This window comes from Puma concolor, chromosome B3 (assembly GCF_028749965.1).
Source record: "Puma concolor isolate L17-30 chromosome B3, mPumCon1.1.hap2, whole genome shotgun sequence".
In the NCBI taxonomy this organism is placed as follows: domain Eukaryota; kingdom Metazoa; phylum Chordata; class Mammalia; order Carnivora; family Felidae; genus Puma; species Puma concolor.
Window position 1 is genome coordinate 101948642 of NC_141672.1, and position 217272 is coordinate 102165913.

General features: G+C 44.8%; 1 protein-coding gene, 1 long non-coding RNA gene and 1 pseudogene across 5 annotated transcripts; 1 reads left to right on the forward strand and 2 right to left on the reverse strand.

The window, feature by feature from the left end:
- The first annotated feature begins 16685 nt into the window (after positions 1-16685).
- On the forward strand, positions 16686-174315 carry CGNL1 (cingulin like 1). 4 transcript variants are annotated; one of them, XM_086710782.1, is made up of 19 exons: positions 16686-16837; positions 75631-77224; positions 78012-78106; positions 79740-79845; positions 83233-83334; positions 83874-84022; positions 85424-85559; positions 94460-94672; positions 142800-143006; positions 144244-144348; positions 149411-149563; positions 150464-150634; positions 154632-154793; positions 157595-157684; positions 168856-168939; positions 169620-169744; positions 170700-170808; positions 171117-171280; positions 172584-174315. In XM_086710782.1, exons 2-19 carry the CDS (start codon positions 75647-75649, stop codon positions 172717-172719), a joined length of 3885 nt encoding a protein of 1294 aa, XP_086566908.1. In that variant the 5' UTR covers positions 16686-16837; positions 75631-75646; the 3' UTR covers positions 172720-174315. The 4 variants fall into 4 exon arrangements, with proteins under 4 accessions (XP_086566908.1, XP_086566909.1, XP_086566910.1 ...); XM_086710783.1 differs by having other exon boundaries at positions 172587-174315; XM_086710784.1 differs by having other exon boundaries at positions 79743-79845.
- LOC147580241 (uncharacterized) lies at positions 24038-29015 on the reverse strand. The gene is made up of 3 exons (XR_015252672.1): positions 28586-29015; positions 27514-27663; positions 24038-24318 (listed from the first exon to the last, which is right to left on the reverse strand). It is a non-coding gene; the product is annotated as an uncharacterized LOC147580241 (long non-coding RNA).
- Positions 48219-48916, reverse strand: LOC112855567 (sperm-associated antigen 7 pseudogene; annotated as a pseudogene).
- Positions 174316-217272: the final 42957 nt, after the last annotated feature.

Sequence of the window (217272 nt, forward strand, 5' to 3'; positions counted from 1 at the left end):
CAGACTTGATGCCTCTAATGTTTGGGTAACTTTTAAGTTGATTCATGAACACGTCCCTTGACTTCCTTTTCTCTCCCAACAGCCACCACTGGGTGAGTCTCCCCCTTACAACTGGTCATACTTGTAAAGTCTAATACCATTAATCTCAAATGCCAAAGTCATTAACTAGTCAGCACCTGAGGCCTTCATCAACTCTGCTCCACCACCCTTTCTGGGGCTCCCTTGTTTTTCACGAGTCCCCTGCCCACAGGCTCAATTGGGAAGTCATGGTAGACATTGTTGCCTAGACCCACCGCATCCTCCTCACCTTGGGAGGGCACCATGCCCGTTCTCAGCCACAAGGTATGTGGCAGGGACTCCTGCTTCACAATTTTGCTCAGGATCAGAGCAGGATACTCCCCCCGGCCCATGGTGATGTTTGCAGCAGAACTTTTAATCTGTATCTCGCATTTCCTCCGAGCAGGGTATGTCCTCTGGGTCCAGCTTCTCCATTCGGTGTTAGGGGCAACTACTGAATCAATGGGAAGAAAATAAAACACTGTGTTATTACCTACTGTAAGAACAGTGTCACAAGTATTGGAAGATATTCATGGCACCATCTATTTTCCTGATCCTCTCACCTTTGTTTTCAGAGAGTCATCCTATATCTAAGTACAGATTCAACTTAGAGGAAATTTTCCTCTAGTAGTGAAGGACTGAACCAAATTGTGGCATGCGACCTCCATGTGATGGTAATACTTATCATACTCACATGGTTTATGTTTATTTCTTTACTTCTTTATTTTTAGATTACAGATGTTTTATCTTAGAGCAGGAGTTCTCTACTCTAGCCACCCGTTAGAATAACTCAGAGAGGGGCGCCTGGGTGGCTCAGTTGGTTGAGCATCTGACTTCGGCTCAGGTTATGATGTCACCATTCGTGGGTTCAAGCCCTATGTTGGGCTCTGTGCGGACAGCTCAGAGCCTGAAGCCTGCTTCACATTCTGTGTCCCCATCTCTCTCTGCCCCTCTGATGCTCATGCTCATGCTCTGTCTCTCTCAAAAATAAACTTAAAAAAAAAAAGAAAAAAAAAGAAACACTCAGAGAATGTTTAAAACCCAAGGCTAGACCCCAGAGCCATTGAAACATTGGGTTAAAATCATTTGGTTTAAAAAGTGACTCTATTTTTCCAGGTTCTTCCGACGTGCAGTCAGAGTTGAGAACCACTGCCTTAGATGACAGTCATCACTCTTGTTCTTTGCTTTGTTATTTATAAAATCTAGTTTACTTAATAGTGATTCTAAAGAGCCACAACATCCGTGGGTGCTTGATTCTTATACTAGAAGATGCATTGTCCTAACTGATGCTGAATTCCATCTTAGTGCCAAACTACACTTTCAGAAAGTCCTGGGATCTCAGCCGTGGGCATTCGGGCCAGCTCTGCATTCCAAATCCTCCAGATGCGCACAGGTAAGACACTCACGAATTCCCTCCTCTGTCTCTCTTCTAGGAGCCCAAACGGACAAACCCAGGCCTTGGTCCAGGAAAGCTGCTCTCCTCACACATTTACCGCTCTGACCCATCTCCCCACTTTCTCACTGACTCCTCGTGTTCTCACAACTTGTCGGCCCTGGTGCCTGTGTGAGGTATAATCCTCACCTGCCTCCTCCCTGGGTCCCCGCTTGCCCTGTGGCCCAGACCTCTGGAGCACATCCCTGGCCCAGCCACTGATGCAGCCTTTAATCTCACTGGGTGCTCTTCACGCGCTCAGCCAGGGAGGCTGCTACCTGCGCAAGTGTCCGTGACACCCATTGTGCAGGAAACAGCACCCCAGGGCTGGGTTTTACAGAGGCCTGATGATCCCAGGAACCCAAGTCCCGGCTGAACTGGCGTTGACCACATGGGCTTAGGCTCTTGGGGACAAGGGCTTCTGGGTCACACCTAGAACACAGGAACGTGCCATGCCAGCATCAGGTCGGCCAACAAATGCAACTCATCCGAAGGGACTGTTAATGACCTCAAGGGCACCTGGAGACAGGTATCTGGACCGAAGCCCAGGATTTAAGGCAGAAGAGTCAGCAATCTGGTCTTTGGTACCAGACCCTGGGCAGGGAGGGGATGCCAGCAGGCACCGTGGTGCCCAGTGTGGCTCTTGCTACCTACACCTCCCCCTGCCCTTGCAACATTCATACACCCTGCAGGCTACACGTGGCTTCCCTGCATCAAAGCAGAGACATTAGCCTCAGCCAATGCCTCCCCTCCATGAGCAAGTCTGACCCGCCTCACCCCCTCTAGGATGCCACAGCTGGGAGCGAATCCAGTCACACAGTATCTCTTTCCTGAGTGAAACCCCCTTGGCTAATTGCTCACAACCCAAAGGAAAAAAAAAATGTTCCACTTTCAAAGAGTGAAACATGCCTCCTTCCAAAGAGTTGCTAACAGCCAGCTGCTAACTAGGTGGCACTTGAAATTCACAGACACCAGTTCCCATAGCAACCTCAGGGAACTATCACAGCCAGCTCCTGATGCAAACTGCTTTAGCAAGGGGTTTTGAGAGAATCCCATATTTTTAAAGTAAGTCTTAAACATAGTTTTTATGAAGACATCAAGAGGTTCCTCAACTGAGATGCTTTGATGGGAAAGTCCTGTAATATTCTTTTTTTTTTTTAATGTTTATTTTTGAGAGAGAGAGACAGACAGACAGACAGAACATGAGCAGGGGAGGGGCAGAGAGAGGGAGACACAGAGCTGAAGCAGGCTCCAGGCTCTGAGCTGTCAGCACAGAGCCTGACGCGGGGCTCAAACTCACAGACTGGAAGATCATGACGTGAGCTGAATGAAGTCGAAGGCTTAACCACTGAGCCACCCAGGCGCCTCTCCTTTAACTATTCTAATGTGACTACCAATGGCTGGGAGCACAAGGACAGTGGCATAAAGGCAGCCAGACTGCATGCCATGATGAAGGGGGACTTCCTAGACTTAGCATTGTATATGAAAACCTTTGACAGACTTCCATGCATAATGCTGTTTTGGAAATCTTGCCAAGAATCACAGGAGCCATAGATGCACAATGTCAACACGGGTATGAGCCCTCCAACGGCCTGATTTGCACAGACAGCCCACATCTTGACTCAGCTCCTCTATCCTGCCACCTCAGGGCCTTCTGATGAGAAGAATCCTCCGCTTCTCTTTCTCAGGCACTGCAGTGGATGAGTCAGTTTTCCCCAGGTCCTCTTCTGGGAGGACAGGATGTCTGGCTCTCTAGAGTGGATTCTCCAGGTACAAGGGCTTCTTGAAAAAGTGGGCTGGGATTTCCCTTGAAAAAGGGAAAATACAAAATAAACTAGGATCAGCTCGTGGTGCCAGGAAGGAAGGAAGTCCTCAAAACATGATGGGGACATGTCAAAAGATCACAGGAACCAACTTGAAAGGGCTCTCAATAGCCAAGTCTGGGGAATTTGAGCAACAAAATAAATAACTATAACAGTGGATCGTGACCCATTGAGTAAAATGAATGTATTTTGCTAAGTGAAAGAAGCCAGATCCCCAAAGCTAGCTATCCCCAAGCTATTACATGAGTTCACTCGTATGACATTCTTGAAAAGGCAAAACTATAGAGACAGAAAACAGATCAGTGGTTGCCAGAAATAGGGGGTGTGGGGAGGGGTTAATTACAAAGGGGCAGCATGAGGGAATTTTAGGGTGGGGTATGCAACTGTTCATTTCATGACTGTGGTGATAGCTATGACCCTGTGCCTTTGTCAGATCCCATAGGACTGCAAAGCACATAGAGTGAATTTTACTATTTGTAAATTAAAAAAAAATTAAGCAGAATGTGTGTTCCCCAAATAGAACACAGATTGTTACAAATGAACCCCATACAAGTGAATTATATAACTCCACTGAAAGGGGTGGGGAAGAAAAGAACTAACCTAAAAACCTTTGGAAAATAGAATTTTGACTAGATATTAAAAGGCTAAAGACAAAGAAACCGTACACCAATTCTGTACTCCTACTAAATTTCTCTAGGTTAACAATTCTGAAACTACTTTATGTGGAGACTAAGGCTGAACAAATAAGTAAATATATTGTAGATGTTGACAGCCAGATTTGTCACTCTCAGAGAAAGAAGTTACAAATAAGAGAAGAGGGGAGGCTGGAATGAACCCTGTGGTGTTGGATTGGAATCTGAGAGATCAACATGAATGTATAAAGATAAGGAAAGACTGAGGAACCATCATAGAGCAGAGGAGGCCAAGGAAACACGACTAAATGCAATGGGGAATCCTAAAGGATCCTGCAGAAGAAAAAGGACATTAGATAATTAGATAATTGGTGTACATTTAATAAGGTCTGTAGATTATATAGGAGTGTTGTATCCATGTTAATTTCCTGATTTAAAAAAAATGTTTATGTATTTAGAGAGAGGGAGAGAGAGAGGGAGAGAGAGCATGCAGGGGAGAGGCAGGGAGAGAGGGAGAAAGAGAATTCCAAGCAGGCTCCACACTCAGTGCAGAGCCTGACTTGGGACTCAGTCTTACAAACTGTGAGATGATGGCCTAAGCAGAAATCAAGAGTCAGATGCTTAACTGACTGAGTCACCCAGGCGCCCCTCTATGTCTTTTGTTTCCTGTTCTTCTCTGATTGCTCTGACTAGAACTTCCAGTACAATGTTGACTAAGGGTTGTGAGAAGAGACATCCTAGCCTTGTTCTTGATCTTAGGGAGAAAGCATCCAGTTTCTCACCATTAAATATGATGATGTGAGCTGTAGGTTTTTTGTATATGTTCTTTACCAAGTTCAGGAAATTTCTATTTCTAATTTGCTGAGAGTTTTTAATTATGAATGGATACTGGATTTCGTCAAATGCTTTTTCCTAAACAATTGACTTGATTATATAATTTTCTTCTTTAACTTGTTGATGTGATAGACTCGATTGATTTTTAAATGTTGAATTAGGCTTGCATACCTGAAATAATTCCCACTTAGTTGTGATGTATAATTTTTTTTAATGTTTATTTTTTAGAGGGAGAGACAGAGCGTGAGTAGGGGAGGGGCAGAGAGAGAGGGAGACACAGAATTCGGAGCAGGCTTCAGGCTCTGAGCTGTCAGCACAGAGCCTGATGTGGGGCTAGAACTTGGAAACAGCGAGATCATGACCTGAGCCGAAGTCAGATACTTCACTGACTGAGCCACCCAGGCGTCCCTGTGATGTATAATTCTTTTAATCCAATGCTATATTGATTTGCTAATACTTCGTTGAGGATTTTTCTTTTTTTTAAATATTTTTTAAGGGGCGCCTGGGTGGCGCAGTCGGTTAAGCGTCCGACTTCAGCCAGGTCACGATCTCGCGCTCCGTGAGTTCGAGCCCCGCGTCGGGCTCTGGGCTGATGGCTCAGAGCCTGGAGCCTGTTTCCGATTCTGTGTCTCCCTCTCTCTCTGCCCCTCCCCCGTTCATGCTGTGTCTCTCTCTGTCCCAAAAATAAATAAACGTTGAAAAAAAAAAAATTTTTAAAAAAAAATATTTTTTAAATGTTTATTTATTTTAGAGAGAGACAGAGTGTGAACAGGAGAGGGGCACAGAGAGAGAGAGAGAGAGAGAGAGACAGAATCTGAAGCAGGCTCCAGGCTCTGAGCTGTCAACACAAAACCCAGTGTGGAGCTCAAACCCACAGATGGTGAGATCACGACCTGAGCTGAAGTTGGCTCAGAACCTGGAGCCTGCTTCTGATTCTGTGTCTCCTTCTCTCTCTGCCCCTCCCCCAATAGCGCCTCTGCCTCTGTCTCTCTCAAAGGAAAATAAACACTTTTTTAAAAATTAAAAAAATAAAGTAAAACCCAGACTCAAATTTCCCCTCTTTCTTAGTGACTTTTACTAGTCTACAACATCCTAAACATGCACTGATTGTCATATTTGACATTTTCATCAGCCAGAAAACTCTTTTTAAATAAATGTAAATCATCTTTTCTTTTCCTTTTGTCATATATAAGTACACACACACACACACACACAATCAAAACCACAAACAAAATGGTTTTGTGTTTTTCCCCCTACAATCTGGACTTAGGGGCCTATTATTATTGTTACTATTATTATTATTATTAAAATTGTGGTGAAATCTATAAACATAAAAATCCCCATATACACCATTTTCAATGGCATCGAGTACATCACGCTGCTGTGCAGCATAACCATCCATTCTCCAGAAAATTTTCACCAAAACACAATGTTCTGAAAACTATCGAGTTTATTAAGTACCTCTCATTCAAGCAGAACAGCTAAAGAAAGAAATATAGACTGAGCAATATGGACACTCGCAGCTGCTACATTTCAGAAGCAGTAAAGTATCCCCCTTTGAAAAATCTTTTCCCATTTTATCATTCCTTGCAAGTCCTTGCAAATTCCTTCCTTTATGAAAACAAAATTTAAAATAGAAAACAAATACTTTGTCCCTGCTGGCACATAACAACCAAAGTTTATAACAAGGTAACCGTTTTATAGCCCTCCAAGCTCGTTAAAACTTCATTCTTCCTCTTGTGTTCTATCTTTTGGACAGGTATATAATTAAGATAGATGGTGTGTGTGATCCTAAGAGCTCCCTTATCAGAGAATGTTCTGGCCCAATTCAGTTTGTTATATTATACTGTTTTTTTTTAAAGTCCCTTAGTATTATACTTCTTAGCTGTCTACATAGTATCAAATGTAAGTCATTTTCCTTCCTATAATGTTTTCAACCTTTGTTGTATCCATTAAGGAAGTTATAATTCTGAGAGGTCTGAATTTTACTGCTGACTGGATAGATCTTTATCTGGTATATATATATAAGTGTGAGTTTTAAGGCAGTGAAGCAGGACTTGAACAATATTTGTGATAGTTATATTTCACTTCTATATATATTTTTGAAGATTTTATATTATTTTTTTAAAAATTTAATGTTTATTTATTTTTGAGAGAAAGAGAGAGAGACAGCAGAGGAGGGGCAGAGGCAGAGGGGACAGAGGATCCAAAGCAGGCTCCGGGATAACAGTAGAGAGTCCAATGTGGGGCTCAAACTCACAATCTGTGAGATCACATCCTGAGTCAAAGGCAAACGCTTATCACACTGAGCCACCCAGGTGCCCCATCACTTCTTCTATATTTTCTAAAAACTTTGTAATCCTTTGAAAATATACCAGGCCATCTTATTAGAGAATGGTATCTAGAGCTCTACCTCCTTGGGGCTTAAGAGTGTTCTAGAATATTCTAAGTTTGGAAAGAAGCATCCAGGATCAGGAGAAGGGGAGTATGTGAAATATCTGGCATGAGTAGCCATCCCCCTCTTGAGTGGTCACCAGGCAAAGGGCTGACTGTGGAGGAAGGCAAGCCTTGCCCAGGAAGGGAGAGCTGGCATAGTCTGTGGGCCAGCATGGCAGCTCCCACAGTGCTCTTCAAGTCCCTTGAAGTGGCCCTTACATCTATTTTTTTTTTTTCATTCTTGTTTGAATGGTTTCTTCACATCTGCTCCCCCACCCCCCAGTTAGTCTCCTCTCCTCTAGTCTAGAATAAAATTTTCTGTTCCCCCAGAGCAAATCCCACAGTTAAGCCCCATATTTCCCAAACTTTTAGTCTGAGCCTAAAGACCCCCAAGTCCAAAGGCATTTGAAAACTCCCACTCTGAATTCCTTTCTTGTCTGCCTCCCACCCTGTCACATCTCACCCTCAAGGCAATAGCCAAACAACAGGGGTTTGAAAAGGGGAGGTACAGCTACAGAGAACAGAAAGGAAAGGGCTTATTTTCATTAATATTTCAAACACATTGTCCCACTGTGATGAAATTTTGTTGGGGTACCTGGCTGGATCAGTTGGTAGAGCAGGTGACTCTTGATCTCTGGGTCATGAGTTCAAGCCCCATGTTGGGCCTAGAGCTTACTTTAAAAAAAAAGAAAAAGGAAAAGAAGTAGATTTTGTCTGATAGAAATAAAATATAGTCAGTTTCTCTACTGGGAAAATTGATCTGCAGAATAGTGGTCCCTCTCCAGCCTCAAAGGACAGTCTCTTAAAAAATTTTTTTAGAAAAAAAAAAAAAAAGAAAAGAATTTGCTAGTGAGAAACTTAAGGTCCTTACAAGGAAAATATTATTAGAACCTAAAAAAATGTTTTTAATGTTTATTTTTGAGAGAGAGAGACACACACACACAGAACATGAGCAGGGGAGGGGCAGAGAGAGAGGGAGACACTGAATCTGAAGCAGGCTCCAGGCTCTGAGCTGTCAGCACAGAGCCGGATGTGGGGCTCGAACGTATGAACCAGGAGATCATGACCCGAGCCGAAGTCAGATGTTTAACCGACTAAGCCACCCAGGTGACCCTATTAGAACTTTTAAAAATGCCAAAAACAGGGTGCCTCGGCCCACCTCTAGAGACTGATTTAATTGGGCTGGCATGAAGTTCCAAAAAAAGCTAATTTTTAAAGTTCTCCATGTAGTCAGTGTAGGGCAGGGACCCTCTACGTATAAACAGGCAGACTCATTCATTAGACAATGAATGAACCTGCCCAGGCCCACAATGCTTTCAGAAATCCACAAAAATGTTTAATTTCTTTTAAAATTAGAAGGAAAAAAAAAAAAACATTTAGATGAAAGAACATGTTTCACTATGTGATATTAACATACTTTCCTTTATACCAATGCATTTGTAAAACATAATTTTTAATATTTTTTTGGAAGAAGGAACCCACAATACCAAAGTGTCCAGGGAACACAGGAGACCACGTAGTACTATAGTAGAGGAACCAGTGTGTCAGGATACATCTTTGAATATCCCTAAATATAATTATTCTGTTCACATTAAAATACATCAGTAATGTTTAGACCTTGCACTGGCAGTAGTGATATCTAAATTTCCTTTCTCATGGCCTGTCCTCTACGGATGGTTCACGGTGGTCTCTACCCCATTTCAGTGAGCCAGATGTCAATGTTGCTGCTTTGCCAATGATACCCTAGGAGGCATTTTTGAGTGTCTAGTCTTTTATTCAACATCAAATGCCATGTTCAATTTGGAGCCACTGACCAGGTCCCTGTAGATTTAGAGACGGAGTGGATTGGAGGCCTTGGAGAAAAAGAAGCTTTGGCCCTGAGTGAGAGGCCTGAGGTGACTCCTGTCCCCACCGGTGTGGGGGCTCTCTACCCTGGCTGTGCTGGCCCCTGATGCCCAGCTCAGCTCTTGCCTGGCCTCTCCTGTGGGCAGAGCTTCCTACGGCTGAGTTGTAGCAACCTCTGCTGCCCCTTTCCCTTCTTTCCAAGCCCACATGAAAAACTTAAAAGTCATCTTCATTGCGTTGGCACAAATTGTGGAAATCTCATGGTGAGGGAAAGGCCTATGGATATCAATATCCATGTCCTTATATTTCATGGAAGGGACTCGGGGCTGGGAAGGACCGAGGTAGCAGGCATGTAGGGATAACTTCATGCTGGGTTCCACTGGCACGGGCCGGGCTCAGAGGACGTGGTCCCCTGTGAGGCCTGCGTATGAGACTAAAGCACACAGTGGGGAAACTGCCCCAAATCACCCATCTGGAAACTCCCTGTGGTTGCCCAGGCGCTGAGGTCCCTTAGGCTTCCTCTAGGGAGCTGGAGATGTGAAAGCCAACCCTGCTCCGAAATGAGGGAAGGAAGGGGTGGGATGCTTCCTAGATGCCTTCCAGTTTGACTATCCTGTGCTTCTCCAGCAAAGCTCTGGTTCTGACAGACCTGGAGTCGTGGACATGCTCCTCCACCTGTGTATTAAGGACTTGGTCTTGGGCAAGTTGTGTAGCTTTTCCGAGCCCCAACTGCCTCATCTGTAAAATGAGGATAAGAGCATCTACCTCACCAGGTTGTTCGGACATTTAAATGTTACACTTACAGTTCCTCAGGCTGCTGCAGAATTCCAAGTTCCTGCTGTGGCCACTGTCTCCTTGACCACAGGACTGTATGCAGAGGGCATCGCCAGTCTGTGGACCACTCACAAGCCCTATGGTAATTCCTTACACCTACGTTCTAGGAAAAGAAATTGTATCTACTTTTGCAAGATAACCTAAATTCTAGTTTTCATTATTTCAGGACTAGCCACCAGATAGTCCTTTGTTATTTTTTCTTTAGACATATCCGGACACATGCATTCTGGAAGGAGAACTCCCTTGATTGAGAGCTTTGGCAATCCTAAATGAACAAAAACACAACATTTAAAAACATCTGATCTGCTGTCTCAGGTCTCATCTTTGCCCAGTTGGTCTGAGAATGTGACCCTCAAGGTGGCTTAGATGATCTATGATCAAGTAATTCAACACCCTGCAAATGATTAATTAGTTTGCTACAGAGAAAATATGGCCCACAGAGTCAAAATTAAAAAAAAAAAAAAATTGGGAGGGTCTGAGCCTGGGTAGCTCAGTCAGTTAAGTCAGTTAAGGTGACTCTTTTTTTTTTTTTTAATTTTTTTTTCAATGTTTATTTTATTTTTTTTGGGACAGAGAGAGACAGAGCATGAACGGGGGAGGGGCAGAGAGAGAGGGAGACACAGAGTCGGAAACAGGCTCCAGGCTCTGAGCCATCAGCCCAGAGCCCGACGCGGGGCTCGAACTCACGGACCGCGAGATCGTGACCTGGCTGAAGTCGGACGCTTAACCGACTGCGCCACCCAGGCGCCCCTTGGTGACTCTTGATATGATATTGGCTCAGGTCATGATCTCTCGGTTGTGAGAACAAACCCTGTGTTGGGCTCTGTGCTGACAACATGGAGCCTGCTTGGGATTATCTCTCTCCCTCTCTCTCTCTGCCCTCCCCCACTCATTCTCTCTCTCTCTCTCTCTCTCTCTCTTTCTCTCTCTCTCTTTCTCCCTCAAAATAAGTAAACATTAAAAAAGACTTTGGCTAAAGTGTGGTGGAAAGGCAAACTTTTATATCCTAGAGTTGTTTCGACATAGCCAGGGACACTTTGGGGATAATATTTAGCAATGCATCTTCACCGAATTAGTATCAACGGAGTTGGAATAACCGAGGAGACGGGGATTGTGAACCTTTCCTGCTCCTTAATAATCCCTCCCTCATCTGATCTGCTGAGCTCTGTCACTCCCACTCTTGTTCTTCAGCTTCTAAGCAGGAATGACAAGCTTCTAGAAATTCCAGCCTACTTGGGGCCAACAGATCTACAAAATGTACATAAAATACTTTGGACTATGCTGGATCCCTCTAATCTTGCTATTTATTCCTTCTGGATTTAAAAAAAAATTTTTTTATTGTGCACATTGAAGCACCTGTGGGAAAAATTTGTGGTCCTCTTAGAGCAAGTCCTGAAGGGCAGCATGGAATCAACTTAACCATGTTTCATTTTTTTTTCTCCTCTTTTGACATTTTCACCTGATAGGGATGTCCTACCTTTAAAGCGAATAAAAAATCAAGTGACTTTAGGGGCGCCTGGGTGGCTCAATAGGTTAAGCGTCCGACTTCAGCTCAGGTTATGATCTCATGGTTCATGAGTTCGAGCCCCACGTTGGGCTCTGTGCTGATAGCTCAGAGCGTGGAGCCTGCATTGGATTTTGTGTTGTGTCTCCCTCTCTGTCTGCCCCTCCCCTGCCCAATCTCTGTCTGTCTCTCAAATAAATAAAACATTAAAAAATTAAAAAAAAATAAAGTGACTTTCTGAATCCTCCTGTCTCCCACAGAATAAGAACGTGTTAATGGCACACTAGCTTCATTACCTTCCTCCACACTATACACAGACACATTTGTTTTTCTGAAGGCTAATTAGGATCTTTAAATAGTAATTAGACTCCACCTCTTCCCCGTGGGGTGCATGAATATCAACTCCCTTTAGAGACCTTGGGATCCAGGCCACAGAGATATTAAGTTACTAGTCCAAGGCCACGGGGCAAGTTTTGTTAGAATTCAGATGGGCTTGGCTATTCCTTGGTCTGGCCACAAATTGATGTACTCAGAACCTGTTTTCAGTGGCATTTCCTGATGGTTATGGCTGGGTGTAGTGACAAGCATGTGTTTATTAATTCATTCATCAATCAGTTACTGAACACCTGTTGTGTGCTAGTGGCTGGAGACTCAATGAGGGATCTGGCCCTCTCCATACAGTTAAGGAGCTCTCCATGTATGGGGGGGGGGTGGAGTGAATTATAATTAAATAGGTGCTGTGATAAAACTTTGCAAGGCAAGGGGAGAACAGAAGAGGAAGGGCTTGAGCTAAACCTTTAAAGATAAAGAGCCAGAGGGAAGGACACTCCAGGTCAAGGAACCTTGAGAGCAGGCCCAAGGTGTCGGGGTGGGGTGGGCAGGGGCACGATCCTCTTGCTGAGTTCTCTGGCAATGTGGGCCAGTGCATGTGGGGCTTTCCACACCTTGCCAAGGGGTTACATTTTTTTTTTCTGCGGGCTGAAGGAGGACCTAGCAAGTTTGCCTGCCCAAGGGACTCTAGAACTTCAAACAGAAACTTGTTTGGTGTATTAAGTACCTTCCTCTTGCACCTGCAAGAATGAATACTTTGAAAAGTGAATAGTTTGAGGCAGACATTCTTAACCTCATGTAGGAAGGGTGGTTGGTCTAGCAATGAGATAGGGCACCCAAGGAACAGCCTCTCCTCTGCTCTGGCTCAGAGCCAGGCCTTGCTGGAGAGGGCACAGTAGGTCTCACTGGATGGCAGAGAAGTCACTGTGGTGTCAGGCCAGTGGACTTCGCTAGAAGTCTGACCTTTAGGGTTCAAGGGGGAGTCTCTCCACTATGAGACAGCTTGGGGGTGATGAAGTGGGGGATAGTACCAAGAGAAGCTGCCATAGTTGTAGGAGGCAGGTCCTGAGGAGCCATGCGCACTGTGAGAACTGTAACTGCTGGGATAGTTCTACGCAGACTCAGTGTCACTAAGTGCTGACAGCTGCCCACCTTGACGGAACGCTTTTGCCCCAGGGAGCTGGGATGGGGGGTGTAGCCCCCTAGGGACAGCCCTTGCCAGACCTCTGGGAAAATACTCCAGCTCCTCCCATCCCCTCTGACCTTCAGGTTGTCAGTTCTGGGGGTGGGGGTGGGGGGAGACATCGAGCTGCCTCCTAAGAGGTGCCATTGCACATGGTGCCAGGCTCAACAACACACCCCAATGGGGGCTTCCACCTTCCCTGTCTCACTCTTCTTTCTCCCTCACTTTGCTTCTAGGGATCCCCTCTGGAATAACCACTTGACCTATGTCCAGTCTCAGGCTCCATTTCCAGGGCCACCCAAACTATGGCAGTCTCTTCCAAAGGCTCCAGCGGGAAGTCTCTCTCCTCCTCTCCTTTCCAACCTCGCTTTCTTCCCAAGCAGGGTTTCTCCACCTCACCCAAATAAACCACTTCACTCTTTTCTGCTTTACTCATTTCCTCCTGTTCCCTGTCTTGTGTCTAATGTCACCTTCTACCAATGCCCTTTTGTGCTCCCTTTATTACTCACACTCACTATATCCTCCAAGTGAGAGCCACAGGAAGCGTTCCACAGGGAGCTTCCCTCCCATGGCCCCTCCTGTGTTGCACATCACTACTATTATGTTGTTCATACCACAGCATTTCTCTGAATATTTCTGCATCACGTTTTCCTTGTACACAAAATTTGGTGGAGAAAAGAGGTGATGTTTCTTTTCCTCCTGAAAATTTCTCTTCTGGCAAGTTGCTGCAATTGACAAAAACCACAACAACAACAAAAACAAAAAACCTAAACAAAACCCTAAAAAAACCCACCACCGCCACCAACCAAAAACCAAAAACATCTCTTTCTATAGGCTCAATAGCAACAGTCAAGGGAGAGAGACTTACATTGAATAAAAATAAAGGAAGGATGCTTTTCAAAATTTCTGAAGCTTTGCCTGGAGAGAAATGTTTGCTTTTGGTTGAGGCTGAAGAAGCTTGAGCACGCACCCTGATAATAGCGCATCAAAAGCAAATTCTCTGATAAACTGATCTCTACCCTGCCTCTCTTCTTGCCCCCAAAGGCTCCCCTTATTTTCCTTATCAGGAAAATATTTGCCTCGAAGTGGGGGGGGGGGTGCAATTGCTGATTAATGCTTTTTAGACTCTTTACAAATATTTACTGAACACATGCTTTCTATAGTTCCTTGTGTAAGGATCTAGGGAAGAAGATTAGTGAGGTTCCGCACCACCACCCTTTCATTCATGAACCACTCACCCATCGGTAGCCATCCAAGACTTCCCTGGGTCTTCCTGACAGCTCTCACTGCCTTAGCTGGTACCCTCAGCCTCCTCTGCCCTAAGTGAGGGCACTTCACTCTTCTCTCCCTGCACCTGGTCTGGCCCTTACTCCGCTTCACCCTCCACCTGGACGCTGCTCACCTCTGGCCCTCCCATCCCCACCCCCTGCTGCCTGCAGGGCTATTTCTGTTGAAAAGCGCCATCATTACCCCACAGCCAAGGAACCTTTAACAGCTCTCATAGAAAACCATTCTTATTTCTAGCGCTCCAAGCCACAGGCATGGAAATCTCCGTTTGTTGGAGCTTTGTCTTTGCCTTTTCCAGTCCCTCACTGCACGTACCTGGTTCCCAAGTCCTTTGGGTTCTTCTTGGAGAGTGTCTTTCTTCCCAGTCCTGTCCTGCTGCAAACCCTCCTCATTGTTTTGCTGGTTCCTCCCAGGCTGCAGGTTTCTGCCATTCGGGCTCTCCAGGACCATTTAAATGCCTTCCCTCCATCGGGTGCAAGTTCTCTTCTAACCATTTTGCAGTGTCCAAATACTGTTTGCTTAACTTGAGCCCCCTTACTTTGGTATTTGATGCCTTTTCAAAGGCATCTGTCTGGCCCCGTTCCCCTTTCTAATATGCGTACAACATGATGATTCGATATTTGTATTGTGAGATGATCACCACAATATGTCTAGTTAACATCCAGTTTCAAAGACTTTTGTGTGTGTGGTGAGAACTTTTAAGATTTAGTCTTTTGGCAACTCTCAAATATGCAGTACAGTATTAACTATAGTCACCATGCTGTACCTGACATCCGCATGACTTATGTAATAACTAGGTGCTTGCACCTTTTGATTCCTTTCCATCATTTTACTACCCCCCACCCCCCATCTCTGGCAACCATCAATCTGTTCTCTGTGTCCATGAGCTCCTTTTGTTTTTTTTTTTTAGATTCCACACATAAGTGAGATCATATGGTAGTGTCTTTCTCGGACTTATTTCACTTAGCATAATGCCCTCAAGCGCTGTGCATGTCATTGCAAATGGCAAGGTTTCCTCCTTTTTTTTTTAATGGCTGAAATAAAATTCATATATATATATATAATTTATTCATATATACATTTGTATATGTTATATATATGTCACATTGTCTTGATCTATTCATCCATTGATGGACACTTAGGTTGCTTCCATATCTTGGCTATTATAAATAATGCTACAATAAACATAGGGGTGCATATATCTTTTGAGTTAGTGTTTTTCATTTTCTTCAGATAAATACCCAAAAGTGGAATTGCTGGATCATATGGTAATTCTTTTCATAAATTTTTGTAGAACTGCCATATTGTTTTTTTTGTAATGGTTGCACCACTTTACATTCCCAACTGCACAAGGGTTCTCTCTTCACTACATCTGCACCAACACTTTGTTTCTTGTCTTTTTGAGAGTAGCCATTCTGACAGGTGTGAGGTGATATCTCATCGTGGTTTTGATTTGCATTTCTCTGATGTCCTTTGCATAGTGATGTTGAGCATCTTTTCATGTATCTGTTGGCCATCCATAAGTCTTCTTTGAAAAAATCAGAGCAGATCTTCTGCTCATTTTTAAATCAGCTTTTTTGTTTTTTTTGTTATTGCATTGTAGGAGTTCTTTACATAGTTTGGATATGAATCCCTTATCAGGTACATAGTTGGCAAATACATTTTTTCCATTCAGTATTACTATTTAATGCCTTTTATATTGTTACTTGAAATTATTGAGTTTTCCAGTGTCTATTTCATTCAGTATGTCAGCAACTGTTCACTTATTAAGTACCAGTTGTGTGACATTTCCATGTTTTCTCAGGCAACCTTCCCAACCTGGCGGGCTAGGTATATCCCGCTCTTCATTTCACACTTGGTCTCAAGCTCTCACAGCTGGTCAGGGGCATCCTGACGTTTCCCCTGGAATGGGCCAAAACCCGATGCTAGAAATCTAGTTTCCAATCCCAGTCTTACTACCATCAGCTGTGTGACCTGGGTACCTCACCCCCCTGCCTCGCTGGCAGGGGCAGACTTTTATTATTGTTAGTTTGTAAGCGGCACCTATCTGATCCCCCTCCACCAGTGTCTAGACATACTAGGTGCTCAATTAATGTTTGTTGAGTTGCTTGTGATGGAAAAAAGGTTACACTTTAAAGTTTCTGCTCAGTTGGGGTCGAAGGGCTGCAGGGAAGGGCAAAGCGAAAACTGGGCTCCAGGCCCCCAAGTTAGAGACAGGCCGGGGTGGGGGGCTGCGAAACCCGGAATTTGGGAAGCTGGAGGCTCGGAGAGAAAGACACCCGGCAGGGGTGGAGGGGAGGTGGGAGGACATTCCGATCCCGGGCAGGGTGAGGACAAAGCGTCGCAGGAGAGGGGTGTGAGGCGTGAGGTGCGGCGGGACGAGGTGCCGGCGCGGGACGGCTCGTGCGGCCAGCTGGACGAGGGTGCAGAAGGGCGGTGGGCGGCGCGAGGGGCCGAGGCGGGGCGGGCAGCGAGGGGCGAGCCCGCCCGCGGCCGCCCGGGCGGGTCTCGCCCCCGCGCGGCCCCCTGCCCCTCCTCCCCGGAGGGCGGGGCGGGCTCGCCCGGCCTCCTGGCGGCGCCGCGGCTCCTGCACTTGGGCCGGGCTCTGCTGGCTGCGGCGCGAGCGGGACCCGGGCGGCGGTGAGTGAGGCGGGAGCGGGCGCGGGCCCGGGGCAGAGGCGTCTCCGAGGCGGCGGGGCCGGAGCGGCTGGGGCTCCGCCAGGTGCTCGGGGGCGCGTCCGCCCTGCGGGCCGGGGGCCGTGCAGCGCCCGCCGCCAGGCGCGCGGGGGCCGGGGCTGGAAGGTGCGCTCGCGGCTCCAGCCCGCCGCGCGGCCGGCCGCCGTGCGGAACATATGGTGGGGACTCCTGGGGGGAGCGGCGTCGGGGCTGGGGCAGGGCCTCGGGGCCTCCCCGCAGAGGAAGAGGGATCGGCAGCCTTCGCACCCTGCCTCGACCCCCGGGTTCCTGTGACAGCTGCGAGTGAGCCAGGGCGCCACACGGAGCCCTTCAGCCCCAGTCCCACCCTGTTTGACTTAATTTCTCGGCGTGCTCGTTCAGACCGGCCCTTGCGAAGAAAGGGCTGCGGCCGTGGCTGGCCCTCCCCGTCCCGACAGGTCTTCCCTCAAAGCCCCCGCCTCTCTTAGAGCACAGAGCCTCGCTTTCCAAGGGACTTTTCCAAGTTGCATCACTGTTTGGCCCCTAGACAGGTGCTTGGCTATCAGGTTGGAGTTACACAGGATTTTTAAAAACTTTGTATACTTATTATACCCACGGAAGCACTGCCCTTCCAGCGCTGTTCACGATACTCTGTTCGAAACACGTTGGGAATTCTTTGGGGGCATTGGTTCCCAAACTTGGCTGCACGTCTAGAGAGTTGTTTTTTGTTTTTTGTTATTTAATAAAATACTGATGCCTGTGTCCCACCTCTAGAGATCCTGATTCAGTGGGTCGGGTCGGAGGGCAGCCTGGATGATGGAATTAAAAAGCGAGGTGATTGCAATGTACGGCCACACTGGAGGCTTGCCTCTTGTTGAACTACTAAAGAATGATCGGTACTCACAGAACTCCTCTCAGGAACGCTTGATTCTGCCTTCTGTAGGCCACCTCTCTACCTGGAGAGCCTGTTTTTTGGTGCTTTCCAACCTTGGACTTCAGAGGGTGACTTTTTCTGGAGTATGCTTTGTTTCTGCCTGTTTACAGTAAATATTGCCTGGGCACTTTCTGCCAAGGAGGTGGGAGTGTAGGAATTAAAGCCACAAAGTCCTTGCAGGATCAAGGTTATAATACAGTGTTGTCCTATTCAGCAAAAACAAAGTGATAGTGTGACTTGTCCTATTTGGAAAGGATTTCAGATTAAAAACAGGAAAAATACTTAAGGAATCCATTAACTTTCTGAGCCCCTCTGCTACAGGTGTAATGATTTTGCTTTCGTGTGAGGATTTGTCTTTCAGGAAAGCAAGCTAACAAGATCCTTAAGGTTTTGTGGTTGATTTTGTCAAGTTAATGTGTGTGCATTTGTGAGTTAAGCTTTTTCCTATTGTGTGATTAAGCCCAGCAGATATAACACAGTGTATATTTCTTGCTGATAGAATATCTGAGTTATGGGGTTGGTGCCTTAACCATAGCAATGCACATCTGGGGTGAGTTCTTAGCCACTTTTGGATGATCTTAAAAATGATAGGGGAATATGACTAAGGAAAAATTGAACATGGGTGTATATATATGTGTGTGTGTGTATATATATATACACATATATATACATACTAAATGTGATTATATATATTTTATTTAAAAAGTGTGTTTACAGTGTCCATGTTATTTTGACAGTCTCCTGTCATCATCCAAGTATGATGTCTGTATTAGATTCCTACCTGGATGTTGCTATCTGGCCACAAACCAGGGGATTTATTTTTTCTGAGGTCCTGACTGGCCCCCTTGAGTTTTTCTTATCAGTGATGTGACTTTTAAGAGAATGCTCTCTAGAGATGGAGACACATTTGCATTCATTTCTAGACCCTAACAAAAGTCGAAAAGAACATTGAATTTAAAAAATAGAAAGTTGTATGGTTTTGCAAGTTGGGTTTTCTTTTTCCCACCTTCCACTACCATACCCTGTTCCTATGCCGGTGTTCAATTGCTGGAAATGGGGCCGCTGTGGGAGCGGTCTTAATTGTCTTGGCTTGAGAATGGAGGTTATGTGGAGTGCATGGTCTCACAGGGTGGCCCCTGACCTGAATCCTCAACCTTTGGGGAACAAGACCATATGGAAAATGTTTTCCTACCGTTGATTTTTTTTTCTTATTCTTGGACCAGGCCAACAAAATGAAGGCTAGCTTATTTTGGTATTGTATGGATTGTAACCTTTCTAATCTTGTCACCATTTGGGGGGAAAATGTTTATTTGAGGATGCTAGTTGAACTCTTGGTGTCTGAAAAGTTGCACTTGAATAGCAATGCTTACACTGTGAATATAATAGTACATTCTGGCCAAATTAAAAAAAAAAAGAAAGGAAAAGTGCTGGTAACTGTGGATCTAAACAGATTTATTGAAACATTTCTTACTTTGGGATAACAGCTAAGCTCCAATTTTTTTTTTTTTTTTTTTTTTTGAGAGAGAGAGAGAGAGAGAGAGAGACAGAGTATGAGCAGGGGACAAAGAGAGAGACGGAAACACAGAATCTGAAGCAGGCTCCAGGCTCTGAGCTGTCAGCATGGAGCCCAAAGCTGGGCTGGAACTCATGAACCATGAGACTTGAGCCGAGTCGGTCGCTTAACCAACTGAACTACCCAGGCGCCCCTCTAAGCTCCGATATTCTAAAGTGATTGCGAGTGGAAAAAAACAAGAAAGCTAATAATGAGGGGCTTCTTCGTTTAGGGAAAGGGTATAAGGCCCTCAGCAGTGTGATCCTTGATTTGTGTTAAGAGTAGACTGCCCTATTGGTTTCCCCTTTTTTTCTGTCTTTAGGGACGGATAACCTGCTTGTAGTGTTGGGGAGTGGGGGTGGTTAAAGAAATGTAATGCTTTCTTCACTCCCTTTCTCCCTGAAACCTGTTTATGTAAGAGGTGCCGTCGACCTTTAAAAAAAACCAGCTGATTTTGTGGGGCACCTGGGTGGCTCAGTCAGTTAAGCGTCCGACTTCAACTCAGGTCATGGTCTCGCGGTTCATGGGTTCATACCCCACGTCAGGCTCTGTGCTGACCGCTGGGAGCCTGGAGCCTGCTTCAGATTCGGTGTCTCCCTCTCTCTGACCCTCCCCTGTTCATGCTCTGTCTCTCTCTGTCTCAAAAATAAATAAAACGTTAAAAAAAATTAAAGAAAAAACCAGCTGATTTTGAGCTTCTCCTTTCTTTTCCCCTCTGATCCTGGCACTAAAGGGCAGTGCAGTGGCTAAGAGGTTGGCATCAGCAGAGAAAACCAAAGTTCAAGGGAATTGAAAATTGGGTAATTTTCCCTGAATGACCAAGTGCTTATTTTATTCTGTCACATGACATTCCCGTTATCAAGAAACAAGTTATGGCATGACGACTTTGAAAATGGAAATGGGGGGGGAAAAAGGATGTGATGGGAATATCACCACGGTCGATGGCCTTTGGCGTAGGGGAAGCTTATTGAAGTTTGTAATCAAACACCCCGGTTCCAACCTGCCTTTACCTTCCTCTGTCAGGCAGTGTTGCCTGTCAGCCCCCCAACCAGTATCCCTGGGGGAGACGATGCTTCATCTTAAATTCACACCAAGTTTTGAAATGACACAATGTCATTTCATTTCTTTGTTCACTCATTTAACAAATACAGCCCCTCTTACTGGCAAAGCTCTGCATTCCTCATTGAGTTCTTGGTGAACAGGGTACGGCCCCTGACTTGATGGAGCTTACATCCGGTGGAGGTGAAAACTGGGTGCTGTGGTAAGTTGGGAGGTCTTCCGATCACAGGGAGCGCAAGGAACTGGGGCGGGGGGGGGGGGGGGTGCTGGCCAGGTAGCCCCTGGCTAGCCTCACCTGGGTAAATGCATTCTGGGTTCTTTGTCACAGCTTTGCTTGGGTTTAAATTAGAATTTATTAGGTTCTATATCAAGTTTTAAATGACTGGCTTCAGATACTTTTCCGACAGGGAGGGAAGGTCATGCTGAGAAAGTAGTGGGGAGTGAGGAAAGAGGAGGCCGGATTCTGCCAGATGCATTTGCTTAAAGGGGGTGCTTAACCAAGCAGTGTGAGGGTAGTACCTGCGGCTGGGAAGCGGGTAGAGAATGTGGCTGGGTGGTAACTGTGAATATAACAGGAGTCGCTGCGTCTCCCGTGGCACTGGGACGGGAGCCCCATGGTGCCAAGTTTAAGAGGCAGCTGTTGGACTTGTAGACCCAGAGGTTTGGTTCCTGTCTGCAGCTCTAGCCAGCAGGCGACATTCATTCTTCATCATTCTGTCACTTCAGCTCATGTTTCCTTGGACAGACTGAAAACTGGACTTCACACTGTGGTCCCTCAGGAAGGTGGTTTCCAAAGAGCTGACCCATTGGGCTAATAATGCCAGGGTTGTAAGAGGAGTGACTTTTGTTTCTGGACCACCTTCCAAGTGCCACCAGGTACTGTGCTCAACACTTGTCTGCCGTAGCTCTGAGTCTGTTCCTGCCTGAGAGGCAGGTGGCAGTGGCCTCACTTTACAGAGAGAAAACAGAGGCTGCTATGGGTACCTCTTAAGCAGAGCTGATTGAGAAATTGTGTTTTCAGTGCCCTATTTTTCTAACATCCAGTCTTCTCAGGTCTGGATTGATTTGTCATTTTCCTTTACTAGATGACGTGTAATGTTAGACTGAAGAGCCCTGTGGGCTTGTCATCCCAAGGGAAATTTTATGGCATTGTATGGGGTTTTTGTTTGTTTTGCTTTTTATTTTTTAATTTTTATTAATTTTTTTTAATGTTTATTTTTGCAGGAGAGAGCGAGACACAGTGTGAGTACGGGAGGGGCAGAGGGAAAGGGAGACACAGAATCTGAAGTGGGCTCCAGGCTCTTAGCTGTTAGCACAGAGCCCGATGCAGAGCTTGAACTCACAAATTGGGAGACCATGATCTGAGCTGAAGTCAGACGCTTAACCCACTGAGCTACTCAGGAGTCCTTTGTTTTTTTTTTTTTTTAATTTTTTTTTTTTAACGTTTATTTATTTTTGAGACAGAGAGAGACAGAGCATGAACAGGGGAGGGTCAGAGAGAGGGAGACACAGAATCCGAAACAGGCTCCAGGCTCCGAGCTGTCAGCACAGAGCCTGATGCGGGGCTCGAACTCACGGACTGCGAGATCGTGACCTGAGCCGAAGTCGGCCGCTCAACCAACTGAGCCACCCAGGCGCCCCTGTTTTGTTTTTTAATAGAGAGCATAGATTAGGCTGTTCACAAATGCTCTGAAAGGATCCCAAATCCTAGGTGAGAGAGACAGCTCTCCTTTCTTAAAGCTCTGCAAACTTCTGAGTTTCTGTAGATAATTGGTTGCTGGGTAAGAAATTAAAAACAAAATTTAGTGTTGAACATTCTGGAGCAAAATCTGTGCATGTTCAATTCTTATTTATGTGGTACTTTCGACAAAAACTAAACTTTGCTGGGTAGTAATTATCTCCAGCTCCTAAAATTACAGGTAGTAAGGGCTTCAAGGCCCTATGCGGCTATAATTAGTAAAGATGCATTTAAAACAGGGTTAGTGAGTGTGGGTTCGTTACTGCATTGGATTCTAGCTCAGCATTTCAACTGAGAAGGATCAGCTCCAGAGAACATTTGCAGAGGACTCAGTGGAGGGTCGTCATGGAGTTAGCGTGTTTGGGATTAGAGTGCACAGGGTGTTCGTCATGAGCATGGATAATTTCTGCCAGCCTGGCTGGCAGCCTGTTTATAGGGAGGAGCTTATTCCCTGCCACCCAATCACAGGCATTTCTGTTCACCTTAGGTAGAGTACACAGTGGTTCAGGTTGTTAATATGTAGTGGTTTTTTTTTTTTTTCCCTAAAGAACTACAAAGCCCCAGTATTAATAATCTTTCACTGTTGCTTATCTTGCCTTAATCTCAGGATTGAGGCAGGGTGGCCAAGATTTTCTAGTTTTGGCTGTAATAATTCTCTTGTTTTTTACCTCTGACTTTCCCTGGCTGTCTGTCCTTGTATTTTATGGTGTTTGAAACAGGCCTTCTGTTTTTCCTTGCAAATCTGTGTAGTCCATACAAAGGAGAGGACCTGCCTTGACCAGGATCCCTCTCTGGGACCCTGTGACATCAGTGTTTTTAGTCCTGTTTTTCCAGGTGAGGGACCTGGTGAGGTCTGGAGTCAAGTACCCCGTGGGAGTTTGGGGATTCCAGCTCAGAGTTTCAGACTCTAAACAGCTGACCTCTTTGGACTTCATTTGAAAGGAAAAATAAATGGCCCAGCTCTCAAAGCCGTGAAAAGTTCTAGTATATTCTATGAATCAATATATATCCTTGATCCCTTTTTTTAAAAAAAGATTTTTGCCTCTGAGATTTTTACCCTCCTTATTAAAAACAGTGACTTACTCAGAATTACACAGCAACAGCTGAAAAGTTGATTAGCCTCTCTCCTTGCCCTAATCTAGTATCAAAAACCTGGAAAGTTTACTAAGCATGTGATTACAGTGGAAGCTTTAGGAGCTGGAGAGGAACTGATAGAGAAAGAATGGAGTGAGAGATAAGAGAGTAATTTGCAAAGAGACTGCAGGGTGGATTTTACCAAATTGGAGATTTCTTTTACTTGTAATTTTCTGGTTTGGGGGTCTATCTCCTTTGTTCAGATGTAGGCAGATCAACTTAGCCTTGTCTATGTTGCCCTGGGCCACCTGTGAATTTTTTTTGGGGGGGGGGGGCGTGAGGTGGGGGTGGTGAGGGTATAGGGTGAGGAGGAGGAAGAGGGCAAATGGGGAGTGGGGAGGGATTAAAGCCACTGGTTCCCTGGTGTCTGGCCTGCTCAGGACATGACTGTCTCTCATTACAGGACTCGGTCCCTGCAGTGAGTCCAGATTCTTGGGTGAGAGGCAGCTGGGTGGTAGACAGAAGAGAGAGGGCAGGGCGGGCTTCAGATTTCTCCAGAGACCTGCCCTAGATGAGTTAATTCTCATGATTGCAGCAAATCATCCTAGAGTACTTACTGCCAGCCTTGTCTGAGAGGCTCTTAATATAACAACTCTAGGAAACAAGTGCTACCATAAACCCATTTTACAGGTGAGGGAAACGAGGCCATGAGAAACTGGGTAAGTTGTCAAAGTTGTGCACCTACCAGATAGTAGGATCCAGGGTTCAAACTAGTGTGGCCCTTTGCTGTGCTATTAATGACTGAGATGGCCTCTTCAGACCCAGACATCTGATTTCCGCACTGGCTCTTCATTTCTTTGACCAAAAAAGGCTTGCTTGCAGAGGCCTTTATCTCACACCATTGGAGCTCTTTGCGTACCTGCTCAACTCCCACAAACCTGTGAACAACCCTGTAAAGAGGAGGGGGGCTCTCCACTGGCTTTGTATCCTTGGATCTAGTAGCAGGTGGGTGCTTGGTGAAGTTTCACGGAAGGAAGGATGGAAGTCAGTTGGCCTTTCATAACTTGATGTCCCTGTGTTTCTTCTATCTGTAGCAGATGCAGCGGTTTCTAAACAGAAAAGAAACATGAGTGAGCGTGGGGCAGTGTTTCATAAAAGTAACCAGAATTTCTGAAAACACATTTAAAAAATGTATTTCAAGTTCCCATGGCCAGGATCTTATGTTTATGCTTCAAGCATTTATTATTTGCAGGGCTTGCCTCTTCCTAACCCTAACCCTTGCGGGTTATTTTGTGAGTAAAGAGGTCCTTGAGACTCTCAGACATTGTTGGGACCGCTCTTCTCAGCAGAGGCAGCAGAGACTGTTTGGGGTCGAGCACCAAATAACAGGAGGGTTCAGGCCTACCATCCCTTTTCCTAGGGCAAGACGCAGGCTCACATTTAAATACACATAGCAAGTAGCTCTGTGCCTTGTATCCTCCTCGTTCTGTCTCCACACCACGGGGTGAGAGTATTGGGGTTTCTCCTACTTGGGTTGGGAGCCACGGCTGCCCTTCGCTAGGAGTGTGGAGTTCTGGCAGCTTCCTTTTGGATTTTGGATTTGTTTCCTTGCCTATAAAATGGGGTCGTTACAAGTGCCTGCCTCGTAGAGTTGTTAGGGCCACATCTCTTTGACACTAGAATTTTTTTTAACGTTTATTTTTGAGAGAGAGCACAGGCAAGCACGAGCGGGGGAGGGGCAAGGAGAGAGAGGGAGACACAGAATCTGATGCAGGCTCCAGGCTCTGAGCTGTCAGCACAGAGCCTGATATGGGGCTGGAACCCACGAACTGTGAGATCATGACCTGACAGGGTGAAGTTAGACACTTAACCACTTAACCTACTGAGCCACCCTATAGAGTGGTTCTCAAATAGGGCCCCGCAGGGGATGTTTGGCAATCTCTGGGGACTTTCTGGGTTGTCATGACTGGGGGGTGGCGGTGGCTACGGGCTTCTAGTGGACAGAGTCCAGGGATGCTACTAAATACTCCAAAGCACACAGGACAGCCCCCACGACAAAGAATTACCTGGCCCGAAATGTCAGTCATGCCAAGCTAAGAACCTGGCAAGTTGGGACCTCTAACAGCGGTGGCTGTTTTTAAAAACATTCTTATCAAAGGGATAAAGGGACACAGGACCAGTGACAAAGAGCCCTCCTTTCTTAAGTAGGGAGGAAGGAATGGAAATTAACCTTTTACTGATGTTTCTCTGTTATCCCACAGGTGCCCCTGAAGTGTGAGAAATAGCTACTTTCCTCTCTGCTAAGGGGTTCCCAACTTCATTTGTAATTGCTTGCATCTATTTACATATAAATAATACATATACATTTACATACAAATAACTAATATGCTAAAACCCTTAACCTCTCTGGGTAGTTAAACCCCGGGCCCTGAAGGCAGACAGCAGAGTGGGGCCCTGGCGTAGAAGCCGGGCTCCTGCTACCTGTGTGTGGCCTAAGGTCAGCTACAGACCTGGGGAGGCTTGCTTTTCTTTTCCGTAAAAGAGGGCAGGTGACCCTCTTATCTTATGTTGCTCCAGGACTAACGAAAATAACCGTGCACGTGTAGAAACAGCCCCACGTGCGTGAAGGTGTTATGGCTCCTCAGGCAGACCTTCCGGTCGCGTTTTTCAGAGAACTCTGCTCCTAAGTGGCCACTCAGTATGTGGCACCACAAAGGATTAGGGCTCAGTAGCCAAAGAATGCTGTGCTGCTGGCCAGGTGGTAAACTAGGCCCAGAAAACATTCCTGCGGCATAGCTTGTGATTCGTGGTTGTGAGCGTGTGTGTGTGGGTGTGAACTACTTGGTCGCCCCACCTGTGGCTTCACCCTTTGGCTTTTCCCTTCTTTGTTCTGTGACCCTCGGTAAGCTCCTTGACCTGCTCGCGCCTGGTTTCCTCGCCTGTGAAATGAGGCTGCAGGTACCACCACCACCCACCTGAGGGTAGGCGTAGGGGAAGTGACTTGGCCTTGAGTGTGCCGTGTGCATGGGAAGCTTAGCCCAGTAGATGCGGTCTTAATAAAATAATACTATGTATCATTTTGGCCTGCCGCATGTGTCATTTTTCTCAGGTGAGGAAGGGATTGCCCCTGGGTTAGGAGCTGAAGAAGGTTTTCTCTGGAGTTCCTGGTATCTTGTAACTTTTCATTGTAGTGAAATACACGCATTAGCTCAGCCATTTTTACCAGTGTAACTTGAAGCAATTTAAATTTTAAGTGGCATCAAGTACCTTTCTAGCGTTGAGCAACCATGTCCACTAACTCCAGAACTTTTTCATCCGCCCTGGGGGAAGCCGTGTCCCATAGAGCAGTCACTTCACATGGTCCCTGCGACCCCCTCCCTCCCTCCCTCCCTCCCAGGCCCTACGACCCTGGTTTCCGATCTGTGTCTGTGGAGTTGCCTGTCCTGGACATTTTGTTTAAATGGAGTGCTACCGTTTGTGGCCTTCGTGGCTGACTTCTCGGACTTAACATTGTGCTTTCCAGGCGTATCCATGCGTCGCAGCAATGACCACCGCTTCATGCCTCTTGACCTGGTCTTTTTGGAGAGCAGCAGCCTCAGTTTCATTGGCCTGTTCTCTTCACAAGTCATGTCCTGTTGGCAAGCTTTGAGATGTTTTTCTTCATTTATTTTGGCCCATTTTGGCCAGCCTTATTTTGTCCACTTTTCCAGTGATTCTAATGGCCCTTGAAATGAATATTGGAATGAAGGGCCCAGCCGGGTCCTCAGTTCTGCTGGGGAGTAAGGTCTTAACGGGGATTTTGTTTCTGTTGAACAATTAGCAGCAGGAGTGTGCACCCGGGCCTTGAGTTGAGCTTCATTTCCCTGGGACAGGGTGGCAGGTTTTAAAAACAAGTGTCTGGAAAACACCTACCAGGCCCTTTTTATTCCTCTGTTTAAAAGCTTTCCACAATGAGAAGTGGCCCTCAATTAAGTTGGTTAATAAAAACCTCCCTCTGTTTTAAAGCATTCTTGGGAAGTGTTTACATTGAACAGCACTGTGGGTTTCTAAATGAGAAGCTGTGGAGTGAGTGATCCTTAACCTGTGACTTTAATAATATCCTTTGCTTTAGATTTCCAGGTGGAGGCCTGGGCCAGATTTGTAGCTTGTCATTGATCCAGACAATCTTGACTCTATCCTGTCCCTCCCTCCCCCTTCAGCCAAACCGGTAGAAGATTGGACAGACCTGAAGCAGCTCGGATATGTAAACCAGCTCACCAGAGAGGACTGGGCTGAAAGGGGGTGGTGTATTCCCTTGTTCTGACCTTAGTAATAGGGTGGGGGGCTTCAGCAAGAAGAGATTAAAGCGTTGAGGAGAGCAGCTCAGAGTTTCTGAGGTCCTGGGTCCTTCGGGAGAGGCCTGAGCTTTCCACTGGGATTTGGAGCTTGCTTGGGCTAAGGAGGCCACAGGTGCTCTGTAAATAGATGTTGAATGAATAAGTGAAAATTGGTAGAACCGAGGAGTTCATTAAAAAATAAGTCGAGTTTTTTCTGTCTTTTAAAAGATAACTTCTGGGGCGCCTGGGTGGCGCAGTCGGTTAAGCGTCCGACTTCAGCCAGGTCCCGATCTCGCGGTCCGTGAGTTCGAGCCCCGCGTCGGGCTCTGGGCTGATGGCTCAGAGCCTGGAGCCTGTTTCCGATTCTGTGTCTCCCTCTCTCTCTGCCCCTCCCCCGTTCATGCTCTGTCTCTCTCTGTCCCAAAAATAAATAAACGTTGAAAAAAAAAAAAAAAAAATTTAAAAGATAACTTCTCATTTCTGTCTTTTAATTAAATAGTACATTTGTAGAAGAAAGTAGATTGCACCATCAGTAAATGTACAAATAGGATCACTTAGATGCATAAATGTTGGCTTTCATCCCTCCTGTGATTTAATCCAGGACAATAAATGAATGAAATGAATAGAAGCTTTGTTAACAGAGACCCCTCGACCCCAATAGGATTAGGAACCTTGGGGTTTTGCTAGGCTAAAAAGGTACTTGTAGGAATGAGTTGCCTTTGTACTTTCTGAGCTCAGCTCCCTGTGGAGTAGGATGATGCCACGTGTATAGAGCTGCTTTATGTGTGTTTGGTTAATGAAGTAAGATCTCTTTAAGCACAAATCATTGTTTTTGGTGTTAACAGTGGTTATGTGAGTTTTTGCTGCATAATAGTGCTGGGTGACAACCCCGGATCTCAAGGTGTCACAACCACAAACATGTATTTTCCCACTTGCTCCTCTTGATCAGGTGTGGTTAGGTCGACCTAGGCTGGCCTTGACTGGGTCAGGCTTTCATCTGGCTTCAGGTCTGTTCCACATGTGCTTACTCTGGGGCCAGGGCTGAAGGGGGAGCAGTTACCTTGTACAGGTTCATCACATGGCAGCTCACTCCAGCAGAAGATGTCGAGTGGAAACGTGTGATGGCTCTTAAGACTTTGGCTCCTAACTGCCAAATGTTCTACCAACATTCCATTAGCCAACACACGGCCAAACCCAACATCAGTCTGGTGGGGAGGCATGCTTGATCTGTTCTAGGGGGAGGTACTGCAAAGTCACATGGCAAGGATGGTGGACATATCACCCCATTACAGGGGAGTGAGGCACTGGAGGATCTGGAAGAACAGCCTCTTGGGAACTTGTGGAACCTAGGCCAGCTGGGTGAAGAATCATAGTTTGTCCAGGTACCAGCCGATGGCTTGGTAATTATCATAAATTAGCCTGACATGCACTGACTCTTGCCTAACCAAACATCACTTCATGTTCATTCACAGTGATGGTGGTCCTGGGGGTTCTGCTTATCTGTGGGAGGGGCAGAAGTGATGAGCTGGGTTTCTCTTTGGTCAGTAGTTGTGATCTGACAGGTGCCCACTGTGATGGCAGGAGAGTGACAGGTAGAGCAAAGAGGACAAAGGACCAAAGTATCCAGGGAGACTGGGGGTTTGACTTACCCTTTGCAAGGTCCCTCCTCAGCATTGGTCTTTGGGAGTGAGCCTAAATCCCACCTTTAATAGTCACTGACACTCTTTAGCATCAGGGCCTTCATGCATGCTGCCCCATGTTTATTTTTTTTAGTGTTTATTTGGAGAGAGCGAGAGAGCACATGCGTGCAAATGGGGGTGGGGCACAGAGATTTAGGGGAGAGAATCTTTTTTTTTTTTTTTTTTTTTTTTACAGGCTCCAGGCTCTGAGCTGTCAGCAGAGAGCCCGATTTGGGGCTCGAACTCATGAACCGTGAGATCATGACCTGAGCCAAAGTCGGACACTTAACCGACTGAGCCACCTAGGCGCCCCGGGGGGAGAGAATCTTAACCAGGCTGCACACTCAGGGCGGAGCCCGATGTGAGGCTCGATCTCACAGCTACGAGGTCACAACCTGAGCCAGTATCAAGAATCAGAAGCTTAACTGACTAAGCTACCCAGGCGCCCCATGGTCCCTATTCTTATAAGGACCCTGGGCCTTAGTTTCCAGAGTCCTCCTTTTGTATGTGAAGAAACAGGCCTCAGGAAGGTTGGGTGACTTCTCTTCAAGTGGATCCAAACTAGGTCATCCAGTTCCCACTCTAGGGTTTGTCCTTCCACACACCGATGACTATCTTGGCCCAGAAAGAGAATGGTGACTGGCTTTAAGGCATTACAGCATATCCTGTATACCGTATGTGACAGTGTCTCCTTTCTGAAGGAGTCAGGTGAGCCTTGTGCCAAAGTGCAGTGCCTTGGGAGGCGCAGAATGAAATGCTGGTTAAGAGTAGTCAGCCCTTGTGTTACTTGTTGGCAGTGTGTCTTTTTTCATGAAGAGCTGTCAGGCTCTCCGAGGGAAAAAAGTCTCTGGCCATTAAGTGCAAATGCACTGAGAACAGATGGGGGCTAAAACCCTGTGAAGCCAAGGGCGTGAGGAGACAAAGCACTCATACATGCCATGGGTGGGGTTATAAATCCAGTGGACTTCTTTTTGGAGAGCACTTTGGCAATGGGGATTCTTTCACCAGCTAGTAAATAAAACCCAAAGAAAAGTGGTTGAAATAATAAAGCTATGTATTATCTCATGTAAACCAGAAGTTCAAAGCTAGGACATTTTGGGCATGAATTAGTAGAAGACCCAGATGCATTGTCTCTTTTCTCTGTGCCAGCTTCAGTATTTGGCATTTGTCCTCAAGCTTGTCTCCCCATGGCCCTCATGTGGCTGCTGCTGCTGCTCCAGCCTGTATCCTTATATACAGTGATGTTCAGAGGCAGGAAAAGAGCAAAGCAGAGAATGCCTCTGCCAGAAGCCCCCTGCAGAACTTCCATAGCCCCTTTGGCCAAACTGGGTCAGATGCCCACACCTGAACCAATGACTTGCATGGGAGAGGTGGCTCCCATGTTTTGCTTAGACCAGTCTCTGGGTTAGAGGCCCAGCCTTCCCTGAAGCACATGGGTACTGGGAGGAGAGGGGACAAAACTGGAGCTTTGCTGGCCAGGAGGAAAGCGGCAGTTGTAGGTAACCTCTGGTGTTGGCCACAGCATTCTCTTTCAAAATTAAGAATGTATATATTCTAACTCAGTCCTTCCAGGGTTAAGAATGTATCTTATACCTGCCTAAGTGTTCTGGCAAGCATACAAAGGTATTCATTGCAGTATTATAATAACAAAACAGTGGAAATAACCTAAATATCTTCCAGTCATTGGGCAGATCTGTAAATACTGATAAGGAAAAATTCACAAAATATACCATGAAGTTTTTTTTTTTTTTCCCCAAGCAAGGTACAAATTAGTATGTATCCTCAGATCCCATGTTTGTTTTTAAAAAGTCTTAATTCTTGGTTGGCAAAGATAAATTTCTGTAAACAGTCCCAAGAAACATGGTTATTTATTGGTTATGGGATCGGTATGGCTGGGAAGGGATGTTTCTTTGCCATTTCAACAGTCTTTCTTGACTATTTGAATTTTATAAAAAATCACTGTATGTATTACCTTTAAAATAGAAAAGAAAATGGTAGGTGTTTTCTTAGTGTGTACAGGAGCTTAAAGAGAGGAAACCAGGGTTCTAACATGGGCGTTATGAGGAATGGGAGGGCCACTTGACTGTGTGTAATTGGCCTGAAGGGAAGTTGAGAAGGAAAAAAGTCCAGGAGTGAAACAGTCATTTTTTAAAAATCTTCCTTGGTATACTGCACATTGTCTTACACATAGTAGATTCAAATGCACATCTGAAGAATGAATGAATATTTAGATCAAGACCCAGAGCAACTTTATGAGGTGCCAGAACCCAACTTAGCTCAAGTCAGCAAGAAAGTCAATTCTGCTGGAAATTTATTTTGCAAATAAAATATGGCTGCTGTTTCCTCTATTTCCTTGAGCTTCCAGAATCTAATTCATTGCTAAAAATCAGAGTATGCAACTTTCTGTTCATCATCCATCTTAAACTGAAACCTGCTGTGCCAAGTTCTGAATAATAAAGCTGAATAAGATTTTTACAACTAAGGGCAAAGAGGGGAACCACCAGCGTGTGTTAACTGTGTTGATAGTTGTGGCTTCAATGGAGAGATACCTAGATGGCCTAGATTGAGCAATTATTTTTTTAAAGCAAATTAAGGCCCTTTGGTACCCCACACTAACAAATCAAAAAATTAATTATGTCATTCTGATAATAGGAAGAAACTAGATAACAGTAGTGAAATAGAGTTTTTTATTTGGCCAGTATTGGTAGAAAAGTGTGAATATGCTTATCAGTGAAATGAAACAATGATATGTAATAGTATTTTCAACTAGGATTCTCTTCCATGTGGAAAAGCAAAGGCATACGATCATTAAAAAGTCTTTATATTAGGGTGGGGCGGAGGGGCAGTAAGGTGACACCATTACTTTGTGCTGATATTCTTCATAATTCCTTTGCTAGAGGGCGCTTTCTGAATTTGATTCTTGTAAATCAAAGAAAGAATGTTGTAACTGACATTTCCATTAAGTTGCTTTTAACTTTTATACCCTTGGGTTTTAGCATTTAGTTCTCTGTAATGGCCACCGGATGCCCACTTTATTCAGACAATAAAGATACCCATTGAGCTGTGGTAAGATCATTTCCTTTGGAACAAAATGAAAAGCTTTCTGCACTCACAATTGGAGGAAAATGTAAAATTTTAGTAGGCCTCTTCTGCTGAGATTGAAAAGAGTCCATGTTTGAACACCATAAACTTTGTGGTTCAAATGTGCTGTGGAAATTTCCAGGCTGCCTTTGAAATAAAAGAAGCAAATATACCTTTTCAGAGTGTTTTTGTAATGGGTCCTTAGAAATACTTGGAAGAAGAGTAGTATTTCACATCTTTGTTGGGATCGTTTTGGGATCAAAAGATCCTAAGATCGCTGGTACATTATGTTCTAGAGTGGACCTGATTTAAATTACTTATGAGAGAGAGAGAGGAAGGAAGGGAGGAAGGAGAATGAGGAGGTAGAGGGGAGGGAAGGAGGGTATAGGAGGAAAGAAGGGAGGAAGGAGGTAAGGAGAAAAAGTTTGTGTGCATGTATATATACCTGTAAACCTAAATGTTTATGCTCACCTCACATAATTTTTGTATACATCTTCCTCCGGTTTTCAGACAGTCTAATATCTGTGAATTCTGTGATTAAATTTGATTATTTTATTATTTTTGAGTAATCTCTACACCCAATGTGGGGCTTGAACTTGTGACCCTGAGATCGAGAATCACACGCGGTAACCTACTGAGCCAGGCAGGCCACCCCTAAATTTGATAATTTTATTTTTGAAATTTATTTTTATTTTTTTATTTACTTATTTTGTAATTTTTTTTTTAAGTTTTATTTATTTATTTTGTGAGAGAGAGAATGAGCACAAGGATGAGCATTGGGAGGGACAGAGAGAGAATCCCAAGCAGACTCTGCCCTATGAGCACAGGGCCTGATGCAGGTCTTGAAGTCGGGAACCGTGAGATCATGACTTGGCCTGAGCTGAAATGAAGACTTGGATGCTCAGCCGACTGAGCCACCCAGGTGCCCCTAAATTTGATAATTTCAGGTGAAATCTGCATCTACATCAGGAAATATAAAAAAATAATGATAGTGATAGCGCTTGGCACTGTTTTAAGCACATAATGCCTATGAATTCATTTAGTCCTTAGAGTAACCCTATTATTATCCCATTTTTACAGTTGAGGAAACAGGCAGAGAGACATGGAGTAACTCATGCAAGGTGATGCAGTTAGTAAATAGTGGGGCTATGTTCAAAACTGGATCATCTGTCTTGACTTCGTTGAAAGCAAATTAAAAATTAATTGAAGCAAAAACCATGAGATTTGAGTCATTCCTAAATCTACCAGTTCATCTTGTAAATCAGAGGCTTTTCTATTAGTGTTTACAGTGTTTCATTTAACTGAAATAATTTAATCTGAGCCCCTTGTTTCACAATCCACGTTTTAAGTTCCTTTCCACAGTAAGCATATACTTTATAAATTATTTCAGTTGTAAATCTGACATACATTGAAGGACAGTAAATTTAGCTAATCAACATGAGAAACTTTAGAGAGCTACTTGTCTCCTCTTTTCTTAGGGAAGAAAGATGAGCTCTTTCAGTTCCCAAAGGAGTCCTCAATTTAAAATGAATGATTCCCCTGGAATAAAATATTCTTTCTCCTCCTGCAGAAAGCAGCTACTGCTTTCAGAAGCTGAAGTCATTTTTCTCTTCAATGGTCTGTATTTAGTCCTGATGTGTGTCTCCTGCCAGCTTGCTTTCTATCTTTGAAACTTCAGCAGCAGCATAACTAGTGATTCACCCTTCTTGAAATAAATGCTGAGGTTGGTGTTCTACACAGATGACTTCTGAATGCCCAGGTCACAGCCTGCGCTCTGGCCCTGAGTTAGCGATAGGTAAGGAGCCCCTCCTGGGGAAGATGTGATCGCAAAGTGATGAAGAACTTAAAGCCAAGAGCAGTGCCTGGCACCTGGGAAGACCTCGGGAGACATCTGCCCCTGCTATGGTTGTTGTGTGTTGGGCCCTTGCCTTGTGCATTGCCTAGTTGAATTCTCTTTGCATTCCCATCAAGGAGGTGATGGTCTGTCCCCATTTACAGTAGACACTGCAGTTTAGAGAGGTGAAGAGTTTGTCCCAGGCCATATGGGTAGTAAGTGGTTATAGCTATGGTGCAAACTGGGTTTTTTGGTTTTTTTGTTTTTTTTTGTTTTTTTAAGTAGAAAAGTGTAGCAATCATTAAGTGTATAGTTTTTTTTTTTGTTTGTTACTTGATAGAGACAGCAAGAGAACACAAGTGGGGGCGGGGCAGAGAGAGAGAAAATGAGAGACAGACTCTTTTTTTTTTTTAATTTTTTAACGTTTATTTATTTTTGGGACAGAGAGAGACAGAGCATGAACGGGGGAGGGGCAGAGAGAGAGGGAGACACAGAATCGGAAACAGGCTCCAGGCTCTGAGCCATCAGCCCAGAGCCCGACGCGGGGCTCGAACTCACGGACCGCGAGATCGTGACCTGGCTGAAGTCGGACGCTTAACCGACTGCGCCACCCAGGCGCCCCGAGAGACAGACTCTTAAGCAGGCTCCACACCCAGTGCAGAGCTTGACTCGGGGCTTAATCTCAGGACCCTGGGATCAAGGCCTGAGCTGAAATCAAAAGTTGGACGCTCAACTGACTGAGCCACCCAGGAGCCCCATAAGTGTATAGTTTTTCTAGGTGTGCAAGATGGTTTAGTGTTGATCTGACTGCATTCCTGGGATGAGAGATGCAAAAAAACCTTCCATGCTATTCCGCCATCTTGGTCCCTCTCCCATAAGTGTATAGTTTTTAATAGAAGTTTGCTCTTCCCTCCCACTTACCATTCCTCAACAAAGATAACCACCGTCCTCTTTCTATCACTGTAGGTAAAATTTGACTGTTCTTGAACTTCATAGAAATGGAATCATATTCATGTAGTGTGTACTCAGTTGTGTCTGGCTTTTTTCATTCAACATTATGTTGACATTCATCCATGGATTTGCAGGTGGCAGTAATTTCTTCTTATGGTTTAATATATGGCTATATTTCTCCCTGTATGACTGTACCTCAGTAATTGATTTATCTACCCTACTGTTGATGGACTTTTGAGTTGTTTGCATTTCTTGGCTATAATTAAAAGTCTTAATCAGTATATGTATGCATGTTCGTTTGCTCTTTCTTTGTTTCTTTGTTTCTTTGTTTCTTTCTTTCTCTTTTTTAAGTTATCTCTACATCCAATGTGGTGCTTGAACTCACAACTCGGTGAACAAGAGTCACACGCTCTACTGACTTAGGCAGCCAGGTGCCCCTCTGCTTGTAGATTCTTTGGGTATAAAGGAGCAGAATTGCTGGATCTTCGTATGTCTGGAACTGCGGTTGATACTGTGAAACAGTTTTCCAGAGTGGTTTTGCCAGTTGATGTTTGTACCTAGCACAGTGGCTGCAGTATGCATGCTTGGTATTGTGCGTCATCTTCCCTTTAGTTGTGAGTGTGTAGTGGAACCGTGTTGTATCAAATTTGGTTTTTAATTAATAGATGCATATTGTAAAACATTTGGAAAATCACAGCAAAGTATGGGATGAAAAATAAAAACTTTAGTTCTGCCATCAAGATATATAGGTGTTAATATTTGGGTGTATTTTTTTTTTCTCACTGCGTATATGTATATGCACGCTAAATACAAAATTGGAGTTGTTTTGTGCAAGCAAGATACTGTTAACGGGGATACTTTGGGTGCCTATATAATGAAATAGGAAAGCACAAATGGAATGCCCAAGAATAGAGGGCTAATGATAGTATAAATGTACCTCATATTTCCATTTTCCTGTTTTATTTGGAGGAAGAAGGAAAAAGGAAAGGAAGCCAGCATTTGTTATATATTTGCCGCGCCCTGGACTCTGCTAATGGAAGTGATGATGCGTCCAGAGTGGACTTGAGTGCTGTGAGAAAGTGTAACCCACACAGCAGCCGTCTGATATACAGCATGTTTGAAAAATAAGTCTTATTTCACACCTTGTAACTGAGCGTGCTGGAAAACTAGGCTCATGTCCCAGTGTAAATGGACTCTAATTACACTGGCAGGTTGTTTGCCCAGTCACAAAAGTGCACATACTCCTATTGTTTTAACCCACGTGAATATTAACACATAGGGAGCGCCACTTTGCCTGGAGATTACTTCATTATTTGGTGCGTAGGCTTCATATTTTAACAACTGTCCTGTTTCCTTCAAATGCATTAAAGCCAATGCCGTTGTTTTTCAACATTAAATCTAATCTCAAAATCCTAATTAAAATCTATATTTGAATAATTTGCATTATTGGCTGAAGTTTTCATTGGTTAGTTTTTTTTGCCAAATGGAACCTTGTTATTTGAAGCCATGCGTAATCTCCTGAATACCCAGGACTAATTTTTGTTGCCAATAAAAATGCTTTGGTGAGGGTGGGGGGAGGATAGAAAAAAAGATAGACCGGAAATCTACAGTCTTATAATCCTGACTGTACTTTATATATTCATGACAATCAGTAGAGACCTCTTGGTTTTCTTTCAAGAGCAGAGGGTATGGGATCTTTCCGTTGAGGATGGCTGGCCTAGGGTAAAGTTCTCTCATGTGGGCCTAAGTTAATTTTGGGTGTGTTGGGGAATAACTTTGAAGAGCGATAAATATTTTGTATATACTTGTCAGATCACTAAGTTGTACACCTGAAACTAATGTAACATTGTGTCAACTGTACTCAAGTTAAAAAAAAAATTTTTTTTTTTAAGAATAGTGAATATCTATTCTCCTGGTCTTTACAAACAAAAGCCAGAATTCATTAAACTTTATTCAGACAGTACAACCTAAATAAAAATAATAGCTTAATTTTGGACCTGTTGGACAATTAGGTATTTCACATTAGTTCATTTTCCTGATTTCTGAAGCTTATTTATTTAAAGGGTAAGACTAAATATTTAGCTTTGTAATTGAAATTTCAACAGGGACACATTTCCCAGAATTACTAAAACCTAGATACTAATTAAAATTACCATTTGCATTCTTTTTTTTTTTTAATGTTTTTTTATTTTCTGGGGGGTGGAGGGGAGAGACAGAACGCACGCAGGGGAGGGGCAGAGAGAGAGGGAGACACAGAATCCGAAGCAGGCTCCAGGCTCCAAGCTGTCAGCATAGAGCCTGAAGCAGGGCTCGAACTCATGAACTGCGAATCATGACCTGAGCCAAAGTCGGACGTTTAACCGACTGCGCCATCCACGTGTCCCTACTGTTCTTATTAGTCTTATTTATCATGTGGAGATACGTTTTTTAGACTTTAATTTTTTACTGAAGTACAATTACCATACAATGTTATTATTAATTTCAAGTGTGTAATACAACGTAGTGATTCAACAGTTTTGTGCACTACTTGGTGTTCACCATGATAGATGTGGTCCCTATCTGTCACCGTATGTTATCACTGTATTATTGACTGTATTCCCTATGCTGTACTTTTCATCTCCATGACATATTTTATAACTGGAAGTTTGTACTTCTTTATCACCTTTATCTATTTCATCTACCCCCTTCCACCTCTTCTCTGACAACCACCAGTTGTATTTAAGAATCCGGTTTTGGGGCGCCTGGGTGGCACAGTCGGTTAAGCGTCCGACTTCAGCCAGGTCACGATCTCGCGGTCCGTGGGTTCGAGCCCCGCGTCGGGCTCTGGGCTGATGGCTCAGAGCCTGGAGCCTGTTTCCGATTCTGTGTCTCCCTCTCTCTCTGCCCCTCCCCCGTTCATGCTCTGTCTCTCTCTGTCCCAAAAATAAATAAACGTTGAAAAAAAAAATTAAAAAAAAAAAAAAAAGAATCCGGTTTTTCTGGGGCGCCTGGGTGGCTCAGTCGCTTAATTGACTAAGCCACCCAGGTGCCCCAAGATCTCATTCTTTTTTATGGCTGAGTAATATTCCATTGTATGTATACCACTTCTTTATCCTTCCATCTGTCTGGACATGGGCTACTTTCATGTGGAGCTCTCTTTAGAGGCTCTAGATGCATAAGTCTCCTTGTTCCTATGTTAGATACTTGTGGAAATTACTGTGCTTCTAGTCCATATGACTGCTTTTTGTGGTTCTTCTGTCGTCTTCTATAGCTGACACCTTGTTTGCTTCCACAGTGGCTCACGCTTCTGTGTCATTGCTTCTACTTGGCTTTGGACTAGGGATTGTGATTTCCAACTGTGTAGGATTGTGTGTAAGAAGAAAAGAAGGAAGCTGACAATGAACTGTGTTATGTATTGGGTGCTGGGTCCGAGACCACATGTTGCCTAAAAAGGAAACAGTCATTTCCCAGCACCACTGTTTTGCATGCTCAAAGGCCGTTTCTGTTTTTATTTATTTATCTTTATTTCTTGACAGTAATAATGACTTGTTTGTAATCAAAATGGAAACACTACAGAAATGTGTGATTTAAATTCAAAGGGCCCCAGGGTGCCTGGGTGGCTCGGTTGGTTGAGTGTCCGACTTCGGCTCAGGTCATAATCTTGAGGTCCGTGAGTTCCCTGCGTCGGGCTTTGTGCTGACAGCTCAGGGCCTGGAGCCTGCTTCACATTCTGTGTCTCCCTCATTCTTTGCCCCTCCCACTCACACTCTTTCTCTCTCTCTCTCAAACATAAATAAACATCAAAAATAAATTCAAAGGGACTCATTTTATCACCTCTAGGCATAACAGCTCTTTAAGAATTTGGTAAGCTCTTTTTAGATTTTCATGTAACTTTATAAATATGTTATTTTACAGAAATGAGGCTACTCTCTCTATATAACATATATATACAGTTATATATGTAACTGTATATACATTATCCTGAGACTTTTTAAAAACAATGTATCATGATACTTTCCATGGCTGTATATAAAAACATTTTTTAATAGCTTTCTGGTATTCTGCAGTGTGGATATATAAAAATTTAGCCAGCTTCCTATTAATGGAAATTTGAGTTATTTGTATACAAGTATTTACACACTTAGGATTGTGTTTGTGTAATTCTTCTGTTTAAGGTTAATTACTAGAAGTAGAATTGCTGGATCAGATGGTGTATACATTTAAAATTTGGTGCTGTCTGCCGTAAGTGTATACCAATTTACTCTTGTTTAGGTAACAATGGTACAAAACAATGTACCAATTTACTCTTTAATCAAAGACTGTTTCTGTGTATTTCCTGGTGTTTTCAGAGTGCAAATTGTGAATCAGAAGTGTCAGATGAGGTATTTTTGCGTTTCAGTTTTTAGTCCAAAGAGAGGCCTTTATTTATTGGATGAAAGAGGCAAGAAGTAGGAGAAATGCCTCTGTCAAGAAGAGAGGCAGGTAGAGCCTGGAAAAGGAGGAGGGAAGAATGGAAGAAAGAGAAGATGCCAGGGGAGATGTTCGTCTTCCACCAGAAGCAGATCCCTCCTGTGCCCTCTGGTTTCTGTGTGTGGCACTTTCTAGCCTGGCCTGAGGGTCTTCCTAGATCACCACCTTCCTTCTCACCATTTCAGGCTATCCATTTACCCTGAAGTGGATAACCTTTGGGGAATGGAGGCCTCCCTGTTTCCATGAGGACATCAAGCACAGATCTTAATTGTGAATAGAAGCTAGCCCTTTTAGAGCTCAGATATTGTGAGGCTCACGAAATTGCTGGGAAAGTGGGAACCAGACTATGGAAGTGGTCCAGGGAAGCTGGGTACGTAGGGCCACAGGCATGCTCTGAGTAGGACATGCCACCAGGGCCATGCTGCACTGGGGACAAAGGCCCACCTTGTGGCAGCAGAGATGAGAATTTGGCCTTTTCACCTCTACCAGTTAGTTGTGGTCTCTGCCTCACTTCAGTTCTCCTGTGTACATGGGGAATTCCCCAACAGAGGAAAAGATTGTGTTCAGATGCTGACTGAAATACGGATCATTTCCAGCCTCTATCCTTGGGTAATCCCTCTTGCCTCCTTCTTGAGGGTCTTTGAGATCTCAGAGAAGGGGGATACAGGTGTAGATATGTAGACACATCCATACACACATACTTAGATACATATAGCCTTTTTAAAATCACTCTGTATGCTCCCCCCTGTTAGGTAGCATGGCAGCACATGTTGTTGTTGTTTATGTTTAATTTTTTTTAACAATTATTTATTATTGAGAGACAGAGCATGAGCAGGGGAGGGGCTGAGAGACGGGGAGACACAGAATCCAAAACAGGCTCCAGGCTCTGAGCGGTCAGCACTGAGTCCGACGTGCGGCTCGAACTCATAAACCATGAGATCATGACCTGAGCTGAAGTTGGATGCTTAGCCGTCTGAGCCACCCAGGTGCCCCTTGCACATGCTCGGTCCAGCTGCGGGGGTAGGGATTCAGCAGATGGTTGGTTGTGCCACGTTTGTGGGTGGGAATGTAAGGATAATTTAGATGGAGATTGGCTTTAGCTTGGAAACTAAGACCCTTCAGCCAGAAGACGTAGATAGTCTGACTACATGGTCAGATTATTTGTGTTGAGGAGTCAGGAGGCCCAAATTCAAGTTCCTCAGAGCAATGACTTCCGGTAAGAAGACGATTATGAGTGAAGACACCTGGATTCTAGTGTTGGTTCTGACAACTAAGGGGGATGTGGGACAAACCCCATGACTTTTAAATTGTGTCCATATGTTTTAAGTGAGGGTTTGGATGAAGTCATTGTTTTAGAATCAGACGACCCATCAGGAGAATTACCTGGGTTGCATGTGTGTGCGCGTGTGCAGAATGTTAGGCCTCAACTCTAATCCATCCATCAGAATTTCCAAAAGGGGTCTGGGGGACTTGTATCGTTAAAAAAAACTCGCAAGTGATTCTGATGGTGCCACAGTTATAGAATGCCTAAGAAGTTTCCTTGTCAGTTTTCATGTTCCACGAAACGTGTTCATTTCAGAGGTGGGTGGTCTGGAAAATTGATTTTATTAGGCATCTTCATCAACTCTTCTCTGAACTTACTAGAGCTCCACATTGTCTCATCTTCAAATTCTCTTTTTCTGCATTCTGTGGCAAAGGCTGCTAATTTTACATCCAGTGTCTATTCTCTTCTTCTTTGGTAACCAAAATATCTGATAATTTTCTAGGGTGTAGTAATGTGCCAAGCTAAAAGATTCTATTTCCCAGCCTCCCTTTCACATGGCTATGGGCCAGGGACTTCAGCTTTAGTAACTGAAAGGTGAAGTGTTATGTGTGGGGCTTATGGGAAGGTTCCAGAGACTGACTTGTGTAGACAGTGCATCCTTTTGCTTTTTCTGTGTCTTCCTACCTACTGCTTGGGACATGGACACAACGGCTGAAATCCAGTAGCCGTCTTGGATCATGATGTAACGGTGGAGTTGGAAGCCATACTCTAAGTAGAGCACAAAGAAAGGAGTTTGGATCCCCAAGGACCTTGGAGCCGTGATACCACCCCTGGAGTGCTTACCTCCACACTTCGTTCTTGCTGGTTAAGCCAAAGTTATTTTGTGTTTTTGATCATGAACAGCTAAACCTAACCTCATTGATACTCCTGCTGGGTGGAGGCTTGACAGTATGTCTTCCACACCTCTAGGTGGCTTGCGCATAGTAGGTGCTCCATAAGTATTTAACAAGTTAAACGCCCAGTGGTACTGAAGGCTCCAGCTGCTCTCACCTCTGCCTTTCTTATGTTAGATTAAATTACTCATAGGGACCTTTTGTCTGTCCCAACCACCAGAAAGGTCGTTCACAGTCCTCTGTACAGGGCTTTAGGGCCACACGCTTAAATATTTTGACAAGGCAGTAGATAGTGGGCCTTTGAAATTGCAACTGCATGCATACATTATTTCGAATGAAAAGCTAAGGGCTGGGCACTTTTCTGAATCTACAGAAGAAATTGAAAGTGGTTTTCAAATGATGTCAGAAAAGGCCACCATGGAATCTTTTGCTATCATTTGGAGGCTGTTCTTTCCACAGTGCCGGCCAGGAACTTGATGTCAGGGGACTCTTTTGAAAGCGACTATTAAGGGGCCCTCATTGCCAGCTACTGACAAGGGGGTCTGCCTTCTCAGTGGCAATCTCAGAGGTGGTCTTGGCCAGACCAAGTTGCTCCTGACTCATGCTGAGCTTCGTCGGCCAGGCTGACACGCCCCTTCGAGGCCAGGACAACATGCTGGTTTCCTGGAAGCATGGGGGCCAAGACTGTGCTGCTAAGAAAATGGTACTGTTTTTGCAAGTATGGCCTAATGGGAGTGTGTTTAAAACTCTTCCTCAACAGTAAATCTCCTTTCCAAGAAATATGGGGTTAAAAAAACCCAGACTTAAAAGCAAAAGCTGGGAGATGAATCAACTCTTCACCGATACCAAGGAGTTGATTTCAAAACAGGTTTCATTGACTGCATTGATTTGGATGGCCCACCCATCTCGGTTTGCCCACTGAGAGCAGGGCGCAGAGGAAGACCCACACCCCTTTGTGGGAAAAAGTGAATTCTGTGGCAAACCCTAGTGGCTCAAGAGTGTTTGCTTCTCCTGGAAATAATTATAGAAATATGCAATCCTTGAAAGGCAACATCTGGCTGGCTGGAGGCGAGCTGGCAAATACTCAATCTAAATAGATGGAGGTGACGTTGCACAGAAGGAAAAGAAACAGCCCGAGAAAAGGGCCAGTGAGTTTTTGAGCCCATGTCTAGAGAGATACCCCTCTCTATCCTTGGGTTGACTTTTCCCCTGGAGAAGGGCACCCCTCCCAGCCTTTCTAGAAGACAGATGCACAGCCCAGAGCCCAGGGACCTACCCCCTGCACTTCTGAGGAGGCTTCCATGGAGGAAAGGGGGCCTCTTATGGCTCTGGTTGGCTCCCAGAGCTGAGATGGGTTTGCTGCCCAGAGAGTGCCCTGGGCCAGGGCTCTGCAAGCAGCCTTGACTTCTCATCTGCTTCCAGTGCAATCTGAGGTGTTCATTTAGACGGTTAGACATGTCTTTTCCCCCCTCAATGCTTTTTCAAGGTGCCGTTTGCTTGTCCTTACCAGCCATGCCCAGCACCCGGGAGCTCTGCGGCATTTCTGCCTGCTAAGTTCGGAGGGGCCCAGCTTTGGACCTCTTGAAACTCCAGGGCACATCCCCTTCGGTCCTTTTTAATTTTTACATCCGCCAGCTAGTGACGAAAGCAGAACAGCATCTTCGTGGGTTTATGGATGTTGGCGATTTTTCTTTTTTAATAGCATGCGATATGTGTTCAAGGAAAGAATTCAGTTCTAATCTGAGGAACTATTCTGGATTTTCAGACACTGGGTTTCTATGAGAGCTATGGTAGGGGTATTTTGAAGGACTTACTGGAAAATCTGGGCCCTCTGCAAGTTTTTGCAGATGGTGCATTTTCACAGAGAAATGCTTCTAGTAGCAGTTTTGTTCAGTTCTTCTATAGTTGTTACTCTTGGCTGTGGTTTTGTGGAGCCTGAGACAATGGTCTTAGAAGTCTGGGTTTGACTTCTCTGGTCTTTTAAGCTTTCAAGCACCTGAAGAAGGCTTAGAGAAGACCAAATTTCTTTCAAGTCAAGAGGTCTTGGAATAAATTCCTGGAGGAATGCAGGAGGGACATCCTGCTTTTGAATAAATAGTTGTTAGTGTACTGTGGCTAAAGTCCTAGTAATCACGTTGAGAAGGGGACTCAAGAATGGAGTTTATCTGGGTTAAAGGGTTAAAGAGCTGAGAGTCCTCAGACCCCTAAGACACTGAAGTTCCACCTCTCCTTGCTTGCTGTGTGATCTCAGACGAGAAATCACTGGACTTTTCTGAGCCTCAGTTTCCTTACCTGTAAAACTGTGCAGCCCGTCTCACTGTCTTTTTCTGTGACTCAATACAGCCATGTGGTGTTGATGCTTTCTGAACTGTGAAGTGCTGTGTCAGTGTTGATGGCTCTCTTGTTTACTTCGCCCTTCTCCTGGCCTCCAGTGTCAGTGGTGACATCAACATCACTGCTTCCACCATCCCTGGGCTGGACCATCTTTCTCATACTCACCTCATTTCTCACACTTACCTGTGTCACTGACTTTGGGTTGCCATTTGGCCCTGCTTCTGATTTGGGAGCTGTGATCTTTGCTTTTCCTGCTCCCGGGTAAGGCTTTGTCTTTCTAAATCTTCCTGCTTGGACTCTGTGATAGGTTCTCTGTTTTCTGCAGCATTCTTAGCTTTGTTCTGTACAATCTTCAATTCTTTTCTATTGTTTAAGAGTGTGTGGGGAGGGGAGAAAGGATGGGGACCTCTGAAAAGGTGCTTTATTAATCCTTTTCTGTGCTTCTTCCACGTTGTCTTCCCCAGCCCAGACTCTGCCCCCTTCCCCAGGGTTTAGAGAAGATGCAAAAGCTCTCAAAAGGTGTTGGCTTTATTTAACTGTGTGGGGCTGCAATTTACATTTAAGACAAATGCCTTTTATTCGTTCAATACAGATGCTTACCAACTGCTATGTTTACAACTGAGTGCCAGACCCTACATTAACCCTGGAGGATAGGTGGTAGTACCTTTATCAAAGGATAGCCAAGCACAGATCCTACTCTTGGTACCTTGTGTTTCGGTGGGGGAGATCTATTGGAGGAGATGCCATTAAACACACAAAGGCATATCAGTGGGTGATAAGAGCTCAGAAGGACAATTTGGTGAGGTAAGGTGGGTGGGGGATGGTGGAAAATCCTACTTTATGGGGATCATCTTTTCTATGAGATGGCCAACATGAAGTTGAGGCTGGAAGGAAAGTCTGGAGCATGGCTATCCTAGGGGAAGAGCATTGGGAAAAGGAAATGGGGGCCTTATGGCCCTAAGGTGTGTTCTGGGAACAGCAAGGGGAAATGCGGGATGGGAGACTGTTCTAAGAGGTGGTGGGGTTGGGGACGCAGAGCCTGCTGGATTTCACAGGTCATCTTAAGGCTTTTATTGTGATGGCCATGGGAAGCCAGTGCAGGGTTTTGAGAACGAAGGAAGTGGACAACCTAGAACTTTCTGTGGGCTTACAGAAAGCACAGGACTTGCTATGGACTTGTTCTGTAGCCACTGAGAGTGGCAGTGGCTTAGTGACACAGAAGAGGAGGGGGGAGTAACAAAGGGCACTGAAGGTGGGAACAACAAGCTGGAGCAAGTACCTCAGGAAACCACGTGCCTGCTGGTTCAAAATGTGTTTGAAAATGTTGACCAAACACACGAGAGTGTAGTAAGAAGGTCACAGGAGAGTGCTGTGTAAATCCAGAAAGGTATTAGTATGCATACTGAACTAATGGCCAGAGTTACTGATAGTGCCGTGCTCTGAATACATTCTGAAATAAATGCTTTTCCTTGCGTTCATTTGTTTATCAAAATGTTGACTACTTATGAAATAGTAACTTAGTGCTTACTGAATGATACTAGAATTTGTTGTCTTGTTTCTGGTCAGTTCACAGGCCACATGGAAGGTTGGGCCACCTGTTTCTTTGATGTGAGTTTTTTGTTACCTCATGGGGGTAGAGTTGGTATCAGTTGTGGTTGAACCATCTGACTACTGATGACAAAGCTGTGTCATCTGCCTCTGCTCTTTGGAGGTGGGCTCCTAAAACTTTCTGGGGGTGCCTGAGTGGCTTAGACGGTTAAGCGTCCAACTTCATCTCAGGTCAGGATCTTGTTGTCTGTGAGTTCGATCCCTGCATCAGGCTCTGTGCCAACAGCTCAGAGCCTGGAGCCTGCTTTGGATTCTGTGTCTCCTTCTGTCTCTGCCCCTCCCCTGCTTGCTTGCTCGCTCATACGCTCTCTCTCTGTCTCTCAAAAATAAATAAACATGAAAAACACTTTTAAAAAGCTTTCTGTATACACGAGGAGTTTTAATACATTTGTTATGGCAGCAAGAGCTAAGTTTTAGCATTTATGGGAGGTCTTGACTCGCTGAAACTTCCCTGATGCCTGGCTCTGCTTTTTTCTTTGTTTTTAGCAAATATGAAGGGGGGGGTGTGGATTTCTCACTGGCTTTATTTTCTGAATTGCTTTTAGTCTTAACACGCAAAAACATTGTCAGGGAAATAATTGTGAAAAGTAGGTCTAGTGTGGATTGGATTTCTTATCAGAAAGTTCATTAGAATAACACGTAGCCTTTTTGCTACTGAAAACAGCAGTCCCCTTTTGATGATGTTTAAATTTTGAAGTTCAAAAAAGGAATTCAGACAGTTTATTCCCATGTCTGAAAATATTATTACTCTGTTTAGTATCTTCAAGAGGCATGGAGCTGAGAGGGTGGGGTGGAAGTTAAGTGACCTGGTTAAATATCCATGTGCTGCCGAAATCTTATAGCAGGTGGGATGCTCAGAAAGAAAAAAGTTCCAAGAAGTTTCCCAAAAGCAGTGGAGGGTGGGTCACACCCTATTTTGTGTTTATTCTGGTAAAGGGAAAAGAGAGTTAGCTTTCCTTGGGGCCCCAGATGTCAGGGATGATGAACACATACATTCATAAGCTGGACTCCTTTCCTTTGATGGAGACCTTGGTCCCAAATGCCTCGCTCGGAGGTAAATCTGTTTCTTCATATGAGGAGTGCCCAGTTGTTCCCTTTGGACTCAAAGAATCGATTATTCAGAAATGTGACTTTCAAGCTCCAAAGCAAAGTTTGGGCAGTGTTTCAAGGGCTACACTTCTGAAGACTATGCCCTTTCCCAGGGGTCAGCACAGGACCTTTTGGCTCCTCTTTCATGAGGGGAATACTCTTGAGATTGCCATTTGGCCTCCTCCTCCCTGTGGTGTGTGCATTCACTGAAGGCCATTCGGGATTGAATGCTGAAGAGATTACAGGGCAGCCCTGGCCTCCAGGAGCCCACAGTCTGTGATGGGAGGTAGAGAAGGGATAGGGCAGTCCCAGTGAGTGGGCCTGGGCAGCACTGGCACATGTGTGGGGAGGGGTTGAGGGGGTCAGAAGACAGGAAACGTGGTCCGGGGGAGTCAGGGAAGGTGAGGCCTGAGGAGAGGAGGGGTTGCCAGGCAAGCTCATGGAAAGCCATGGAGCCAGCACGGGATCACCGACGAATGGCTGAGATGTTCTGGGAGGCAGGGTCAACAAGAAGCAGTCATTAACTGGTGTGGTACCTGAGGGAGAGGAAGAATCTAGGAAGCTTCCCAGCTTCCCGGTGTGGTTGGCATTAATGTTTTGTCCTGTGCTTAGCAGTTTGAGGAAAGGATCAAATGGTCCTGGGACCTTTTGTACTGTTGGACAATTAGAAGCTACTATAACAAGAGTAGGCATGATGGTAAGTTGGGTCTAGCCAGGGAGTTGTTTTTCTTATGAGAAAAACATAGAGAAACAAGTCCCAATAAAATGTTGTTTGGTTTGAAAAAACTACTGGAAGAGAATTACGAATGGAAAGTTTCCCTACAGAACATCTTAACTGTAGGCTGTCTTGCGTTAGGGCGTTGCTTTCTTCTATGTTGGCAGGTGGCAGTAATTCCTTCTATTTGTAAGATGGCACCAACCGTCAGCCCAGAAGGTATTTAAGCTAAGAAGGTTTGGGGTTCTGGCCGGCAGGAGCTTGCCACTTGAAGAAACTGGGGTTGTGCCCTAGTTGGGGGGATCTGCTGTTTGCGGGGTAAGGGCTGCATACTTGGGAGTTAACATGATCTAGTAAAGTGGACGAACAGAGACTCGGGGCTGGGATGGACCAGATGCCCTCAGAATCCTAGCTCTGTCATCTGTTAGCTTATAACCTTGTCCAAGTTACTAAATCTCCTTGTCCTTCAGTTTTCCCATTTTCTTTACAGGAGTGGGGGGTGTCAGGCAGTGTTTATTGAATGTTAAGTAATCCCAGCTCCATGGGGGAGAAAATTCCTAGGACAAAGGAGAAGAATAGAGATTAAATGCCCACCCATGCATTCACACTCATATGCACGCACCAGCAGACATAACACATGCGTATCCAATCTCCAACAGTGACAAAGCAAACACCTGCTTCCCCATCCTGAGGGACAGCTGTTAGGAGCTGGTTCGGAGGTGCGGCTTCAGGATGAGTTCTAATAGCAGCAGCCTTGTCTCTCCCTGCCGCCCCCCCCCCCCCCCCCGGCCATACCTCAGAGAGCTGGAGTGTCTGGGAGGTTAGGTGGCAACTCTTCCCTGCTCTGTTGCGGATCCTTCTTGGCCTGGATCTCATTCACGGCCTCTTTGATGGAACACATGTCCCTCTTGTTGGCCATGGGCACACAGCTGTAGGTCTTGTTGGCCTGTAGCATGTGGCCTGTAGCATCCTTGGCTGCTGCCTTGCCGGTTAAGCGGCTGTACTTGTCCTTGTCGTCACTAGCAGGGCTCCCCACCACAGGTCCCTGCTGGGCTGTGTCCTCTTGCCACTGGGCCAGCTCCTTCAGTTGGGGTTTCTCCTCAGCCTCCTGGGCGTTCCACTCCTCCCCATAATGATAGGAGTCCAGCTCTTCATCTGAGCATGCAAACTCCTTTTTGAAGATCATGACATAGAGACACTCATCATCTCTGAAGGAGAAGGATGTCAGGCCAGCCACTTCCGCCATATTGTGTAGGGTGCTCCTCTCTATCTCGTTCATTGGCTGAAACTTTTTCTTAATCTGCCCACTGTCTTGGATGAAATCTGACATCTCTTTCTCCATCCTTTATGAAACTCCACTTTCTGTTGTTTCTCCTGCTCCTGTAGTTTCTTCAGGCGAGCGACCTGCTCTTGGGCCTTGTGCCGAGACTCCTGGTCACTGAGACTGGGTGACTTCTCCATGGAGTTCAGGATGGAGCCTAGTAGGTCTGCCATCTTGGGAGTCAAGTTTTCCCCTTTGAGCAGAATGTCAGGTTAGATGTGAACCTAAGTAGAGTGCCCTAAGTAGTGCCTGGTTCGTGGTAGGCACTCAGTAAATCGTCAGTCTGTTTCCTTTGTTGATATGGGACATGTCTGTATCACCACTGGGCAGGAACCCTGGCTTTCTGTTTATCACCTGAATGACACTTGATGCCTTGGGCAGATAGCCACCTTCTTTCTCTTGTACTCCCTGTACCTGCTTTGGCTAATAGATGGGGGGGGGGGGGGCGTTGTGGAGGCTTCTTATCACTTCCTCTCTCTTTCTCATGATGTCTGCATAGTGCCTGTGAGAGTGTGTATGCATGTGTACATGTACATCCATGTGTGTGCTTTGGGGTTGGAGGGTTGGAATGAGGAGGCTCAATAATAATGATTGAAAGAGAGGAAAAAATAAATACACTCTAAATATGTCTGTTGCTATATTATTTGTTAAAGACCTGCAAAAAATCTTGTTAACTACTAGAGAAACTGTAAATAGAACCTACCAAAACTGCTTTTTCAAAATATTAAGCCTCTGCTTCCTAATTTTGTCATGGCTTATGAGGGTGCCTTTTAATTCTTGTATTAAACGCAATACTCCTGTGTGACTTTAGTGTCTTCTCTCCTTTGCTAAAAAGATAAAATGCGGTCCTTTTCTTACAAAGAGTGAAGTTTATCATGTTTGTGTCTTTTCAGATTCAGTGGAGAAAATCAGATTTACTTGAAAATGTTAAGACATCTGTAGTTTTTGTATTTTGATACAGGAGTCTGAAAATAAGCTGTAACAGTTGAGAGAACAAAAATGAGCACTGTACCACAGGCCAACTTTTGAAGGAGTTTACTAACATGTATCAAATTTCTACCATACTGGATGGTGCTCTTGTCAGTGTTTTTCTCCATGTCAGAATATGACACAAGTATGTCCTGACGTCGAGGATGTGCCTGAAGTAATTCTCATTCACTTCTTGTATAGGCTGGAGTCCCTGAGTGGATGTGTTGGGTGAGCCAGAACACCCACCCCCAGCTGCAGGCAGGAGTGGCTTCCCTCCAGTCAAGGGACTTAGTGGGGGATAAGATCTGGAGAAAACTCTGCTCTTTGGTTGTTCTCTTATCTTCTTCCCTTCTCAGCACTGTTTGGGCCATTCTTACCTCTGTACTTGTTATCTCTGGTGCCGGTCATCTTGATATTTTCTCAGTATATGTAAGTGGATGATTGTTACGAGTAAATAGGAGATGAAATCATTGGCTCCCAGATTTGGAAGAACCTGCAGGTTCTGAAGGGCTGACCCCGGAGTCCCTTCTCAAACCTGCCTGTTTGCCTTCCTCCACTGATGGGAGACTCAACTGTCTACCAAAACAGCCTGGTTTAGCTTTAGGTGTCTCTGACTGTTAGAAAACCTTCCTTCCCTTAGATCGAATTGGAATTTGTGTCCCTGGCACATTTACTCATGATTCCTTGTTCTAACCTTTGGAGCCATGCAGGGCAAGTTTAATCCCTTTTCAAATGGCAGCCCTTCTGGTATTTCTATTTCATGACAATATATCCTGTTCTCAGCTCTGTTCCCCTCCTCTGTACCCAGTGCCTTCTCTTAGCTTCTGGGTCCTGAAATCATCCTGTCCACTCAAACCAGACTCTTGCTGATAGCCCCAAGCAGAGGGGGCTCCCTAACTCACCAGCGACAGCACTGATCAGCAGGGTCCATTTGGCTATTGTGGCTGCTGGACTGGTGGCTCTTTTGTCCCCAAGACTCCCTGCGTGTTCCCTGGAGGCTGTGTGCTTGGGCTGAAGATACACTTCTGAGATAGTTGGGGGTACTTGTTGATTTCCAGGGAGTCTGCAATGTGGTTAATTGCCCTGCCCTGCTGAATCTGGATGTTTAATTTCCAGAGATCACTGTGGTCATTGACCATCATCTGTCTCACAGCAAATTTGTTCTCAGCTACGACCCAAGTCTTTTTTCTTTTTTTAAAAAAAAAAAAATTTTTTTTTAATGTTTTTATTTATTTTTGAGACAGAGAGAGACAGAGCACGAGCAGGGGAGGGGCAGAGAGAGAGGGAGGCACAGAATCCAAAGCGGGCTCCAGGCTCTGAGCTATTAGCACAGAGCCCAACGCAGGGCTCGAACTCGGAGTGTGAGATCATGACCTGAGCTGAAGTAGGATGCTCAACCGACTGAGCCACCCAGGCGCCTCCCAAGTCTTTTTTCTTAAAAAAACAAGATTTGCTCCTGTGCCTTATCATCTTGGAGTCAAACAATTGGTTTCTTCAGGGCCTTTGATTCTCCTTGTTAAACTTCATTTTCTTGGGCCTCACCCATTGTCCAGTCTGCTGATCTGTTTGGCCCCTTAACTCTGAACTCACTGCCTGTGTTTCCTGGGCTTCTGTGGTTTTCGTGGTTCAGGGCATGGGCTTTAGGGTGTAAATCTCCTGTCTACCACCTACTGGGTGTGTGGTTTGGGGCAAGGGCATAGTGAAGAATCTTCTGGGGCAGTTGACAGAACGAATGAGTGGTATCTTAAGGAACCCAAGGGCAGGAGGCAGCAGCCTCAGGAAATCAGAAGTGGGGAAGCTGAAACAAGATATCATCCCTGATTCTTTCTGAATGTTTACTTTTGTTTTTTCCTTCTCCCCTGGAGACTGACTTATGTGGCAGGCAGAATAATGTCCTCCTCCCAAGATATCTACCTCTTAATTCTGAAACCGATGAATATGTCACCTTACATGGCAAAAGGGATGTGATTAAAATAAGGATCTTGAGATGGGGCGGTTCTCTTGGATTCGCCAGCTGGGCCCATGGTCATCACATGTTCCCATAAGGAAGGCACTCCCCACTCGGAAATCAGAGCAGGCTCCTGATGGAGGAAGCAGAGTCAGAAAATGCTACCCTACTGGCTTTGAAGATGGAGGAAGGGACCAAAGAGCTAAGCAGTGCAGTCAGCTTCTAGAAGCTGGAAAAGGTGAGGGAATAGATTTTCCCCTAAAACCTCCAGGAAGAATGCGACACTAATGACACCTAGACCTTAGCCTAGTGAGACTTCTGACCTCCGTTACAGTAAAAATCAACGTGTGTTGTTCTAAGCCACTCACCTGCAAGTGCCTTCTTTAAAGTCTTTTCCATGCTGACTGTCCTCTTGCAGTCATGAGCTCCCCACCTGCTCCTTGTGCCCACGTTGGAGGCAGTGTGGACCATTCCTGCCTTGACACTTTGTTCATTGCTGTTGTGTGACTCAGGGCCCAGCATGGACCCTCCATGGGGTGGGTTCTTGGTAAATGTCTCCACGGACTTACCAAAGACTCCAAGAGAAATCTTAAGGTGCCTTTCAGAAATCTGGCTGCAGGATCAGTTCTTGGCCTCCCAGCATACAGCCCTGCCAGAAAAGGAATAAGGCCAGTCCCTCATGATTCTCTCCCAGCCAGCCCTGTGTGGGTTTCCAGATGGCCACTTCTTCCCTAAGTGTTGGTGTCTGCTCGAGAGCCTCTGTGTGGTGAGTCCACCTACTTTCTGAGACTGAACAGTTGCCATGTTTTCCTAGTCTTTAAATACCAGAGGTTAAAAAAAAAAAAAAAAACGACAGAAAGTGCGTTTTGGTGCCTTCTTTTTCTTTAATGTACTACAGTTGAAAAAGTGCTTCTACACTGAGGATTTCATTTAATCCCTATGGTGGCCCCATGAAGTGGCCAACCCTTTTTCAGTTTGTTAATTATGGGAGTGACAGCATCCAAACTCTTCATATTTTGGAGTGGAAACCCATCATCACTTTCCATGGGCCAGAGTTCATGGCAGGGCCTGCCCAGTCTCTCTCTTGTGGGTGGGGAGATGTTTCTGTTCCCAGGGCTCCTCTATTGTACCTTAAAGAGGTGGTGAGAATATTCCTATTTTCCCCGTAGAATTCCAGACAGCACTTAGCATTCTGCTTTCCTTTTCCACTAAGTCAGCATCCTCTTGTACCCTAGCCCTCTTCCCTGCTCTTAACATGGCCTCCTTGCTGTCTGGGCCCATAGCGGTCGGCCAGCCATCTTCTCTCTGGCTTGAACTGGAGATATTTGGGAAGGCCTTCTGGGTGAGTGCTTGCTCTTGGAGATGCCTGCTGTCAGTGTGACCTGGGACGTCGTCTCGTCTCTACTGCTGGGGCGCACACAGAGTTGCTCCTTGCTGTTCTCTAGGCACGGTCCCGGCAACCGCAGCCTCAGCCTCTTTTCTCCTCGTGATCTTCTGCAGATGGTCCTCAACCTATCACCCAGATGAGTTCTAGATGTTTATTTTGCAATTCGTTGATTGTCTGGAGCTAGAATGCTTTGTCCTGGGGATTTAGTGTCATAAATGGTGCTTAGAGGTTCTAGGCCCCCAACCAACATCTGTTGTACTTGTTAGGTGGTCAAAATCCGGAGTCATGAAGACAGTGAGCTTTGGAGTCAGATAGCTCTAGGTGACTTCTGGCTGTGACACAGCTATCTGGGTGACCTTGGGTACGTGATTCATCCTCTCTGAGCCTCAGTTGCCTCACCTATAAATGGTAATAAGTAATAACCTCCCTGGCAGGGTTGCTGAATAATGTATTAAAAGTGCTTAGTGTAGTACTTGATGCTTGGTAAATGTTCAAGGAATGATTGGTATCATTTATTACTGTACTATTAATTATGTATCTGGTTTGATAGCACCAGACATCTAATCACTATTTATACTGCCATTTCTATGGGTAAACGGATTCCAGGATTAAATTCTGTGCTAGCCATTCAGAATTGAAATGTACTTCTTTTTCCTTCTGGAGGTGTCAGATTGCTGTGGGTGAAGGAGTCTCCATTCATTCATTCATTCCAGAAACAATCGCACTGTCACATATGCTGTAGGGAACTGGGGGTAAAATGGTGAGCAAAACCCGGTATAGTTCCTGATCTCATGGATTTTATAGTCTGATAGGGGAGACAGACATTAATTTAAAATAAAAAATCATGGAAATGTGAAAATACAGTTGCTGTGGAGGAAGCTGGGAGAGGGTCTGGGGAGATGTTGCCTGGGTGTTTGGTGGGTCTTGGGGTTGAATCTATGTCACTGCCTGGCAGACATCGCCTGCAGCCGAATGGCTTAGGGCTTTGGCAGCAATGGGTCCAGATCGAAGCAGGGTAGTGACAGCCTGGGCTCTAGCAGGTGACAGTCTAAGGTGTCTGAGACCTCAGGGCCTGTCAGAGGGACAAGTGTTTATAAGAACGGAACAGCTGTGAAGAGTATGGTTGGGGAGGAAAGGAGACTCTGGCTTTCAGGTCAGGGCACCAGAGTCCTCAGGTGGTGCTTATTAAGGAATGTTTTAAATGCGGCTTTAACTTGGCCCCTCCTTCTCTTCAGCCCAAATGATACCCTGGTCCAAGCTTCCTGTCACTGTGGCTTCTAATAGCCAAGCGAGTGTAATTAATATCCTGTTCCATATAATAGCTTCCATCTCATCACTCATTTTGCACGACTACTTTCTTGCTCTCAATCCCTTTCTATTTCTCTGTTTTCTCCTGTTTGATTTCTCCTGCTCTGTGACTAAGTCAGCTCTTCTGTTTTTCATCCAATTAATGTTTCTCTCTTGGAGAATAATGTTCTTTGGGTCTGAGATGGAGGAGGAAGGGGGTAGAGTTCTGTTAGTCCATAAGCAGCATTGGTGAATAGGTTTTGTTTAATACCCCATTTAAACTCTGCCCCCCATGCTGCCTTCTCTGCGGAAGGTATAGATAGCTTCAGTGTTGGCCCAGCTCTCTACTTGCTCATTCCTCCTTCCATGAACGAGATGTAGTTTGCAAGTTTCTTAGTCATTTACCTGTCCTCTTTGTCTTACGGGAAACTGTCTTCAGGTTGTATAATATACATGCCACCGTGTGTAGCCTTTGAACTCAGGAACTTGCTGGATTTCTCTTCAGGTCCCTGTGATGGGATGCTCTGTATTCATTGAGTCCTGGAAGATGATGTACCCTGTTGTTTTTCTGGCAGAGGTATTATCCAGGAGCAGTGTTTTGAGCTCTAACCAGGGTGGTATGCCTAGTGACCTGTTGAAGGACATGAGTATCTGTGTTCTGGCCATCCACCAGGCCGGAGGTGGGAGATGGGTCAGGAATTGCAGGTGTTGGCTCTGGAGTGACCACGATGACCACCACAGTGAGTTTTACTGCCTGGTGGCTTATTTTTTTAATGTTACTTAAAAACAACCACAACAACAACAACAACAACAACAACAACAACAAACAACCTTTTACCCTATGACCCAGCAGTTGCACTACCAAGCATTTATCCACGGGATATAGGTGTGCTGTTTTGAAGGGACACATGCACCCCCATGTTTATAGCAGCACAATCGACAATAGCCAAAGTATGGAAAGAGCCCAAATGTCCATTGATGGATGAGTGGATAAAGAAGATGTGGTGTGTGTGTGTATGTGTATATATATATATATATATATATACACATACATACACACAATGGAGTATTACTTGGCAATCAAAAAGAGTGAAATCTGGCCATTTGCAACTATGTGGATGGAACTGGAGGGTATTATGCTAAGCGAAATTAGAGAAAGACAAATATCATATGGCCTCAATCATATGAGGACTTTAAGACAGAACAGTTGAACATAAGGGTAAGGAAGCAAAAATAATATAAAAACAGGGAGGGGGGCAAAACACAAGAGACTCATAAATATGGACAACAAACTAAGGGTTACTGGAGGGGGTGTGGGAGGGGGGATGGGCTGAATGGGTAAGGGGCACTGAAGAATCTACTCCTGAAATCATTGTTGCACTATATGCTAACTAATTTGGATGTAAATTTTAAAAAATAGAAAATAAATAAAACAAAACACCCTTTTTATTTTAGAATAGTTTTAGATTTACAACAAAATTGTGATGATAGTACAGAGAGTTTTCATATACCACCCACCCAGTTTCCTCTATTAACATCATATGTTTGGTTTGTCACAATTAAGAAACAGATAAATTATTGTTAGTTACAGTCCATACTTTATTTAGATTTCCTTAGTTTTTATTTAATGCCTTTTTCCTATTCCAGGATTCCATCTGGGATACCAGAGTATGTGTAGTTGTCCTGTCTTCTTAGGCTCCTGTGGGCTGTGATAATTTCTTGAGACTTTTTTTTGTTTCTGATGATGCTGACAGTTTTGAGGAGTACTGGTCAGGTACTTTATAGGATGCCCTTCTATTGCTGTTTGTCTTAGACTTTTCTCATGATTACACTAGGGCTAGGGGTTTGACAGAGGAGGATGACAGAGTAAAGTGCCATTTTCATCACAGTATATTCTATCATTATGACTTCTCACTGTTGATGTTGACTTTGGTGAAGTATGGACCTGGCTGAAGCCATGTTGCCAGGCTTATTCACTGCAAAGTTATTATTTATTCTTGTTTCCATATGGTTCTCTCTCAGGAAGTCAGTGTGTGCAGCCTCAGGGAGTGAGGAATTATATTCTCCTTCCTTTAAGGCTGAGTGTCTAGGGGCACCGGGGTGGCTCAGTTGCTTAAGCCTCAGACTTCGGCTCAAGTCATGGTCTCATGGCTCTTGAGTTCGAGCCCCGCCTTGGGCTCTGTGCTCACAGCTCAGAGCTGGAGCCTGCTTCTAATTCTGTGTCCTTTTCTCACTCTGCCCCTCCCCCAATTATGCTCGCTCGTTTGCGTGCTCACTGTCTCTCAAGATCAAATAAACATTTAAAAAAATTTTTTTAAAGTGTCTATATCAATTATTTGCACTTCTTATGCATGGGGGATTTGTCCCTTTTTCTTCATTTATGTATTTAATCATTTGTTTATATCAGCATATATGTACTCATAGGTATTTATTTTTATACTTTGGGTTTTAACACTTCATTATCTGTTGCTCAGTGTGTTCCAGCTTTGGCCTTTGGAAGCTCCATGTCTCTCACACATATCTCCATTATTGTGGGCATTGTGGGTTGTTTGTTTTGTTTATTTTTTAAAGCACTTCCTTACTTTTTGACACTACAAGATGCTGCAGGCTCTTTTGTATACTTCCTGCCCCCGTCCTGGAATCAGCCATTTCCTCAAGGATCCCTGGTTCCTTTAACTAGAGAATTTATTGGCATTATAAAGCAAGATCTGGGTGCCGGGTGTGCCCATGGCTACTGTAATATTGTTGCTTCTAAGCCCTCTTGGCTGACAGAGCAAGGAAAAACATGTATATACTCTATTTATAAATATGTAATTATCTGTATCTGTATTGTGCTGAACATGAGTTCACGCTGATGTCTCCAACTTGAATCCACTATCATTAGATCATTCTAGCCCTTCTGCCCTTGCATATCTGTAGCTTCCCACTCCCTCCAGTGAGAAATAAGGCCCCACCCGTCCGCCATCTGTTTACTTGTTTGACCAGTCGCAGTATACGTGTGCTTTCAGCATTGTTAACCCTCCTTCCGAGGGAACAACTTTATCAACTACAGTAAAATATCTGTGTCTGGTTCCTTTTGGTCTTAGGGCCTCCACTCATTTCTAGAATTACTTAGATCATTTCCTTTTCCCTCACCCCCTTCTGTGAAGTTTTTTCATACATTTGTAATACAAATAGGTTCTTCTGGTCTGATGACTCTTTAGGAGAGAGAAATGGGGAGGTGAAGACTCAGCTGTCAGGGAACTGAGTTAGAAAAACTTGGGGACATTTAATTATATCTACCAAATATTTGGTGGTTCTTTGCCACTGGATGACAGGATCCTTACAATCTTTTCTCTCCCTGCTTCCTTTTGTCCCTACCCATTTGCTATGGACTAAAGGTTTATGTTCCCCCCAAATGCAAACGTTGAAGTCCTAACCCTCGAGGTGATCATATTTGGAGATGGAGCCTTCAGGAAGTAATTAGGATTAGATTAGGTTGGGTCATAAGGGTGGGGCCCTCATGATGGGAGTAGTGGTTTTGGAAGAAGGGGGAGAGAGAGAGATCTCTTTGCACACACAGGCACTGAGGGAAGGCCATGTGATGACAGCGAGAAGTCTACCGCCTATCAGCCAGGAAGAGAGATTTCATCAGGAACCGAATTGGTTAGTACTTTGATCTTGGACTTCCCAGCCTCCAGAACTGTGAGAAATAAAGTTCTGTTGTTGAAGCCACTCGGTCATTGGTACTTGTTGTGAGCAGACTAATGCAGCCCTGTATATGGAAGGATGAGCACCACTGTACTGTTGTGGAGCCGTTTCATAAACCATATCCTCCATTCCCTTTCTACCTTTAAATTTTTTTTTTTTCAACGTTTATTTATTTTTGGGACAGAGAGAGACAGAGCATGAACGGGGGAGGGGCAGAGAGAGAGGGAGACACAGAATCGGAAACAGGCTCCAGGCTGTGAGCCATCAGGCCAGAGCCTGACGCGGGGCTCGAACTCGCGGACCGCGAGATCGTGACCTGGCTGAAGTCAGACGCTTAACCTACTGCGCCACCCAGGCGCCCCTCCCTTTCTACCTTTAAACAACAAAGGCACCTCTCTTCCCTCTGGTGATCTGGGGTAGGAGGTAGGTCTAGGTAGTGTTCTTAGTGGTACATTTATAAATGAGAGCTCCTGGGTAGAGCCTCTGTTGGAATTGTCTGATGCTATCTAATGGGATGCTTTTGGCCAAAGTAAGCCTTAGGATCAAGGGAATACTGCTCACTGGAAAGATTATAATCACCTAGTTGGAGAAAAACATAACCCCATTCCCCAAACATACTGAGCCTACCTGGGAGCAGGAGGGCCTGGTTTTAGAAGCAGGAAGAGCACTGAGAAGGGTCTGGGAGCATGCTCTATGGTGGCTCGGAGCTGGACTCGTCTCCCTGCTCTTCACTGTGGTCAGCCAGACAGCATCATGTGCTCCCGTCCTGCCCGAGATCGTGAGCTTGGAAGTGCTTTGTAAGCCAGAACATGGCAAGGTGGATGTGAGTGGTGGTTAAAAGTTCCACATTAAAGGCTGAGGCTTCCTTGAGGCAGATTTTTCTCTGGGATGCTGATTTTGAGTTCTTTGTGTTTCTAGTTTCTTTAGACAGATCATCATGTCTTTGCCTTACAGCTGTCTGCTCACTCCGTATAAGTAGAGAAGTCACAGGCGCTGTCCCTGGCATGGGAAACAGAAACAAGCCTGACGCTCCAGAGAAATGTGTGACCCTCTACGCTTACAGATGGGCCATTTTAAAACCTCTTAACTGCCAGGGAGGGACTTCCTTTCATTGTTTTCCTTTTGTGTTTCTTCCTTTTCCTCTTCATGTTTTCTCTTTCCTTTGTAGTGATCTTTTTCATGTCTGGGATTATTATTTACTTTTATTGGCTGTTTCATTTCACAACTTGGCACCTGTTTTGATAGGAATGTCTGCTTCCTGCCACCGTCAGGACAGTCAAAGAGTACAGGGTAAATTTGCCAGGGCTTCACAGCATGATTTCTAGTGCTGTAACTCCTACAAGGCTCCCCCTGGGGAGAGCTAGCCAGGAAAACAAATTACGCTTTGGATTTTAATACAAAACCTTTCTAAATTCAGCCCTTAGAAAAATAAGACCTTTGTACATTCTTCTTTTGCAGTGTTTTTCTATATGGTCATCACTTACCACCCATGTTGAAGTGTATGTGTTAATGTTCAACATTAGGCTGATGTCCAGAGGTTAGTTTTAGACATTACAGCTCGGAGTAGGTTAATGTTTAGTATATAAGCATTTAGAAGAGTACTTGGTGCATAGTGTGAATGTTTAAGGGTTAATTACATTATTACTATTTATTATTATTACTATTATTAACTAACGAACAGCTCCCATGTGGTATGTTGTGGGACAGTAAGACAGAGATGAGGGACCTAACGTCAATACTGGGTGTAGGCAGAGGAGAGTAAGCTGAAATTGCTGTTCTGGCGAGTGAGAAGTGATAATGGGGATAGGAACGGATCCCAGGGCAGTGGTTTGAGTCTAAAAACTTGGAACTAAGGAGCTTGAAAGTGGTTCCTCTAACAGAAGTCAAGGGTATGTTGTGTGGTCTCTGAAAACCCTTCCACCTTTAGATTGTGATTCTATGTAGACTCCCCTCTGCTTGGAGTAGGACTGGGTGGGCATGGGCATTAATAGGTCAAGGGGAGACCAACAGAGGAGAGGGGAGAAGAGTGACTTTTTTCCCCTTTGGATTCTTTTGGGTTGGAATTGTTTATGTCTTTTCTGGCATTCCCAGGGTGAAAAGGTATTTCCATGTGCTTTGCCGTTGGTCTAAATTAAATGCAGACTGTACTTGAGCTGCTCTTGGCACACCCTTGGAGGTTCAGCTGCAACTGGGGACAATAGGCAACTGCCAGGGGGAAGGAGAAAAGTAATATTCCATTCAAGTAGGTAAGGTCTGGCTCAGAATTCCTTGAGCGTGAATACCAGGTTTTGCGTTTCGATGGCAGCACCTCCCACCCCCCACCCCACTGTCCGGGCTGCAAACACATCCCTGGGGATTGGAAACAAATTCTGCAGATAGCTCATTTTGGGGTGGAAGGAGAGTGGGGTGGGCAAAGGAGGCACCGAAGTTTTCCCTGACTGCCTGTATTTTTGTGTTTTAGTTTCTATGATAATTGACATTCCTTGGAAGAGTTGTCTTTACTCTGTTCTTTTGCTGGTCTTCTCTGATCATGTTTCCCTGCCTTCCTGCTCATTGACAGAGCTCTTGTCAAGGTTACCTTTGATCTCCATCCTGTTTAATACTGGGATCGTTCTCTAGTCTTCACCGACTTACTAGCAGCATTTGCCTTATTGGACCTTCCTTCCTTTTTGAACCCCAGCTTCTGTGGGCTTGGAGGCCACCCCACTCTCCTGGTTTTCTCCCGCCCCCTGGCAGTCCCTACTCTATGTCTTTGTTCCTTCTCTTCTCCTCAGTGTTGTTGGGGTGGGGCTTAGGCCCTCCTGGTGGATCTTGTTAAATGCAGATAATGATTCACTGGGGTGTGGGTGGGACTTAAGAGTGCATTTCTCACAAGCTACCACGGGATGCTGTTACTCTGTCCAGGAGCACACTGTGCAGCGAGGCACTGGGGCTCTGTCCTCCGCCCCTGCATCTGCATGACTTCCTGGTGGAGCTCATCCAGCCACTGGCTTTCAACATCATTTGACTCCCATTGGTGACTAACTACCTGACTTGGGATGAGACCAGAGCTCTTTGGGATTCCCGCATACCCCCATCATTTGGCTCCTGCCCACTGCTCTGTGCTCCCCTGCTCCTCCCCTGCTCACCTCTTAATTAGTTCTGGCCAGGTTGGCTTTCTTGCTGATTTTCTAACTCGAATCGTAAATCCCTTTCTTGGGAACTCTAAACTTGGTGTTGTGTCTACCGGGCCCTCGCACGACTTTGCAAAGGTCTCCTGATAGCCTTCAAATCAGGTGTCTCTCGGAGAGAGCTTCCTTGATCATTGTAGCTCAGAAGGACCTTCACCACCACCTTGCACTCTTCTTGCCCTGCTTCTTTTTCCTCATAGCATTGTTGCTGTATGAGTTCCTTGTTTGTTCTCCCCACTAGAGCGTAAGTTCTATGGGTAACTGCCTTGGAAGGGGGCCTAGCATGGAGGGGCTCTCCATGAGAAGTTGTTAGTGACTAAGGGAAACATTAGCATCAGTCAGCATATCCTGAGTGATGAGGTGACAATTGGATACCAACACTCAGTTCCAATGGCTGTGTTTATAAGGGTTGGGTTTAGGTAATAACATCATATTTCAATGATCATGATGTGTTGGGAAAACACGGAGATACAGTAGGCATGTAAATGAGGCCATCACACCATGTGAATACCCAGTAGTTTTATGACCAGACTGCACAAAGGGAGGTTTCATAGTCGTTTGAATTAAAAACTGGGCACAAAAAATTGCACAGTGAAACCATGAAAATCTGCACTGCATGGGTCATTGTCTTTTTGTTCACACCGGTATTGTGATTTAGTTTCAGCAAAATTAACATTATCCTCGATACAAATTTATGTTGTGAATTTGAATTGTATTGGCTTCTTTAAAAAAAAAAAAAAAGTTCTTTTTTTTTTTTTTTTTAACATTTATTCATTATTGAGAAACAGAGAGAGACAGAATATGAACATGGGAGGGGCAGAGAGAAGGGGAGATACCGAACCCGAAGCAGGCTCCAGGCTCTGAGATGTCAGCACAGAGCCTGATGTGGGGCTCGAACTCACAAACCACAAGATCATAACCTGAGCTGAAGTCGGACACTTAACCGCCTGAGCCACCCAGGTGCCCTGAATTGTATTGGCTTCTTAAATGTATTTTAAAAAATTGCATTGGCTTCTTAAATGTATTTTTTTTAAACATGGTTGTATGATATCATAGGAACTATAATGGTTTTATTTATTTTTTTTTTTTAATTTTTTTTTTTTTCAACGTTTATTTATTTTTGGGACAGAGAGAGACAGAGCATGAACGGGGGAGGGGCAGAGAGAGAGGGAGACACAGAATCGGAAACAGGCTCCAGGCTCTGAGCCATCAGCCCAGAGCCCGACGCGGGGCTCGAACTCCCGGACCGCGAGATCGTGACCTGGCTGAAGTCGGACGCTTAACCGACTGCGCCACCCAGGCGCCCCACTATAATGGTTTTATATTTGTACAGTAAGTTAACACTAAGGGTCTTTGAGAACCTTTTCTTTAAGGCATCTGTACATTATACAAGCTTGTGAAAGACGAAAATAGGGACACCTAGGAATACGTTTTAATGATTCAAACTGCTTGTGAAAAGCTATTTTTAACAAAATAAGATTAGTGGAGGCTCTGAGTGGGCTATTTTAGCATGCTTTCAAGAGAGTGAAATTTTGAAACATCCATATTCCTATGAATACCAAAGAATATACTGACAAATCCCAAAAGGATAAAATATGTAATATTTTTGTTTTTTTACATAGTTGAAACTTCTGTTTCTGGTTACTGCTTCAATTTCTAATCATTGAAAAACATCATGAATTGTACAACTTCCGTACCGGAGACATCTGCGTAAAACATTGTTATTTCTGTATAAAACAAAGACAGTGGAATTGACGGCCTTTGCCCATCACTGCCAGGGCTGGGGTTACAAAGGTGTGCAGGGAGAAGCTCCCAGTTCTGACTTGACTTTGGTGCTTCTGGCCCCACGAGACCAGAGAGGAGGGGTTCTGCACTTGGGAAATGAGACCCAAGAGCAGACAGATTCTTGCTTTGAAATGACCTGTGAATGGTACTTGCACACACATTTCATTTGAATACATGGCGTTTGTTTATATCGTGTTCATTTCTGTCTTTGTACCTTAGGGCTGCTCTAACAAAATACCAGAGACTGGGTAGGTTATAAACAACAGAAATGGACTTATCACAGGTTTGGACGTTGAAGATAAAGGCTCCAGCCTGTGATGTTCTGGTGAGGGCCCTCTTTCGGGTTTCATAGCTCATGCCTTCTTGCTGTTATCTTCACAGGGTGGAAGGGACTAGGGGACTCTCTGGCATCTTTTTTAAAAGAACACTAATCCGGGGCGCCTGGGTGGCGCAGTCGGTTAAGCGTCCGACTTCAGCCAGGTCACGATCTCGCGGTCCGTGGGTTCGAGCCCCGCGTCGGGCTCTGGGCTGATGGCTCGGAGCCTGGAGCCTGTTTCCGATTCTGTGTCTCCCTCTCTCTCTGACCCTCCCCCGTTCATGCTCTGTCTCTCTCTGTCCCAAAAATAAATAAACGTTGAAAAAAAAAAAAATTTAAAAGAACACTAATCCTATTCATGAGGGCTCCACCCTCAATGACCTAACGCCTCCCAGAGGCCCTACCTCCTAGTAGCATCATCTTTGGGGGTTAGAAATTCAACATGAATTTGGTGGTGGTGGTGGGGCACAAACAATGGCAACTTCCATTTATAATTCAAGGCTGTCGTACTAATGAGCGCAGCCGTGTGGAGCTGTGCAGCCCGGGAGGCTGGGGCAGAAGATGAAGAGTGGAGTGTGAAGGTAGGGATGGGGTGGGTGGGGGTGTTTCAGGAAAGAAGAAGGCGGGTGAGGGCCTCAGAAACGCTCACATTATCTAAAAGAACTACCCGTTCTCTAGTTACCCGAGTAACCGGTGAGAGCAAGATGCAGCATGTTTGGTGTGACTTTGGCCTCTGGGATAGTCCCCCTTCCCCTGCCACGTGCCCAAGAGTTTATCAGGCTTCTGGCGTCACCAAACATTAGGGGTAATAACTGATGAGCAGAAAACCTGCATTTGCACATGTGGGAATCTGCTAGGTTTCTATTTCAGGTTTATTTTAATTTGCTATTTTATGATTTTTGGGTGGCTACACACCGTTACCTTTTGTTTTTAACAGTCCTGCTGTATGATACTGAGTAAGCTTCTGGGGACAAATCCAGGTGCCTGTCATTTGTAGCAGTCTTGCTGGGTCCTGTGCAGATAGCTGAGAGGTACATTTAAGGCACCTGGTTGGCTTATGAATCGATGCCTGAAGGGAAGTGGGAAGACTGCGTGCCATGGACCCTTCCTGGGTGGCTCTGGATTTTGCTCTCATTTGGCCAGGTTTGCTCATGATACTGACTCCTGCCATCTTTTCCCTGATGTGGGCAAAGGTGGACAGATTTCCCTGGTCATCTTATTTTGAGTGACCAAGAAGAGATACTTTGCAGAAGGCATAACGTATATTCCAGGGGAGAATGTTTAGCTTTGGAATTCACTTGGCAGAAATTGCGTTGGAGGAGGTTCTAGGAACGGGGCTTGTTCTAGCTGGCCTTGTTGGAATTCCACAGTGTCCTCTTTACTTCCCTTAGGAGACGCTTCCTAACCCAGGGCCTGCTTTCTGCTTTTGGAGCACACACATCATATGAACGTGGCTGCCCAGGGTGGGAAAAAAAGCCACAATAATCCTGATGTTCAGGTTCTAGTGTTTTATTTTTTTAATTAAAAAAATTTCTTTAATGTTTGTTTATTTTTGAGAGAGACAGAGCACGAATGAGGGAGGGGCAGAGAGAGAGGGAGACACAGAATCGGAAGCAGGCACCGGGCTCTGAGCTGTCAGCATAGAGCCTGATGCAGGGCTCGAACTCATGAGCTATGATATCATGACCTGAGTTGAAGTCAGACGCTCAACTGACTGAGTCACCCAGGAGCCCCAGGTTCTAGTGTTTTAAACAGCGACACATATAACAGCTGAAGGCAGGAGTATGTGTGAAAGGTGGGCATAGGAGATTTGTTTTGGAAAACCTTGACTTTTTAAAAATTGTTCCCATTTTATTTTATTTATTTATTAAAAAAAATTTTTTTTTTTAACGTTTATTTATTTTTGAGACAGAGAGAGACAGAACATGAACGGGGGAGGGGCAGAGAGAGAGGGAGACACAGAATCGTAAGCAGGCTCCAGGCTCTGAGCCATCAGCCCAGAGCCCGACGCGGGGCTCGAACTCACAGACTGCGAGATTGTGACCTGAGCTGAAGTTGGACGCCCAACCGACTGAGCCACCCAGGCGCCCCAAATTATTCCCATTTTAAAAGGAGCTGTGTGCATCGTGCATACATTATTAATTAGTTCATTCATTTGTTCATTTGGTGCCTGTCATGTGTAAGACGCTGTTCTGGCTGCCAGAAATATGGCAAGCAGAAAGGCCTCCTTGAAGAGTAACCCTTCTTTTTTTTTTTTTTTTTTTTTTAAATTTTTAATGTTTATTTTTGAGACAGTGAGAGATGGAGCACGAGGTGGGGAGGGACAGAGAGAGAGGGAGACACAGAATCCTAAGCAGGCTCCAGGCTCTGAGCCGTCAGCCCAGAGCCCGACGTGGGGCTCGAACTCACGGACCGCGAGATTGTGACCTGAGCTGAAGTTGGACGCCCAACCGACTGAGCCACCCAGGCGCCCCAAATTGTTCCCATTTTAAAAGGAGCTGTGTGCATTGTGCATACATTATTAATTAGTTCATTCATTTGTTCATTTGGTGCCTGTCATGTGTAAGACGCTGTTCTGGCTGCCAGAAATATGGCAAGCAGAAAGGCCTCCTTGAAGAGTAACCCTTCTTTTTTTTTTTAAAAAATTTTTAATGTTTATTTTTGAGACAGTGAGAGATGGAGCACGAGGTGGGGAAGGACAGAGAGAGAGGGAGACACAGAATCCTAAGCAGGCTCCAGACTCCGAGCTGTCAGCACAGAGCCTGACGCGGGGCTCGAACTCACAAACCGTGAGATCATGACCTGAGCCGAAGTCGGATGCCCAACCGACTGAACCACCCAGGCGCCCCTGGTTCTTTGTTTTTATAGCGGCGGACAACTTGCTTTAAAATATCAAGAACAATTTTATTTAGTTATTAATTTTTTTAATGTTTATTTTTGAGAGAGAGAGAGACAGAGAGAGTATGTGAGTAGGGGAGGGGCAGAGAGAAGGGAGATACAGAATCCGAAGCAGGCTCCAGGCTCTGAGCTGTTAGCACAGAGCCTGACACGGAGCTCAAACTCACAAATGGCAGGATCATGACCTGAGCCAAAGTCACACGCTTAACTGACTGAGCCACCCAGGCACCCCGGCAAGTAGGTTTTATTTTATGTCTACACTAATTGTCAGTGACTACAGGGGTGTAGCGTTGAGGAGGATTTTGAGGCTAGATTTCGGCTTGTAGAAAAACGGCAGTGATCGATAACCTTGTGTTTATGTATTTTGGGCTTAGGCTCCCTATAGGAAACTGTAGCACAAATGTCATGGATCTGTCTCTGGATAAGATCTTTTCTGTGTGCTTGGCAACCAACAGACATCCGTTTATACTTGCAACAGTTGTTTATTAAATTTCCACTATAGACATAGCACTGTACTTTAGATTCTCAGCTGTCTGGGTTCTTAATTAGTTAATAACTTATTTCAGGATGTTGGTGGTTAAGAGCTATTTGGTTAACCAGTGTGGTTTTTAGTCTCTGACTCGTAAGTATTGAAAAACATTTTATGGGGCGCCTGGGTGGCGCAGTCGGTTAAGCATCCGACTTCAGCCAGGTCACGATCTCGCGGTCCGGGAGTTCGAGCCCCGCGTCGGGCTCTGGGCTGATGGCTCAGAGCCTGGAGCCTGTTTCCAATTCTGTGTCTCCCTCTCTCTCTGCCCCTCCCCCGTTCATGCTCTGTCTCTCTCTGTCCCAAAAATAAATAAATGTTAAAAAAAAAAAAAATTTAAAAAAAAAAAAAAGAAAAACATTTTATGATCAAAGTTACTTTCTTGTAGCCATAAATGCCACATTCCTTATTTTTCACTTATTATTTCCTGTTATTTTGTTTACCATACAATATATGATTTAATTTTCTCAATTACCAAATACACTCATCATCAATAATCTGGCTTTAGTGATAGGGAAACATTCAGAGATGATAAAGAACTTGTCCAGAGCCAGGATTTGACTTGAGTCAAATGTCAGACACATTCCCCACCCTTGCACCTTGGTGCTGTGTTCCCAGAATTGGAAACTTCTTTTTCTTTTTTTTTTTTTAATGTTTTTATTTATTTTTCAGACAGAGAAAGAGACAGCATGAGCAGGGGAGGGGCAGAGAGAGAGGGAGACACAGAATCTGAAGCAGGCTCCAGGCTCTGAGCTGTCAGCACGGAGCCTGACGCAGGGCTCGAACTCATGGACTGCAAGATCATGACCTGAGCCGAAGTCGGACACTTAACCGACTGAGCCACCCAGGCACCCCCAGAATTGCAAACTTCTGTCTCTTGGCCCTGCATTGGGAGGAGAATTGTTTAGAAATGATTTCAGGGTTAAGAGGTAAAAAGGGATGAATAACATATCATCAACATTGTTTGGACACGAATTCTGTATTTTTTTCAGAATGTATTTATATTCCATGTGGAATATAAAATGTCAGGCAATGAATTTTAGAATTGAAGTTGGGAATGTAAGAACACTACAAATTTATTGATAACACACATGCCAAGCAGGTAAGGAAAGAGGAGTGGGATCAAAATGACAAAAGTGGAAGAGACCGATGTGATGGAGACCATCCATGGGGACAGGAGGAGCAGACTTCCAGAGGCGAGGTGGGGGTCCCTGGAAAGCCAGCTTGGTGTCCGTGCTCCAGTTTGAGTGTGGTTAGACTGGTTAGTCCTAGTGACCCCCGATCCTTAGACTCCTGGGTGAACAAAGTGTCCATCCCTAGTATAAAAGGAACCTTTCTACCGACTCCCCCCACCCCCTCCTCTAGCCACTTTCCTTTTTGTATGAGGGGAGGGTATTTAGGAGGAAGCAGCAGCCTTCAATATTAAAAGCTGAATTTAGGGGCGCCTGGGTGCTTCAGTCGGTTGAGCGTCCAACTTCGGCTCAGGTCATGATCTCACAGTCTGTGAGTTTGAGCCCCACATCGGGCTCTGTGTTGACGGCTCAGAACCTGGAGCCTGTTTTCGATTCTGTGTCTCTCTCTCTCTGCCCCTTCCCTGCTCATGTTCTGTCTCTCTCTCTGTCTCAAAAATAAATAAAAACATTAAGAAAAAAAAAAAAGCTGAATTTCTTCCCCCTAAATAGAAAACTTTCGGTTGTCATTCTTACCTTCTTCAAACCACACTGAACTACATAGGTTAGACAGCAACTCTACTGTCATTTTCAAACCTCAAAGCTTATTTTTGAAACGGTTTTCCCAGGGAGTTCTGAAGGCTTGACAATGTGAAGACATTTCCTTTGAAATCTTAAAAGTTTGATCAGTTTCGTATGTTTGCACCACAGAACAGATAGATAGGAAGGAAGGAGGGAAGGAAGGAAGAAAGGAAGAAAGGAAAAAAAGAAAAGAAAGAACATAAAGCTTAGTTGAGGTAAGACTGCCTCTTTCTGTCATGGTTGGGAATGAGCACATTTAAAAACCCGTCTGCATTTTGCTAATATTAGGCTTTCTGCATTCTGATTTTTCACTTTTATCTAGTTGACATTCTACTGTGGATACTTCCCCTAAAATTCATGTCTTCCCACCTGTCCTACAAGTGGTCTTTTAAGAGTGACTGTTTTGTCCACTCTTTACACATGTTAACTTGTGTGTATCATCAGACTGGCGGCAGCTTCCCTCGGAGCGAGACGGTTACAGGATCCCACTCAGGGGACGTTACTTTTTGGTTTGTCGCTCACTTCCTGTTTCTTGGAATTAAGTTCAAGACTGCTCTGAGGAAGCTCATTAGCTCCCTGCCTCTGCTTTAGATGCTCTTTTAAACGACTTGTATGATAAAATAAGAATTACTCATTCCATTCAGACATACACAGAATTCTTTTCCTGTGCCAGGTGCTGTGCTGGGGGCTTGAGCCAGCCTGGCCTCGCTCGTGGGGACTGTCATCCTCAGGATGGAGGGCAAGCCATGGCGGAGACATTTCCAAATGCCTAGTGGTGTTTCCCCGGTAGCTAGGAGAGCCTCCGGAGTGGCTGGTGACTGTGTTTCCAGGTCTTGGGGGTTCCCCTGGGAATTAGAGCAGTGAGGTGGGGATGTGTGGCCCAGCACTGTCACTAATCTCTGTGCTCAGCTGATAACATGTGATGGCCCAGAGAGAGGAAATGTTTCTGTCTGGCATATGTTCCTACTTCCAAGTGCTAAGCTCTTTGTTCTTACTCAGAAACACACTCATTGATCTCGCTAACTAAAGCAATTATCATCATCTAGTGGTCTTTTCCAAAAGCATTATTTCCACTCCAAAACACCACTTTTATTTGCCAAGTGTCACAATGTTACATCCTGGCAATTGGTCCACATTTATTGCCAAATTATGTAAGTCCTTGGTTGGGCTTAGTCCCCAACTGAGCAAATGTGTCTGTGGAGAGCATTAGGATTGTGGCATGGCCTGGTATCTGAAAATGAACAGCTGTCCTTAAACTCATTCATTAATTCAGTGTTTACACTGTGATTGGGAAGGAAATCCACATTTGTTTAAAACACCCGTGCCCAGCTAAGAAATGTCATTCTGTGAAAATATTGGATTGAGGTTTGTTGTCAAGGAAATGTAAATAGTGGACATTTCATGAAATTCAAATATGTGGATTAATTTACTAACAGGGAGCTAAGATTATAATAAACCAAGGTGGCCTTATTCAAAGATTGAAATGTAATTAGTGTTGACTGTAGTAGCAGCAGCTAATGGAAAGGGCTGTAAAACCCTCGAAAAGAATTTTCTTAATAAATATTAGAAGAAATATTTTCATAGAAAACTCAGAGTCAGCATAGAAGAGATTATTGGTGAGGAAGTTGTGGCCCATTTAGCAAATATCATAAACAAAGCATTGCAGGGAGTAAAGTTATTTGTTCAGAAGCTCTTGTGTTAAAAAAGTACTTGTTACGAACTTGAATGAATACGAACACTTGTAGAGATCCAGAATAAAACGTGCCAGTCCTGCTCGGAATCAGGATTGAGACACACCCGGTCATCTTGGTCCTGGCCTTTGTGTGTTGCTTCTTCAGCGTAAGGCACGTTGGCTGTTCTTATTCTAGTGTTGAGGTGTTCTATAAATATTACTAGCCCCGTCAAGTAGATCAGTTTAAAAGCAGACGACTTACGTTTTTCAAAATCCCACTCAAAAGATCATAAAGGCGCAAAAATGTTAAAAGCTACGAAGACGAAGAATGGCAGTGTAGACCCTGTGGAGATGAGCTCGATCACACACAGAAGAGTGACCATTGTATTGGTGGGGTGATTGGGCTTCACCCTGTGGTGGCAGTGGTGGAGAAAGGAGGTGACTTTCCTAGAGAGCTGCTGGGAGGCTCAGGGATGGAAGGCATGAAGCCTGGGTTGCTATAGGAGGCAGGGATGAGGGGCCAAATTCTAGGGAACTGTGTAAGTGCCTTCAGAACCGGAGCAGCTGTCCAGGGCCTCGTCTACACCCTGTATATCTGGATACCCACGGGCTTCTGCTCTGTTGCCCACCCCGAGGAAGGGAAGGGAGTATGGGTGGCTGAAAATAAAGGGATTGAATGAAAGCTGGGACCTCCACACTCTTCCCTGCCCTGTCTCACAGTGCCCGCAGCCAGGCCTGGGCAGCCCCAGCAATGGATTGGGAGATTCCTTCCTTGAGAAATCAAACCGCGCCAGAAAAAAATGCTCCAGATCCTGAAATGTGCGTGTCCCTCATTGGAAATCTTGGCACCTTTCCACGCCCATTACTTGAAGCTCGCTAGCTAATAACTCCGCTGCACACACACAGAGCCTCCAATCTGCTTTTAGGAATTCACTGCTAAACAGGATTGGGCAGCTAAGGATCCCAGTCTTCTTAGGAAAGGTTTCAACATGAAAGAAAGGACCAAAACAAACCAGAAAGGAGAAACCTTACAGCAGATGCAGATACAGCAGAAAGCAGAAAAAACTTACTTTTTTGAAAAAAGTTACAGTTAGTATCTCCCAAGGGAGAGAAGCTATCTTATGTCTAAAATGAGAATAGCGTTTATGACACAGGAACACTTGGAGAACAAAAAGGAGGTAAGGGGGATGATAAATACTTGAATTTTTTAAAAAGTTGAGGATGTAGCTCTCAAGTAGAATTAAAAGGACAGAATTGAGAAGTGGATAAGAAAAGAAAATTGAAACAGCCTAATAGATACTAATATATTACATGCAAAGGCCAAAACAGGTCTCTGAACATTATCAGAGAAATAATAAGAACGTTTCATAGAACTGATGACATGAATTTCCAGATTGAAGAACTACATTAAACGCCCATGTTTTATAAAAGTGCCCAGTCTTACAAAACCCTCATTCATATACATCATGGTGAAATTTCAGAAGAGCAGAGACAAAGAGAAGGTCCTAAAAACTGTGGGAGAAAAAGAAGCAGGGCACACTTGGAAGAAAGGATGTCTTAATAGTAGAATTCTTAATAGCATCCCTGGAAGCTACAGGATAATGGAAGTAATACTTTAAAAAATTGGAGAGAGGGGCGCCTGGGTGGCTCAGTCGGTTAAGCGTCCGACTTCAGCTCAGGTCACGATCTCGTGGTCTGTGAGTTCAAGCCCTGCGTCGGGCTCTGGGCTGATGGCTCAGAGCCTGGAGCCTGCTTCCGATGCTGTGTCTCCCTCTCTCTCTGACCCTCCCCTGTGCATGCTCTGTCTCTGTCTCAAAAATAAATAAAAACGTTAAAAAAAATTAAAAAAAAAATAAAAAAAATAAAAAATTGGAGAGAAATTTATTTCTTAGAAAAATTGTTTTTAATAATTTATTTTTTTTGAGAGAGAAGCAGAGCGCGAGCAGGAGAGGGGCAGAGAGAGAAAGGGAGACACAGAATCCGAGGCAGGCTCCAGGCTCTGGGCTGTCAGCACAGGGCTTGCAGGGCTTGAACTCAGGAGCCATGAGATCATGACCTGAGCTGAAGTCAGACGCTTAACCAACTGAACCACCCAGGCGCCCTGAGGGAAAATTATTTCTAACCTGGATTCTAAATCCAGCTGGCCTATCAATCAAAAGTAAGCATAGAATAAAGACATTTTTCAAAGTACAAGGACTGAAAAAGTTTACTCTCTTGGGTCTTTTCTTAAGAAGCTACTCAGTTGTGCTCTGTCAGACCAATTGGGTAAACCAAGAACAAGGAAGGTCCAAAACTTAGGAAACAATATGGTGCAGAAGGAAGAGAGTAACCAGACCTTAATAGAGAGCAGGAGGATTGGCGGCTGCACCAGGGTTTGAAAAGGGCACCAGATCATCTAATATGTTGGTTATTTGAAAATGAATACAGGTAAGCATCTAACATGTCATGTAGCAGATGAAAGAATTTAAGGTTAGGTATATTGAAATGAAGGCAAGTGCAAATAGCAATCACATGTTAACTCTAGAAAAGTTAAATATTTTAAGGAGAGATGGCCATAGTTTTCAGTTTGGCTCTTTAATGAATAAACATTTATATAATCATAACAGTATATATTAAAGTAATATAAAAATATATTATAATAATACAAATATAAATAATATTGAGAAGCTAGCAGAGTGAGAAATTGGTATGTATGGTGTGTCCCATATGTAAAAGGGATACAAAGTTGCTGCGAGGCGTAGTACTGAGCAACATGGAGGTGTATACCAGAGAAACAGCTAAAATTTGCAGTTGGTTTCCTCTGGGGACTGTGATCGGGATGGGGAACGGAGGCTGAAGAGGCCAGGTTTTCATTATGTCTTGTTTTATTTTGATTAAAATGAAATCACTTAATTCTGTTAGTATAACTCTGAAAGTAAAAGTAGGCATAATGACATAATTGGGATTGGTGACTTAATAATGAATTTGCAGATGAATATACCACTCTAAATTGTTCTTCTTTGTAAAATTGGAGGTGATGACATCTAACATATTTAGCATTTAAAAGAATAGTCACCAGCAGAAGTGACAGCACCATGCTAGTAGGAGACCGCTACATCCAGGAAGACTTAAGGCAAATTGAAAAGATGAAATAAGTAAGGATGTATGATAGCTGAATAAATAATTGCTAAAGTTGTATGGATGTATTTTGAATTCCATGCTTTAAAAAAGAGACTATGTCCATTACCCATTAAATGTTGGCAAAAATTGTCCCTACAGAGGAAACCTCAGTACATTTAAAAAGGAAGGAATAATAGAAGTTTAATTTCCTGGCTACAGTGCATGTAGAAATTAACAACATAGAGAAATAAAGATCCTCTAAACCAAAACAACACAACAGCAAACATACTGGATGTGAAAAAACTTTCTGAGAAACAACTCATGGGTCAAAGAAGAAATCAAAACCACAACTTGAAACTATTTAGGAAATAATGATAGAAACATTACTGTGGTGGAAGTTATTGGCTGCTCTCCGAGTGTCTGTCTGCTTCTGCCTTTTTACTAACACCACGTTGATTTTTTTGAGTGTCAGTGACCAGCTAAAAATCTGTTCCCCAGTCCATCCTTGTACATGGGGGTGGCCATATGATCTCACCAATGAGGTAGATATAAAGTAATATTGATGGATGGGACTTTCAGGAAATCTCCTTAGAAAGGTTGACTCAGCTGGCCTGATAAACCTTTGGCATATGTGATGCTGGTTAGCCAATCATAAAGTGTCTAATACATGCTACAAGTAGATGACTGTAAAGGTAAAAGAGGTGTTGCTCAGAAATATCCTGCCATCCATTCCAGCCTTGGACTTCCTACCTCTGGGGGAAAAAAAAAATCCTAACTCTTAAGTTGCTATTTTGGGTCTCTTTGTTAGTAGAAACCAGCCCAGTTCCTAACTGACATAGATATCACAACTCATGGGGTATAATTAAAGAATGAAAGTAAATGAAGCACGCAAGTCATGAAATTGGAAACAGAAAAACAAAAGCAAAGGAGAGCAGAAGGAAATAATAAAGAACTAGAACTCAATAAGAAAATTAAAAAAGGAGGGGCACCTTGGTGGCTCAGTCAGTTAAGCATCCGACTCTTGATTTTGGCTCAGGTCATGATCTCATGGTTCAAGAGTTCAAGTCCTGCATCAGGCTCCATGCTGACAGTGTGGAGGCTGCTTGTGATTCTCTCTCTGCCCCTCCCCCACTTGTACTTTCTCTCTCAAAAATCAAGAAACTTAAAAAAAAATTAGAAAAATGATTGCTGTGTCTTGAGAACTAGTTGTTTAGGAGAATAATTATTAAAAAATATATATAGATACACATTTTATTTACACAAGAGACCGGTGAAGAAAGCACAAATAAAGACACTGGATAACTCGAGATATAAAAGAGATGAAATGATCTATGCTTTGTAAAAAAAAAAAAACTCTGTGCAAATAAATTTGAAAATGTGGATCTGATAGATGGTTTTCTCAGAAAATGTGCTGCCAGACTGAGTCCAGAATAGAAAGACAACTGAAAAAGGCCCCTAGCAGTGAAAGAAATGACACAGCTGTTCTCTGTGACCAGTTGCTACTGTTCTTCCTGGGGCTTCTTTGCTCTCAGAGTTCTTCAGGGGGTGGAAGTGATTTCTGGTGGGAGGTCTCTGAGGGTGGGGTGGGCTGGGTGTCCTTCCCGGTCATCTGTGTGCGGTCTTTCTGACATGGTGGCCACACCCCACCAAAGGTGATGGCACCCGATTCTTAGCATTAGGATACATCACAAAGTAAAGGGCCCTGAGTCCTCAGTGTTTTATAACATTTTTCAGATCAATGTGTTACTGGAGCCCTTTTGGTAAGAAAAGATGATGAAGAGTTATTTTTAATCATTTTCTCTGATTGTCAGCCTCACAAAGTCAAAAATGTTTTAAATGTTATATCCAAATAAATAGTGATAAAGATTTCAAAGCAAGGCTGTACATAAAAAAGGTTGAAAGTGTTATTCCCACAAGAAGGTCAATAACAGTACGGGAGAAAAGAAAAATGGTGAGCATCAGAATTCCTTAGCTCTTAATTGCTCCGTGGAAAAGTACCTTGTTCTCAAATGCTGGTAACTGGAACATCCTATTGGTTAAAAATAAATAGCATAAAGTGGGAAGAAACCAACTAAGGAAAAAAACCCAAAGCAACCAGAACGGGCTGTCAACTAGAAACGGAGTAAGGAAGTTATGCCAAAGGCGTCAGGTTAGTATGCCAGCCTTCCGCCCAGAAACGGAGTAAGGAAGTTATGCCAAAGGCGTCAGGTTAGTATGCCAGCCTTCCGCCCAGAGGCCAGGGTTCATACGGAAAGGCCTGTTTGGGTGACCGTTTGGTTCTGAAGTGTCCTTGCTCCTTGTGTCTTCTTGAACTTGCCCCTCATAATCTTCATTTAAACAGATACGATTCGTACCTAATGCCCTCTTTTTACCTGTTTTTCCCTGGTAGCGAGAACCAGTGAACCATGGAGCTGTATTTCGGTGAATATCAACATGTGCAGCAAGAATATGGTGTCCATCTGAGACTTGCAAGTGATGATGGCAAAAAATCAAGAAATGCCCAGAACTCTAAGGCAGGCTCCTATGGTGTTAGTATTCGGGTACAGGGAATTGATGGCCACCCCTATATCGTCCTGAATAACACAGAGCGGTGTCTAGCAGGCTCGTCTTTTTCTGAAAACGGGCCACCATTTCCATCTCCAGTGATAAATAACCTGCCTCTGCATTCCAGCAATGGGTCTGTGCTAGAGGAGGACAGCGCAGAATTGCAGCTCCCAGAAAATCCTTATGCCCAACCTGGTCCTGTAAGAAACCTGAAACAATCCTCTCTCTTTGAGGGCAAGAATGGGGTTCTAGAAGGCAAAGAGGGGCCGGTGAAGCCATCTCACATGCTCAACTTTCAGCGGCATCCAGAGCTTTTGCAGCCCTATGACCCTGAAAAGAATGAATTGAACTTGCAAAATCACCAGCCTCCTGAGAGTAATTGGTTAAACACTTTAACAGAAGGTACCAACAATAAGAAGGCTTGGACATGCTTCCCCAAACCTAGTAGTTCGCAGCCTAGCAGCTCTCCTTTGGAAGATGTGGGCAAATCCAGCGTGACGGCCATTCGTTTGTGCAGCTCTGTGGTCATAGATGACCCCAAGAAGCAGACCTCAGTGTGCGTAAATGTTCAGAGCTGCACCAAGGAGGGGCTGGTAGAGGAGGCCCTTTCCCCCAGTGGTAGGTCCCTAACTGCCCACAGCCCACACACCCATCCCGAAACCAAGAAAGCCAGGCCGGACGTGCTTCCCTTCCGGCGACAGGATTCCGCGGGACCCGTCCTGGATGGAGCTCGGTCCCGGAGGTCCTCTTCCTCATCGGCAACTCCCACTTCGGCCAACTCTCTGTACAGATTTTTACTTGATGATCAGGAATGTGCCATCCATGCTGACAATGTGAATCGTCATGAAAACAGACGGTACATCCCCTTCTTGCCAGGAACTGGGCGGGATATTGATACAGGATCCATTCCTGGCGTGGATCAATTGATCGAAAAGTTTGACCAAAAATCTGGGCTCCAGAGGAGAGGAAGGTCTGGGAAGCGAAACAGAATCAACCCTGAAGACAGGAAGAGGTCCAGAAGCGTGGATAGTGCCTTTCCCTTTGGTCTCCAGGGGAACTCCGAGTACCTGAGTGAATTTAGCCGGAACCTGGGCAAGTCCAGCGAACACCTCCTCCGCCCGTCACAGGTCTGCCCGCAGAGGTCACCTGCTCAGGATCACCGTGGGAAACAGAGCGTGGGCCGTGCCTTCGCGAAGCTACAGGGGGCCCCCCTCAGGCCTCCCCAGCAGAGCAAAGATGGGAAAGTTCCAGAAACCAGAAGTGGTCGGGAGAGTACAAACACGCATGCATCTTCCCTCCCAGCACAAAGTAAAAAGGAGGAGGAAATCAAAACAGCCACTGCTACGCTGATGTTACAGAATCGGGTGCTAGCAGCTTCGCCTGACTCTGGTGCCAAGAAGATTTCTGTGAAGACGTTTACTTCCACCTCAGATACTCAGGTGATGCTAGTGGGTCCTTCTTTCTTTCCTTCTTTTTGCATTCCTTCTGCAGCCTCATGCTGCAGGAGGCTCTGGGAACACAGACCCTCTATCTTGAATCAGCAGTTGCATATCCAACATTGTTTTAGTTTTCCCCTGCAGAGTTTTCAACCCACTGCCAATTGTATGGTTTTCCAAGTCAGTTCAGTACACCGAGAATCCCACTGTGGTCTTGCCTGTAAACGGACTTGTCAGAGTACAGAGAGGCTTGATTTTTTTTTTTTTTTTGTCAGCCTATGTGTGAGACCTCAAAGTGTGCAGAGTTTGTTTTCATCCAGAGGTTCAGTGTTGAGGTGTGTGTAGATATACTGATTTTTCTCATGAAATTGAGCGACCGGGTTAATACCTGGCCTGAGGAATTAGGTTAATCCTAAAGTAATGGAATTTATTTAAGTGATATATTTAGTGTTTTGGTAGTACCCATAAAAAATAATGATAGTGATAAAAGTGCTAATAAGGGTGTTAAGTGCCAGCCATTATTTGTTACATATTACAGGACTGCACCAACTCTGTGAAGGTAGGTACGATTAATCTCCATTTACAGGTGAGAAAATTGAGGTGAGGTAAAGTTAAGTAACTTGCTCAAGGTTACAGAGCTACTAACTGGTGGAGCCAGTTATAATGAGGATCCTTACCTGAGGAATTGTTTTTGGAAAGTAGGAAGGTGTTTGGAAGCTTCTGCTTCAGGGTTTCTGCCTGCTTCCTGGAAACTCCATCCTGTGATCTAATAACAGCCTTTATATTCCAGGCCACACCAGATCTGTTGAAAGGCCCGCAAGAGCTCACTCAACAAAGCAATGAGGAGACGGCCAAGCAGATACTTTACAATTACCTCAAAGAAGGGTTAGTGATATTCCTTAAAGGACCAAAGTATTGTCCTTTCTGGTGGGGTCTTGATTTTTTTCTCCTGAGACCTTGTGTTTTGCCTTGCCTTTCTGATCTGTGTGAACTATTGAGGCTTAGGACTCAATGGCTGGAGTTTTCGTAACAGTATTTGAGTCTTGGGTACTGAGTGTGAAGAGCAAGGGGATGATGAATATATGTGATATATATTTTAATTATTTTAAACCTGTACATCCAACGTGAGACTCGAACTCACGACACCAAGAGCAACAGCCACATGCTTTTCTGACAGGGCCAGCCAGGCACCCCTGTTTTTCAAATGACTTTTTCTTATTTAAAAAGAAGTTCAAAGATGGGAAGAATATCTACTCTTTGGTTTTCAACTAAGTCAGCCACCTTGAGTTCTTCATGCACAGAGTAGTAATCAATTATTCGCAGTTACAAACAAAACCACCTCCCCCACCCCCCGAGTTGACATTGGCCAGGAGCCCCTACTTCTATGATTTTTAAAGCATGTATGACTCATTTAAAAGAAGTGCTTTTCACATACTTATCTTGGAGGTTGAGTTTGAGTAATCTGGTTTTCAGTCCTTGCTTAGATACTAAGTCAGGAATTTGCAGTTTCTGTTTCCATTGTCTCATCGGATAGGATTAAAAAGGAAAAAAACTTTACAGCCTGATGTGACTGCAAGTCACTTACTTGAACAAGTACCCATTGGTATCAAAACCCTTCATATTTTTGCATCGTACCTTCCAAATATAGATCAGTAATACAAAGCTGACAAAATAGGTTCAGAGTATAAGAGATGGGCTTTTTTTTTTGAGGTGAGGGAGAGGTAGTAACTGAAGAGATCCTTTTAGCTAAGTAGTTCTTGGTGTCTCTCTCTGAAGGTTTTTACCATGTTAAGATTTAGGGAGAAGGACTTTTGATTTTTAGAATTCTTTCTCTAATTTTTTTTTTTTTTTTTTTTTTTTTGCTCATGATTTATTGAGAGACTGGGGAGACAGACTTTAATAGGAGGTGGCTATTTAAGGAAACTTATTTAAAATTTTCCTAATTGCCAGGTATGTGTGATAGAAGGTGTGGTAGAAGTTAATAAAACTCTGATCATTACCTGTGAAAATGTAGACAGCTGCGGTGTTGACAGTCTTGGCCTGGGGGATATATTTTTTTTAAACACAGCATAAAAACCAGTTAAAATCACTGTAGATCATTCTTAGCATTAAGATTTAAAAGTAAAGTGTGTGACTGTGGGTTGTGAGAGAGAGACACACACAGAAGAAATTCCTTGCTGGAATGAAATCAGTCATTTGAGTCAAACAACATATTAGTAAATTTTCACTGTGTGTTTTCTCCAGGCTTAGAATGTGGGTATATCTCTTTCACATGTTTGGGAATAGGAACTCTTCTCCCAAATTGAGTGGTAACGTGTAACAAGGTGTTGGAAGAGAAATACGCCATCCATCCTGTTCTTCCCTCAGTGGTTTTGTCTGCAGCCTTAATTAATTCATACCTCTTGCAATTTATCTTCTTAAATGGCTTGTTTGTGTGTCCTGGCATCTGAAGTATCCTGAGAACCGTGCTTGTGCCCCTTACTGGTTTTTTTTTTTCTTCCTGCTGCCTGTTTTCCAGAAGCACCGATAATGATGATGCAACTAAACGGAAGGTCAACCTGGTTTTTGAGAAAATCCAGACTTTAAAGTCTCGAGCAGCAGGGAGCACACAAGGAAATAATCAAGTAAATTGGAGTTTTGTATTCTGTAGAGGGCATTTAACTTGGAATGTGGCAAACAAATTGTTGTTTCTTCAGCCTGTACATTTGGTTATGGCAGTAAGTGGGAAGTTACCCGAGTTGTGAGCAGGACCTAAGATGGAAGACCATGCTTTAAATATTATTATTATGCACCAACTTTTTTTTCAGAAAGGTTTTAAGATATTTTATTTTTAAAAATAGCATATTGGGGCTCCTGGGTGACTCATTTGTTTAAGTGCCTGACTTTGGCTCAGGTCATGATCTCATGGCTTGAAGGCTACTGAGTTCGACCCCCAGGTCGGCCTCTGTGCTGACAGAGCCTGTGTCTGTGTCTCCCTCTGTCTCTGCCTCTCTCTCTCTCTCTCTCTCTCAGAAAAAATAAAAGTTAAATTAAAAAAAAAAAACCAATAACAAGACAAACAGGTGGTGAAACAAATAGGTAGTGAAATTTAGAAAGAGAAAATAAAAATAGGAAGAATGGGGCATCTGGGTGGCTCAGTCAGTTAAGTGTCCAACTTTAGCTCGGGTCATGATCTGATGGTCCATGAGTTCGAGCCCTGCATCACGCTCTGTGCTGACAGCTCGGAGCCTGTGACCTGCTTTGGATTCAGTGTCTCCCTCTCTCTCTCTGCCCCTCCCCCGCTCATGCTATGTCTCTGTCTCAAAAATAAACAAACATTAAAAAAAAAAAAAAAATGGGAAGAATGACTTGAAATCATGGATGGAGAACCCTAACATATTCCAAGGTTTTGAAGGAAGGTAAGTGTGAACTGGACCCAAGCTCTAGAACTTCAGAGAGTCAGAAATAAGAGGATGAGAACAAGAGAATAAGAATAGAGACTGGTGAAGTCAACCCGCATGGGTGGGAGAGAAAGGAAAGAATGGATTGGGGCCAAATTCTTAAAAAAAAAAAAAAAAATTCCTATTTATTATACTGAATTCCAGTTGGGACTTGGAGATTTTTTGTTGTTGTTAGAAGAGTCCTCTCATATTTGATGAACATCTGCTACATGTCAGACACACCTTGTGCCCTGAGAGGAAGCAATATTTAAGAGGGATGACTAAAAGCTTGTTCCTTAACCCTGCACCACCTGAATTGACATCCACTTGTTGCTTGTGTGTCTTCTCTTTCCCTCCTGGGGAATTCTGCATGGAAAGGAAAGAAAATGCCAGAGACAAGTCACAGGAAGTTTGTCTATAGCTTCTTTGTAACTTTGGAAACATATGTATACGATGTTTTTAGGCATCAGCTACCCTCTTCTCTCTACTGTTCAGCACTCAGCTAACCCATGACTGCTGTTATGATATCCAGTAGAACAGTTACATACATACATTATTCGCACGGGGGAATCTTTTAATTCTATACCATGCTTATAGGCAAGCTTCAGGGGTTCTCCATAGTTCTTACAATTGAAGTGTTTTGCTAAAACTCTTAAATCCAAATTATCGCTGTGAGTCTTGCTTTTCACTCACTGGCATATTTTTTGGGTGAGAACATACATCTTTGGTCTTGATGTTGAGACTGTGTTTGTGGGCACAGACTAAGGGGATCTGGATCAAACTAGGGAAGTTAGGTTAAGCCCTTTAGAATCCAGGACACTAATGGTGTCTCAAAAGAGTAAAGAACGCTCTGGGAGAAGAAGGGAAGGCAGGGCGTTCTAGGTAGAGGGACCAGCATGAACAAATATAAACAGGTGTGTGTTTGCTATGTTTAGGGGACTGGAGGTAGTTTAATGTAGCTGGAGCAGAGAGCCAGGATATGGGGAGGAAGTGCCAGGTAGAAAGGACCTTGGATATCACATAAGTTTCCATTTTAGGCTGAAGGTGATGGGCCATCATTGATGGACTTTGAACAGGAATGAATAGTGTCATATTTGTAGAAATTTATTCCTTTTGCAGCTTTTGGAGAGAGGTAAGGTAAGAGGAAGGGAGATCAGTTAGGCTGCTGGCGCATGAAGCCAGAGATGATGAGATGAACCATAGCTCTTCGACTTCTGGCTGAGATCACAGCACCATGACTGCTGAATTGCCCATACTTTTCTACTCTCCATCTCTCCCTGTTATTTCTGAATCTGATTATCTGCAGGCAAAGGCTTGGGAGTTTTATCTTTTTGGTGTCAGCTAAGTGATTTCCTATGAGAGAAGAAAAGACCATGTTGGAAACAGCAGAGCAGGTAGAGTTTTCATTTGGGCAAGAACAATGTACAATTTCTCATGAGTTGGATTTAGATTTCCATATTGGATTGTTCTCATTTTGCTTAAGGAAATAGGAAGTCCTGTGTTTTTGTTGACTGTTGGGTTCAGTTAACTTCACAGGAGTAAGTCAGGAAGTACCTCGTTCCAAGTTCATTATACACAGCTCACACCTGGATTCAGGTGCAGGAGAGCCAGGACATGGCATTTTCTAGCTTCATTTCCTGACTCCCCTTTGTAGTTTTCTAGCCACTTTGCTATAGGATTTTAGCCAAATCCTTTTGAGAGCATCTCCTGTTATTGTATCCATGGAAGAAACAAAAAGAGATCATTAATATTCATACTCATATCAGAGATGATATTTTCTAATAGGCTCTCTTTAATCAGATCCCTCTTTGTTATATCTGTCTTCATTATGGAAATGTAGCATCCAAAAGAAGAAAGCCATTGTAGCTAGCATCCGTTTATTTATTAATTGTATACAGGCATATGCAGAGAGTGAGAAAATTTCTGGTTATGGAGCAGTAAGTCCCAATGTCATGGAAGTTCTGTAATAGATGGATTGTGTGAAGGGCCTCGGAGACACGGAGACATGGGCTTTGGGTATAACTTTATGCAGTGGATGAATCTTCAACAAATATTTATTTTTATCTTTTTATATTGTTCTATTGGCATCTGACTCATATACAGTAAATTGCACAAATCTTAACTGTGTAGTTTATTGAGTTTATTTTATTATTATTATTTTTTTAACATTCATTTATCTTTGAGACAGAGAGAGACAGAGCATGAACGGGGGAGGGTCAGAGAGAGGGAGACACAGAATCCGAAACGGGCTCCAGGCTCTGAGCTGTCAGCACAGAGCCTGACGCGGGGCTCGAACTCACGGACCGCAAGATCATGACCTGAGCCGAAGTTGGCCGCTCAACCGACCGAGCCACCCAGGCGCCCCTATTGAGTTTTTAACAGAGGTGTGTGTCCATGCAGACACCACCCAGATGAAGATACAGAACGTTCTGATCATCCCCAGAAAGTCTCCTTGCGTCCCTTTCTCTATAGGGATTTACATTTGAATTGGATCTTAAGATTTTGGTGTTACTGCTCAGATTGTATTTTGGGAGACGGAGAAAATAAAGCATCTTGAACATTTACATTAGAGAATCTTTGCAATAATTATAGGCTTCTAATTCTTCGTCTGAAGTCAGAGATCTGTTGGAACAGAAAAACAAGTTGACCACAGAAGTGGCCGAACTTCAGAGACAGCTTCAGCTAGAAGTCAAGGTACCTGTTTTTTCCTTTGTTATTATTAACATTTCTGTCTTGCTTGATAATATTTTAAGCACATTGGGATGCCCAAGTGAAGTGAAAGTCAGGTTTTTTTTGTCCCCAAAAGAAACATTCCTCTCACTGCTGAGTAAAAATTCCTGTATATTTGGCTCCTGCTGTCCAGAGAAATTTTTATGTTTCTATTTTTTAAGTAACCAAAGCATTATAGACACCATTTGCTCTGACAGAGTGAAACACTGTTGGATTCAGGCAGGCCAGTAGGAAACTTAAATGCATATAAAATACCCAAACTGAGTGATAGAAATAGCAGACCAAGGTTTAGCTGTCTTCATAGTTCTTTTAGACATATTACAGCTCATTCAATATTTAATATTCTTTCCAGTTGCAAAGTCCCATGTGAAATGATGTAGTTTGATTAAGTTTTCTAATAAGTAAATGCAAAAGCCATGGAGTCCATCAGAGTTTCGAGGTAATCTGTGGGATTGCGTTAATGTTGAGTGGAGGTACTTTCAGATCACATGTATTTATATTAGAATCAGCAGAACATCAAGGAAGAGAGAGAGAGGATGAAAGCAAACTTGGAAGAGCTCCAGGGCCAGCACGACAGTAAGGTGGAAGAGAACTCCATGCTGCAACAGCGACTAGAAGAAAGTGAAGGGGAGCTCCGGAAGAACCTGGAGGAGTGAGTCCCGGGCCAAGAGCCTCTGCCCTTCCTGGGTTCTTGCATCCCACGTAGCCAGAATCTTTTTGTCCGTTTAATACCAACCAGCCTTCCAGATGTTAATAGGGGCTGCTGACCCTTCCTGTTCTCCCTCTTAACCTTTTAAAATGGAGAAACTGGTGACACATGCAGAAAGGTTAATAATTAAAAAAATCTTTATATACCTTAAAAAATGCCTTGTCAAGTTTCAGCCCCTTAGAGTGGCTCTTCATAGCAGATAAGTGAGAAGCAGGGAATACAGAGTATTGATATCTAAAGACAGAGTTCTTGAGGGATCTGGACCCAGCCTCTAAAAAGCACATCATATCACTTCTGTAATCTCCTAGTTGGTGAATTTTCTCCTGAGTGTTGCTGACCAGTGCTTATGCATCTGTTGAGTCTGTGGAGAGGGAAAGTCAAAGCCAAGATGGCCCTGTCATTATGTCATATTAAAAGCTGCAACAAAAGGATCTGAAACCAGTGTCCGAAAATGTACAATGCTATGAAGCTCTGTGGACATGGTGGAAACCTTAAGTGAAGGTTTAAGTGGGGTTGAAATCTAGAAGGGAATTCAAGAAAAATAAGACATTATATAATAAAATCATTTAATTGCCCTTGCTATTTTGATGATGTAGTTTCTGTTTTTAAAGCATTCTTAGAGGTTAATTCCGGAAGAATTGATGAGAAAAAAGCAAAATTTAGGGTATAGTAAAGACTTTACAAAATAAAAAGGTAAAACAGTTGTCAGTTTGATTTAGAGCAGAGGTTGGCAAACTTTTTCTGTCAGATAGTAAATACTTTATGGTTTATGGGCCATATGGTCTTTGTTGAACCCACTCAGTTTTGCCATTGTATTGTGCAAATGACCATATGCAATATATAAATGAATGAGCATGGTTATATTCTGATAAAACTTTATTTACAAAAATTGGCTGTGGGCCAGATTGGCCAATAGGCCATGATTTGCCAGTTCTCCTGGGGCTGGGGGTAGGGTAGGGTGGGAGGTAGGGAATAGGGTGGCTTTGGTGAAGGCATTATCAAAGAGGTTGTGCTTTTTGGGGGTCAATTTCTCATCTTATTGTCTAAATTCCAGGACCCTGTGGTTTCCTTCTGGGGAGAAATGGTCACTGTATAACCTTTCCCATTACATTGGTTTGAGTTCTCATTTGTCTTCTTGTTAGGCAAGTTAGACTGAAGTCATGAGTTCTCACCAGTGCCTTTTCTGGTTTGTGATGCCTTGTTCAGTATAGAATGGACAACAGAGGAGGCTCTTTGGGGCTTTAGATGACTCTGCTTGACCATCCTAAGGTCCACAATCAGACTGGATGAAAAAAAAAAGCTGGGCCCAGGAGAGTCTCTCTAATGGGTTTCCTTCCCTGCCAGACTGTTCCAGGTGAAGATGGAACGGGAACAGCACCAGACTGAGATCAGAGATCTTCAGGACCAGCTTTCAGAAATGCATGATGAGTTGGACAGTGCTAAACGATCCGAGGACAGGGAGAAGGGAGCTCTGATTGAGGTAAGGGGGACTGTGGGATCAGCTGATATGAAAGCATCTACCTGGAGAGGATGGGATGGGTGGAGGTGGGGCAGACTGGATACTATGAGCCATAGTCTGTTACGTGTATTTGCTGCACTGTGCCTATGACTAGATTCCATAAAAGCATCACAGTATTATTTCCTTCTAGATTAATAGTTTTTAAACCTTGTCTTAGGAAAAATTTCAACCATACAGTAAAGTAGAAAGAGCAATTTATGAACTCCCATGGAGCTCCAACCCAGATCCAACAGTCGTCAACATTTTGCCATACTTTTACCATTTCTTCATCTGTCCCTTCATTTATCCCATTATTTTTTCATCTGTCCATTTGTTTGTCTTTGCTGAATCATTTCACAGTTGATTACAGATAATACCACACTTCACTCCTAAATTCTTTGGCATGCATCTTAAAAAAATTAGGGAATTTTGTTATAACCACAATACTATTATCATGCCTAAAACAATAATTCCTATAATATAACAATAATGCTAATACCTGGTCCTTACTGAGAATTTACCAGTTGTCCCTCAAGTATATTTTATAGTTGTTCCTCCATACCCCAAGCCAGGATCCAACCTAGAATCCCATATTGCTTTAATTGTTTTCTCTCTTTGAGTTTGTCTTTGTATAGATTTTGGTGCATATTTCCAGCTTTCTTCCATTCCATTGGTTTTTGGAAGAGACCAGACCAATGGCCCATATTTTGGATTTGTCCGATTGTTCCTTATGGGGTCCATTAACTTGTTCCACTATCTTGTGCGTTGCCAGTAAATTTGAGGTTAGATCTAAACACTAACAGATTCGGGTTAAACTTTGGGTAAAAACACTTTGTAAGTAATACTAATTATGAGAAAGCATTTTAAAGATGTTAGTGCCCATACAGCACTTATCACAGTTAAGTTTTTGTTTAAGGCTCCTACAAGACTGTAAGCTGTAGGAGGCAGGGTTGGTGATGACTGGCTTAGGGTTTTATCTGCAATAGCTGTACCTGTGACTGGGACATATGGCACTCAGCACATATTTGGTGGATGGTTGGATGGATGCATTTTGAATGAATGAATAAGTGAATGAATGAATATATTTGCTGTATACATAGGCTGCCTATCTGGCTTTTGCCCGTATGAGTATATTCCCTACTGAATATTTAGCTGTTCTGAATCCATGACTCAGTGGATGAGGTTGATTCTTTCCACTGCTTAACATTTGTTGATGATTGCGTGGTTTTCCAAAGACCATCATTATCTCTCCCCTGAATTAGATTGCCATTCTGTTGAATGGCAATTCAACAGAATGTGTGTATCTATGTGGTAGATACACACATAGGTTATGAACATTGACATTGTTTTGTTGGGAATTGGGTATAATCGAGGCTCAGAAACAGAACTTGTATCTCTGTGCTCATTTAGATGTTTTGATGTTGGCTATAATACTATCATAACCTGTATTCTTGGCATAGTTTTGACATTTATTTCCTTATAAGCGTCGGTTTATAGGAACAGCCACAAATAAATGATACAAAATTTAGAATGATGCAAAAAAAAAAAAAAAAGCCCATAAAAAAATAAAGGTATCCTGTCAACCTTTAATTTTTATTTTCTACCACTTTCCCCCTAAGGACCTGGGTCTTTTCTTCATCCCCTGTCTTGGAGTTAAAGTTTCTGGCTGCCTGTAAGTGTCAGCTGTCAGGTGTTTACTCACCCCCTTCCTTGTTTGGTTTTGGAGTAATTGCCCAGGAGGGATTTTAGTTCTTGCTCTTTAGAACTTAGAGTCTCTTCCCCATGACTTGGCAGCGATGGAGAGCAGAGAGCTTGTGGCCACCCAGGATAGGCATACTCATGGATTCATTTTTCACATGGGCAGGGGGAAATCTCTTCTCTTCTCCCCACACAACCATCTCTCTGTCTCTGTTTGGACCTTTTCTCCCAAACAGGCCTCGGGCCTGTTCCTTAGCACCTATTTCCCTTTTTATCCAATGACCTCTATCTTAAAAGCCACCACATTTGTGGGATTAGACTGCTTCTCGTGGTGCTGCCTTCTTCAGAGGGCTGAGTTACAAAGACAAGGTGCATTAGAATGAGGCTTTGAAAATGGGTGTATTTGTCCCTGAAGTATTAAAACATCATAAAATGAAATCTTGGACAGGTGGTGGAAACATTTTCCACACACTTTAATGACTATTTTTCTGCATTTTCTGTTTGCCTTCCTATCCATTGAGAACCTTCATCTGCCCTTCTGTAATTTAGGGACAATTATAGTGCCCCTGCAGCTTTGATACCTGCTTTTAGTTTATTTATTTTTTAAATTTTCTTACTGTTTTTTTTATTTTTGAGAGAGAGGCACACAGAGAGCAAGCAGGGAAGGGCAGAGAGGGAGTCACAGAATATGAAGCAGGCTGTGAGCTGTCAGGACAGAGCCCGATGTGGGGCTTGAACTCACAGACTGCGAGATCATGACTGAGATGTAGTTGGCCGCCCAACCAACTGAGCCACCCAGGTGCCCCAATACCTGCTTTTAGAAGTTCATTTTTCAGAAACACTTTTCCTTATTATACTCTATAGTCTTCATAGTTCATCTTTTAAGGAGATAAACTGTAATACGTTTCATCATCCTTCTATATTTATTGTTTCTCTTTTTATTTTCAATTACGTAAAAACGTATTGAACATTTTTCACATGTATCCTTTTACTACTTTAGAAAAATTTCCTAAGGGTAAGCTTCCAGAAATGATGTCGTTGAACAGTTTATGGCTTTCAATAAAAATGTAGCTTTACAAACAAATTTAAATAGAAGACTGCCATGAATCCTATGATTCTTGTATGGACACTTTATTCTAAAAGAGGAAGGTGTTAGCTGTTGGGAAGTCTTTTAAGTTGCTCAATTTGTTCACTAAATTAAACCTATAATTGTTAGTTGTTCTTTTTATCTGGTATGCTGTATCCTTTTAGGTTCATGTTAGCACATTTGACCTTGCTTTATTCTGTATCTGTCCCTTTCTTCTAAAAATTTTTTTTAAGGTTTTTTTTTTTTGTTTTTTTTTTTGAGAGAGAGGAGTGATGTGGATGCATTAGTGGGGGGGGGGGGGGGGGCGGTGCAGAGAGAGAGGGAGACACAGCATCCTAAGCAGGCTCTAGGCTTCAAGCTCAAGCTGTCAGCACAGAGCCTGATGTGGGTTTCGAACTCACTAGCTGTGAGATCATGACCTGAGTGAAACTTGGATGTTCAACCAACTGAACCACCCAGATGCCTCTGTCCCTTTCTTCTAGCCGGCTAATTCAAAGACATGTTGGCTTTGCTTCCTCCCCCATTTCTTGCCTAGCACAGCACTAAGCAACAGAGCAAAGGAATAAATTTCAGTTTTTAAATCTTTTTAGAATTGTCACCTTTTTAAGAAAAGGGGATAATTCTGATTTGAGCCACGTGCTTCTTTGCCTCTTTAAGCACAGTGTACTGAGTGTATATTAATGAATATAATTTAATTAATCAAATAGTTTAGTGACTTATTTACAGTGGTAACTAGGATAAGCATATGAACCTCAGTTTTGGTGATGTGTTTTCAGGTTGGTAATGAGAGACACAGAAAGGAAACAGAGCACATCTGCTCTTACAGATGTTCCCAGTGTTGCTGGCTTTCTCATTATTTGCCTCTTCCTGTAACAGGAGGACTGTTATCTGCTGTCTTTCTGCAGGATTAGTTGGGGTACAGTTAGCTTCTCTGTGCCAAAGTGGGTTTCTCCTCTGGAAATTCATCCTCACTGTTTTAATCAAGTTCCTATTACTTGTCAGCAACATTTAAAACCTGATCTATGGTTTCTATACCACTAATAAAATAGACCCTATCTCTTTGTCACGTTCAATTTATTCTTCATATCTTAATAAAAAGTGGCTTGGGGGAATCCAATAACAGATTATAGTTATGGCCAAGTTTTCCATGGCATTTAGCTTAGAACAGGCTCTTAAACACAATGCACCTTAAACACTTCTGCTTTTAAATGTTTTAAAAAGTTTGAAGGCTTTTTATTTTGTGAGGCTTGCCACAATCCATAAGATTTTTAATGAAATCTCTTCTAATACTTCACATTTTGTTAAATAATACTGGGCACCAATACAAAATCAGTAAAGCAACATTAGGAGAGAATAAAATGGCTAAAAAGAAGATAGAAAGAAAGAAATAGTAAAAAATACAATTTGCTTAGGATAAGCCATATAACTGACCAAAAATAAGATGACTTTGTTATTCTTAAACAATTGATGGTTCTGAACTTTCTAAAAAAAAAAATCAGGTTACAAAAATGATTATGGGACAAGTTTTCAGCCACTTCTTTGTCTGTGAATGCATTTCCCTCCATTCTGGGGGAAAGGGGTGAACGTGAGACCTCTCTCTAAGTGCATGACAGTGGAGTTTTCTAATTACCAACCATCATCTTTGATGGGAGCCTACAGTGCTGACAGATGGGCCTCACTCCAACAGAATCTGGTAATGTTTTATCCCTGGCATTTGCCAAGAGCAAGTACTTGAAATACTCTGGTATTGAAATTATATTGATCCGAGGATAGACTGTGCTCAGAAATGAGGTCTCTCAATGGTTCTAAACTTGCAGGATATTACTGAATTATTACACAAATTTTAATCAAAAAGTACTAAAAAGTAATCATGGTTTTCATCAGCTGTGATGTGCTTTCTAGGCTGTTCTTCTGAGAACAAAATTTACATAATTCCTATCAGCAACAGTTTTGATACAAAACCCTTACGTATCCTTTCAGTGAGTGTGGGCCAGCGATGGGGACCCCTGCTGAACTTCTGGGAAACATTTATACAGAAGAGATCAGCATTTTTCTCAGGTTGACCTGGAATACCTGTCAATAGGTGGTGTGTGGAGTGAGGCTTTCTATGGAAAGTAAGTTGCTGCTGTGGATATTCTGGAATGTCTGCTTTCCAGACAGCCACTTGTTGCTGCTGCTAACAGCTAGGTCCCAGAGTGGGCTTCTCTTTTTCTTTCAGCTTTTTTTCTTTCCTGGTTCTGGGCATGTCTGTTTTCTTTTTTAATTTTTGTTAACGTTTATTTATTTTTGAGAGAAATAGAGACAGAGCGTGAGTTGGTGTTGGGGGCAGAGAGAAAGGGAGACACAGAATCCAAAGCAGGCTCCAGGCTCTGAGCTTGTCAGCACACAGCGCGACACTGGGCTCTGACTCATGAACCGTGAGATCATGACCAGAGCTGAAGTCGGACCCCTAACTGACTGAGCCACCCGGGTGCCCCGGGCATGTGTCTTTTCTTTAAAGAGGTGGACTTCCTTACAGGCACTTCCAGCCGTACCCAGTGTTCTATTCCATTTGCAGCTGAGAGACTGAGCACAGGGTAATTGTTTGCTCCTCAGCCCCTCTTGAGTGTGTAGATTTGTGGTCAGGCTTGCAGAGGCTGTGTGATTAAGAGAAGGGGCATTGGTATCCAGTCTGTGTTCTAATCTTCCACCTCTCAGCTGTGTGAATGTAAGCATGTTAGTGTCTCAAAGCTCCAGGGTTTGTTTTGTTTTTTTTTTTTCCATCTATGAATAAGAATAATATTAATCGCCTTGAATATTCGTCTCTTAGGATTTTTGGAAATCCTTACCACAGTTCCTGTTATATACTATGTACCAAGCACAATCACATCTGTCGCCTCTCCCTGCTCACATACATTCATACTCACTAGGCTTTTATCTCCTGGAAACTTTGTTATCTGCACCTAGCCTGAATGCATATGAATTTTGAAAGTGCTGATTCTGATTGGCCAAAGCTTTCCTTTGTTTTCTGATTGGTATCTCTAGAGAGGCATGGTCACCTCTGATGGGTATTTACTTACGTTTTGAAATTTATATACTTTTTCTGCTTTCTTTGGCTTGATATAACTGGAAATGAGGATCCTGAGGCGATGGGGTAAAGTTTCTGAAATCTCTCATGGTTTTTTGGCCTCTACCCTGGAAAACCTCAAGTGCTGCTAAGTGATAGGGTGAGGTGTAATCTGATTGGATTTGTACAACATAGGCCACTTAAGCAAAGCCACGACCGCAGATAATGGCGCGTTGGTGTAAAATGGACCATAGAAACCTAGGTTCTTGACATGCATTGGTGGCAGGGCACACCAGGCAACGCAAAGCCCAGATACATCCTGGGAAAGATAAGTGTGGGAAGAGGAACTGCCTTGTCATCAAAACAATTGAGAAATGTGTGAGAGTAAGAGGAGGAAGTGGAGTTAGAACCACAATGTCTGTTAGAGGCTGGCAGAAAGCCCAGGAAGACCTGATGGGGTGGCCAGTCACAGCAGTGATGGGGGGGGGGTTTCTGATACCCCTTAAGAAGGGGCCGGCAGCATCGGCACCAGGATGTCCCCTTTGGTGCGTGTCAGGATGGGGTATATTTTCATAAGATTTGCATATGTGTTCTGTGCTTGGTGCTTTGGAAGAACCAGAATTGCCTTATTTACTTGGATGAATCTCTTGACCTTTCTTCTGAGCTTCTCAGTGCCTGCTAGCGAGATTTTTGAAGGGCTGAGTCTTGGTCTGTGCCATGTGGCTCTACCCTGGGACTGGTTCAATGCATGTGCATGTGCCAGAGAAAAGGCTGAGAGATTCCATCGTCAGTCATATTTTCATCCCCTCATCAACGACATACTTCTTGAATGGAAAGTAGTTTATCATCGCCAAGGCCTCAGCTCCACAGGTGGCAGCCATTCCTCTGATTCCCCAGGAATTCCAAGAGAACAGGATGTGTATTTACTCAGAAGCCACCAGTGAAAAAATAGACCAGTTTAGAATTCTTACATCTCCAGACTTCTGCCCTGCTGCATGTGTGAATTTATTTCTACTCAGAACAGACACATTCCCAATATCGTTGATCTGTGCACCAAAAATACAGTCAGATCTATATCCTTCTTTCAAGGGGCTGACAGTCTAACAGGGGAGGAAAGAAAATAATCTCTGTGGACTGCAAGGTAAAAGCATTAAGTGCTCTGAGACACACCGCTAGAGTGAGATGGGTATCAGGAAGGGGATTCAAGGAAGACTTCTTGCAGGAGATCCTGCTCTGAGTCTTCAGGGATTTTCTGAAAGGCAGAGGCAGGTGGGATTGAGAGGGAAGAAGGGCGCTTGAGACAGAGGATCACGTCATAGGGGCCACAGGTGAGCAACTGGATGCAGTGAGTAGTTGGGTGGCAGGAGAGCCTAAACCAGGGAGGCGAGGGAAAGGATCTCTAGGATGTTACAGAGCTAACATTTTGGTTGTGAAGGACAAGGACAAGAGAGGTCAAGGATGCTTCTAAGCTCCCAAGCAGGTGGTGCCATTTAAAAGAATAATGAACAAAGGAGGAGGAAAGGAAGGAACATGATGAATTCGCTGAAAAATATAAACCTACTGAATCTTAGGTGCCCGTGGGACATCCAGATGGATGTGTCTGGCAGGTCACTGGAAGTGCAGGTCTGAACTCAGATAAGAGTTGGGAGGTAAAGGTTTGAGAGTTACTTACTTAGAATGAATAGTTGGGGAAAAAAAAAAAAACCCAACCGATGAGCTTGCCAAAAAAGAATAAAGAATGCGAAGTTGCATTCTTGGGGATCATCTTAGCCTTTGGGAAGAGGGAGAGAAAAGCCAGGGAAGATTGTCATAGAAAAAGCAGCCTGAGGGAAGAAAACAGGCAAGTACTGTCTTTGAACTGCAGGGCAAAAGAGAATTTTAAAGAGAGGTTGGGAGGATCAAAGAAGGGTTGGTGGAGAAAAGTGAGGACCGGGGAGAAGCCTGGACTTGTTGACTAAGAGGTCACTATGACCTTGGAGGGGACAGTCTTAGTACAGTAGGATCCAAGGCCATGTAGCTAGAGATTAAAGAGTGACTTAGTGGTCAAGAAGCACAGTGGACAGAAATTACACTTTATAAAAATTTAGTGGCAAAGCTTGTTGTTGTTGTTGTTGCTTTTTGACCCAGTGGATTCTTGTGCCCTGAGGGAAAGAATACAGACTCAAGGAAAGAGAAAAGGACAATGTGACAGAGAAACAGATCACTGATGGAGGAAAGGCCTGGAGCAGGCTGGCAAGGGGCAGCTCGTGGTGTGGGAAGTGGCTGCGGGTGGGAGGGGGCTGGGTGTGCGGAGATGAGCCGGGGTGGAGGGGCCGCCGAGGCAGCCGCATCAGGGTCCCGCCAGTGTGATGTGGGGGTGTCTGCAGGAGAGGAGTGTCCTGAACTTGAGGATCGCCGAGTAGGTCTGAGACAAAGATGGTGAAGTACAAGGAATGCGAACTTTTGGCAGGACACGCTTGGGTTTAGGTAATGCGATTTGTAGTGGAACGTGTTGCCCCAGTTTTGTGACTTTTCTCAGGAACTCTTGGCAGTGAATGAGGAGAAAATGGGAGTGTGTGCCTTGCCCCAGTGCGACAGGAGACTGGGCAGAGTCCTCCCAGTACCAGGGCTGTGAACGAAGGGTTTGACCACACACAGGGCCCCACAGGGGGCGTGAAGTTAAGTGAGCCCACACAGTGGACACGTCCCCCAGTGAAACAACAGCACACGTGAGCCCTTTGTGAGGGCAACAGACCATTCATTGCACAGAAAGGAGGTGAGATGGAAAAGACACACATGCCCCCTCAAAGCAGTGAAAATGAAATCAGTTTCCCTTTTTCTCCTTCAAGTCAAATCTCAAAACGAAGGCAAACAAATCTAGGGGAATGATGGCGTCAGAGGAGTGAAAGGGATGAGGAGGAGACGGTCTAAACTGGTGTGTACTATGGTGAGGAGAGAGTCAGAGAGGACAGGTTGAGAGGATGGCCGTTCGTCTGGGCCACCCAACTGGAGGGGACACGTAGGGCCATTCAGCAAAGATGTTTAATCCCTACCTCCCTGTTCATGGAACAGGAACTCTTACAGGCAAAACAGGATCTTCAGGATCTGCTCATCGCCAAAGAGGAGCAGGAAGACCTCTTGAGAAAGCGGGAGCGTGAACTCACCGCCCTGAAGGGAGCCCTGAAGGAAGAGGTTTCCAGCCACGACCTGGAGATGGACAAACTGAAGGAGCAGTACGATGCTGAGCTGCAGGCCCTGAGGGAGAGTGTAGAAGAGGCCACCAAGGTGAGTCTGCTGAGCCAGGTCTGGTCAGACTCCAGGGCATGTTGGCCCGGGACAAGAGAGTGAGGGTGTGGCGTGAGGACAGATGAAGGGGCGAGACTGCCTTGCTCACGCCAGTGCTAGTTGTTTTTCTTTTCACTACAGAGTGAAACTCACTTTCATCAGATTGTGGAAATAGAGCTTGATCATGAATAATGAGCTCAGCCCTGTTGCTGTTGACCATTTTGAGTCTATAAATTTAAAAATTGTTAAGGACCTCCATAATGCTTTTATTTGAGGTGAGATTTGGAGGCCCGTGAGGGAACTGAGCCCCTTGCAGAGCACACAGCGGGGCCCCTCCAGGTGTGCCTAAGGGTTGGAGGCCGAGGGCATTGGGTGGCTTTGCGACAGGATTCCAGACCAGACCCAGATTTCTGGAATCCTGACCCCTGCCCCTGCCTTAGCCTGTTCCTTTTGACTTGTGAAGCCTTTTGTTAAATGGTTTGGGTTCTTTTCTTAGCAGGGTTCCACCAGGGCTAATTGGCTGAATTGCCCAGACCCTTGTGAGATAATTTTTCTCTTAATTGAATTCTTGGCTCCTACAACATAGGTTGTAAATTATGTTGAGGTCTTCTGGTGCAGGCCTCATCTTGGCTGTTGAAGAAGAGAAAAAGCAACGTTTTGAAGGGGAAAATGCTTTGAAATATCATGCCATCTTTAGGGAATGAGGGGAATTACAGAGTATAAAGTTTTTTTTAGAGTCTCTGCGATGCACAGGTTAAAGAGGATGAGGAAAGAACTCTTGATACTGTTGGTTTATTCTGTGATGATTATGGCGACAGCTCTGAGCTTGTAGGCCCCCCCTCTCCCCTAAGCTCCATAGTGATTCACTGATTTTCAATTATGGCGTGGTAATTGCAAATGACAAGAAGTGAAAGATGGTTTTGTTTGTTATAACAATAAAAAGTCTGGGAAATAGTGTGTTTGGGGTTGTTATAACTGAGATAGTTTTTAAAGAGCTTCTCATTGATTTGCCTTAGGTTTTTTTTTTTTTTTTTTTTTTTTTTGGAGATTAGGTTTAGTTTGAAGGAGAAAATGGAAACTGATTTAATTTTCATTGCTTTGAGGGCATGTGTCTGTTCCATCTGATTTTCTTTCTGCGCAGCAACCTGGTGTCCTTTTTCTTAGCTTTTCTGTGCTGTTGTTTCATGGGGGATGTGCTAGTAGGCTACTGAGTAAGAGGATTCTCCTTTGAACCCACATGTCTTTATCAGGTTCAGACCTTTCATCAAAGCTCGAGTTAATGTTTATTCATTGAACGGTAGTTGAGGATGGTGTTTCGGGCATATGTATAGTGATCTGAATATAAGGAAAGTTAAATTTGTGCCACACATCAGATGCAGGATATGTTATTAGAAGCTTGTAGGTCCTCTCACAGATAGTGCAAGTGGGGAAGGGAAACATGGTAGGTGAAAGAGGACATTTTTGTTGTATGACATCAAGATCATCTGTAGAGACATAGTCTGTTGCATTTTGACTCTTTCAAAGGTCAGTATTGTATGTTAATGTACAGCGTTTTTTAAAATGTTTTATTTTTTAGTGAGGACAAGTGGGGGAGGGGCATAGAGACAGGGGAACAGATGATCTGAAGCAGGCTGTATGATGATAGCAGAGTGCCCGATGTGGGGCTTGAATTTATGAACTGCGAGATCATGACCGGAGCTGAAGTTGGATGCTCAACTGACTGAGCCATCCAGGTGCCCCAAGTATAGCATTTTAATTATGCGAATTTAAGAAAGATAACTTGGTTGACCCATATGGGTTTGCGAAAGAAATAACAAGTGAGTTAACCAAGACATGTATCATTGGCAGAGAATGTAGGGTTTCTAAGCAGCAGGAAACTAACCAAAAAGGGATGCACCTCAGCATCCAAAGGGGTGTGTGCCAGCAAGGTTCTTTGTCCCAAGGTCATATTCTACAGTGTCCTCAGAATCTTCCCCTGAAAGGACAAATTTGATCATGTCAGCCTGTGCTTAAAGGCTCTCTTGGCTCCCCATTGCTATATTTAAGTTCCAAGTTGTTATTGTGGTAGGTGATAGAAGCCCTTTTTCTACCTAACCCCGTTTCCAGAAAACTCCATGTTCTCTTAGTCCTTTCACCTTTCTGTACATGGGAGCTGACCTCCGTCCACTTTTCTGCCAGACTACCCCCTTGAGAATCTTTCAAGACCCTCCCCAAATTTCCTCTCCCCTGTGATGGCGACTAGATACCTCCACTCCCCTTGGTGGGGTTAATTGCACCTTTCTTAGGGTTTCTTTTGCTCCCTAGTTATTCATCTTCTGTAGTTTCTATGATACCATGTTGTAACTCATCATGTCTGCGACTTCGTTAGACTCTAAGCTTCTTAAAGAAGCACAAGGGACATTTTTATCCCTCCTTTTTCTTCCTGGAGTAGGAGTGGAAAACTTAAGTACCTCAGGGCCCAGGCAAGGACATGAATGAGTGGACTTCTGGGTGTGTTGTTGGGGGGACAGTAGGACACGGTGGAGACTGTGGCAAACTGGTAAGTGTGCCCTTTGCCGTAGAGTTCGTTGCTTCTTTACTGCTGTTGAAAATTGTCAGTAAAGGAATCCTGCCCCATGTTATCATCTCTCAATTTTTTTTTTTTTAAAGAATTCAGATATCTGGATGTTGATGTGAGATCTTCCGACTTTTAAATTAGCAAGAAAAGAATGATATCGACCAAACTCAGCTCATCTGCAGGCTGCCAACGTGTGACCTTTGTCTCTTGAGTTTAGCACAGTGTCTGGCACACAGTTATATCTGCGTAATCTGATGAGTGAAAGGAAGTAGACGACAAATTCCCCTCATAACTGGGTTTTCAGTCCCTGTTGTGTAGTTACTCTTGGCTTTTCTGCGATGGTGATGGGGGAGGTCTTTGAAGAAACTCTGTTACTCTGAATTTCTGTACGTTGCCTTTACGTTTCCCTGCAGTTTCCTAAAGGGCATCATGATTGCGTTTTTGTCTCTTGTTTAGCTTGTGCTTCTGAAGGTGGTTGCTGAACAAATGTGACTGAATCATATCTAATGGAAAAAATAAAGTCAGTTTAGCAGACAGATGCTGCCTTTTGTTACATTATTTACATGTGAGTATTCTATAATAGAATTTTAAGGTTATTCTATTAACTACTTGGAGGAGAGTGAATTAAATATAATTTTTTAAAGTTTATTTTATTTATTTTGTAAGAGAGGGAGGGAGGGGCAGATAGAGAATCTCAAGTGGGCCGTGTGCTGTCAGCTCAGAGCCTGACACAGGCCTCGATCGCAAGAACAGTGAGATCATGACCTGAACTGAAATAGAGTCAGACACTTAAGTGACTTAAATACAACATTTTAATTTGGTATCTTGTTTCTTAAATGTGTGCATTAGCATTTAGCCTTTTGCTGTCCCAGAGGAAGGACTTATCCACCACTGTGACTAAAAACTGACATTTCTTTGAGGAACTGCATTGCATTAAAAAGTTTATTTCCTTGATAAGTCTTAGGAGGCAGCCCAACTTCCTGCCATCAGTTTTTCTAATTTTTGTCACTGCCCCAGGGCCCAAAACCCCTAAAGCGCTATTTTATTGTTGTCCAATAACAAATATTTCATCCTGGCCTGAGCTTGAGTGCAAAAAGTTTTAAATTACTAGAACATTTGGTAAAAACCACCAAGTTGTATTAAGAACATTTTACAGGTATTCCAGATAGACACTCTGCAAGAGTGGTCTTGGTAGACCCAAGCAGCTACACCTTTTTAAGAACAGAATGATTGCTTACCAGATGAGAATTCATGAGTGCTTGTTTTTTGTTTTTTTTGTTTTTAATTCTTTAAAATTAATTAATTTTGAGAGCAAGAGAGAGAGCATCAACAGGGGAGAGGCAGAGAGAGAGAATCCCAAGCAGGCCCTGCACATTAGCCTGGAGCCTGACGCAGGGCTTGAGCCCACAAACCGTGAGATGATGACCTGAGCCCTGAGTGCTGTGGTTTTGTGGTGTTTCCTTGTGCAGCAAAATGAAGTGTACCTTCCCCTCCAAGCAGTGGTGGTTTGGGTCATTAGGTGAGCTACTTGAGTTCCCTTCCCATTGAGAAATGGAACTTGACATCTGTTAGAAAAGGGGGTTATTTCTATCAAACATTCTTCCAAAGGACCCTTAAGGACTTTGACACTGTATTTCATAGCTACTTCTTTGTGCTATGTCCTTTTATACTCTTTCTGGTTTTGAAAGCGAAATGTTCTGTCTCTTCTTGGGTTTGTGGAAGTTGCTAGAATCTAAGTGAGGAAATGGACAGTCAGTGGACAGTCAGTGGGGATGTGAATGACCGTTGTCTGGTGGAAAAATGAAGCCGATAGCTCCTCTTTTTCATCCGTACCCCTTTCCATCTTCAACTCCTCGTGCAAAAGACAGGTGCAAACAGTTTAGTGTTTTCAGATTTCTAGCTCCTCCAAGGAGTTCCCTGGTTGCTTCTTGGACCTTACAGTTTCTAGGGACTGGTGAATGCTGGAAATCTTGTTCTAGGTTTTTTCTTCTCTTTCATACTCAAGACTGTCATCATTTTCCACTAGGCATCCCCAGTGTGTAGCATTTAATAGGTGTTCAATACATGGTTTTGGAGGACAGGAATAGACAAAAGAGAGATGGCCTTTGAGTCCTGACAGTCCTAAGGCATATTAGATTATTTTAGGGTCTAATTTATGAATTTAAATTGTTTCTTGTGAAAATGACCAGATCTTGTCTGTTGAGAGCAGTTTCATAATGTTAATGTTGATCTTCGAAGGACTGATTTGTGTCTAAAAGATACAGGTATTTTGAGGGTGTTAAAAGAGCCACTTTTACTTTTGTATTGTGTAACATGACTTCTGGGCCATTAAGCCATCTCAAGGCCTCAACACACAGCAGTTAAGCAACAAATATGTCTTAGATGAGTGGATGAGGGGAAGTGGAAGGAGAATGGAGATAACGTGAGAGACTCTTGCCATCCTTCACGTCTCCATTTGTATTATATGTAAATGCAACATTTATAAGTTTACTTACTGAACCATTGTCAAGTGCAAGGTATGGTGAAAGTTACGAAGATAAATCAGAGAAGTGTACCTTCCAGAAGATTGGAGGGGAGAGAAGTACTACTGAAGCTGACTACAGAGTGGGAAAGAGTAAATGCCCCAAGCGAAGTGTGGCTAAGTGCTGTGGGAGGTGGCTCGCGCTGGGGGCAGGGGTGATGTGAAGGGGAAGCAAGCGGTGTTTGAGGCCGAGCACATGGGTGGTGCTGGGTCTGGCATATTCAGCATCTTGTAGGTAGGGAAGTGAGATGTGGCTCTGGGCTGAAGCCTTGTAGAGCAATAGAAGATAGGATGGTTACAGATTAACAGAGACTTTTGAGAGGCAGAGACCCAGGTTCAACACATGGACCATGTTTGGATCCCAGTTCAAACAAATGAACTGCAAAAAACAAAATATATTTGAAATGATTGGGGACACTTAAACATCATCTGTATATTTAGTGATATTAAGAAATAGAGTATGCAAAAGTATTAGGAGTGATGATAGTGTTATTTTTAAAAGTTTATCATCTATTTGTTTATTTGGAGAGAGAGAGAGAGAGAGAACACCAGTAGGGGAAGGGCAGAGAGAGAGAGAGAGAGGAGCCCGATGTGGGGCTCAGTCCCACAGACCATGAGATAAAACTTGAGCCAAAATCAAGAGTCAGACACCCATCCGACTGAACCACCCAGCTGCCCCAATAGCTGACCCATTTTTAAGAGTCTTTTATTTAAAAAAAAAAAATTAAGTTTGTTTATTTTGAGAGAGAGAGCATGAGCAGGGTAGGGGCAGGTAGAGACTGGAGAGAGAGAATCCCAAGCAGGCTCTGCACTGTCAGTGCAGAGAGCCTGATGCCGGGCTTGAACTCATGAACCATAATATCACGACCTGAGCTGAAACCAAGAGTTGGACACTTAACCAACTGAGCCACCCAGGCACCCCAAGAGTCTTTTACATTTTAAAGAAACTTACTGAAGTATTTATAGGTGAAATGGTAGGCTATCTAGAATTTGCTTTAAAATAATCCAGTTGGGGGAGAAAGTGATTGGGGGTGTGGTTAAAACCAGATTAACCATGTATTGAAAAGTATTAAAGCTGCATGATGGATGAATGAGCGTTTATTATGCTACACACTCTACTTTTGCTAATGTTTAAAATTTTTCATGATAATTTTTTTTAAGAACAGAAAAAGACAAGATAGCTAAGGTGAAGTGAAGAGGGATAGGAGGACTCATTAAATATCGTAATGCCGTGACACATGAGTGGTTTTTCATTGATGAGGGAGCACTTGATGTTTGTCACAGAGACCGAATAGGGACATGCTTGCATAGCAGGGACATGCTTTCATAGCGGTGACCTGCAGGTAGGGGAGTTAGCAGTTGGAAGACAGGTTAGAAATAGGAGGATGGAGCTGCGGGGTCACGGAGGCAGTGGCCAGGAGAGGCAGGACTGGCAGGAGAGTCCCCACATGAGTGCCATGATTGGGGTGAGGGACAAAGAAGAGACAGGGTTAAGCCCAAGGTATTGCCTCAGGTGCTGAGGCCTTGCTGGGGATGGGGAAGTTCCAGGTGGGGCTTCTGGGGGAAGGCGGTTGGTGAGAGTCAGGGTGGCCCTGTTGGGTGGGGTGGTGAGCCAGTCCACGAGGGTGGAGGCCACTCCCGGAGTGTCGTGATGGCTCCAAGACAAGAAAACAGGAGCATAGGGTAGAAGAGCGGGAGGACGCAGGCTCAGAGACAGGATGAGAAGCGGCCAAGTCTAGTAACAGGAAAGCACGTTGGAAGAGTGTTGTATTTGGCTTAATGGATGATGTATTTGAGAAACTTCTAGAAGCAGCTTGTTTTTGCATTACACACATATACACACACACACACACACACACACACACACACATATATATGTATATATACATATACATACAAGTCTCTGTGCTTTCATCTTGTTTTGCTCTGTATGGTGTAAATTCTTTCTAACACATTTTATATCCTGTAACGCTTCTGTAAGTTGTATTCAAATTCAGAATGGTGAAGCTTTCTTTCCCCCTCAAAAGTGTCCTCAAATTATGGCTCTATGTTTATGTTTCATCGAACAATTTGGAAATGTCACTCATCTTATAGAAATGGGGATGTGCTTCAGTGCCCCTTTCTTGTGTCACTTCTAGATTTTCCCTCTCTCTTTCCTACTGATCTGTGACTGGTTCCTTTAAAAGCAAAAGGTCACCAGAGGGTCAGATGGTAAAATCAGTGCTAATCTCAGGATCAATGGAATTGCCTCCCCTAAAGATAGGGCTAATTCAGTGAAAAATCTCATTTCTGTTTTCTCCAAGGGGGCGAGGGTAGTGAGGGAACCTGGAAAAAATCCTTATTTCCCCAGCTTTCTAACTTCACATAATCGGCTTACCCTGGATGACGGCTGTTGAGAACGGGGGACATGGCAGGGTGGCAGGCAGGTGCTCAGGTAAAGGGAAGTATCTCTTTTCCACCGACTCAAGTGCGCCCAGAGTGGCACAGAAGTTTCCATCGGCAAAAGTAAAATGCAAAGATTCAAGGTTAAACAAGGTCTCCTACATTTTTTTCTCACTAGTTTTTTTTTTCCCCTCCAGAAATGACTCTCTTAATAATTTCATTGCTCTTTTGCATTCTGTATTGATTAAAAAGTAGCTTAATAGGAGGCATGGTGTGGTGTCCTAGGATGTTTGTTTTGGACCCACCATTTAAGCCCTAGACATGCCCCCTCCCTGCTGGGACTCTGATCCCAGTTGCATGGGTTCTGATAACGCCTCTTAGGGAGCCGTGGTGAAAATAAACAGGACATCTCTGTACTTGCCTCCTGGTGCTTTCACTCAGCTGCCAAATTGACTTGCTGTGGTTTGTAGAAGAAAGAGTAGAGTCTCACACACAGCCATTCCTTTTTCATCACATGTTTGAGTGTGTTTGACCAGTGCTGGACACTGAGGATACAAAGGTGGGCACGCCATGGTTTCTGGCTTTAAAGATCTTTTATGAGTCCTGGAAAGACATGCAAATAAGAGGCTGATAAAGTTATGGTGCTGTGGTTGAGGCACACGCAGGGTGGGAGATCAGGAAAGGCTGACCGCTTTTCCTTAGATGGCAAAATTCAGGAGAGAAAGAGCACGTCCCTTCTGTACCTTGACACCCTGAGTGTCTTTTACATACCAAATACTTAAGATTTAGAAACGAAAAAGATACTTGTTTTCCTAGGACCGCTCTAGGAGTTTCTGGACTTTAGCACCCCTCGAACCTACTGTCATTGTACTAGACTCCTTTTAGTAAACTCAGAGTTAACAGTTGGAAATCCTGGACAGTTTAAATACCCTAAGTGCAAGGCAAAGAAAGAATGTTGACCTGGGAGATGAGTTAAAATAGATTTCATTTATTTGAAGAGCCAGTTAGGTTCCACTTACAGTTAAGATTTCCAGAGGGTAGGACCCCATAAAATAAAATATTTACAAGGAGGACCTCTGCTTTTCCCAGTTCGGACCACAGCCTTAACAGAGCTCTCATTTGGGTCTGCTGTCCTGAGTGGCTTTGGCTGCTGCTGTTCTGCGGAGAGCATCATGGTGCAGGAGGGTGAACTGATGCCGAATCACATTAAGAAGATTATTCACATGGGATAGGTAGGACATTGGCCAGGTTTTAATGATTGGACCGTGTAGCTTCATGAGTGTGGTTGCATAGGAGGGCCTTTTCCTGCAGCTCCAAAGGGAGGGGTGGGGAAAGGAAAGCTTTCAGGACACCCAGAGCATTCCGATGACCCAGAAAATCATAGTGAATTCACATTCAGTGTGAAGAGAAATGGGGAGGGAAGGAAAAACTCTTGTCCTGGCCTCAGGAAGAGCAACAGAACAGCCTGGTCTATAAACCATGCTGTCCCTGCCTTGCCTGACACAGGCTTTGAGTCGGTTGGGAGGAGAGGAGTGCTTCCATCTGTTTCCCATCTGTACTGAGGAATGACCAGAGGGTGAGGCTTAAATGATTCAGGAGATTTGACGTTAGCATCAATTCCTAACTACTGGGAATGGGTTGCTGATACAGTTTGTGGAATCTCCGTCAATAACTACTTTGCTCATAGTCATTAGTTAATTAAGCAACTATCTACGGAGCATTCCGTTATGCCAGGTACTGTCTATGCTGGGTTGTGGAAAGAAAATGGACAAAATGGAGACAGACCTTATTCAGTTAATCACATGTATAAATGTGTAATTCACTTGTGATAAGCGCTTTGAAATAGAGGAGGGGGGATGCTTCCTTGAGGAAAATGGTGGACATCTGAAGGATGAATAAGAATTAACTATATTAAAGAAAAAACTCAAAGAATAGTCCAGGAGGAGGATAGAGCATGTGCAAAGGGCTTGGTGGCAGGAGGGAGCGTGGTCTATGCAAGATGTGGAGCGAAGGCCAGTGATGTTGGGCTGTGTAGGGCAAGGGGAAGTCTGGTGTGAAAGGAAGTAAAGAGGAAAGCAGGGACTGGCTATTGCAGGCTTGTGCGCCTGGGGGGTTTTGTTCTTTTTCCTAAGAGCCACGGAAATCATGAAAGACTTTTAAAAAATATATTTATTTATTTTTGAGGGTGGGGGGGGGCAGGCAGAGAGAGAGAGGGAGAGAGAGAGAATCCCAAGCAGGCTCCACGCTGTCCGCACGGAACCAGCACGGGACTTGAACTCCTGAACTGTGAGATCACATTCTGAGCTGAAACCAAGAGTCAGATGTTTAACCGACTGGGCCACTGAGGCTCCCCATGAGAGACTTTTAGTGTGCGTATGTGTGTGGGGGGGGGGGCGGGCAGGGAGCCAGAGGCAGAGAAAGACACACGCACAGAGACACAAGCATATTATCTCTGTAGAAAAGTCTGCTCTGGTCTTTACAAGTGAGATGGAATGCCCTGGATAGTTTGTTCATGCTGCCACTTAAGATGGAAGCACAGACTGTCTGAGGTCTTGTTAGCAATCCAATTCCATTTTTAATGGTATTATTACCTGCCCCTCTCTCTGCTGAAGGGCAGAAAGGGAAGGGAGTAGGGTCACGGAGGGCCCCATTTTGTTTGTTGGTGAGGTTTTTGCTCTTTGCCAAGTGCTGGTTGCCTAAATTTGTAAACTGTGCTGAGGAACAAGTGGATGAGGGTAAATAGGGACCAAGGATGAAGGGGAAAGTTTACTATGTTGGTGGTGAGGTTTGTAGGAGGAATGTTTCATTTGTTTCTTGTCTAATATGGTTGTTCTAATGTCTCAATGCTGGAAATGTATGCATTTACAGAAGTAGTGAGAATAACCTAGTGGAGTGCTTGTCTGTCTCCCTGAATGGAGTGAGTGTTCTGAGATCTCTGAACCATCCATGGACACCACCCAGAGGTCAGGTGTGTGAGCAGGCAGGGGTAGTAGTCACTCATTGAGGGCCAGTAAACAGACACATGTCCAGGCGTGGCTACAGTCAGCCCACAGAACTGGGCAGTGTAATGAGAGAGGCCTATTTTAAATAGCCAGGCACCATCACAGCCAATAGAACATTGCAAATAGTTAAATCGTTGACATCTGAAAGGGAAAACCACTTTAATTTTATTACCAGAAATCCTGCTTAATCTGTGTTATACTCTCTCAGGTCCTTTATACTCTCTCTGACCCTCTAAACTCTGCCCGATGAATATTTTTCTAAAGACTTGCCAAGATCATTAAGTAGATTTCTACTTGGTGGAAAAATTTGGCACTATTATTTGATCACGTGAAGCAGAAAATGGAACATGTCATAAGCTCTAAGTCCATTAGATAAGAAGCAGTGTGGAAACAGAAACATGTACAACGTTGAGGTGCCTAGATGGCTTAGTTGGTTAAGCGTCTGACTTTGGCTCAGGTCATGATCTCGTGGTTCGTGAGTTCGAGCCCCGCCTCGGGCTCTGTGCTTACAGCTTGGAGCCTGGAGCCTGCTTCGGATTCTATGTCTCCCCCTCTCTCTGTCCCTCCCCTGCTCACACTCCATATCTCTCTGTCAAAAATAAATAAATGTAAAAAAAAATTAAAAAAGAAAAAGGAATATGTACAATGTCAAGGCAAATGAGGATAGGTAAGGCAATTGTAGTAGTCAGCCTCTGAAATGGCCCCCAGTGATCTATGCTTCCTGATATTCTTGATGCTTCATAGTCCTTTCTCATGTTGAATAGGGCTAATGTGGGTGACCAGGAGGAAATGGTAGAGTATGACTTCCAAGGCTGGGTCATAAGAGACACTGTAGCTTCTTCCTTGCTTCCTCTTGAATCGCTTGCTCTGGGGGAAGCCAGCTGTTGTGAGGGCCTACGGGCAGCCTGTGGAAAGTCTCTTGTGGTGAGGGACCTAGGCCTCCTGTCAACAGTTATGTGACCACCCCATCTTGTAACTGGATCCTCTGGCCCCACTCAAGTCTTCAGATGACCGCAGTCATGGCTGGCATGTTAACTACAGTTTCATCAGAGACCCTGAGCCAGAACTACCCAACTAAGTCACTCTTACCTTCAGAAACTCTGAGATAATTAATGGTTAGTGTTATTTGAGGCTGCTAAGTTTGGGGACAAGTTGGAATGCAGTAATAAATAACTAATATTGCAGTTTGACTAAGCCATGTCTTCTATGTCGCATTTCTTGATAACTGCTGACTCCAGCAGAACTACAGCATCCTCTCACACGCTGGTCTAGTTTTTGTTTTGCTGGGCTGTTCGTGTTAGGTGATAACGTCATTCTCTTCATCTTGAAGGATGGACCATCTTATTCTTTGTATCTCTGATAGCTTGCAGAGTGCTCAATAAGTAGGCTCCGTGTAAACGAATCAGAATGTACAAAGGTGAAACAGAGTAACAGCTTAAGGAGAAGTCAGGGTTCTAAATCTGGCTCTGCTATGAACTTTATAGAAGTTTCCTGGTCCTTGTTTTTTATTGCCTTTATTGTAAATGGATACCATTTGTATTAATAAAAACAAACGATAAATGAATACATTTGCATATATGCTTGTGTACATGTAGACAGTCTCAGGAAGGATGCAAAGCCATAAATGGTGATTGCCTTTGGGGACAAGTAGGGAGAGGGGGTGAGAGAAAAGCTCTTTAAAAATAGCGTATAAAACCTTTCAGACCATTTGAGTTTATCCCATGTACAATGAAGTGGGATACCGATCTGTGCCTCTCCTATGTGGGCCAACAGGAACCCTTGAGTTCAGTGATGAACGTTCACTTTTTGTCACTGGGGTCTCTGTCTCTGCCTTGTCCCTTCCCTTCCATCTGCTGCCTGGTCTGTGGCTTCTGTGCCCTTGCTATCAGTTCTGTTGGCTCATCTCCTTTCCCGTGGACACTGCCCTACTTCAGGCCTTGTTATCTTTAGCCTGGGTGATTTCAGCAGCATTCTTCCTGTTTCCGGGATTTGGCCCTTCCACACCACACCCTCCTGCTGCAGGTGGGCCAATTGACAACTGCCCCTCTCCCATCCCCCATGGCTTTCCTCCATTACAGAGTCCTGCACATGCTGCCTCTCTCCTGCCTTTCAACCCCGGTCCTCACTGTTGTCCATGATGAACCCAGCACCAGAGACACTAAACAGAAATGTGTTTCCATCCCCACTCCATGCTTTCTGCCTCTGGGCCTTTGCTATGCAGTCTCCTTTAATCTGGAAGTCGGTGTGGCACAGTAGACATAGTAGATGGTGCTTCCTGGCAGGGAGATCCTTTTTTGGAGTATTGTATTTTATTTTGTAGAGTGATATTGCACATGATTTTTTAAAAAAAAAATTCAATTTCTATGCACCAACCACCAAAATCTCCTCAATTTTTCTCCTTTTCCAAATCCTTGTAACTCCTTCCCCCTTTGGGAGGTAATCTGTGTTGGTGGTTCTTAACTAGGAGTGATTCTGCCCACTTGCCCTGGGGGACATTTGACAATGTCTGGAAATGTTTTTAGTTGTCACAACTGGGGCAGGGCTACTGGCATCCAGTGGGTAGAGGCCAAGGATGCTGTTAAATATGCTATAATGCACAGGACAGCCCTCCTACCCCTAACATGTGTTGCTGTTGAGAAATTGGAATCTATGTATATAAGTATATGTGTGTGTATATACATACGTGTGTGTGTGCATGCGTGCATGTGTGTATATCTTCTTTTCCTTTTACACAGATGACTACTGTGTGACTTAAGCGTAGTTACTGAGCAGTGACTGAATACTTTGGCAAACCACATTTGTAATCCCCAGAATCCTCTTCTCTCAGTTGGGAAAATAATACTAACAGAGCCTGTCTCGCAGAATTGTACATATTCTGGCCTCAGTCTGTCTTTTCTGACTTGCTTTCCTGTGTCCTCCTCCTGGACTTTTCCTGTGTCCCCCTGCCATCTTTCCTCTGTCTCTGTTTATGTTAGCTGTCTGTCTCCAGTGTCCTTCCCACCACTGCACCCCTGTCTCTGCCAGTAAGAACCCTGCTGTCCTCAGGACTGAGCTCATATGCCCTCTTCGTATGGTCCAGCGGCTGCTGGCCCTTGTCTTTGAGATCCCCAGAGCCTTTGCCCCTCCTAGAGCATTTACTGTTTTGCTTTGACAATAGCTGTTTATTCACTCAGCACGTGGAACATCGTGTGAAGTGATGGCATCCAGCATTTAAAGCAGAAACACAGAAAGGATCACTTTGCTTCAAGTAGGCGGGCCAGGGAATGGAATTCCTTAAGAGGGAATGAGGTGTGGTTGAGTCTTGGGAGCAGTGAGAGTTAGTGAGGTGACTTAAGGGTGGGAAAGGGCATTCCAGATGGAGGGAACTTCATAAGCTGCAGCATGGGACATTTTTGGGTTCTCTCCTGAGACTTCAGTGATAGCCATTTTCCTTGTATCCTCCAAAGTCTTACCCTAGGCAGTTAATAGATTGGTGTGTGTGTTCGTGTATTTATCCAACAAATATTTTTGAGTGCTTTCTATATTTGAGGTGCTAAACAGACATAAATGGATTTAGGCATATTGTTGGTGGCAGATGGATGGCAATAGAGAACCGTTAGAATAGTAGATGGCCTTTACAGTGATTAGATGTGGTTTAGCGAGTTTTGAACTACAGATTAAGTCATGTGACGTGTGGTGGCCACATGTTAAGATTCTGGAAATGTGTGTGAGCACAAGTCAGAGGCAGATATAATGGAAAACTCTGCCTGCCCCAGTGGTCACCAGGGAACAGAACTTGTTTGAGCCAGCCTTGTTAGGTTGGTTTCATGAGAGACAAAATCAAGGGCAAGGTGTTCGTTCCACAGAGTGATTGCAGTAGATTTTGCAGTAATGAATACGGTAATGTTGTTTTGTCAGTGGTGAGTAGGAGTTGGGTGGGAGAAGGGACAGGGGAGAGATCAGTTCCTTTCCTAGGAAATTCCAAAGTCGCGATGGGCCTTATCCTTGGGGACTTAAAGACGAAGCGGAAAATATGGCCAAGTGCACATATTTCTCCTTTTAACACTTCTCTTCGTTTTCTTTCTTTTTGTTTTATTTGTTAAATTTCTGCACATGTTTCTCAAGTGTGTGGTCCAGAGAGAAGAAATACTGGCTGTCTTTGGATTTAGGAAAACTCTGAGTCCACTTATAGTTAGAAAAAAGGGCTGGATGTGCTTCAGAGACTTTTTGGAACAAGACTGGGGATAAAGTCAAGCAAATAAATGACAGAGCCCAGAAGAGGTGGCATTGAGATGGATCTGAAAGTGTTCGGGCAGACGTGGCACGGAAGGATGTGAAAACTTTCTGTCTTTTCCATCCTTGAATTGCCCAAGAGCCTAAAGATGTCTCTTCTGCACCAGGGAAAGTGTTGGCTAGACAACTGTGCAGGGAAGGCTCTGATGCCTGCACAGTTACTTGGAAGGCACTGAATTCTTCATGGCTTTGGAGCAAGAGCCTGGGCATTAAGAAGCTCTGGAAAACAGGCACTGGGGTCATCCTACAGAGTCTGTATGGGGAAGTCTTTTAAGCCAGTTTGGTTTATAAATATGATTGTGAACTTGAGTCCAGCACATGCCAAGCCCAAAGGAACAGCATGCTGTTTGAAGCCCACGCGCTTTCTGATCTGTAGGGAGGGTCCTTTCTGCCTGGTCAGGCATTTTTCTTCCATGTCTATCAGCCTGTCACCTTGTGTGAGAAGAAGATTCCCACTGCCTCTTTGGTACTTGGTTTCTGAGACTCCAGGATGCCAGGCACCTCCCCTACCTGCTTGGCTTCCTTCTACCCATCCTGTTATGACCAGTTTCCCTTATAGCCCCAACCTGCTGCCCTTTCCCGTATCTGTCTTAGTGACCCTTCAAGGCAGAAGCAGACACGTGTGCTATGTACCGTGAACTTCCCGCTGCTGAACTGGGGAGAAAACGTGGCTGGCAGGTGGTGAGCTCTGTGGCTGATTTGGGCCCTGTGGAGAACCAGGGTTAATAATTTACTCTACCTCTGTGCAGCCACTGATGTTGACCTTGACAAAACTCTGCTGGAAATTAGTCAGAGCCTGGCCTGGCATTTAAGTAACAGGATAATAAGACACAGAAAAACTTCTTGTTGAGAGGGGAATCCTGTCTCTGAGTTTACAGTTGACATTCATATGCTTCAGTCCTGTTTGCATTCAGTAGTGGACGACTGTTTGCTCACCATATTCATAGTGTACGTGAGATAAAGATGTCATTCCAGGTCAGGGGACATGGCTTTATGTGAGCCACTCATGCTGGTAGAGAACAAAAGCCACATTGAGGGAGAAGCCCTGTTAGGAGAGGCAGTCCAACATTTGGGCTTGGTGGGTAAGGCAGGTGAAGACGCTCCACCCCACCCCACCCTACACGCATGCTTTATTTGAAATTCATAGCCCCTTTTCTCGAGCAGGTCTGAATCTTCTACCGCCGGTGCTTGGAGAAGGTTAAACTGAGTAAACTTGCTAGTGTAAAGTCAACAGCACTGCCAGCTTCTAGAGGCCCTTTATTCGGGGATGGGGGAGCTCTCATTGTAGAATTTGCTCTCTCTCTTCCCTGCCATAAAACCAACCTCGGGGCAAAAAAGAGAGCTGGATTAAAAGTTCTAGTTAACTCTTGGATAAGCCTAGGTTGCCAGCAAATACGCAGTGATCCGAAGGTAGACTCGCTTGTCAGGGAGTTGTCTGAATGACTGTGTGTTAGGTGCACGGTAGGGCCGTGCTGTTCTTGTTCTGCTCTCTGGAAGTGTGAATGCACTTATTTACCTTTCAAGAGCTGCAAAGCACTGTAGAAGGCCAGCTACCCTTTCCCCTCTCCCAGACCTCTAGGAAGGTGCCATGACTTGTTTAGAGATGGCTCCAGCATATAGTTTTTGGTTCCCTGGACAATGCTTTTTCTAGCATGCTGGCCAGCACTTTCATGCAGCCAACAAATACATACTCTGTAAATACGCATGTACTTGTGGGGAAGGCAGCTGGGCCAAGATGAGACTGTCTGGAGGATGGGGACCGAATAACACAGCAAGCCAGAAAAAAGGAGAGGCGGAGGAGGAAGGATGGGAGGGAGCTAAAAGGGAGAGGGCTGGGGACTGGGCCCAGCTCCTGGCTACAGAGAAAATCAGCATTAGAAACAGGCAAGAGGGACAATCCTAGTTGGAAGTGTGATGGGCATGGTGAGGTGTAGCAGAGGCAGAAGAGAGAAGGGATGGCAGGGGCAGGATGAGCAGGTGGGAGGTGGTGTGGATAGGAAGTGGAGAATCTGGGAGCAACAGGAGATGAAAGACAGAGGAGTCAGGACTTTGAGCCCGAGATCAGATGGCCAAGGGAGGAAGGATGACTCTGAGAGAACCAAGAGGAGGGCGGAGGATGGAGCATAAAGCCATGAGCTCTGTTTCAGTGGGTGGGATTTCTGCCCTGGAAGTATCACCACACGTTTATCCTAGATAAAGTGTCACCCAAGATGGGTAATCTCTGCCTTCTAATTCTAAGGACTGTCTGTCCATAGCCTTGAGCATAGGTGTGAAAATATGGATTGGATTTGATGTTTAAAAGAGGGCTTTTATTTGAGGAAAATAGGACTGAAGTCCAATAAGTTGTAGCTTTAGTCTCTTTTGGTGTCTGGGCAGGAGTTTGAAGAGACACCCTTGGAAAGACGTGTAAAGAACTTAAGTGACTCAGGTCCCATCCTTGAGAATGATATGAGAAATATTTCCTTTTTAAAAATTTATACTTCAGCTGAGAATTTATACAGCCTTTCAAAGAGGACGCGGACACATTCTTGGTTCCCAGTGATCTGCCTGTGAGCTTGCAACATTTACTTGGTGGGTCTTGTGTTCCTACAGTTGGCTTGGGGCCATCTCCCTTCTTGGTGAAACCAACTTTGATATGTCATTGGAGATTTTCTCTTTACTCCAAATTGTTCCTTGATGACCAGTGCTAGAATAGCCTCCCCTTTGTATCTAGACATTATCAGATCAGCCAATAGTATCTTACTAGTTTTAAGTTTTTTTGGAGGAGTGGATTCCTCGGGATTTTCTACATCAACAACCCGTAATCTGCCAATAAGGATAGTTTTATTTCTTCCTTTTCAATTTGTGTGCTTTTTAATTCTTTTTCCTGCCTTACTGTGCTGGCTAGAAGTTGCAGTCCCCTGCTGGGTAAAAGTGGTGAGGGTGGATATCTTGCCTTATTCTTGATCTTAGGGGGAAAGCATTCAGTCTTTCACCATTAAATATAATGTTAGTTATAGGTCTTTTGTAGATGATCTTCATCAACGTTAGGATGTTCCCTTCTAGTTGGAGTTTTCTGGGAGTTTTTCTTTTTGTTTGTGTTTTTATGAATGGGTGTTGAATTTTGTCAAATGTTTTTTCTGCATCACTGATATGATCGTGTGCTTTTCGTGCCAATTTTCAAACATAAAACCAGTCTTGCATCCCTAAAATAAATTCCACGTGGTCTTCGTGTTTAATTCTTTTTATATAATGCTGAATTCTGCTTGCTAATATTTTGTTTAGGATTTTTGTGTCTATATTCATGAAGGATATTGGTCTATAGTTTTGGGGTTTTTTTTGGTGTGTCTTATTTTGGTACTATCTTTGGTTTTGGTTTTGGGGTAATTGACCTCACCAAGTAAATTGAGAGTATTTCTTCCTCTTCTATTTTCTGGAAGAGATTGTGTAGAGTTCATGTTTATTCTTCTTTAAACATTTGGTAGAATTCTCCAGTGAAACCATCTAGCCCTGGAGATTTCATTTTGACAGTTTTTAAATTATGAATTCAGTTTCCTTAGGTATGGGACTGTTAAATGAACTGTTTCATATTGGGTAATCTGTGGTAGTTTATGCTTTTTGAAGAAGTGGTTCATTTCATCTAAGTTGTCAAGTTCATTTGTGTAGAGTTGTTTGTGGTATTCCTGTATTATCATTTGATGCTTGTAGGGTCTGTAGCAATACTCTGTTTTGTTCTTGATACTGGTAACGTGTGTGTGTGTGTGTGTGTGTGTGTGTGTGTCTGTGATTTTTGCCAGAGGTTTGTCAATCCTATTGCTCTTTTAAAAGGATCAGCTTTTTGTTTCATTTATTTTTTTTTCTGTTCTTATGTTTTACGTTTCACAGATTTCTGCTTTATCTTTGTTATTTCCTTCCTTCTGTTTACTTTGAGTTTGTTAATGCTCTTCCTTTTCTAGGTTCTTGAGGTGGCGGCTTACATTATTGAATTAAGACCTTTCCTCTTTTTAAATGTGAATATTTAGTGCTATTCCCCTTCACCGATTTAGTGAATATTTAGTGAAATATTTAGTGACTATTTAGTGAAATATTTAGTGAATTTCCCCTTCACCGATTTAGCTGTGTGCCATAAATTTTGACATGTTGTATTTTAATTTTCATTCAGGTCAGTGTATTGTTTTTTATTTTCCTCCAGGCTTCTTCTTCAACTCATGCATTATTGAGGAGTGGGTTGTTCAACTTCTAAGTGTTTGGGTATTTTCCCATTATCTTTCTTGGATTGATTCTACTTGGATTCCATTGTGGTCACAGAACACACTCATATGATTTCAGTTCTTTTCAATTTGTTAAGATTTGTTTTAGGGCCCAGGTTATGGTTTATCTAAGGTATTTATTCCATGAGTTCTTGAAAAGAATGTATATTTTACTAGAAAAAGACTTTAAAATAGTAAATACAGATCGGTCTCAGGGATAAAAATAAATTTCTTGTGCAGGAGAAAGATTGCTTCTAGTTGGATGAGCTACTTAGCTCATAGCCTTAGTTATAGCATCAACAGAATGAGAATGCATCCTTTTTAGTGGTTCACAAACACTATATTTGCATTGTAAAAATTAAGTGGTAGAGGATATGTGAAGTATCCTATTTGCCACTTTTTCCATTCAGATCATAATTTTAAGGAATTTTTTCTGTTTTATAGTTTTTTAGTAGAAGAAATGATAGAAAAAAACTTACTTTAAAATAATTTGAATCATGCATAGAGTGTAATATAGGAAAAACTAAATCTTTTTCAGATCATACTTTTGACAACACGTATTTTCCTTTCTCCCAGCATATTTGGAGTGTCATTGGGTGAGCAAGCATAGGGCATCCATATTTTCTTTATTGGCAGCAGTAGAGCCTGCTGGACAATGATTCAATAGGGGGTTGGCCACCTGCTACCTCCTCTGGTGCCCCAGCCGTACCGAACTCTCCTAATAGCCTCGCACTTTCCTTCTAGAGAAATCAAAGGGCCTGCCAAGGTAAGTCAGCAAACCAGGCCAGAGTCAGGAGAGCCAGAATTCAAGTTTATGAGCAGCTGAGTCAGGGGACTGGAATCAGAAGTGAGGGTGAGTCAGGAGCAGGGCCCAGGCTACTTAGACAAGCTGAGGTGGTGACCTTGTTGGATAAGCTGCCTTCCTGTTACTCCAGGACAGGGTTGAGCTCAATTGTGCTGAAGTCTGAACTTTATCTCCCACAGTGCTTGGCTACCGGAAGTGGCCAAAAAGAAAATTTGGCCCAGGTCAAGCTTCCCTGCCTCTCCTGTGTTAAGTTACCTGTCTAAAAAATGTAAGCCGAATTTTAGGGTCCTATGCTTCTGTTTTCCTCTGTGGAAATGTGAATGATATCATTGCAAAGGGTCAGGAAGAAGGTGGTGGGAGCAAAGAAAGGAGGTGAATAACTAAGAGTGAGAAAGAGAAACGGGGTTGGAAAGTAAGACCGACACTGGATGCTTATTGAAGAAGTGAACTGTTGTTATTGTGAAGTCTGCTTCCTTCTACCTCTCTGGTAAGTCTGCCCACTCCTCCTCTGCCTCACTTGTACCATCTGCGTCCTTAAACTGGAGTCCCTGCTCACAGCCATGGTTTGATTGAAAGGATGAGAACAGGTTGTCGAGAGTGACTTTCAGACATTTATATCAAGTGATTAGATGAGTATTGGAGGCACTGAAAATCCAGAGGAGGTCCAGGTCTTGGCAGAGTAGTGAGTGAGGTGAGGACTTCCATTTTATTCATATTGAGTCTGTGTTGAGTTTGAAGGGCCTTTGGGACATCCAAGGAGAGGCCTTTGGCACAAGAGAGAGACTGGGCTGGAGCTACCAATTTTGGTTGGCCCCAGTGGGCACTTGAAATAGTTAAATTATCCTAATGAAGAGGCTGTTTGAATTCTGCCCTAGTTTTATATTCCCATTGAGAGGACGTGTTCTAGAACTTCTTACTGATGTCACAGCAATTGTAGGCTTGGCCTTGCCTGCCATTGAAATACTGTGGAGATATTTCACTCCTTTGGCACTATGTTTCCTAGCCTAGTTCAACTGTTTCCTGATGCAAGCCAAGATTTTAGCAGAAGAAAGCTTCTTAGCGGACAGACTTAAACGCCTTTGTACCTGCACAATCACACTAAACTCTAATTGCACAGCATGTAGAAAAGAATAAGATCAAATTCTCTATATTGTGTGTGTGTATTTGGGGAAGAGGGGTTGAGTTTTCCAATTCATATTTATTATGAAGTTCAGATCCACCTCTCCTTGGGGGATGAGTTTTTCCAAGATGGTAAATGAGTTCTAAAGAATAACTTTTCCTTTCTTTTCTTAAGTTTATTTAATCTTCTTAGTTTACTTTGCCTGAGTCAACATTATTTATTTTCAGGTATTGCAGAGCCAAAAAAAAAGTTATTAAAGAGGAGGGTGGTTTAGTTTTATTTTTATGGGCTAGAATGATGCTTAGTGGGAATATTTGGCATACTGGCTTAGAATGCATTTTTTTTAATATACTGGTGTTTTTAGGAATTGTAAGGGGTTGGTGTTCTCTGATAATTGGTAACAATATAAGTGTCATTGTGTGTTACCAGATCTATATACTTGGATATTCTTTTTCCTCACATTATTTTATATTTTTAGGAAGGCCCAAGGTTAAGGCAGATACCTGTGGGGCTGGGTGATTAGAACTGTGTTTAGTTGCTAGCTTTGTAGGTAGGGTGCTTTTGAGAATCTTGCCCATACTGGCTTCTTTACTTCTCATAATGTGTAGATCCAGAATTAGAGGTCATGTCTTCTGTCCAGATGAACTAGAGTTGGGAACAAGTTTAGGAGGTGCCAGGTATGCTAGGAAGGACAATAAAAACCTTAAGATAGCCTTTCTTGAAAAGAGTCTCCAGTATTCTTCAGTCTCTGCATATACTTATGGAGTATATGAAATGTACAGGTTTTTGTAGGGATGGATGTTTCATTTGTTTAGGATATATACCTAAGAGTAGAATCTTTGGGTCATATGGTAACTCTGTGTTTAATGGTTTGAAGAACTGCCAAACTGATTTTCAAAGTGGTTGCGCCATCTTACATTCCCCCCAGCAATGTCTGAGTGTTCCCATGTCCTCACGTTCTCCTAAGCACTTATTATTATTTGTCTTTCAGATTATAGCCATCACAGTGGTGTGAAATGGTGTTGCATTGTGGTTTGATTTGCATTTCCCTGATGACTGATGGTATTACTGATGATGTAAGCATCTTTTCATGTGCTTAATGGCCATTTGTATATCTTCTTTGGAGAACTGTCTGTTCAGATCATTTGCTCATTTTTTTAAAATTGGATTGTTTATTATTGAGTTGTAATCTTCGTATATTCCAGATACAAGTCTCTTATCACATCATAATTTGCAAAATTTCTTTCCCATTCTTTGGACTGTCTTTTCACTTTCTTGACATTGTCCATTGAAGCACAAACATTTTTAATTTTCATGATGTCCAATTCATGTATTTGTTGGTGTTGTTACTTATGTCCTAAGAGACCATTACCTAAATCAAGATTATGATGACTTACTCTGCTAAGAGATTTACTGTTTAAGTTTTATAGTTTTTGTAGTTTTAGCTCTTACATTTAAGTCTGTGATCCATTTGGAGTTAAATTTTGATTATGGTGTGAGGTATGATTCCATCATCATTCTTTGACATGTAGATATCAGTTGTCCCAGCACCCTTTGTTGAAGAGTCTATTCTTGTCCTGATGAGTGATCTTAGCACTGTTCTGTCCCATGAAGGTGTGCTTCCCAGGCCCCTTATCACCCCAGTTGTTTCTCAGATTCAGGTTGGTGGTAGGGACTGTTCATGAGGGAATTTGAGCATTTCCCCAAAAGAGACTGTTCAAGCTAAGTTCAAGTTGTGGTTACTGCTATCCAAAATGAGTGAGAGATTGCCAGGAAAATTCGACTGGTTGTAGAAAATAAAGAGTGCCATGTTCCCTGAACACAGGTAGCTTAAACACATTTTTGACCCTGCTCTGCTTGCAACCTTACTAAGGTCCCATCGTTACCTGGAGAGATTCAGTGATGGACACAGTTTCTCTTTTATTTACTGGGCTTTCACACATGGGCAATAATAAGTAGTTGGAATAATGGTGGGGGGTGGAGGGTGGGAAGGAAATGAGGTTAAGTAATAGAAAGCAGGGATTTCTCAGAATGGCTCTGTGACCTAAGGCACTGAGGTAACCTCAGGAGGGCACTGAATTAACCTCTGAGGTCTTCTTCTCTTATATTAAAGTTCTGTGCTGCTGGTGTACTTGAAGATGTTGACAACATGGTGAGACTCTGTTTCTCAACATTGAGAAACCACGTTATAAAAACCTATGTGGTACTGCCACAAGGTAAAGAAACACAAGTACACACACACACACACACACACACACACACACACACACACACACACGTTGATGCAGGTATGACAAAAGGACTAAGGAGCCAACTGAAAGACTCCAGTGGCCAAAGCTGGAACAATTTTGAGCAATAAGGTAAAGTAATAATGGATATATAAAATAAATACCCATGGGACCATACAAATATCTATTCGTGTGTAAACACGTGACTGAATAAATGCCTAAATGGGGAAGAGGAGGCAAATCTCCCTTACGGAATTCCAGATAATTTGTACAGGCACTTTGCCTTCAACCGGGTAGTTTAACTTTCCACCCCTTAAGTGTGGGCTGCACATAGTGACTTGCTTCCACAAAGGACAGTGTGGAAAGAGGGAAAAAAAGAGTAACTTTTCTTTTTGGTCAGTGGAGAAATGTGACAAACACTGACTCAGCCAGGTGATCAAGGTCAACATCAGCAGTGATTGGTCACATTGATACCCTTGGTACAATGTGATGAGAATGGCACTTACCTCTGTGGTCTTCTTCCCCCAAACACTTAACCCTGGTCTGATTATGCAAAAAGCATCAGACAAATCCCAGATGAGGGACATGCTGCAAAATATCTGACCAGTACTCTTCAAATCTGGACAGTCTTTAAAAACCAAGAAAAGTCTTAGAAACGGTCACTACCAAGAGAACCCTAAGGAGATGGGATGACCAAATGTTATATGTTGTCCTAGGCAGGATTCTGGAACAGAAAAAGGGCATTAGGTAAAAACTAAGGAAAACTAAATGAAGTATGGGCTTTTGTTAATAATAATGTATCCATATTAGTTCATTAATTATGACAAATGCGCCATACTAATGTAAGATGCAATCATAAAGGAAATTGAGTGTGGGTATATGGGAATTGTATATTAGCTCAGCAATCTTTCTGTGGTCTAAAACTGTTCTGAAAAATAGTTTTTATTTGAAAAAGTGAACCTACCTGGTGAAATTTTCTAAGACACAGTGCAGTACCTGTTCTTTGAGGTCATCTTGAACAACTTCCTTTCAAGGGAACCATTTCTTCATTGTATGTGCCATGCACCTCTGTTAGATCACTGCACATTGCACTGTGGTTCATGCACTCTTTTCTATCCTACTAGGCTATGTGCTTCTCGTTCATCTTCATGGCCAGCCTCTGGCACACAGGAGGCACTCACGTACTTCTTAGCCGATGTAATGAAGGACCGAGCGTAAAGAACAAATATTTCAGGAATCTACTGTGTGCATGACCTTTTGCTACAATTATGGTCCTTGTACTCAAAGGTGCTCAAGTTGTGGCTAAGGGGTAGAATAGTAATGGATACTGATGCCTTGATGCGGCAAGAGAACGAAATGCCTGCTCTGTCTACTGTAAAGACCAACATAAGGCTCATGATGAGATTCTGGCAGTAAAAGTGCTCTCAAAAAAAGGTATTTATCCCAAGTGGGATTCACATGGTACTGGTGGCACCCACTCCCCACTCCCCACTCCCCAGTTCATCAGCGTCCTGCCCAGGGATTTCTCATTAAGACGCTTTATTTCTTCATTTGAGGCTTTTACTCTTTGAAATCCACAGGTAGGATGACCCATCTCGAGGAGCCCACTTTATTTATCAACTGAAGACTTAGATTTCTCAGGCTGATAAGTGCAGAATCTAGGAGACCTGGTGGGTAGTAAGTTAAGTTAGGCACCTATTAGTGGAGATGTTAGAAGGTCTGACCCTCTTAGTGGCCCCAGAATATGAGGCAGGTCTGATGTGATTGACTTCTTCAGAGGCATCACACACATTTCAGAATAACACTCATAATTTTACCAAGTAGCACAGTGCAAAGATTAAGGGCCGCCAGGCTCTCATTTGGAGGGGAAATTTCCATGAGCGATAGGTTTGCAACTTTGTTTCCATTCTGATACTTTTTTTTATAGGATGAGTCTGACACTACTCACAAAAGCATGTACAATAAAATAAAAATGTGTGTATTTATAAAAAATCAAGGGAAATAGGAATTCAAATAGAGTTGGTACTAGGGGTAGAGGGGACAGAATAGAGCCCAACCACATAGTCCGAAGATCCTGAAGGTGAATTAGAAATGTGGCCCTGAGACTCCTGGTGGTCAGAGTGAAAAAGGAAACATGATTGACCTCATGATTTTTGCTGTCTTCCTCCTCAAGGGGAAGTAAAGCTGCTCTTGACACACACAATTTTGAAAATTATACCCGTTTCTTTCCTAGCCTGAGAGTATGGAGACTCCATGAGCAGAGAGAGACGGTAGATGCTAAGATCCAGACGTGCCTGCTGTCATTTATACTTGCCTTCAGCTCACATATCACTGAGAGAGAAACAAGGCATTGCCCTGGAGTCTTGAATAGCTGTTTGGGTGTGGGCATTTTCTTTCCAAATTTTACTTCCATATTTAGAATTATGGTAGCACATCTGTCCTTCTGCATTGGTGGAAAAAGGGACTGACTAGTCAAACAGGCATATGTGGGTATGAATATTTATGATTCCGAGGTCTGGTTCAACACCAGGAATAAACAATGCAGGAAAAGTAAGTATATTAGACCAAAGCTAAATGCTTTGAATAATGAATACATGATTTCAAATTTGAAATTTGAAGTTAATGGCAATACAGTTCAATCACGTTGATCCTCTTGTCCTTGTTTAGAAAATATTAAACATTTGAGGGACAGCTGAAGAAAGAGGTAATCCCTGGAAGTTGTCAAAAACTCACTGAAGTCATGTGCTTTTTCTTTTAACAGGGCTAATTGGCCAGAGATTGGGGTTACAGAGAGATTTGGAAGGAGTTTTCTAGGTGACAGAATTCTTGGCCCTGTGCTGTTACCTTGTTTTCCGTGACCTGAAGACACAGAAAGCATTCTTATCAAGTCTTTAGGTTACCCACATTAGGCAACTTACTAGATGACAGACTCAAGAATCAAAACGATCTCAATAGGCGGAAACAAAGAATTAAAAATCAGCTTCATTAAATTGAAAAGAGAGATAAATGACATCTCTTATTTCTTTTTCCTTCATTTTTAGGGATTAAGTATAGAATGGAGGATTGAAAGCTTAGTAGGCCTTTTGGATGGCCATAAGCTCCATTGCGTCAACCCTGACAGGAACATAGATACCCTTATGTGCCTAAGTCAGCATTCTGTCAAACATCAGAATCCTCCAAAGTACCATTTACTGGACTCCATGAGATTGCAAATTCTTAAGTTCTGTTCTTTCCATCTGCTGTGGTTATTATAGGCACTTAGTAATTTTCTCTGCTCAGGGGTATTCAGCAAATAACAAATATCTATTGAGCGCCAGTTGCTTATAGGACACTGGTCCAGGAACTGTGGCCAAGGAGATAAGGGAGACATGGTCTCGATCCCCAAGAAATCCTCTCCTAAATATGTGCGGGTGAGGCATGAAGTCATCTGCCGCTGTTGTACCCCACACTGCTCAGAGGGTAAGATAAACAGTAATCACTTGGAGATGTAAGAGACACTGATTGGGAACATCAACCTGAAAATCACTTAAATGTCGCAAGTCCAGGAAGGCTCCATAGACCATCATTTTTATATGCCTGTGTTCTTGCCATTTAAAAATTTTACATTTATAGGCTCGTCTGGTGACTTATTGTTTTAAAATCTTAGCCATCATATGGGTATTTGTAACTGGATAGTGTGTGAGAGGGATCTATGTTCCAAACTGGAGGCCAAAAGCTGTATTTACGATGGAAATACAAAGAATTCTCTTTCTTCTCTCCTCATCTCTAGTTCCTGCTGTGGTTCTCTTGAAATCCAGGGTGTGAAAGAGCTCACCTCGGCCACTGTCCTATTTCTTGGTTCCTTTTCCCCTCTGCACCCAGATTCAGCATTTAACACCCTTCACTTGTGAGCAGCTTACAATAAACTACTCCTATACGTAAAAATAGAAATACAAAATTAAAAAGCATTAGGAAGGATGGATTTTATTTTGGGAAAGGCCCTAATTCCATGAACTTTCTGTTCTTTTTGTTTGGGGCTAAATGGTCCTGATTCTTTCTTTTAGACTAATTGCAAACTGGTGTGTATTACATTTTCCATCCCAGAACAACAAGATTGTGTGTTTTTCTGTTCATTCCTGAACCCCAGCCACTTGTGATGGTGCACAGCATTCAGCTGGTGTCCCATCCAACAGATTGTGGCCAAGGGTGTTCCTGGGAAACTTGAGCGTCTAGGCATGAGCTCAGATATTGGCACATTTGCCACCCCTGTAAATATCTCCGTGTGCTTCTTGTATAACACTGATTGGAAAGCCAGAAGGTAACTCCTCTCCTCTGTATGCAATAGCTTTCTCTTTGCTCTTTTCTTAGGGATTTATCATCCATTTGTTGTGTGACAGGAGCTGTGAAGATGGCTTTCATCACCTCCAAGCTCCGAGGACAGGGTCTTGTTTTTCTTTACATCCTTCCAAGGGCTTCATAGGTTACAGAATCAGTTCATGTAGCTTGGTGATACCCCGTGGTCATGAAACCATGGACCTTTCCTGTAGTTTCTTTTCTTTTTTCTTTTTTAATTTTTTAATGTTTATTTATTTTTGAGAGAGAGACAGAGCAGTGGAGGGGCAGAGAGAGAGAGAGGGAGACACAAATCCAAAGCAAGCTCTGAGCTGTCAGCACAGAGCCTGATGTGAGGCTCAAACTCACGAACCGCAAGATCATCACCTGAGCTGGAGTCAGACACTTAACTGACTGAGCCACCCAGGCGCCCCTCCTGTAGTTTCTGTAGGAAGTTTTTCCTGGGAAGTCCCTGAACTGGCTTGCATGTGTAACCCAGAAACCAGTTGTCAGCAGATCATTTGCATTGTATTATTAATATTCTTTTTGCTCTGTCAGTCAGCTCATTAACCACTAGGCTTGCCTTGGGTTGGCCTCATTGCCAGCTTCCTCGTGGGTTATAAAATGAAGTAACTCTGAAACCTCTTCCAGTTCTCATACCTTCAGGATGTTTTGATCTGTCTTGATAGAAGGCCTCCTTTCTGTGTCAAGAATTCTTCCTGCTTTCTTTAAAATCAGACTTACTGTGAAGCCTGAGCTTCTGGTTTCATACCTTGATGACTGTCATAAACAGCTTAACTTTGCCCTTTTGACCCAGGAACACCACCACGGAGAGAAAGAAAGGATTACGGTGCACATCAGCCTTAGGAACTGTCAGTCCATCTGGGAAGATTCGAAAGGGTAGCCACCCTACCATTCTCGGGTTCTGTACGCGACTGCGTTGATGAACAATTTGAGGGGAGGTGCTTATAAACACCAAGAAAGAGGGTTAAGCCAGTGCATGGTGTCTTGGAAAGCGTTTACTGTGACTTGGTTGACGACCAGCATTATTTTTCCTGGTGTAGACTGACTTTCATATAAAGTCTTAATGTCTCCGTTCCATTGTAGCTTTGGTTAATGCCACATGACGGGTGAGGGAGTTAGGAAGGCATCTATTTTCATATGAAAGCATAACGTTGGAAGCATACATAGTAACTAATTGAGAAGAAAAATGAAAGCATATTTCTAGAAGGCCAAGAATGTCTTAGCAATCCAGAGAAATGTTGCTTGTAAAAGCAAAAACTGATAACCGGGAGTGACCGTGGAATGGAGCCTCATGGGCTCTGGGGAGTGGAGATAAGATAAATAAGTGAAAGACAAGAGGAGGAAATGTGTGTTTTTAAGGAAAATGTTCACAGGGTTGATCTAAAGTGCAATTGGATGTGCTCACAAAGGCCGCAGATACATTAAAAGAAGACAAAACCCAAACCACTTACCTTCTTTGTAGGGTCTTAAAATCAAACTGTGGCTATTTCCAAGGAAATTGTTCTAATTATCAACAGAATCATTTACTGAACTGACCGAGAGTCATGCTGCTCGACGCAATGTTTGGGTCCCTTTTGTAAAGGAACTACCAAGGCATTCAAGAAAGAGGTTGGTGGCCTGTGCCCTGTAGTCAGGTCGAACTGGTTTGAACCCTGGCTGTCTGATTTGGGGCATGTCAGTTAATTGGTCTGTGCTAATTTTTCCCATCAGTAGGATGGGGGGTCACTAACAGAGCCACAGAACGGCCGTGAGGGTGACATGAGGTCCCTGGCATGCTGCAGATGTGACAGATGGACGTTCGCTCTTAGGCCAGGGAGGGGAGGAGAGCGGAGACCCGGGCCAGAGGACTGGCCTGCAGGGGAGCCGGCTGCACTTTCCTGGTGACCAGCACTCAGCAAGCAGAACAGAGCAGCAGATACCCGGCCCCACATCCTCCCGGGTTGGGTGGGGTGAGGGTGGCCGTGGAAGGTCAGAGGGTGATATTCCCAGCTGCTGCAGGTCCCTGTGGGTGCCTGGCACATCTGGTGACTTGAAACAAAGGGCACCAGTGGCCACATCAGTCCAACAGGAAGGAAAGTCTTGGGCAGGAGGGCCTCTTTGTTTGCTTCTGTGTGTGTGCACCTCGTCTGCCCGGGCAGGCGGAACTAGCTGTTTGCTTTTGTAGAGCAAAGAACGGGCCTGGTTAAATTGGGGGGCTGGGGAATCGAGGGGTGGGAGCAGTTCCTTACAGGATTCCTGTTGGTTAAAACAAACTCTGGGAGAAGTATCTGGCATGTGTCTCCCTATTGCAGATAGAATAAAGACACATAGCGCACGTGCCTAAACTTGGATCCAGCAAAATCAAAGCCCACAGAAAAGGGTCATGGGTGACCTGACCTCTCTTAGTCTGGGCTTCTTATTCTGCATCAGTAGGAATATTACTGAGGACAATGGCTAGCCGTGGAGTGGGATTAAAGAGAGGCCTGCAGTTTCCAGAAGTGGGGCAGAGGGGTTAGGATGAGCTAGGCATAGGGGCAGGCCCTGTGGAATCTGCAGATCGTGGCTTTAATCTCAGGGCCACAGGGAGCTGAGTGTGTGTGCTGCATGGCAGACTTGTGAGCCGGCACACGTGTGCACACGGGGAGGGCGGCCTTAAGGCTCCCCGTACGGAATTTAGCACCACTGATCTTTGGGGAGATGATCCTCTCATGTTAGCAGGCACATCTGCGCCCCCAGCGCACTAGGCTCCGTGCTCAAGAGGGAGCTGAGAAGACAGTCTCCTTACCCATGAGGATTGCAGATAGAAGGTAGAATCCAGCAGAAAGCAACCAGCCTTTGCAAACTTCCACACCTTCCTTGTTTTTCCCATCTGTGCGGCCTTTCCCTTTCCTTCTCCGCTTGGCACCGAAAACTTTGCAGCTTCACCCACCTCACCCAGGTAGAATTAGGGCTCCCTTCCTTGCTCTCCCATAGTGTTTGGTTTATGTCTCCATTATGGAATATACTGCATTGTACTTTCTTTTTCACGTCCATTGTTCATACTTCAGATCGATTGGTTTAACAGTTTAGTGTGTGTGTGATTTTGGGTATTTACTTTGAGCCACACACTGTATTACACCTAGTGAGCAAATGTGGACATGCATTCCCTGCCTTCAGAAAGCTTACAATCTAGTGGAAGAGAATATAGAAGGGTAAAAAATATCAAATAAGTAAACAAAAATTGCAACTATGACAAGTGAAAAGGCTCATGGATGGAGGGGCTAGGATTTGACCTAGTCTGGGGGGGGGGGTCAAGGACAGTTTCTTTGAGGAGGTGATGATTGGGCTGAGCAGGAGCTAATGATGTAGGGAGGCAGAGTCATCCAGGCAGAGGTGCAAAGGCCCTGGGGTAGGAGAAAAAACATGGTAGAAGAAAAGGCCAATGGAAGGGATGGGGTGAGTGAGAAGCAGTGTGAGAAGTGAGGGGGCTGGGAAGACAGGTAAACCATGGAAGCCTGGTGGACCAAGTTAAGGTTTGCTGTTTGTTTTTGCCCTTCTCCTTAAGAGCACAGGACAACCATTGAAACATTTAAGCAGGGGGCAACAGATCTGGTTTGGGATTGAAAATACTCTCTCCTGCCCCGGTGTGTGGGGAGTAGATTGGAGAGGGCAAAAGAGGGGATGTGGTTAGTAGACCAGCCGGGGGGGGGGGGGGGGGGCTTCTGCTTTTGTCTAGGAAGGAAATGGTGGCAGTCTGGACTAGCATCATGACAGAGAGAACAGACGGTAGATCTGAGACAAATTTGGGAACTCCTGGGATAAAGTTTTAAATGGCTTTTCTTATTATGGGACTTTTTGAGCCTTTGATATGTGGGCTAAATGTGGGTTATGATTATCCAAGAAAGGACTCAGCCATAAGACTTTCTCAGATTATATGACCACACAACTCTTTTTTTTTTTTCCAAAGAATTCTCCACAGTAGTTTGGTTTATAGAATATGTTGGGGCAAATGCTGCATTACATACATCTCTTTTTGGAGGGTACTTTGTGGCAGAGGGCCCTGCATACTGTTCAAAGAGCTGTCATCGGGAATGAACCTGACACATGGTATAGAGAATGGAGTCTGGCACAGGGTTTGAAGACTCGGGCAAAGTCAAATTGAATGAATAGGTAGGCTGAGGTCCGCTGAGAAAGTCTTGGAGGCCAGACTGGGAGGAGTTTGAATTCAGTTTGTTCTATGTTGGGAGTCACTCTGGATGCAGAGCTGAGCTGTGTCGTGGAGGAAGTGTCCTCCTGGCAAGCCCACCTGGAAGACATGTTTTAAAGGAGTGGAGTGGGGAGGCGTGTTAGTTTTCCAGACGTGAGGAGGTAAGAGCCTAGACTTGGGTGGGTGAGGGGAGGGATGGGAAAATGCATCGTTCAGGTTGAGAAGGAGCCGGGAAGAGGTGTTTCTTCATACCCTTCCTCCTCGGTGGTGGCCACTGTGGCAGCATGAGGCCGAAAGAGCGTCTCTTCTGTTTTCTTGAGGCCAGATAGGCACAAGGACTCTCCTGGAGCCCTTGGGTTCCCAGGCAGTGCTGGAAGAGAAGGTGTGTGTTCACCTTGTCCTTGTGAAAGAGCAGGAAAGGTACTGCTGAGGTTAAGAGATAATGCTGAGTCCACCGAGTTCCTGCCACGGTGGAAATTCCACTATGTAACTTTGAATATGTAACTTCGTCAAGTCCTGGTTTGCTCATTTGGAAAATGGCTAGAAGATACCTGGCACTTTCTAAGCTAAAACTCTCAGCCATCTCAAGGAACTGAAAATTCATTGTTTTTCCTTAAAAATTTTCTTAAAAATTCCAGGATAATTAATGTACAGTGTTATATTAGTTTCAGGTGTGCAATTTCGTGGTTCAGCAGTTCTGTACATCATGAGCAGTTCCGTGCTCATCATGATACGTGTATCTTTAATCCCCTTCGCCTATTCCACCCATCCCCCACCCACCCACCTCCATTCAGGTAACTATCAGATTGTTCTCTATAGTTAAGAGTCTGTTGTTGGTTTTTTTTGTCTCTTTTTTTTCTTTGTTTCTTAAATTCCACATATGAGTAAAATCATGTGGTATTTGTCTTTCTCTGACTGACTTATTTCACTTAGCATTATACCTGCTAAATCCATTGAAAATTCATTTATCAGGTTAAGCAAGACCCTGTGCCTCTCCGAATTGATAATTTTGTGAGAAAATTTGGATTGTAAATGAGGCCTTTGAGGAGTATCCAGTTCACACATGTCTTTGCCCAGGCATCTTTTCTGAGGTAGAGGTGCAGTGAAGTGAAGCCGACTTCAGTCAGGACAGATCTCTTAGTAATACGAAGGTAAACAGCACGCTAATGAAGGAATCTGCTAATTGGGGGCTCAATTTAGGAAAGGAGGGTGTTATAAATTTATTTTTATACAGGGTGTTTGAAAGTTGAAAGAATTTTCTCATGGCGACATTGTTATAAATTGGGGTTTGGTTCTCCGGTCAGATAATGAGAGTTGGTCTGGCTCATGACAGCGGAGATAGTGTATGTTAACAACAAAAATACAGCGTAAAATAAGTGTGCAGTGGGACAGTGTGTGTGTTTGGTGATATCACTGGATGCAAATATACCTAGGTGCTGAAAAACACGTAGAACCGAGTAATTCACTGAACTTGAATTTGAGTGCACTGTGTGCCAGGCACAGGACTGGGCCCAGAGTGAGATAGGCCCTGCCTGCGAAGGGCTCCGTGTCAAGTTTTCAGTCTGTTGGGCTCTCAAGTCCGGTTGCCTGGGACTGCTTACTAGCCTTGAGACTGAAAGCAGGTTACTTGGTCTCTTAGTGTCTCCATGTTCTTACTTCTAAGCAAAGGCTTTGACAGTCTCTCTCAGGAAGGATGGGGTAACGTGAGAATTGAGATGCCCCTGGAATGGCACAGTGCCTGTCTGCATAGAGCAAGCACTCAGGGGATGCTGTTATCCCTGTCTGGTCTGGAGCCTTGGCCTGTGGGATGCAACCAGCAGCTCACTTGGGGCCAGCTGGGAATTGGGCCCTGGGTCCGGTCCCCCAGGCATAGCCCTGGAATCGGATAGGATGCAGTGGAGGGTGTTGGCCATTACTGGAGAGAAGAGCTGGAGGGAAGAGCGGGAGGGAAAGGAGGCTAAGGGAAAGAGTCTTTTCCGCCCAGAAGAGTTAAGGTACAGTTGATGAGCACAGAAAATGCTTTGGGGCGACAGGGTGAGCTCTGGGGCTATGTGAGAAATAGAGGGGACCAGAGAGGGGGTAGAGGTACCTTGGTGGCAGGGGAAGTGGAGAGGGGCCAACAGCCAAAGAAGGGATGGAAGCAGGAGGGGGACTGCAGCAGTGACACCCCGACTGTCACCCTTGGTCCCTGCAGTGTCGCTCACAGGGGGATCCTGGGAAGGGTCTAATGGGCATCTGTATGTCTCTGGGTGGCTGAAGTTTTCTTTGGCTTGTGAACTCGAGCTAGCACCGGTTTCATCTTTGGCCTCTATGCAGACACACATCTGTGAGGGGTCTCAGTGTTTTATTTACTGGGAGATTCCAGAGCCAGGGTGGTTGGTAATCAGGGGTGATGGCAGGCCAGACTCTTCAGGAAACACTGTTTTGGTTTGGGGCCTCACACTTGGCAAGAGTACTTCATGTCACACCCCAGGGGGTAAGGAGGGACCTTTGAAAGTTTAGCCTGAAGAAAGGGCAGGACAGGTGGTGTGAGGGAGGTATGGGGGTTTCAAGTGTTTGAATGGCTGTCATTTGGAGGAGGGACTGTAACCTTCTTGCTCTCTGGGAAAGAAGGAATCTGCTTCCTCCTTGGTTGATCCCAGTGGTGTTGTAGGAATGCAGATATCAGCTCAGCATGAAAATGTTTCCATGGCTGAGAGCTGTCACAAAACGGAAGGGCACATTTTGATAGGCAGTGTGTTTCCAACCTCTGGAAGCAGAGACTGGATGGCTGCTTATCAGCCAGAGATATGGCAGGGTGGAGAGAGATGGGGGGGATATCGGAAATTCACATTGGGGTTTGAACCAGAGAAATTTGGTGTCCCACATAGTGCTGACATTCTACCACTTTATGAGTAAGATATGGAAGAACGAGTGAATATCCAGGTCTGTTTTAACTTATCTGGAGAAATGGAAACTTCGGGAGGCCAGAGAGAGGAAGTCACCTTTATCTGCCATGTAGGCGCCATATTCTTAATCACAGAGATAGACACAGTCTTAGAGACCATTAGACCTCTGTGCTCACAACCCTCTGTTTAGGCTGTGATGACTTATTATTTCATTTGTGAACATGTTTAACTCAATCGTGGGGCTTTAGACTCTACAAATGGCACTGTGCTTCCTACAACTTGTGTAGTGTAGACAATCAAGTGTGAGCTTAGATCCTTAATTGGATTTCCTTCTCTCCTGACATTTGATGGCTGTGGAAACGAGGCTCAGAGAGGTTGTGCCTTGCCTCAGGTCAAACAGCAGGTGAAGGGCTGAGCTGGGACCAGGCTGCCTGCTCCGTTCTGTTTCTAGCATTTCTTCCACACAGGCCACTCTCAGAGGTCTGCGAGTATTTGGGATGTTTCAGGACCAGTGACTGCATTTCATGAAGTTACCATCTATGGACACTCACTTCAGGACACTCTTTGCGTTTGGCCAGGGGTTTGGTGGCAAATGGCAGATTTTCCTGGATGTGAGGTTAGGTGTCTTCAGAGCCTCGCTGGAGTGCTGAGTGTTAAAGTTGGGCTAGGAGGGGCCACCAGGCTTGCTCTCTGAATCTGCAATAGTAGATCAGCAGGAACCCTGGTGAGGGACCCCACCCTCCGCCTCCTGCAGAGGTGGCCCCAGGAATGGGCCAGATCTCTGTGGATAGTATTCAAGGGGGCTTCTCAGATTCATGGGTTGGCTGGGCTGGTGTGGGGATCTCAGGGGTCAGGTTGGTGCGTGGGGCCCCCAAAGTCAGAGTCCCTGACCAGAAGCAGTGCTTGTGGTCTAGTAAATGGCAGCCGGTGACTTGGCTGGGGGTAGGGGAGTAGGCTTCTGATTGGGTGGGGCCCAGAGAGCAATGCAGAGTCCAGGGCAGAAGGCCAGTCAAGGACTGGGCTCTCTGTGTGTATGAAGGTGCAGCTTCACTGGCCCTTGGTGTGCTGGGGCTCACTCAGGACAGGCTGGATAAAGTGTGGCATGTGGAGGAACGTGGGGTACTTGCACTTTCTGAGCTGTGTGCTGCCACAGACACACTCACCCTGAGCTCTTACAGCCGCCCTGAGAGTGGACACAGCACTATGTCCCCATTTTGCAGAGCAGAAAGCTGAGGCTCCAGTTGCACAGCTGGTAAATGATCAAAGTAGGGTTAAGATAATGGTGTGAGGGTCACTACAGTCACGCTGTTTCTTTAGTGCATGCTGCGTGCCTGGACACATGCTGTGTACTCTCCATTCATTACCTGTAATCTGCACCACGACCCTATGTGGTGGGTAATAGAATTGCCATTTCAAGATTGAGATAATTGCAACTCAGTTAAGAGTCATCCAGTGTCTCAGACTCCCATGGCTAGTACGTGGCAGAGTCAAGATTTGAACCTAAGTCTCCCTGACTATGGAAGCCCACGCCTTTTCATTGTTATAGCCTCACTGGTTCTCTGGAATGAAGTTTAAGATATGCTCAAAGTTTTGTTCTCAGTGGACTGGAGGTAGGTGGGCTCAACCTGTGTTTGGTAGGTCTTTCCATGATAGGCTAGGTTATGTTGCAGTAACAACATCTCAGTAGCTTAACTAAGAAAAGACTATTTCTTGCTCACAGTACGTTCCTCGTGTGGGTCATGGCACTGTGTGGGTGGAGGTTGCTTTACTCACCAGAGTTACTGGGGGCCCAAGTGTCTGTGATTGTTGCAACAGTGGGAGGGGCATATGTGAATCACTAAGTGGCTCTTAGAGCTGGGACCTGGATATGACCTGTGCTGCTTGCACTCCTATTTCATTGGCCAGAACTAGTCATATGATCACACCGGTCCTCAAGGGGAAGGCAAGCATAATTCTCCGTGTGCCTGGAGGTGAGAAGGACTGATATATTTGGTGAACAGCATTAGTGACCACCATCGTGATTTATAGGGACCTCCATGGTAGGTGCCCAAATGGCCTTTCTTTTAAAAAAATGATGGGGTTGGGGTGTCTGGTTAGCTCAGTCATTTATTTAGGTGTAACTTTATGTTTCAGCTCAGGTCATGATCTCGCGGTTCGTGGGTTTGATCCCCACACTGGGCTCTGTGCTGATGGTGCGGAGCCTGCTTGGGAGTCTCTTTCTCTCCCTCTCTCTCTACACCCCCCCCCACCCCCATGCTTTCTCTCTCAAAATTAATTAATTAATTAAAAAAAAATGATGGAGTCCTGGCCCTTGAGCAGTCCTGGGGTAGGTCTTTGTTTTGATTTGGTTACTCCATCCCTCCCCCGCTGTTTCTCTCAGCTCTTCTAACAGGAAAGGTGACATTTTGTTCTGTCTTTAGTCAGAAATGGAGGGACTGAGTGAGAGTCGTGTGCGGCCAAGGCTCAGAAACAAGTGGTCCAAGGGGAAGGAGGCCAGAAGCTCACCACACCTCCTTCAAGCCTCTGTCTGGAAGGAAATCTGTAATTTATATTCTATAACTTCTGGGTGGTATACACCAATTCGTTCCAATACACTGCTCTTCATGTAGTGATGACTGTTTTGACATTTGGCACCATTATTTGTCATTTTCCTTGATCCATGCAGTGAATGGATCCGTAACACCACCCTTGCTTTTAAGAAAACCAAACTGTGATTCAGAGAAATTGTTACTTGAGCAACACCTCAGGAAGGGCAGGTGACCCTGCCTGGATTAGGACATTTCCTCTTTTTGGCCCTGCTCCCTTTGCTTGTCAGAGCTGGCTGCTGACCCCATCTGGCTGGCCTGCAAGGAGGGGTCCGGAGACCCTGGGTGGGCTTTGCAGGAGCTCAGTCTGCTCAACTCTGTTGCAGGGAACAGCCAACGTCTTTGAAGGAGGAAATAAATAAAGGTCATCCTTGGGAGGAAATAAATAAAGGTCATCCTTGTTGTATGTCTTAATCCCAGTGATTGTGGGAACCAGTCTCAAATTTGGTGAGAGGTTTGGTCTAGCTTCTTGCCTCCTGACCTTGATGTCAGTCCTCAGTCCTCCTTTTCTTTCTCCATTCCCTGTTACCTTCACTCCTGCAGCCATGGAGGTGGGGGACAAAGGCAAAAGGTAGCAATTTTCTGCATGGAAATTTGGTCTAGTTTGGGGGTTTAAGGAGGCACTAATAGAATGGTCATTGGATTGAGAGTTACTGCTCTAAGAATTGTTATTTAAAAATTTTAAATGGCATGATTTCTATAACTTAGTGTTAATCCTTTCAGTATTTATGGAAATATGGTAGCAGCAATGTGAAAGTTGAAAGATGAGCTTTCATAGTAACATGATTTCTGAGAAGGGAACAGTCTAGATCTGTGAACTCGATTAGGACCTTTTGGCTTCCATATTGAGCCTTTGGTTTATCTTGGAGGGGTCCCCATAACTCCCCAGTAGGCAATGCTCTGGAGAACCTGCTTGTTTATGTCTCTCTTCAAAAATCCTGTTCAACCTGTTGGGCCTGTGTGTGCTGACAGCGAGCTGATTTTAACCATTTGTAAAGCTGTCTGACCTATTGGTGACAAAGTGAATCTAACCTGGTCTAACCCCTGCTTTTTTCATGCCCCACCCCCACCCCCCACCACACCATATTTTCCTGGTGACGCAGAGCTCTAGGTGCATGGCATTGTCTGCCGGCCAGAGCTCCTTGAAGGGCCATCTGCACCATGGGAAGGTGTAGGGGTCCATAAACAAGAACTTCTGCATGCTGGTTACAAGATTATATCTTAGACTGTGGCACTCAGGGTGAGGGATGTGGCATCTTATAAATATGATGGGAGCCTCTTTTTATCTCCTGGGCATTGAGAGGACCCAGGGACACTGGGGAAAATATTCTAAGAATTTTTTAAGGAGTGGTGTAAAACAAGAATAAAGGCAAAAGCGTGTTTAAAAGTCTGTAACCTGGCACTGTTTCAGAGAAGCCCCTGAAACAGTTTTGGTGATATAATTGCATATTCCTTCCCCCCCCGCCCCTTTAAATCAGGGTGAGTGAATGGACATAGCGAAAGCCCCCAGCTGACAGGTGTGGCTCTTTTCCATTCTCTGGCTGACTGTGGGGAATTTTTCCTGAAGCTGCTGCCCTACTCTGAAGAAACTAGAAGAAAGTAGCAGAGGTCATGGGCAGGGATTGAAAGCTGGATACTACTTCTGGTTGTGTGACTTTTGGCTACCGAACCTTAATATGTAGCTGTCATGGGTTGATTTCTTACCCTGTGCCCGGAGCACTGCTCCATGCTCAGTACAATGTCTCTCTTAATGATTAGAACAACAGGAAGACCAAGGCTTAGAGATGAACAAGCAGGGCTGAGTCAGATCGGCTTACTCCAAGGCTTTTTTTGTTTGTTTTTATTAAGGTAACATTCACCTAACATAAAATTCACTATTTTTAGTATTTTAAAGTATACAATTCTTGGGGCGCCTGGGTGGCGCAGTCGGTTAAGCGTCCGACTTCAGCCAGGTCACGATCTCGCGGTCCATGAGTTCTAGCCCCGCGTCAGGCTCTGGGCTGATGGCTCAGAGCCTGGAGCCTGTTTCCGATTCTGTGTCTCCCTCTCTCTCTGCCCCTCCCCCGTTCATGCTCTGTCTCTCTCTGTCCCAAAAATAAATAAACGTTGAAAAAAAAATTAAAAAAAAAAAAGTATACAATTCTTAGTGTTTATGTATTCATAAGGTTGGGTAGCCGTTACCACTTTTCAAGTCCAAAACATGTCCATCGCCCCCAAATGAAGCCCCTTACATCCAAATTCCTTCCTTCCCTGGTCCCTGGGCAACCCCTAGTCTACTCTTTGTCTCTGGATTTGCCTGTTGTGAACGTTTCATATAGAAATGTTGTATATTCATTCTAGTTTCAGTAGGATCATACCATATATCAGAGTCTGAGCAGGTAGCTTCTTGGGAAAATCACCTGACCTATTTAGGTGCAGAGTATTTTTATCTTAGGTGTTTTTATCCCTATCTTGGGTATCTCTTTTATCATTATTTTGTGGCTTAAATGAGAACCTCTGTAAAATGCATTCTCTAAGCAAGTGTGAGGTGTTTTATTAGTATAACTTTTGTTTTGGACCTGTGTCTAAATTACAGGCCATTCGGAGAGCAAATCTTGCTGGTTTCTTAACTACTTAAAGGGAATTATATTGATTTATTTCACAAGGACATGGTGAAGAAAACCAATGATGTTTTTAACCTATGTAACCATGGAGTTACTTAGGGAAAACTGGCTAATTGAATATGTTGAAAAGGGGGTATGTTTCAGGTGGTTTGGTGAGCAGAAAAACTACCACCAGAGCAGTGAACAAACCAGGATGTAAACAGAATCTTCGGTAAGCATAATACATTTAAACTGACTTTTAAGGCAAGTTAGTGACACTTTGTTTTGCTCACTGGCCAGAAGTTTCCCGTTTTTGGATATGGTCCTCACTTCTAGATGCCAGTTAAGGGACACTGATAAAAAGGATCTGAGATTAGGGGACAGCATTTGAAAATGAAAATTGAAGCATGATGTTAAAGAGTAAAACTTCTGGAATTCTTTAATCCCATGATTGCTGACTATTGCCCCAGTTTCTTCAAGTTCATTACAGAATCCCAGACTGTGAGAGCTGGCAGGGACACTGAAATTGGCTAGACCATTTCATGAACAGAGGAGCAAACTGAAGGCAGACAAAGTTAAATGACTTGCCCGAAGTCCTCATGCGGTGTATTATTAGCAGAGTCTGGCCCAGAATCCACATCTCCTACCCACTGTTCTCGGCATTGGAATCAACTCTTCCTTGGAAATATTTGGGGGTTTGGTAACGAGTACCCTCCAGTTCTTTGCTGTTTCCTTTGCCACATTGATTCCGTCTCGCTCGTGCCCTGCTCCCTTGCCAAAACACAGACCGACACAGCTTACTGAGCAGTCCATCTGCGTGACCGATTCAGTTCTGAACTGCAAATATGCTGGGGAAGAACGGTGTTGGCATTTGGAAAATAGAGTGAGAGAAGTTTTGGAAGTTCTGATGTCGCTTTTAGAGAAGGGGTTTAAAAAATGATGTTTTTCCATGGCTCAACCCCACCGTGACCAAAAATGGTAAGTAGGCAGAGTCAGAGGAGGAAGGGAAACCCCATCACTTTACATTAGTGCAAGGGTGTCAGCTTTTTCAAGCTCTACTATCTCTTAGCTTTTTTTTTTTTTTTTTAATTTTCTGACCTACTTAGAGCTATTACACTTTCTTTAATGATGTGAATGGAGCTCGGAGAGGTCAGAGGTTTGCATAGGTCACAGTGTGGGCTGGCTGCAAAGCCTGTGCTAGTGTCCAAGTCCCATGACACCCAATCCCAGGCACTGGGAGTCATATCAAGAAACACAGAGGACTTGAAGAGTTGGGGCTTGAGTTGTGAGCCTCTGCAGGAAGGCCCTGAGATCGGGCAGCCTCTCCTCAAAGTCAGACCCACAGCCCAGCATCACTGGCATCAACTGGAAGTTTGTTAGAAATGGTTAGTTGGGGCCCTGCTCCAGGCTTCCTGAGCCACGGTGAGCATTGAACAAGATCCCCAGGTGAGTCCTGTGCTCAACACAGTGTGAGAAGTCCTGGCTTGGAGGCTTTAGGCCAGTGAAATTCCCAGCCAGCTAGGGAAAGAGATGAAGTGAGTGGCTTACAACTACATTGTATGCTGTTTCTTTTCCTAAACTGTTTCCTGTTGTTCAGGTGAGGGGGACGCTGAGGACCCCATGCAGGGGACCTGGTTCTCTACACATTCACAGTGAGAAAGGGACTCTTTATTTGTGACCCAGGTCCTCACTGTGGAAATGAAAGTGGACGTCTACAGCTGTGATGGTTGAAAAGGCGGTAACCTCCCAGCCGATGACCTGACCTAGGGGACACTTTGGGTACCGGTCAGCTGAGCTCGTGCAGCCTCAACACAAGGGTGGGGGTGGCCAGTGACGTGGAACCGACAAAGCAACATTCCATTCCCTGGACTCCTGGCCTCCACGCCTCAGCTGTTTTCACTCATTCAGCAAAAAAGGGAGACAGAAAAGAAACAAAAGCTGGCTCTGACCGAGGCCTTGTTAATTAGTAAAGCCTGATATGTCCATGTGTTGGGTCTGTACTAGGGCAAGCCAGGAGGGCCTTGTCCTAGGCTACTTGTTACCCAACAGGAGCAAACCTGTCCGTCCGAGGTGTCTGTGCTCCTGCAAGGAAAGTGCATCAGCAGCTTTGGGTCAAAAAAATACTCACGCGTGGCTTTTTCTGCTACCGTTTGGGAATTTTGTGCTTGTTGTGGATAAAAGTTTCCTGTGGCCCCAGGAGACACTGTGAGCATTTCTAAATGTGAACGTTAAGTCATGAAAATGTGCCAGCTGATAAGCAAGTCAGTATTTGCAGTGAATGGTGGTACCTGGCAAAGACTGGGATTTTGCGCTTTTTTTTTCCTTGTGATACAGGTGTGTATTCTCTCCTCTTCTTTTAAATAGTAATTGGAGCATATGGTTAAAAGTCAACTATTTTAGAAGTAGTGGAAATATAGCAATTTAACACATTGAAACATGCTGTTTGTCTGTTTTGGAAATTTTTTTTTAGTTGCCATCAATTTAGCAGACCATCCTCAGTTGGGAAATGAGGCTAAATTTTTAATGAATTAGCCAACCAAGAAACCTGATTTGCCCTTGGACTAATAAGAAGGAGGTCATCTAATTTGTGCAGTGCAGTTGTCCTGGAAAGACCGTTAGAGGATCTTGACTCTCTCTTTGGAGCAATGTAGGGTTGATATTTAGCTGGCAAAAATGTGCAGGCTGCAGTTTGAAACCACGTGTGGGGATTTAGAACCACAGCAGATGAACTGTGCCGAGCCCTACCCTTTGGAAAACATGTGTGGGTTTTGTTGGCTTGGTAGTCATGTCAGTAGTGAGGACTCTTGTCCAGATATTTACAACAGTGTAGTAAGTAGGTAACTTCATCCACCTTTTACAAGTGAGGAAAGGAAGGCCCTACGAAGCCAGGCCCAGCGAAAGATGCTGCAAACAGCCGTAGCCTGGGTTTGAGTCTGATGTGGTTGACTGACCATAGAGCCCTCTGCTCCCTCCTCTACACTGTTAGATACACATTTTTAGAGTTAAAACTGAGGATTCCATTCTTGAGATGATTTATGTCTGTGTTGCTCGGGTTGAGATCTGTGTGCATGTGCCAGGTGGGTGAGGGGGAGAGCGCTTGGAACGGCTGCAGGGGAGAAGTGGTGCCTCGTCCAGAACACCAAGGGCTCAGTGTCTTATAAAATGAGAACATGGAGTAGGATGAAAAATATTGTGGAGTCGAATGCGAATGTACTTGTAATTTTGTATTGGTAATTTTGATGGAAAAACCCAAACCTTGAAAGGGAGTTCTTTGCAGCCCCTTGGCCACCTCCCATCAGCCCACATTGGACTTCTCTTCCTACAGGTTGCTGGGTGGAAATTTTGGAGACATGCTCATATAAGTGCAAGTCCTGGGCCATCTGGGCCTTTTCCACTCTCCCACCTATATGTGGTGAAAAGGAATTTCTTAACTATGTGAGCCCGCGTGGGAGATTTCGTTGGCGCTGTGCTCTGTTTGTACAGCTGCTCCCCAGGCTCCAGGCTCTGCTGTCTTCCATGGCCCAGAAGTATCTGTGAATGTGCTGTGGAAGGGTTTCTAGAGGCCGGAGGAGGAGAGAACTGGTCTGGGGAGGTGGTTGTCCTCCAAGTGCCTGTGGCCGTTGATCGTCTTTTCAAAGAAAATGTGTATTTATTTAAAAACATGTAATCTCTCCTAAATTTCCACTGTTCAGAAATCAAGACTTACAAGAAGGTTTGCAAGGGAATACGTTCCTCTCCTCCTTTCCATAACTCTGCCTCCCTTCCTCACAGCCAGCCAGTGTTGCCAGTTTCTTGTGTAGCCGGGTAATTACATACTTAACTCCCATTACCTTCCTTTTACACAAACTTTGCTCTTGTGTGTACTGTTCTGTCCCTTCCATTTTCCTTGCTTTCTTGTTACTTTATTTTTCCAGCTGCTCAGGTTATCACTGAACTGATAGAACTTATTTAACAAGTGCCCCATCAGTTGGTACTTAGTTCATTTCAATCTTTTGCTCATATAATGCTGCAATTAATAATCCTGTTTGTATTGTCATTTTGCACACCTGTAGGATAAAGTGCTAGAAGAGAAGTTGCAGGGTCACAGGGGAATGTACTTTATAATTTTGACTGATACTACAAAATTGCCCCCCTAGGAGCTCATACCAGTTTCTAGCTGCCCCCCAGCAGTGTGTGTGTTGTTTCTGTTGACTACTTATGCCTGCTTGCGTGAATAGAATAGTAGTTAAAATATTAAAAAGCAAGTTTATGCAATTCTTTTAAAATAGATATCACATAGGTGATAATGATGTGGCTAAAGGAATCGTTAGAAACTGTGTGGTCTTTACTTTTATATATGATGCAGTAGTCTCTCTAATCTTGTTATGACATACAGGACTTAAGATCAAAGAATCACCTAAACATCAAAACACAACACAAGGTCCTTTATCTAGTATGGTTCCAGTAACTTCAGTGAGGTCAGCAGTACTTTGTCTCCAGTGATCTCTGCATAGGTCCTTACCAGCTCTGGGCTCAGTAGAGTTCTGCCTTTGCCAACATTCCTGAGATACAAACTTAAGCATTTGGAAAAGACACATAGATCAAAGTTCAGAGTTGGAAGGGGGGCTTTTGGAGGTCCTCTAGACCAATTTCATTTTCTTCACTGGGAAGTCGTGTAGAAGAACTTGCATGTAAGACCTGCCTTGAACAAAAGGATATGCAGGGAATTAGGTATGGTTTCAGGAAAAGGAAGTTTGAGTCCTATGGGCTTGATATAACATAGGGGACTGTGTGTGTGGGCAGGGACAGGGATGGGTTCCGGAAAGGTTTACCAACAGAGGCTTAAGGTAAATTTTTTTTGTAAATATACTATGGTCTGCCACACTATGAAGACAGGAGAAAAACATACTTTACAGATAGTCAAAACAAGACTAAGTGTCTCCACCCATTCAGGCTCCCTGGAGTCCCACTCAGCTTGTGTTACTGAAAGCTAGGACTGGAGCAGACCCCTGCCAGCCAGCCATAAACCGAGTGATTAACTTGCCTGGCTTCCCTGCAAGTAAGTTCTCAGAACTCAGGATGTGCCTCCACCGCTTGCAGACAGAATACCAAGTCCTAAACATCACACCACAACAAAGCGTCCTTTATCTAGCAGGTCAGGACGCCAGTTAGTTCTGAATTCAGGTTCAGCGAGATCTGGTTGTCAGTGGTCTTGTTCTTGATGAGATTTCTGGGTGAACAAAGGAGCATTGACTGCATGAGTGCGTTCTTTGCTTTACCAGATTTAGGCAGGTATCTCCAGCCTGCTCTTTCCTCTCACTTGTGCCTCGGCCGACCTCAGACCACTGAGGTAAACCCCTCATCTCTCCTCTCCATCCCAACTCCACATCCAAGTTGCCTTTGTCTTTTGTTCCTCTTTGAATTGGCTGTGTTGAGATATAATTTGTATGACATATGATTCACCTGTTTAAAGTGCACGATCCAGTAGTTTTTAGTGTGTGCCTAGAGTTGTACATCCAACACGACTGTCAATTTCAGGGAACATTTTCATCACCCTCAGCCCCAATCAACCACTGATCTACTTTCTGTCTCTATAGATTTGCCTAGTGTGGGCATGTTGTATAAATGTCAGCATGTGGGCTTTTGTGACTGGCTGCTTTCACTTAGCATAATGTTGTTCAATATTCATCCATGTTGTAGCATGGCTCAGTACGTCATTCGTTTTGGAGCCAGTGCATGGTATGGATACACCCCATTTTGTTTGCCCATTCATCAGTTGATGGACAGCTAGGTTGTTTCCACTCTTGGGCTATCAAGAATAATGTTGCTCTGAGGTTTTGTGCAAGTTTTTGTGTGGCCGTAGGTTTTCATTTCCCTTAGGTATAAACTTAAGGGTGGAATCTCTGGGTCGTATAACTCTGTTCACCATTTTAAGGAACTCCGAAACTGTTTTCCAAAGTGGCTGTACCATTTCACATTCCCACTAGCAATGTATAAGGGTTCCAGTTTCTCTCCAGCCTCCCCAACAGTGGCTATCATCTGTCTTTCTGATGATAGCCATTCTAGTGAGTGTGAAGTGGCACCTCGTTGTGGTTTTGATTTGCGTTTCCCTGATAACTAATGATGTCGAGCATCTTTTTATGTGCTTATAGGACTTTTGTAGACCTTCTTTGGAAGGAGGTCCACTCAGATCCTTTGCCTATTTTTAAATTGGGTTATGTATCTTGTTATTATTGAGCTGAAGAATTTTTTTTTTTTTTAATTTTTTTTTTCAACGTTTTTTATTTATTTTTGGGACAGAGAGAGACAGAGCATGAACGGGGGAGGGGCAGAGAGAGAGGGAGACACAGAATCGGAAACAGGCTCCAGGCTCCGAGCCATCAGCCCAGAGCCTGATGCGGGGCTCGAACTCACAGACCGCGAGATCGTGACCTGGCTGAAGTCGGACGCTTAACCGACTGCGCCACCCAGGCGCCCCAAGAATTTTTTATATATTCTAGATATGGGTCCATTATCAGATACATGCTTTATAACTATGTTCTTTCATTCTGTGGGTTGTCTTTTCACCTTCTTGATGGTATCATTGGCAACACCAAAGTGTTTAGTTTAGATGAAGTCCAGTTTACCTAGTTTTGTTGTTGTTGTTACTTGTGCTTTTCATGTTGCATCTAAAACTCTGCCTAACCAAGGTGACAAATATTTATTACTCCTGTTTTCTTTTAAGAATTTTGTTTTTGAAATCTTACATTTAGGTCTGTGATCCATTTTGAGTTCTTTTGTGTGTACTATGTCAGGAATAGGTGTGAATTATGTAAGGAACGGGTGTGAAATCATCTCTTTGCATGTGAGTACCCATTTGTCCCAGTACCCTTTGTTGAAGACTGTTCTTTGCCCATTGAATTTTCTTGGTGCCCTCATTGAAAATCAGTTAACTGTAAATGTTGGGTTTATTTTGGGGGTCTCAATTCTATTGCATTGTATATGTATCCTTATGCCAGTGCCACACTGTCCTGATAACTGTCTCTTTGTAGTCTCATGTTTATTGGGAAAGTTAGGGCAGGAATGAGCAGTCTAGACTTTTCTTTCTCCTTCCCCATCTGGCCAGTTATTGGATTCTTTGGTTCCTTCCTCAGGCTTTCAACCACACTTTATTTCTCCTTGTTCATCTTGCTGGTTTCAGTAGGAGAGGATACCCACGTAGTCCTGAGAAGTCCCAGCTGTTGGGCACTTTACTTTTCTCCTTAGCATTGCAAGCTAACCATGTTCTGACTCAGTAGCTTGGCTGTGATGGCCTTTCCAAGATGTATGGAATTAAACTTTTGGGTTGTGAAAAGATGCTTTGGTTTCTGAAATGCTGTAATTGGTTCAGTGCAGGCTAATACAGCTTATTGTACTGTTACAAGATTTAAAGATATTTCTGTAAGGCTACGCAAGTAAGCAAGCAATTCTGGCAGATAGTTCTCCCAAGTGGGCCATGACATAGCCTTCGAAGCCACAGCTTGCCCTCCCTGGGCCTTCCATTCCTTGCAGGCATCTGCAGCGCTGTGTTGTGAGCACTAGATTTGCTGACATTGGCGTCTTTGTAGTAGTGGAGAGATGGAAGGCAAGAGATCTTCTGGGAGAAGTGGAATTCTGGACAAGGCCACTTATCATCACTTTGTGTTGCTGAGCCAAAAAAGAAAAAGCCCATGCAACATCTGGAACTAACAGTAACCACGCTGTAATTGTCACCATGCCTTTCTGTTATGAATTTTGTGCAGCACGAGCTCATTTTCAGAAGATCGTGCCTAGAGCTTGCACCAGGAGCTGTATCATAATTTAAGTGAATTTTAATTTCCATTTTGTATTGGACATTAAAAAAAAATCTATAAACAGAAAGCATCCTTCATCCAGAACTCCTGTTAAGGGGCCCTGCACGTGGTGAGAGGTCAGGGCCATAAACTCAGCAGAAGGCAGTGGTTACAAGAACAGGTTCTGGATTCAGTCTGCCCGAATGCACTTCCTCCTAAGTGAACTTGGACAAGTTCCTTATCTACCCAAGTCTCAGTTTCTTTGTCTGTAAAATAGTGATAATAATACCCACCTCCTAGAGCTGTTAAAAGCTTGAAATCCCATGTCAAAGACTTAATACAGGCAAGGGTTGACAACATTTTTCTGTGAAGAGCTAGGTGGTAAATATCGTAGGTTTGCAGCATCAGAGGCCTTTCCTTCAGGCATCTGCCACTCACTCTGCTGTTGTAACCTGAAAGCTGCCATAGACTGTGTGCTCACCAGTGGGCGTGGCGGTGCTCCAATAACACTTTATGTTTAATAACAGGTGGCATGCTGGATTTGGCCTCCAGGCTATAGCGTGTCGTTCCCCGGCTTAGCACGGTGCCTGGCACATAGAGGGTTTTTAATAAATGTCCTCCCTGCTCCAAGCTGGGGACTGCCCTTGACAGTGGGTCCCATGTTCACTTGCTACATGTTTTTAACAGAATGTTGAGGTCCTAGCCAGTCGGAGCAACACTTCAGAGCAGAGCCAGCTGGGGGCTGAAATGCATGTGAAGGCACTGCAGGAGGAGAATGAGAAGCTGCGCAGAAGCATCGAAGAGCTGGAGCAGAGTGTCGCTCGGCTTCAGAGGCAGATTGCTGACATGAAATGCGACGAGGCCAAAGCAAAGGAAATGCTCAAGAAGTGCGAGGTAAGGCTCGCTGGGCCCCAAGCCCGGGTTTGGCAGCTGCGGAAACTTCTTTTCTCCTGTGTCAGTGGTTTCGGAAGTGCAAGGGGATTTATTAGCATAATTCAGTAGGAAAGGTGGAGGCAGTCGTGAATAAGTCCTCTCTGCAAGCTACTTTTCTTGTTCCCTGTGGGTGGTGAACATGGGAGACGGGCTTCGCCGAAGGTCAGGGCTGATGAAGTCAGGGTCCCCACTCACCCAGACATCAGGCACACTCAACCTTTTGACACTGAACAGAGGATTTTAAATGTCTGAAAGGCCATCCTAATACCACCATTGGACCCGGTCACTCATGACTATGTTTTCTTTTTGAACACTTAGTTGATGGATTTTGAAGTTGCACAGTTTTTAACAAACCAACAGTCTGGTTTGCCAGATATCTAGAAGCGGGAGGCTCTTGCCAAGAGACATGTTACCAATGGCAGTGAGAGCTGGCACTGAAAATAAAAGAGAGGACAGGGGCACCTGGGTGGCTCAGTCAGTTAAGCATCTGACTCCTGGTTTCGGCTCAGGTCATGATCTCGCGGTTGGTGAGTTCGAGCTCTAAATAAATGAACTTAAAAAAAGTAAAAGAGAGGACAAAAGAAATGTAAAGGGAGATGTATTCCAACAGGAGCTTCCAAAATGGTCATTTGTCAGAATCAGCTGGAAGCCTTTTCCAAAACTCTGTGTGCCTGCGTCCATTCAATACCTGCTGTTTCTGAAGCTCCAAGGGTGAGGCCTGATATTTGTATTTTCAGTCAAATGATTCGGATATTCACATCTGGCTAAGCAGGTAACCACAGATGGTTACACACATCTAAGAAATAACTGTTGTGGGGCAGCTGGGTGGCTCAGTCAGTTAAGCAACCAACTTCAGCTTGGGTCATGATCTCACCATTTGTGGGTTCAAGCCCCGCGTCGGGCCCTGTGCTGACAGTTCAGAGCTTGGGTCCTCCTTCAGATTCTGTGTCTCCTGTCTCTGCTCCCCCCCTGCTCAGGATGTGCCTCTTTTCTCTCTCTCAAAAATAAATAAATATTAAAAAACAAAACAAAACAAACATAACTGTCATGAGCTACCGCGGGCCTGTGGCTGGCACATTGTGACCACAGCCACTGCTAGCTGTGTCTTCAGATGTCTCTTGTGTTCCTTCCATGCCACTGAGTCAACTTTATAGGCATAGCACACATCTAAATGCACACTGACCCTGTTTCATCGTAGAGAGAAGCCCAACAATTAGAGGAGGCCCTTGTGCATGCAAGAAAGGAAGAAAGAGAATCCACATCAGCCAGAAGGACCCTGGAGAATGAGCTGGAAGATGCTCAGGTAAACACAGAGCTGTTGTCTTTATTCCTCATACAGGAAGCCTGAGAAGCAAAATTGAAGAGGCCTGTACAGACTGCCATTGGTCCCCTCCACTCTCCGACAGCCTCGAGTGGGTAGAGGCCAGGGATGCTACCTAACATCCTTGCAAAGCAGAGGACGACCCCCACAACAACGAATTATCTGGCTGAGGTTGAGAAACCTCGGTATAAACATTAAAGAACTTGACAGCTTTCCACAGATAAAATATGAATTGTGTGAGAAGGCCGGCGGGATTGGTCCCCAAGGCAGTGTGGAGTCAGCTCTCTGGCAGAAGTCAATTTCCTTTCTCCTTTGGGCAAATAGACTCCATAGAGTACAGTCCTTCAGGATGACTATTAAAAGGAGCAGGAGGAAGTCCGCTTTTTTGAAACGAGATAGCTATCTGTATTCAAAATCAGTAGATTCTTAGAAAATTAGGTTTTCCCATTTGAAGGTTAGAAAGATAGGTGGAAGTACATTCTAAAAAAAAACAAACAAAGAACCAAAGCCTGCACTAAAGTTCTAAAATGACTTTGCACAGCGACCTCAGTGTGAACCAGATACGTCCTTTACCTGCTCTCGGGTTTTAACGAACCGGCACCAAGGGTTCCTCAGGCAGTTTCTGAGGATTCAAAAGCCAGTGATTTTGAGCAGTTTGTCAAAAAGGAGATTGTTAACGTTTTCCATTGGGACCCACTTGTCAACGAGGGTAGGTGGGGAAGGGGCATATGAAAAGTGACAAACCAGTCAGGGTTCAGATTTATAAATCTGCCTGATGCCTCATTGCAGCTTTCCTTTCCATATACAGCTCCCCCTCTCAGGGGGCAGAGAGGAACCTGCTGTAACTAGGATTCACTGAGGTCAGCCGTCACCCCCAGATCAGTGGTCTGTGCCTTCTCTCCAGCCTTGCACAGAGACTGTGTTTTTGCAAACAGTAAAGCCCTCTTTTCTTCTGAGTCTGGTGTCTGACTCTCCTCACCGTGGCCTTGTTTCTTTCAGTTGAGATCTTTGTTACAAACCCTTGTTAGGTTAATTTTGCATGCAATACAGATTCACCGTGCTGCTGTTAAAGGCCTGTGCTGACTACACACCTGACCCCGAAGCACAGGGTGCGAATCTGTGAGCTGGTTGGGGACGGGAAGAGAGAAAAAGCATATTTTCTCTACAGGGTCAAAAATCTGCACCTTCGTGTCCTGTCGTATCCACCCTGAATGCTGGGTGCAGCTGTTACAGGCTCCTGTCTTTCTCATCTTTGGGTCAAACCATTAAGTTTCACAGCTGTGAATCTGCAGCTCAGGGTTAATTCGCAGAGAGAGCAGATGATAGCCTCGGGGCCTAAAGATCTTCTTGTAATCCCCACCCACCCCAACCTCCAGATCTCTGGCCTTGCCTTGGAAATTCTCCCTGACGTGTTGCTTTTGTTCAGGCCTGTTTCCCCAGCGGCGTTGGGACGGTGGGAACTGGAAATGGCAGGCGCGGCCGGTGCGCCACCTGGCAAATGCTCAGAAAGGCCCAACAGTCTCACCTTCCTTATCTCAGCTGGTCTCAGAAGCAAAGTGCGCCATCACTTTGTTTTCTCTAAAACCAGGAACCAGACATCCAGCTCCTGTGGTTCTGTGACTTTGTGCACGCCTCTCTTCCCTAAGTTGGCAACAGAAAGGGAACTTACCCTTCAAGGAAGAGGAAAGAGTAACTGGGTTCCCCCCCCACACACACAGCATTTTTTATTTCGAAGGCTTTGTGCTTTTAGCAATCCGTGGCATCTTCATGATTGAGAAGTGTATTTCTTCACATAGTAGCTGAAGACTGTGTGAACTTAGGTCTGATTTATTAAGAGTCAGAAGGTGGCAGTGGGTCGTAAGATGCCACAGTTTGTCGGCTCGGCCCCTCCCGCTTGGGGTAGGATGTGCTGTTGTGCAAATCTACGTGAGCTGCATTCGGCAGCGATGTCTAGGTTTCCCTTGAGAAATGGCTTCTGCAGGTGGAGAAGTAAAGAGCCCTTTTCTGGAGAAGCCACAGTTCTCTCCTTCGGGGGTGGGGGGGGGGTCATGGTATGGATTCCGTATGCCTTCACCTCCCACTCTGTTGGACTTGTGTGCATCAAGATGACAGAGGGGAAAAGCCCCAATGCTTCTGCCACTCCAGTCCCCAGTTACTGTGTGGCAAGATACCGCTTAGGGCCTCCTCAGTCTTGTGTCCCCACGGAGGCTGTGTGAGGACAATAGTTTATATCTGTATAGTGCTTACAGTTTATAAGCTGCTCTCACATGCAGTAACTTGGGCATCCTGAAAACACTCCCGAGAAGTGTTTTCAAGAGTTCAGATTTGCAAACGCTTAATTGCAGCTTTTCTTTCCGAATACAGCTTCCCCCTCCTCAGGGGCAGAGAGGAACGCGCTTGTACTAGGATTCACTCAGGTCAGCTGTAACTCAGGGGCTGTCACCCCAGCTTCCGTCTGATTAAGCCTGTCATTCATGTAAGCCCATAAGCTCACTTGCACTTGCTTATTGTTAATATGGACAAATAGGGGTCTTAGTCATATTAGGAAAAGGCTCTGTGTCCATTGACAGAGAGTGGTTTTCAAGCTCAAGGGTGTTACTATATATTCACTAACTTGGTGCTTTGGATTCCCCTCACTGATCATTTTGTTCCCAATTTTGGTCCCTGTATTAGTTAATGGGCTTGCATTGCTGGTCTTGGAAATACAGTCACTGTAGCAACAGCATTTTACTCCTCTGACTGCATATTGGGAAGTTAGCTTCTTTTCATGTGGATTCTGAACAGGTTTTCTCAGCAATGATGTATTGGAATACATTTCTTGAAGAAATGAGGAGGCAGAACATTGTTCTAAACTTTAAAGTATGTTAGAATTATCTGGGTAACTTCTAAATCTAAATTTGTGGGTCCCAGTCTAAGAAAAACTGTGATTCCATCCCAAGGGGCTAGAATCCGCATTTAAGGCAAAGAATACTCTGTCCTTACTTGGTGATTCTGATACAAGACGTCTTTAGACAACTTTTGGGGATAGGTATTAATTTTCGACCACTGTGTTTTTATCTTATGCCTGATTGTGAATCTGGACTATGAGACATACCCAGACAGAAAACCTATTGCTTGCCTTGACAGATCTCACTACCTTGCAATGGAGCAATCTACAAGAAATATTTTTTAAATAGTTGGGCAAAACTGTTCTTCCAAGCAGATGTGTGTGTGTTGGGGTGGGGAGTGCAGGATTTTGGCCAGGCCCCAGGCCCAGAGTGGGTGAGTCTGGTGTCTTCAGTGGCACAGGAGATCAGGGCCAGGCAGGGAGCCCTGCCAGAGCCAAGGGTGAAGCAGAAATGCATACACCATATGGAGGTTGGATGGAGTCAGGGCTGGCTTGTCTGCTGGCCTGGAGCCTCCAGGATTGGGATCCAGGAGTTGGAAAAGAGAGGCTGGGGGGTCTGTAGAGGCATGCATTGAGTTGGATCCCACAGAAAGCCATTGATGTCACTCTGTATTGCTTGTTTTTCAGGAATTTACATTATTGACAGTTTTCTCCCACACATGGAACCCTACCTCGCTTGCCTTACCCTGTGTGCTCCCCTTTGCCCCTAATACTACTAAATCAACCACAGACACAAATCCCAGGAGGTGACCCTCTTTCTGGTATGTGCCCAGCTGGACTGTGGTGGGACACATTCCTGCTAATTGCCCCCACACTGAACTTCTGATTACCTTCCTTTTACCACCTTCTTTTCTCCCAACAGCTTTTGTTGACCTTGGTTTACCACAGCAATTAACCTTAGCAGCCCAGTTGTGTTGGTTGGTTCTCGGAGTGCAGTTAACCTGACAGAGTGGAGGGGCCAGAAGGCCTCCATGGGTGGCTTTTTGGCCCCAGGTCACAGGGTTGGCCAGCTGCATGGTTGGCTATACTCTGCAAACCAGGAGTGCCCAAAACGATTTGGGAGTGTTTTCAAGATGCCTGAATTGGTGCATGTGACAGAAGCTTGTAAACTGTTAAGCACTGTATGAATATAAACCATTATCCTTACACAGCGTCTACATGGACATAAGACACAGGTCCTAAGCAGTACCTATATTAACCCACATTCAGCCCTCAGGACCCGATAACATTTTCCAGATGATCCAGCCCACATCTGGGTCATGCTGTTCCCTTCCGAGCTGTGCGCCTTCTTGTTATCGTTGCACTAATGGCCTTAACATTCAGCCATCTTTCTAAGATATTTTAGGGTTTTGTTTTAGAATTGCATGTTCTTACAAAAAGAATGTCAGGCTATGCGACTGGGTGAGGTGAGAGCTTCAGGGGGGATCCCAGGGCAAATAGCGCCCTCAGGATAGTTTCATTTTATGGTACGTACCAGGATTTGGTGCTGAATCACTGAATTACACTGCACTTTTCTAAGTACTGCCTTTTCTGTTGAACACCTTCTGCTCATCAAGTTTACCCACCTGTGGATTGCCACATTCCCTTTTCTTCTGTGTATGAGTCCAACCCACGATTCTGTTGACTATAACTTCCTCTACCCACATGAACTCTTGACCTATGGGACAATGTTCTCTTTCCTCATAGATTGATTTTTAGCTATTTTAACTGTAAGAGTCATTAGCAGAGCAGATTCTAGAACATGAAGTATAATGCTGTATAGCACAGGATGTAAATTGCCACATTGTTTTAGGTTTGTTTGATGTATATCTTTACCTCAGTTTTCAAGCATGAACTTGAAAATGCCGTGTTTTCAGACACTGTCCTTAGTTGCTACCCCCAGCAGCCTTGACCATTTTCTATATTTCTATAATAAATCCTTTGTCTGCCCCTTCATTCTCATGTGTGTTTTTGGCTAAGTCAACTTCACATTTGGGTTCCCAAATTTCAGAACCAACAATGTCCTTGTGTCTTCTGATGGCTTTATTCCTTTTCCTTATCACTGATGTAGCAGGTCTGATTACTTTGTAGTGTGGCTGCAGAATTCCCTCTGCCACCTGTCCCTTTGGCTGACCTGGTAGGTAGGTGACAGCCCTATACTTTGCTTGCTGTCTGCAGAGAAATCTGAATCGGGCCACCCAGGAGCAGAAGCAGTTGTCTGAGAAGCTTAAAGATGAGACAGAGCAGAAGGAGCAGTTAAGGAGACTAAAGAATGAGATGGAGAATGAGCGATGGCACCTGGATAAGACCATTGAGAAACTGCAGAAGGAGGTGAGGGGTAGGGGAGGGAGAGGTGTGGGCAGAACACCATTGGGACCCAGCGCCCTTGGAGGGCCTGGTGGGAGCTAAGGAAACCTGTACTTAGTCTAAGCACAAATGTGTCAGATTCCCAGATTCACTGAAGCAGCTCTTTGGCCTTGTTGAGAATCCCAGTTAAAGGGAAACTGGTCTAGAAAATACCCTCTGGAATCTGGGCCCAGCTCCTCTCCACAATTACCCAAAGGAGCCTGGCATGTAAGTGCAGACTTCACAGGTGTTACCTGAATCACAATCTCTGTGTCTGCGTCCATCTGTTTTGTCCAGGAGCGTGAAAGACAGTTCCAAACGCCAGTAGTTGCTACTTGTCTTCTCAGCTCATCTCTGCCCCAGAGTACCCAGAAGGAGAAGGGCACAAAGCTGACTGGCTTCCCCACATTCTAGGAGCCAACAGGAGTGCCTGTCGTTTTCTGATAACCTGCTATGTACCAGTCACTTTACTAGCTATTTTGTAACTAGAATTCTATATGTATTGTTTTAATTCTGACAGCAACCCTGTAGGATAGATACTGTGATTCTGGTATTTCCAACGAGGACGAGGATGCCACCGAGGCCCAGAGAGGTTTAAGTACATGTCCCAGTTATGTAGCTGGTACGTGGCAAAGCAAAGACATGACCAAGGTGTATATATCGAGCTGCAAAGGGTGTGCTTGTTCACCCCTCCATGCTGCCTCCAAGTTAGAGGTGACTGAGCCTGGACAGCCCATGACAAGGTTCTCTGCACAGTCTTTGGGGGAGGTTGTCAAAGAAAGAAGAGGAGATGTGTGTTCTGTGTTTAGATGGGACCCAGACCTCGCTCCCTGGCCCCACATGGGGCATCACAGGGTAGGCTCACATCCATGTCACCCCTTCCAGATGGCTGACATTGTCGAGGTGTCCCGCATATCAACCCTGGAGCTCCAGAACCAGCTGGATGAGTATAAGGAGAAAAATCGCAGGGAGCTTGCAGAAATGCAAAGGCAGTTGAAGGAGAAAACCCTAGAGGCTGAAAAGTCACGTCTGACTGCCATGAAACTGCAGGATGAGGTAATGCCTGGCTGGATCAGTTCCTGGTTTACCCCTTAGTCAAACTATCCTCAGAGACTGCTTTTAAACCTTTCTAGGAGAGACTTGGGGTAGATCTTAAGACGGCATTTGTGCTTGATTCTTCAGTGTTAACCCTTAGGATACATGGGGCAAATGGCATTCTAAGACACAAAGTCCTAGGGCCTCTGACATAACTTGAATGTGGCCATCTTCTTGATTAATTCAAGATTTTCTGCCTCAACTGTTTAGCTGCTATTTGTGGAGCACGAGTGGTGTACCTAGCTGTGCCCAAATGATTCCTCTGTATTAATGTTTTAATTTAATCATAGAGCAAGTATTATAGTAAACAATCACTTTTTGCCATTCATTTAGAAAATATAGACTTTTATTAGGGTGGTTGGGGTAGACAAGAGCTTCAGAACAACAATGGGTGGAGACAAAAAGAAATCCTCAGGAATTTATGAGTACTGAAATTATTAAAACATTTTTAGCTTTATATTTAGGAATAATAGAGCAAAGTAACTCAAATGTTAGCTCCCTTCAGTCTTGACTTGTAAAGAACTAAGAAAAAGGGAATGTTTTTGATTATTTTAATGGAAAGCTGAAGGCTCTAAAATACAAGTACAGCGTCTGCTGATTTCTCGCTGTGCCTCTTGCCAGCTGGATGACCTTGAGCAAGTTACCCCAATTTTCTGAGCATCTCCTCTTTCCTCTTTAAAAGTATACAAAATAATGATCATTTCGTAATGAAATGAGATAACACATGAAACCATAGAGTAGAGGCTTGCATGTCCTGGACACTAATGTTAAGGTTTTTTTTAATTCCAAGACTTGCTTTTTTTTCACAAGCAGTGCCAAGATTCCACAGGAAAACAAGATTTTCTTTAAAAAACAAACTTTTAATGTCTTTGATGATCAAAGAAATGTTACCCATGAGTCAGTGCTATAACCGTGTGAGAGAACAATGGATATTTATTACAGACCTCTAGAACACTTCTGGAAGGACCCTGATAACAGGTCCCCTCAGCTTCAGCATCATATGATACAGGACTCCACAGATCATTGAAATTAGCATAGTGACATCACAGTTCTCTTCCGCATTAAAAAAAAAAAAAAGTCATTTGCATTTCTATGGCAAATGGGAGGGGAGATTCAGATTATTTGGTGTCTTAACACCAACAACCACATGGTGTGCTTTTTGATTTTGGAAAAATCACAGTGTCACAATGACCCCTGCAAAGTGCTTCCTGTTAACTCTCTGTGTAATAGTTATTCTGCTAGAATCTTTGGATTGGAAGGAACTTTAGAGATCCTCTAGTTAGATGAGGCAACTGAGATCCAGAAAGATTCGTTAAGGCCAGCAGGAGACCTATATTGTTTATAAAAGAGCAGTAATTCAAAAGAGGATTTCTTAGGGTGAAAGCAAAGATGGCCCTTCCTAGATTTTTCTCTGTGGTGTAACCCTATGAGACACTGTTTCCATGTAAATGGCAGAAACAGACACCTCATCATTCGGGAAGGAAACTGCAGTCAGATACCGCCCTGCATTAAGCTATGGAAATCAGTGGAGTTGTTTAAAACAAAAGTGAATAAACAGGCTAGGGTCACTCTGGATCCTTGAAAAGCTTAAGCTGCACTCTTCACTGCCCCTAACCCTGTGTTTCGGTTGAGCTGAGTTAAAACTGTCCATTAACAAAAAAGTGGCTTATCCTCAGGGCCACAGCACTGCCTTCTTCGCTTTAAGAGAAATAGATGTTTTACATATTTTGCCTTTGGTGTGGATCTAGGAAGTTCTGATGAAGGTAATCTTTAGAGAATTAAGACTCAGAATTCACTATTCAGTTTATTTTCTAAATCCTACTTAGCAAAGGGCAGTTCTGACTACTTAAAGGTAACACTAGTGGGTTCAAAAGTTACTTGCTTACTTGTGATTCTAGACACTATATGTATTCTCTGGTGCATATTTGTATTGAGTACTCTTAGTTTGACATAGCCCTTGCGAGACGTTAGGAGGGACATACTGGGCATTAGAAGACAGGAATGTGCTGGGCAGTGGGAAGGGTATCAAGAAAGGAGTGTGGGCTGTGCATTGGTTTGTCAGTCTTTCTGACCCTCAAACTTCTTTTCGGGTATTAATCTCATTTGATTCTCATCTTAGCTCTTTAAGGTAGGTTTTATGATAATCCCATATTACAAATAAGGAAACTGAGTCACAGAGGTTTTTTTGTAATTTAAAACTTTATTTTGGAGAGATTTAAAAACAATTTTTTTCACTGTTTATTTTTGAGAGAGAGAGAATGCAAGCAGGGGAGAGGCAGAGAGAGAGAGAGAGACACAGAATCTGAAGTAGGCTCCAGACTCTGAGCTGTCAGCACAGAACCTGACACGGGGCTCAAACCCACGGACCGTGAGATCATGATCTGAACCAAAGTTGGACATTTAACTGACTGAGCTACCCAGGTGCCCCTGGAGAGGTTTTTTGTTTTTTTTTTTTTTAAATGCGCTATAGTATAGTATCTAAAGAATGTTCCATCATTGTTTTTCCTTGGGATGATTCTCCCAAGGAGAATGTGCTCTGGTTCAGTTACCACCAAGCCAGATGAAGGTCTGTAACTGGAGAGATCTTCCTCAAGGCTATGCTGTTGTCATAGAAAGGTCCGGTGTTGCGATCAGCCTCCACGACAGGAACCCATTCCCTTAGGTCTTTCCACTGGACTTCCGAAACTAGGCCAACCTGCTGGGCCGCCCCAAAGACCATCTTTGAGGCTTCCCCAACTCTCTGTGAAAATACCCTCAAAGGATGCTGGGTTTTTTTTTTTTTTTTTAATTAAATTTTTTTCTTAACGTTTATTTTTGAGAGGGAGAGAGAGAGTGTACGCGGGCACGCGTGCAATTGGGGGAGGGGCAGAGAGAGAGGGAGACAGAATCTAAAGCAGGCTCCAGGCTCTGAGCTGTCAGCACAGAGTCCAATGCGGGGCTCGAACTCACAAGCTATGAGATCATGACCTGAGGCTGAAGTCAGAAGCTTAACTGACTGAGCCACCCAGGCACCCCCAAAGGATGCTCTTCTTTAATGGAGTTTGCCACTCATATACTCTCTGTCATATACTCTCTGAAGGAAATAAACCCCTGGTGTAGTTATTCCTAAGAGTGCTTTCACCCCAGCTCCAAGAGGGAAGGAAGTTGGAAACAAAACAGATAGCCTTTGTCTTCACTGAATCAATCCACACAGATGTGTAAGGAACACCTACTGTGTGCTGAGGTGGCTGGTTCCCTCAGGGAGCTTCCAGAGAAGTAGAAAACATGGACAGCCCCTTGTGTATGAATCTCTTTGTGGCACGTTTTTCAAAGCCTTTAGTTCAGTGCCACCTTGTGGATGAAAAAAAACACTGTAAATTATGACAGCTGATACAGGATTTTCTTCTAGAGGCAGAGGTTTTCACCTAATACTGCACATTTATATTATTAGATTTTGTGTCTGTAGGTTGTTTTGGGGTCATTAGTTCAGTTATTATTTTCCCCTGATTTTGGCCCTCCACTGAGATGATGCCGGTACAGGTGGGTAATAAATTGCACTCTAGGAAGCACTTATCTAGTTCAGTGACTTTCAAGTGTTTTTGGCTATGACCTATGTGGAAAGAAATAAATCTCGCATCGCAACCCAGTAATAGGTACGTCCATACAAATATATGAATATCTGGCACAAAGGTTTCACAAAGCAATATCTACTTGTACTGCTCTACTCTGATATTTTCTGTTACACTTAATTTCAAGATGCTAACGAACATCTACTACATTGAATTTAGAACCCAAAGGATTACTACTTGTAGCTAGAGGAAGAGGAAACTGAGACCCAGAGGGAGTTGGAACTTGCTCAGGGTCTTCTGATCTCCAGTACATGGGCATCCCCTGATCACTGCTGGGGTCAGCCTCTGCACTGTCCAAATGCTGTCCAGGTGCTCCTGATACAGCCCAGATAACTGCCCACTCCTTCTAGATGCGTCTGATGGAGGAAGAGTTACGGGACCACCAGAGAGCTCAGGATGAAGCACTTACAAAAAGGCAACTTCTGGAGCAGACCCTGAAGGACCTGGAGTATGAGTTGGAGGCCAAGAGTCACCTCAAAGATGACCGAAGCAGACTCGTCAAGCAGATGGAGGTCTGTAGGCCGCGTGAGTGTGAGCTGGGGCCTATGGAGGGCGAGCATGGGACACAAGAGAAGCCGTGCACACCTAAGCCTTTGGTTTTTACTTTATGAAACAGCCAGACCTTTGTAGTCATTTCTCAATTTGAGGAAGAAGCTTGTAGTTGGTAGACGCATAGGACATCAGAGCTGAAAGGAATGATGGAAACAGTGCCCTTGTTGTCTTCAAGAGGAAACAAAACAGAGCCCCAAAGAGGCCAGGTGACTTTACATAAGGGCACACAGACAGAGCATTTCCTGTTGATTGCTTTGGAGATGCTTCCCACTATAGAAGAGGTAGGACTGCTGCACATCTAAAGAGGGGCTGAGCTGTGCCTTGCACCCACACTGCTTGACTGCTGGCTCTCACTTGCCTCACCACATGGCTCCATTCCTGTTCCTGACTCTGGCCCGTTTTTTCTGACAGATGATCCACCTTGCCCAAGCTAGTGGCAAACTGTGTGGCTCAATTCTTGTTTGGATACCCCGTATGTACATAACCCCAGACAGTAGGTCAGGATGTGCTCACTGGAATCGCCAGCTGGAGGTGATCAGTTCACAGGGTGAAAACACAACACGGCAGATAAGTGTGAATCAAGGACTTGAATATGAACATGAGCAGGCTACCGAGCATGACAGGAGGGACCTTAACGTCAGTCTCCCTGAGCCTGTAAAACAGAGTAATGCTCAAGAACAAAACCAGCCCCAAACCACAACAACCCCCCAACACACACCCACACACCCACATCTCAATGGAGTTTAGAGAGAGAAAGAGAATCAGCCCCACACCAAGGGGAGAAGTTAAAATTGTCAAAGTTTTGATAAAAGTGCTTAAGGACAGAGAGAGATAGTTTGAATTTAAAACCCATGGAATTTTTTATTTGATTTTGCAAATAAAGAGAAATAACTTTTAAAACCTCCAAGAGACTTAGTAGCAATTTTTATCTAGGGAGTGATGTTTCAACCATTAAAGATTTTATTAGATGGGCCCTTGTTAGAGGCTGGAATAACCTGGTTACAGTTCTGTTGTTCTTTTGTAGAATTGCTGTGTATTTTGCTGTTGTCCTCGTTCTGATCTCATTAGAGGGGCTCATCTTAAGGAAAGCTAAGGTCAACCTGGTTAACTAGGAAGTGATTTTTCAAGGACCTAAACAATCTGGTTAAAAGCAGGCTAAAGCCTTATCAGGCAGTGGTGTAAGAACCTTTGGTGTAGTGGCCCCCTGAATGCTCCTGGTGGGTTTTGAATTGTACAGATTTTAGGCAGGAAGAGAACCGTGTGAGGAGGTGCTTTTACCTAAACGTTGGGGTGTCATCTTCTAGAATGTTCTGACTAAAACCTTTTGCCAACTCCAGGTCTAGAGGCAGTGACATAGCTGGGCCTCACTCTCCCCTGTGCAGTGGTTTAGTTATTTCTCCATTAGTTACAGGACTAGTAGCTCTCAAGGGCCTACCTCTGTGACGCACATGGGAGGCATGTCTCCTCCCCTGATAGGCGGCTGGCAGGACTGTCTTGCTGGGACTAATATCTTTCCTGTTCCTTCGCTGCATTTAGCAAGTTAATTCTCGGGATTCCAGGGCTTTCTCAACAATTGGGCGTTTTCTTTAGACTCAGAAACTCAGAGGCTGTTTTATGTAAACACAGCACTTGTGGACCCTTGGTGATTTCTGACAAAGGCAGAACTGTCCCTGGAGGAGTCAGGAACCACTGAACAAACACGGGGCTTGGTGTGGAACCCAGCTCTCCCTTCCAGATTGGACTTTGGGACTCTCAGCCTCCGGGGAGGGAGCTTTCTAGGTTCCCGAAAGACTTTGTTCACCAACAGGGAAGGCATTCACAGACATTTACTCATTCGCATGAGTTCTGTGAGTCTTATTTTTGGCATTTACAGAGGCGTCCATAGCTTGTCAGCCAACTTTGACAATTGCAGAGACAGTGTTTACGTACAGATGCTACAGACTCGTGTTTAAAAACTCACCATGCTAATTGCTTTTTAGCGTGCGTGGCTCTGAGTTAACCCAGACATATGACAAATTGGCTAGTGACAGGAGAAACATGTGCGCAAACCCCACAAGCAGAGTGGTTTGTGTTAGAAGCCTCTTTTTTCGTACACACAGCTACTTTGAAATGCTTTTCTCTTAGCACTCCGTGGTGTTAAATGAAGGCCCAGCGAGGAAGAAAGAGATGACAGTTCTTCTGTAATGACTGGTTTAACAGAATGGACCACCACTGTCTCTGTGTTACTCTGGTGCAGATTTGGGACTCCACAGTGCAAAGTGCATGAGGTTCCCTAGAAGAAACAGGCAGGTGCAAAAGTATGTCGTAGACTTTACTCCTGCAAGGTTTAGGAAACCCTGAGCAGCAGAGAGAGAAAAGCATTGTCCAGAGCTTGGAATATTTAGAGAAGTATGTCTTGGATGATAGCTGAGTACACACATTCCCTTTTAACAGGTAACTTGGAGACCTTAGCCTTAGGTAGATCTTTGATTCATGAGGGGGGAAAAAGACATGAAGGAAACATGTTAAAATATCCCTAGTGCTTATGTTAGGGTTTGGGGTAATATGTATTTTAGAAATGCACAATTACATTTTACCTTATGAAAGCAATAAAACACAGTTTTTTGGGCATTGTGGGAAATAGACACGTCCTTTCCCCAAACGCTAAGGATCCCCTGCTTTGATCTTCCCTTGAGGTTTTCTTTCCACAGGGCAGTACTTGCCCTTAACCCGGGTCAGTGCAAGTTCCACTGGGCGTGTTTGTGTCTTCCTTCTTTCTTAGGACAAGGTGTCTCAGCTGGAGATGGAACTGGAAGAAGAAAGAAATAATTCGGATTTGCTGTCTGAGAGGATCACTCGGAGCAGGGAACAGGTACTGTGTGTAGTTGAATGATGAATGGATTGTCCTTGGTGAAAAAGGAAATGTGAGAGGTTAAACCCACGGATTTGGCCAGAGGAGGGAAGAAAAGTTCTTGCTCTTTGGAAACGATGGAGGACTGAGTAGTCTTCCCCATAGTAAGCCACCAAGACGGAGATATAACGTATAACTTAAAGCACACAAGGTGGAAGTTTCCAGAGTGGTTATGGGTAACAATCTACTGGCCATGATGGGCAAAGTGCTTTTAGAACAGAGGCTCTAAGAATCATTAGTTCAACAAACAATTGCGTGAAATTTTGTGGCTGACACTGTGTTAGTGCCATGGAAAGTGAATGATGTGATGCAGACTTTTCCTTTGAGAAGCAATAGAGACACCTAGGAAGCATTCACCATACAATAACAGTCCCTTCCAAGTGAATGCTTTTTGCAGTTTTCAAAGGGAAGGAATTCCCCTTATCTTTGATCTCTCCGTACAGCAGCCCCTGGAGATAGCAGGGGCAGTTCTCTCTGTCCTCACGCCGTAGATAATAGAACTCATTTCCCAAACTACACTCCATGTAATCCCAAGGGTTCTGAATTTTTTTTCCCATTTTTTAATTAAAAAAAAGTTTAGAGTGGTCACACATGGAACCATTATGGGACAGGATTCAAAATACGCAGTGGCAATTTTGAAGAGAACCTGTATTCTCTAATCTCAGCCTTTCATTTACAAATGATACATGTGGCTGCCTGTAGAAACCTCTGAAGGGATGTACTCTCAGTGACAACTCAGTTGTATGCTGGGCTGAACATGGTTCTGGAGAAGCTGTACATAGACATTTGGAAAGCTCTTTGCCACTTGACTTGCTTTGGGCACCTTCTTAATTAAACAATGCAAATAAAACCTAAAAGCCTTGGATGATGCTGCGTATAATTGAAAAAAAAATATCTGTATAAAGGATTAAAATGAAAAATCTGAGAAAGCAAGTTAATTTGGGCAAAATCTTTATCCAAAGCAGCACTTTCCTCAGGTCACTCACTCTTCTACTTATCCACATGCGCCACCTTTGCCCCGCCTCAGGATGCCCAAAAACTGGAGGTGCCAGTGACTGGGGACAGTGCCATTCCAAGCTGGTAGCTCCTCTTCAGAGTCAGTGGGGAATCACTGGCTTCTTCTCCATTTGCCACTGTTTCCCTACTGACAGGCTCTTTGCAAACAAGCACGACAGTCCTGCTGTTTTGCTTCTGAGAGTGAAGAACTTGCAATCCGAGGCTCTGTCCTCCCTTCCCACTGAGCTCAGATTCAGTTCTGCCTGCGTGTTCTGTGCTGTGCTGGTAGCATCCTGCTTAGGGGGCTGGCAGCCCAACCAGCCGGAGCTGCAGAAGCTCAGAGAAGATTCTCGTGAAAATCTGAAGTCCACATGGGGAGCCCAGCCTTGACACTTGAGCCCTTACGGGTTCTTGCTAAAGTCTGCATTTTGTTAAGTTCCTACACTGGTATAAAAGCTGCTTGGTGACATGTTCCTGCCAGCTTGGCTGAGCGGCCACATTGCCACAGGGCATTTCAGGATCTGCTGAGCATTCGTGATAACAGAAGTGGCCATGAATTTGTTTTGCTAATGCTTCTCATGATGTTTGCAGGGAATGGGGGGAACGTCTGTCATCCAGTCCCTAACCAGGCAGGGAAAACAGACTCCCAGACCCCATGTTTTACACCAAAACCAAAACACAGACCCAGTGACACAGAAAGTGGTTGCTTCCCTCTGCTCAGCTGATGGCCTAAAACTAAGAACACCGATCGCTTAAGTCAGTTTCTTTTGGCCCCTTCTTCCTTCTCTCACCTGAGCACGGGAGGCATAGAACTTTTGGAAAGAGCACCAGACTTTGAGTCCAGGGCCTGACTCCTGCAACAGCCCCAGGGAGCTCCAGGAAAGTCCTAGCCTCTCTGAGCGCTGTCTCTAAAGTCTATGAAAGTTGGGGCGCCTGGGTGGCGCAGTCGGTTAAGCGGCCGATTTCAGCCAGGTCACGATCTCGCGGTCCGTGAGTTCGAGCCCCGCGTCAGGCTGATGGCTCAGAGCCTGGAGCCTGTTTCTGATTCTGTGTCTCCCTCTCTCTCTGCCCCTCCCCCGTTCATGCTCTGTCTCTCTCTGTCCAAAAAATAAATAAACGTTGAAAAAAAAAAATTAAAAAAAAAATAAAGTCTATGAAAGTGAGGTTGTTTGTTCAGGAGATTCCTGGAGGCTTCTCCAAATTCTAACATTGAGGTGCCATGACTGGCTGCATATAACCAAGTGTCTGAGACACTCTTTAATTCCCCATCCTTCCCTGTGTCTGAGCTGCAAGTCCAAAGAAAGGGTTCCGCAGTCTCCAGCGTCTTTGTCCTGTTCATTCTGTTCTCCTCTTCTGTTTCCTTTCTGCGCCCTGCCCTCTCTGAGGTAGGGAGGGAAGGTGAAGCCTGGTATCTGTTTTAAGCAGAAGAGTGGAGCATCATGTTCAAATTCATGTAGGAATTGCTAAAAAAAACAACAGCAAAACAAAACAAAACTCCTGACTTGAAGTGTTGTCTCCTGATCCAGTGCCCAGGGCCCCTCTTCTGGCCTTTGCTGCCTCTGGATTCGTGAGGAAGCATAGTGCAGAGAAATGGGTTGACCAAATACCTGCCTCACTGGAAAACATTTAATTCTCAGTCAATGTCAAGGTTAATCTGAACCTTTTTTTTTCCCCCCTCTCCTAAAGGCTCCAAGGAAGGGTATAGATGGTTGGATCCTGATTTCAATCTACTTACTTTAATAACGTCTAGGGCCATGTGCCTGCTGCCTTCCTGCCAGAATTAGAGAAAGGGGAAACTTCCAAAACTAAGATGCCTTCTTCTCTGCCCCCTCAGACCTATGACACCTCCTTAACAGGGACATCTCCTAAAGAACAGGAAATGGCGCCTGTCTCATATCTCCAAGCTGATTTATAACGTCAGCCCTGGACGCTCAGCAAACTGCTATCAGGCTCTGAAAAGAGAAGACATGGGGAATTTATACTTTTTGGGTCTTGCTCTCTTTAAATTGAAAAGAAAAAGGTTACAGCTCTTACTTAAATCCTGCATTCTTACAAGCTCCCTTTCTGAATTTCGCTTCCCCCCAAACATCTCTCATTTTTCCCCTAGTCTTTGTGGGAAGGCTTTTGTGGAAAAGCTCAGGGAAAAAAAGTTGTCCGGAAGTATCAGTAAATGGCCAACCCATTTCAGAGAATCTTAGATCTGGCAAGGAGTTCCAAGTTCCTCTCCCCAGACTTCTCGTGCAGTGCACAAGAGATCTGAGGCCTAGGGCCACCCACGATCTTGCCACTTCACACAGCCAGTTAGTTGTTAGTTGCCTTAGATCTCCTGACTCCCCAGTGTTCTATCTACCAGTGCCCGTAAGGTGTGACGGATACCTACTGTGTGCATAAGTAGCATGTAGTGGTAAGGCTGCAAAATGATCAAAAGTGGTCCCTGTCCTTGAGTGCTGTGTTTGAAGAGATGGACCATGCCCCCAGAAATGGTAACTAACAAGACAAAGTGCAGATACTCAATGCCAAGTGTGAGATGTAGGCAGGTAATGAGGGAAAGACCATCATAGCAGGGGTGACCATGGGAGTTCTTAGAGGAAGGCCATCATAGCAGGGAAGACCATGGGGCTAGTTTTGAAGAAAGGGTAAGATTTAGACAAACCAAGGAGTGGGAAGGGAATCCTAGATAGAATGGATGGTGTGAACAAAGATTGGGACGTAGGATATTTGCAGTGTTTCAAGGAGCAATGAATGGACTGCTATGGCTTGATTAGGTTTCTGGTTTCCATAAGGAAATAATAGGAGATAAATTTGGAGAGGCAGGTTGAGGGTATTGAATGGACCCTATCCTGAAGGCAGTGGGGAGCCATCGAAGGTTGTGGAGCAGACAGAGAAGCTTACATAGTATTCTGGAAGGTTAATGTGATTGGTTTGGGACAGGTGAACGGGAGACCAGGAGGAAGCTCAACTGGGCTTTTTCCAGGGACAGAAAATAGGAAAGGCAGTTTTGAGATCAAGCATTCTATCCTTTCCATGTTTTTTTTCCCCCTCCTCTTATGCATACATTTGACACTCAACAAGTGCTGGACACATTATTCATGAACTCTAATAAGGCCTTTTCCATTCATGCTCAGGATGTTATTTTTCAGACTGATGGATTCAGGGAATCCTAATAGAAAAGTTTTTTTCAAATTTTTGGATGCTTGGGTTTTGTTTTCATATGTGGCTAACAGGAAGGAGAGGGATGAATTTAGAGCTGATAAAGTGACAGCTTATTCTATAAAACAGAGGTTTCTGTTTTTGAAACCAAATATGGGTTCACCATATGCAGGAAGGTTTCTAACTTGTAAATTGAAGGAAAATTCATTTAAATAGTGGATATTTTACTGGGTTTGGTCTGTTTAAATCCAGAGAAATCCTTTTTGCTCTCTTTCCTCCAAAACCATTTACAATAGCTGTCTTTACTGAGGATTCCCTAAGTGCTGGGTGCTGTGCCCTGTGCTGTGCATGCTTTCTGTCGCTGTTTCCAGGCCTTGTGAGTAAGTGGCCACCCAGGGTCACGAAGCTTGTAAGAGGGGAACCTAGGATTTGGCTCCAAAACCATTGCTTCCCACCTGTTACCATCATCCCAGCATTAGACTAAGACTGGTAAAGACCTGCGCCCTCCCCCAAATACATTTAGGGCCTCTATTCCCAAGTGAAAGATGAAGCCATGGTGTCTCTTAATACGGATGAGGGTTTATGTTCACCTGATCTTCTCTTGATTGTCCTGTGAGTCCAGAATTTACATAGTGAAAGAGGCCCAGCATTGGTTTTAAATGTGTCAGGCTGATGTTCTAGCTCACTGGGCATTGCTGTGTCATTGCTGGTGATTGAATACCAACAGTTAACAGTAGGGCTGGGCCTAAATGGAGAGGCATTTTCTTGTCCACAGAGGCCAAGGTAACCCATCCTGGTGGAAAGGTGATTCATCTGACATGGGCAGCTGTCAGACAAGAGGAAAAATACCAACTGGAGAGCTTTGGGTGGCTTTATGTTCTTTCTAGGGGCTGAGTGAGGCTTTGCTGTTGCCTTGGCAACTATAGGATAAGTCCCAATGGATAAGGTTGCAGGCCTGTGCAGTCATTCCCAGATGGTGGGCGCCAGTCTGCTCCTCAGTCTGCACCAGGATGATGCATCCTCTAGGATATGGTACTCCTTTGTAGTCAGTGACAGAAGAATCAAAATGGGTTTTTTTTTTCCTTGTAATTAAAACAATCCTACTCTCAGAACTGCTTGCTGCTGTATGGGCTGCTCCAAACCCAATGTGTATAGTTGGTTAATAATGATTTTCCTCTCTTATGATTGAGGATCTTCCTGGTATTTTTAACACCAGCCAGGAGTGTAGGTCACAAGGCCCTTTACAGCCCAGTGGTAAACATAGGTGATGGGATGAAATATTGTTATTAGCAGTCATAAATATCTTTGGCTTCTTGTTAACCCAGAGCAGCTGCTTTTAATCCTGAGTGCTGGCTCAGGTCATGGGTGCCTCTGACATAAACCCCACTGGAGTCTGATACTGTTATTTCTGATTGGAATGTTCTAGGTTTAGCATTCCTTCAGTCCAGCTGTGATAAACTGTTGCTTTCAGCTCCTGTTCTGTTTCTAATTTGATTGGAAGTTTTTATTTGGTCTATTTAATATAGTTGAAGGGTAAACAGCATATGAAGCACTAAACTTCTATAAAGAAGTATTTTCCCAGACTCAGATTTACTTCTCTAGTCCAAAGGAGGAAGCTGGCCAAGCCAGAGGCTTTTCTCCTTTCTTTTCTTTTTTCTTTTCTTTTCTTTTCTTTTCTTTTCTTTTCTTTTCTTTTCTTTTCTTTTTCTTTTCCTTTCCTTTCCTTTCTTTTCTTTTTTCTTTTTTCTTTTCTTTTCTCCCCTTCCCCTTTCCCTTTTCTTTCCTTTCCTTTCCTTTCCTGCCAGTGCGGGTGAGAGGAAGAAGGATCTGATCTAGAATCTTCTCAAGTCATTGGGCCCATCCTAGAGATCACTGTATTGAGCAGAGCTAAAACCCAGCCTCGGGAGTGGCATCCGTCACTTCACATGGTATTCCTTGTATAATGCTCCACGCAGTGGATTTATTTTGGAATTTTCTGTCAGGTTGTTCTTTCTGAAGAACCGAAGGAAACTTGTCCTGCCTGCTAAAAGCCTTGGATTGCAAAAGACTCGAGAAAAATTGATGGCCCAGTCACATTAACTGTTAGGTTTTATGGTTGCACATTTGTTCCTTCTTGTTCTTTGCTCTGATTTATTTTGCATTTAATAGTGCATTTTGTTAAGTGCAAATATTTTGCATTTTAATAGTCATCGTTTGAGGGGATGTGAAGTATAAATAATTACTGTTTTGTTTTTGTTTTTCGGTTTTTTTGTGTGTTTGCTTGTTTTGGAGTTTCACCCTTTGCCCTGGGCTCTCCAGGGAGGTCTTGAACCTGTGGAGGCCTCTGGCATGCTGACCCTCTGAGTGTTCGTTTGCACTGGGAGGCCCGTGTCCTGGTAGGACCCAGATTTTCCAATAAGGGGCACTGAGGGAACAAGGCTTTGGGCACCGGCTGCATCTTTAAGTTGTAGGTTTGTCTTGAACTCCCGGTCTGGGTTCAGCACTGCATGGCCCCTTGGTGGTCCTCGAGTCCCTCCCTGGCACTGTCTGCCTCACTCCTCTGTGGAAGTTCCCGCCAGAATGCTCTCTCCTTGTGGGATTTGCCCTTCATTGAGAGACCGGGGTTTTCCCACATGTGCTAAGAGGGAGAAAAGGAGTGAATGATTTTTAGCCAGAAAGCCTGGGTGAGAATCCCAAAACTGCTTCTGAAGTTCCTGAACCTCCCACCTGGAAAATGGGGTGATAACATCTGCCTCACAGAGTGCTAGGAGGATTGAAGGGCCCAAACATGCCCAGGACACTTGAAGTTGCCCCACCGCGCCTATCACCGGGGGCTTTTGCTTCTTGGTATGTCCCTGCTCGGTCCTCAGGCCTGGAGCACAGCTGTAGCAGTCACCACCTACCCCCTAAAAGCAGATGCTGTAAACAGCTGCAGTGAGACCTCTGCCTCTGCTGGCCTATTACTGTCTTTTGGTACTTTTTGGCCTTGTATCTCACAGCAACTGTTAACCTGCAGTTCTTCCTTAACGCACACTTTGGGAAAATAATTTTCCTTTCCTTCCCTCCCTCACTCTCTTCCTTCCATGCCTCTGAGCTACAGGCGCCTGCCTCCCCTAAGTCCTGCATTATGCTCTCTCAGAGGCTCAGAGAACGGTCTCTCCTACTCCATGCTTCCCCCGGCACCAGGCCTGCATCCTGTCCCTCCCCGTACACGGTCAGTCTCCCTGTCCAGCTCCCTTCTCGTTACTGTCCAGCATCTAGAATTTTCCTCTCCTCCATGATTCTCACCCTTGCCTGCTGATAGGTTTGGGGCCCCTCTGTGGCAGTCGTCTTTGGGGAACCTCATGTCCCCAGCCCTCCAGTTATAGGTGACTCTTGTCACCGCTGGAGTTCAAGGAGAGGTATTGACCCATGCCTCTTCATGCCCGGCACCTTCCCTTCCCAGTTTTTGTGCTTGGGTTCCCCCCTCTGCTGAGCCTTCCAGAGTGGACTTCTTGTCCTGCTCAGGTGCTCTTTCCTGGGCTTCCTTATGCCTGACCTTCCTCAATCCTCAGCCTTCTTGGCTTTGGGGACAGGGCTGTGCCCTGGTTTCCTCCCAGCCTCCCCTAATGGAGTTGGGGGAGCATGCTCCCCAGGGCACATTTCTGGGTCCTCATCATACAGTTCACCTTGGGGGTCTCATCAGTCCCACGGCTTCAGCTGGTGTCACCCAGTCTCCGTGCCTGTGTCCACAGCCTCTCCTGGGCTCCAGGGGCCGATGGGGCTATTAACAGGACCTACCTCCTCCAGAGGGGTGAGGACAAAATGAGACAGCACTGTAAAGATGCTCAAGATTTCCTTTAGTGAGTGCAGTCTCCAAGCTTGCTCCTGTCACCTGTTCTGACGGGCCCTATGTGACTGCTCCCTGTCCCCCATCTCTTAACCTGCTTGTCCCCTGTCCCTGCGTGTCCAATTCCTCCAGCAGCCCGTCCTGTTTCCCACCTGCCACTCTGACTCACCAGTGGCCCTGATTTGGCAAGCTCTATTCCCTCTCCTGCTCCCCTCAGACCTCTCAGGTAGGTTGCCACTGAGGGTCTCTTTCCCCGGTCCTGTGAGCTTGGGCTGTGACTTCTGCCATGTGCTGCATATACAGGACTGGTTCCTTTGTCCCCCGCATGGCTATACCGAGGGCAGGTCCTGCGTTGGTCTTAAGCGTCCTGGGGCTGATTGTGTAGTGTATCCTGACCCATCCCATCATCCTAAGACCCGCTGTCCCCCAGCAGGCAAGCTGGTGTGTTCACAGACACACGCTCACTGGTACCTGACAGGGCAAAGCCTTTTCCGGGGACACTCCTCAGAGTCCAGAGAGATGGGGTGACTCCTCTTTGGCAGGGATGGGGGCAGGGGCCTCTGGCTTCCTCAGGAGAGCCACACAGCACCCCAGAGGGTGGCAGAGCCACCAAAATGTGCTTTCACTGTACATTGCTTTTGGCCACCTCGAAGGGCCTTCACAGGCTGTTTTGTTCGAGTGCCTTGTTGTAGAGACGAGTCTGCCTCCCAAAGGTGAGGCGCCTCAGGTCACACGCAAGTGAACCCGGAGCCAGAAGAAGAGCCAGGCGGCCACTGCTCGTCTGTGTAATTACTTCCCATCACAGTGAGAGTTTAACCGCGTTCTCAGTGGAGTCCTGGCCTCTGCCCAGGGGCGTGAACACGACGCTTCCTCCCGGGAGGCACATTGCAGTCCCGTGGCCCGGCCGTGCTGACACCCTCCGTGCGTGGTGTGGTGTGTGCAAAGGCCCCGCTCCGAGTGGGCTGTGAGCCCGCATTCATTAGCTGTGGACTTTGTGCTCTTGTGGCAGTTACGGGAATATTCCGGCACCTTTATAGCATGTGATTCTCAAGGGCTCTGGGGCCATGCAGGGAGGGAGCCAGGTCACGGGGCAGAATTCTCCATGCTCTGCCTGCTGACCCTTTGCATTGCTGGCATTTTCCCCCTACTGCATGCAAGGATGACCTAAGGAGACTGCCTTCTCCCCTTGGGTTTTACAAGACAGCTGTATGCGAACCCTAGATCCATTTGAAGCCTTTGCAGCATGTTGGTCCAGAGAGCCAGGGCAGGTGGAGTCGTGGGCTGTGAGTAGGTTTGATCTGGGTTCTAGTCCTGCTATCTCCGGTCACATGTATAACTGCCCTGGGCATCAGTGTCTCCTGTTGTAAAATTCTGAACCCTGCTGACTTAGAAGCCTGCCAGTCAGAAATGCAAGAATGTGAATGTTTTTTGTTTTGACTGCACGGATACCCCCTCATCTGTGGGCAGAGTCCCAGCCTCCTCCGTGTCCAGGCCCTGCCTATCGCCTGCCTTATTCCTTGGCACTCCCTGTCACCCACTCCAGGCCAGACATACCATACGCACAGTGCAGGGACTGTGGGAGAAGGGAGGAGATGCAAGTGTGGTCCAACAGGGTCGTGTCTCCTGTTATTCCCGGGACCCCCGGGTCTTGCTTTCCAGGCAGATGGGGGGGGGAGGGGTGAGCTTTTCTTTTCCTCAGGTGCTTGTGCAGGTGATGAAAATCCCAGTGGAGGCCAGCCTGGTGAGATTGTTAGAGATGCTCCCCAGGTATCCAGGCTCTCCCGTGTGTACACCTCTTACCCAGGCTGAACCCCCACCTTATAGGGGAGGGGGTGGGTTTTATTTCCCCTGTCAGTTCTCCTGGCCTCTTCAGGCTGCCCTCTGCTGGACAGTCCTGGGAACAGGGTCTGGGGCCTCTGCCTCTGGTGCTTGTTTCACTGCTGCCTAAAGCCCGCTGGGAATGGGAAACAGAGGCAGGCGATAGGACTTCTTTCTGGGTGCTGCTCAGCTAGCCTCATTTTCTCAATACAGAAGAAATCCTTGGTAGCATTTAGGCTTTGCCAGGTCACCTGGAGCTGCCCAGTATTCTTGCTGACTTTTGTTTGTGGCACACGAAGGGAGAAATCTAGCAGCCTCTTAGGTATGCTAACTGTAGTAGAACCCTTTTCTGAACTTTGAACTTGTAATGCAGCAGTCAGGAACTCATATGGATACTACTGCCCCCCGTTACTAGTTCTGTAGATCTTGGTCAGGTTGGATCACTGACTCATCCGCTTTGCCTGGACTCGGTTTTAGTATCATAAGTCCTGTGTCCTGAGAACATCCTCGGTCCTGGGCGAGCTAGCTGGAGTGGTTGGTCTCCAGACAAATTCATGAGCTTCTCTAAGCCCCGGTGCCCCGAGCAAAGATAGTACTGCCTACTTCCTGGGGGTGTTGTGGGGACGTAACAGGCTAATGCTTGTGGAGTGCTAAGCAGGTGTACCAGTTTTCTAGCGCTGCTGTAACAAAATGCCCCCAGTGGGGTGGCCTAGAACAACACAAATGTGTTATTTCACAGTCCTGGAGCCCAAAAGTCTGAAATCAAAGTGTCAGCAGAACCATACTCCCCTTGGGCCTGTAGAGACGCTCCATTGCTTCTTCCTAGCTTCTGGCAGTTTTCTGGCACTTAGGCATTCCTTGACGATAGATGTCTCCCTCCAATCCTCTCTCTCCACGTGGCACTCTCCCTGTGTCTCTCTTCACATGGCCATCTTTTCCGGCTGCATATCTGTCCCTTTGTCCAGAGTTCCCCTTTTTATAAGGCCACTAGTCATGTGGATTAGGGCCCACCCTAATGACCTCATTTGAGCTTGGTTACCTCTGTAGAAAACCTATTTCCAAATACGGTCATATCTTAGATACAAGGAGTCTGTATCTTTTGGGGGGGGGGGGGGGAGGGGGGACATAATTCAGTCCATAGCAGCAGGGTTTGCTATGACCATTACTGCCTTTTGTGTCATTATCTTTGCAATCATCACGAAACCAAGAGTATCTGCGAAACAGCTCCTGCCCCCAAGAGGAGATGACCTGATGAAGAGGAGCTGGCTTGGCAGTTAGAATTTGGTACCCGAGAACCATTTGAGCCTGAAGGATCTAGAGACAGCGTGTCTCACTGCTGGCTTTGTTCTGCTTGGTGCAGATGGAGCAGATGAGGGGCGAGCTACTCCAGGAGAGAGCTGTCAAGCAGGACTTAGAGTGTGACAAGATTTCCCTGGAGAGACAGGTGAGGCTGGCTTTGGACTAGACCACCCCCCCCCCCCCCCGCCACCCCCAACAGGGTCGTCTTTGCATGGCATCCAAAGAACTCTGGGACATAACCCGCCCGAGAGGTGGAGGTGTTCCCAAGGTCTTTTCCAGAGAGGTTTTCCCAATGATATTAAATCTGCTTGGAGGTTGAGCAGCTTGGGGAGGAGAAATTGCAGGTGGTGTCTTCTGGATCCTAAGAGGGCTAAATTTTAACGCAAAAGAAATGAAAAAGCCGTGAGTTGCTCAAAGCTTACTTGAATCATTTCTCTTACATGCCATTGACGTAAATTCTTCACTGAATACTATGTATGTTATTGGCGGAGGAGCCTATTTTTCCTGCCTCCTCCACCCCCAATAGGTTTGACAGAAGAGAAGGCCACGCCTCTTGCCTGACATCTAGGAGTCCTAGGACGGCCAAAGATTTCACTTGGGCTCCTAAGGGCATGTGGTAGAACCTCTTCTCTTGGCCTGCCAGGAGCTGAGTGCTCTTGTTTCCCTGGAGACATTGCTGGCTTCCCTAGGTCCCCTGGGGCCATGCACCCTGTCACAAAAGGCAGCCTTATCACAGTTGCCCACCAAATGCTGGCTCCACCCCATAAACCTGCACAGAGAGTGCGGCAGACACACACCCCTCACAGCACCCCCGTCTGATTCTAGAACAAAGACTTAAAGAGCCGGATTATCCACCTGGAAGGTTCCTACAGGTCCAGCAAAGAGGGGCTGGTGGTACAGATGGAGGCCAGGATCGCTGAGCTGGAGGACCGTCTGGAGAGCGAGGAGAGGTGAGCCCCACCAGGACCAGCTGCGGTGCAGAGGCTTGGCACGTAGGGGTGGTCACACTGCAGAGTGCTTTCCCATTTGTGTCTCTTGTCCTCATGAGCCTTCATGTGAGGACGGTAGAGCAGGTACAGTGGATGAGAAAACCGAGACCCGTCCCAGTGAGTGCTTGAGGAAGGTAACCAGGCTGAATATACATCAGCAGGACGACAGCACAGGAAGCCTACTCCTGAGTCCCCGGCTTCCCCACCATGCGGCTGCCCCTCTCCCCACCCCTTAGCAGACCACGCTGCCTCATAAGCTACTGAGGTTGAGCTGGTTTAGAGGCAGGAGGTTGACTCTGCCCCGGGGGCCAGAGGTATTGGAGCAGAGGGCAAGTGCCATCTCAGAGATTGGCGGGACCCCCACAGTGGATGGGAGGCATTGGGATCAGAGGGCCAAGCTCATTTCCAGCAGATTCTCTGCAGCTAGCTCTAAGGTCACAGCCTGGGGGCCAGCACCAGGGTTGAGCTTTACTGGCCTCCGTTCTCACTCTTGGCCCCTCACCTTCCTGGAAGGGGTGAGGTGCGTGTGCATATGGCACTGTGCACTATCTGTTTTTCAGTAGGACTTTGGGGCTGGGCTGGAGCAGCCTGAGATCTGTGATGCTCACACCCTGGCAGTCAGGGACCCTCTGCTGTAAAAGTAGAGTCTGGGACTGGAAGAACTCAGGGCAGCTCCAGTCCCAGCTCTGCCTGTTGCTGACTCTGTGGTTTTAGGCGGGTCACTCCCCTTCATAGGGCACCCTTTCCCTCACCTGTCCAGGAACAGCCCCTTCATCCCATACTGTCGTGTTCTCCCACCCTAACCATCACGTTGACCAGGCTGCCTGGCTGGAGCTTCCCCTCCTCCGCAGACTGCCCTGGGCCTCCTGAGGGGCTGAGATGAGAGGGTCTCATTCTCTCTCCCCCACCTTTCCAGGGAGCGGACCAGCCTCCAGCTCAGCAACCGACGGCTGGAGCGGAAGGTGAAGGAGCTGGTGATGCAGGTGGACGATGAGCACCTGTCCCTGACTGATCAGAAGGACCAGGTGAGGGACCCTCATTCCCAGATGGGATTTTACACCCCAGGTAGGAGGGCGATGGAGTTGTGGAGGCTGAGTCCCTTCTTCCCCTCACCCCAGGCACATCGTAGAACAGTGTGGCCTTTGTAGCCTTCTTCAGTAGGGGGTTCAGTAAGCCCTAGCCCCTGAGCTGAGACTGGCTGCTCCCTTTGCCATCTCTCGGTCTCTTGGGGAGACGGTGGCTGGATTGCTGGCCTGTCTGTGCTGGACTCTTCTCTTTCCCGGCTGGACTGGGCGACCAACTAGCACCCAACCTGCCCTCTCTCCCAATGCAGCTGAGTTTGCGCTTGAAAGCAATGAAGCGACAGGTGGAGGAGGCTGAGGAGGAAATTGACAGACTAGAAAGTTCCAAAAAGAAGCTGCAGAGGGAGCTGGAGGAACAGATGGATGTCAACGAGCAGCTGCAGGGACAGCTCAATTCCATGAAGAAGGACCTAAGGTGGGTGAGCGTGGTGGCGCCGTGGGGACCGTGATTCCTCTGACATTTGAGGAGAACTTGGCGCTTTCACTCCTGGTGTCTGAAGCCAGTTCCTTGTTGTCGCCTTGAGGGGTCATCCCATCCTAGAGAGTGGCTGCATCCGCTTGGGTCACCCCATCTGTTCATTCAGGTCTCATATGTGTCATCCCCAAGCCAGTCTCCTGATGTCAGCTGGGCACTTCATCCCTCTTAGCCATAAGGGGTAACCAAGGCTCAAAACAGGAGGCCCAGCTCATACCACCATGGAGAAGGCAGCTCTTAGGCCAGCACTTAGGACTCCTGCTTGTAGGGAGAAATAAGATAAGGTTTGGGTTCTTATCCTCATGAAGACTAGACTATCTCAGGAGAGAACTGTTTCTAAAGCTCCCCTGCTGTGATAAGGGGACTGGGGGTGGGGGTCACTTTACCTGCCCCAGGGTCACTGGGGTGCAGGGTGAGATTAGATTCATGTTCATCCATAGAGCTAAGCCTTTCTCAGAGGCTGACTATGCTGATGGCATAGGTGGTTCTCTTGTAAACGGACAGAAGACCCCAGCCCGTTAAGAATCCTGTAAACAGGGCCTTTCTATCAAGAACCTGACCCCAGGGCTGACATTAGGGTGCACCATTTAAGGGGGCACCAAAAATCTCAGTAATCAAGATAGATAATTAATGAAATATTATAAAAAATAAATGCCAACAGCCCATGGTAAACAAGATACCAAAATTTAAGATGGGATCAACAACGGGGGCATCTGAGCGGCTCAGTCGGTTAAGCTTCCAACTTCGACTCATGTCATGATCTCACGGTCCGTGGGTTCGAGCCCCGTGTCGGGTTCTGTGCTGACAGCTCAGAGCCTGGAGCCTGGTTCGGATTCTGTGTCTCCCTCTCTCTCTATCCCTCCCCCACTTGTGCTCTGTCTGTCTCTCTCTCTCTCTCTCTCTCTCAATAAATAAATAAATAAATATTTTTAAAAAATTAAAAAAAAAGGGGGGGGGGTGGATCAACAACAGCACCCTGACGAGACATATCGTAGTTTGAGGCAAAAGGAAAAATCAGTACTACCCAACTTGTCCCAGCCCTGCCCAGCCCTTCCTATCAACACCAGCCTGCCACGGGCAGTTTGCTCCCTGCTGCTGAAGGAACTGTCAGGTGCACACCAGCCCGTGGGCTTCTCTGCCAGACAGTGGGGTGGACAGACAGGAACCCAAGACCCTTCCTTCATCCCCTGAACAGAGATGAACCGCAGCCCAGGGCCTGGAAACATGCCCCCTCTTCTTTCAGCAGACTTAAGAAGCTGCCGAGCAAGGTGCTGGACGACACGGACGATGATGACCTCAGCACGGACGGGGGGAGCCTCCACGAGGCGCCGCTGAGCTACACTTTTCCCAAGGACAGCACTGCCATCAGCCAGATCTGAGTCCCCTTCCAGGGCTGTGGAGGTGGCCCGTCATGCCTCGCGGAGACCCTCAGCCCGCCTCCTGCAGCGGGGACCTGCAGCTAGCTGCGCACGCGCGGCTGGGAGTGGGAGCGGCAGCGCCCACGCGGAACAGAGACCCGGCGTCCCCTGGTCACAGGACAGGCTGATTCCTCCACGTCGCCGTCCTCCCAGAGTCTCTAAGGGGTAGCACGCCTCTCCCAGCTCAGGCAGGTGGCTACTGCAGCTTAAATGTTGACTCCCGAGGCAGAGGAGCCACCACTCATTGCAGGGTTTGGCGAATATGATTTGGCAGGCGGAAGCCCGGGTTCTGCACCGCCATCTGCTGGCACCGTTTGCAGTGCTGCTCCTGCCCCTCCTCCCTCCCCCACCAAGGAAAAGGGTCCAAAGTGCTAGTTATTATCTAACAGCAATTGTGCAGGGGAGAGAGAGGATGTATAAAGTGTACATATTTTAACCCAGATTCTCATGGACTGCATCTGTTGCCCTGTGGAATATTACAGAGGCTTTGTAGGGTGGCTTGTTTGTAAACTCCACACCTCTAGCTTACTATTTTTTAAAACATGGAGCTATTAGATTTTTATTAAGGCCTAGATGAGAGAGAGGGTAGAATACAGACTACTTTGGACATGAGAGTTGGAAAAAAGGAATTGTCGTGGTGTTAAGGGACAATTAATTCTGAGAAGAGAATTCAAGTGGTCCTAGTAAATAACTTATGGAGGGAGAGAAAGTCTGAGGATCACTTGTATCGGTGGCCCTGCTTACTTATTTTATCTAGAATTTTGTTGTCATTTCTGAACCCTGCTGAGACCAATTCCTGGTCACCAACTGCAATGTCTTTACCACAGTTGGGGTAGGGAGACTTTTAAGTAAGGCTTTTGGCAAGTGATGTAGTTTCTAGAGGGATGGGGTCTTACTGTCATTTCTTATTGGTTCTTTCCTCCCTCTGCCCACATCAGGCCTCCAAGTAGCCTCCTCTGCCTATGGTTGCTTAGTGGGGAGTAGGACGGTGTGGGGACAAGGCTCCTGGACAACCATGTGAGGAAGAAAAGGTGGTGTCCAGTAAGGTCACGGGGAAGGGGAGGAGAGGAGGTAAGCAGGCATTGTGGGTATGCGGAGGAAGGAAGAGAAGGAAGTTCTTGAAAGCTGGGGGGATGTGTAGACAAGGGGCAGATTGAGTCGGATTTCGAGTTTATGTCAGAAAAGCAAGGGAAAACATGAAAGTCAGAGAGGAGGTGTTTCTGTACAAACTGGAAGGCTCCTCCCAGCTTCCTGGGACAGAGGGACATTGGCCTGCACCAGGCATACTGTAATTGGGATTCACTGAGGTCTGTGGTGAGACCATGTTGCTGGGACAGCATTATAGGGAACATGGAATCAGGAATATGCAGTATCCCAGTACTTCGTCCTGGCTTTTCTAGTGTCACCTCCCACTTTGATTGTTCCCAGGTATGGCCAGAGGCCAAATCCAGTCACAGTTGGGCCCCTATAGGTGAGGGCCAGAGTGTAGAGCCAACAGCTCAGGAGGGCCACACCAGGGAGAGAACACTGTAAGATGTGTGTGTATGTACACACACACACATAGTGGGGCAGAGAGACTAGTGTTCAGTTGCTTTGACAGTGTCCCCAGTCATTCTAATAGATGGGAAGCCTGTGGACCAGAGAACTCTATGACAGTTACCAAGAGGAGCAGGGTGTTTCAGTGTGCTACCTACCTGAGGTCACAGAGCCCACTGAGCAGGATTCAGAGTAATCAGCTGGGTTTAAGGGCAGGTGTCACCATCCCCTACCCCAGGATTCCCCCCTCCCCCACTCCAGTTGAGTCAAACCCTCTTCCACCTCTGTTGGCTTGGAGTGGTTCTTGCCTCTAATTACTTATTTGAGGTGTGGAGAGATTCTTCCCTTTAGCTATTTATTCATTGAGCAAATATTGGGCATCCATCATGTGTCAGGCACAGTCCTTGGCCCTGGGAATACAGCAGCAAATAAAGCAAACCAAAATCCCCTCCTGGAGTGCAGTTAGGGGAAAGAGGGTGATGACAACAGTCATATAAATGAACACAGAGGCTGAGCCCCTCCCTACCTAGCCCTGGAGCTCCTCTGTGCTCTTGGGGACACAACAAGCCTGGTTCACTGGAATTCCCTTCGACCCTCAGTATATTCTTGGTTTCCCTGCTTCTTCCACCATCCTTAGAATTTGCCAAGAAGTCTGCCTAAAAATGCCTCAGCTCACTCATAACTGCAGGTGGAAGATGAGAAAGGCCGGAGATGCAAGAACTTTGGGGGTGAGTGTCCATCTTGGTTTGTGAGAAAGTCACTGTCTCTCTTTCTTGCCAGTTCCTTGTGGTAGCCATGAGTCTGGCTGCAAGAAGCAAAGGTGCCCATGAAAAGAGAACAGAGATCACCATTCAAAAGGGTTGAATCCTTACTGGAAAAGATGGGCCGCTGTAGATGTTAACAAACACATCACCCTACATAAGAATGGCTCTAGCAGTGAAGCATGTGGTGTAGTGGGCTGGGAACAACATTGGACTGGGACTTGAGAGGCGTTTTCAAGTCCTCGCTCTTCTTGCCCTGGTGACCTTGACAGGGGTGACCTTGATGGGGCCTGTGCTCCAGAGATTGCCTGGAATAAATGAGGACCATGGTGCAAGGTCCTTCCCAGCTCTGACATGCTATCATTTGATTTTATTATATACTCATTTTTTTCTGTTTGTTGCTTTAAGAACTAACCCTATTCAAGAATATTTTCTTTAGCTAGCTTAAAAAGAAAAAAATATTTTATTTAATAAACAAATACGTGGCCAAATGCAATGCCGAGGAGACAATCATCGTATATCTTTATAATTTTTTTTCCTGCTTCAGAGAGTCATTTGACAAAGGCAAGAGACTTATTCTGTCGGGCTACGGCTTTTGGGTATGTCTGATTGCTTTGGTTTGTCATGGGGAAGAGACGTTCGGGCACATCTACCTCCATGTGCGTGAACTGGATAAAGCAAGGTTGCCTTTCAATAAATGGTGTCACCCAGCAGGAATCTTGACTCTCCCATTATTTTGACTCCCTTGTTTGCTCCAGAGCTTGGCTCTTTGTCCACCAAGAAACAGCAAGGTGAATGGCTGGAAACTGCTTGAGGAAGTGGAACTTGTCATGCCTGGGACCCGTTTCTGAAATAAAAGGGTGGGTGTGGGTCAGTGATAAACACTGAGAGCATTAATATGCCTGCTGCTGGTGATGTGCTGAGACATCCAAACTGCCCACTTGCAGAACAAGGCAAAATGGGAAGTGTGTTAGTAACTGAGAATAAACAGATACTCCCTGTTTATTCCTTGTACCTAAACTAAAATGGGTTCTCCAACAATCAGCGTTTACACATGATCTCTCTTGATCGACAACAGGCTGACTGCAGGTACCAGGGTCCCCATTTTACAGGAAAGAATTACTTCTCCATGGAAGGGACCTATGTTGCTCATTCTTTGTCCTCACATACATCCTCTGCCCTGTTGCCTGAAGGCTGCCTCCTCCATGACCTATGGCCACCCTGTTCGGGGTCAGCCCATAGGAGCAGGTGGGGGTTGGGTATTTCCCTGTTGTCACTCCATGCTTCATGTAACATTTTGGGCTGTGGCTCTTATGGAGACTCGTGACTCCAGCACCCACAGGACTTGGGTGACCATACCTCCCCTTTGTGCCTCTGGTCCTAAAGCTGGTCCTGGTTTCCTATTGCTATTCCTCTGGGTCCCTTGGCAGCCCTGGTGGGTTCCTGCAACATTGCCTACCCCCCTCCCCCACCTCAATGCAGCTCTCCAGTGCAGCTCTTTACTGAATTCTTTGGTTCACTGCAGGTGGGTGCTGTGGCCTGTACAGGGCTGTGCCCACTGCCCTGTCGATTCCCCCAACAGTGTAAATAATCCTGCCCATCCAGCTATTCTGCAGCCCCTGACTCCTCTTATTCTGACTGAATGGAGCATCTCAGATATTAAATGAGATTCTCTAATTTTAATTAGTCCTCAAAGGCTTTGCATAAATTCTGTTTGCCTTTTTTTTTTTTTTTTTAAAGTAGGCTTCATGCTGAGCACAGAGCCCAATGCAGGGCTTGAACTCATGCCCCTGTGAGATCAAGACCTGAGCTGAGATCAAGAGTCAGATGCTTAACCCACTGAGCCACCCAGGTGTCCCTGTGTTTTTCCTTAAGGTCAGGTTTGTTGAGGTATCTATTTATCATTTGTAGTAAAAGGTGCTCTTGTTAGTGTTACCTGCTTTTGAAACTGGATTTAGGCTCTTTCCTTGGACCCCCTGCCAGGGTCTCTTGGTGGGGACAGGAGACCCAAGGTGAGCCCAGAGCCAAAGGGATAAGTCCTTCCAGGCCTGAGGCACCCTCCTCCACATTCTTGGCATTTCTTCTTTGAACTTGATAGCAGCAGTGATCCCGTCTTTGTTAGTAGACAGTCATTAGCCAGAAAGTTTTTTTTTAATTTTTTTAAATTTCTGTTTATTTTCAAGAGAGCACGAGTGGGGGAAGGGCAGAGAGAGAGAGAGGGAGACACAGGATCTGAAGCAGGCTGTCAGCACAGAACCCAGTGTGGGGCTTGAACTCACAAACTGTGAAATCATGACCTGAGCCGAAGTCGGACGCTTAACGGACTGAGCCACCCAGGCACCCCAAGCCAAGAAGTTTTCTATTCGAAATTTTCACATGATGGGGGAAATGACTTGACAGCAAGTTCCTGTTAGGGGCTAAATAGCCCCGAGGCAGAAGTCCCAGGCTTTGCAGAGGGATCAGCAATGCCTTGACCCCATTCTCACACCTGTCGAATACCCGGCACTGAAAATCATCGTGGGCATTCACAAGTGTCTTCCTCCACAGGGCGAGATTTGAGTGTGTACCCCATGCCAGACTTATCAGGGCTGGAAAAAATGTGCCAGTGCAGTTCCCAAAGGCATTCAACAATAATATCTACCCTGCGGGGGGAAGTTTGCAAGTTTCCCACTGTGCAGAATCCGGCTTGCCTTTACAACAGATTGTCAACAACTCCTTGGGGATGGGGAGCATGATTCCAGAGGTTTCCTGGGTAAGCAAAATTAAACAATTTTAAGAGCAAGGCAGAAACCTCGTGAGGTAAGGAATCTGAGGCTCAGAGAAACCTCAGATGTTTGGCTATAGCTCACCTGTGGAGCCAGTAGCCAGCCTGTGAGCAGAAGCTGCCGCCCTGGGTCAGGTGCTGCAGCAAATAGAAGGTTTAAGCCACAGACACCTTCAGGAGCTTACAGTATAATAATAAAATGGTGATGATTAAGCTAAGTGAAAATTATAATTATTCAGTCCTTCATACGTTTATGACATAGCAAATTTGTGTATTTTTCCCATGTCTAGTTGCTGGCCTTCCCAAGGGCATGTGGGTGGAGGTGGAGTGCCACGAGTGGAGTCTGGGTCTCGTTCTGGGGCTCCCACTCTACCCCCAGGAATCTCTGCTGCCCCTCACCCACACTCACCACCCCAGGGGACAGAGGTCTTTCATGTGATCCTGTGTTAGGGACCCCTCAGGCCCCTGGATCTTTGCTTTTTTGGATACTCCCTCAGTTGTTGGTTTCTAGGCAGCTGAACCACTGGTGGCCTGCCCCCACTCTCAGCACGGCAGTCCTTTGGAGCCACAGACCTCATGGATGAGGTGAGTCACAGATTTTTAGCTGCTCATCTGACTTCCTGTCTCTGGTGCCACTTGCTGTTGGGCTGCTGATCTCTTATTTTACCCTGAGTGGCCTCTTGGTGCTTTGCTAACCTGACCTCTCTGGGCCCAGTCTGGGGTGGGATGGCTGCTCTAGGTGGTCACTGGGCCTCCCCACATTCTCACTGCATGAAAGGTAGTCTTTCAGGAACATCAGCAAGTACTGGAATTTGGGTGGTTCTCATTGAACACTTATCTTCCCAGCCCCCAGATTGCTCTCTGGGGAGATCCTTCTAGAGCAGTATTTAACAATAATCTCCATTGTGTACTATCCTTTCCTATTAGTCTTACATTCAAAACTGCACTTGCAGCCTGAAATCAGCAGATTGTTCTCAACAGAACACTGTCTACTGAGGTCACTAATAAAACCCCTCACCTCAGAGTAGCTCATTGAAGAACATCAGGTGGGTGGGCTGGAATCTGCAAACCCTGGGCTGCATAGCAGTGGGCTGCCTTCCTGGAGGTGATGGCATAGTCTCTGGTAGGCTGGGAGGGGTGGGTCCCAGGGGGAAAGCGCTCTGGATCCTGGATCCCTGCAAGTGAGCAGAGGCCAAAGCATGTCTAGGGAAGGCGGAAGTCTGAGCAGAGCCAACTTCAGGACTTGGAGCCCTGTGCAGAAGCTAATCACTAAGGAAAGAGGTCCCTCCGCCCCAGCTGTCTCCAGGACTGGGAGGGCTCTGGCTGTTGAAGCCAGACGCCTGGTCACCTTAATCGGGTGTATGAGCTGGGCATGGGGGTTGTGTGTGCTGGTCAAGGAAGCTGATAGACCTGGCTCCCCAGCCACACAACAGACAGAGCATGCCCCTTCAGGACACCACAAAGGGAGTCTACAAATCTAATCAGTTTTGCCCTGTGGGTGATTCTTTCTTGGTTTTTTTATTTTGTTTAAACTCCATTATAGTTAAGAGAGCCTGGCTGGCTCATTCGGAAGAGCAGGTGACTCTTGATCTCAGGGTCATGAATTTGAGCCCCACTTTAAGTATAGAGATTACTTCAATAAATCCATGAACTTAAAAAGATAATAATTCTCATGAAGAAAAATAATAGCATAGATTCCAGTATAGTTAACATACAGTGTTATGTTAGTATCAGTGTATAGATTCAGCGATTCTATACGTGGCTCACTGCTCATCGTAAGTGTTCTCTTACTTCCCATCACCTGTTTCACCCATTATTCCATCCCCCTCCCCTCTGGTAACCATCACTTTGTTCTCTACAGTTAAGAGTCTGTTTTTTTTTTGTCTCTTTTTCTCTTTGTTCATTTCTTTTGTTTCTTAAATTCTACATGTTAGTTAAATCATGGTATTTGTCTTTCTTTGACTTATTTTGTTTAGTATTACGATCTCTAGGTTCATTCTTGTTATTGCAAATGGCAAGAATTCATTCCTTTTTATGGCTAATATTCTATATATGTATATCTCACATCTTTATCCATTCATCTACTGATAGACACTTGAGCTGCTTCCATAATCTGGCTTTGTAAACAATGCTGCAATAAATGTAGGGGTGCATGTATCTTTTTAAATTGGTGTTATCATATTTTTCGAGTAAATCTCCAGTAGTGGAATTCCTGGATCATAGGGTAGTTCTGTTTTTAATTTTTCGCTGAACCTCCATACTGTCTTCTGCAATGCCTGCGCCAATTTGCATTCCCACCAATAGTTCATGAGGGTTCCTTTTTCTTCACATCCTTGTCAACACTTGTTGTTTCTTGTGTTTCTTGTTTTAGCCATTCTCACAGGTGTGAGATGAGCTCTCATTGTGGTTTTGATTTGCATTTCCCTGATGATGAGTGATGTTGAGCATCTTTTCATGGATCTGTTGGCCATCTGTATGTCTTCTCTGGAGAAATGTCTGTTCATGTCTTGTGCCCATTTTTAAGTTAGATTATCTGGGGGTATTTTGGTATTGAATTGTGTAAGTACTTTATATATTTTGAATACTAACCCTTTATTGGAGATGTCATTTACAAATATCTTCTCCCATTCAGTAGATTGTCTTCTAATTTTGTTAATGTTTCCTTAGCTGTGTAGGAGCTTTATATTTTGATCTAGTCTCAATAGTTTATTTTTTCTTTTGTTTCCCTTGTCTTAGGAAACATACCTAGAAAAATGTTGCTATGGCCAATGTCAGAGAAGTTATTGCCTGTTCTCTCTTCTAGGATTTGTATGGCTTCAGACCTCATATTTAGGCCTTATGCCATTTTAAGTTTATTTCATGTATGGTGAAAGAAAGGGGTCCAGTTTCATTCTTTTTCATGTTGCTGTCCAGTTTTCCCAACACCATGTGTTGAAGAGACTTTCCCTTTGCATATTGTTGCCTCCTTTGTCAAAGTTTAATTGACCATATATAACCATGGATTTATTTCTGGGCTCTTTATTCTTTTCTATTGATTTATGTGTCTTTTTTTTTTTTTTTTTGGTCCCAGAACCATGCTGTTTTGATTACTAAAGCTTTGGAATATAACTTGAAATCTGGAATTGTTATACTGCAAGTTTTGTTTTTCAAGATTGCTTTGGCTATTCTGGCTCTTTTGTGTTTCCATGCAAATTTTAGGACTGTTTGTTCTAGTTCTGTGAAAAATGCTCTTGATATTTTAATAGGAATTGAGTTAAATCGGTAGATTGCTTTGGGAAGTATGGACATTTTAATAATATTTGTTTCTTTCAATCCTTAAGTATAGAATATCTTTACATTCATTTGTCTTCAATTTTTTTCATCTGTGTTTTATAGTTTCTAGAGTACAAGTCTTTCACCTTCTTGGTTAAGTTTATTCCTAGGTATTGTTTTTGTTTCAATTTTAATGGGACTGTTTTCTTAATTTCTTTTTCTGCTACTTCATTATTAGCGCATAGAAATGCAACAGATTTTTGTATGTTGATTTTGTATTCTGCAGCCTTACTGAATTAATTTATCAGTTCTAGTAGGTTTTTGCTGGAGTCTTCTGGGTTTTCTGTATACAGTATCATGTCATCTGCAAGTAGTGAAAGTTTTATTTCTTCCTTACCAACTTGGGTGCCTGTTATTTCTTTTTCTTGTCTGATTGTTGTGGCTAGGACTTCCAGTACTATGTTGAGTAAAAGTGATGAGTGTACATCCTTGTCTTATTCCTGACCACAGAGGAAAAGCACTTAGTTTTTCCCCATTTAGGTTGATATTGGCTGTGGGTTTTTCACAAATGGCCTTTATTATGTTGAAGTATGTTCCCTCTAAACATACTTTATTGAGGGTTTTTTTTTTTTTATCATGAATGGATGTTATACTTTGTCACATGCTTTTCTGCATCTATGGAAATGATCATATTTTTTTTTTATCATTTCTTTTGTTGATATGATGTATCATATTGATTTGAGAGTATTGGACCAGTCTTGCATCCCCAGAATAAATCCCACTTGACTGTGGTGAATGATACTTTTTAATGTATAGGAATGATTCTTTGTTAACATCTAAAATCCCTTGACAGAGTGGAATCTGCAGTTGGGCAAACACCCATGGGCCAGGAATCTTTGCACTTTATCTTACTTAATGTGTGCCCTGTGAAGTGGGTAGTGTTACCCCTTTCACATGTTAGGGAACATGTACAGAAAGAGATAAACTTGTCCAAAGTCACCAGCTAGTAAATGGAGCTGCACTGAAGTCTCTGGTCTGCTGCTCTTACCAACCTAGAGCTTCCCTGTAACTTGACCATTCTCCCTTGCTACCCCTCCAAAATAGTCACCCTTGACCCCTAGCTGAGGCCATTAGCCACAAAGTCTGGATGGTTTGTCTGAGGTCACAGTGCCCCAACCTCTGGACTGTAAGTCTGCACTTGGAGCATGAGGCCTGCCTCTTCCTTTTTGTATGCCCCCATCCTGCCAGCTGCAGGCTGCCAGCCTGGCTAACCTCTGGGTCCTCTGTTCCTTCCAGGACAGACTTTGTTTTCCAGGAAAGGGCTTGGAAGTTAAGATAAACCAGGTGTCTCCGGTTAAATGCCCTCCAGCCTTTGAAAGAGCAGGACTGATAAGCCTGCTCTGCAGCTCTTAGGTTTGCTCAGTTCCATGGCTGGGGCTGGGGCTGCCTTGCCTTTCATCAGGTGCCAGTGGTTCCTAGCAGTTCCCAGCCTATCAGTGGGCACAAGTTCGGGGCTCTTTGGAGATAGGCACCTGCAAAGCTAGACAAGGGAAACTGGATCTGTCACAGGTAACAAGAACCCTTGTGCTCCTGGCTCCTCTAGGAGTCAGTCCATGTCACTATCCAGGATGTCCAGCCTCTCTTGGCATTTAGATAATAAAGGATCAGAAAACAGAACTGGCTTCCACTCAACCTCCCTGCAGCCTCCTCCTTTGAGCAGCTACAGTCCAGAGCTGTGACTCTCCCAAGCAACATTCGTGCCTGATCCACACATGGCGTCCTCAACCAGCTTCATTTTCTGAAATGAATGACTGACCCCACAGCCTCCTCCCCTTCATGACAATTTTTCTTTTGTTTGTGTGTTTCATTGCTGCTGGATTCTAAAATGAAGGTACAGAGTGTTTGTGGGCTCACTAAAATTGGGTGGCCTTCCCAGGCCCCATGGAAAGGTTAGGTTTGACCAAGAAAACAGGGCTTGTTAACTCCCTGGACAGTCAGAGGCATGCAGGCAGGTGTGGGCTTTCTGAGGGGTGCCAGCCTGCATTCAGAGCTTGCTTCCCGGAAGTTAGGAGGCCGACTGTGAAGTTCGCCCTGTGACTTGGCTACCAACATCAGCAACAAAAACATTTAGGAAGCACCAAATAGGAGGAAGACAGAAATGTGCAGGGTTAACATGACATCAAATCGCTGAGAATTTTCACTTGAGGAGTTTCCACTATGGTTTTTGAAGGAATTTGTGTTCCCATCATCAAGAATGAATGGTGGTAAACATTTGGTCGTATCTGCTTCATGTTTATTTTATTTTTATTTTTTTAATGTTTATTTATTTATTAGAGACAGAGAACGAGCAAGCAGAGGAGGGGCAGAGAGAGAGAGAGAATCCCAAGCAGGCTCCATGCTGTCAGTGCAGAGCCCAACATGGAGCTGAATCTCACTACAGTGAGATCATGACCTGAGCCAAAGTAAAGAGTCAGACACTTAACCGACTGGGCCACCCAGGTGCCCTTGCTTCACATTTGTAAATAAAATGTTATGGATAAAGTTGAAGATATCCCCTTTGTCCCCCACTCCCTGCTCTTTCCTTTTCTCCCTCTAAAATAAAAAAACCCCAAAACAAAACAAAAACAAACACACACACACTATGGAGAGAATCAGCCAGGTGTATCAGATTAAATGGAGTTAGGGATGGTTGGAGGTGAGACCCATAGAGGGAGAGACAACACCCGCACTGGGGAGTCATGAGACTGCCACGGGGCATACTTGACTAATGGCATGGTGACTAAGCTGCCTTTTAACGGTGAGCCCAGACAGGCAGGGCCCTGGTTTGGCTGAATTGGAATGTCCCAAGTGTGAAATGTTGCCCCAGAGATATTACTTCTCCTTCCCTAACCCTTGTCCCTCAAATGTGGTGAACAAATATTAAAGAATATTGAAGGAACACCCAGTGATTTGCCTGTTTGGGAAGTGGCATTTTTGGCTTGTCTGTGGTGCCCCTGTGTCTAGTTCCAGGCTCACAAAGATCCGGGTCTCACTGTGTATCTCCCCAGGAGAACCATGGGTGGGCATCCTCTGTCATTCCTGGAAACACCCAGCCTAGGCCTGGAATTACTATTGTTCTTTGGCTGCTGTCTTGATGGTGAGGAGGGCACTGTGCACATCATTCAGGGCCAGCTGGGAGCTGGCCGCCATGTTTCTTTTGCTGTGTTCTGTCTGGAACCTTGATGGTCCCAATGTGAGCTTCATTTGGTAAATTTCCCTTTTAACTGTGACATCATAGCTGGAATCCTTCCATCCCAGGAAGAGCTCTTCAAACAGTATGGCAGTAGAAGCATCATTGTAGTGTGTGTTCTTCCTTCAGCAGGCATTTTCTGGCCTGAAGTTTCTGCAAATAGGATCACCCCTCAACTTACCAGGAGGCCTCCTGTGTGCTCCTGGTTGTCAGGGAGAGGGACTGAAAGGCCTCATTTCTTTCTTTATTTGTTTTTCCATATAAAATTGGACAACTGTATTACCAAAAATTGGAAAATAACTCCACCAGCCTGATGCAGCCATCATGAGCATTTTTAGCACATTTCTTTCCGGTCTTTTTTCCTTATGCAGTTTCTTTAAACATAACTCCAACCATGGTGTTTATGAGATTTTATATATGCTTTGTTGTCACCTAACATTAGAAAAAGCATGTTTCCCAATATTAGATAATCTTTATCATTTTTTTTTTAACATTCATTTTTGAGAGTGAGAGAGACAGAGCATGAGCAGGGGAGGGGCAGAAACAGAGGGAGACACAGAATCCGAAGCAGGCTCCAGACTCTGAGCTGTCAGCACGGAGCCCGACGCGGGGCTTGAACTCACAGACTGCGAGATCATGACCCAAGCTGAAGTCGTACGCTTAACCAACTGAGCCACCCAGGCACCCCTCTTTATCACTTTTAAAAATGCTGCCTAACAAGCCATTGAGTGAATACCACCTGTTAATGACCATCCCCATATTATTGGGTATCTAGGATCTGCAGTTTTGCCTTCCTACAGTAAATAGTTTTGTATCTGTAGGGTTTTTTTTCCCGTATTTCAAATTACTTGCTTTGGTAGATTGTCAGAAGTGAAATTCCGGGGGTGTCAAGTGAAAAACAAATCTTTGAGTCTCTCTAAGTGTTGCCAGATTGCTTTTCGGAAGGGTTTACCAACTTGCATAGATACCAGTGATGTACAAATGTGCTGGTTACTCCACCTCCTCTATCCCTCAGCTTTGCTAACTTACCTCTCTTCTGAGTAATAGGACAACCTCTTTGATCAGGTTCATCTCCTTTCGTATTGTCAGTGGGGCTTATTTCACAAGGTGTTCTTTACATTTTTATCTATTAAGGTTGGTGTGTTTTTTAAGTACCATAGAACATAAAATGCAAATAGTGTAACAAACAGTAAAAAAAAAAAAAAATTCCTCCATCCCTGACTCTAGTTTCTGCAATCTCCACCCAGAAGCAACCACTCTTTCTGGTTTCTTCGATTTCTTCCAAGCCAACTTCCTGATTTTCATCCAGGCCCCAGAATTTATAAGTGTCCCACTGGACACATTCATAGAAAAGTAAATAAAAGCAGTTTTAAAGAATTTGAAAGATGGTGAGGAGAGTGTGGACCCTGGAACTGCCCCCTCCCCCAGGGTACCTCCTCCCCACCTTCCCCACGACAAAGGACACCTGACTCTGAACTGCTTTCTAGCAGGGTTACATTCAGGACTGGAGCTCATGACCCAGTGAGGTGATACTGAAGGAAAGCTGGTCATAACATTTTTTTTTTCTTTTTTCCAGTAACTTTTGTGCCAAACACATGAGAGGCTTCACCACAAGAGGCCAAGGTCTGTCTGAAGAGGGCTAGGACTTGCAAAGGGATCCAGGCCCAGATAACTTGGTGGACTGTCCTTTCCCACCTACCCATTCAGGTGTCACATCTCTTGGTTCCTCTTTTGGTGACTATTTTCTGCTTCTCACACATTTTCTTGGGGAGGTCCTAGATTCCTTACTCTCTGACTTCCCACTGGCTTTCTTTCAGGTTCTTTTTCAAGGACACCCTTTGCCCAGTTCTAGTGTCAGACCCAGTGGGTCTCTCTCCTCTAGCAGATCCACATGGTCAAAATCTTAAATATAGGGACACCTACTAGGAAAGGCAGTGAGGATGGGGATCATTGAGGCAAGTAGCCTGGAAGGAGAGAAAATACAGGGTCAACCCCATTTTCCTGAGATGGCAACAGAAGATTGGGACCAAAGGCTCAGGGTCTGTGGGAAGTGGCATTCCCAACCAGATATTAATGGTGGCTGCAGGTGTGAAGTTTTCTAAAGGCCTCTGTGTTCTAGTTTGGGCTCTTTAAGGGGCTAAGAGACTGATGGGATGGAAGGCTTCACAGGGTGAGTCCTTGCCCAACAGCTGCAGTAGCCAGCAGGGGGAGCTGTGCTCCCTTCTGGCCATGATAGCAGATGAGTGAGCCCTGTAACCCATCAGTGGTGGAGTCCCAAACAGGACTTTGGACAATACCAAGGTTTGTCTTCCCAGCCTACGCCAGATCATCTGGGGCTCCTAAGTTACTGCTATGTTGCAATATTTGCATTGCACCGATTTTAATTCTAACATTTGTTGTGAGCTGCTATTTCATGAGACCAATTTACTCATTTGTACCTTTCAAAGGGCATTTGCCGTGCATCTACTCTGCCCTGGCCTACATCGAAATAAGTAGGAGTCAGTCCCTGGAATCAAAGGAATAAGAAATGATCAGTAAGAAATTAAAAAAAAAAACAAAACAACAACAACAACAAAACAAGAGGCAGAGTTCAAAGCACTAATACATAGGTGAAATGTGTTGTGGTTCATGGGGGAAAGACCACTGTTGGCTGGGGCAATTAGGGAAGGCTTTGTGGAGGAAATTTTAGTCTTTCATATGGGTGCCGCTTTGGTAGAAAGTACAGGGTGAACTCATGACTGCCTTGGATTCAGAGAATCAGCCAGTTAGAGTCTAGGATAAATGAAGTGGAGGAATGATTGGAGGTGAGGCTAGAAAACAGGTTTGGGAACATATTTTTGGAAGATTTTTAACACCACTCCCAGAAACAGGGAAGCAGAAGATGTTTATACACAAGAGACTCTGGATAAACAAACAAACACACACCAACAAAAACCAGAGTGTTGAGTTTTATGCCTTCTTGTCCTTTTTGAGAAGGAGAGGAATATTTTTTTTAAGTGGCTGGTAACACTTAGCTCTTATAAAAGGTATGATCCTTGATTATCAATAAGGAGAATCAGCTTCTTCCGACTGAGAATTCTCTGATTATCCATTTTAAACATCCTAGGGTGCAAATCACTACTTATTTCAAATCAGTGCTTTTTGAACTTGAGTGTGCATCACAGCAGCCTGGACGGCTTGTTAAAACTTAGACTACTGGCCTCACTCCCAGAGTTTCCAGAACAGCCAAGAATTTGATGAACGTGGAGAACCTCTGGATTACATTTCCTACCTGCCGTTCTCCGTATATCCACTGGGTGGCAGCGGAGAGCACGAGTCACCACAGTGGCCAAACCCAGGAGTCCTCAGACTGAAGCTGTGGAGGCTGTTTCTGTAAGCCTTCATTGCAGGTATTTGCTACCGAATGGCATGCAAACTAACCTCAACATCAAGCTGTCCAATATGCAAGGACACGTTGTAGAAGGGAGTGCTTAGTGTCTTAGATCTTGTTCTTTCCCCTGGATGTCCCCACTCCCAACTCAACCCCAAACACCATTTGCTTGGCTCTCAGAATTCTCCTCAAATAGTCCCTCCTTGAGAAGGAGTATATTTCATAACTTTAAAGGTCTCTTGCAACAAGGTTTTTGTCTGAGTGTAAGGTAAACTAGAACTTGGAATGGGAAATGTGGGGTCAAGAATGGGCAGGTTAGGCTGTGGCCATGGGGTCCTCCTTCAAGCAGAACTCATGGCACACTGCCCACCATATCTCAGCAGAGACCAGTCCTGATCCAGAAACAGGCTGCAATTAGGTGCCCTCCTGAGTGAGTTGGCATCCTGCCACATCCCCCCCCTGGATCTCTGCAATGTCTGCTCCTTCATGCAAGTGTTGTCCCCGTCAGCATCTCCAAGTCATTTGGTTGACATTGACCCGTTCATGAACCAACACAGAACTCTAAGAGTGATCAGTTACACAGTGCCTGTTAGTTGTTCAGTGAGGGACATCATCCCTGCTTGGGATCTGACTATTCAACCAGTTGCCAAAACTGTACCCATGCTTAGTGCAAAAGTCTCCTCCTGTATGAAGCCTTCCCTGACCCTTTAGATCCAAATCATTCCCTTCTCTGGGCTCCCTTGACCCTCTGTTCTAATGGAGTCCTTCTCAGACTGTGCTTAGTTGATTATAGTTGTTTCTTCCCTTCACCATTATGTGGTGAGCTCCTCCAGGGCAAAGACTGTGTCTCAGTATTCATCTTTCTTTGTAGGAGGGTCTCATAAATGTTGGAATTGAAATGACTTTTGTCACACATTTTGATAAGTGGTCAGGGGTTTGTTAAACTAAACTTTATGATTTTATAAATTGAAAGCATATTTCCTCTGGGCCTTTCTCCTCCTAGAACAAGTAGATGTGATGATTTGGGTTCTACATCATAGAATACTGTCCACCTATGGAAGGATAGACATTCTAATAAGTCTAGAAGTTTCTAAGTTAATTTGTGAATCATTGAGAAAGAATCCACTCTGTGTGGTCAAAGGTGAAAAATGGAGTTAACTTTAATCAACAAAGGACAGAAAGTCAAATATGCCTTCTGCTAATGACCATTTTCCCTGATAATATTGTTTTCTAATTCTTTTTAGTTTATTCTGCTGGTGATATTTGTTTTCTTTTGTTACAGGCTTGAGATCAATGTTTTTATCCTAGTTTACTTAATATCAAGAATATTTTCTATTCTAGGGGTGCCTGTGTGGCTCAGTTGGTTGAGTGTCTAACTCTTGATTTTGGCTCAGGTCATGATCCCAGGATGTGGGATAGAGCCCCCTTGCTGAGCATGGAGCCTGCTTAAAACTCTTTCTTTGTTTCACTCTCTCTCTCTGTCACCCTCTGCCCCTCCCCTGCTCACACTCTGTCTCTCTAAAAAAAAAACAAAAACAAAAACATTATTCTAATGTTTTTGGACATTTTTGAACATTTTGAATGTTTTGATCATCTTGAACATCTTTAAAAACCACTATATTATTCTATAATGTATAAAAAATATACTTTACCTAATTTTTATAGGCAATATTTTCTTTGGTATTTGGAATTATTTCTTAAAACAGTATCTCAAAATTGGAATTATTGTGTCAAATGCTTTTTTGTATTCAAGTGGAATATTTATTTTTTCACTTAATCAAATAATTTATATTCATTGTTAATAAATACAGATTAATAATTATATGAGTATGAATGTGAATGAGGAGAAGGAGAGGAGAGAGGAGGTTTCACTCTAGGAATAACTATTGATATTTTCATGTATATTTGTCTAGAATTTTTTCTCTCTATGCATATTTATTTTATAAAATTTGGAATCATACTATTTGCATTATCACATAACCTACTTTTCAAATTACCATGAATTTTCCCATGTTTAAAATGTATTTCTTGGGGTGCCTGGGTGGCTCAGTCGGTTAAGCGTCCGACTTCGGCTCAGGTCATGATCTCGCGGTCCATGAGTTCAAGCCCCGCGTCGGGCTCTGGGCTGACAACTCAGAGCCTGGAGCTTGTTTCAGATTCTGTGTCTCCCTCTCTCTCTGACCCTCCCCCGTTCATGCTCTGTCTCTCCCTGTCTCAAAAATAAATAAACATTAAAAAAAATTTTTTTAAATAAAAAAAAATGTATTTCTTCAACACAGTTTTAAGAGCTGCACGGTATTCCATGGAACAATAATAGTTAACACTTATTTTGTTCTTATTGTATGCTAGGAAGTTACATACATAAGCTCATTTAAATCCAAATGATTAGCATATGAGATAGGCACCATTCTCTCCATTTTAGCGAAAAGAAAAATTCAGGGGCACCTGGTGGCTCAGTTGGTTAAGCATCCAAATCTTGATTTCGGCTCAGGGTATGATCTCACGGTTCCTGAGTTCGGGCCCCACATCGAGCTCTTTGCTGACAGTACAGAGCCTGCTTGGATTCTCTCTCTGCCTGTCTCTGCCCTTCTCACGGTCTCTCTCTGTTTCTCTCTCTCTCTCAAAATAAATAAATTTTTTTAAAAAAGAGAAATTGAGGCATAGAAAGATTAAATAACTTGCCTCATTATAATGTATATGAAGCAGTAGTCTTTTGTAGGACATTGAAGTTGTTTCTTTTTTGTTTGCTATCATAAGTGATGTTGCTGTTAATTCATGAAACACATCTTCATTGGGTTCCCACATGTGCTGGGTGTTTTGCTAGAAGCTATGTATGTGGAAGTCAAATTGTCAGCTGAAGGTAAAATCAGTTGAGGAAGAGACCCATCTTTTTTTTTTTTTTAATATAATTTATTGTCAGATTGGCTAACATACAGTGTATAAAGTGTGCTCTTGGTTTTTGGGGTAGATTCCCATGGTACATCGCTTACACACAACACCCAGTACTTATCCCAACAAGTGCCCTCCTCAGTGCCCATCACCCATTTTCCCCTTTGAGAGTCTCTTATGTTTTGCCTCCCTCCCTTTCTGTAACTACTTTTTCCCCTTCCCTTCCCCGCCCCCCCCCCCCATGGTCTTCTGTTAAGTTTCTCAAGATACACATATGAATGAATTCATATGTTATCTGTCTTTCTCTGACTGACTTATTTCACTCAGCATAATACTTCCAGTTCCATCCACGTTGCTGCAAATGGCATGATTTCATTCTTTCTCATTGCTAAGTAGTATTCCATTGTATATATAAACCACATCTTCTTTATCCATTCATCAGTTGATGGACATTTAGGCTGAGGCAAAGACCCATCTGAAAGGCTCCTGGCATCAGACTGAGTTTTCTACCTTCTGTTTCCTCCTGTGACTGAGTGGCATTCTGTGCTGTGAGAGCAGTGTCTGGCCAGGTATACTTCCACCTGTCTCTTCCATCAGCATCAATATTTCCTAGCTCATCTTCTTGCTCCACACACCTGCCAGGGTAGGAACTGGCCTTCTTCCCTCCTGAAACAGGCAACCAAAGCCGGAGGTGTAACCTGGGGGGCCAGTCCCACCCCTCTGATGATGTTGTTTTGTCAATACAGTGTTTTCACTGATAATGAAAATGCCTAGACACAGCCCCTGTCAGCGATGAAAGAAAAATGCACTGGCTGCTCCACAGTGGAATAGCTCCGCACCCAGGTTACTCCCCTCTGCTCGACGCCCCCCCCTTTCTTGTAGGCTGTTTGTTGATGTATATTTGGTGTATTTGGATGGGGGCTAAGATTTTTCTGGACATCAGAAAGGAAAAAGTAAGCAGTTTGGGGATTTTCATGCATTTTATTTTAATAACAATTTTATTGAGATATAATTTATATACCATACAATTCACCCATTTAAAGTGTACAATTCCTTGGAGCACCTGGGTGGCTCAGTCGACTTTGGCTCAGGTCATGATCTCACAGTTCATGGGTTCGAGCCCCATGTCAGGTTCTTTGGTGACCACTCAGAGCCTGGAGCCTGCTTCGGATTCTGTGTCTCCCTCTCTCTCTGCCCCTCCACCACTCACGCTCTGTCTCTCTGTCTCTCTCTAAAAAAATTTTTTTTAATTTAAAGTGTACAATTCCTTGATTTTTTAGTACATTCACAGAGTTGTACAGCTATCAATACTATCTAATTTCAGAACATTTTTCTCACCCCCAGAAGAAACCCCATATCCATTACCAGTCACTCCTCTTTCCCCCCTTCATCCTGCCCCCCCCCCCCCCATCCTCCTGGCCCTGGCAACCACTAATGAGCTTCTTGTCTTTACGGATTTGCCTATTCTGGACATTTTTACATAAACGGGATCATACAGTATGTAAGCTTTTGTGTCTGACTTCAGCTTAGCACGGTGTTTTCAAGGGTTCATCCATATAGCAAGTATTGGTATTTCCTTCTTTTTTTATGGCTGATAATATTCCATTGTGTGAATATACCACATTTTGTTTGTATAATCATCAGTTGAAGGACATTAGAGCTGTTTCCACTGTTTGGCTATTGTCAATAATGCTGCTATGAACATAAGTGTACAAGGTTTTTTTTGAACATATGCTGTCAATTTTCTTGGGTATACAGTATACCTAGGAAAGGAATTGCTGGGTCATAAGGGAACTCTGTGCCTAACCTTTTGAGGAACAGCCAAGCTGTTTTCCAAAGTGCCTGCATAATTTTATGATCACACCAGCGTTGAAGGAGGGTTTCATGCATTTTTCACTGCAGTTATCATGACAGTCTCTAAAAGCTAGGCGCTCACAAGCCAAATGGCCCAATGGCTCCCCAGCTCACAATTCCATAGTGCCAAGGACAATCTCAATCAGCTGTGATCCTCTTATCTTTCTGCAAGACAAGGTGACAGGTATACAGGGTCTCCATGTCTCATGTTTGCATATGTTGTTTAGATAGTCGTCCCTAGAGACTCATAGTTTTCCCACTGATACCTGACTTTTGTTGGCATTGGTGGCCTATGAGTCTAATGACCTCGGTGCAGCAGCTCGATCACACTTTTACCTAGAATCGCATGCTTAGGACCCGTAATAACACTCTTGCATAGTTCTTTGCAGTTCACAAAGTGCTGTATTACTTCCCTTTCCTTCAGACCTTCTGCTCTGCTTTTAAAGCTGTTGGCCTTATTAAAGCAAAGTAATTTCTGCTGAGATATGTTAATGGCCAGTGAGATGTTGGCCTTTCATCAGGGAACTTTGAATATTTTAATATTTTCCTGGTGAGAAGGCATCTGTATTGGTGAGAGTATAGACCCATAACAGAGTAGACTAGGTTTTGAGGCCCTCTCTAATCCGGCCCTAGGGGACTGCTTTCTGTTCACAGGCCAGAAGCTTGGCATTGTTGTAGGAACATAATACCATGTTCAAACCAGAAGAATTTTCTAAACCTTTCCTCTTATACAAAGATCACTTATGAAAAAGCTAAGATTGGTAGGATTTCAAGGAATTTTTCTTTTTACTTATTTTATTTTCCTTTTCCTAAATGTTGAGGATGTAATAACTAAAAGTGTTTAAAAGAAGCAAAAAAGTGGTCTAAGGCCAAAGATCTAGAAGCCTTGGGGGTTTCCAGTTCTCCTCCAAGGGCAATTCTTGTTCATGAGTGTTCCTTCCTTCTTGCCCATAAGTCAGTTCTCTATGCCTAAGAGAACATTCCTCACAACCATGGCTTCTTTAAAAAGACAGCCTTTGCAGAAGACTCTTGTCAAATGTTTTTTCATCATCTATAAATTACATACAACTGTTTTCCCCCAACATTAGCATCAATGTGTATGTTGATTTTATCTGAAAATGTTCAGGCATGATCACTCCTCAGAGAAGCTATGTTCCCCTCCCTCTCTCTGTCTCTCTCTCTCTGACCAAAATTTATGTATTCCCAAGTATTCTTGGTGTGAAATTTTTATTATGTCGACTCACCCTGGGTAAAAAGCTACCAGATGCTGTAGAAAAACCCCCTTTAAAACCCACCTCCTAAGGGAGATGTGCGTTTCTCAAGCCTGAGCAGTCCAGAATCCTAGTTAGAAGGCCTCGTGGTCAATCTAAGGGCTGGATGTCCCTTGTTTAAATTCAAATTTATTTTCTAGTTCTAATGCAAATACAATTTGCAGTCCTACCCTGTACCACTTACTGGAATAACCCACCTGCATGTTTCTGGTCCTGGAATTGTATCACTCAGAGATAGTTCTAATATTCCAATAAGTTACCACCTGGAAATGAAACACTTAAAATTCCCAGGACCAATGGGCTGTTGTATTACCAAAGTCTGATTTCCCTATGTTATTTACTCATCAGAAATGCATTGATTCCTTGTCATTTCAGAGGCCATCTCACCCAGTTCCTACTTCCACAAAGGACTGTATCTAAAATAACCATCATGTCCTGTCTGTCCATCATATTCTAAAGATTTTATGGGTGTGGAAAGATGATATCTTTGGCAAATGATTACTTCTAGTGTCTAATTTTTATGAATTTAGGAAGTTCTACTTGATCATAAGCTGAGCATTTTTGCTACATTGCATGCCATTTTCTCAGAGTGGATCTGGTAACTGAGAATAGTAACCATTATGTACTGAGTATATATCATATGCCTTAGAGTCACTATTATAGTGCTTTATAAATGTTACATCATTAAATTTTTTTTAAGTTTATTTATTTTGAGAAAGATAATGAGCAGAGGAGGGACAGACAGAGTGCATCTCAAGCAGGGTCCACACTGTCAGCATGGAGGCCGATGTGGGGCTTGAACTCACGAACCGTGAGACAATGACTTGAGCCGAAACCAAGAGTGGGATGCTTAACCAACTGAGCCACCCAGGCACCCCTAAGTGTTACCTTATTTTATTCCTAAAATAGCCCTGTGAGGTATGCATTATTGGCAGCCTTTTTGAGAGAAGGAAGAAGAGGCTCAGAGACACAAAGTAACTCCCCAAGATGAAATCGTTAGAATTTTGGTCAAGCAGCAGGTGGAACTTACTTGCTTATCACTGCTTTTTCCTTACATTGGGGATGGTCCCTGCACTGACCAGTGAGACCACTGGCCACTCCTCTACCCAGCTCCAGGATCACTGGTTGGTATCTTCCACATGGAGCCTGGAAGATTCCTTCCTGGGGAAGATAACTGGCACAGGGCATAGAACTGAATGCCGAGGATTGGGGGTTCCTCAGTGAAAGTGACCCAAAATTTACTCTGGTGAATCCCACAGTGGAGGGATCCTGACCCCACACAAAGGGTTGCCATCTGCTAGTCAGTACCCCACTCTCAAAAATGAGTGGATGGCCGGGGTGCCTGGGTGGCTCAATCAGTTGAGCATCTGACTTCGGCTGAGGTCATGATCTCACAGTTTATGAGTTCAAGCCCCACATCGGTCTCTGTGCTGACAGCTTGGAGCCTGGAGTCTGCTTTGGATTCTCTGTCTCCCTCTCTCTCTGCCCCTCCCCTGCTCATACTCTCTCTCTCAAAAATGAATAAACATTTAAAAAAATTTTTTAAATGAGTGGATGGCCAAGGGTTATCAGGCATTTGAGAGAGATCACTAATATCAAAGAGACAAAAGCAAAAAAAGATTTAAGATGAACTTGGGAATTAACAGGCGATCTAGGTGGCAGAAGGGAACCACCACCAGAGCAACAGCAAGGTCTTGTGATTGACCCTCAGAGAATATATACTCAAGCACAGGAAGTTGTCATGGGGAACAGAGAGCAGAAATAATCTTTGGAACTTCAAAGTTTGAGAGCGGGCGGAAAAATTAAAAAGTTAGAAAATGAAGTTAAGGAAATGAGAAAGTAGAACAATAACATAAATGAGATGGAAAATGGGAGAGAAAACATAATAAGATTATAGGATCTATCCAGGCGGTCTAACATCCAAATAATAGGAGTTCCATAGAGGGAGGATAAGAGAACATGGAAGAAAATTATCAAAGACACAATTCAAGAAATTTCCCCATATCCGAAGGACATGAATGTATAGATGGAGAAGGTCCACAAAGTGCCAAGCGCCACACATGAAAATAGACCACAACAAAGAAAGTAATCATGACTTTTCAGACCACTGGGGGTGAAGAGGAGACCCTAAAAGCTTCTTCTGTGGAGAGCAAGGGGTTATCAGGAGTCAGAATGTCATCAAACTTAAAAAAAAGAAAAAAAAAGCAGCACTAGATGGTCGAAAACCATGGAGCAAGACTTCAAAATTCTGAGAGAGAATGATTTCTCTATACCAGAATTTTGTACACACCCAAATCATCAATCGAGATTGATTGCAAAGTCTTTAAAACTTAGACTCCTGTTTATCCTTAGTTGTGTTCCTCCGAAATTATCCAAGAGAGAGGAAGACATAGGATAAAGAAAGTAGGTGATCCATCCCAGGAGATACATTCTGAGAATCCCCAAGATGATGGAAAGGGAAGCCCCAGGGTGGCTCTGAGGAGCCGGCATGGAGAGCAGCCAGTCCAGGCCGGAGCAGGAGTTTGGAGAGCTCTGCCAGGACGTGGGGTGGGGACTGTCCAGAAAGAAGATGCCACTGATACAGGATAGAATGAGTTTTGTTGTACTGAGGGATTGCTACTTTTGCAGGGAAGGTAGTGATGAGTTAGTAATAAGTAAATAAAAAGTGATAACTGTTAACTCCAAGAAAAATGAACAATTATATAAGAAAGAAAGAAAATCTACAGTGCACTTCATGGCCTAATAATCACATGGCAATAGGGTGTAAGCCCTGAGTATCGATTCAGCCAAAATGAGGACATAGTTCTCTCCGCCGAATGGAGGAGGGGAGGTGGGCAAGGAGATTTAAGAGAGCAAAATCTCAGCTTCCATGTGGAAGGTTGATACGATCTAAAATCTAAATAAAATCTAGGTCTAGCAACATAAATGTGTTGTTTGAATATATAGAGCTAAATACCAAGAAATCGCTGAAAGAGTTCAAAGTGGTTGTGTCTAGAGAGTGGGATTCAGGGAGTAGAGGATGGAGCAGGAGAGTGCTCAGTCGTAGGCAAAGCTCGTAGAACCTTTCGGACCGTTAAAATCGGAAATTTGTGAAACTTTGATTTCTTTTAAATAAAGTCAACAGCTCGTAGATCCAGAGTCAGTATTTGAATCCAATTCTGTCTGAAGCCAAACCTCTCATTGTCTCAGTTTTGCCTCTTAAATGCTTAGTACATATTTGCCTTAAGACTCTGATTTTCTTTTGAGTCTGGTTTGTGCAATTCACACAACAATCTTGAGACTCCACGAACTAATGGTCTCTGTTTATTTTGTTGACCACTGTTGCCCCAGGGCCCAGCGGACCACCTGGAATAACTAGGCTCTCACAAAACATTAGTGTGGTGTTAGATCCATTTCCTCAATCTCTAAAGGTGTTGATTTCGATTGTCCACATGCCTCTTTAAGACTGTTTCCGTCCTGCTCACAGACATGAGCTTTGCAGCAGACGTGTGAGCAGGAACAAACTGGAATTGCACGATCCCCTAGGAAATCCAGGGTCTGAAGGATGGGCCTCACTGCTCAAATAAATACCAGTGGCTTCCTAGGAAAAGACGCCGTTCCTGGTTCCTGGGCTGCTTCTGCCTGCACCATGGCAGCCGTAGTTCCGATGACAGGAGCAACAGCTGCCTGGGTCCCCTTGGCTGGGCAGGTCCTGCTAGAGCCAAGGCTGGTCCAGAATTCAATGTGATGAGATGTTATCTGGTACTTGAAATGACTGTCTTACAGATGCTTCTTCTCCACTGTCCTTCCCTTTCTCAGTCCTGACCTTCCTTCCCTTGGTGAACATGTATTGAGCACCTACTAACTGGGCACAGGGAGGGAGGTGGGTGGGGAGAAAGCTGAGAAAATAAAAGGCGACTAATGCTGTTCTTAGCATCAAGGAGCTCACAACCAAGTAAGGATGCTGGGCATGCAGTCAGCTTCCCAACTAGAACAAGGTGGAAGGAAGCCAAGAGCTAAGCTCTGCCCTGTGTGCAGAGCAAGGGACATAGGACACCAGCCAGGGACCGGGGGAGACTTGGAGGGCAGCGTGGGGCTTAGAGGAGACAAAAGGCTCCAGGTGTGAGGTGGACAGGGCACAGGCCCATCGAGGCCTCAAGTCCTCATTGGCAGCACAGAAGAGATACATAGCAGGGCACAGAGTCTGGCGCTTCCCGCAGATCAGCCAGAGGGGGCTCAGGCTCCTTCCTTGCCCTTCTCCTGCAGTGGGCTTGGAATTTGAGCTGAAAAAAATGCCCAGAGATGCTGAGGGGCTGTGGGGAGAACCTGCAGTGACCTCATGGCCATCTAGAAGAGGAGCCAGAACGTGGGCTGAGTCCCTGGAGGCTGTGGCTCTCGCCTTAAATGAACGTGTTCTGGGGCCTCCGCGTGAAGGTAGGCTGTTAGGCTCCTTGGCTGCAAGCATCTGAAAGGCCACGGGATTACCCTAAGTGACCAGGAAAACGTGTTGTAAGGGACCTCTGGGGGCTGGTATGTCCCTGCAGATGCCTGGCTGCATCATTAGGCAGCCACGCCCCGGGCAAGTAGATGTCCTGGGCAGTTGTTAAGGGTATCTTCAGAGAAGGCATTTCCTTGGGTCGGAATAAACATGGCTTGAGCAGCAGCAGGGGTGGCACTGCTAGGGCCTGAGGAAGGCGTCCCAATTCCACACCGCCTCTTATTAGCTGGGTAGCCACTGGCCCCATGGGACTACCGAGCACTCGAAGTGTAGCTAGGCTAAGTTGAAATGTACTGTGATTGTACAACATATACTGGATTTGGAACACTTCGTGTCTGTAAAATATCAAATCTCTCATTACTATTTTACTATTATAAACAGTAACATTAATAGTAATGTTGAAATGACATTTTAGATATATTGACTTAAAATACAGTAGTAACATTAATTTTATGTTTCCTTTCCCTTTTTTGAAATACAGCTCTTAGAAAAATTAAAACTCACAAAACTGGGTCACCTGGGTGGTTCAGTCTGTTAAGTGTCTGACTTCAGCTCAGGTCATGGTCTCATGGTTTGTGGGTTCGATTCCTGCGTTGGGCTCTGTGCTGACAGCTCGGAGCCTGGAGCCTGGTTCAGATTCTGTGTCTCCCTCTCTCTCTGCCCCTCCCCCACTCATGCTCTGTCTCTTAAAAATGAATAAACGTTTTAAAAAAATCACAGAATTGGCTTGTTTTATATTTTGACTGGACATCACCATTTTAGACTCTAGACCTAAGGTATTTCCATCATTGAAAAGCACAAAATCACACAGGCTTGTCAATCTCAATTTATGTAATCTCAATGCTTTAGCCTTCAATTTGGTATTAATTAAGCAGTACCTTGTTCTCCAGCGTCCCAAACCCTGGCCCAGTGCACAGCTGCCCCAACCTCCACGCGGCCTGTAATGAGCCAGCCCTAACCATAGGGATGAGGTGAGGACAGGGTTCCTGACATAGGCCTGTGTGCCCTTAGGAGCCTGAAGATGTTCTCAGGGTAACTGCGGGCCATTCCACTCTCCTGGATAGCATGACAGAAAAAAAATTCTACAGTTTCACGTGTATTGCCACTTTGGCTGATGACATCTGTGGTTCCTGGCCTGCAGCTTCCAGCAACCCAGCCAGCAGGTTGGCAGACTCAGCTGGTCAGAAGCTCTAACTGGCAGCTGTAAATCTCTCTGGTTAATGAAAATGTTGAAAACAAATTACTCATTAAGATGTGATCGGATAGGCAACATCTTGCCAAATGTGCGATTCTGAGAGGATATCACTGAAAGATGCCCTTGGTGTTGGCAAGTCTGGGAACCACTGGCAGAAGTAACAGTATCCTTCAGGGTCCTGGTTCTTGCGTGTTTAGTCTCCACATTTGGTTGGTAAGTGACAGAGTTTCCTTCAATTTTCCCCTAGGGGTTATGTCCTTGGTATGTACCTCCCTCGAAAAACCATAGAGTTTCAAGATTTGGAAAACTTCAATCATTTCGCTATGTGGGATGATGAGCAACCTGTCATCACTGTCCAAGCCCCACGACCGACCCCCATGCAGTCTGTTCAGCCTCACTGACTCCACACATTGGAATGTAGCAAGCTTTAAACTATCCCCTCTCCAAGAACTAAGAGTTGTAGCCACAAGCTCCTTAGTTTACGTTGCAGCCCCACATGACACCGCGACACTCACAGAACCATTTCTTCACCCTCGTTGAGACCACTGGCACCTGGACCTTCCTAGAGTGCTGCCAACCCACTCTCCTTGACCTTCATCTGTGCCTCCAGCCCCCACCCTTCGTGAAGGCAGCATCCATCAGAATTAAGGGCAGATGCTCAGGGGCAGGCTGCCTGGCCAGTGTCCCCACACCTTCCCTGTGAGACTGCAGGCAGGTTACTTCATCTTTCTGGAACTCAATTTCCTTATCTGTAAACTGAGGTTTATGAGAACACCTACCTCGTAGGGAAGGACATGATGAATAATTATATGTGTGTGTGTGTGTGTGTGTGTATGTACATATAATAAGATAATGTGGGTAAAGCTTTCTATAGTGCCTGGATCATAGATGCTCTCAGCAAATATTAGTTATCCGTAGTTGTTATTGACTGTCTTTCCACCTGCTTTCTTCCCTCAGCCGTTGTGGCTGCTCAGAGAAAGCTAGAGAATCAAACTGCTTGCATTGGCTGTGGCGTCACTATACTCCCACATTGGACCTCCCCATGGCCTGACCATCAGTGGGTATGTGTGTGTGAATGTGTGTATGTAAACATTCTATCCACAAATATGTGTGTCATTGTGCTGGGTTTTGTTTTGTTTTGTTTTTGTCACAGTTATATCGAAATGTATTTCACATACCATACAATTCACTCAGTTAAAATGTACGACTCAGGGCGCCTAAGTGACTCAGTTGGTTAAGCAGCCAACTCTTGATTTCAGCTCAGGTCATGATCTCACAGTTCATGAGTCTGAGCCCCGCGTTGGGCTCTACACTGACAGTGGGGAGCCTGCTTGGAATTTTCTCTCTCCCTCTGCCTTGCTCGCTGTCTCTCAAAAAAAAAAAAAAAAAAAAAAAAGGATAAACTTAAAAAAAATTGCGTACAACTCAGTGGGTTTAGTATATTCTGAGTTGTACAACCAATAAACACAATCAATTTTGGGACATTTTCATGACTCTCAAAACAAAGCCCATACCTTTTGCAGTCAATCTCCATTTCCCCCCAAGCACCTGCAGCCCAAGACCACCACTAACCTGTTTTCCTCTTTAGATCTACCTGCTCTGGACATTTCACGTAAATGGGACCATGAAATATGTGGTCTTTTGTGACTGTTTTATTCATTTAGGAAAATATTTTCATGGTTCACCCATGTCGTAGCATGTATTAACACTTCATTCCTTTTTATGGCCAATAATACTTCGTTGTATGTTTCTTGGGTTCTGGACTCAGTTCTGACATAGGGGGAGAGTTTCCTCCACTCCAAAAAGCAATGCTCCGACACTAGTTGGGTGTCCTACAACTGAAATCCCTTCTGATTTCTCCACTGTTTATCTGGAGATAACATCAGATTCCACAGGTTCAGTCTGAAAGAGGACTTCAGCTACTGTATTTTAACCTCAGTCTTTCCAGCTTATCTCTTAACTTAGGCAAAAGACCAGGGGGCAAAGCATCCTGGAGGGAAAACAAAAGTACCCCCTCCAGCAATAATGACTGCCCTCAGGTAGCCTGTGATTTCGAGACAGTGATCCGCCTGACCTGTACTGCCTACCTTCCTGTACCCACCGACCTCTGTCCCACATTCTCCTCACATAAACCTGGAAGTGTTTTCAGCACTTTAGAAACTGTCTTTGAGAAGATAGTCCGCTATCTTCCGGTGTTGGCCTCTCTGAAATAAATTCTTGTTCCCACCCCCTGCTCGTCTCTTTGCCTTTGGATCTTGTCAGCAGCCAGTGGTACAATCTGGTCTGTTCGGGGGACCCCGGAACGAGATGCTCTTGCACCCCTGCGCCCTAGGCGTTAGTCCTATAAGACTGTCTGCACCTCCTCTAGACGTCATTTGCAAGTGACCCGTGTTTCTGACTGACTGGCAACAGATTGGAGGTTCCAACAACCCCCTCCTAGGGTTCGATTAATTTGCTAAAGTGACTCACATAACTCAGAGAAACATTTTCCTTAATAACCAGTTTATTTTATGTGTATATACACATTTATTTAAATTTTTTTAAATCTTTATTTATTTTTGAGAAAGAGGGGCGCCTGGGTGGCGCAGTCGGTTAAGCGTCCGACTTCAGCCAGGTCACGATCTTGCGGTCCGTGAGTTCGAGCCCTGCATCAGGCTCTGGGCTGATGGCTCAGAGCCTGGAGCCTGTTTCCGATTCTGTGTCTCCCTCTCTCTCTGCTCCTCCCCCGTTCATGCTCTGTCTCTCTCTGTCCCAAAAATAAATAAACGTTGAGAAAGAGAGTGTGAGCAGGGGAGGAGCAGAGAGATAGGGAGACAGAATCCGAAACAGGCTCCAGGCCCTGAGCTGTCAGCACAGAGCCCGACGCAGGGCTCGAACTCACCAACTGTGAGATCATGACCTGAGCCGAAGTTGGACGCTCGACCGACTGAGCCAGCCAGGCACCCCTAAAATATATATATTTTATGTTTATTTATTTTTGAGAGAAAGAGAAGAGCAAGCATAAGCGGGGGAGGGGCAGGTAGAGAGAAGGGGACAGAGGATCCTAAGCAGGCTCCAAGCTGCCGGCAGAGAGCCTGATATGAGGCTCGAATTCACGAAGCAGGCGATCATGACCTGAGCTGAAGTCCGACTCTCAGCCGACTGAGCCACCAAAGCACCTCTTGATTACTAGTTTACCATAAAAGGACAGGGCGAGGAATAGGGAAAAGGGACAGAGCTTCCAAATCCTTTCCAGGCATGGTGCCCTCCCCAAATCTCCATGTGTTCACCAGCCCGGAAGCTCTCCAAACCCTTTGGGTTTTTATGGGAGGTTTCATTACACAGCCATGATTGATTAAATCACTGGTCTCTGGCAATTGTTTCAACTTCCAGCTCCTCTCCCCTTCCTGGAGGTCAGGGGGTGGGACCGAAAGTTCCAGCCCTTGAATCCTCAGGTTGGTTCCCCTGGCAATCAGGCCTTGAAAGGGCGGGCCTACGCCGGCCAACTCCATCTTGTTCTGTGTCCTTCACCTTGACCACGCCTCCTCCCCTTGAGTACCCACCCCCCTCACCTGCCTAACAGGACTCGAACCCTTCCCCAGCCAATCGGCTGAGGCCACAGCCATTACCTCACCAACTGCCCCCAGGCCCCAATAAAACCTTTGTCCTTTTGAAACTCGCTCTCTCCCCGGTATCTCACCGCTGCGTCGGTGCAGGTAGGGGATTGAGCTCGAGCTAGCTCGAATAAAGGCTCTTTTGCTTTTGCATTGGACTCGGCTCCCTGGTGGTCTTTGGGGATCACGAATTCTGGGCATAACAGCCTCAGCCTTAGGTAAGGTCCCCAAGTCACCTTATTACCATCACAAAAGACACCATTTTGACTTTCATCACTTAGGAAATTCCAAGGGTTTTAGGGGCTTCTTGCCAGAAATAAGGTTGATGACCAAATATATACTTGTTATTATAAGTCACAATGTCACAGTATGAATATAACACATTTTGTTTATTCGTTTATCAGTTCATGGACATTTGGGTGGTTTCTACTTCTTAGCTATAATGAATGGTGCTGCTGTGAGCATTCGTATGTAGATCTGTGAGTGGCCAGAGGTTTTCATTTCTATTGGGTATATATCATAAGTGGAAATGCTGGCTCCTATGTTAAAGTCTATGTTTAACCTTTTTGAGAAACTGCCGAGCTGTTTTCCAAAGCCGTTGAGCCATTTTACATTCCCACCAGCACACCAGGAGGTTCCCAGTTTCTCCGTATCTTTGCCAACACTTGTTATTATTCATCATTTTGGTTATAGCCATTCCAGCGTATTTGAAGTGGTACCCCGTTATGGTTTGGATGCGCAGTTCCCTGATGACTAATGCTGTTGAGCCGCCTGGCAATCATTTTATCCATCATTTGCTTATTAACTCCTGGATTCCCATTATGGGTATTCCAAACATTTCCTAAACTTCATGAGGCCCCACTTCCTGTCATCTCCAGAGGTCCCATCTCTTCCGCCATTCTGAAACACCTCCATGCACTCATTCATTCTTCAACAAACATGTATTGAGCCTCTATTGTGTGGATGTGCTGAGAGCTAGGGATACATGATTCTATAAGCCACACTCTTTTGCCTTCAATCTCATTTGTTTGTAGTCTCGGCGTGCCACTTACAGTCTGGTGGCAATATGGCACCGTGGGACTCCTCTGCTTAAAATGTTTCAATGGTTCCACAGTGCCTTTGGGACAAAGCGTAGTGGCAAAATTCAGGGCAACACAGGTGCCATGTACAGCCACCCTCCCCGCCATTCTCCCTGCCTTACGGATCTTGCCACCATCCTAGGCTCAAATGAATAATTCTTTCATGCATCCCAGCCCCTGTTCTCTACAGCCCACTTCTCTACCGTAAGCTTCTCCAGGACAAGGGATGATTCCTACACATCCTTGCATTTCCTACAGCCCTAAGACAATTAAAGGACTTAATACATACAATACCATACAATGTATGTGATACATTTACCATCCAGTTAGTAAATGACTAGATGGCTAAATAAGCAAATGAAAATATGTCATTCTGCCAAGCAATGCAATTTATTTTGGTTTTTATTTATTTGTTTGGTTTTATTTATTTATTTTGGTTTTTAGTTGACTGAAGGTGGTCTCTATCCTGATCCTCATTTCAAACTGTCCATTTAGAATGAAATGGCAGGCCAGCTGAACTTTGGAGGATTTCTTTTATTCAAGTATTTATAACAGATAGTGATGCTTTAAGGAGTTTTAGCTCATGGCAAGGTCAGATTTGTTTGTACCCTGTAGGGTTTTTGGCAGAATGAAATAAAGTGACGGTAACATAAAATACACAGAATCTGAATATAAACATGTTGAACAAAGCCATGTTCGGGCAGGCTGTGTTGAAATATACAATACGAGGAAAAATGGAGAGTTGAAAGTGTCCACTCATGGTGTACTTTCCCCTTTCACCCTCATATAGAGGACAAAGTTCTCTCTCCACCCAAGACAGGAAAACGTTTTCCTCCTGGATGGTTTTGTTGAGGGAGGGGATAGAGAAGGCGGAAGTGGGCTTCTAGTGGAGTATCCGGCTGGGTCTGGCTCCGTGGGAGACAGGATGCAGGCGAGCCAGGTCCCCCAGCCCCCTCTAATCAGGCTGTTTCCTATATGTGGTGGCCACATGATGCAACAGTAATAAACGCATTGTCCTGAAATCTAAACTGGGGCGGGAGGAAACGGCTGGCATTTATGATATGTCTGTCTTCTTATTCGCTGAGAATGTGGTTTGGCGGAGATAATAAACACTGTTGGGATAGTGTTTTCAGAGATCTTTGTGGAAATAACGTCCGCAAAGATGATGAAGGGCTAAGACACTAATGACATCTGAAGCAGGACACTGCTCTCCCAGCCAGGCTCCGCTTGCCCCCAGGCCTTCCCCTCTGCTTCCCTCCTTCCATTTCAGGGTCCTCCCAGGTGTCCACAGCTCACTGAAATTGCCCTTGTCTCCTCCCTAGGGGACTGGTCTATAGATGGGTACAAAGGCCCAGCCCCCTTGCCTCAGTTGAGTACAGCTCTGAAGGGCCATCCTAGCTCCAGAGCGCCCCATGGGATCTGCCAAGGCCTGTGGTATGACTGTATCACAGGGCAGGCTCTCCCTCTGCCAGTCCTGCTTCCCCTACTCCAGGACAGACATGTCTCCTCGGGGCACCCCTGAACCTGTCCTACACACGTGCCTACCTCAGAGTGTGTGTCCCAGGGGACCTAAGACTTGTGGAGGCATGGAGGTAAAGGTATATAGTGTGTTCCAGAGAGTCAAAATAGTCCAAGCCTGCCAGACTGCAGGATGTGGGGCGGTGTCGAAAATACTGTTCAGGCAGCTCCTCCTGCATTTTGAACTGAAAATGCAGTGAAGGACCTGTATCTAGTTTTCTCCAGAACCTAGCTTGCAATACTGCCCAGTGCCACAGAGGTCTGACCCATTGTTATTTTTTTAAGTTTATTTATTTATGTTGAGAGAGAGAGAGAGAGAATGAATCCCAAGCAGGCTCTTCACTGTCAGCGCAGAGCACAAATCAAGAGATTTTGAAGTGGGCTGAAATCCAGAGTCGAATGCTTAACCGACTGAGCCACCCAGGTGCCCCTGGGGCTATTATAAGAGTAGATTGTTTGTGATTTAGAGAAAATGGCAGTTTCTAACTTGAGTAGATAACAACAAGGAAGTGTTTGGGGATGATTTGGTTTATCAAGGCTTTTGGATGTCATAGCTACAAAGCAGCCCAGAGCACGTCCAGCCTGAGGGCCCTCAGTTACTGCGTGTAGATGTGAAGCCCCACAGAGGGGACATGGCTTCAGGTCAAGACAGGTAGCGTCAGAGCCATCACCGGAAGCCATCGTCGTTAGTCTTTCCACCAGTCCTTAGGAAAGTCTATATGTCATACCTAATAAGAACCGGGGGGTTGCCTGGGTGGCTCAGCGGGTTAAGTGTCTGACTTGGGCTCAGGTGATGATCTCACGGTTACTGAGTCCGAGCCCCGTGGCAGGCTCTGTGCTGACAGCTCAGAACCTGGAGCCTGCTTCCGATTTCCGATTCTGTGTCTCCTCTCTCTGCCTCTCCCCCACTCCCATTCTCTCTCTCTCTCTCTCTCTCTCTCTCAAAAATAAATAAACATTAAAAAAATTTTTTAAAAAAGGACTGATTTTTTGGTGCCAGGCACTCAAGCGTTGTTCCAGAACCCTCTGCACTTCTCCTCCCTATCAGATCAAACCCAGCTTTTTGTCCTCCAATCATGGTCAAGTTAAATGTGGAAGCCATAGAAATCACAACTGGGGGGCCTCTACCTCGTTGCACACCTGTTCAGTGTTTAATGCCAGATCTGGCTATGGGATGAGTGGCTTCTCCTCACCGCACTCCTGGGTTAGTGGGAACCCTCTCTTCTCTGGGGAAAGGGTCATCCGGAAGCCGGCCTCTAGCTGGGGCACTTGTTATGACCAATAATTGTACTCAGCTGCAGCACATTAACCTCTGATAAATGGATGAGTCTAGACTCACCACCGTGGGAAACAGCAGAGCTCAATTTTGGCTATGCCATCTAGAACTGAGGCTTGGTCTTTCCATCTCTCTGAGCTTGACAATTATTAACCTACATAATCAGATTCCGTGTGAACTTCCCTTCCCAGATTAGGCATATTTCTGGAAAGCTGCCTTAGAAAAGTGTCTCCCCAGCTGCTTGTGTCTTGCTAGCTTCCTATGAGCTCAACCTATGAGTTATTAAGGGTGAGGAGGGGAAACACTGCATAGTTACATATCTTTGGAAGATGTTCCATCTACTTTAAGGCAATAAGTTGTATTTTAAATATGCCTACTTTTAACTTCGATTCTTTAAATTTTTTTGACTATGGAAAATTTTTTTCTTTTTAATGGAATACCTTTTAACCTCCTTGATGGCACTTTACCTCACATCTTTCTGAGCCAAATTTCTGTCATCTGTCCTGGTTCCTACACCTGGGCTTTCTGCCTGGGTCACTCTGTTGGAGTCACTGTTCTGTGTCTTCCCTGTGTCCCTCCCACACACCAGGGTTTGGCCTTGCTCTTGGGGTTTGCTCCCTGCTTCTGGTCCTGGTTTGCCTGGGACTGATGGGGTTTCCTGGGACCAGAGACTTCTAGTGCCTGAGACGAGAAGATCCCAGGCAAACCAGGACATATTGGTCATCTATCCTGAGCCTGGTTCCATGGCTGCAGCCCTGAAGCTCCCTGGTGGCCTCCCTCCCTGACCTCTCCGGGGATTCCTCATTGCTGGTCTCAGCCTACCTGGTGGAATATACAGCTGTTTAACCTTCAACTCCCTGCTTCTGATGGATGGTCTGGGGCTATGATTGCAAGTTGTTCCTTGTCTTTCAGCTAAACTCAATCTCATCTGCCCCCTGCAGATGGACGCAGACTTGAAGTTCCCTTGCTGCCCCTGTGAGCAGACCCTGTCCTGTCCCCAACCCATCCGCCTCAAGTGGGCTCAAGTGACCCTGACCCCCCCTGCCCCCCACCTCCCGCAGCCCTAGCTCTGAAAGGCGCATGGGGAGCTGAGTGGCTGTCAAGGAGGGTCATGGGACACGACCCTGGCTGAGAGGGAGCTGACATGTTTGTGTGGGAGGCAGAGAGAGAGGCAATGTGTCCAGGAAACAGAAGAAGCAGCAGCCCCCCAGGCCCTCCCCCTACCTCTGCCCTGTCACCACAGTTAAGCGGGGCTTGGAGGATCGGCACCTGGACTGATCACTGTTTGCATCTGGGAGACACACAGGTGTCTGCTGATGAATGAGTCTCTGACATCAAAGGCTCACTCGCAACTGAGGGGATGATGGAGGGATGGGGATGAGCACCGTCATGTGTTAAAGCGGGTCCCAGCACAACTGATGGAGTGACTAATTTGTCCCTTGCTTTTCCTGCTGTAGATACCTTTCCTTATTCCCCTGTCTTTCCCCAGCCTTTCTATTCCCCTGCTGTAGGGAATTTTGTGTAGGTTAAAATCAGGAGTTCCTTCTGTTCGTTAAAGCTCTGCCTTATTGAGAGATGGGTGACATTTGTTCCTGAAGGGGAGGGCATGAGCTGACCTGTTGCAGGGCAGGAGGCTGAAATAGCCATATCAGAGGGAGGTGTGGACCAGAGGTAGATGTTTCTGCAGATCCTGTGAGCAATGGAGACCAACACCACTCCCATCCAGAGGTGCAGGGACCTTGCACGGATTGCGTATGTGTCGCCCTGGGGACCACGGTGAAGACCACTCACTTATTCAAGAATGCTCTACTGGATGCCTGCTCAGTGCTAGGCACACTGGTGCCGACTCTGGGTTAGCGGAACAAACAAAACAGACTAAAGCCCGTGCCTTCGTAGACCTTGGATCTTAGGAGAGACAGACACAAACCAAATGCACGAGACTTGGGCTTTTGTAGGAGGAGCTGTGAAGCCACTGGAAGGGCCTGCCCACAGGATTGTGGGTTTACAAGGATCACAGTGGCCTTTGTGTTGTGCATGGACTATGGGAGGGCAGGGGCAGAAGCAGAAAGGCCAGCTAGGAGGCTATATTTCAAGAATCCATGGGAGAGGTGATGGTGATGTGAAAGAGTTTAGACATTGGACATATTTTGAAGGTAAAGGTAAAGAGATAAAAAGTAAGGTGTGAGATTAAAGGGAGAAATCAGGGAGGACTCCATGGATTCTGGCTTGAGCTACTGGAAGAATGCATCTCTATCAGCTGAACTGCAGAAGGCTATGGCAGGAATGGTTTCTTGGTAGGGAGGGGATCTTTCACAAAAATAACTGATGCCCATTTCTCCCATTCCAGGCAGGACCACCTAGCCCATATGGCTGTGTGTGGATTAGAAATGGCATCCTTTCAGGTACCTGGGTGGCTCAGCAGGTGGAGTGTTCAACTCTTGATTTCAGCTTAGGTCATGATCCACCGTCATTTGGATCAAGCCCCGCATCTGCCTCGTGCTGAGCATGGCCCCTGCTTAAGATTCTCTGTCTCTGTCTCTCCCTCTGCCACTCCCCCACCCCACCGCCCACCTCTCTAAAATAAAATTAAAAAAAAAATTAAGAAATGGCATCATTTCCTCCAGTAGACACAACCCTATGCCGGGGGGAACAGCTTACCAAGGGGAACATTAGCTCACACAGCCTGAAGCCCTGCTGCTGTGAACAACCCTCACAACAACCACATACAAAGGCCCTGACTACTGGCATATCAGAAAGACCCCTGCAGACGGGATGGCACCAGGTGAGTACTTGGAGCAGAATAAACTGTATTTAGAGAATTGTTCATATCCCCATGTCAAGTCTTTTTATTTTTATTTTTTTTAATGTTTTATTTATTCTTGAGACAGAGAAAGAGCATAAGCAGGGGAGGGGCAGAGAGAGAGGGAGACACAGAATCCGAAGCAGGATCCAGGCTCTGAGCTGTCAGCAGAGAGCCCGACCCAGGGCTCGAACTCGCAAACCGCGAGATCATGACCTGCGCCGAAGTCAGATGCTTAAATGACTGAGCCACCCAGGCGCCCCCCCCCCCCCCATGTCAAGTCTTATAGTAAACGTTATACTTGCCTCAGCACTTATAGTGGAAGCCTGCTCGCATAAATTCACTGGAAGTATAGAGGCAGAAAACATGTTAATGAGTATTGTTGGTCTTCATTAAAAGCTAATGAATGCTGTTTTGTTTTGAAGTTATATGATCCTCTTTCATACATGCTAAGGGTAGATAAGTTCTCTATATGAATCTTTTTTTTCAAATGTTTTTCTTTATTTTTGGGAAAGAGAGAGAATGAGAGAGAGAGAGAAGAAGAGGCAGAGAGAGAGAGAGGGAGACACAGAATCCAAAGCAGGTTCCAGGCCCTGAGCTGTCAGCACAGAGCCCTACCTACGTGAGGCTCAAACTCACTGACTGCAAGATCATGACCTGAGCTGAAGTCACCGTTCAACTGACTGAGCCACCCAGGTGCCCCTCTATATTAATCTTTCTTAATTGAGCAAACCACATATAGGGAAAGAATGCCTTTTATTCTTTTCTGAATGTCTTACATCAGCATTGGTACGGAGCATCCCATATATTTGCTTTGAAGAATTTGTTCCAAAGCTGAGGAGTGTTCCATTCTCTTTCATGACCAGGCGATTCATGCTTTTCTTTAGAAGGGACCTCACGTGCTATAGACTCTTCGTTTATATTCTATACTCTCATTCAAGCCCCACAACAACTCTCCGAGGTGGTAGGGTGACCTCCCATTTCACAGGGGAAAAGAGTGAGGTTTGGAAAGTAGGAATGACTTGCCCAGGACCCCTCAGCTGATACATAGCAGAGCCTGAGTGTAAATTCAGGTTTGTTTGGCTCCAAGCCCCTGCTCTCTATTGAACAGTGTTCTTCACACTGACTTCTCTGCTGTGAAACCTAGAATCCCACAGTCCCAGGGCCACAGATGTCCAGGATTTCAAGGGAATACATTCATCTTCTCTATGCCTCCTTCCCCACCTGATATCTGGGCTCCCTCTAGTCATCCTTGATGAGATGTCTTCACCCGTGGTTCCAGACACTGGTCCGAGCACAAATGCTGGGTGATAGCATGAGGGAAAGTTTAGGAAGCTTATTAGAATATGCATTTCTGGTTGTCATCCCAGAAATGTATTACTAGAAAGTTCCCAAGTGGCTTCAGTGCACAGCAGGCTTGGGGACTGATGATGGAGTGATAGGGAATGCCCTGCCTACTTCTGGAGTGGGACCTGCTCGTTACTTCCCCGCACCCCAAGTTCTGCCCTCTATCCCCTCTCCTCCACTCGCTCTGGCTCTTGAACCCCATCTCCCTGTAACTGTTACCTACTGGGCCTCCTTCTATACTTTGAGTCACACAGAACACGTATAACTGTTCTTGTCACAAGGACAGACTTAGAGTCACCTAACATGTCTCCGTGTCTTTCCTTCTCTAGAGACAATATTCCCAGTTGTGTCACCTGCATCCCCCATTATTTGGTGCCAAGTTCACAGACCATCTGTGTTAGGTTATTCTGGAATCATGTGGGCGGTCCATGTTCTTTTAGTTGTGGCACCAGAATCAAAGGCCACACTGTAGGCATGGCGGGGCCAGTGCCACAGAGAAGGGCCCCTTGCCTCTCTGGTCCAGACCTTGCCTTACTCTGAATGCAACGTGAAATTAGATGGGGTGTTCTGGGTCATGGGAGGATTGGCTTCTGTGGAGTTACTGGCCAAGCTGAGTTACACAGGTATCTTTAGCACCTGATTCTGCTGAGCTGGGTTTCCTGTGTCTGCTACTGGGGCCATTGTTGACTTTGAACCATAGATTTATTCCTATCGCATTCCTTCTTGTCAGATTCTCCAGCCTCTTGATCTTTTGGATCCTGCCTCTTCCCTCAGTAGATTGAGCGTTCCTCTGAATCTTTCAGAGCATCTGTTTTCACACTGGGATTATTTTTTCTTTTAAACTGGACTCTCCAGGCCACACAGTGGTTTATGGTTGTTGTTGCACGAGAGATCTTTACTCTGAGCAGTGACATATTATATACCCTTGGTATCTGTACGTATATCCAGGTTTTATATAGATATAATACATGATGTAGTGGACACAGTTGGTGCCCACCTAAATCTTCTTGGCCCTCTTACCAGCTCTGTGTCTCTTTCCCAGCTTTTTAAAGTATGTGTTCCGATGCTAATAGTTTGTACCTATTAGGTACAGAGGATTTCCTATAGACATGGAGGTTCCTGCCCTTCCAGACTACCACGGAGCTTGGAGTGATACACCTCTCCTACCCTCTACCCCCGTACCACAGAATGACTGGCTAGTGCAGAAGTACAAACACCCTTTTATCTTAAGGCAGGACTGACTCTGAGGTGCAGTTTATACCCCAGAGCTGTCCATGGGATCAGGCTGGATCTGGAGCTTTCCCTGAAATGGTGCCCTTGCTTCCTTCTTCCTCTTCCTGTGTCTCCACTCCCTTCCTGGTTTCCTCTGGGGGCAGCTCCTCAGTAAGCACATGGATCTTTGGCTCAGAGTCTGTTTCTGGGAGAAGAAGGTAGTCATAGCGTAAGTAGATGTATCAGATGTTCTACATGAGTATACCTACAGAAACATCTCAGGGCGCTTTTATTTTTTAAAAAGCACACAAATATTTTCCACTGTAAGTTAGCTATTTCATTTTTGGTGTAGATTCAAATACAGGTATTACACATATTTTAATCGGTCCAAATGGGATTCACTGACAAGTTACCAATTCAGAAGCTTTGGGGCAAATCTTTTCTTTTTCTTTTTTTTTCTTTTTCCTTTTGGTTCTCTGACTGGGAATTGAGTGGGTAAATCTAACTTACTCATGGAAGGAAGCACATGGTTACAAAAGGGGATATTCTTTGTACCTTTCTGCTCAGGAAGGTCCCTAATTCCTTTAACATTTCTCATCTGACTTATTCCTTCTGTTATGATCTTTTTTTTTTGACATTGGGTGGAGCTCACTTCCTCTTAAAGACAGTCAGTAGGCTGTCTTCCTGAAAGAATAAATACGTAAGATTTCCGCCTTTGCACCTGCAACTTTTCTACCACAAGCCCATTTAACTACTTGGAAAAGCCAGAACGACGCCTTCTGTTTAATGTACAGCGAAGCCCCACTGACTCCCTCTCCCTCAGCATCCGTACAGGTATTGATTGGTTGACTACTCACTAGGGTGACCTACAGTTCACAAAAATGCTCCAGCTCTGGTTCGTCTCTAAGTTCTGTTAAATTTCTGTCATTTGAATTTGTTACCTCCTTTCCTTTCCACCACTGCTGACTACCCTAGCACAGTTCCTCTTTATCTCGTGTCAATACCATATCAGTAGGCACCAAAATACTTGCTCTGGAGTCTCTGCCTTCCATCCAGACTGTTCTCTCTGCTGCCTGAATACATCACTGCCCTGCTTTCAAACCTTCAGTGGCTCCCCATCACCCACAGATTGATTCTCAGCTGTATTCAAGGCCCTTTGCAATCTAACCTCTAGTAGCCAATCCCTTCTGCTCCGAAATTCAAGCTGAACTGGCTAACATGTATCTCCCAGACTCTCTGGCCCCTCAGCCCCAGTGTCCTGACTTTTCCTTCTCATTCTTCAGGGCCAGCCCCTGTGCTGCCTTCCCTGGGAAGCCTTTCTGCTCTTTGCTGCAGCAGCTTGGACCCCCTTCTCCTCTGCCCACAGTGCTTCACGTCTGCTTCTACCTCTGTAGAGGAGGTGAACTGTCAAACGCAAGGACTCTGGAGTCATGTTGCCTGGGCTGAAGCTTAGCTCTACCACTTACTAGCGTTGGTACCATGGATAAGTCACTTCATGTCCCTGCGGTATGATTTCCTCATCTGCAAAGCAGGAGACATAATGGCACCTTCCTCCCTGAGATGCTGGGAAGATTAAATGTGTTGACGTATTTCGACACTTTTAAATGCCGTGAGTGTTGTAGATATGGTAGATATCATTTTACGCTACTAAGTATCTGTCTCTCTTCCCAAATTGAGAGTACGCTGCTAGAAAATGGGGGCTGTCTTACTCATCTCTGTGTCCCCAGTGCCTGGCACACAGTAAGCCCTTGGTCCATATTTGTTCAATGAGTTGGGTTATTGTTGCTCTGCCAGTGGTTCGTTTGTTCACGGGTTAACTGGCAAGTATAGGATTATTTTCAATAAACTTGTATTCCCCTGAGTGGGCCACCAGCAGGTGCCAGCCCCATGTCTAGACAGGTTGATAAATGCTGTGTATCTGGGTGACTTGGCCAGGGTATTGGGTTCCTCTCGGTCTGCTTTCCTTATCTCTAGGGCCTGCTCTCTGCTTCTCTGACACCCCGTGAATGTGAGGTGTTTCTTGTCCTACTTTATCCAAAGGGGCTCTAGAATTCAATACCCTTATCCTTGGGTTGGAAATGTGTCCTTCTTTTATTGTGAAAGTTTAGCCTCTGTTTAGCATTCAGAACAGGAGACTATGCCAGGACTCTGGGATGTTGTGACAGCTGAATGGCAGAGGAAAAAAAGGGAAGCTTCAGAGATGTAAGAGTGAGGGGGACACAAAACATCATTTGCTTGGGCTCACCTACTCTGTATCCTTGTCCAGAGATTCACTTTCTGATTGTTTCTGCCCAGAGATAACGACAGACTCTGCTTGTCAGGACTTTGCTGGAGAAGTGGGTCCCACCATAAGCCCCTCAACTAAAGATGCCGATAGAGAGTTTGGAGAGGGTTCAGCAGAGAGCAGCAACGACGATTCCGAAAGCAGAGGCTGGGAGGAGATGAGAGAGAATTCTAAAAGTAGGGCAAAAGAAGGAGGGGCAATTCAGCGATTGATTTCAAGAAAATAAAGGGTGTCTATACAGACATCTAGAATTTTCTATAGGCCTGTGCTTCCACGGGGAAATTCAGGGCAGCTCTTAGGAATGTGCAACTGGTACTGTGGATGGGAAGGGTGGCAGCTAAGACCTTTCTGTCATAGCTCCTGTTCCCGTGATCCCCAAGCAGTGATCCTTGGTCACCAAAGCTCAGGGTGGGCTCGGAGTAGACTGGAGCCATGTCGATAGGGAAGAGGGTGACCCTCCACCCCAGAGCCCTATGCTTATCTTTCTTATGTCCTGGTTCCTTCCAATCCTTCAGTTCTGCAGTCCGTGGAGGACTGCTGGCCAGGGCAGAAGTTCTCAGCTTTGATTCCCCTTTGAAAGGAGTCAATCTTTCCTTTCTATCTTCTCCCAGAACTGTTCATAGAAACCTGTGACTGTGACTTTGTTTGGATGTTGCTTCCATTTTAGATCCACTTTTCCACTCTGCATTGATCCCTCGATCCTGGGCTGTCTTCCCACTTTCCTTCCTTTTGCTCCTCTTCCATTTTGGAGGTTCCCCACTCTCCTCTCTCTTGCAGTTCCATATGTGTTGGGCTGGCAGGGAGGGGCTGTGGTATCTGCCCATAATGGCCCTTAGTGAAGCCAACGTGGGGAGCTTTCGTAGCTGGGATAATCCTGGGGGTCTGACTGCTTCAGCTGGCAAACTGCTTGGAGACCCTAGCCTACCCTAGAAGCTGGGTTGGCAAGGATCTTGGTTTCTGTTTGGCTTGACCTTGAGTGAGTTGAAGTATTGCTCTCTAACTTCTTCATCCATTCAGCATTTAGTGTGCACTTGCAACAGGCCAGTTACTGTTCTAGGTACTGGGGAGGCAGAGAGGTAAACAAGACCCAGTTACAACAAAGAGCTCACAAGCTGGTGTTTAGTCTGCCGCTTTTGTACGAAACTATAATACGTGTGGAAAGTATTATATTAATAATATGAAAAAGATTTGGGTAGATGGAGGGAAATTGAATCCTCGGACCACACTTCCTTTCAAATGCTGACTCCATCCTGGGTGGTCACTTGGGTGGTTGCCATAATATAAATAAACATTGATGATGCCAGGCTATTTGGGCTCTGTCTGAATGGCAGCCCATTTCCTTTCTCCTCAGGGCAAATTACAAAACAACAACAATCATTAGCTTCTTTCTACCAAGATAACCATGAAGATATTTCTAACCCATGCTGGCTTTCAACAGCCACATTCTGACCGTTATTTATTGAAGGGCAGACCCAGCTTTTAGTTTTACAAGACTCTCTGGAGAATACTGGGCTCTGTGAAAGTAGGATAGGAAGAGATCTCTCATGAATGACCTCTTTTCAGAAGGGTAGGTGGATGGGAGGGTAGTAAAAAAGCCGTAGGGCTGTAGTTAGAACACTACAGGTCTGGTCCCAGTCTATTCACCAATTAACCTAATGTCCTTGAGCCTCAGTTTCCTCATTTGCAAAGTGGGGACAAGAACAGTCTCCATCTTTTGGGTCATGGTGAGCCCTGGATGAGAACATGCATACAAAGCACTTAGAATGCAGGCACAGCTATGGTGGTGATGATGACAGAATATGTGACTTTGGGAAAGTCACTTAGATACTCTCGCCTGTTTCCTCATCTACAGAAGGAGTGAGTCTCACAGGAGCATTTGGAATCTTATTCAGCAATATTTCTTGAGCATCTTTCATGTTGGGGCCTCACTGGGGATTTAGCAAAGGGCAAGGCCTGACCCTCACCCTCCAGAAGCTCACTACTGGGGAAGGGGAACACACACACACACACACACACACACACACACACACCGCTAACAGAATACAAGATCTCAAAGAGCTGTGAGGTTCACGAGTGTAAGTGTTCAGGGCAAGAAGGTCCTGGAGAGCTTGATGGAGAGGCAGTGTTTGACCTGGGCTTTGAAGAGTGAGTGGAGGGAGATTGCCTTCCCCTGCTGAAAGACACTTTATCTTCAGGGTAAGGGCCAAACCGCTTGCCTAAGGACACCAGGTTCTCTGTCTCAGCATCCTGCTGCTTCTCTACCTTTGCCTCTACCAGGGCCCCTTGCACTGGGATATTTTCAGCACCTAAAAATATATTGTACCTTCTCTTGCCTTGTGCCCATCGTTGCACATACCGGTTCTTTTGGTCTGTAACTTGCTCCTTACTCTACTAGAGGGCATAGCAGAGTGGACAAGCAAGGCACTAGGGGCTGACTGTGGGGTCTGTCATAGCTTTGCCCCTACCAGCTGGTGGGGCTTCTGCTGTGTTAGTCTCTTGGTGAGTCAATGTCCTCATCTGCAAAATGGGGGTATAGGATTAAATGAAGGTGGCTGTGAGGATTAAATGAGGTAATACATGCAAAGCACTTGCCAGCTGGGCCCACAGTAATCACTGAATAAATATGAGCAGTTGTGATAAACACTCTACATCTGGCTTGCTCCTGCTTAATCATCACCTCTGTTAGAGGTCTTTTCCTGCACAGGCCAGCAACTAGGGCCGGGTTGTTTTTTCCCATAGGTATCTCCTCTTCTACCAAAGCACCCACACCTCTCATCTATTCTAGGCGTCCCGACCAGATTGCGAAC

Excerpts from the sequence above, each read along its gene's own strand:
- CGNL1 (XM_086710782.1), top strand. The coding sequence starts at position 75,647 with ATGGAGCTGTATTTCGGTGAATATCAACATGTGCAGCAAGAATATGGT. Across the intron at positions 84,023-85,423 it reads CTCCGGAAGAACCTGGAGGA|ACTGTTCCAGGTGAAGATGG; the intron begins GTGAGTCCCGGG and ends CTTCCCTGCCAG. Across the intron at positions 94,673-142,799 it reads GTGTAGAAGAGGCCACCAAG|AATGTTGAGGTCCTAGCCAG; the intron begins GTGAGTCTGCTG and ends TGTTTTTAACAG.